Raw genomic sequence first — 288,358 nt, 5'->3', positions numbered from 1 at the left:
CTGCAGCCATGTTTTCACTAGGTGCAGAAGGCTGGCCAGGAAGGAATGAGCATGAAAGATGCTGATGCACACAGAGAAGCTGGTTGTCAGCCCATGAGGGCGAGGGCCACCACTCCTATCTACTCAGATCCTGGTAGGTGCCCAGCACATAGAAGGCACCTAGCAGGTGCTGGTTGCATTGCTGAAAGAATGGGGGACAGAGTTTGAACCCCTGGTCTCATTGTCCTGAGGCCCAGATGTATCTCCGTCCTTTTATGCACTTGACTGTCCAGCCCTTCTCGGATTCAGCCTCTCTGCGCTTCTGGTAGTTGGACTTTGGTTCCTGCCAATTGCAATCTATACAGCTCCGATATTGTAGCTAGGTGAATACCCACCCTGTTCCACGTCATGCCAGCAAATATGCACCAGGCGAGGCAGGGCTTATGAGCACCAGGTTCACCCTCTCCCTTCTCATTTTAAAGAAAAAAAAAATGATGCAAGGACTTGCCAGCTGTTGTAGACTGATGGAACACCAAGGAAAGGTAAGGCTCACATTGCACCAGCCTCCTGAGGAAAGCCCCTGTTCACATTTGACATCATTCCCTTTTCTCTGCTCACACCAAAGGCAATTTCTTTCTGAACAGTGGCATTCTCTCCCGCAAGCCAGAGAAAACTTCCTCTGGAGAAGACATGAGCTCCAGGCAGACACAGGCTCTGCATCCCATGTTCAAGTACACAACTGAGCAAAGAGGATTCACCTCTACCCTTCCCCTTCACCTGCTTCCAGCAGCAATAGAGCCTCCCTCTTCCACAGTCTACATGCTAAGAGGGACACCTTCAAATCTAAGGACATAGACCTGTATGTTTGCAGAGGTGTAGACAGAAAGGCTCAGCTGTCAGAGGCCAGGCACCAAACACATAGACAAACATTCCCTAACTTCTTGCCTCTTTTCCAGACAACTTCCAGAGTGACTCTCCCTAGCCATTCCCACCTCCTTTCCATGCAGAATCCTGTATAGATCTCACACCTGACTGCAGGCCTGAAGAACATTTATTGACACCACGACATAGATCATGGCTTGAGCTCCAAGACCAATTTTGCTGTATGAATCCGTGGCAGCGTGATTTAGAGACAGATCCAACTGCAGGTTTTGACTCTGGAATTTGGTGCCATCACCCATTGGCTGTCGAGCTGCTAGTCCTGACCTTGACCCAACTCCTGCATGCAAGGCTCTGTAAGGGAGAGGAATGGAGAGGACCCTGGCCCCAAGTGAGCCCAACCACGTGATGGGCTGTATGTGAGGCATGGACACATGAGGAGCCCCAAGAAGGCCAGCATCATCGTGACTGGAGGATCAAGGAAGGCTTCCTGGAGGAATGGTCATTTATCCAGGTAAGGAATGAGGAGAATTTGGATATTCATGGATGAGCTGGAGTTGGAAGGAAGAGACAAAAAGTGGACCCCAGGCAAAAGGAACACCATGAACAAAATGCAATAAATTATCTTCCTTAGGGAGACACACACCTAGGAACGAGAGAAAGTCTCTTGACTATGGTCTTTCTTGTTAGCAAACTGGGACCAGCTACCCAAGAGGGATAATAAATTGTCATTCTTTCATTCACTTATTCAGCTTATAGTTATTGCGCCTGGTGACTCTGAACTTGAAACAGTTGAAATAGACATTGAAAACCATATTCAGAACCATTTTGTGCTTGGTCCAGAGGATACAGAGGTAAACAAATCAGATGTGGTGGCTGCTCTTGAAGGAGGGAGATGATAGATAAGAAACAAGTGAACAAATACATAAAATCTGAATGGGAATGCATGCTGGAGTGCATTGGAAGGCAGAACCAGGTCGCCTAGGAAGGCCTCTCAAGTAGGGGTCATTTGAACCAAGATCTGAAACCCCAGAAGGAACCAGCCACCCCAGAGGGTGTGGAGGAGAGAATATTCCAGTCAGAAGAAAGAAAAAATGTAAGTCTTGGGAAGAGAAACCAAGCAGCAGAGCAAAGGGCCGGGGGCTAGAGCACCGCGGTGAGGGGCATGGCTGTGGAGGGGAAGGTGTCAATCAGGGTGGGTCACAGGTCACAGGGTCTTACAGGTCAGGTCAAGTGGCTGTAGATTTATTTTATCCTATGCCTCTGCTCCAACAATGACGCAAACTATTATGAAAGTTATGTAAGCACACGTTTCTGCCCAGCAAAGGGATCCTCAAACAAACAGGGGTCGCCCTCTATCTTGATACGGCCCATGAGCAAAGACTGGCTTCTCCATTTTTTAATGGTTCTCATGTAAGTGCCTCCATAGTACCCTTGATTTTGCCTCTTGAGCTACAAAGATGAAAATATTTACTATCTGGCTCTTTACAGAAAAAGTTTGCAGATCCCTGGCCTGGAAGGACAGCAGAGAAGAGATTCCTCTCTAGAAAAGGGCAAATATGTTTATGATCACTAGAAGGAATGAAATGTGCCTCTGTTTTAAGAGGAAATCAACAAAATAACCAAGCAATATTTGGTTTAAAATAAAGATATCCTCATCAATTTTCTGATAAGTGTTATGGGTGCAGAGAAGAACTGAGGGTCCTTCCCATTCCCTCCCATGTCTCTGCAACTTTCCCCCTCCTGTCTCCCAGCTCCTGGAAATCCAATTTCCTAGTTATGGCTGTGCTTATTAAAAGCATGACGGTGGAGGCTGTTTACCTCTGGATCTATTTTTGTCATAACTGTTTGTAATGGTTAAACCTCAACAACTTAAACACTCCATACAAAATAATGTATCTTCAATAAACTGAAATATTAACCAATCATATGTAATGGCTCATTTCTAACAAATGCAGAGCTCAGGGTCCTCAGGGCATCATAGAAATTGAAAAGCATATTGATGGACTGGCCAGCCTTCAAATTACACTGCGTGGAGATGAAAAAGCATAGGAAAAGTTCTCATTATGGCTCCCTGACATTAATTTGAGCATTTTTATATGTGTGTCCTATTAAGCACTTTAAGTGCTTTTTGATAATTGTGCTTTGTAGTTTTTACAGCACTTCAGCCTATTCCCAGTTCAATTTCCTCTTTTATCCGATGTTTGAAATATTGATTTCTGACAGATAAAAGCAAACCTTATAATCTCAGCAGCGTGCAATAAGTGAGTGGGACGAGGCTTCAGAATGCATCAGGGAATGGTCATATTTGAAACAGTCTTTGTTTTATTACATTTCGTCAACAGAATTTACTTACTGCTTGCTGATATTTATGTAAAAAGCCCAGCCACTGAGAGAGCCACGATATTGCCAATTTCAGCTCTACTTTTTGCATTTAGTAAGATAAAAGAAGCTTCTCCCTCGGAGCCCGATGATTGCAGCGGCTTAAACTGCTGTCAGCCGGCCGCAAGTAACTGTGATTTATCTTCTTCAGATTGTGCCCTGTCGTGGCTGCAAACTTTTCTTTCAGTTTTGCATTAAAAACTGACAGCCCATCAGGATGCTTAGAGCCAACCCTCTCAGGCTCGCCCTGGCCTCCATGGAGACCTTTAGTCTGGGAGAATCTCAGAGCTGTTTTTAAGTTGGATGTGATCTTAGAGGTGACACTCTGCATTTCCCCTAACACAACTTGCAGACCCTTGGGGGCATCGACATTACTTTAGGTGAAACTCGAGTTATTTCCCCCTATTTTAATGATTCTTTCACCAATTTATTCAGTTCCACTATTATTTACCATGCAGTGTCCTGGGCGTGGGGGGTGCAGAGCTCAATGAGGGAGACCATTGTCTTGGTGACACTCACATTCTACAGCAGTGATTCTTGACACCCAGGCTTTATACTGCCCACACCCCTGCAGGAGACATTTTTGATTGTCACAACTATGGAGGGGGTGCTGCTGGCTTCTGGAGGTAGAGAGAACATGTTAGAGGAAGCTGCTAAACTACTATGCACAGGACAATCCTCCATAACAAAGAATGATCTGGCCCCAAATGTCAATAGAGCTGAGGTTGAGAAATCCTGTTCTAGTGGAAAGAGACAATTAACCTATAAATGTGGAAGAAAATAGCTGGCAGTGATAAAGGCAATGAACAAATAAAATAAGGAGGTGAAATGGAGATTCTAAAGCTACTTTAGACAGCAAGATTAGGGAAGACCTCTCTGAGGAGGTGACACTTAAACCGAAACCTAAATAATGCCAAAGATCGAGACAAGAGAAGACTTGGGGAAAGGGCATTACTGGCAGAGAAAAGAGCTGTGCAAAGGGGGCACAGCAGGAAAGAGTGTGGTGAGTTTCAGGGGCATAGGGCAGGCCAGTGTGGCTGGAGTTAAGGACCTTAAGTGGGTCCAGCAGCAAGGCAAAGAATGACAGTAGCTGGAGAGCAGGGACATGTTTTTGAGGCTGTGTTGACAGAACATTGGAATCTAATGTGGTATAAGAGGCAGAAAAACGGGCCAAGCACGTTGGCTCAGGCCTGCAATCCCAACATGAGGCAGGAGGACCCCTTGAGCTCAGTAGTTCAAGACCAGCCTGAGCAACATAGCAAGACCCTGTCTCTACAAAAAATTTTAAAACTAGCTGGGCATGGTGGTGCATGCCTGTAACCCCAGCTGCTCAGGAGGCTGAGGTGGGAGGATTGCTTGGGCCTAGGAGTTCAAGACTGCAGTGAGCAGTGATCACACCACTACACTCAAGCCTGGTCAACAGAGCAAGACTCTGATCCTAAAAAAAAAAAAAAAAAAAAACGAAAAGGAGACAAATGATTCAAGAATGGTGTTAAAGTTTTGCCCAGCTATAGATTTATTTTAATGCATATTAGAAATGTTGCTTAGGATGTAAATAAAGCATAAGGAAAGAAAGAAAAAACATTAAGTCAATTGTCATTAAGGTGGCACGTAACTGTGATAGGTGCAGGTTGGGATGAGGAAGCAGAGAAGGGACAAGAGATTTGTCCTGGGCCTCATGGCATGCAAAGAACAGAGCTTGCCCTAGAATCACATGCAGGGACCTTTCCAGTCTGCCCATAGCCTAGGGATTAGGAGCATGAACCCTGAAGGCAGGGCCTGACTTCCCCAGAACTTTGGGAGATGTTTATAACCAAGGAAAGACAGTCAGAGACCCAGCCAAGTTCCACCCATACACAACAGTTGATTGCAGCCTCCCTTGGCCTTCATGGCCACCCAACCAGATGGCTAAAACCCTCCTACGTGCCAATACATTCATTCATTTAACAAATATTTATTGAGTACCTGCTATGTGCCAAGCCCTGGGTCACACACTGGAGACACAGCAGAGAACAAAACAAATCAAATCAAGGGCTGCCATTGCCATCTGCTGCTACTGTCCAGCTGTCTCTCTGGCCTCTGGAAGGCCAGCCATGAGACCAACAGCTATGGGTAAGAGGAAAATGGTAACAGGCAGGATAGGATCCATTATGCTGCAATAACAAACATACACGACCTCTCATTCACTCTATGTGTCCCCTGCAGGGCAAAATGGGCTCTGCTTTGCATTGTTGTCATCTGGGAGCCCAGTAGGTGGGGTGCCAGCACCTGGAACAATCCTAGGCCCTAAGGCAGAGGGAAATAGAGCATGAGGTTGCTTCTGCTAGCTCTCCATGCTTCTGTTTCTATGTGGCACTTGTTACATCTGTTCCCATTAATGGTCAAAGTAAGTCACATGACTGTACCTGAATTCAAGAGGATGCAAAAGTAGAAACCAAATATCTAAGACCAGCCAGGCTCAGTAGCTCACACCTGTAATTCCAGCACTTTGAGAGGCTGAGACAAGACAGGCAAATCCCTTGAGCTACAGAGTCCGAGACCAGCCTGGGCAACATGGCCAAATCTGTCTATACAAAATATACACAAAAAAAAAAAAAAATTAGCTGTACGTGGTGGCATGAGCCTATAGTCCCAGCTACTCGAGAGGCTGAGGTGGGAGAATTGCTTGAGCCCAGGAGGTGGAGGTTGCAGTGAGTGGAGAGATCATGCCACTGCACTCCAACTTGGGCAACAGAGCCAGACCCTGTCTCAAAAAAACCACCGACGAATATCTGAAACCAATCTCACAACTAGTAGAGTGCTCCAAGCAGGAGGAACAGAGTTGGGGGTACCTGGGGTTATGAGGGCAGAGTGAGGGCCTCAGCCTTAAAAATAAATCCGAAGACCTTTGATGGGCAGGGCTGTAGGGCCAGAGTCTCAAACTAGAGATCTACAGACAGTAATCAGTGTACACTCATGTTTTGTTTGACCTATGTGGTGTTTAAATGCTTAAAAATGAGTTGCCAGTATTTTTCAATGAGGAGATTTTGCATAAAAATTACAATTTCTCTTTTAAAAAATCACAAGAACTGAAATTGTTGGGTCAGCATTTTCATGTGGCAGCCATCAGCTCTCACTGAGTGGCAGTTGGCCCACACAGCCTGCTCTCATCATTCTGCATTACCTGCCCAGCTCTGAGGCTTTTAAGTTTGCAATCCTTGATCTGATTTCTTGTACAGATAAGGAAACTGAAGCTCCAGGAGAGAAAATGACCTGCCTAAGTTCACAGGCCAATTAATGACCAAAGCCAGCCCTACCTCTGGCTTCACAGGCTGATGGGAAAGAAAGGGATGACAACAAAATGGCGGGTGACATACCTGGAAAAGACTGGGGGCCTACCTATCTTTAAAGAGTCAAAAAACAACAGATGCTGGTGAAGCTGCAGCGAAAAGCGAACTCTTATACACTATTGATGGGAATGTAAATTAGTTCAGCTAAGGTGGAAAGTAGTTTGGAGATTTCTCAAAGAACTTAATACAGAACTACCATTCGGCCTAGCAATCCCATTACTGGGTATATACACAAAGGAAAATAAATCGTCCCGTCAAAAAGACACATGCACTCATATGTTCATTGCAGTGCTATTCACAACAGCAAAGATATGGAACCAACCTGGGTATCCATCAGTGATAAATCAGATAAAGAAAATGTGGTACATAGACACCATGGAATACTATGCAGCCATAATAAAGAACAATATCATATCCTTTGCAGCAACATGGATGCAGCTGGAGGCCATTATCCTAGGTGAATTAATGGGGGAACAGAAAACCAAATATTGCATGTTCTCACTCATAAGTGAAAGCTAAACACTGGGTGCTCATGGACATAAAGATGGGCAACAGTAGACACTGGGGACTAGCAGACGGGGGAGAGAATGTGAGGGGCAAAGCCTATAAAACTAACAGATGGGGACTCTACTCACTTCCTGGGTGACAGATTCAGTTATACCCCAAACCTTAGCATCACATAATATATTCATGTAACAAACCTGCACATGTACCCCTTAAACCTAAAATAAAAGCTAAAATTGTTTTTAAAAGAGTGGGGGATTAGGGAAGGCCAGGGTGGGCTGGCCACGCACACGGTCCCAGCGTCTTTGCCCACCAGCTACGGACACGCACCCCTGCAGGGCACTGAGCAGAGCTCTTCAAAGCCCTGGCCTTGTCTGGCATTGCCAGGCCCCCCTGGGCCACGCCGGCCAGAGCTCCACACACCCCTCCTAAGACAGTGACAGCATCAACCCCAAGCCTCTTCAGAGGATTGCCTGTAAACTAGAACCAGACATGCTTAGAATTTCAAAGGGGATCGTTAGCATTTTCCATACTGGCCTGGTTATTTACAATTCATTAAGAGAATTAACTTTGAGACTGGGTTCCTCTGATAATCCCCCCAAACGGAAACCGCAGGCTAGAGCAACAGAAAGTGGGGAGGGGGGGGAGGGCCAAGAGGGCCTGGCGCTTGAATAAATCCAGGTCTTCCTGCATCCTCACACTCGCCTTATGAGGGAGGCCTCCCCAGCCTCCCTGTGACAGAGAGGGAAACTGAGGCTGGGAGAGGTTCTATATACCTCTAAGCTGATGTGAGTGGGCTCACACAGAAGGCTGGGCAGCCAGTTAGTCCAGCTAGGTTAGCCTGGTGGACCGCTGTGTGTACAGAGTTGACGTCATGCTTCTCTTAAAGTTATTTAGTTCTCATACGCAGAAACTGCTGGAACTGTCAAGGCTCTAACCCACTCTATACCAAACACAGTGTAAGCTCTACTGCCAAATGGGGGATGACTGGGTGAAATAGGATGAAGAAATCAGACCCTCCACTCTATGGCAGCCCCACCTGTCACTCCTCAGAGAAAGCAAGTTCCAGTCTAACTGAAGCAGGGACCCTCCTATGCTTCTGGGGCTCTCAAATGTCTTCCAAATAGGTTTTTTGTAAGTTCACTAAACTATCACTCTAGGCTGCTGAGTTTCTGGAGATCATTGCCTGAGGGCTGCGTTCTCCTCCACCCTGCTGGCTTCCTGGTGTGAGGTATATATATATATATATGAGATAAGGTCTTGCTCTGTCACCCAGGCTGGAGTGCATGTGTGATCATGGCTCACGGCAGCCTTGACCTCCTGGGCTCAAGCAATCTTGCTGTCTCAACTTCCTGAGTAGCTGGGAGCACAGACATGCCCCACCACACCTGGCTAATTGTTTTATTTTTTGTAGAGATCATATCTCACTATCTTGCCCAGGCTGGTCTTGAACTCCTGGGCTGAAGCTATCCTCCCAGCTTAGCCTCCCAAAGTGTTGGAGTTATAGGAATGAACCACCTTGTCCAGCCCAGGGAGTGAAGCTTTAATGTGCAGATTCTCAAAAGCCTTAATGGGAACCTTGAGTTGTTTGAGAACTGGTATGTTTCATTCCTTACTATGTCCTGGCATTTAGTGCATAAACGTATGCAAAACTGCTTCATTAAAGGGATGAGTGGATGGAGAATCTAGAAATAATAGAGCAGAGAAAGGAGCAGTGACTCTGGGCAAGGAACACAGTTTAAACTATACCAAGAATACTAAGTTCTTGACATGCACACCATCACTTTAGCATCCCAAGACCATGGCAGACACTACTAGTCAATCTAATTTCCCCTGAACCAGAATGCAGCCTCAGAATCCCTCTTAACACCATGCACCTAATCAGAATTAGCACGTGAGATGACTTATCATTCCTGGATTGGTTGACCTTTTGAGGTTCATTGCAGCCATCTGCCTCTCCTAAAAAAATTGCAAGGTATTGTGAGACACTTGATCTACAAAGCTTGTAACATTATTTCTCAAATCACCAAGCTGTCAAAGTAGCTATCTCTGAGTTTAGGCTAAGTCTCCAAAGTTCCTGGTGGTGGCTCCTCATTGAGCTGAGTGTTCAGTTTTCCCAAAGAGCAAGCTCTTTCCACAGGCCTCGGAGTTTCTGTTTTGTGAAGTGATGGAGCACGAGATCTGGGAGGCCTCTCAACTGAGACGCTGTCAGCAGGTAGCAATTCCTCAAAGTGCTGCCCAGCCACTGAGCCCTGCAAGCACCTGGCCCCCTCCAGGCCTTGGAGTCAAACTCCAGGACAGGATGAGGACTGGAGCAGGGAGCTGTCCCTTTGGCCAAAGCCATTCCCCCAAGCCCTCCCTCTATGGTGACCAGAGAAAGGAAATCACAGACTTGGAGTCACATCACCAAATCCTCAGAAGGCCTGGGTTCCAGCCTCGCACCCACCCACCCAAGACGGGATTCCTCCCTCCATAGCCTCCCTGACAAGAGGCTGTGCAGACCCAGGAGTACCCCTCCAGTGCCTGAGAGGTTGCCACCTTCATTCATTAAGAATGATGGTTATTTCATTGTTTCTTCCCTAAGAAAGAGGAATATTTATTTCTCCCTAGTGATCATAAACATATTGCCCATTGCATGAAAGGAATCTCTTATCTGGTGTTTTTCCAAGCCAGGGATCTGCAAACTTTTTCTGTAAAGATCCAGATAATAAATATTTTCCAGTTTTTCAAGTCAAGAGGCAAAATCAAGGACACTATGTAGGTATTTATATGAGAACCATTCAAAAATGGAAAAGCCAGCTGGGTGTGGTGGCTCATGTCTATAATTCCAGCCCTTTTGGAGGCCAAGGTGGGAGGATCACTTGAGGCTCAGTTTGAGACCAGCCTGGGCAACATAACAAGACCCCACCTATACAAAAAAACAGAAAAATTAACTGGGCGTGGTAGCACATGCCAGTATTCCCAGGTATTTGGGAGACTGAGGCAGGAGGGTCACTTGGAATTTGAGGCTGCAGTGAGCTGTGATTGTGCCACCGCACATTAGCCTGGGTGACAGAGTAAGACCATGCCTCTATATAAATAAAGAATGATGTCAATGAGAAATCATTAGCAACCTGGGGAAAAAAAATTCGGGGTTGGAAAACAAGCAAGATAGCAAATGTGTCTTACTGTGTTTACACATAAATTTAAACTACATTAAAAGTGTAAAGGTGTTGGGGGGCAAAATTCAATTTAAAATATAGTTGAGTTCCAGTGATAAGGTTAGAGGTGAATATTTTTGTCTCTCCTCTTTCAGGGTTTCTGTAAAGTCACTTGATTTTCATGATGGGTCTAGTAGATTTTGGTGGTTTCAGCCATACTATTGGCCATGCTCTTCTTCTTCCTCTGGCAAAGGCATTCTGGTTTTCCTTTCCAAACCATCCCTCCCTATTCTCAATTCATGTAGTTTAGTGGAGCTAAGCCCACCTCCACTAGCTCCAGGGATGGGCACATGCTCTAAGTCCACCTGATTGGCACATTCCATTCCCCCTAGATCTAGGGATTGATTTATGGGTGGATTTACTTCTGAGACTTCTTGAGCCATTAGGGAAGCAAAGAAAGTTGTGATGATAAGTATCCAGAGCTACTAGCAGCTGTTTTATCACCAAAAGGGGAGAACCTGCCTGAAAATGGAGCTTGTCCAGAGGAAAATAGAGCAGAGAGATGAAAGGACCGAGGGAGAGAGAGGGAAAATGCTAATACAATTGAGCACCCGTATCCAGCCATCCCTGAAGTCCATCTTCCCCTGTAGTAACATAAACCAGTAATCTCCCTTTACTGCTTAGGTCACCCCAAGTTGCAAATCTGTCACTCTCAACTAAGCTTTTACTAGAGCAGTGGGAAAAAAAGAAAGAGGAAAAAAAAAGAAAAACAGCAAGCTTGACCTTCTCTCTTCTACTTTTAATCTTAGTTCTGAGTTGTAGGAAGAAAGGTGCCTTCTTCTCCTTTTAGACATGTGAAAATAACTCTCAGCTATCTGCCTGCTTTCCTCTGCCACTCTTCTGCCTCCACCACTACATACACAGGTACACACACACAGGCATACACACACACACATATAATGCACACACATAATGCACACACACACAGAGTCTTCTCCAAGCTAAACTCCATAGCTCCCTCAACCATGAATCCAGACCCATCTTCAGCCCCTTGTCCCTCAGCAGCATCATTTTCGGGAAGTCTCCACTCAGACCTCCTGGACAAAAACTCCCTCCATGTGCAGAGAAGTCCTGCAGTATATCTGGTTAGGAACAGATAACTGAGGAAGGCAGGTCCCAACCGGGCTTCAGCCCTTTGCATTCAGTGTGTCCACATACAAAAGTGCAAGGGATCAGAGGCAGGCAACTTAGGAGGAAGCTCGGTGATAGGAGGGCGCAGACAGAGAGGCAAGGTCAGCAACACTACCCAGTGGGGGATGCCAGTTAATGGGAGGCAATTTTGAATTCAAATCCACTCTTTAAGACAGAGGTCACCAACTGGCAGCCTGCTCAGTGGACCAGCACACACTTACATTTCATTTGGCTCACACAGTGGTTTTAAATTATTTGAAATTGAAGAATGTTACATAAGAATCCAAACTTTCTTTTCTTTTTTTTTTTTTTTTTTTGAGACGGAGTTTCGCTCTATCGCCCAGGTTGGAGTGCAGTGGCCGGATCTCAGCTCACTGCAAGCTCCGCCTCCCGGGTTTATGCCATTCTCCTGCCTCAGCCTCCCGAGTAGCTGGGACTACAGGCACCCGCCACCTCGCCCGGCTAGTTTCTGTATTTTTTAGTAGAGACGGGGTTTCACCGTGTTAGCCAGGATGGTCTCGATCTCCTGACCTCGTGATCCGCCCGTCTCGGCCTCCCAAAGTGCTGGGATTACAGGCTTGAGCCACCGCGCCCGGCCTTTCTTTTCTTAAATTACTTAATTATTTTGAGACAGAGTCTCGCTCTCTTGCCCAGGCTGGAGTGCAGTGGCATGATCTCGGCTCAGTGTGACCTCCGCCTCCCAGGTTCAAGTGATTCTCCTGCCTCAGCCTCCCGAGTAGCTGAAATTACAGGCACCCGCCACCATGCCCAGCTAATTTTTTGTATTTTCAATAGAGATGGGGTTTCACCTTGTTAGCCAGGATGATCTCAATCTCCTGACCTCGTGATCCGCCTGCCTCAGCTTCCCAAAGTGCTGGGATTACAGGCATGAGCCACCATGCCTGGCCAAGGATCCAAAATTTCTAAGTCTCTTAGAAAACTGGCACCACCAGGCCCATATCCCACAAGGTAACGACTGATTGGAGTGAGACATGGTAGCCCCTTTAAGAAAGGCCAGGACACTCCTGTCTCCACCCTGTTGTCTCCCAACACCCTACGTCAGCGAGCTTGTGCTAGCTGCTGTGTTTCTCATAGAAGAGAAAGACTCCTTTCTACCCCTGCCAATCAAATGGAAAAATAAACATCCATGTGTCCATGTGAGTGCATGATCTTTCTTTCTTTCCTTTTTTGCTTTCTTGCTTTCTTGTTTTCTTCCTCCCTCCCTCCCTTCCTCCCTCCTTTCTTCCTTTCTTTCTCTTTTCTTTCTTTTCCTTTCTTTCTTTCTTTTTCTTTCTTTCTTTTCTTTTCTTTTCTTTTTTTTTTTGACAGTCTTTCTTTGTCGTCCAGGCTGGAGTTCAGTGGAACGATCTTGGTTCACTGCAACCTCCACCTCTTGAGTTAAAGCGATTCTCCTGCCTCAGCCTCCTGAGTAGCTGGGATTACAGGTGCCCACGACCATGCCCAGTTGATTTGTGTATTTTTAGTAGAGACGGTGTTTCACCATGTTGGCTAGGCTGGTCTCGAACTCTTGACCTCAAGTGATCCACCTGCCTCGGCCTCCCAAAGTGCTGATATACAGACATAAGCCACCAAACCGGGTCAGCTGCTTGATTTTTCTTACATTTAGCCTGCTTCATTCACTTCCATTACTTCCCTGACCCCAGAAGTGATTGAAATAATTCTTACAAATTTCAAATATATTCAGAATTGATAAACAGTAATCATTGGCATAGCTCCATCAGACAAAATGTTGAAATAATTCTATGCTTATTGGTTGCCCTGAGACCCTGGGGGCCTTCCCCGGTGCCTAACCACAGTCTCTGGCACTTCCAGCCCTCTGCAGTGATGCAAGTCAGGGGATAACTTCCACACGAATCCCTACCTTCCCACGGCGATGCGGCAGGTCAGGAGGTAAGGCCTGGCACTGCAGTTGGTAGCCCTTTCTGACTGGCCAGTGCCCCAACTGAACCACTTGTCCATGGTTTGCGTCTCACCCTTGAAAACACTCCACAGTTATCTTACTTTGAGTTCCCCTAGAGGCAGACTGTGAGACACAGATCTGGGTGCAGGTCACTTATTTTGGATGTGATCTCAGGAGGCAACAGTAAGAGAGTGAGGAAGTGAGGCCAGGAAGGGAAGGCAAGACAGGGGTGTCGATGAGCAGGTTACCAGGGTTGGACAATGGGAGCTTGAGCCTGCTGGGGACTTGTGGGAGATTGCATAGAGCACATCTCAGGGCTGTTCCACCTGAGAGGGGAGGAAGCTGAGAATTTATCCACCAGCTCCATTTGTCATTGGTAGAGAGCTGCTTCCAAGGGCATTAACTCCCTGGCACTTCTGGCCTGGCCTGTGTTCAGCTGAGAAAGGCTGCCAGGCAGGTAGAGAAGTGCGAATGCTTACAGCAGGTAGCCGGTGGTATGCACTGAACAATTCACTGAAGAAGCGGGCAAGTATGACAGAGCCTGCTGCAGCAGTAAAAATCAGTGATGACATGCATGGCAGGCAGAACTGCTTTCCAGGTGGCAGGGGATCCCCAGTCATGGAGGTTTACCAAAAGGAGACTGGCTGTGTTTTTCTGGATGATTTGTTTATATGAGATCCCACAATACTCTGGCTCCTGGACTGCTTATTTACAGAGATTTCAGGATTCTCCTGGCTGGAAAAAAAAAAAAAAAAAAAAAGAACATGGAGAAACTTCAACATTCAACATTCTAGGAAAATTTGGCTCCACAAAGATACTATCGACTCATTGCCTGCTTCCTGCTAATCTAACCATTTTCAAATTCCCCTTCGCAATTACTGCAATCAAGTTATTATCAATCATACTATCAATTGCTTGCCCCGCTCTAGGATGTAGGTTAAATATTCTTGTGTCAGTGGGATGCTGCATCCTAGATTTTCATTGAAATCTAATGACTTTCATCTTCAAAGAAACTGTTTGGAGCTAGCGCTCCATCCCCACCCCTGCTGGTTTAATTACGGCACTTCATACATTTCACATTCTGAAGATAAACACCCTGTTCAGCATTTATCCCAGGGAGATGCTTTTCAAGGGGTAATGTTCCTAAAGTGCCCACTCCAGCGAAAGGATGGCTCATCACCTCAACCTTGTGAATGTGTACTGGCTTCTGGTGAAATGCAGCCAGGAGGCTTCAGCATCCTCCCAGCTGGTGCCTCCCTGTGCTGGGACCTGGGCCCATGTTCCAAACAGCCACAGAGAGAGTCTTGGTGATCGAGGCTGGAAATAGTACCAGATCATTGAGTGGGCACTTCTGGAAAGTAGAGCATTTGGGTTTTTTTCAAAGCATTGTTATATGTTTAATGTGTGCTTCCTCAATTTTCCCACCATTTACTGCACATTCATTTAACAGGTATCACACCACCAAGAAGTCATCAAGACTTGGAGAAGGTGGGAGGAATTTAGGAAAGATAGTGCAAGACGGAGAAGATGGGTACCATTGGTGGTCCTGAGATCAATGGGGCAATGGGTGTTGTAGCTCATCCTGCCACCTCCCTTCTTCTAAGTGTCCCCTCAGAAAGAGAGGCCCATGGGAACTATGAATGCCTGTCATGTGCCAGGTACCACAGGCACAGCAGTAGACAATGCAGGTATCCTTCAAAGCATCCTGTCCACACAAAAGTCACATTTCCAAGGAGCAGGACCACACACACACACGGAAATATAAAACAATCACTAATTAGAATCAGATCCATGAAAGGGAAAATAGAACCCCACATTGAAGAAATATAGAAGGGAAGGTGTTTAGGAGAGTTGAGCAGAGAAAGTGTATCAGTTTAGGTCTTCTGAGAAGCAGATGTCAAGACAGGAGTGGATGTGCATGAGATTGTTAGGTAGAATGCCAATGAAGGATAAAAGGTGAAGGAACAAGATGAGACAGGGAGAGCCTTCAGGCTGAAATGCATATCTGACACCTGGCAAAGGACAGAGAGAAGGAGGGATTGAGTAGGGAGAGTCTCAGATACAGTGGAGCTCTGAGAAAGACTCAGTCAGGTTCATGAGGAGTTCTGGGAAAGACTCGGTCAGATTCAGTGGGTAGTACCTGAGCAAAGCAGATGCACATCAGGCAGGAATGGTCCAACCCTAGAACCCAAATGTTCTCTGTCACTAACAGCAACCTGGGGGAAATGTGGGCTTAACACGAATGTCATGGTGGATCCTAAGGTGTGGCTGCTAGAGGCTGCCATTCAGCTATGCTCCCCACACCAGTTCCTCTTCAGGGGAAAGCTGCATAGGGCATCTCTATGGCCTCCACAGTCCACCCCTTGCTTTTACAGGTCCATTTCTCCACACATGTTTGGGGAGCAATTCCTCCCTAATTCCCATGGGCCTCTCTTTCTGAGGGGACACTTAGAAGACAGAAGGTGGCAGGATGAGCTACAACCCCCATCACCCCATTGATCTCAGGACCACAAATGGCACTCACCTTCTCCTTCTTCCACTGTCCTTCCTAAATTCCTCCCACCTTCTCCAGGTCTTGATGACTCATTGGTGGTGTGATGCAACCTTTATTGCTGAGGAGTTTGAGTCATTGGTAATCATACGTTTTGTTTTGTTTTGTTTTGTTGTTTTTTGTTTGTTTGCTGTTTGTTTGAGATACAGAGTCTTGCTCTCTTGTCCAGGCTGGAGTGCAATGGCGTGATCTTGGCTCACTGCAACCTCTGCCTCCCAGGTTCAAGCCATCCTCCCACCTCAGCCTCCCAAGTAACTGGGATTACAGATGCATCCAAGTAACAAATCCCAAGTAACTGGGATTACAGGTGAAACATGCCTGGCTAATTTTTGTATTTTTTTGTAGAAACAGGGTTTTGCCATGTTGCCCAGGCTGGTCTTGAATTCCTGGGCTCAAGCGATCTGCCCACCTTGGCCTCTCAAAGTGCTGGGATTATAGGTGTGAGCCGCCATAACCAGACTTATCACGCATTTCTTACATTGTGCTTTCTGCATGTGTTCCTTCACAGTTACAATGGGGAAAGGGAAAACCAAGTTCCACATATATTCCTCTTCATCCCCGTTGTGTACTAGCAGCCCTATCCCTTCCTGATGATATGATCAATTATCCCTGCCATGATAGTGACTCCTCTCTTACCTGCTAGCCCCTAAATACAAAGTATTTAAAGCACCCTGGTGGCAGTGGTAGTTTTGTAATTCAATGGTACTCTTGCTGTGTCCCTGGCAAGAGTATATCCTCTTTGGGAACCAAAGTCTTTAATCCCAGCAGAGTCCACGGTTGGGAGGATGGAAAGCATAAAGTTCCCTGCAAGGTCAGTGGGAATAATGTTAAGGGATGCTTCCATTCCTTAGTTCCTGAGTCCATGTACTTTTCCTACCTGGGACCCAGGGATCTCTGATAGAATGCATATATTGCACTCTGAAAGATGGCATCTGATGGGCTTGCCTCCAAGCTGGCACTTACTTGTGCATTTGGAAGGCCATTCTAGCATTATATGAGGCCAGCTCTTTCTGTGTGATACGGTACATGATACAACCGGTAGACCCTATGGTCACTGACTCAATTTTACACCTTCTTCACTATAAAATGGGTTCCCTAGACAGATGCTAGATTGTGTGAGATTCCATGTCTGTGAATCAGGAATTCTACAAATCCCTGAATAGTTGTGCCAGCTGAGACTCTGCAGGCAGAAAGGCAGAACTATACCTGTAACAGGTATCTATCCTATAAGGTTGAACCACTGGTCCTTCTAGACTAGAAGGGGCCCAATGCAGTCAACTTGTTACCAAGTGGCTCAGTGGTCTCCTTGAGGAATAGTGCCAGATCTAGAGGCTCAGTATTGGTCCGTGGTGCTGGCAAGTTAGGTATTCAGTGGCAGCAGTAGCTAAATTGTCTTTCCTTTCTGGAAATTCATAATTAGACCCATACTAACCTTTGTCTCTACAATCATGGCCATTCTTTCATTTGTCCATTCTGCCAGTTCTGGGGTGGCCAATGATGAAGGGTGGTTAAAGTCAACTGGCTGAGTCATTTTGTTTTCTTATTCAGTGCCTCTTCTGTGGTGGATAGTTTCTGGTCAGAGTTAATATGTGATAAAAAAATCTTCAGAATTCACACCAACGTCCATATGTCCATCCACATGTCTCAACCTCAGACCTCCTTGTCTCCAATCCTTTCATCCTTTTCCTTCCAGGACTCTGATCAGTCAGCCAGGCTATTGGCCTCTGTCCAGGAATCTTTATATATTCTCAACCCAGGCCACTTCTCCTTGCTTTGAAAGATATTTTTTCTGGGTATAGAATTCTAAGTTGACATGTTTTTTCTTTTGTTTTTTAAAAAATATTGCTCCACTGTCTTCCCACTTGCATTGTTTCCAACAAGAAATCTTCTGTCACCATTATCTTTATCTGTGTATACCATGACTCTTTTTTTCTCCCCTCTGGCTACTTTAAAGACTTTCTTTTTATAGCCAGTTTTGAGTAGTTTGATTACAATCTGCCTTGTTATGGATTTCTTCATGTTTCTTGCTCTTCAATTTTGTGGAATTTCTTGAATCTGTGAGTTTATAGTTTTTATCAAATTTGGGAAATATTTTAGCCATTACTTTTTAAAATTTTTATCCATGCTTCTCTCTTCTCTCCTTTGAGTACTCTACATATAACATGTCACATAAAGTTGTCCCGCAGTTCACTGATGCTCTGTTTTTGTTCTTGTTGTCTTTCTTCTGTGTGTTTCAGCTCAGGTAGATTCTACTGCTGTCTTCAAGTCACTAATCTTTTCTTCTGCAGTATCTAATATAGCATTTATCTCACGCAATGTATTTTTTATCTCACATATTGTACTATGAGACCTAGAAGTTCAATTTGGATCGTTTTTTCTATTGCATATCACTACTTAACTTTTAAAATATATACAATACTGACTACTAAATATTAACTAATGTCTACTAATTCTTTTATTTATTTATTTATTTATTTATTTATTTTTATTTTTTTTTTTTGAGGCGGAGTCTCGCTCTGTCGCCTGGACTGGAGTGCAGTGGCCGGATCTCAGCTCACTGCAAGCTCCGCCTCCCGGGTTTACGCCATTCTCCTGCCTCAGCCTCCCGAGTAGCTGGGACTACAGGCACCCGCCACCTCGCCCGGCTAGTTTTTGTATTTTTAGTAGAGACGGGGTTTCACCGTGTTAGCCAGGATGGTCTCGATCTCCTGACCTCGTGATCCGCCCGTCTCGGCCTCCCAAAGTGCTGGGATTACAGGCTTGAGCCACCGCGCCCGGCCACTAATTCTAACTTCTGTGTCAGTTTTGGTCAATTTTATTTGCCTGATTTTTCTCCTTATTATGGGAGATATTTTAATACTTTTTTTCATGCCCAGTATTTTTTATTGAATGTGAAGTATTGTGGGTTTTACTTTGCTGTTTGCTGGATTTTTTAATTCCTAAAAGTATTCTTGAGCTTTGTTTTGGATACAGTTCAGTTATGCAGAAACAGTTTGATCCTTCAGGGTCTTGCTTTTATGATTCATTAGGCAGAACCAGAACAATGTCCAGTCTACAGTGAATTATTCTACACTACTGAGTCAAGACCCTTCTGTGTATTCTACCCAATGCCTCATGAATTTTTAGATTCTCCCTTATGGCTAATGGAAACAAGCACTGTTTTCAGCCCTCTGTGAGTATGGACTGCTATTCCTTATAATCCTTTCGGAGGGTTCTATCCCTAGCCCTGGTCAGTTTCCTCACACATAGGTATTTATCAGTTCTTTTCTGAATACTTGAGGGAATCCTTCTGTAGACCTCTAGAGTTATCCACCTGTGCAGCATTCTCTTCTCCAGTGTACCATCCTACAAACTCTAACTGCCTTTTTCTCTCCCAACTTTCAGCTCTGCCTTCTGAACACAAGAGTCTACCTGAGTTTCCCCTTTCTGGGCCATAATCTGGAAAATCTCTCACGGTAATAACATGGGGCACTCATAGGGCTCCCTTCATTTGATTCCCATTTCTGAAAGGTTATTCCTCTTCATTGCCTAAATTTTCATGTCTTGAAAACTAATGTTTCACATATTTTATGTGTTTTTGGTTGTTTCAGGAACAAGAGCAAATCTGAAACTTGCTACTCCATCTTAGCTGAAAACAGAAGTTCTCCACCTCTGTTCCTCCATATTTGCCTTCTGTTTGTAAATGTTAGGCAGCAGTCTTATTGGCTGCCTGAATATTTTGCCTCTAAAGACACCAGGCTCGTTATCCATGCTCTCAGTTCAAGCCACCATTGGAGCCCTTCTGACCTTGCCAGTCTTTATGATAATTGCAGTCCTCTGGCTTCTGCTATATTAGGAAGTCATTATCTTCCTAATGGTCCAGTTCTGCATCTGCCTCTCCTATCAGCAGCCTTAATCTGCAGAGGAGAGCCAACAATGAGTTACTTGGGAGGCTGGTGTGCTTCTCACCAGTGCACTCCTGATGTTATTGGTGAATGGTGTGTCCTCTTGGTCCTCCAATGGAACATATCCTCTATGGGCCTTCTGGCCTCATGCATGTCCCTTTCCCTCAGGTTTTTTCCTCCTGCCAGAGAAACTCAGCTATTTCTACTTCATCTCAGTATGGGCCATTGCCTTCTCTAGGCTTCTAGAAGCTTCTTTAGCAGTGAGTTTGTCCCATTTCCTCAGGTCTTTGCAAGGCTATTAAATCTTAGTTCCAAGAAAGTGATGTCAATTCAATGAATTCTTATTTGTTCAGTTATATGTTCTGGACCTTTTCATCAAACACTCCAGAAATCCTATCCCAGAGGTACTCTCTTGCCTCCTGACAGTACATACTTGCTCATTCATGCAACTCCCTCAGAAGACCTCTTTCTCCTCTTGTCAGGCTTAGCACACTCACAGTAGGTTTATACTGGCCTGGTATTCATATATTAATATAGAAATTGAAGCATGCTATACCTAATAAAGGTGCACAAATCCTGAGTGTATTGATGGATTAATTTGCATGAAGTAAACACACCCAGACATCCATCACCCAGGTCAAGAAATGAAACATGGTGAGCTCTCCAGAAGCTCACCTTATGGTACCTTCTAGTCAATGCCTCCCTTCTAAAGATAAGCATGAGACTGACTTTTGCATCACAGGTAAATTTTGTTTGACTGTGAACTTTTTACAAGTGGAATCATGTAGTATGTATGCCTTTGTGTCTGGCTTGTTTGCCTCAACCATGTTTGTGAGTTTCATCCATGTTTTCACATGAGGTTGTAGTTCATGCATTCTCATTGCTGAGTAGTAACCCACTGTATGATTATATCACAGTATAATAATCTTTTTTACTGTTTATGAGCATTGGTTTTTTTTCCAGCTTTGTGATATCACCAATAGCACTGCTATAAGCACTCTTGTATGTGTTTGTTGGTGAACATATGAGCACATTTCCGTTGGGTGCATATGAAGGAGTAGAATTGTGAGGTCTCTGGGTAGGTATATGTGCATCAACTATATTTTGAAACAAGCTGGTGAGTGGGACTTTTCTCTCTAAGTCCCTGATCTAAGTTTGTCACAAGATAAGTGATAAGTGCCCTATATTCTATAGAGGAGCTGGAGGACACACCCCCTCAGATTTCTTAAGAGGTATCCTAACAGGTCACCCACTAAGACCAAAGAGGATCCCCATCACCCACTCCAATCTATATAAGGAGAAGAGTAAATGTTTGAGAGAAGTATGCGGAAGTAGTCAGCTTTGAGAGTTGTCATCCTGGGCAGAGAGCACTGTGACTCAGGAAGAGGGACGGAAGGGAACAAGGCATGGAAGGCACAGCAGCCATCAAGCATGGGAGGTTGCTCAAGAGACTGGCTTCAGGGACCAGCCTGACACCCATGGCTGGTGGCTTGCTGAGCTGTGGAGTCTGGGAGCCCCATTCCACCCTCAACTGGGATAGGATGAGATGAGATAAGAACCGTCCTGGGAGTGTATACTTAGGAGCTTAAGGACACATGTCTTAGGCTGGGTTCCCCCTGGAATCAGACCCCTGCTAAAGACTCAAGTACAGCAGTTTGATAAATATTCCAGGAAGTACGGAGAGGGAAGTAGGAAAATGAGAGAGGGATGGAAAAGAAGCCAGTACAGTGTGTATTAATGAGCAGGGACCGCTGTGGGCAACTGGAGCTCAAACCCATTGATGACTATCATGCACACACTGTGTTCCAAATAAAGGCAAGGAAGTTGGGGTATTTGTCCACTGACTCCTATTCCCAGGCATGTCAGCTCCCCTGGTACATTGAGCAGAGCCCACAGGAAGAAAGTCACAGGTGCTAACCATGACTTTCACCCCATGGAATATGACAGCAAGGAGAAGTGCATGCCTGCTACAGCATATATGTACAGAGATTCACACCCACTTCTTACCTGGAGAAACTCTGGAAGTGGGGGTCAGACTGCGGCAGGCCTCTGTGAAAAGATGAGGAGAGAGGCAGCAGCAGGCACCCTATACCACCTCAATTTGCTGTAGCAAGACTGCACGAGTTTCCTGTGGACCAAATATAGGCCACGGGAGGTAGCTAGGCTCAAGATGTCTTGATGGCATCTTGTCTGTTAGTTGTAGGGTTTCCTGCAAGAAAGGAGAGCAAGAGGAAGGTCCCACGAGGTCAGCTAGAGAACAGGCAACCCACACCCGGAAATAGTGTAACACAGAGATCCTTCCTGAGAAAACCATGATGCCCCATGAAAGCCAACAGAAGGTGCCACTCCCTGATAGAATTGATGCCTTGTAAAGGCCCATCCAAATGACATCTGTCCTCTCACCTCAGGGCTCACACACAGGGGATAGAACACCCACAGCAGCAGATAAGAGGGCAAGGAGGGAGGAAGATGCCAGACAGTCCCAGTTCCCCAACCTCCCCTCCTCCAGGATTCCAGCTCAGGTCAGGCTGAGGCAAGAGGTGGGAGGAAGACTGGAATAGCCTGCAAGACTGGATTTGATAGAAACTGAGCAGGACATTGTAATACCTGAAAATGAGTCAATTACAGAAGTTAACAGGAAAGCTAACCCATCCATCTGAGATATTGACAAGGGAAGGAGCAGACAAGACAGTTTGAAGGCAGGAGTGTGTGAAGACTGTTTCATAAATGGCTAACATCTCTGTCCTGCTTCTCCCTCCTATGTCTGAAATGCCCCTGCCCTCAGCCCACCACAGCAGAATCCTTTCTCTCCCCCAGACACAGGGTTTTCAGCCAAGCATCATCATCATCCCTCCAACCATTGCAGTAACGTGTTCCCGCATTCCCAATGGGGTGGGCCTGGCCTTCCCAGGGTAGGCGCATCTCTCAGGCATTACCAATCACAGGACTCCATCCCATCCAAGCTAGGAAGAAAAAGATACTCGCAGGATGTCCTGTGTTTTCTTAGAGCCTGTATTCATCTATTGGGCATCTACTCACTGGGTCAATTGTATTAACAATATTTGCTTCTTTTCTGTAGTATTGATGCTCTGACATTTGTGGTCTCTCTAACTGGGGAGAAACTGCCTCTCCCAGGACTAGCTGATTCCTAGAGAAAATAAACAACTCAACCTAACTACACACCTTTCATATGCAAACCAACCAACCCTGAGTTCATACCCCCAAACACCTCCTTTATTCAACTCTCACGCTGCAAGGCAATATTTGCCCTGTCCCACATCAACCCAAGCTCAAGTACCAGACCACTAGGCACAAGTCCCTATGCCCCAAAGCCTGCCAGAATTATTCAGAATAGCTAATTCCAAACTAACTACCCCACACACCCATAGCCAATGCCTTGCCTTGCCTGAGGAAACCCTAATAAAGGCTCAGGCAGAAGCTTTCCCCTCACTCCCTCTGCCTCCTGACCAAAGCTGGTGCTTCTCTCTGTGGCCTCGTGTGGTGTGGTATGTCCCTCCTCTCATGAGCTGTTCAGTAATAAAGGTCTTATTTCAATGTCATTGACCCCGTTGTGTCATCCCATGGCCACCTCTGTATATTAAAATCCTGCAGGTACACTTTGAGACACAGGATACAAGGACCTTGAAAACTGGAGCTGTCAGGGGCATCTTTACAGCTCCATGTAGAGAGCTGCTAAATAACCACCCCAACCCAGGGGAGGCAGAGCTGAGAAATGAACACACGGCCACAGTGTGGACCACACTTTTGTAGCACCTGGGTTCACAGGCTTCACCCTGAGCATTCTGTTTATATGAGCCACAAACAAAACAAAACAAGAGTTTTTTTGTTTTGTTTTTTTTCTTAACTTTGCTTTAATCAGGTCAAGATGCACTTTCTAATCTTTGTAGCTAAACGTTCTGGCTAATGTACTCTCTTCCCAAATCCCTGATTAAGTCTCACCTCCTCCAGGGAGCCATCCCAGGTTACCCCAACGTCCCAGTCTCTCCCTCCTCACAATGCCAACTGCTCCTAGGATCTTGTAACATCTTCTATTACTCTCTCACATGCCATCGCATACTATTCTCTAACCATCCCATGATTTCCCTGTGCTCCCAGTTTCTAGAGTGCAGGGGTGCTCTTTAGGTCTCTTCCTGGGAATGCTCTTATGCCTCTAATTAATTTGGGAGCCTCCCAGAGGTACCTATCTGTGACCAAATCATCAATGGGCTAACAGCAGGTGATCTTCCTGCCCCCCCTTATCCCTAGATGCCCACACATGGCCCCACTGGAGAGGCTATATATAAACCCAGCTGCAATTTCCCTGCATCTTGTCCTAAAATTCAAAGACATCACAATTTCCCCTTGACTTCCCCTGAAAAATCAAGAACCACATCACTTCTCAAGGCTCACCTGGCCTGGCTCACCAGCCAGTGGAAAAGCCCGAATGGGCTAACGCTAATGTAGACCCTTGTGGGTACCTAGTTCAGCTTTAGTTTATCTCACCTTCCCCAACTGGTTAATTATGGGGAGAGGAAGAGAGTAATGACACCACTTCCCAGCCTCTGTGGTCTGGTCCATTCATGGAGAGGACACAGCACTTTGGGGGTCACAGTATTCTGAGATCAAGTCCTGGCTCTACCACTGCCTGACTGTATGTTTTCAGGCAAGTCTCGTCCCTCTCTCCAATCCTTGGGAACTTTTGATCTGAAATAGGGTCATTAATAATCCAGACAGTGAACTGGGCGTGGTGGCTTACGCCTGTAATCCCAGCACTTTGGGAGGCTGAGGCGAGCGGATCACCTGAGGTCAGGAGTTCGAGACCAGCCTGTCCAACATGGTGAAACCCTGTCTCTACTAAAAATACAAAAAATTAGCCAGGCATGGTGGTGGATGCCCATAATCCCAGCTACTCAGGAGGCTGAGGCAGAAGAATCCCTTGAACCCAGGAGGCGGAGGCTGCGGTGAGCCAAGACCACACCATTGCACTCCAGCCTGAGCAACAGAGAGACTCTGTCTCAGAAAAAAGAATGAAAGAAAGAAAGAAAGAAAGAGAGAGAGAGAGAGAGAGAGAGAAAGAGGAAGGAAGGAAGGAAGGAAGGAAGGAAGGAAGGAAGGAAGGAGGAAGGAAGGAAGGAAGGAGAAAGAAGAAAGAAAGAAAGAAAGAAAGAGAGAGAGAGAGAGAGAAAGAAAGAAAGAAAAAAGAGAGAGAGAGAAGAAGCCAGTATGTTCATGTATATTTTGTCTTAACAAAGCTAGAAGGGATATTTAAGTGAAAATTGCAAAAGTAAGACAATGTTTAAAAAAGTATCAACAAAATAATTATAGAGTGGATGCATGGGCAGATATAGCAACAACAACAATAATAATAAAGGTAATTGGTGATAAGGGCAAGAGGCCAAATCTATTTGCTAAAAATGAAAAGCAATGTTCATAATAAAAGCTTGGAAAGAATAATATCAAGCAAAACCATATTTCATTTTAATGTGTAAAGTACTTTCTCGTCTATGATCTACTGGGCTAATCTCATGCGGTGAATGTTCCTGCTCTCCATTTTAACAAAATAATTAAAATTGAGGTTCAGAAAGACTAAGAGGCTTGTCCTTGATCATGTCAAGGCAAAGCCAGGGTTATATATCAGACTGGTCTGGACACTACTTAGAAAAAAGAAAAATCTCCGCACCTGATTCTGGGAGAATCATTCTAGGAAGAGTGCAGTTCAGGCCAGATTCTTGTCCCAGCACCTTCTATCCTGAAGACACACCCCAAAGGTAGTTGGGATCATCCCCTTGGGCAGCAAGGGGCACGTTCACCCAGATCCCCAACTAAAACATCTCTGCCTCATGAGTTTAAATGATTAGCTGCTTCCAACCTAGTCCCCTCTTCTCCACCCATCCCTTCCTCCGCGACTCTGGGGCACTGACACTCCACTGGAGTGGTAACTCTTTTGAGGACGCTAAAAATTGCTTTATTTTTCACCACTAATTTGCCAACAAGCTCAGTCGTCCATCCAGTTGGCCCGAAATGAAATTCTATAATTATACAAAAGCCTGGGTCAGCGACCTTCTGATTGCAATATCTTGTCTCTTTTGTCCCTTCCTTCCACCACCTCACCCATGGGACGAAATTGCTTCGGCTCCTCCGGCAGCCTCCGGAATGAGGTGGTATTGGAAACTAGTGAGGCGTGGCCCTGCGGAGGTGTTCATAGCTTTGCAATAATTTACCCATTTTCATTTGTTTGATTTCATTAACACTTGGGTCTCAGGGGAGAGCCCAGTTGGGAAGGAGGGAAAAAACAAGTGATTTCAGTTGAAATCGAGTGGTTGTCACTGCCTTGTCTTGCAATACCAAGGGAGTGTGGAATGCCAAGGGTGGAGTGGGGTCTGAGCAGGGTGATGAAGGAGGCCTCTCCATAGAGGCAGCTTCTGCTAAAAAGTCTTGCCTTTCACAATCCTCAGTCCTCAAGGGTCCCGTCTCTCAAACTCACCCCATTGACACCAAGGGTATGCCCTACACCAGTGTCCCTTTCTCAACAAGCCCGCCTTACTGACCCATTGGGCCAAGGTTACCGGGGTGGCTGCATTCAGACAGCATGGCTCAGTGTAAGGGCATGGATGTCCATAACTAGGATCCAATCTGACTCCACCTCCTGCTTGCCTGGTAGCCTTGAACATGGAGCTTCAACTCCAGGAGCCTCAGTTTCTCTCATAAATAAAGTAGAGATGACAGCACCTACCTCATAAAGGTTGCTGCAAGGATTAGCTGGGATAATGAATGGGGAAGAGCCCTGAATGCTGTGTCTGACACATTGTGAGTGCTCAGTGGAGTGAGAAAGGACAATAGTAATGGTTGTCATCTTTATGATTTTCTCTTCTTTTTCATCTTTACCATCACCATCATCATCACCATCATCAATCATCACTCCCCACCTGGCCATCTCAGCCTCCACAGGCTCTCAACAGACAGAACCCAGTCTCAGAGGGAAGGCTGAAATGCTCACTGGCAATGAGCAAAGTCCCCGGACCCAGCTTCCTCCAGAGAGAGACTTTGATCCAGTACAAGTCACACTACTGACCGGCATGGCACACCCTTTCTCAAAGGCATAAGAATTCTGGTGACTTTGTGATGTCAAAGTGATGGGGAAGGACACTCCGTTGGCTAATGGCATCTGATGGTGAGACAGTCCCTTGTGGCCAGTCTGGATCTGTTTATTCTCCCCGTTCCCTAGAACATCCCAGAGAGACTCCAGGGCTGGGAAGCAAAAAGCCATTGCCATTTTAGCCCGTGGAAATAGCATACAGTTGGAAACATCACTTTGGGGTGCAATGGTCTTCCAGAGGCCCCTTAAATCAGCAACAAGGGGCATTAGAGTCTGTTTCCATCCTCACAAGAGGTTGATCTGCCTGTAAAGGCAAGTCCTTCTATTGCCAGTAATAAGAATGTGCTGATGACAACAGCTGGCATTTATTGAGCACTTACTGTGTGCAATGTTCTAGGCACTGTCCATGTGTTAACTCACTTCACCCTTATGAGTGACTGCCGTGTTTGTCCCCATTCTATCGCTGAGAAAGCTCAGGTAACAGGAAGTTAAGGCCCTTGGTCTGACAACCAAGAGTGGTCGAGCAAAGACTCAATCTGGTCTGCCTGACCCTAAAGTCCACGTCTTCCAGCTTTTGGACAGCTCCAGCCATTACAAAATCCTTCAGTAATTGGAATTAAAATCTTCTTCCTGGAACTTGTGCCCCTTGGTCCTGGTTCTGCATTTAGGGTTCTCTCTGCAGAACTCAACCCCCTCCAGTGAGACAGCCATGTCCAGGGACACCTTCAGCTCCCAGTGCCCCCACCCAGCTCCTCAACTCCAGACTGCAAATGCCATTAACCGTAGCTCATGGGCCATGAGGTAAAGAGCTCCCTTGCCCAGCCATTCTCCTCTGGACCACCCTTTAAACAGAAGCCTCAGAACAAGCTCTGATGGCAACAAAGGGAGGGGAATATCATCTCTACCCTTCCAGATGACCAGCCTCTCATTGGGAATTCTTGACTACACAGTTCTGAAATTTCCCCACGCTCCAGAATCTTCTAGGTCACTGGGCACACGTGCAGATTTCTGGGCTCCACACGCAGACATTTAGCATTAGAAGGATTTGGTGAAGCCCATAAATCTGCATATGTTAAAAATAAAACAAACAAACAAAAAAACACCACAGGGAATTCCTAAGCGGAGAAGGTGGGAGTGGGGAATGGGGGAGGTGCACCTTAATTATGCCTTGAGAAACCCCGCCTGAGTCCTCAGCACCTCCTTGTCCAGCTGCCCGCAGAAGAGTGTCAACTCAAGTGCCTGAGTGTCCTCTCTGCACCCTGAGAGACCACTATCCCCAGCCATGCCCTGACCCCGGCCTCCTGCATGGCAGCTGAGGTCCCCCACCCAGGACCATCACAAGCCCATTAGAAAGCCCCAGGCTCTGAATGCAGTCAGATTTCTACAGCAAAACCACATTCCTTCGGCCCGAGATTCCTTCTTTCTGTTTCTCTAAAGTAATAACTGGTCTCAGCCAGCGCCAGAGAAGGGCAGTCTCCCAAAAGCTGAAAACACCTGAAACTGGTGATCAGCAGCTTCCTGGTAAGATCCAGGAGTTGGGCAAGTGGACTCAAGCATGCGCGCTAAGAGCCAAAATGGCAGCGTTTACTTGGTATATGACCTTCCAGGGATATTTGACTGGTAAGGGAAGAACGCCTCAAGTGAGCACACATACAACTTCAGTAAACACACTGCGCATGCTCCCCTCCCAAGCGCTGGTAGGCTGCTGTGCATGCAGACAGCCCACCCCAAGGGAAGACAGGGGAGAAGCGACGCCCGACCCTGGAACTATGCCCACATATAAGACCCCAAGTCAAAGGTCAAACAGGGCACTTGTCTTTCAAGTTGTCCACTTGGCCCTCTTCCAAGTGTGCTTGCCTTCATTCTGTTCCTACTCTAAAGCTTTTTAATAAACTTTCATTCCTGCTCTAAAAACTTGCCTCGGTCTCTCCTTCTGTCTTGTGCCACTCGGTGGGATTGTTTCTTCTGAGGAGGCAAGAATTGAGGTTCTGCGGACCCATAGGGATTTGCCGCGGGTAGCACTAACGTCTCTCCATAGTTGGCTCCTTCTCCCCACCACCTCCCCCAGGGAGGCCTTCCCTGACCACCCTATCTGCAGTTAGCCCCTTCCAGACCCTCTCTGTCATATAATTCTGCTGGATTTTTCTCCACTGCATGGAAATTTCTTAGGCACACATGAAGCCTGTGTCTCTTGTTCCTCTCTTTCTCTGCCTCAGTTTCCACATCTGTAAAATAGGGAAAATGCTGCCTGCTGGGCTGCTGGGATAATGAAATGAGTTAATATAGGTACAGCACTCAGAACAGTGCCTGGCACACAGTAAGCACCATGAAAGTGGTGACTTTATTCTTTATATTAATATCATTGCTCTCAGTCTCTGGAGCAGCACACAGTAGGCGCCCAATACGCATGTTTGAATAAATATACGAATGGATGACTGAGCCACCATGCAGAGAGCCTGAAAAGTCCCACCCTGCCTGCTGCTGAAGACCCAGGCCACCCCCTTCTCATGGGCTGTAATTACCCAATAACAAGAAACCCAGCCCCTGGGGCTTCATGCACAGCACATTTTCCAAAGATGAAAAGCTCATTCGTTAATAACTACATAGCAATATCTAAAATTTTGGTTGCATTGTGAGGCCGGGTGGCTTCCCCATTCACCAATAATGACAGACCACTTAAAAAATAAATAACACATATAATTTAAGCAACTAAAACAAATGGCAGTGTTGGCTTTCCCTGGGAAAATATTTTCACTATTTCCTCGAGGCGTCCCCATGGGTGCCCTTGCCTCGGCCTCCCCTGCTGAGATGCTTTCTCAGCAGGTGGCCTGAGAGTGGAGCATGCAGAGCAGTGGCAGAAAGGAGGCCTCACCCACAGCCTCTCAGAGTCCCTTTCCAGAGAAGCCTGGGCTTGTGCTCCCCAGAGGAGGGAAGGGGGGAAACTCCCTTCTCCCTCCACACCCATATTCACTACCTTTCCCCACACTCTTTCCCCTGTGGGGAGAGTTTGTAACCTCAAATCCCTATGGGGCAGACAGGCAATGTACATGAGCAAAGCAGGTGGATGTATGAGGCAATACGGATGGGTGGGACTTGTGGCAAATTGAAAAGGAGACACCCCTCCCATAAGGAACAAGCCTCACCAATGGTTGCTGTGTAGGGAATGCAGGCTCAGTTTTGCAAAATCTCCTGACATTTCAAAATAAGCCATCAATTTGAATTTAAAATGTCAGTCCCTTTAACAACCTCACATGTCCCTCATTCTGGGTCCTGCTGCCTCTAATTTCATCTCTGACTTCTCTACCTTTCACTCACCCTGCTAAGGCCACACTGGCTTCTTTACTGTTCTTGGACCAAGACAGGCACATTTCTACCCCAGGACATTTGCAATGAATATTCCCTCTGCCTAGAACATTCTTCTCCCAGATAAACTCATAGGTCAGGAGGCCAGTATGGCTGGAATGCAGTAGGTGAGGAGGAATATAGCAGGAAAGAGGTTGGGGTGGAACCCAGAACAGCCAGCTTATAGGTGAGTGGTGGGGAGGTTATAAATTTGCAGGCCTGTTTTTGGTCATCACAAAGATTGGGGGTGTTAATGGCATTTAGTGGGTGGGGGCCCACATGCTAGACCCCTTGTGATGTGTGGACAGCTCCTCACACAAAGAATTATCCACCATATATCAAGGCAGGTAAAAAACCTAGATAGAATTTGGAGCCTGGAACCTAACTTGATTTCACATTTAACCCAAAGGAATGTGGGGTTATTTTTGGTTTTGTGTTCATGTTTTGCTCAATTTCATTAAACACTGAGCTTTGTGGGGCTGCTGCTTGTGTGTGGATCAAGAGGAGGTTATGCTCTGTTTTTCTGGGGGCTTTATCAGGAGTTGATCACCTTCACGGGGACCCCATCAGTGAAAGCCATGCCCTTCATGGAGTTTGAATCATTGAGTGGGTGCCAAACTGTATTTGTCGTGCCCCATTCTTAGAAAGTCTGCTTGCAGAGGGGGCTTTGACACCTTCGTTGTGTTCTTCAGAAGGGTTGGGCTGGAATATGTACATGCTGAGATAACTATTATTTTAATATAAATTAGTTTCCTTTTAATTCTCCTCTAGAATACAATTAGGGCATTATGTGGCTTACATGGATTTATTTAAATTGTGTCTATAGGTAGGTGATATTGCCTATGAATTTCATTTCAGCATAGTATAATAAGGGGCATGTCAATGTATTTGTTATTTTAAAAGGAAGAAGGAAAGGAGACCAGGCCTGATATGCCTGAGTTCCCAGATGTGGAATTTCACAGTATACAGTCAGGGACTTGCCCTTTTCCTTGGCTAAGCCAGGACCCCTGGCAGAAGATTCATCTGACCTGCACCTTTTAGATGCCACTCCAGGGGGCAAGCGTGAAGCAGCAGAAACTCCTTAGGAAACATTCAGCCATCCAAGAGAAACAGGAACAGAGCAGAGGAGGTGGTGAGAGTGCCTCTGAGACTTGCTGAGGGGTTGGATGTGGAACTTCTGAGAAAGAGGACACAGGGATAACTCCACGGTGTGGTTCCGAGTTATCGTGGAGGTCGGAGAGGAAGTGGACAACTTATGAGATCAGGAAATCTGAGTCTTGATTTGGGTGCCTACCTGTGCCCAGCAAACAGAAAGAACCCAGTGGTAATGCCAGGGGCAAACCCCCATCCGCCCTCCCCCAGCCCATCCCACCCCACCGATTGACGTCACCAGCAGGTGGCGCTATGGAGCAAGCCTGAGTCCGGGAGTCAGAAAACCTGGATCCGAGTCCTGGCTCCCCCAGTGAGCAGAGGTGAGCAAAGTGGGTACCGCAGAGAAACAATCCCCTTGTCACCAAAAGCACCGCTGTCCATCTTCCATGCCTCCTCTTGTCCCCACAGGCTAGCCTCAAGAATGGTAGGGACTCTCAGACCAACTCTCAGCTCGATTTTCAATTGATTATCTATATCCAGCTCCTTTCCAAAGATACTTGAGGTGTCTTTTAAAAACACACACAAAGGAGTGAAAAGGGAAGGGAAGGCAATTAAGAAGAGGAAATAGGCCGGGCGCGGTGGCTCAAGCCTGTAATCCCAGCACTTTGGGAGGCCGAGACGGGCGGATCACGAGGTCAGGAGATCGAGACCATCCTGGCTAACACGGTGAAACCCCGTCTCTACTAAAAAATACAAAAATCTAGCCGGGTGAGGTGGCGGGCGCCTGTAGTCCCAGCTACTCGGGAGGCTGAGGCAGGAGAATGGCGTGAACCCGGGATGCGGAGCTTGCAGTGAGCTGATATCCGGCCACTGCACTCCAGCCCGGGCAACAGAGCGAGACTCCGTCTCAAAAAAAAAAAAAAAAAAAAGAGGAAACAGATAAATAATTCTAGAAAAAACGGAGCTGCCATGACTGGGCACCATAGCAACAAACAAGACAAAATGGGAAGGCCAGCTGTTGCTGCATAACAAATCTCCCCAACATCTAGAAGCTGAAAACATCATTTGTCACTCCTCACAAATCTCAGGCTGGGCTGCACAGTTCTGCTGGTCTGAGCCAGGGTTGGCTGATGTGTGCATCTGGAGACCAATGGCAGGCCGCTGGGTGCTAGCTGCTCTGAGATGGCCTTACTGGGGCACCTTGGCTGGGTTCTACATGGCCTCTCATCCAGCAGCAGGCCAATCCAGGCTTGTTCACATGGTGATAGCAGGGGCCCGGGAAAGCAGAAGCATCAGGCCCCTTGGTAAGCCTCTTCCTCTAGGCTTAGAACTGGCACACCAGCAGTGCTGCTATGTTCCACTGGCTGAAGCAAGCCACAAGGCCAGACCAGATTTTAGGGGCAGGCAGTGGACTTCACTTCTTATTGGGAAGAGTGAAGGTTATTGCCATTTTTGCAACTTACCACCATGATAAATTGTGGAGCTCTAATGATCAGAGAAGAATAAATATGGCAGTTTCTTGGAGCAAAATCGTTCCCCTTGACCAATTCAGAGAAACGTTCCCAAGGGCAGACACCACATTGGCCTCATTTTCTTCATAACAGTGATCATCCATTGAGTACTTACTGTGTGCCAGACCCTAGGTGTCCTCTACATTCATGTGCTTCCGAGAGCACAGGAGGCACAGCACGGCTCTTCATCATGAGTTTAGCTGGTACACAGATAAATAGTTATGATGTTGTCTTCTTTGTTTTTTCTTATTGCTTTGCATTTGTGATAAGTGATATCAATTTTCCTCTAATGCTAATAATATAAAAATTTCCTTTTGAAATAGATCAGTTCAAGTTTTTCGACATGGATTCATTTAAGGATATATTAATTAAATAAATAACGAGGGTGGGTGTAGTGGCTTATGTCTGTAATCCAAACAGTTTGGGAGGCCAAGATGGGAGGATGGCTTGAGACCAGGAGTTCCAGACCAGCCTAGGCAATACAGCAAGACCTCATCTCTACATAAATAAAGAAGTCAGCCAGGTGTGGTAGTGTGCACCTATAGTACTAGAGGCTAAGGTGAGAGGATCCCTTGAGCCCAGGAGTTTGAGGATGTAGTGAAGTATGGATAACACCACTGCACTCCAGCCTGGGAAACAGAATGAGGCCCTCCACCTCTAAAAATAAAATAAACATAAGGGTACAGGTGGCATGTGGTCATAGCAAAACTCATGAGGGCGCAGGCCACACACTGAAATCTGGAAAACACACTGAATTATCTCTGTTCATCCCTGAGAGATATGTATTGTTTTTCGTTTTGCAGATAGGGAAACTGAGGACAGACGGGGCCCCCAGAGGCACAGACTCAGGATCATGCCAGATGTGCAGCTCTGTCTGAAAAAGCCCTGAGTGAACGTTCCCAGGTGGCTTGTAATAGGAAGTTTGGCACATAGCAGAGGCCCATAGTGGCATCTGTCACCTAATGAGACCCCCGGGGCTTCCAGGGTGCCCCCACCACTGCTACTTCTGGGCTTCTGAGTATAATGAGGATGGCAGGCTGGAGCCCTCACAAGGCACACTTTCAGAATCTGCATCAAATGGAATTTGAATCGGAAAGTTCCCTGGAGACCCAAGGGAGGCATCAGGCTGAAATCTCCAGTAGAGGTAGGTGGCAGGCATGGCGCGTGTTAGCTGAAATTACTCTGCACCTGAGAGGCCACACATGCATGGCGGCACTGAATAAATTAGGAGAAAATAGACGTGCTTCTCGGAAAGGGTAGTGGGAGGCCTCCGTGCTCCCAGCACTATTGTAAGTGCATTCTTTCCTCAGGTTCCAATGAAAGCATGTCCCGTGGGGCCCATCCTGAAGCCAATGGGCTGGGTCCAGCGAGGGGCAGAGGAGGTCAGGAGGGAGGTGAGAAAGCTAGCAGAGCCCTTCCTTGCTGCACACCCCAAGCTCTGGGCCTCACGAGCATCCGACCACTTGTTCAGGGTCTCTGTGAAACAGACCAACATTCTGAACCAAATTGTACCCCCCATACTTCATATGTTGAAGTCCTAACCCCCAGGACCTCAGAAGGTGGCTGTATTTGGAGATAAGTCCTTTAAAGAAGCAATTCAGGTTAAATGAGGTCATTGGGGTGGGCCCTAATCCAATCTGACAAGCGTCCTTAGAAGAAAAGGAGATTAGGACACAGACACTCAGACAGAGGGATGACCATGTGAGGTCACAGTGAGAAGACAGCCATCTGCAAGCCTAGGAAAGAAGCCTCAGAGGAAACCACCCCTATTGGTTCCTCCGTCTCAGACTTCCAGCCTCCAGGACTCTGAGAACACGCATTTCTGTCCTAAGCCACCCAGGCTGTGGCATTTTGTTGTGGCAGCCCCTGCAGACCAACACAAGCAGTGAGCGCTCTCGGCGGCTGCTATGGTGTTTACATCACTTAGAAGTTCTTCTTGGTGTCTAGATCTTTCTCTCTTTCTCTTCTTTCTACATGCCCTAACTAGGGGATCAAAGAAAACCCGCATTTCATGGGGCACTCAGGCCAGAGCATGCTCCAAGCAGGAAGTGCCCTGTGAATATTTCCAAAGTGAAGGAGTACCCAGGGAGAGAGCCGGGGTGCTGGGTGGGGCCAAGAGTAGGGTGGGAAGGTGATTTCTGCCTGAGGAGCAGGACATACAGCAGACCAGAGCCTTCCTCTATTTGTGCATTCACTTATTCATGTGTTCATTCACTTATTCATGTGTTCATTCATTCACTTGATGGATTAGCCCTGATCCCACCTTCAGGGAATTAGGGGAAGGCTGCTGTGTTCACCCTCCCAAGCCCACCCAGTGGGGTGTGGCTCTGTGGGCAAGGAGTGAAGCCAGAGAGTCAATAGCCTGGCTTTGAAGTGTGAACCTGCCTTTAAACGTTGTGTGGCACTGGTGAACCCCGAAACATCTGGAGCCCTAGTTTCCTCACCTGCCAGATGAGAATAATCATCAAATCTACCTTGTAGAGATTATTGAGGACTAACTGAGATGACACAAGTAACCTGCTCAGAACAGAATGTGGCACATGGCCAGTACTCAAAAGTCAAGGTCACAGTTTATTGCTATTAATATTATTCCCATTTCCTGCCCTGAGAGATCCCAGCCTGTGCCCGATCTTCATATGGTCTCATGCTCACTTCATCCCCCAGGGCCCTTGCTCAAGCTGTTTCCAACACCCCACTGCACCCCACTGCACCCCCAGTCCTCCTTGCCTGAGGCCAGCCTACTTCTCACCTCCTCCAGGATCACCACCTCCCATGCAGCCATGCTCCAACCTTCTGCATCTGCAGTGCTGCCAGTTAGCACTACTTGAGGTCCTCATCTCTACCCGGCACTGGGATGCTTTCTGGTCAGAACCTAAGCCCTCTGCTTTCTCATACCCTCCTCCAGCCTTACCCAGGTGCACTTCCTGGCTGTTCCATGGGATTTGTCTCAGAAATCAGCTCCAAACTTCATTCTCCAAAGCAGCGGCTCCCAACTGGGGCTGCTTTTGCCCCCTCGTCCCTGACTGAGGAGGCATTTGGCAAAGTCTGGAGACATTTTTGGTTGTTACAGAGTGGGGGTGGCGGGGTGCTACTGTCATCTAGTGAGTAGAGGCCAAGGAGGCTGCTAAACCTCCTACCATGAATAGGGTCTCCCACAGTAAACAGTTACCCACTCAGAATGTTCATAGTGCCCCAAGGTAGAGAAGCCCTGCTCTCAGGAGGCACCTGCTCTCCTTCAGAGAGTGTGAGCTTTGGGGTTCTGGGTAATTCGATTCTCAGCACAACGCACATCCTGGCTGGGAGGGCCTCTAGGCGCGGCAGCCTCCAGCATCTGGAGCTGTCTGCCCCTGACGCGGAGCCCTCCCTTGCCCGCCCCTTGTCACAGCATCCGCGGATCCCTGCGGATTTGTATGAAGCAATTGACCTGTGACTAAGGCCAGCTGAGCTCGCCTTGTTCCCGCAGGGCGGGGACAATACCCCCATTAACTGGGAGGCAAGGTTCCGGCACAGCAGCGCAGAGCATGGATTGGGGAGGGGCGTGGATGGGGGCGGGGAGAAAAAGGGCAGCTCCAGAGCCGTCCTAGGTGGGGGGCGGGAGTCTCTAGTACTAATGGTTATAATTAGCACAACATGAATATCAGCATCTCCTCCTAGATGCCTAGTACATGAGAGCTCATGCTTATTTACATCCCTGATAATCTAGATGCCTCCACCTGCCAATCTCAGGGGTGTAGTCCTTGTTCCCACTTAATATAAGAGGAAACTGACAGAGACCCCAGGCGATTTACCCAAGGTCACCCAGCTGGTAGATGGAGAAGTAGAGGCAGGAACTCGGATTATCTGAATTATGGTTTGTATTAAGCACTCATTCTGTGCCAGGCGCAGTGAAAGTACTAGATGGGGAGTTTGTAAACTGGGCAAAGGGGGGTCCTGGAACCTCAGAACCTGATGAAACCCTGGCCCCGTCTACTCTGAGCGTCAGCCCCACCCACAGTGCAGAAGAGGCCCCTTTCTACCACCAGGCTCCACCCCCAGCGCCATTGATTGGACTGTGCAGAAGGGGTGGGGCCCTCCAAGCCGAGATAAGCCAATCAGAACCTCTCTTCAAGGAACTGGAAATTAGAACAGTGTTTGGGCCAGATAGATGGTGGTGGGCGGGGCGGGGGGCGGGGGAAGGTCTTGAGGGAGCAGCACCCTTGTCTGATGGGTGCCCAAAGCCAGGGGCAGGTGGAGGTGAGAGAAGGACAAGCTCTGCAAACGTTGCAGAAGTGTTCTGTCCGTGGAGAAGGCATGGGACTTCCACGTGAGAGCAGCTTACTCCTGCTGAGAACTTTGGGGAGACAGAGGGGAGCAGCCATCTCAGACCTGAGCGGCTAAGAAGCTGGGTCCCCCTCTGTCACACTGTGCAGATCTGCTGGACTTTGCAGTAAGCAGCCTTCAGGTCTAAAGGTGAGTGCCCAGGGGATATGGGCGGGGCACTGATGGGGTGAGCTACACCAGATTTTTAGCCAGATCATTGGGAAAATGCTCATGCCATCTTCTGAGACACAACTTCCTGTTCAATTCCCTCCTAGGGCTTCCCAACGCGTTTAGAATAAAATACCAGGAGATTATCCTGGTCTAGAAGGCCTTACAGGATCAGGCTCCAACTTTTGCACCAACCTAACACGCAGCTGTTCCTCTCACTACATTCAAGCCTCTGCTCAAATGTCGCGAGATTAGTGAGTTCTTCACTGTATATCCTCCTTACGGTAGACCCCTCCTCTCATCTCTCTTCCTGTCCACCTCATCCTGCTATCCTGCTATATATCCTGCTATAATTGATAATATATATTTACTTGCTTATCTGATTTTGTTTGGCCTGTGCCTGGCATATGCTAGTTAATAAATACAGTATTGGTTAGGGAGGGAGCGAAGGTTCAGCTGCTTGGATTTAAATCTTGGCTCTGCCACGTATCAGCTGAATGACCTTGGAAGTCTTCACTCTCCGTGTCTCAGCTTCCTCGTCTGTAGGACAAGAATAAATAAGAAAGCAATGATAATAATATCTATCTCATGGCATTGTTGTGGGAATCAGGTGAAATCATGTATGTACAGTACCTGGCACACATTCGAGTGTTTAATAAATGCTAACTGTGTTTATCCTTGGACCCCAATTACCCCATCTGTGAAATGGGGTTCTTGTAAGAATTAAATGAAATAACACATGTAAAGTGCTTTGCAGGTAGTGCACCCTCTATAAAAATTTGTGGTTATTTTTCATTAATACACACACACACACGCACTCCATCCATAAAGGCTATCCATTTGTTCCTTCCCCAAGCAGAGTTCCCGTAAGGCAGAATTAGCATGGATCTAAGTAAAACCTTGAAATCAATGGTGAAGGAGGACAGCTCCAGCTTAGCAACTTCCACACTCATTGCCTCTGAGCTGATGCCAACACAGCTTTCCTTTCCTGTGCAGTCTGGGAGCTTCCTGGGAGCTCCCTTTCTGGGAGCTTTCCCTTCCTGTGCACTCTGCAGCTCCTAGTCTCCAATAGGCAGCCTGGTGTCCCTACAAAACGGTCCCACACAAGCATCGGAACCCCGGCTGCTCCCCCTCCAGAGCCCAGACCACCAGGCTGAGCAGCAACCGCGCCTCTGTGCAATGTTGCTCCTTATTAGGCATCATTAGGTACACAGTAATTATAATAATTATGTGCACTGCTTAGGCGACCATCCTCAGTAACAACCACTGCTATTCAGAAGTCATAATTGCTGCATCGAGACTTAAAATGAAGGCTAATTAGATGTCAGTTACTACCCCCTCAACTCACAGCCTCCTACATAATCTCTATATCCAAAGTGCCCCATGACCACCAGCTATCCTTGATTAATCTGCAGACCCCAAAACAAACAATTTGGTCCACAGGAGAGCGTGGATATGCCAGCGGGATTAAGAGGGAACATGTGGATGCTTGGAGGGGACTTGCAGGGCGTTGCATCATTTCAAAAGAAAAGAATTTGGGATCAGAGGTGGCTGAAGAACTCAGGCTGAGAGTCAAGAGATGGGGTCTAAGTTCCGGTTCTGTCAGCGTCTTGATGTGGTGTTGAACAGATCACCTCTTTCTCCATCTGCAAAGTTGGAGGAATGGACCAAGGGATGTGCTGCAGGGGCCACTTTGTAAAGTATCAAGTGATACTTTATAAGGGAGCAATAAACAAAACAGATGCAAGCAGAGCCTTTGATTAAGGCAAAACAAGAAGGTCTGGAGACTCCCTGTCCTTATCCTATCTGCCAGCACCCTCTGAAATAACTGCAAACCCTTGGGTTTCCTGGGAGACAGATTGGAAACTGCTGGTGCCTGTGCTCTCTGAAGCACTGGTTCTCAAAGTTGGTGCCACATTGGAATCTGGGCAGATTTTAAAACTGCTGATGACCAGGTTTCACTCCAGAAGTTGTTTTCTTTGGTCTGGGCTGTGACCTGCACATCAGGGTTTTTTAAATTCTCCCTGATGATCCAAAAACACAGCCAAGCTTGAGAAGCCCTGCTCTACATGCCCTGACACCTGAACATTGAAAGCATTTATGATTCTGCTCGGCCTAGTACAAGGCTTCCCCTCTCTGGGCCTCAGTTTCCCCATTTTCTAAAATGAAAGCATATACACAGTGGCCTCTAAGGACCTCTGGTTTTAAGTTTCCTTCAAACTGGGATTAATCTAGAGCTTGGCACCCTGAGAGTGCTGAAGTGTGAGGGAAGCCAAGGCAGTTTGGGTCCACTTTTCTCTTCCAAATAATATTTGTGCCTACTCCTATATGTGCAGGCCTGTCCCCAATGCTGCAGAATAAAAATCGCAAGAAGTCAGCCAAATGCTCTTTGCCCTAAGGAACTAACAGGGAATTGTATGTTGGAAATGAAAGGATTAAATAGCAACACACACACGCACACGCGCGCGCACACACACACAGGCTCACCAAAGCCACCTACAGAAATGCTTTGAGGACTGGAGACAATACACAGAAGTTGTTATCAAGGTTCCTGGCCCACGAAAAATTCCCAGTAAATGACAATTTTTGTTACCGTTGTACACAAATCCAGCATTCTCTTGGGTATGCTGGGTAAAACACTGTCTTATGTATTCTGTAATAGCAGCACAAATGAACTAAGACACCTTCCTAGCCTATAAATGCCCCAGAAAGCTTCTAATGCTGCTCAGCACAAGGGTACAGAATGAACTTCTCTTACCATGAAGCCTCATCTTTCAAATGCTGCCACTACTTGCATGAGCTACAGACAAGCTCTGCAGGGCCAAGAAGAAAAATAGCAGATAATTCCTAGAAACAGCACCTACCATGTGCTAGACCCTGTTCTAAGCGTCACACATGTATTATCTCATTTAGCTTTCAGTATGACCCTATCAGTTGGGTACTACTATTGTCCTCATTTTGCAAGAGATTAAACTGAGTCATGGGGAAATTAGGCAAGTTGTCCTGTTCACATAGCTGGAAGTGGTAGGAAGCACATTGTAGAAGACTTTTCCCTTTCCCAAGTTCTCCCCTTGGGCACTTCACCAGCCTGAATGGCTTCAGGTTTTCAAGGCAGGCATTAGAGTATGGCGGGTATGTGTTAATATGGGACCCTGAAGTTTCTGTTGGGACACACTCCCTGAAGATCCTTGACCAACAGACGTGCTATGGATATACACAGTGAGCCTCTGCAAGCCTAGTTGAGAGCTGCTGCTGAAGGCTGAGAGCTGAATGATGATACCAGAGGCTACAAAGTGTAGGGGGTTCTGGCCTAGCCAGAATGAAGAAACCCTTGCTGAGCACCTTAGCCATTCAGCTGAGTAATCAGAAAGTATATGCATAAAAGGTAAGGACCACATCCTAGAGTAAGAACCATGTCCTAACGCTAAGGACAAAACCTAAATAGATGTACTCTAACAAAAAATAAAATGCAGCTCAATAAAATCAAAAGACTCCACCCATAAATTAACTGCCTTCCACAACAAAATCAACATCATTTAAAGGATAACAACAAAATTCAGAATATCCAGAACACAATAACAATTACTACACATGCAAAAAAGTAGGCAAAAGTGACCCAAAATCAACAAAAAAACAGACAACCTTGAGAGGTTCAGAAGTTGGAATTAACATCCAAGGACTTGAAAACAGCTATTATAAGTATGTTTAACAATTTAAACGAAAACATGGACATGATGAATGAAAAATAAGGACTCAAATACAAACTACAAAAGAACCAAATGAAATTCCAGAACTAAGAAACATAATATAATGAAATGAAATATTCACTAAAATTAGTGAATATTTAGAATCATATTAGATATTGTAGAAAAAGTCAATGAACTTGAGGCTTGATCAGTGAAAATATCCAATTTGAAGAACAGAAAGAAAACACTTAAAAAGTTAACAGAGCCTCATTAACTGTGGGGTAATATTAAGTAGTTTACTGAATAGTTAGACACATGGTATTGGAGTCCCAGAGTCATGAGAAAGAATAGGACAGGAAAAATGGTTGAAGGATTATTTCCCAAATTTCATGAAAAGCATCTGCTGAAAGATCCAAGAACTCAGCAGACCCCAAGAGTAAATACAATAAATACTTTTAAAGGACATATTTTAAGATGGTGAATGATATATATATATGTATGTATGTATGTAAATATATGTATATATATATTCAGAATTGTATATCTAGCAAAAATATTGCTCAAAATAAGGGTGAAATAGACATTTTCAGATAAACAAAAGCTGAGAGAATTCATTGTCAACAGACTTGCAACACACATACACACACACAAACACGCACACAAATGCTTTTAAACATAATTTATGCTTAGTTCTTGAGGAAAAAATAAAGAGCACTGGAAATAGTAAATAAGTGGCCAAGCATAAATGATTATCTTTTGCTCTCTTTAGTTTTGTAACAGACAACTGACTATTTAAAACAAAAATAATAGCATTGTTTTGTGGAATTATAATATATGTAGAAATAGTATGTATGAAAACTGCAGAAAGAACATGAAAGATAAATGAAATTGTAGTGTTATAGGGTTTCACTTAAATTTACAGTGAAGTCATAGCTAAAATTTCACTTAAATCTTAAGTGAATTTATAGAGTATTAATTCTAATAGGCTATGATGAGTAGGATAGCTAAAAATAGAAAGAGTGCTAAAAAGAGAATAAATAAAATAAAATAGAATATAAAAGTGTGCTGTATGCCCAAAATGAAGCAGAAAGGGAAGACAGAAGGAAAAAATTAGTGAAATAGAAAACAAATATAAGATAATAGGTTTAAACCCAGTCATAGCAATAATTACATTAAGTGTAAATGCTTTAAACACTGCAATTAAAAGACAGCTGTTGTCACTCTGAATCAGACAAAAAAGACCAACTCTATTCCTACAAAAGAAATATTTTAAATATTAATACAACAATTAAAAGGAAAGGGAAAAGATATATGCTATGTAAACAATAAACATAAGAAAGCTGATTTATCAGAAAAAGCTATATTTTCAGAAAAAAAGACTTTAAGACAGAGTATTTCTAAAAATAAGTGAGCCCATTTCATAATTATAAAAGGGGAATTCATTAGAAAGACATGACAATTGTAAATGCCCATAAGCCTAAAAATAAATTTTAAAATACATGAAACCAAAGCTGACATAACTAGGAAAAAACAGATAAATCCACAATCATAGTAACTTATTATAAAACCCCTATCATACTAGTTAGACAAAATATAAAAATATGTGAAAAATAATATCAACCAATTTGATTTACTAGAAACTTATGAAAGCATTACACCCAATAACTGCATAATATACATGCTTTGTGAGTGCACATGACACAGTTACCAAAATAGACTATATGTTTGACCAGAAAATAAATCCGATCAATTTCAAATGATTGAAATTTTACAGAGTATAATCTCTGACAACAATGAAATTAATCTAGCAATCAATAACAAAATTTAATAATCTCCAAATATTTGGAAATTGTACAACACACTTCTGAATAATGCATGAATCAAAGAAGAAATCACAGAAATGAAAATAAGGGCATTGTTACTGACCTTACTGGGAAATAAAGGAATTTGAAAGAGATTAAGTAAACAATTATATGCCAAACATGTAACCCAGATTAAATGAACAAATTCCTAGAAGCATACAAATTACCTAAACTGACTCAAGAAGAAATAGAAATCTCAACAGACCTATAACAAGTAAGGAGATGAAATCAGTTAATCAAAATCTCCCAAGAAAGAAAAGCCTAGAACCAGACATATGCACTTGTAAATTCTAGCAAACATTAAAGGAAGAATCAATACCAGTCCTTCTCAAATTCTTCCAGAAATTTGAAAAGGAGGAAACACTTCTTACTTATTCTATGAGGTCAGCATTTCCCTGACACCTGATCCAGATGAAAATATCACAACAAAAAGAAAGCTCCAGGTAATATACCTTACGAATGTATATGTAAATCCAACAGCATATTTGGATTTGGACCAAGTGATATTTATTCCTGGAATGAAAGAGTGGCTCAATATATGAAAATCAATGTAATATATCACATTAACAGAATGCAGGAGGAAAAAAACCCCACACAGTCATCTCAACTTATGCAGAAAAAGTATTTGACATAATCCAACATCCTTTCATAATACAACTAGGAAAAGAAGAGAAGTTTTTCCACCTGTTAAGGGGCATCTATGAAAAACCCACAGCTTATATCATAGTCAAAGGTGAAAAATTAATAGCTGTCCCCCTAAGATCAAGAACAAGAAAAAGTTTCTTGCTTTCATCACTTATATTCAAAATTGAAATAGTTTTAGCCAGAGCAATTAGGCAAGAAAAAGAAATGAAGTCACCAAAATTGGAAAGGAGTAAAACTAACTCTATTCACAAATGGCACGATCTTATGTATAGAAAACTCAAAAGAATCTACAAAAATAATCAAGTGAAGCTAATAAATTCAGCAAAGTTGTAGTATACGAGATCAACACACAAAAATACGTGGTATTTCTATACACTAGCAATGAATAATCTGTAAAGTTAAGAAACAATTCCGGCAGGGCACGGTGGCTCAGGCCTGTAATCCCAGCACTTTGGGAGGCCAAGGTGGGTGGATCACAAGGTCAGGAGATGGAGGACATCCTGGCTAATACAGTGAAATCTGTCTCTACTAAAAATACAAAAAAATTAGTCAGGCGTGGTGGCACACACCTGTAGTCCCAGCTACTCGTGAGACGGAGGCAGAAGAATCGCTTGAACCCAGGAGGCAGAGATTGAAGTGAGCTGAGAATGCACCACTGCACCCCAGCCTGGGCAACAGAGTGAGACTCTGTCTCAAAAAAAGAAAGAAAAAAGAAAAAGAAACAATTCCATTTTTAATAGTATGAAAAAGAATACCTAGTAATAAATTTAACCAAGGAGATGCAAGACTTAGACACTTAAAAACTGTAAAACATTGCTGAAAAATAAAATAAGCCCTAAATAAATGAAAAAACACATTGTGATTATAGATCAGAAGAGTTAAAATTGTTAAAATGTCAATAGTACCCAAAGTAATCTACAGATTCAATGCAATCCCTATCAAAACCCCAAAAGCTGCCTGTAATCCCAGCACTTTGGGAGGCCGAGACGGGCGGATCACGAGGTCAGGAGATCGAGACCGTCCTGGCTAACCCGGTGAAACCCGGTCTCTACTAAAAAATACAAAAAAATTGGCCGGGCGAGGTGGCGGGCGCCTGTAGTCCCAGCCACTTGGGAGGCTGAGGCAGGAGAATGGCATAAACCCGGGAAGCCAAGCTTGCAGTGAGCTGAGATCCAGCCACTGCACTCCAGTCTGGGCGACAGAGCAAAACTCCATCTCAAAAAAAAAAAACAAAAAAAAAAAACAAAAAAAAAACCCAATAGCCTTTTATGCAAAAAATGAAAAAGCTGACTTAAAATTCATGTGGAATCGCAAGGAACCCCGAATAACCAGAAAATCTTGAAAAAGAGTAATACATCTGGAATACTCATGTTTCCTGTTTTCAAAACTCACCACAAAGCCATAGATCAAAATAGAGGGGTACTGCCATAGGATACATGTATAGATCAATAAAATAGAATTGAGAATGGTCTATAATCAAAACATGAAAATAAAACCACTACATCTATGGTAAATTGTTTTGACAAGGGTGCCAACCAAGATCATTCGATGGGAAAAAGTATTATAGAGTTTTCAACAAGTATGCTGAATGACTGTATATCTGCATGCAAAGGAATTCAATTGGACCCTTGCTTCACACGTTATACAAAAATTACCTCAAAATAGACCAAAGACCTAAATGTAAAGGCTAAAACAAGAATACTCTTAGAAGAAAACGTAAGGCTAAGTCTTCATGACTCTGAATTTGGCAATGGCTTTTCAAATATAATACCAAAAACACAAGTAACAAAAGAAAAAAATGGATAAATTGGAATTAATCAAAATGAGAAAATTTCTGCATCAAATAACACTATCAAGACAGCAATAAAAATCTAAAAAATGAAAGATAATATTTGCAAATACTATACCTGCTAAATCTGGTATCCAATATGTATTATCTTATAACTCAGCAAGCAAAAGACAATTCAATCAAAATGTGGGAAAAGGACTTGAATAGTCATTTTCTTAGGAGGATATGGAAAATCCCAAGAAGCATATGAAATAGCGTTCAATGGCATTAATCATAAACAAAATGCAAATCAAAACTACAATGAGTTAACACTAGGTTGGCTATAATAAAACAAATGGAAAATAACAAGTTTTGGTGACAATGTGGAGAATGTGAAGCCCTCATGCACTGCTGGTGGAAATTTAAAATGGTGCAGCCACTTTGGAAAGCAGTTTGGCAGTTCCTCAATAAGTTAAACACAGAATTAACATCTGACCCAGCAATTCCACTCCTAGGTATATACCCAAGAGAACTGGAAATAGGTGTTCAAACAAAAGCTTGTGCATAAATGTTCATAGTAACAATATTCACAATAGATAAAAGGTAAAAATATCCAAATGTTCATCAGTTGATGAATAAATAAGCAAAAGATGGGATATGCATATAATGGGATATTATTCAGCCATAAAAGGTAATATAGTTCTGATACAAGCTACAACATTGATGCACGTTTTAAACATTATGACGCTAAGTGAGAGAGCCAGGCACAAAAGCAATATACTGTATAATTCATTTATATGAAATATCCGGGATAGAAAGACAGATCCATAGGTTCAGAAAACACATTGCTGGTTGCTATGGGACAAAAGGCAGAAGAGGATGAGAAGTTGTTACACAGGATTTTCTTTGGGGTTGGTGAAAATGTTCTGGAACTAGATCATGGTGATGGTTGCAAAACATTATGCAAATTGTAAGTGCCACTGAATTTTACACTTTAAGATAGTTAAAATGGTGAATTTTATGTTACATTTATTTTACCACAATAAAAAGATAAGATACCACAAAAAATCTAGATGTTGATATTATAATAAAAGAAAATTGCCCAATATGTACTATCTCCCTCATATCTGTAAGTTCAAATAATTAACAAAATATTAACAAATAGAATACAGCAGTGTATAAAAAGGATAATACATTATGTCAACAAAATGAAATGTATCTCTGCATGGAAGATTGATTTAATATTTGAAAGGCAAGCAATGTAATTTACCACATTAACAAAATAGAGGAAAAACTGTATGATCATCTTAATAGATTCATAAAAATCATTTGACAAATTTAACACCCACTCAAAAGCTAGCAGGAAACTAGAAATAGAAGAAAACTTTCCTCTACATAATAAAAGGAAACTAAAAACATACAAACAAACAAACCTACTGTAAGCATCATACTTATGACAAAATGTTTAATACTTCCTCCCAGAGATCAAGAACAAGGCAAGTGTGTCTCTTCTCAGTATTTCTATTCCATATGTATTGGAGATTTTTCTCAGTGCAATGGAGGTAAGAAAAAGAATTTATTTAGCAATATCTTTCATCTTAAAAGATCTTGTGTGTGTGTGTGTGTGTGTGTGTCTATTAGTCATATCACCATGAATGTGCCCTATCTCATCTGATCTTATGAACTTAAGCAGGGTCAGGCCTGATTAGTGCTTGGAAGGGTGACTTCCAAGCACTAATCAGGAATTCCTCGGAAGGGAATACCGGATGCTGTAGGCTTTAAAAAAAATTTTTTTTAAAGAAGAGGAAAACTAATTGAAAGTCATAAATATCAAAAATAGTTACATTTATTTCTAGATTACATTATTATTGTGGACTAAATGTTTGCGTCTCCTCCTCAGGAGGAGGAGGCTATGTTGAAGTTTTAACCCCCAATGTGATAGTATTAGGAGGTGGGACTTTTGTGAGGTAATTAGATTTATATGAGGTCAGGACGGTGAAGCCCTCATGATGGGATTAGTGCCCTGATAAGTAGTGCCACGACTTCTTAGAGGAAGAAACATCAGCGTGTCCTCTCTCTGCCATATGAAGATACTAAGAGAAGGTAGCCATTTGCAAGCCAGAAAGAGAGCCCTCACCAAGAACCAAATCTGGTGATGCAGTTACCAGCCTCCAGAACTGAGAAATAAATGTCTAGTGGTTTTGTTTTTTGTTTGTTTTGTTTTGTTTGTTTTGTTTTTTGTTTTGAGATGGGGTTTTGCTCTGTTGTCCAGGCTGGAGTGCAGTGGTACAATCTTGGCTCACTGCAACTTCTGCCTGCCAGATTCAAGCAGTCTCCCACTCAGCTTCCCAAGTAGCTGGAATTACAGGGGTGCACTACCACACCAGGCTAATTTTTGCATTTTTAGTAGAGACAGGGTTTCAACATGTTGACCAGGCTGGTCTTGAACTCCTGACCTCAGGTGACCCATCCACCTTGGCCTCCCAAAGTGCTGGCATTACAGGCATGAGTCATGGTGCCCAGCCAGTGTCTGTTATTTGAGCCACCCAGTTCATGGTATTTTGTTTTAACAGCCTGGGCTGCCTTAGACAATGATTGTTTACATAGAAAAATCCTAAGCAATCTACCAAAAATACTATTCAAACTAAGAGGTGGATTGAGTAAGGTTACAGGAAACAAGGTTAATCTATAAAAAACAATTATATTTGTATATAATAGTAAATAAAATACTACAATTGTAAAATAAATTTAAAAATTATACCATTGCCATAATATATAAAACATAATATAATTAGGAATAAATGTAATAACATATGAACAAAACTCCACACCAAAAACTAAAAACCTTTGCTGTGGGGAATGAAATCAGGCCTAAATAAACAGATATACCATGTTCATAGATTGAAAGTTCAATGTTGTTAAGATGTCCATTGTCCCAAAATTAATATAAATATTCAAGACAATCTCAATCAAAATCCCAGAAAGTTTATTTTTGTATAAATGTACAAGTTGATTCCTAAATTTACATCAATATTCAAAGGAGCTTGAGTAGCCAAAACAATTTTGAGAGAGAAAAAAGGACAAAATTGAAGCATTCATATGATTTGATTTCAAGATTTCCTATAAAACCATAGCAACCAAAATAGTATAGTAATGAAAACTATAGACAAATCAACCAATAGAATAGAATAGAGAGCCCAGAAGAAGATTCAAACATATGCAACCATTTGATTCTCAAGGCAGTCATCAAGGCAACTTAAAGAAAGAAGTTTTCTCCACAAATAGTGCTGAAACAACGGTATAAATAGATGGTAGAAAAGGAACTTTAACCCCTATCTCACACCATACACAAATTGAGATAGATCATAGACTTAAATGTAAAAACTAAGACTATTAAAATGTAGGAAAAAAAGTATAGAAGACTATCTTCACTACCTGGAGGGTAGGCAAAAATTCATTAGACAAGGTATAAACAACAATAACAATAGAGAAAAAATAATAACTTAGACTCCATCAACTTTTTAAAATGGTCATCAAAAGGCTTTGTTAATAATATTAATAGGCAAGCCATGGTCTGGGAGAAAATATTTGCAAAACAAATCCTTGATGAAGGGCTAAAAATCATGATATATAAGGAATTTCTACAACTCAATAATAACAGATATAAATAATTCAATAAATAACAAGCACAAATTTGAATAGGCACTTAATGAAGAAACATATGTAAATGGCATAGAATACACATATAAAAAATTGTTCAATGTTATTGATCTTCAAGGAAATACAAATTATAACCACATGAGATACGTCTACACACTCACCGTAATAACTAAAATTAAAAACACTGACAACACTAAATGTTGGCAGAAATCTGGAGAAGCCAGAAGTCTCACACATTGATAGCGGGGGTATAAATTAGTACAAACACTCTAGGTAGGTGTCTGAAGTAAATATATACCTTACCAATGACCAAGCAATTCTACTCCAAGGTAGTATTTACCCAAGGGAGATGAAAAGATACATGCCCCCAAAATACATGTGCAAGAATGCTCATAGAAGTTTTAGTTATAATAGCCCCAAACTGGAAACCACCCCAATGTCCATTAATAAGTGAATTACAAACGGGATTCTCAGCAAGCAAAACTAATGAACTACTGATACATGCTAAATATGGATGGATTCAATAACATAATGTTGGGCCAGTCATAAAAGATTACACATTTACAGTCATGCACTATATAATGATGTCTCGGTCAATGATAATGGTTTCATAAGATTATTTCACATTTTCACTGTACCTTTCCTGTATTTATCTATGTTTGGATGCACAAATATCACTGTGTTACAATTGCCTATGGTATTCAGTACAGTAACATGCACTACATGTTTGTAACCTAGAAACAATAGGCTATACCAGATAGCCTAGGTGTGTATGTAGTAGGGTATACCATCCAGGTTTGTGTAAGTACACTTTGTGATGTTCACACAATAACAAAATCACCTACCAATGTATTGCCAAGAGCAATTCTCCATTGTTAAATGATGGATGATTGTACATGAAGTTCAAAAACAGGCAAAATGGATCTATGTTGACAAAAATGAGAACATTTATAGCCTATGGTGAGAGTGGAAGTCCTGAACTGGAAAAAGGCATTAGGGAACCCCCCACAGTGATGGAAATGTTATCAGTCACACACTTGTCAAAGCCCAAATTGTAGACTTCAGACATGTGCACTCCAGTGTTTGACATTTTATCTCAGTATCTTAAAAGTATTTGTACACACACACACACACACACACACATCACAAGTATAAGCTGCCTATACTTGCTGCTCTCTCTGTGGCTCTATCTGGCCCTACCCAGTTTCCAGACACATAGCATTTCCAAAGCGTTTCCATACATTTCACTGGGACTTCTAGGAAATAGGGAAAGGATTGTGAACTCCATTTCACAAGTGAAGAAGATCAGTCACAAATTGTGACTAAATCAACATGTTACAGGGCAGATAGCTCTTAGTTGATAAGAAGTAGTGTTACTTCCTGTAAAATACTACTTATGTAGTATCACTATTACTACTACTACTACTAATAGCTAAATTATTTTGAGTAACTAAAATGTATTAGGTCTTGCATTATTTTATTCCATTCAGTGTCTATGCTAGAGCTTGTTCATACCAGCTTGCAAGGGTCAATAGTTCAACTTTCCAAAAAAAAAAAAAAGTCAGTGAGTTGTTAAGTACATCCACCATTAAAAATTAAATCATATAAATTTACAATCAAATAAACTGTATTAAAAACAAAAGTTAGTAATTCTTAAAACTCATCACTTTCTAATTATTATCCTATGATGCACGCTCTTGGAGTTATTTATATCTATTGTATCTTTATAGTGAAAATAGTATGTGCTTGTGTGCTCCTGTGCATCTCTTCCCCACTTCAGGGTTAGTGACATTGTGTTGTTTTAAACTGGCCATAGTAAAGTCTTTACACCGTGGAAATCAGCAAACACCACAAAGCAGGGCTTGATTTATTTATTGATGATATGGACTTTAAGAAACTGATGAGAGCTGGGAGCAGTGGTCCACAACTATAATCCCAGCACTTTAGGAGACTGAAGCAGGAGACCAGCCTGGGCAACATAACAAGACTCCAGCTCTTAAAAAAAATTTTAAAATTAGCCATATGGGGTGACACGTGTGTAGTTCTAGCTACTTGGAAGCCGAGGCAGGAGGATCGCTTGATCTCAGGAGTTCAAGGTGGCATTGAGCTATGATCACACCACTGCACCCCAGCTTGGAGAACAGAGTAAGGCTGTGCCTCTGGGAAGAAAAAGAAAATGATGTTAATCATCAATTCAACAAGAAGTCTCTTATGCCGATGACAAAAAATGAAATTTTTAATAGATATTTTAGTTGTTTCACTTATATCTTCCTCATTTAAAAAAAAACAAAATTACCAACAAATATTTATGTCAGAACTATCCTCATTTGTCAATTGCAACTGTAGGTTGTCTATGCATAGGAGAGTTTGACAAAAACCAACAAAAGCATTTTTGGAGAATCAATTGGCCACGTGGAATTTATCATAAAAAGAACTGTATACTTTATTATTTGTAAATTCGGTATTACATTCCTTTATATCAGTAAGTTTTATAATTAACTTACATATATACATGCAACTTTTTTATCAAGCTGGTTGTTATACATTTACCAGCACATTATTGATTTAGCCACAACACAAACATATAATAACATATATTATTACAAATGTTTTGTGGAAAGGAAATGAAGAATCAGAACAATTAATTAACTTGCTCAAGCTCAGAGCTGACTGTCTCCAAAGTCCAGACTTTTATTCACCACACAGTAAAAGCAGCTCCCCCAATACAACAACTCTCAGAGCCATGGCATTCCGTTGCTAGAAGGGATCTTAGAATTCATCTTAGCCAATGTCTCTCCCACTCCTATTTTATAGCCAGGAAAACTGAGTCTCTGAGAAGGGAGAGAGTCTCGCCCAAAGTCAATACCTGGTTGCTGGCAGAGCCAGGACGTGTTCTTATCAAGAGCTTCGCCTCTGCCCTAATAGACATCCAGAGAGGATTTCAGTGGCCTCTTTCCCTCCCAGTCCATTAGCCCCAAGCACCCAGCAGGTCTGGCACAGAGGGGCACCCAAGAAATGTTTACCCAACGAAGCCACAGTGAATCTTACTGCACATACTCAGGTTAGGAAGGAATATCAAAATATTTTGTCTGAATCAAATAAAATTTCTCTTCCAAGCCTCCATCCAGCAGGCCTGCCAGAAAATCAGTCTGAACTATTCTTGATTCACCTGAGAGACCAGGAGGATTCCTTGGGGCGCAGCAAATGGGAAGGAGGGCACTGTATTTGCCCCCTTGTCATGGTGGCCCGGTCCCTTCACCAAGATCCATTCTGGGTGTAGCAGTTTCAGTGAGCCACCATTCCCAGGCCACCGGGTTTCCCAGTCACCCTTCCCAGGCCAGGTAAGTGGATGTTCCCGAAAGCAAGGCCAGATGTTCACACACATGTTCACACACATCTGAACACTGACGTAGGCACATAGAGACACACACTGAGAACCTACTCACACCAACACAGACACCACACCAGTCATCCCAAAACACACACCTTATAAGACACACTGATGTGCCAGGCCCCATGCACAAATGTACTAACATCTACACCGCACACTCACACACAAAGACACTAGCACAGGTATTTGCTGAGATTCCCACTGAAACAGATATGCACACTAGCAAAAACATACAAACACACGCACTCAGGCCCTCATCAGAGACACACACTGTGACCCCCAGCCAGGAGAGTGACACACACACCGCATTCACAAGGACACACACACACACTCTCACACAAGCAGACAGACCTGCCCAGACAGAAAGAAGCATGCTTGCATCGCGACAGCACAGACACACATCCAAGGTTAGGCTCACACTCTGACATACCCAGCCTCACGAACAAATGCAGATAGTTTGCACACCCGGACACCAGCACACGCTGCACACAGGCTGAGAAACAGCATGGGTTCTCGCACACACGTGCACACATGCCCCACGCCTGCACCCACGGAGCCCGCAGGCGACCCCGGGCCTGTGCTGTTCCCTGGTCCATGCTGCCACACAGTGGAGAGGCGGCATCCTCCCCGGCACCCTCTCCCACCCTCTTCCACCCCTGCTCGGGCAGTCATGTGAATGAAAAGACAAAAATATAGATGGAGTGGGGGAGGTGGGTAGTGAGGAAGGGAAGGGGCAGAAGATGAAATAATAATACTGCTGGGTTTGTTCATTTCGGTGATAATTAGCGGCGCATTCACGCCGCCTCACCGGCCGCTCCCGGCTGGTCCCGCGTGATGGATGCCTCGTGGTGCTGAATGCAAATTAGCATAATTTCATTACCGAGGGACCCGTGAAAAGGTTCAATTATAGAGCAATCTCATTAATACCAGGGCTTGTTAAACTAATAGAAAGAGACAGGCCCCGCAGCTCTGAGAGGTAGACATGTGCTCAGAATGCAATTAATGCTGAAACCCCAATACCTGAGCCACACCTCACTCCCTAGGACCTGCCCCAGTGCCCTGCACACTTGGGCTCCCGGAGGAACAAGGGTTCTGGTCTCGGCAGCCTAGATCATGTCGGAAAAGCAGAGCATCCAGCTGGGTCAGCCTTGTCAATAATCTAGTTCACTGTTACGGATGGGGAAACTGAGGCCCACAGTGGCGAAGTGGCTTGTCCAAGATGTGTGGTGTAATAGAGGGAGCAGAGCAGTAAGGAGGACATTCTGGTGGGGGGAAAGTGATATTTATCCCTGCTTTAGTGCCTGGTTCCATGACACATCACCTGTCAGGAGCTGCTCAACTGTGACTCAGTTTCTCCGTTATGACGGAATCCTCTTGGGGACACTCAGCATTCCTTCATCTCCCCCTAAAGTTTCTCAAGGCAAATGCACCCGCCTCAGCCCTTTCAGACCAGCCTGACTCAGTCACTGTCACCCCCAGCTTCTTTTTTTTTTTTTTTTGAGACGGAGTCTCGCTCTGTCACCCAGGCTGGAGTGCTGTGGCTGGATCTCAGCTCACTGCAAGCTCCGCCTCCCGGGTTCACGCCATTCTCCTGCCTCAGCCTCCCGGGTAGCTGGGACTACAGGAGCCGCCATCTCGCCCGGCTAGTTTTTTTTTTTTTTTTTTTGGTAGTTTTTAGTAGAGACGGGGTTTCACTGTGTTAGCCAGGATGGTCTCGATCTCCTGACCTCGTGATCTGCCCGTCTCGGCCTCCCAAAGTGCTGGGATTACAGGCTTGAGCCACCGCGCCCGGCCTGCCCCCAGCTTCTTGAGATAGGGGCTCTGTCAGAGCCGGGTGAGCTGAAGCCATGGCTCATTCAGGCAAACAGCTTCAGCACCATCCTCTCCAACCCTGCTTCCATCCCACCCGCTTCCCACAGCCAACACCCCAGTCTAGAAACTAGAAAATCTGGAAGAAACAGCTCTCATTGAGGGAGGAACTTCCTTTCCTCTCTGGACTCTTGCGAATGGGAGGAAGACTGGCGCCTTCCACCTTTGGCCTAAGAAGATTTCTTAGGGATGTTTAAATCACCCCCTTATTTGACTTCAGCAAAAAATGGGTTGTACCTTAACCACACACCCCAAAGAACCCTTGACAATGACCTCATGCCCCAGATCTCTTTCCTGTCCTGGAATTGTACACACACTGAGCTGGGTCATATGAATTTGCTATATTTTTTATCACCTCTGTAATATTTGATTTTTTCTGCAATTGTAAGTAAAACACCACAAGTCCCAAAATACCCCCAAGCTGGAGAATGACTCACACTGTATATTACTGAACACATAAAAATATGCAGTGACTCAGAAGGGCCCAGCAGAAGCAACAAACCCCACAAAAGACCTCATTGTTCATATTTTAAAGGTAAAGGGGAGGGAGCTAAGTGATTGCAAACTCAGAGGACGGATTCAGACTTTGACTGCTGACACTTGTCAAACTGCCTGTCAGTCTTTGAGGTGTTTTGGTTCTCTCTTTTTCCAACGACATAATGAAGCCAGATAATTTCATAAGAAGAGCAAGCCCACTGGAGACCTTCATTTCTATTTCAAAGTGATGATGTGGAAGGAGTGGGAGGGTAACATTAGAAACCCTTGGGCCATAAGACCCTAAGAAGCAGAATGTCCCCAGGAAAGCCACAGGATTTCTGACCAGGCTGATACTCCCTCTCCTTGCAGGGGGCTGTGGCAGAGCCCGGGATGGGGGACAGAACACGAGAGGAAAGACTCAGTGGAGTGATGGAACGTGAGCTCAGAGACCCAAGGCCCAGGGTCCTACGACACTAGTGACTGGTTGGTCCCTGCAGGCATGTGATTGGCCACCAGGAGAGAGGGCTTGCAGAGCTGCAGGGAGGGCAAGGGCCTGGAGAGCCTCATCTTACCAAGAAAAGCTTTGAAAGCTTCACGAGATGCTGCTAGCATTGCATGACCCAGAAACCAAGGGGCAGGTCTAGTCCTCCAAGTTAGAAAAGTAACCACTAGAAGCACTGAAAATTAATAATGGGATAATGTGGCGGAGTGGAGGAGGTATGAATGGGAGCGAAATTCTCATCCATCATCTTGGAAAATCAATAGATAATGTCCAAAACTGATGAATCAGGAAATAGTGGCAGACGTGCATTATTTAGAGATATGGGGCACTGCTGTGGACACGAGGCTGGAAGTTAATGTAGAGGCCTCTGGGGAGCAGGCATGGGTGGGGATGGGTGAGGAAGGGGTCTGGCCTTTGTTTAATATTTTATTAAAGAGCTTTTGTTTATGCTCCTGACTGTGCCTCCAAATCACCCATTCCCATCACCCTGAATGGTTTTACTGACTCCCTGAGAACTCAGATAGGAGGGCGTGCCTGTGTGTGTGCCTATGTGTGGATGTGTACACATCTGCACCTCTGCCATGCATCCCAAAAATCACCACTGGGGGACAGTGACCCAGCCTCTATTCCATCTGGGCTTCAGATTTTCTAATCTGCCTAATGAGAAGTTTGAGTGAGGGCCCTTTCCCTCTGACAGCCTGAGGTTCTCTGTTAACAGAGTTTAAAGTCAAAAGCCCAGATTCTAATCCCACTTCTGCCACTTCCTAGCTGTGTGTCCTTTAACAAGTCACTCGACCTCTCTGTGTCTATTTTCTTCTCTCTAAAATGAGCAGGCTGATGGGAGCTGGGCACATCTGTGAGGTTGCTGCAGCCACATCCTTGGTTTTCAGCCTCCCTGGACTCACATGACACACCTCTGCCTCCCCATTCCATCACCTCCGTCCTTCCACTCTGTCTTCCTTTCCCTCATCCCCTGTCCTACTCTTGGTGACCATTGGCAAGAAGTAGTCTAAAAGCTCAAACCACAGTGAAGGATCAAGAGATGAAAGAGAACAAGATTAGGAAGGGACATGGGCAGATGGATGGTAGAAGAAGGGGCACCAAATGTGGCTCTGGGTTAGTCAGAACTCTTTGGGCTGAGAGTAACAAAACCCAATTCAAACTGGCTCCAGCAAAAAAAAAAGAGAGAGAGAGAGATCAAGCGAGAGAGAATTAATTGATTGGCTTATGTAACTGGGAGCCAAACACCACCTTCAGGTATGGCTGGATTCAGAGGTTCAAGCAGTGTCCTCAACAACCCACCTCTCTCTCCACGTCTCAGCTCTCCTCTGCATCAGCTCTCACACCAGCAGGCTGGTTCCTAATCACAGGAAGGATGGTTCTTCAGCTGCTGATTTCAGAAGACCCTCTCTCTCGCCGCATTCCTAGCAATCTCCCCAGAAGGAACTCAAATTGGCCCTCCTCGAATCACATGTTCAGTTCCGGACCAATCCCTGTTTCCAGGCAGGAGAGGTCTCCTGATTGGCCCACAAAAGTCACATGATCTGCCCTGGGGAAGGGAGGCAGGACCCTTGGTTGGCAGCCCCCATGGAGGTGGGAAGGAGATTCCCCAAAAGAGGCGAAGGGAATAAGGGACAAATGCCTGAAAGTCACGTCCAATGCCAAGATTTTCAATTTGGAAATGAGGTCTGGAGAAGGAGGGCAAAGCCTGCATAGGCTGAACCGACAGTGGGATAAGCAGCAGAGACCTTTAGCAGCCCCTGGGGATGTGGGTTGGAGTTTGAGGATGAGGCAGAGCCAGTCTGGAGGCCATGCAGGAAGAAAACACAGTGCAAAAGGAGCAGAGACCCCAAGTGCACCTTATAGTTCAGAGGTCAGAGTCATGCCCCAGCCAGCTCCCGGGTTCCGGCTCCTGGCTCAGATGTCCCAGAGGAAGGCCAGTGGAGTTCTGTTGACCAGGTCAGCATGGAAGGCCCTGGTTCTCAGGTCCCCAGCACCTGTCGCCCATCTTGATGAGGTAGATGAGGAAAGGTCAGGCTCCCACCAGGCCTGCCCCGATGCTCCAATTAGATACCACCCACCTCCACCCATCCTCTACTGGCCAAAGCGGCAGCTCTTCCTGCCCTTGGCCTGGTGTGGGAGGAGGACCTGATGAACCTGTTCACTGAGCGCTCATTGTCTGCTAGGCACTTCAGTTGCATGATCTCATTCGATCCTTATTCCAATTGTTTAATTCCCATTTTGCAGATAAGGAAATTGAGGCTCAGAGATGTTAAGAGAGGCTAAATAACCTGCCTGGAATCTCACAGGAAGTGCTGAATGCATCAAACTGAAGCACCTATGCTCTAAACTACTAGGCTTTATAGTATATTTTTAAAAATATGTTTACATTTACCTGCCTAGAAATATTTCTGTAGTTCTTACCAGGGGCCAGGAACTCCCCAAAGCACTTTATATGCATCAAGTCTTTTCATCCTCACATAATTCCATGAGGTCGATACTATTGTAACCCCCATTTTACAGATAAGGAAACTGAGGCACAGAGAAATCAAGTGACTTGCACAAGGTCATACAGCTAGTGAGTGGCAGAGCTCTGGCGCCTAGGCATGTGGATGCAGAGCCTGAACCTTTACCAGTGCCCAACCATGCTCCTCGCGGGTGGGGTGCCTCTGATGCCGCTCTGAGTTCAGAGCTATCCTGGCAAGTGCTATCAGCTGTGCTGAATGGTTTTTGGTCTAGCACAGAAGGTTCTACAGGGAATTTGGCACATTGACTGCCCCAAAGCCCTGAAGTCAGCTTTCCTGAAGAGGCCTAGGACCAAGATTCTCTGGGCCTCCATCTTTTCATCTTTAAAGGGGGCTCAGACTTGGGACAGAGACACATTGCTGCATGTGGGAGGAGGGGATGAGAACTGCAGAGGAAAACAGAGACATAGCGGCAAAGAGAGGCATGCAAAGAGGAGAGACAGCCCTGCAGAACCTGGGGGACGCAGGCAGCCCTGCCACCGCCGCCAGAGAACGATGAGGCGAGTCTGCCAGCTGGGCAGGAGAGGGAGGCAGCTCGAGGCTTCGGCAGCCCAGCTCACTGTGCATTCCCCCTGACCCCCTGCCCAGCTGGCCTTCAGCACATTATGTGGAGACTTTAGGGGATGCACGAAACTTTCTTCCCTCCAGGACAGAAGAGAATGGGGAGCGGGCATTGCTTAGAGATAAAGAAATGGCCTCATACCAAACATGACCCCAACTTCAGTTGCTGTCCCTGACCCCAAGATTGCCCTTCCAGAACAGAAAAGCCCTTCTTGTCATCAGCGCTGCTCTGACACCTGCTGTGGCTCCCAGGCCCCCAGCAGAACATCTTTACATCCCAGCTGACATTCCCAGCCTCCACTGCTTCTCCTTAATACCCCACGACTTCCTCTATACTCAGCCAATGTGCCCACACCCCCGATGCATACTTTGATTCAGTCCATGCCCTACACACAGAACACCCTTCCCACCACCACTGCCCCAAGTCTGATCTGTCCTTCAAAGCCTGGCTCCAGTGTGGAGCTGTCTAGGCTTGCCCACCACTCTTACCCCAGACTCCTCCCTGCATGCTTCCTCTCCCTCACGTTCCCCAGCCTCGCTTCCCCAGCTCTACTTCTTCAGAAGTCTGTTCCCCTACACCCAGCCATCAACCAAGCCTGCTAGGGCTCCCCTTTTGTGCTTCAGTTCCCACATCTGCATATGTGAACAAGGCGAGTATTTACATTGCAAGGTGGCAGTGAGGGTTACAATTAGAGAACACAGGTAAAATGTTTAGAAGAGAGCCTGGGACTTGGTAAGAACTCAGTGAAAATTGTGTTGTTGTCATTAGTGCTATCTAGGAGGATATGGCAAGCTATATTTTCCAAAATATTTTCAGTCCCATGTGCTCTTGAAGAGAACATCATCACATCCCATCAAGGATTGGAAAGGTCCTGTGTGTGGCTTATGCCTGTAATCCCAGCACTTTGAGAGGCTGAGGCGAGAGAATTGCTTGAGCCCAGGAGTTCGAGACCAGCCTGAGCAACATGGGAAGAGCCCATCTCTACAAAAATATAAAAAAGGAAAAAGAATTGAAGGAGTTACAGTCTATTTCTATTTCCTTAAAACTCACTAAGAAAGAAGTCATGCTATGTGACTTCTAAGGCTAGGACATAGAGCTTCTCTTTCTCTCTCTCTCTCTCTCTCTTCCTCTCTCTCTGTTTCTCTTTCCCTCACTTTTTCTCCCCTTCTTCTTACCCTTGGAACCCAGGCTCCACATTGTAAGAAAGCCCAGTCACATGGACAGACCATATGGGGAGTTTCAGCTGGCTGCCCCAGCCAAGGTTTCAGCCAACAGCCAAGATTAACCACAGCCACGTGTATGAATGAGCCTTCAAATGAGTCCAGCACCCAGCAGAATAATGCCCCCGCCCATTTCACAAAGATCACCATGCCCTAATTCCTGGAACCTGTGAATCTGCTGCATCACATGGCAAGCAGAGCTGGCAGATGGAATTTAGGGTGTGGACCTTGAGGTGGGGAGGGCAGCCTGGATTACACAGGTGGGCCCGATCTAAGCACATGAGCCATTATAAAAGTGAAGAACCTTTCCTCAGCTGCCAGACAGCTGGCAAACAGAATTGGAGTGGCAGAGAGATGTAATCAGGAAGGGCAGAAGAGACTTAAAAGGAAGAGAGGCTCAACCTGCTGTGGCTACCTTTGAAAACAGAGGAATGGGGCTCCAAGCCAAGGGATGCAGGCTGCCTCTTCATTGGAGTACTGCCAGCAAGGAAACAGCCCAGCAATTGCAAGGAAATTAAGTTTCCCAACAGCCTGAATGAACAAGAAAATGCACTCTCCCCTGCCATGCTCTGAGTTTAGCCTTGTGAGACTCTAAGCAGATACCCACGCAAGCCCACAGGACATAAGTCTCCACGTTTGTGGTAATTTGTCACAGCAGCAGTCAAAAATACAGCAGCCATCAAGGTTTCCTTCTGAGGCCCTCGACATCCCACTCCTGAGGCTCTCTTCCCACTCCTGACCTGCAGAGGGGGTGAACAAATGGCTGTTTTCTGCCGCCAATTCAGGTATTACGCAGCTCTAGTAGCTGAATCGGGGGGCTTCCAACCCCTTTCCCAGAAGGAACTGCTATGTCTTCTGAAATCACCAAGCCACAGTTTCTTCATCTGTAAAATAAGAATATGGACCATAAAAGAGGCAACTTGTATGTGTGCTATAAAAAGGCACCAGGCGGCCGGGCGCAGTGGTTCAAGCCTATAATCCCAGCACTTTGGGAGGCCAAGACGGGCGGACCACGAGGTCAGGAGATTGAGACCATCCTGGCTAACACGGTGAAACCCCGTCTCTACTAAAAAAAAAAATACAAAAAAACTAGCAGGGCGAAGTGGCAGGTGCCTGTAGTCCCAGCTACTTGGGAGGCTGAGGCAGGAGAATGGCATAAACCCAGGAGGCGGAACTTCCAGTGAGTCGAGATCCGGCCACTGCACTCCAGCCTGGGCAACAGAGCGAGACTCTGTCTCAAAAAAAAAAGGGGGGCGGGGGGCACCAGGCTGGACTTTTTAAGTGAAGGGTTGATGACCAACGTACATCATACGATTCCATTTTGTGAAATGAAAAGCCTTCATTGCCACAATGAGAAACCACTTCACACCCATTAGGATAGCTATTATCAAAAAAGTAGAAAATAACAAGCATTGGAGAAATTAGAACCTTTGCACCTTGCTAGTGACAATGAGAAATGGTTTGACTACTGTGGAATATGGTACACAGGTTCCAAAGATAGAAAACATAGAATTATGTGGATTTATTCATTCCACTTCTGGGCATATACCCAAAAGAATTGAAAGCAGGAACTCAGACAGATATCTAATACCCCCATGTTCACAGCAGCATTGTTACAGTAGCCAAAAGGTGGAAACAACTCAAATGTCCATTGATGAATGAATGGGTTTTTTAAAATGTGGTATATCCAGACAATCGAATATTACTCAGCCCTATAAAGGAATAAAATTCTGATACATGCAATAACATGGATGAATCTCGAAAACATTATGCCAAGTTAATAAGCCAGACACAAAAGGACAAATATTATATGATTCCACTTACAGAGGTACTGAGAGTAATCAAATGTATAGATATAGAAAGTAGACAGTTGTTGCCAGGGGCTGGGAGAGAGGAGAATGGGGAGTTATTATTTAATGGAAATAGAGTTTCAGTTGGGAAAGATGAAAAAGTTCTGGAGAAGGATGGCAGTAATGGTAAAAATAGTAAATTGTATGTTATGCCTATTCTCCCACACTATTTTTTAAAACCCTTATGTGCACATATTGTTTGTATCTATATTGTAGAAAGTTGAAAAGGATGCCTTCAACATTATTCAAGATAGTCACTATAAGGGTAGAGGCATGGAACAGAAGGCAGGAATTCCACTTTTTACTTTATATACCTAGGTGCTCTCTAACCATCTTACAAGAAACAAGCATTCAATTTGCAATAATCATATAAACCAATGTGTATTTTTCAATGGTGACAGCAACACCCACCTCAAAGAGATAATATGAGAATTAACATTCTCACTGTAGGCCAGACACAGTGGCTCACTCCTGTAATCCCAGCACTTTGGGAGGTCAAGGCAGGTGGATCACGAGGTCAGGAGTTCAAGACCAGCCTGGCCAACATAGCAAAACCCCATCTCTACTAAAAATACAAAAATTAGCCGGGTGTGGTGGCACGGGCTTGTAGTCCCAGCTACTCGGGAGGCTGAGGCAGGAGAATCACTTGAACCCAGGAGGTGGAGGTTGCAGTGAGCTGAGACCATGCCATTGCACTCCAGCCTGGCAACAGAGCAAGACTCCATCTCAAAAATAAATTAATTAATTAAATTAAAATAAAAAAAATTCTCACTGTAAGAAAAGCACCTACCCAGGCCTGGAGTGGAGTTCTCACATGAGTAATATAAAAATCCCTTCCCTTCCTTTTTTTCTGACCTGAGAATGTGCATGCTGTACAGAAGAGCCCACCAGAGGGTTGAGGCTGGAGCTGTCCATCTCACTGTCCACATCCAGGAGACCCAGCCCAAGCCTGCTAATCCCATCTGATCATGACCCTGGGAACCTCTCAGCATCTCTCCAATTTAGCAGGAGTGTTCATTCTTAAGTATGGGGAATGAAAACATGACCCCTTCTAGGTGGTCACATTATTAGGGGCAACAATTGCTGCCTTCTGGATCATTCCCGAAAACCCAGAAAAGCTCTAAAAAGATCATTTCACTCATCCCTCTGTCCTCTTGCCCTGATGCCCTCAACCACAAACAAACAGAATTCCTTTTACTCTTCCCTTTGAATGTGCCATAGTACTTTTTACTTCCTGGAAGTTCTTCACAGTGTCTAGTCCAAATCTCTCATGCTGCTGCCCAAAGAAAGTCTTTGCCTTTGTACACTAGTGGCCCCTACCTAGCAGAAAAGAAACTTTACAGATGTTCTTCCCATTAGAACTAGAGCCTGTTCCATGCACACCACCTGAGGAGCATAGCAAATATCTTCAGTTCAGCAGTGTATTAGGGCTCTCCTGAGAAAGAAGCAATTGTGTGTGTGTGTGTGTGTGTGTGTGTGTGTGTGTGTAGATAGATAAAGTAATTTATTATAAGAAATTGTCTCATACAATTATGGAAGTGGGCAACTCCAAATCTGCAGTGTGGGCAAGCAGGTGCAGCCAATGGTGCAGATGAAGTCCTTAGGTAGTCTGCTGGACAATTCTTTCTTACATGGCAGAGGATCAGCCTTTATTTCCATTCCAGTCTTCAACTGACTGGATGAGGCCCATCTACATTTATAGAGGCCAGTTGACTGTACTCAGTCTACCAACTTAAATGTTAATCTCATCAAGAAACACCCTCACAGAAGTATCCAGAATAACGTTTGACTGAATATCTAGGCACCCCATAGCCCAGTCAAGTTGACACATAAAGTTAACCACGACAAGTAGGTAGAGTGTGGGTTGCCAGCCATCCAAGACACTGACATTGATCAAGCTGACAATATGGCACATGGAGCGCTCCAATCACCAGCCCTGCCTCTGGGCCCATAAAACCAGGAGCTGTACATAACATGGGGTAGATGTCAATCTGGGGTTAGCAGGATCCCCATCCTGGTAGAGCGTCCATCCCTTGGAAGGGCAGCCCTTTCTAATGAGCCCATACCGACCACCCTTTGAGTTTCTGTTTCCATCAACAGCCTGTTTTTTTTTCTGTCAAAGCCTGTTTCTGAGGCTGTGCAGACCCCCACCCTCCTCTTTAACTAAACACCCAGTGGTTATGAGTATGGGTTCTAGAGAGAGGGAATGAGGATTCAAAAGGCCTCAGTTTTCCTACTTATAAATTGGAAATAAGTAATAATGGCATCCACCTCACAGAATGTTATGAGAAATCAATGAAATAACACATATATTGTGCTTATATAAGGAACCTCATTAATAGTAAAGCATGAATAAATATTTATTGAGTGAATCACCATCATCATCCTCATTGAATTGGCCCTTACACACCAAAATGAATCACTACAGTTTTACATAACAAAGCCAGCAGTATACTACGTCATTGGTCTTTCAACAATTCCGAGAATAAATATAGGTGATTTTCTTAGAAAAACCCCAAAGCTCAGAAGAAAAATAATTTTTCTATGATCAAAAAATTTTATAATATAAAAATTAAAACTTTTATACAGCATCCAGATCACACAGTCAATTTAGACCATAAAAGAGCCAAGAAAATGTGTGCAATACAAAGAAAAAAGGTTAATATTTATAATGTATTAATGAACTGTTACAAATAGAGGAATTATTTTTTAATTTTAAATTGAGATAAGGTCATGAATTAGCAAATCACAGAAAACCAAATTCAAAAGGTCAAAAAGCACGTGAAAAGATGTTCAAATACAGGGCTTACAAATTGAAATAACAGTGAGAGATCATTTTTCATCTGCCAGACTGGCAAAAATATTAAGTAACATCTACTGCCAAGGAGATGTGGGAAAATGAGTACCCTTGTTCAAAACCAGGGTAAATTGGAAGTATTTTAGGCTTTTTGGAATGCATTCCAGCAACAGCCGTTAGAATGTAAAAATACATATATCCTTTGACTTGAAACTCTCTCTCCTGGAAATGTATCTTATAAAAACTAAAACCCTGGTACCTGGGAATAGACATGTGCTTGTCATACAGTTGTTCACCAGGCTAGGAGATGCCTATCAAAAGGCAAATGGATGCATAATATTGATGTTATACAGACACTAAACATAGCATTAGAGCTATGCCAAACAGAAGGGAATTTCCTCAAGATACTGATGAGTAAGAAAAGCAAAAAGCAGAAAAGTATGTACAAAATGATCCATTTTTGTAAAAGAAACAACAACTTAAAAACTCCAAATTCATAAAGATATGTAAATATTTGTGTGCATGAAACAAAAATTATGAACAACATAAATGCAAAAAACAGTGTCTGCTGTTTTAAATACATATTTACATATATAAAACTATAAAAATGGTCTATCTAGAAGGATAACCACCAAAATGGAAGAATCATGGTCTGTAGAGAATTGGAGCGGGTGAGTAGTTAAATGACCCTTTAGCTTTATTCATAATACTTTATATCATTGAAGGAAAAAATACTGCAAGCAAATATGAGAAATGTTAGTGGCTGAATGGGGCAAGTAGGGATGTTTGTTACGTTATTCTCTGTAATAACAATGAACTGAAATAAAACTGACTAGAGATTTGTTGTATAGTGAGATATCATCAAAAGCACTTGTTCTCGGGGCAGTCCATGGATCTTCGATATACAGCTTCCCCACCTGTACCATGAGCATACATGACTGCATTCACAAGTTGCTGAGAGGGTCAAATGAGATAATATATGTAAAAACACCCAACAGTCAGCCAGTGTCAGTCAGTCCTGCCTCCCCAGACACTTGGGTAGATGTTTGCAAAGATGCTTTGGTTCTCTTCCCAGTGGGGGCAGCTGGTAATTTGGCCTAGGCTATTGTAGTACATGGGAGCCTAGACGGCTCATCTGAACTCTTGGCGGGAATTCTAGGAAGATTATAGGCAGAGGGAACATCACAAGAAAAAAAAAAAAAACTACAGATCAGTGTCTCTTACAAATATGCATGTAAAAATCTTCAACAAAAATGTTAGCAAACCAAATACACAACATATAAGAAAAATTATATACCATGATCAAGTGGGATTTATTCAGGAATGCTAAGTTGATTTTCAGCATCTGAAAATCAGTTAACATAATACATCATATAATAGAAAAACAAAAATCACAAGATCCTCTCAAACAACACAGTAAAGCCTTTTAACAAAATCTAACACTCTTTCATTATTAAAAAACACTCAAGAGACTAGGAATGGAAGGAAACTCCCTCAACCTGTTACAGGGTATCTACCCAAAAATCCACAGTTAATGTCATACTTAATGGTGAAAGACAGTATGCTTTCCCCTAAGATCAAGAACCAGACAAGGATTTCTGCTTTCAATACTTCTATTCAACATTGTACTGGAGTTTTCAGCCAGGGCATTAGACGTAAAAGAAATAGAAAACATTCACAATGGAAGTGAAAAAGTAAGGCTATCTCTGTGCACAGATGACATGATCTTGTATACAGAAAATCCTAAGGAATTCACTAAAAAGCTATTAAAATGAATAAATGAATTCAGCAAGTTTCAGGACATAAGATCAATACATAAAAATCAATTTGTATTGCACTTGTAAAGAACAAGTTAATAAATGACATTTTTAAAACAATTGTATTAACAACAGCACCAAAAAGAATAAAATGCTTAGGAATGAATGTAATAAAAGAAGTACAAGATTTGTACCTGAAAACTACAAAACATTGTTGAAAGAAATTAAAGAAGATCTAAATAATTGGGAAAACATCCCATGGTCATGATCAGAAGACTTAACATTACTTAGAGGATGATACTCCCCAAACTGATCTACAGATTCAACACAGTCCCCTTCAGAATCCCGGATAACTTCTTTACAGAAATTGACAAGGAGATTCTAAACTTCACATAGAATTTCAAAGGACCACAGACAGCTGAAACAATCTTGAAAAAGAAGAAAGAAGGTAGACTCATGCTTCCTGACTTCAAAACTTATTACAAGCAACAGTAATCGAGACAGTGTACTCCTGGTATAAGGACAGACATACAGACCAACGGAAGAGAATTGAGAATCTATAAGTAAACTTACACATCTATGGTCAATTGATTTTTAATGAGGGTGCCAATACCATCCAATGGGGAAAGAATAGTCTTTTCAACAAATGGTACTGGGACAACTGGATATCCACATAAAAAAGAGGGAAGTTGGACACTTACCTCACACTTTATATAAAAGTTTAGGCCTGGTGCAGTGGCTCACACCTGTAACCCCAGCACTTTGGGAGGCCGAGGCAGGCAGATCACCTCCCGAGGTCAGGAGTTTGAGATCAGCCTGGCTGACATAGTTAAACCCCGTCTCTACTAAAAATACAAAAAATTAGCTGGGCATGGTGGTGGGCACCTGTAATTCCAGCTACTAGGGAGGCTGAAGCAGGAGAATCACTGGAACCCAGGAGGTGGAGGTTGCAGTGAGCTGAGATAGTGCCACTTCATTCCAGCCTGGGCGACAGAGCAAGACTCCATCTCCAAAAAAAAAAAATTAAGATGGATCAAAGACCTCAATGTAAGAGCTAAAACCATAAAACTCTAAGAAGAAAACATAGGAGTAAATATTCATGACTTTGGATTTGGCAATACCTGACCCTTCTCAGTGTCAAGGAAAGCCCTGTGATAACTGTGCCCTGGCACAGTACATGGCACATGGTGAGAACTGAGAGGAGACAATGTTGGCTTTTCCCAACATTTGTTGGGTTAAATACATTTGTTGAATTAATTAATGAATGGCTTCTGTACCCAACCCCAAGTGGAACTGAAGCCAAGCCATACACATGCGTGCGCATGTGTGCGCGCGCGCGCGCACACACACACACACACACACACACACAATCTGTGCTATGGGCTGAACAAGGCCCTGCTGAAATCCCTTTCTCTCTTCATCCTCCCTCCCCACTCCCTTCCACAGACTCTGCCTGACAAGACTCACTGCAGATGCCCACTCTTTCTGGAAGCCTTCTCCTATCCATCAGTGATTCACTCAGCAATCAATCACTGGGCATCTGCTCTAAGCCAGGCCCTGAGCTGGGTCCTGGCAACAAACAGCAGTACAGACGTGGGCCCTAAGCTTACAGCACTCACAGTTGCACAGGGGCTATGGACCAGAGCCTTGACCTTTCCTCCCACATGCATGCTCCGCTCTGAACTTTCAGGGAGGCACCGCACACCACCTCCTACTGGAGCAATCAATGAAGTGGCTGATTTGCCATTTGAGTGAGGTACAAAGAGGCTTCCTGTGCCACCCAGTTAGGAGGGAGCAGAGTGGACTTCCCACCAATCCCAGGACCACACCTGTCTTAGTTGTTCAATACTCATTTATCCATACAGGACCATTCTCGTGAAAAGTTGAAGGCTTGTTTCTCCATGACAAAAAGTCCCAAGAAAAAATGCCAACTGCTAATGCTGATGGTAGGAACAAAGAGAATACAAGAAGGAATACAAAGAGAAGCAGTTTAAGAAAGTAAACAATGGGATAAATTAAAAGCTACAACCTATGTTAACCTGGGCTTGAGCAATGTTAGGTCCACGTCGCTTGAAATGGAAACCAGGAAAAGCAAATCATGAGACTGTTTCAGAAAGGGCTCCAAAGATGAGCAGATGACTCATCAAATAAGAAGGAAAACTTTAGGCAAAGTTTAAAAGTGACAGAACTTATTTTAATAACACGATTAAATCTTTTAGTGATGGGAGCAGGCACTTAGACGACCCCCTAATATTTTTCTCCTTGTGCATGGGAGATGGGGGAAGGAGACATGATACACTAGAACATTGTATTCAGAGTGGGGGGGTCTGAGGGTGTCTTCAGGTCCATCCTTCCTGAAGAGGTATGGGGTCAGTGAAAACACCGAATGAACAGATATTCACAGCAGTGTTGGCTGAAGCAGCAAAGAATTGGAAAACATTCAAATGTTCAAAAACTCAGAGCCCCTCTAAGCCATGAGGGTTGCATCTACCCCACAGAATATATGCGGCCTCTAAAATAAAGGTCTATGTATTAGATAGAAATGTGTCCTCTTGAAAGTATTATTTTTAGAGACGGGGTTTTATTATGTTGCCCAGACTGGTCTCAAACTCCTAGACTCGAGTGATCCCCCCAACTCAGCCTCCCAAAGTGCTGAGATTATAGGCATGAGCCAGCATGCCTGGCCCTGGCAGTATTTGAAGCGGAGAAAAAAACAGGATACAAAGTGCTGTCTGGCTGAAAACGCAACTGCAAAACCATACATTCGGGAAGACAGATACAAAAGCATGGGACAAGGCCTTAATTTTAGAGAAATTGCAAACGACTTTTTTTTTTGCCTTTTATTTTTATGGCTGTTGCTACAATATTGTTTGCACAATTAAAAATGCTGAAATCAAAGCCAAGCCATTTAAGAGTAGTTATAACTCAGATTTCTCCAGTGACATTTAAACAATCGCTTACTGAGCACAGACCATCAAGTCTGTGACTGGCCCTATTCTAGGGTTTTAGGATTCCAGAGACAAAAAGAGGCTGAGCACAGTGGCTCACGCCTATATCCCAACACTATGGAAGGCCAAGGCAGAAGGATTGCTTGAGCCCAGGAGTTCAAGACCAGCCTGGGAAGCAGAGTGAGATCCTGTCTCTGAAAAAAAAAAAAAGAAAGAAAAAAAAAACAGCCAGGCATGGTGGTGCACACCTACAATAGACCCAGCTACTCAGAAGGCTGAGGTGAAAGGATCACTTAAGCCCAGGAGTTCAAAGTTTCAATGAGCAATCATACCATTGCACTCCAGCCTGGGTGACAGAGAAATACCCTGTCTCTAATTTGAAAGCAGAGAGAGAGAGAAAAGGACATGGATCCTGTGCTTAAGGAACTCACAGTAAGGGATGGGAAGAGGAGGTAGAACCTGAATAGATCATCACAACGTGGTAGAAAGGCTTTGAGCAAGATGGTCACAGAAAACAGGAAGGATAATGTTAAGAATGACAGTGATGGTAACAACGTTCAACACTCTTGCAGTGCTGTATGAGGCGGGATAAACCAGGTTATGATACAGTAACAAGCCCACAATTTTCGGGGCTTAAAACAGCCAAGTTTTATTTCTTGCTCATGCTACTTGTTCATTGCAGGTTGGCATTGGAGAAGGGAGGGAGGAAACGCTGCCTGTTATAGTTACTCAAAGACCGGGGCAAGTGAGGCAGCCACCATCTCAAAAGCTGATGGTCACTGTGCCACAAAGAAAGAGAACTCAGAGGGTATCTTATAACTGCATTTAAATAATCTGGTCTAGGAAGTGACATCCATAATTTCTGCAAATAATTCATTGGCCAGGGCTAGTACCATTCCCCTAGCTTCAAGGGGAGTAGAAAATGCAATTCTACCACATTTGTGCAAGTCAGGGAACAAGAAATATTTAGTAAATTGCATTAATAACTATCATCTTCATTTGCTACTTCAGGTACCACCCAAATATGTTACATAAATTAGTTGATTTCATTCAGATAACAATCATAGGAGGCAGGGACTATATCCCCATCACACAGTTAAGCAAAGGGAGGTCCAATGTACTCAACATTATGTAATGTACCCAAGGTCACAGAGAAGTGTCACAGCTGGAATTTGAGCCCGGGACTCAAGCTCCAGACCCATGTCACTCTATCAGATGGACTCAGGAGAAGAAGACCTCTTGGCCTCAGGGCAGGAAGGTGATCTGGAGAGGTATATTGGAGCCAGAGGTCACAAAGCCTCACCACGGCCAGGACACACACTCAGCCATCTTGAAGGATGCTGTCAACCAAGATGCGTCCAGCATTCTGCCAAAAGTGCATTCCCTGAATATAATCACAAGGAAACTATCAGACAGATCCAGGCAGAGGAACATCCTACAAAGCCACTGCCCTGAACCACTACCAATTCCAACGTTATGAATGACAATGGGGAGAGCAGGACCTGGGGGCTCAGGCACTGTTCCAGGTGAAAGGAGTGTGAATGCCACTCTTGGTTCTCAGCTGCATTTTATATCTGGGGTGGGGGTGGATCCAGCCTGGGCAAGATAGCAAGACCCTGTCTCTACAAAAAAAAAAAAAAACAGTTATTTAGTGGGGTGTGGTGGCACTTGCCAACTACTCAGGAACCTAAGGCAGGAGGATCACTTGAGCCCAAAAGTTAAAGGCTGCAGTGAGCGATAATGACACCACTGCACTCCAGCCTGGGCAAGAGAGCGAGACCCTGTCTCAAATATATATCTATATTTGGGAGGAAAATGCCTTAGAGGTCTTTACTGAAATAATTGGCAAAATTTGAATATGAACACCACATTAGATAACAATAAAGTCAGCATTAACTTTCCTAAATGTAATCATTATACTGTGATACCTAAGAGAAAGTGCTGTTCTCAGATATCCTCTGAAGTGTGTAGGTGTGAAGGGTCATGATATGTGCACTTTCTCTCAAAGGCATCAGCAATCATAACAATAACATACACATACAGGAGACAGAAAGAAACGTGACCCAATGCTAACAATTGTTGAATCTAGGTGACTGTAGCTGGGCATTCATTGTACCATCCTCACAACTTCAGATACACTTGAAATTTTTCCCAAAAGAAAGGTATTTTTAAACTAAAAGTGCCATCTGCCTTCTGTCCTGTTTATGCTGTGTGTGTATGTGTGTGTGTTTGTGAGTGTGTGTATATGAGTGTGTGTGAGTGCTGTGCCCACCACCCAGTTGGTGACATGGCTGGGCAGTCCTCATCTTCCGGCCTCTCCTTTGATAACTGGCTCATCCTGTACAGGTTGGCCCTAGAGAGTTCTCAGTGATGTGACCACCAGCTCAGACCTTGTCACTTGTCACAGACTCCTGCTCCCATGAAACTGCTCGTGAAACTGCTCTGGGTACAGGGCCATGTCTTTTCCTCCCCACTTCCCACCAGTTTTTTCAAACCTGGGGCTCTCTTTCCCCTCCTTGAATCTTAAAGGGAGAGATTGGAGTCCCTACCTCAACAATGCATAGCCCCCTGTGCCCAGTGACACCACACCCTTCTCAAGGTAAACTAATTCCCAGCCCCTCAGGCAGGAAGCAACTTCTCCTTCTCCCTACATCCAGAGGATCCCAAGGCAAGCAAGGCAGAGGCCAACAGCACACAGTCCCACATGTATTCCATGTTTCTTCCCCTTAGACTTGATTTCTTCTACCACCAAGCATGAGGGGGAGACCCAGTCTCCCTCCACTCCTCTGGCCCGCTTCTCCATCCACACAATCCACTGGGGGTCTGAGCTGGTTCAGTATAGATGTGCAAATATGTGGCCATGTGCTCATGTGCAAACAATTGTCTAGCCAAGTAGGAGCTGTGCATCAATGATCTATTGCCACAATAATGATTTATAGCAAACTGGCCCCAATTCGGTGGTTTATCTAACAACTATTTATTATTGTACACAAGACTACAGGTCAAACGGGCAGTTCTTTAATCTAAGCCAGGCACAATAGGACTCCAGGAGGCATCTGTGGTCAGCTGCAGTAATGTTGATGACTTTACTGATCTCACTCTGGCTAGGACACCTTTGCTGACTCTTCTCCGCTCCACAGGGTCTCTCATCCTCTAGCAAGCTAGCGCAGGCTTGTTCTCAAGATGAAGACAAAGTTCACAAAGGAGAGAGCTGGGAACGGACACATATCACTTCTAATGTATTCTGTTGGCCAAAACAACTCAGTTCAAGTGGTGGAAAAATTAACAGATTCCATTTCTTGATGGGAAAAATTATAGTCACATTGCCCTGGAGGGAGAGCAGGGTAGAAAACTGGAGCCAATTTTGCAATTAAATTTTGCAAAATCTAAAAAAAAACAAAAAAAAAATGTGTGTGCCCATGAGTCTGCCCACCTAGGCTTTTGGGAGGTGCATGCATGTGAGAAATAAAGCAACTTCACTTTTACCACATGGCTGGTAGCAGACTGCTCACATTCAGATACTGTTGGCAATGGGCTCTTCTGTCCCCACAAATACCTCTAAGAGGGAAACTGCTATCATTAATGTCATCACTAGCTAGAAACTCCTTGCAAAGTTTCCTCCCAGACCCAGTGCTTAGCACAGTTGTAGAATGAATTAACCTCTAGTAACCCTGCATACCAGACTGGCTAATAATTTGTGAGGCCCAGTGCAAAATGAAAATGCAAAGTCCTTTATTCTAAAATTGTTAAAAATTTCAAGACAACCGTCAAGAATATAAGAAGGCAAGCCACTGACTGGGAGAAAATGAAAAAGACATGACTAATAAAAGACTAGTATCCAAAATATGCAAAGGACTCTCAAAACCCAAAAATAAGAAATGAACAATTCAATTAAAAAATTAGCCAAAGACTCTAACAGACACCTCGTCAAAGAAGATACACAGATGGCAACTAGCGTATGAAAAGATGTTCCGCATTATATGTCATCAGGGAAATGCAAATAAAAACTACGAGATACCACTATGTGCCTGTTAGAATGGCCAAAATCCAGAACAGTGATAGCTTCAAATACTGGCGAGGATGGAGTCAATAGGGACTCTCCTTCATTGCTTTTGGGAATGCAAAATGTCCAGACACTGTGGGAGACAATCTGGCAGTTTCTTAGAAAACTAAGCATACCATTACCATACAGCAATCAACAGTACTACTTGGTATTTACCAAAAAAAGTTGAAAAACTATGTCTGTCCCAAAACCTGCACACAGATGTTTATACCAGCTTTATTCATAATTGCCAAAATTTGGAAGCAATCCAGGTGTCCGTCAGTAGCGAATGGATAAATAAACCATGGTACATCCAGACAACAGAATATTACTCAGTACTGAAAAGAAATGACTTCCCAAGCCATGAAACAACATGGAAAAACCGTAAATGCATGTGACTAACTGAAAGAAGCCAATCTGAACAGGCTCCATATGGTATGATTTCAACTCTAACACACTGGAAAAGGCAAAACTGTGGAGACAGTAAAGAGGTCAGTGATTGTCAGGAGTTGGGGTAAGGATGGATAAATACTCAGAGCACGGAGAATTTTTAGGGCAGTGAAACTCTTCTGTATGTTATAATGATGAATGCTTGTCATTATATATTTGTCCAAACTCATAGAATGTATAACACCCAAAGTGAACCTCATGTAAACTACAGAGTCCGGTGATAATGGTGCATCAATGTAGGTTCACTGACACAAATGGACCCCTCTGATGGGGATGCTAATGGGAGAGGCAGTGCATGTCTATGGTGGTGTAGGGTGGGCTGTATACGGGAAATCTCTGTACCTGTTGCTCTGTTTTGTTGAGACCTAAAACTGCTCTAAAAATACAGTCTCTAAAAACTTTCTAGACAGTTACATTAAACTAAGGGCATTAAACTAAGCATGGTGCCTACATGGGTCACACTCACGTGAAGCCAGTCCTGTCTGCTGGGTCTCCTCACCTGGCCTGACCCTGGCCATCACACCCAGGCAGTGGGAGCCACCACACAGTCACTACTGGGCCCACTTTCATTCATTCGTTTATTCATTCAACACAGATTTCCTGCGTGTCTATGACACTCCAGGGACTGTGCTCAGTGCTGGGGACATGGCAGTGAAAATACAAGTCCCTGCCCTCACAGAGCTCAAATTCCAGAGGGAGAGACAAACAATAAACAAGATAAATCAATATATCATCAGTTCGACAGTGAGCAGGGCAGAGGAGATGTATGCAGTGTGGGGCAGGGGTCCGGGGGTAAGGGGTGAAATCATAACTGCAGAGGTTAGAGGAAGTATCACTGAGAAGGTGACCGTTGAGTAGAAGTGGGGGACTGAGTCATGCCCAGTGACTGGGAGGCAGAGGCAGCTTCCCGAGAAAGAGAAGAGTGGAAGCAAAGGCCCTGAGGCAGCAGCATGGCTGGAGTGTTCAGGGAACTGCAAGGAGGCTGCTGTGGACCCAGGGGAGGGAGAGAGAGGGATGGAGGGGGAGACGAGGTCGGTGAGGAAGGCGGGGCCAGACCACATGGCGCCTTGCCGGCCAGGGCAAGGAATCTGGTTTTTACTCCAAAGAGAAAGAGGAGGCCAGGGAAGAGTTGTGAGCAGAAGAGTGACCTGGCCTGACTCCTGTTTCTAAAGGATCAGCCTGGCTATTGAGTGGAGGACAAGTGGGGATGGGGGACACGGAGAGGCCCTCTAGGAGATGCTGGCCTTCCCCACCACCCGCCATCCGGCCCAGGCCATCTGCCCGGTGGCAGCACCCGGGACTCTCCACCCCTGGGCTTTTGCAGCAGGTTCTCAGGCAGGAGGAGGTGCTGGGAATTAACACCCCCAGGGAACAGCCCTCAGCCAGCGACAAATGAAGTTGAAGAGAAGACCGCAGCTTTCCCACCTCCAGGCGGGACAATCCCGAAGTGTGCCCCACAGTGCCGCCCCAGGCTCCCTAGCAGGACTGCACCCCAGTTGCCCATAGCTGTCACCTGCTTGATGACGTACCCTGCGTGCGCTCCTCCTCTCCTCTAGCACTGCTTCCTGGGACCGCCTCCAGGAGGAAGCACTTGGGGGGAACTTTTGTCTGAAGATGTGCTTCTGGGAGAACCTTTGCTAAGAGGGAAGTATGACCATAACTTAAGTGACTCGAGGGTGGCTCAGAGGGTGGTTGGCATCTCACATAGTAAGAAGGGATTCTGGCTGCATTAGGAAGGGATTTACCGACAAGCAGGAGGTGGGGTCGGCAGGCTCAAGGCACCTGTCTTCACCTCCCAAGCCAGGTGCCCAGGCCTGAAGGCACTCAGCCTCTGGGAGCCCACGAGGCAGGACTGTGCCCTGACCACAGGCCCTGGGCGCCAGGCCGCCAGCCCGTGTCCTGCAGGGCGGAGGGGCTGAGGCCTCCTGAGTTAATGAGGTCCCCGGCAGACGCACACCCCGCTGAAAATGACAAACGAACAGCATTACAGGCCGTTCCCACAATTACTATCAGTTGGCTGTAATATAAATATGCAAATTCCCTGGGCTTGAACTTTAACACCCTTGGTAGAGACCATTCATCTCTTTAAAGTATTAATTTAAGTTGTAAAAGGGCCCATACATCACCGCGTGTCATTTTGAAAACAAATATTAATCAATTTTACCCTCGGAATTGCTACAGCGGAGGCGGCCCCCACGGCTGCGGCTGCGGCACCAGGAGGCGGCGGCGGGAAATTTACATATTCATCCGAGCTTAAGGAAGCCGCGATAATACAGGTACAGCCGAAACCCGCGCCCCCAGACCTTATCTGCGCGCCCCGGCGGCCCGCTGCTGCTTCTGCATGCGCCGCGCAGCGCCTTGCAAATGAGGCCCGCGGACCGCTGTCTGGATAACCTTGAACGCCACCGGGATAGGAGGCGAGGCTGCCTTCCCAACTTCTTTCCCAGAAATCAAAAAAGATTGAGAAAGGCTAGGCTCTCCCTCTCCAAACGGAGGAAACAGCTCCGGCCTCCTTGGAGGTCCTGAGCACGACAGGCTGGTCCCTGAACCCAGCTTACTTTTCCACCAGCCTTAAGAACCAGGACACCAGAGTGGCAGGTCCTGGAAGAACGGGGAGGACTGGACGTGGTGATCTTCTGGGGACAGAAAAAGGCTTTGGAGTCATATAGCCCTGGCTTCCAAAACAGAGTCTGCATATACATGCCATGGACCTTCGCATGGATTTATTTAACTTCTTGGTTACATTAATGGAGAAATGTACCCAGATATTAAAGATATCAACTCAAAGAGTTGTTGGCAGGTTTAGAAATTATCTATGAAAAGCACCTAGGACAGAAATGGGTATATAGTGAGGGCTGGGGTGACATCAACAATTATTATTATACTCAGTTATCTTCTAGGGTGACCATTCCCCACTCCTCAACTGCACATGCTTTGATCTTTCTACCTTTGCATCTGTAGTGGGTTTGAGGGACAGGACCTCCCGCTCCGACCCTGCCTACTGCCACTGTCTACCCCCTGCCTGAAGATCTGCCAGTTCCTTTACAAAAGGACAGGGCATCCTGGAAAGAAATGCAAGCCAGGTTGAAAGGTTAATAGCTCCCACTCCCCAAGGTACTGACCACTCCCTGCTTCCCCTAGGGAGATACCTCCATCCTCAGCCAGAGAGAGCACACTTCCAGCCTCCTCCTGAACCAGGGCTTGCAGGGCTACAAGGCTGCTGCCTTTCTCTGGTACTGGGAAGTGCCCACGTCAAGCCAGCAGAGGACACGTTGCATCTGCACAGATGCATGAGAGATGCTCCTTTCTTCCCAGAGCCATCCTATAGTGGCCTGCACACCCTCGTCAGCATCCACTGCATTGTATGCATGTACACATGCTGTATGTACACACGGGACACTGGCTCACTGTGTGGCTGACCTCCACATTCCAGCCCAGAAAACCCCGCCTCCCTTCACTGGCCCATCAGCAACGTTGGAACTGGACTTCCCTGATGAACTCTATGCATAGAACAGTGCACAGTCAAAGGGTTCTTCCCGGAATGGTGATGCTGACCAGTGAACATCGTCCACCACGTCCTGGTAATGCTGAGTGTCAGCCAATATCAAACATTCACTAGGACAGCCGCAGATCCTGGCTCAAGTGAGGAAAAGAAATAGCTCCCAATCCTTCTCCCTGGTGCTAGGGTGAGAGGAACTCATTTCATCACTGCTAAGCCTGGGACAGGAATCACTCAGGGATGCAATAAAATCCCCACCCTGCGGGTATATCTGAACCAAATGAAGTACCCCATATATGTAAAATCACATGTAAGCGTGTGCACATGTCTACACTGTACTATGTGTAAATGTGCACATTGCCCATGTGTGTTAAGCCATATGCAAGGATTTACATGTGTGTATGTTCTACCACATGTAAGTGTGCATGTGTGTGCACATGTGTGTTGATCCACGTGAGTGTATGCACATGTGTACATTAAACCACATGTAGATGTGTGCATTGCACATGCACATGTGTATTGAACTACATGTAAGTGTGTGCATACATGTATGTTGACTCACACAGAAGCATTGCAGGTGCATATGTGTGTATCGAACCACATGTAAATGTATGCACACATTATGTTGGTCTATGACAGTCTGTGCAAAAAAAGACATCCAGAGATAATGACAGGAAATAAACACAGTGGCCATTTAACAAAGAAGAAAAGAAAGAAAGAAATCCTGTTTAAAACACCCTATATTCAAATTTTTAATTAAAACATTCATCCCACAAATGATTATGAAGGACCTAATTTTTTTGGGGGGGGAAAGGGTCTCACTATGTTGCACAGGCTGTTCTCAGACTCCTGGACTCAGGTGATCCTCTGGCCTTCCAAAGTGCTAGGATTACAGGTGTCAGCCACCATGCCCAGCCAGACCTAATATATTTCAGGGAAATGTCCAGTCAGGAGGTCAAAGGGCTGAGTTATGGGGAATGGACCAGCCAGAGTTTTCACATAGTTCATTAAACCTAAGACACAGTTTTAGCCTATGAAAGAAGGTACGCTGTGATAAATTCAGGAAATCCCAAGTCAAGTTCTTTCCTTCTGGCCTACGACTTAGTAATCAACATGGTTATTCCCTGCTACTTAAGGAAAACCCATGGTTCTGAAGGACTGTGGTAGTATAGAGGTAAAACCTTCCAGAAAACAAGTGTGTTGGTTTTTTTTTTTTTTTTTTGTATTTTGATACAGGGTCTCACTCTGTCACCCAGGCTGGAGTGCAATGGTGCAGTCATAGCTCACTGAAGCCTCGAACTCCCGGGCTCAAACTATCCTCCCACCTCAGCTTCCCAAGTAGCTAGAACTACAGGTGTGCACCGCCGTGCATGGCTGTTTTTTTAAATATTTTTTGTAGAGACAGTCTTGCTGTGTTACCAAGGCTGGTCTCAAACTCCTGGTTTAATGCAATCCTCCTGCCTGAGCCTCCCAAAATGCTAGTATTATAGGTATGAGTCACTGTGCCTGGCAGTGGTTTTTTTTAAGTGCATAGATTTTTTTTTTCTAAGTGGAATGTTGTAATAAGTTGGCCTTTGCCAGGAAATCTATCTTGACGTCATATTTTCCATGCAGGCCCAGGGTACCTTGTTAGTAGATCTCTAATTTCCTGGAAGTCAATTACCTGATCAACTGAGCAGCAAAGACAGTGACCTTGGGCAAGTTACTCACTGTGCTTCCATTTCCTCACCTGTGAAACAGGGACAGCACCAGGACATGTCTTTCAGCATTGTTGTAAGGATGAAACCAGTCCAAAACTGACTTTGATACATGATGAGCACTCACGAATGTTAGCTATCATTAATCACCATTGTCATCATCATAACTCATCATTGCCAGCAGACATTTTATTTTATTAAGAATGCTTTTTTAAATTCAGTGCCAGTACTAAAACACTAGACATAAAAATTTAGAATCCTAGTTTTTGTTTAAAAATCCAAACCTCAGTGGGGCACAGTGGCTCATGCCTATAATCCCAGCACTTTGGGAGGCCAAGGAGGGAGGATTAGTTGTGTCCAGGAGTTCAAGGCCAGCCTGAGCAACATAGTGAGACTCCATCTCTACAAAAAAAAAAAAAAAAAAAAAAGCTGGGAATGGTGGCACGCACCTGTAGTCCCAGCTACTGAGAGGCTAAGGTCATGAAATTGCTTAAGCCTAGGAGGATTACAATTGCTGCAGTGAGCTGTGATCAAACCACTGCACTCCAGCCTAAACAACAGAGTGAGATCATGTCTCAAAAAAAAAAAAAAAAGAAAAAAGAAAAAAATAGTAAAATAAAATAAAAACTCAAGCCTCTGGGTCCACCAGGCCTGCATTGGCCCAAGACAACTTGTAGTGGCTGCTGCTCCAGGCAGAGAGGCATGTGCCCTCCAGCTTGCCACCATCCCCATCCAGCTCACTCGCCCATCTCTATTGCCGCCTGGCCGCCACGTGATCCTGAGGGTGAGAACCTTGGTGTCCTGCTGGTAAACAGATGGGAAGACTGAGGCCCAAAAAGGAAGAAGGTGTTGCCAGCTCTGGGCCCCAGGAGCCACATGCCCCCAAGCCCTGGCCCGGAGCCCTTTCCATGCTCCCATGCTAAATTCCTTTGGCCTATAAGACCAGAGGGAGGCTGAAGTCTCAGCTCCGATTTTTCAAAACTGAAAAAGACCAATCCCCTCCTACTCAATATAATGGGATTTTCAAAGATGGATGGAGACAGTAGTTTAGGGTGGGGCTGGGGTTGTTGCAGGAGTGTGTGGCATGTCTGGTGTTTAATGTTTCAGCCTCTCTTCTGCGTTCTTTTACATTTAGTGAATTACTAATATTAAGGCAAAATAGATCTATTAGACAATTACCTAAGGGAACTCAGCTGCTACCATAAAGCCAATGAAGTTATGACAGCAGGGCCCGGGAGGAATCAGAGCTGAGTAAAACCTGTCGAGGCTGCTGACAAATGATGATAAAGTGATCGCTTGTGCCAGCGCTCAATGGAAATTGACAAGGTGAGCCTCCCCACCTAATGAACAGATCCAACCCCTGCTCCCGATGAAATGCACAGCAAGTTTAATCTCAATAAGCATCAAAATAAATTTGTTCCCACATTTAGAGAGTGCGCAGACACGTGGGCAGGAGCCATGGCCTTCATGGACAGGACCCAGTGTGTGGTAGGGGGGTGGTAGTGAAGGTGCTGGGGGCTTTCCCATACACAGTATCCCAGGTGCATCTGCCTAAAAATACCTCCGTTGCCCATCCCTTCACTCCCAGAACAGAAACTGAGGCTCAGATGGCACCTACGTCACAGAGACCCCAACCGCTCAGAGAGCAATTGTCTCCGTAACTCCTATTAAATGTGCGCAGCTCTGATTCTTATAAAGTAATGTCAGTTATAGAACAATACCAGCCTGCCAGGCAAGACACATTAGAGGAACAAGGCGGGTGGCGTGGGGGTGGGGGGAGAGACACCCCCACCACCAACCCTCGGAATACAATGCACCAGCTGCACATTAATAAATATGTAATGTTTGATTAGAAATATGTATAGTATTTTTTCCCTCCCCAAATGCCGGCTCGCCCTCAGGCGGAAGACGGGATCTGGCCCACACTGACGGGTTTCTTTCTTGCTTGCTTTGAAAATACAAACTCAAATGTTTTCCTGTCCCAGCTGTTTCCCATTGTTGCTGTTTATCAGCTTGAAGGATGAACAGTGGAATAAAAAAACACGCTTGCATTTCAAATGTGCCAGTCAGTCACTCCATTGTTCAAAGAAGAAAGCTTAATTGTCTGTGCTGGCAAACTTCTTTTTGGTGAATGTCCAGGTTTTAAGAAAAGCTATTCAGCTGTGCAATTTGTTTAATACATGCAGAGAAAAGCATATAAAATCACACGTTTTTCTGAAAAAAAAATTAAATAAGGGGAAAAGAGGAATTTTGGAAAAGAACGAGTCACACATTGAAGTTTCCCGATTGCCCCCACTGGGCACAGGTTTCTGTGTCCTCTACTGAAGTCTCGGTTTTTTCTTGGGACGCTCCAGAAAGTCCCACTCAGTGGTTGAGCTTGGTGCTGACAAACAGCGCCGTCTCTGAGCTGACAGCCCAGGCAGCAGAAACTTCAGATTGTGCCGACCAAAACTCGGCTTTCCCTGTGATTACACCAACTTGTATTTGAGCAGCTCCTGCTTTCTAGGAGTGAGGTACAGACATAGCCAGCAATGCTTGGGAACTTCTGTGGATAAGGTTAGTTATGCCCAAACAGAGAGGCCCTGTCACAGCTCACCTGTCAAGGAGGGCACACAGGGATAAGCCTGGGCACCCCCCAGCAACCCATCTAATACAGGGGCAAGTGGAATCTGTGGTTGCCTGGTGAGCCTGCAGGGAGAAGGCACCCAATCTCAAATACCACCTCTGCCCAATCCCCAACCAAATGGCTGAAATGCAGTTTCAAAGGAGCATGGTCTTCTGCTCAGACTTGAATGTTCTGGGCTTACCTTGCAAAGCAACCTGGCCTCAAGAGGTTTCCATGTCAAAACTGGATGCTTGGGGATGGGAGAGTAGTTTGCAATATCAGTAGGAAGAGCTTCTGTGTCCCCTCCAGACCCCCAAGTGTTTAAGAAATGGCCCCTAAGATGTAGATGACTGATACCAGATCCGTATCTGTGAGCAGAGGATGGAAGAGAAATTGGACATGCTGGCATTGAGGGTACACCAAGGCACTGGGGGAAAGGGCCCCCATAGTGTGGTGGAAAAAAGAGGCAGCTTCATAGCTTACCCGGAGGGTGATGGTATTACCCATCTCAATCACTCTCTTTCCAGATTTTACCAGTAGTGTTTTTTGATAAGTAGAAAGAAATGATAAGGACATAAGTATCCCCACCCAGTTCATAACAATGCCCCCCACCAAATTTTTCAACATTCTCCCCCTGCCATGTCCCAGTGTCGTTCACAGTGAATTATTCACAGCTGCCCCATGAGGTCAATGCCCCCACTGTCTCAATAAAGGAGAGAACAAGAGGCTTAGAGAGGGCCATGGTGTTCCAGCATCCCACAGCTGCTAAGCGGCAGCATGAGGACTTGAACCCAGTCTGCTGAGTTCTGGTCCACTTGGGCTTTGTGAAGAGAATTCCCGGTAGAAAAGGTTAAGCAGAACCTTGTCAAGTTTCTCAACATCCCAACCAGCACTCTCCTAAGGGCAGCCTCTCTGGGCTGGGCACCTGATCCTAGGGGAGGCCTCAGGGTGACCCAGGAAGCCTCTGTGTCCCTAAGCGGCTCTCTGTCACACTCTCCAAGGGGTGATTTCAAACATCCTCCCTTGTCTAGAGCTCCTTGGCTCTACTCTTCAACTCTCTCCCTCTGCTTATGACAACTTCGAGTTCTAACTCACAGGGAACACAGAAGGAACAAACGGAAGCACAGTTCATTTCCTGCCACCACACCTGGGAACACACCTACAGCTATGCCTGCTCTTGACCTGTCCTGCCTGTCCAAAGCTAGCCCAGCACCCGACCTTCAAGCCCGGCTCCTCATGTTCTCCCAGGGACTTCGCTGCAGCCATTGTCACCTCTTCTCTGCAGCTTCTCCCCTACTGGCCACCACATCACCATGGAAACATGGCTAAGACTCTCCTGACTTAAGAAAAATGAATACACAAGATAGACTCAGGAGGACAACCCAGGCCTAGCCAGCTACCTGTCCTCTCACCCCAATTCCTCAAAAGAAAAGCCATGTTTAAAAGACAAAATGAATCTATAACCACATGTGGAAAAACAAGAACTTGTCTGCAATTCCTGGAAGATGGAAAGCAGATGGAACTGGGTTGGCAGGATTGGAGGAAACCACAGCCAACCACCACGGCCAGAGCTGCTGAGAAAGTAAGAGAAGATCCAGGGTACTTGGGTTCAGAGTAAACAAATACAAAGAAAAGGGGGTGGAGTGATCAGCAGAGAAATTAGCAAAATAACTGTGTTCAGAATTAGTTTTCATTGGAACCAATGGAGCCGACACCCACCCCCATACCCAAACAGGAGATTGCAGCAGCATTTAGCTGTAGGTCAAAACTGAAGGATTGCACAGTAAAAAAAAAAGGGGAACCCACGTCTGCAATCAGTTTTATCCACTGATTTGCCACAGTGAAGTACAGGCACCTTCATTCAGCATCAAGAAACATTTCTTTATCTACAAGCCTAAACAATCCTGTTATGGTGTAAGTACGATGCCAGAAACCCTCTAGTCTCATTCACAATGAAAACAAAAAATATGTATAAAATACCTAGAGATAAACCTACCAAGAAACGTTCAGGACCTATGTTAAGAAAACTATAAAAATTTACTGTGGTACATAAAAGAAGACCTGAATAAATGGAAAGGCATAACCATAGACCTGGATGGAAACACTCAATATTGTAAAAATGTCAAATCCCCTGAAATTAAACTATAAATTCAATACCATCCCAACCACTATCCCTACAGAATTGTTTATGAAACTGGGCAAGCCAAAATTCATTTGAAAAAGAAAATGCAAGAGAATAGACAAGAAAAATTTGAAAAAGAAAAACAAGTGTTTGCATATTCTACCAAATATTAAAACAGACCATTAAGTGGGTACAAGAACATAAAGCTGATAAGACCAGGCAAAGAAATCAAAGAAGCAGAATATAAAGTCTAGAATGGAAGCCTATTTATAGGAAAAATCGAGAAAATGATGGTTTTTCAGATACATGAAATTGTGACATCTAGAGTCCCATTGGAAAACAGAAAGAAAACATCAGATCCCTACCTCACATCATATATAAAAGTAAGTTCCTACTGGATTAAGAAGCTAAATATAAAAGACAAATCCAGAAAAGTATTAGAACACAACACCACATGTGCATTTGAATGATGTAATTTTGAAACTATGTAATATAAAAATAATAATGTCTCCATGTTACATACAAAATGTGAAATCCTCCCAAATGGGGGAATTGACAACTCATCAAGAATTCCATAATTTTCAAACTGGTAGGCTGGTAAGTTGAAAGTGCATTTCCATTAGTGCAACATGGCAGTGCCTCTAGCTGGTGAAAAGAAGGACGTGCTGTCCTTTGTCATTATTGTGTGACCCTTGCTATTGTTCCCCTATAACAACTTCCAACAGTACCTGTAGTAACTAGTGCATATTATCTTTAACATTAACTGATCTTGTGATTCAAAATATTTTGTAATCTTGTAGGAACATTATCCAAGCATTGATTAAAGGGTGGTGGTTGTGCTAGAGTTTGTGCTAAAAAAAAAAAAAAAAAAAAAAAAAGAATAAAATAGCCCAGGCACAGTGGCTCACACCTGTAATCCCAGGACTTTGGAATGCTGAGGTGGGTGGATCATGAGATCAGGAGATGGAGACCATCCTGGCTAACACAGTGAAACCCTGTCTCTACTAAAAGTACAAAAAATTAGCTGGGTGTGGTGGCACATGCCTGTAATCCCAGCTATTTGGGAGGCTGAGGCAGGAGAATTGCTTGAACCCAGGAGGTGGAGGTTGCAGTGAGCCGAGATTGCACCACTGCACTCTAGCCTGGGTAACAGAGAGAGACTCCGTCTCAAAAAAAAAAAAAAAAGAATAAAAGAATAAAATAAAATAACCACCTAAAAATCAGTAACTCTGGGCCAGAGAAGGGAAAGGATAAAGTTATTTTGAAGAAGGCCAAAGATCACCATGGTGTGTCACTAATTTAGGAGTGCATGCTCTGTAAAAATGTCAGGAACATTGCTGAAAAAAATTACTATCATTATAGGTATGTGGCATTCCAAGAATACAAAATTGCCACTTACCACCTTATGGAGAAAGAACTTGTGAATTATGGAGGCTATGAATTACATGGGGTCTGTAGGATGCTGTTTTTCCGCTCCCAGATTGCCTTTCTGGACTCCAGTGAGTTTGCACCAGCTGCACCCTTCCCTGGAGAATTGCCTTCAGCTCATGAGAGGGACCATGACCTGGAAATTGGACCCCAACACACAGCAAGGGCAGCCCACAGCTAATGACTGGCTGATCAGTGTGATTTAGAGCTCAGGGCTCTTATCACCATGGCTCAGACCAAGACTGGGCTTTGCTTGAGGTTTGCTTCCTTGCTCTGCTCTCTCCCTTGTCTTATTGTGCCCAATTCCCTCCCTTACAGGATTTTCCTGAAAAGAACTCCCCTGATTGATCATGTGCTCCTTGAATCCTTTTCTCAAGCTCTGCTTCTAGGAATCCAAGCTAACATATTTGGTACCAGGAGTGATCCTAGGAAATAGATGAGAAGGGTAGGATTCTGAAGTCCCTAGATGGCTAGAAATCACAGCCCCATCACCGGTGCTTAATGTACAGTGGTAAATGGCAGGCAGTGATTGTTGCTAAGATTCTACCATACCCAGGGCATGGGACACAGGTGGAAGAGGTTCACTGCCCTGTGCAAGAGCTTTGATGTTTGAGAGGTGTGGAAAAAAAGAGTTCTTATAAAGACTGTAGAATTGGGTGCCCACCAGTGAATGCCAATCTTGCCTTAAGAAGAGGAAAAGACAGACTCAGGGCCATCAATCACAATGTGAAGCAAAACATGAGGGTCTGAGAGTCCCTTGGCAGCATTATAGAAACTCTCATCTCCCACAGCTGGAGGCAGTCAGCTGACTCCCAGGCCCTGGCCTTAGGGATATGAGGAAAGGACTTAAGGATAAGAGTGGCAACTTTTGGGAAATTTAAATTCTGATTCTCAGCCTAGGCAAGTTTTCTACACCAAAGTCAGGCCTCTGACGGAGAAGGTGCTGGAATCTGGAACTTGGAGTAAGAACATTTGAATACATGCACTTGAGAACTTTGGGTCTTCTGGGTCTGCAGAAGTGGCCCATCCCCCCTGTTAGGAGACTATCCAAGAAGCCTCAAATGAGGATTATTATAAAGCAGCACTGAGCCTCCTCAGTATCTGCTGTCACCTCCTCTCCCAGCCACCAGGCTAATTTGTAGGGCCAAGTCTCAGCATGAGTCAACTGTGTGAGGCCTGCCTAGGAATGGGAAAGTTTCTAAGTAAAAGATTCTGCAGGTACTAGTGGACATGCCCTGGCAAGACTGGGAGGGCATGCCCAGGAGTGGATCCTGGGGATGCTGGGTCAAGGTGGACAGAATTTATCACTGAATAAAGGAACATTTGTTGACAAGGGAGTGCTCTCCTTTGACATGGAATTTAACACCCTGGCGAGGCTTCCAAGGGTGGGTCTAATACATAGCTGGGATGGCTCTTAAAATCTTGGAAAAAGCTCACATTGGCCCTCATTAAATGAAGCTGAGATGCCAGAGCTCTCACTGCAGATGATGGACGAAAGGATCAACCAAGTGGTAGCTGAATCATAGTTCCTATGCCAAAGGAGATCTGTTTACTACAGCAGAGTAACATAACCTTGGCTATGTGGTTTGCTATTTATTTCTGATCTGCCAAACGTGTTCTTTCCAATACTATGTTTGTTTCCTGGGGCTGCCATAATGAATTACCACAAACTTAATGACTTAAAACAACAGAAATTTATTCTCTTACAGTTCTAGAGGCCAGCAGTCTGAAGTCAAGGAGTCAGCAGGCTGCCTCTGGAGGCTCTAGGGAAGAGTCCTTCCTCTCCTGGTGGCTGCCAACTGCCCTTGGCATTTCTTGGCTTGTAGACACATCACTCCAATCTCTGTCCTCTCCTGTATGTATTCCTCTCTCTTCTCTTATAAGGAAATTTATCATTGGATTTAGGGCCTACCCTAATCCAAGATGATCTTATCTTGAGATCCTTTATTTAATTATATCTGCCAAGACCTTCATTCCAAATAAGTCCACAGTTCTAGGTTCCAGGTAGGCATATCTTTTCTTTGGTGGGGTGGGGGGAGGTGCATCATTTAACCCCCTATACGTGCCCATCACAAATGAGGATCAGAAACTGTTTGCATCTACATCCAATGGATAATAGCATACATTGATAATCCTGCCGTGGACTATGGTAGTTCTGATTTCTGCCATAATGTAGTCCATAATGTGACCTAGGCCATCTGGACACTTCACAAAGAACCTGAAATTACTTCTCTGTATCAGTGATATGTTAATTGGATCAGATGAGCAAGAAGAGACAAGTCATCAGGATGCCTGGGTAAGATACATGCTGTCCAAAGGATGGGAAGTAAGAAATCCCAGGTATATATCAGCAAAGTTTCTAGGGTCCAGTGGTCTGCAGCAGTGGAGCATCTCTGTATCATGTGATTCTTGTATTCTTGCTGCAAAGAAATAGCTAAGCCTAGGTAATTTACAAAGAAAAGAGGTATAATTGGCTCATGGTTCTGCAGGCTTTACAGGAAGCATGGTGCTAGCATCTGCTCTGCTTCTGGGGAGGCCTCAGGAAGCTTACAATCATGGCAGGAGAAGGGGGAGCAGGCATATCACATGGCCAGAGCAGGGAGGAAGAGAGAGAGAGAGAAGGTGCCACAGACTTTTAAACAATCATATCTCAAGAGAATTCACTCACTGTCACCAGGACAGCACCAAGGGGATGGTGCTAAACCATCATGAGAAATATGCTCCCACGATCCAGTCACTTCCCACCAGGCTCCACCTCCGACATTAGAAATCTCTAATTTCTAATTTGACGTGAGATTTGGGTGGGTACATGCATCCAAACAATATCAATCCCCTCCAAAATAAAGTAAAGTTATTGTTCTGTGCAACTCTTACCACTAAGGAAAAAACCCCGGTGCGTGGTAGACCAGTCTGAATTGAAGGATGCATACTCCCACACTTGGGAATACTGCTCTTGCCCATTCAATGACTTGTGAGGAAAGATGCTAGTCTTAAGTGAGGCTCAAAGCAAGAGAGGGCTCTGCAGCAGGTCCAGGCTGTGCTACAAGTCCTGTAGCTTGGACCATGTGACTCCATAGACCCCCTGGTACTGGCATTAGAAAAGAAGTAAGATCTCGAATTAATAACTTCAGTCTCCACCTTAGGAAACTAGAAAAATGTGGTTCACGCCTGTAGTCTCAACATTTTGGGAGGTTGAGGCAGGTGGATCACGAGGTCAGGAGTCTGAGACCAGCCTGGCCAATATGGTGAAACCCGTCTCTACTAAAACTACAAAAATTAGCCAGGTATGGTGACATGCACTTGTAATCCCAGCTATTGGGAGGCTGAGGCAGGAAAATCACTTGAACACAGGAAGTGGAGGTTGCAGTGAGCTGATATCGCACCACTGTGCTCCAGTCTGGGTGACAGAGCAAAACTCTGTCAAAAAATAAAAGAAGAAGAAGAAGAAAAGAAAGAGAAGAGAAAGAAGAAGGAAAGAAAGAAACAAGGAAAGAAAGAAAGAAGAAGGAAAGAAAGAAAGAAAGAGAAAGAAGAAGAAAGAAAGAGAGAGAGAAAGAAAGAAGAAAGAAAGAAAGAAAGAAAGAAAGAAAGAAAGAAAGAAAGAAGAAAGAAAGAAAGAAAGAAAGAAAGAAAGAAAGAAAGAAAGAAAGAAAGAAAGGAAGGAAGAAAGAAAGAGAGAGCAAATTAAATGAAAATGGAAGAAAGCAAATAAAAATTAGGACAGAAATCAATAAGATAAAACAGAGGAAAATAGGAAAAATCAATAAAGCAAAAACCTGGTTCTTTGAAAAGATCAATAAAATCAACAAACCTTTAGACAGAGTGATCAAGAAAGAAGAGAGAAAACACAAATTGGCAATATTAGGAAAGAAAGCGGGTACACAATGATAGACCCTATGGAAATTAAAATGTTAAAGAGGTAATACTAAGAGTGACTTTGCCAACAAATTTGACAATTTAGATGAAATGGAAAAAAGCCTTAAAAGAGACAAACTACCAGTGTTTATCTGACAAGAAATAGCTTTTCATATAACTTTTAAAGAAATTTGATTCATTGTTTAAAACCTTCTCACAAACAAAACTTCAAGCTCATATAGTCTCACTGGTGAAATCTACCAAACTTTCAATGAAGAAACACTACTTTTCTATAAAGTAGAAGAGAAGGTAATACTTTTCAACTCATTTTGAGGCCAATATTGCCCTGATATCAAAACCAAAGATACCACAAGAAAACTACAGACAACGTCACGCATGAACATAGACTCAAAAATGTTTATTAAAACATGAGCAAATAAAACTCAGCAATATATAGAAAGGATACTACATCATGACTAAGTGGGGTTTATCCCAGAAATACAAGGTTGGATTAACATCCAAAAATGTGTAAATTCACCACATCAATAGGCTAGGAAGAAAATGAAATGATCATCTCAAAAGATCTAATAATAGAGATTCAAAAAATTCTCATTGTCTGGTGAGGACCTGGTTAATATTAAAAAAAGACAAAAACTAAAGAAAAAAATTCCCATTTTCACCACTTCTGTTCAACATCGTACTAAAGGTTCTAGTCAGTGCAATAAGGAAAGCAAAAGAAATAAAAAATATACGTGTATTCAAAAAGAAGAAATAAAACTGTCTTTATTTATAATCAATATGATCATATATATTTAAAGAAATCTATGTGAGTTTAGCATGGTCACAAGTTGCAAGATCACTATACAAAAATCAATGACATTTCTGTATACTAGAAATGAACAATCGAATATTTAAATTTTAAAAAATTACAGTTGCTTCAAAAAGCATGACATAATTATGGATAAACCTAATGATATGTATGTGGGATTTATATGCTGAAAACTATAAAACATTGCTGAAAAAAATTTTTATAAAAGACGAAAATAAATGCAGATAAACCAGGTTCATGGATAAAAAAACTCAGTATTGTTAAAATGTCAATCCTCCCTGTAATAATTAATTCTAGGTGTCAACTTGGAGGATGTTTTTGGATGAGATTAACATTTAAATGGGTAGAGTTTGATAAGTGGATTGCATTTCTTCATGGGGGTGGATCTCATTCAATCAGTTGGAGCCCTAATAGAACAAAAAGTTTGACCTACCCTAGCAAGAAGGAATTCTGCAGCAGACTGCCTCCAGACCTCATCTGCACCAACAGCTCTCTTGGGTCTCAGCCTGCCAGACCACACTTCAAATTTGCAATTTCCAGCCTCCGTAATCATGTGAGCCAATTCCTTATAATAAATATAAAGATATATGTTATACACACACACACACACACACATCCTATTGGTTCTGTTGCCCTGGAAAACCTTGACTAATACACTCCCCAAATATTTCTGTACATCCAATGTAATCCCAGTCCAAATTCTAGCTAGCTTTTTGTGGACATTGTCAAGCTGATTCTAAATTTACATAAAACAATGAATGACCTAGAATAGCCAAAACAATTTCAAAAAAGAACAGCAAAGCTAGAGGATTCATGCTATCTAATTGCAGATGAGATGGTGTAGTGTTTGCATAATGAAAGTCATATAGATCAATGGAATGGAATGAAGAGTCCAGAAATAGAACCACACCTCCATGATCAATTTCTTTTGACAAAGTACCAAGGCAACTGAATGGGGAAATATTGTATTTTCAATAATAGTGCTAGAAAATGGGGCATCCATTTCAAAAGAAATGGAACCTTAACCCTTTTGTTGCACCATATACAGAAAGTAACTTGAAATGGTTACTTAAATGTAAGTAACTAAATGTAAGAACTAAAGATTTAAAACTTCTAGGAGAAAATATACGTGACCTGGGTTTTGACCAATAATTCCTGGATAGAAAACAACAAGTGTAAGTCATAAAAAAAATTGATAAATTAGACTTCATAAAAATGTAAAACTGTGCTCTCCAAAAGATATTAAGAAAAATGAAAAAACAAGTCACAAATTGAGAGCAAATGTTTGCAAAACACATACCTGATAATTGTATGCATTCTCAATGGAGGCGATACCATTGAGGGGGCAAAAATTTGTTCTTAGGGGCTAAAAATTTTAGATATCATAATGATATGTGTGCCTGCAAAGGATCATGGTATATAAATAGATATGTGGTATGTCTGTTATATTAAATTTCATAGTGGATGGAGGGAGACATTAGGAAAAAATGTCTAAAAAGGCTCTTGAGGGGCAATATTTTAAAATATAATGAGAAACACTGGATAAGGAAAGGGCTTGTATCTAGAATAATATATAGAACTCTTTGCCATGCAAAAAGACAAAGAATTTGATTTAAAAATTAGGCAAAAATATGAACAGATACTACACCAAGAAAGATGTAGGAATGGCAAATAAACCCATGAAAAGATGCTCAACACTGTTAGTCATTAAAGAAATGTAAATGGAAACCACAGTGAGATATTATAACACACATACTAAAATAGCTAAAATTAAAAAGGCTGGCAATATTAGCCGTGGTAAGAATGTGAAGCAACTGGAACTCTCTTGGAAACCATTTTGCCAGTCTTTGGTAAAGTGATGCATACCCTGACCTCATGGCCCCGTGGTTCCACTTCCAGGCTTTTACCAGGAGAAATGAAAACCTGTGTCCACACAAAGTTCTGTGGTCAAATGTTCATGACAGCATTATTTATATTAGTTTACAGTAGAAATAACCCCGAAACCCATTAATAAATGGATATGATGAAATACTGCTTAGCAATAAAAAGAACGAACTACAGATCTATACAACAATATGAATAAATCTCAAAAACATTATGGTAAGTAAAAGAAGCCAGACCCAATTTGTATGATTTCATGAATATGATGTTCAGGAAAAGGCAAGACTGTAAGAACAGAAATTGAATCAGTTGTTGCCAAGGACTGTGGGTGAAGAAAGGGGACTGAACAAAAAAGGGACAAGAGGAAATTTTCTTGCTTGCAGATGTTTTATCTCTCAATTGTGGCTGTTACATGGCTATATATTATTGTTAAAACTCATTGAACTGGACACATTTAAAAAGTGATTTTTACTGAATGTGAATTACACCTTAATAAACCTGAAAAAAATAAAACTTTTAAGGCATTCTAGCTACCTGCAAGGCTCTAAGCTGACCCTATTCTCATGAAGCTTATGTGATTTAGTGATTTATCCTGCATATGGTTCCAAGACCAGGACTGAAAGCAATGAATGGGGAATGGATGAGAAAGCAGAAGTGGGCTCAGCGCAGGAGTCCTCCTAACGGCCACTGTGAACCAACTCGTTCTCCCTCCCCATCCGGAGTGTACTGACCACTAAGGCTGAGAAGTTGCTCTTCCCCCTGTTTCCTCAAAGTGTGGTCTCCACACCAGCAGGAACAGCACAGCCTGGGGGGCTTCATCAATGCAGCCCCGCACACCCCACCTCAGGCCAGATGACTCCGAATCTGCATTTTCAATCAGACCCCCCAATTGTTCCCATGATATTTTCCCCAGATGTGTTCCTATATATATAAAACCCCCTCCCCAACTCCCCAGATACACTCTCATCATTCAAATCAAAGGTTGCGAAGCTCTGGTCTAGTCACAAACTCACTTCTGTCCCCACCCGCCATTTGAGTTGGAAGTTGACCAATATCAATTGTGTATGTTCCCAGACCCATGTAATGCCAGCATTTCTTACTGAGTTTCTGTGACTTTTTAAAAAAATTTTATATTCAGGGGTACATGTGCAGGTTTGTTACAGGGCATATTGCATAATTCTGGGGTTCAGGCTTCTATTGAACCCATCACTGAAACAGTGAACATAGTATCCAATAGGCAGTTTTTCAACCCTTGCCCTCTTCCCTCGCTCTCCACTTTTGGAGACCCCAGTATCTATTGTTCCCTACTTTATGTCCATGTATACCCATTTTTGAGCTCCCACTTATAAGTGAGAACATGCAGTATTTGATTTTTTGTTTCTTCATTAATTCACTTAGGACAATAACCTCCAGCTGCATCCATGTTGCTGCAAGGGACATGAATTCATTTTCAATGGCTGTAAAGTATTCGAAGGTGTATATGTACCACATTTTTAAAATCCAATCCACCGTTAATGGGTGCCTAGGTTTACTCTATAACTATGCTATTGTGAATAGTGCTACAATAAACATGCAAGTGCAGATATCATTTTGATAAAATGATTTCTTTTCCGTTGGGTAGATATCCACGGGTAGTATTTGCTGGGTCAAATGCTAGTTCTATTTTTAGTTCTTTGGAGTTTCTATAGCATTGATTAAATAATATTCAACCAATGAAATGTGAACATTTTTAAAACTAATTTGAATGTTTGTAAAAGATTCCATAATGGTAATTTGCTTTTAAAATGTTGTGTTCCCTAATGAAAGCAGTAGACAAAAAAATATTGTCATGGAAATAGAGACGAACAAGACAAGTATAAACGTTAGAAGAAAATGTCATAGAAATCCAGGCTTATGTATTCACATTGCTTCACATGTGTCTTTGTCACTCAGGCTTTAAAATGCCGGAATTGGATGTAGCCAACCTGCATTGCAGATGTGATTTAAAAAGGAAGACAACACTGAGTTGTAATTGCTATAGAACTCACCTCCACCCCAGGTCTTCCAAGGGGATTTAATAGTGGAATTTCAGGGTCTGCAATGGGCACAAAGGAGCTATTTGGAATCAGGTGGGCAAGGACTCAGACCCAACCAGTCTTGAGGCACCCTGCAGTACCCCTCACAACCACCAACCCTGACCTGAACAACAGCCTCATTTTGGGGGGTCTCAGACTTTAGAGCTCCTGTCACCCTTTTCTTTTTCCTTTCTTTTTATTTTTAGAGACAGCATCTCACTCTGTTGTCCAGGCTGGGGTGTAGTAAAACAGTCACAGCTCACTGCCTCTCTGGACCCAAGCCATCCTGCTGCCTCAGCCTCCCAAGTAGCTGGGACTACAAGTGTGCACCACCATGTGCAGCTAATTTTTTATTTTATTTTATTTTATTTTATTTTATTTTATTTAGAGATGGAGGTCTCACTATGTTGCGCAGGCTTCAGAACTCCTGGCCTCAAATGATCCTCCTGCCTCGGCCTCCCAAAGTGCTGGTATTACAGGCATGAGCTTCTGCACACAGCCCACTTTCTCCCTTTTTCCCCAAACTCCCATTCTTCTCCTTCCCGCCAGTGCCCACTCTGCCCCACTCCCTCTCCCTCCTCCAAAAGCTATCTTCCTTTGCCCTCTCAGGATCCGACAGGGCAGACAGCAAACCTGGAGGATACCTGGGGAAGACAGCACATGGGGCTTGAGAAGCTGTGAAGGGCACAAAAACACACCATCGTTTTTGAACCCCTGCTGTGGACCTCACAGTTCTGTCTCACCCTGAGTCTTTTAATCAGTGTGTTCACTACTGTGAGGTCAATAAAAATGGTGACCCAGTGTGTTAGTTTCCTTGGGTTGCTGTAACAAATGACCACAAACTTAGTGGCTTAAAACAACAGAAATGTATTCTCTTACATTTCTGGAGGCCAGAAACCTGAAATCAAGGCATTGGCAAGACCACACTCCTTCTGAGGCTTGGCGGGAAAATTTGTTGTCACAATGGGTAGTTAGTCAGATACGAGCAGAACAGGAGAGGGTCACCCCCACCAGAAGTGTCAGGCGACCATCAGGCGATGGTCAGATGGTTATTAAACTGTCTCTCTAAAATAATAATTGGTGACAGCCGGCGCCAGGGAAAGGCTGTCTCCCAACAGACAGAAACACCTGAAACTGGTGATCAGCAGCTTCCCAATAAGATCTCAGGAGTGGGCAAGTTGGCTCAAGCATGAGCACTCAGATGCAAAATGGCAGAGTTTACCTAGTATATGACCTTCTAGGAACACGCCTCAACTGAGCATGCACACAACTTCAGTAAACACACACACACGCGGCCCCTCCCAAGTGCTGTCAGGCCACTGCACGCATGGACAGCCCACCCCAGTGGAAGAATCAGGGGAGAAGGGATGCAAGACCCCGAAAGTATGAAACCCTAAGTCAAAGGTCAAATCACACACTTGACTCTCTACTCGCCCGCTTGACCCTCTTCCAAGTGTACTTTACTTCCTTTCATTCCTGCCCTAAAACTTTTTAATAAACTTTCACTCCTGCTCTAAAATTTGCCTTGGTCTCTCACTCTGCCTTATGCCCCTCAGTTGAATTCTTTCTTTGGAGGAGGCAAGAAATGAGGCTGCTACAGATCCATATGGATTTGCTGCCAGTAGCACACTTTGATGCTACGTGACTCGGACAGGTTCCCTAAGTGCTAACAGTTCCTGTTTCTCTGGCTCCTGATGCCTGCTGGCAGCCCTGGGCATCCCTTGGCTGGCGGACTCAGCATGCCCATCTTTGTCTCCATTTCACATCAGTTTCTCTCCTGTGTGTCTCCTTTTCTTTTCTTTAATTTTTATTTATTTATTTACTTTGAGATGGAGTTTTGTTCTTGTCGCCCAGGCTGGAGTGCAATGGCGCGATCTCAGCTCACTGCAACCTTCACCTCCTGGGTTCAAGTGATTCTCCTGCCTCCCCCTCCCAAGTAGCTAGGATTACAGGCACCCACCACCATGCCCAGCTAATTTTTGTAATTTTAGTAGAGATGGGGTTTCACCATGTTGGCCAGGCAAGTCTTGAACTCCTGACCTCAGGTGATCCACCTGCCTCATCCACCAAAATGCTGGGATTACAGGTGTGAGCCATCGCACCTGGCCTGTGTGCCTCCTTTTCTGTCTTATCAGGATACTCGTCATTGGCTTTAGGGCCCTAATCCAGGTGTAACATCACCTTGAGGCCCTAGTCTTAATCACATCTGCAAAAGTCCTTATTCCAGATAAGACCACTTCTTAGGTTCAGAATATCTTTGGGGAGGCTACTGTTGAACCTCATCCAGGCTCTACTTTTGGAGAATGGCTTGGAGGGATCAGCTCCTCCCTCCTGGTTTACCTCCTCTCCCTCCCCTAAGTAAGCAATCAGAAAAAAATCTCCATATGATAGTAGAACCCAGAGCTCAAATTATTAGAAAGTCAAAAACTGAATTTCCCATTTCTTTTTTTTTTTTTTTTTTTTTTTTTTTTTTTTTTTTTTTGAGACGGAGTCTCGCTCTGCCACCCAGGCTGGAGTGCAGTGGCCGGATCTCAGCTCACTGCAAGCTCCGCCTCCCGGGTTTACGCCATTCTCCTGCCTCAGCCTCCCAAGTAGCTGGGACTACAGGCGCCCGCCTCGTCGCCCGGCTAGTTTTTTTTTTTTTTTTGTATTTTTAAGTAGAGACGGGGTTTCACCGTATTAGCCAGGATGGTCTCGATCTCCTGACCTCGTGATCCGCCCGTCTCGGCCTCCCAAAGTGCTGGGATTACAGGCTTGAGCCACCGCGCCCGGCCTCCCATTTCTTAAGAGCAGGGAAGGCCTTGTCTTAGGAAAACACAACTGCTAGGTCTCCACTCTCTGAAGGAGAGGGTAATTTATATGTATCTGGGGAAGGTCCACCCTCCCCTCATACCACTCCAGGAATAGGTGGAAACCCTCCTTCAAAGGGAAAGCAGGCTGATTTGTCATTTTCAGGATGACATAAATTCTCATTCACTGCACAGGTAATTTGCAGGATACAATGAATGAGACAAGTGGGGTGAGTACTAAGTACTGAGCATAAGAGGCTGGGGGCGGGGGGTTGGTCCTCCTTCCCATTTCCACCAGCCCATCCCCCTTACTTTGATGTAAATAATTGGGCTTTTCTGACTCCTGGGCAAAGTTATGCAAACCCATCTCCAAGTCTCTTTCTTCTAGTGATGACCCTTCCTACAGGGAAAATTTCAGAACCAGTGCATTGGTGCACGTGGAAGGAGAGAGATTCTTTGCTTGGATAATCAGGGAAGGCTATACAGAGGGAGAAAGTAGACACCTTAAGAGCATTCCTAAGCAGAGGAAACAGAATTGAACCAAGCAAGACAGAAGCAATACATGACACAATAAACAGATTTGTAGTAGGTACCAGGAGAGCTGTGTTTAGAAGGATTCTGAGGTCACAGCCAGGCTCCATGCAAAAGTTTGATGGTCAGTTAATGATGTCTGCTGTGAGAGTGGTGATATACAAGTCATCCCTGACCTAGGGTGTCAGCAGAGTTCGATGTCACGGAGGAGAAAGCAAGATAACTATAACTCATTTGGACAAAGGAAGTTGATTCCTAAAGCCACCTCTTATAGGTTAACTTGTTTCCCCTCCAAAAAAAATATGTTAGAGTCCTATTCCCCAGTCCCCTAGGTGTGACCTTGTTTGGACGTATGGTCTTTACAGAAGTACTCAAGTTAGAATGAGCATATTAGGATGGGCCCTAATCCAACATGACTGATGTCCTTATAAAAAGGGAACATTTGGACAGAGAGACAGAAGCATTGACAGAAAGTCTTGTAAAGAGACGCAGGGAGAAGACAGCCATCTGCAGACCCAGGAGAGAGGCCTGGACCAGTTCCTTTCCTGATAGCCCTCAGAAGGAACCAGCCTGGGAGGCAGCATACGTGGACCCCAATGGCCTTCCCTTTATGCTAAGGGTTGCAAACTTAATTATCTCTGGTGTCCAGGCCCTAGGAGGCAGCCAGGCGGGGACTGTGGAGAATGGCAGAGCTCAGGACTGATTGTGGGGGTCCTCTCTTGCCCCTGGATGCCCTTGTAGATAATAGCACCTGATGTGCCAACTCCTCCAGTTTTTCAGGAAAAGCTGGAGATTCAGATTTTATGTGAAATCTTCCATTTTTCTAAACACTGGTTTAATTAGAGTTCTCCAGAGAAACAGAACCAATAGAAAATACATGTGTGTGCTTCCGTATACAGAGAGAGAGTGGGAGAGACAGACAGACAGACAGGGAGAGAGGGGTTTATTATGAACAACTGGCTCCTTCTAGTAGGGAGCCTGAGGAGCCCCTCGATCTGCCATCTGCAAGCCCTTTGGGCTTGGACTTGAACTACACCAGTGGCTGTCCTGGGAGAGCAGGTGGAGTCAGTCCCAGTCTGAGGGCAGGAGAAGATGAGAACGAGATGTCCCAGCTCAAGCTGTGAGGCCAGAAAAAAGTGGAGGTGGATTTCTTCTCTTTTTAAAATTCTATTCAGGCCCTCAAAGGATCGGATGCCCCTCACCCACAACTGCTTAAGTGAGTTCACAGATTCAAACGCTAATCTTGCCCAGAACACCCTCACAGACACACCCAGAAGCAGTGTTTAATCTGGGGACCCACTCAAGTTGATACATGAAATTAACCACCATGGCTGGCAACTTTTCACAAGTTTTTGCAAACATCATGTAGGTAGGCCTTGAGTTTGCAGCCTCCACTCTATGACGCACAAAGCAGGGAAAAGGCTATGGTTCGCAATCTCTATTGCTTCTCCTAGAAGGGGTAGAACTTCCTTGGAAACACAGACCAACCCATTCTAGCCCTTGAGGGAATGGTGTACCCTCAGGGGCAGGAATGCAGCCGCTGAGGGTACACCCTGAGCCACTGGTCTAGTTCAAGCCCAAGCCCAAAGGGCTTGCAGATGGCAGATTGTGTGACTTCTCAGGCAGCCTGAACTTGCAGCCCGCACCCACCACAGTCTTCTCAACTCTCTGATGCACTCCCTATTATATCCTCCATGGCTCTTGTTCCCTCCCTCCCAGGTAATCACATGTCAGAACTCAGCCCTTGCTGTATCTGGAATAAGCTGATCAAAGTGCCCTTTCTTTGCCAGAGACACTGATCAATACAGGGTTGTGAAGTGCCTGGCACACTCAGGGGCCACTTATAACAGATAGGACTCCTCTCCCTGAGGCCCCTACTATCCTTCAGCTGTCCACCTGCCCACCAAGATCCCTCCCACACACCCCAGCAACCTCTGCAAAGCAACATCGTGTTTCCTCCAACGGCAGGTGTGGGGTGTAGAAGGATGGGGTTTCATAAAGAAATGCTGGCCAGGCACTGTGGCTCACGCCTATAATCCCAGCGGGTACCTATAATCCCAGCCTCTGGGAGGCTGAGGCATGAGAATTGCTTGAACAAGGGAGGTGGAGGTTGCAGTGAGCCAAGATCACGCCCTGCGCACTCCAGCCTGGGCGACAAAGGGAGACTCTGCCTAAAAAGAAATGCTCTTTCCCCCAATGACCACTTGGCATGTGGGCAGATTTTCAGGACAGCCCAGAGTGAGTTTACTACAAAAAACACCTGGAAAAGCCATTTCAGAGGAGGAGGGGGAGGAAGAGGAAGCAGCAGCTACAGCCTGGAAACAGTCTAAATGGATAAATAAATGACAGCACAACCAAGCAATAAAACACAAAGCAACTACTTACAAAAGTGAAGACACCCTTATGATATGCTAGTATTGATCGGCAGTCTCTGAATTGTGTGATTCAATGCATAAAGCCAATCATGGAACCAACTGTAGAGACTGCACATGCAAGGCCAGGCGCAGTGGCTCATGCCTATAATCCCAGCACTTTGGGAGGCCGAGGTAGGTGGATCGCCTGAAGTCAGGAGTTTGAGATCAGCCTGGCCAACATGGAGAAACCTTGGCTCTACTAAAAATACAAAAATTAGCTGGGTGTGGTGGCGCGTGCCTGTAATCCCAGCTACTCGGGAGGCTGAGGCAAAAGAATTGCTTCAGTGGGGGAGGTGGAGGTTGCAGTGAGCCGAGATTGCACCACTGCACTCCAGCCTGGGCGACAGAGCAAGACTCTGTCTCAAAAACAAAAAACGAAAAAATGAGAGTGCAGGTGCATCCCCAAAACAGGGGTGGGGTGTGCATCTGTTTGCCTATGTCTATACATGGAAAAATTATTTCTGGAAGGAAATAAGAAACTCGAAAAAAAGGTTCAACTCTAGGGACAGGAATTAGGAATTGGAGGGCACAGGGAGGAAGGAGATTGGCTTTTCACCTCTACACTGCTTGACAGTTTTTTTAACTATATGGTTATATTAGGGTTTTTTAATAAACATTTTTGTTTATTAAACAAGCGATGCTTGGAATAATTTTAGGTTTGCCCCAGAGTTGCATAGATGATAGAGTGTTCCTATATACCTTCATCCAGTTTCCCCTAATGCTAACATCTGACAACACTGTGGAACATGGGTCTAACCTAGAAAATTAGCATTGGCACAATCCAGCAGGGCGCAGTGGCTCACACCTGTAATCCCAGCACTTTGGGAGGCCAAGGCACGTGATCACCTGAGGTCAGGAGTTCGAGACCAGCCTGGTCAACATGGGGAAACCCCATCTCTACTAAAAATACAAATATTAGCCAGGCAAGGTGGCATGTGCCTGTAATCCCAGCTACTGGGGAGGCTGAGGCAGGAGAATTGCTTGAACCCAGGAGGCGGAGGTTGCAGTGAGCCACTGCACTCCAGCCTGGGTGACAGAGGGAGACTCAAAGAAAGAAAGAAAGAAAGAAGAGAGAGAAAGAAAGAAAGAGAAGAAAGAAAAAGAAAGAAAGAGAGAAAGAAGAAAGAAGAGAGAGAAAGAAAGAAAGAAAGAGAGAAAGAAAGAAAGAAAGAAAAAAGAAGAAAGAAAGAAGAAAGAGAAAGAAAGAAAGAAAGAAAGAAAAAAGAAGAGGCACAATCCTATTAACTAAGCTATTGCCGAGACCAGCTCAATCAAGAAAGAAAGAAAGAAGAAGAAAGAAGAGAGAGAAAGAAAGAAAGAAAGAAAGAAAGAAAGAAAGAAAGAAAGAAAGAAAGAAAGAGAAAGAAAGAAAGAAAGAAAGAAAAGAAAGAGGCACAATCCTATTAACTAAGCTATTGCCGAGACCAGCTCAATCAAGAAAGAAAGAAAGAAAGAAAGAAAGAAAGAGAAAGAAAGGAAGAAAGGAAGAAAGAAAAAGAAAGAGGCACAATCCTATTAACTAAGCTATTGCCGAGACCAGCTCAGTCAGGGAGACCCTAACCCAGCAGGGCTAGAGGAATTAAAGACACACAGATATATAGAGGTGTGAAGTGGGAAATCAGGGGTCTCACAGCCTTCAGAGCTGAGAGCCCCAAACAGAGATTTACCCACGTATTTATTAACAGCGAACCAGTCATTAACATTGTTTCTATAGATATTAAATTAACTAAAAGTATCCCATATTATGGGAAACAAAGGGATGGGACGAATTAAATGAATAGGTTGGGCTTATTATTATAATTAACTGCAGCAGGAACACGCCCTGAAGACACAGATAGCTCATGCTAATTGTTTGTGACTTAAGAATGCCTTTAAGTGGTTTTCCGCCCTGGGCAGGCCAGGTGTTCCCTGCCCTCATTCCCGTAAACCCACAATCTTCCAGCTTGTGCGTTAGGGCCATTATGGACATGTTACAGTGCTGCGGAGATTTTTTTTATGGCCAGTCTTGGGGCCAGTTTATGGCCAGACTTTGGGGGCTTGCTCCCAACAGCTATAGACTTTATTGAGATTTCACCCGTTTTTATGCAAAGGCCCTTTTTCTGCTCCAGGATCTCACAAGGCATTTAGTCATCATGGCTTCAGTCTGTGAGTTTCTGAATCTTTCCTTGTTTTTCGTGTCCTTGACACTTGGGAAGGAAAATCAGAAGAAAGGAGCCTGTCCTCCAGTTGCACCCCAGCTCTGGCTGTGCTACCTTGGGCAAGCTGGGTCCCACTCTGGGCCTGCGTTTTGTCATCGTTGAGGAAGGGCTCCAGAAGCCGCCGCCCTATCTTCCTCGGGGATGGATATCTAAGAGCTTTGAAAACTGCTGAGCTCAGGGAACATGAGGTTGCATCCCACGGATCCTCAACCCTGTGCAGGGAGTCTGAGTGCCTTTCCCAGCCTGGGCACCTCGGTCTGTTTAAGGACCCCTCTTACAGGCTTTAGCAGGCTTGAAAGATCCCAGCCCGCTGACCACCTCCATTCCAAGGTGCCAAGCAGAAGCTAGGTAAAGGGAGAGATCTCCACCTCCTGCTGCTAATCCAGGGTGACAGAAGCAAGGGGAACAGAGGAGAGGAGGGGCTTCCCCAGTGCACTTCATGAGCCTGCTCCCACCATGTCTTTCGTCTGAGCAGTGCTGTGACTGGGAACTCATTTCACAGCCCTGGAAACCGAGGCCACAGTGATGCTCCCAGGGTAACACGGTGAACACATTTCCCATTGAGGACTTACCACAGGTCCGGATGTCGGGCGGGAATTCCACCCTATGCACCACTCCATCCAGGGACCACCCCTCTGGGCTGGGGAAGAAGCAGGGGCCACTAGAATGAACCAGCTCTTTCCTCTCCCCGACATCTGCTCCTCCTGCCCAGATTTGGTTCTCTAGGGAGTTAGCCCAGAGGATCTATTCGGCCTCCCTCTGGAAATCCAAACCTTTCCTTGAGGCCCCCATGCTGTTTCCTGCAGGGATCTCGGCTGACCAGGCAAAGGCTTCAGAAAGGGCTTTGGATTCTCTTGGACCTGAGTTTTTTTGTTTGTTTATTGATTGACTGAGTTTTAGAGACAGGGTCTTGCTCTGTCACCCAGGCTGGGGTGCAGTGGCAAAATCACAGCTCGCTGCAGCCTCCAACTCCCAGGCTCAGGCAATCCTCCTGCCTCAGCCTTCCCAGTAGCTAAGGCCACAGTTAATTTGTTGTTTTGGTTTTTTGTCTTTTGTTGTGTAGAGACAGGGTCTCACTCAGTATGTTACCCAGGCTGGTCTCGAACTCCTGGACTCAAGTAACACTCCCACCTCAGCCTCCCGAAGTGCTGGGATTGCAGGCGTGAGCCATTGCACCCAGCTTGGACCTGAGTTTGAATCCTATCTCCTTCACTGCTTAGCCAAGACATCTTGGATGAGCTATTTCCTTTATAAAATGGAAGTACCAAGCCCCATCTCTCAGGAATGTCTCAAAAATTGGCTGAATGTGTGTAAAACACTTGGTGTTTGGTAAATGTTCTGTAAGCAGTAGCTGACATTTCCCAAGTAGCTCAATATCAGTCCTGCATCCTTCATGCCTTCATTCATTCAGCAGGTCTTCATGGCACTCCATCAGGGCTCAGAATCCGAGACCCAGGGCTAAGAAAGTGATACAGGGTTGCTCTCATGGGACTTGAAGCCTGGTGTTGGAATCACGCGGATGGAAAACGACAGCTGGGAAGGGTACCCATGTTGCCCTGGCAGCTCATCCTTGGGAGGTTGATGGAGAATGAAGGTCAGGGAAGGCTTCCCAGAGGCAGTGATGCCTGAGCAAAACCCAGGGGATGGTGAGGGATTGTCAGAGATGTGTGAACCAGAGCAACTCCATCTTGAATAGGGGCTAGGTAAAATAGGGCTGAAACCTACTAGGCTGCATTCCCAGATGGTAAGGCATTCTAAGCCACAGGATGAGGCAGGAGGTCAGCACAAGATACAGGTCATAAAGATCTTGCTGATAAAACAGTTTGCAGTAAAGAAGTCAGCTAAAACCCACCAAATCCAAGATGGCACCGAGAGTAACCTCTGATCGTCCTCATTGCTACACTCCCACCAGGGCCAAGACAGTTTACAAACGCCATGGCAACCTCAGCAAGTCACCCTATATGGTCTAGAAAGAGGAGGCATGAATAATCCACCCCTTGTTTAGCATATCATCAAGAAATAACTATAAAAATGGGCAGCTTGCAGCCCTTGGAGCTACTCTGTCTATGGAGTAGCCATTGTTTTATTCCTTTACTTTCTGAATAATCTTGCTTCCACTTTACTCTGTGGACTTGCCCCAAATTCTTTCTTGTGTGAGATCCAAGAACACTCCCTTGGGTCTGGATCGGGACCCCCTTCTTGTAACAGGATGAGGAGGGGTGGACGGGGCACACGGGCGGCTTCCTAGCTCCGAGAGGAAGGCTGGAGCACTAGAGCCTGTGAGAGTGGGAACAGGGCAAGCAGGGAATGTGGACTAGGTGAGCATCCAGAGAGGTGAATGAGGAAGCTGAGAGGCATTGGGTTTAGGTTGGGGAAACAAAGACCATCCAGAGGGGAGCAGCCAGGGACTCAGGTCTGGAACATTCTACCCCATTCACACCAGCTGCCAGAGGGGAGTCCTCGTGCTCCCTATTCATTACCTGACATAACTAATTGCCTGGTGACATTTCCCATATTATAGACAAATGTGACTTATGGGCCCAGCTGTTCCCCTTCTCGTCACCAGGAATCGGTTGATAAATATGTTTATTCGAGGTCAGCCTGGCCTCATCCATTAGAAATATTGTTTTTCTAAACATTACATTGATTTAATTTAACTCTAATCAATTTAAAATGGTTCTGACAATTAACAAAAGCTTCAAATATGACCTTAAAGTAATAGGATTCATTAGCTATGTTTAGGATTAAACTTACCCTAATAGGGCAATTTTTCTTCCGAGGGTATTTGGTAAGCGACTGGTGGTCAGTCAAAATGAAATCAATTATTATAAATTATACAGTTAAAGTTGATTATGTATCCCCTGCTAATTTGTATAAATAAGGGTCTCTGACAATGGGAGTAATTTATTAATAACTATCTCTACCCCAGCCCGGTATCACACTTCATGTTACAGCTGCCAGGGCATCTATAACCCATGAAGTATTATTTTCCAGGGCTGCTCACGATGTATGCTAATTACACCCGTAATTAATTGGAACAGTTATAGTTAAAGACAAAATGCTGACGCCCTTTGCCCTATTATTCATGATAGTCAACTCATTCAAAAGGCAAGCTAATCAAAAATTCATATGCTAGCTCGGGCGCCCCGAAAGGAAGGTGATCGCACTGCAGAGGGTGCCTGCCACATGACAGCTGGCGTGTGGGGAGGGGCGGGTGTAGTCAGAATTCAAGCCCTGCACCTTTCTGGGGTTCCTGCTCTGCCACCACCCACCAATCCCCCAGGTGGAAGGTACATAGAGCAGGATGTCTAGGCCAGAGCTCAAATAGCTAGTCCATATGTTACAGGACAGGGGCCCCAATCCAGACCCCAAGAAAGGGTTCTTGGATCTAGCACAAGAAGGAATTTGAGGTGAATCCATAGAATAAAGTGAAAGCAAGTTTATTAGGAAAGTAAAGGTATAAAAGAATGGCTACTTCAAAGGCAGAGCAGTGTCATGGGCTGCTTGACTGAGTATACTTATAGTTATTTCTTGATCATATGCTAAACAAGGGGTAGATTATTCATGAGTTTTCCAGGAAAGGGGCAGAGATTTCCCTGAACCAAGGGTACCTCCCCTTTTTAGACCATATGGGTAGCTTCTAGATGTTGCCATGGCATCTGTAAACTGTCATGGTGCTGGTGGGAGTGTCTTTAACATGCTAATACATTATAATTAGTGCATAATGAGCAATGAGGACAACCGGAGGTCACTTTTGTTGCCATCTTGGTTTAGGTGGGTTTTGGCCAGCTCCTTTGCCACAAACTGTTTTATCTGCAGGGTCTTTGTGACCTGTATTTTGTTTATCTCATCCTGTGACTTAGAGTGCCTTAACTTCCTGGGAATGCAGCCCAGTAGATCTCAGCCTCATTTTACCCAGCTCCTACTCAAGATGGAGCTTCTCTGGCTTAAACGCGTCTGGCACATACAGAGTTTAAAAAAAAAAAAAAAGTTGCCAGATTTTTACAGATTGGGAACTTTCACTTCTCTTAGAAATTTCTGACTTGGTCTGAAAAATCAGACTATACTGACCTGCTTCTTCCTTTCCTTTACCACATCAGCTCTCTGCCGACACTCCAACCCTCTCCCTTCCCTAAGGTACCTGCCTGGCCCCTTGTCTCAAGACAAGTGGGCTTGAGAATCCCAGTCTAGGACACCTCATTTTACAGACAGAAGGACTGAGGATCACAGACAGACAGTCTTGCCAAGGAGCACAGAGTGACCAGAGTCCGGTAGCTTGGGCGTGGCTAGTTTCACAGAGCACCCAGCTCGAACTGGTGGCCCCCGGGGAGGTGGATCAGCTCCTAAGTGGGCACTTTCCCTGCCTGGCTCTGGCCAAGGCCTGGAGGGAATAGACTGCCCATAGTGAACCAAAGCTCAAGGCTCAAGGGCTCCCAGACAGTGGGGATGAAAATGAGCCAACACCATGCATTGGACATTTGCCATTGAAAGCAGCAGGCTGACCTGGGTAACTCCAGATGCTCCAGATGTGGGTGAAGGAAAGTCTTCTGTGGCATGCCAAGGAAAAAGAGGACTGGAAAAGCCTTCCCTCCCAAAATAGCATGGTGCAAAAAGCACCCAACTTGGAAATGCCCATGTAAAATGACCGGTGGCTGCGTAGCTTCCTGAGAATCATTCAGTCTCCCGACAAACATGGAGGGGGGCCTCAGTTGGGGCCCCTGTGCTGGTTGCTGATGAGACAGGGACCATGTGGCTTTCACCCTCTGGGGGCCCCACTGCTGAGCCAACAGATGAGTCTGAAGCACTGCACAAATGCAAGGACTCCTGGAGGGGTGTGGGGACCGTGGGCACCTCGGGCTCACTGAGACGTCGTCTCTACCCAGGCAAGTGCCTGGGAATATGGCGTTTGTATAGGGACAGGCTTGAATTCTTCCTGAGTGTGTCAACCTGAGGCAGGAGGTGGTAGGTTGGTGAGGAGGGAGAGATGGGGATGGTCAGGCCTAAGGCCTGGAAGAGCACTGGGGAGCTGCTGAGGGACAGGGTAGAATCAGGAACTAGAGCCCTCTTGGCTGCAGAGTGTGCGGCTGAGGCCACTAGCCCTGCCAGACTGTGGAATCCTCACAGCCCAGGAAGCCCAAGGAAGATTGGTGTTTGAGTCACTTAGGGAAGGCCTGGTGTGTATGGCAGGAAGAGACTCCTCTCCACCCAGGAAAGCCTGCAGAGCTCAGACCAAGCGCCAGCCCCAGGTGCTGGGCCTCCCTAGTCAGAGCCTCGGGCTGCTCTACAATGTCGCAGGGTGAAATGGCCCCTGTGAACACGGACTCCCCATGCTGGGGTTCTATTCCAGCTCTGCCTCTAACTCTGCCCCTGGGTGCAGCCCTGCCTCCCTAGGCAGCAGCCTTTAAAGTTGGAGAACTTTAGAAAATTCTCCAACTTTAAAAAGAAAGGTTGAACTGGGCCTGGGAGTCTGAGATGGGAGGGTTGCTTGAGCCCAGGTGTTCTAGCCTGGGCAACATAGTGAGACAGACCCTGTCGCTAATGAACGAAACAAAGAAAGAAGAAGAGAAAGAGAGAAAAGGGGTGGACCCATCTCAATAGCTCCAGTGACTGAGGTCCTTGATGCTAATGGTAGTCCAGAGTAGCTTTCTACACTGCTTTCTGGGCCGACTTTCAGTCTCTTTCTCCACCCTGTGCTGAGCCTGGGTTTTTTTTTTTTTTTTTTTTGAGACGGAGTCTTGCTCTGTCGCCCAGGCTGGAGTGCAGTGGCCGGATCTCAGCTCACTGCAAGCTCCGCCTCCCGGGTTTACGCCATTCTCCTGCCTCAGCCTCCTGAGTAGCTGGGACTACAGGCACCCGCCACCCCGCCTGGCTAGTTTTTTTTTTTTTTTTGTATTTTTTAGTAGAGACGGGGTTTCACCATGTTAGCCAGTATGGTCTCGATCTCCTGACCTCGTGATCCGCCCGTCTCGGCCTCCCAAAGTGCTGGGATTACAGGCTTGAGCCATGGCACCCGGCCTTTTTTTTTTTTTTTTTTTTTGAGACTGAGTCTTGCTCTGTCACCAGGCTGGAGTGCAGTGGCGCGATCTCGGCTCACTGGAAGCTCTGCCTCCCGGGTTCACGCCATTCTCCTGCCTCAGCCTCCCGAGTAACTGGAACTGCAGGTGCCCAACACTACGCCTGGCTAATTTTTTGTATTTTCAGTACAGACCAGGTTTCACCGTGTTAGCCAGGATGGTCTCGATCTCCTGACCTCATGATCCACCCGCCTCAGCCTCCCAAAGTGCTGGGATTACAGGCATGAGCCACCATGCCCGACTGAACCTGGGTTTTATCAAAAAAAAGGAGGGAACATGCAGGCACATGCACCTTGAGCTGGAAGTGACTACTCCAAGTCACCGAACTTCAACACTAAAAGAAAGTTTGTCAGGTCCTGGTGTGGTTGCTTATGCCTGTAATAGAGCTTCGGGACACCCAGGCAGGAGGATCACTTGAGGTCAGGAATTCAGCACCAGGCTAGGCAACATAACAAGATCCCCAACTCTACAAAAAATTTCTAAAATTGGCTGGGCATGGTGGTGCATGCCTGTAGTCCCAGATACTTGGGAGGGTGAAGCAGGAAGATCGCTTGAGTCCAGGAGTTTGAGACTAGCCTGGGCAACATAGTAAGACCTTGATCTCATAAAAAATAAATTCATGAATGTGTCAAAACTCATCTAACTGTTTACTTAAAAAATGTGTATGTTACCATATGTAAATTACACCTCAGTGGAGTTGGTTAAAAAATAATAATAAAAAAGGAAGGAGTGTAAACTTTGGAAAAGGCTGTAGCTGTCTCTCCTAAAGCTAAAATCCACCAACTCAAGAAGGATCACAGTGGTGTCATGTGTAGTAGCCCCGAACTGTCAGCAATGCCCCTTTCCATCAGCAGGAGAACCATAAATAAACGGTGGTGTATTTACATAAGAGAGCACACAGCTATGAAGCAGAACCACGGACATACACAACAGACGCAGCCCGAAGGATGCACACAGCATGACGTCAGACACTACCTGAAGTGTGCACGATCTATGACTCTCTTTAGATAAATTCAAAACCTGGTAACAGGGATCTACCGTGACGGAAATCAAAATAGTGGTGATCACTGGTGCAGGGAGGTAACTTGACTTGCGGGAGCAGGAGGAGCGTTGGAGGTGCTGGGAAAGGTCCCCAGGCTGACCTGATGTATGGCTGCAAAGGTGTGTGGAAATGTAAATTTCCATGAGCCCTATACAGGGGCCCAGTGCCCTTTAGGATAACAAGATGCATCTCAATAACAAAGAAAGAAAGGAAAAGGGAGCAGCCCATGCTTCCCCAGGGCCATCCAGGGTCTAGATTCTGGGCCTCCCCTGGCAGCGCCCCTCCCCACCGGCACTGCGGCTCTGTGCATAGCCCTGGACACCGGCAGAATGTGACAGAACTGGAGCTGCACCCACAGCAGATAGGCTGGCAGGGGTGAAGGGGCTACCAGGGGCTGGAGGAAATAAAATTTAAGCTGAGCACAAGGCCGCCCTCCCTGGCAGGGCAGATGGCATGCTGTCTTGGCACTCTGGGCTAAAGAATGGGTACCAAACACAGGCCACATCAAAGAGCAGCAGGCCCTTACCTGACTGAACAGTGGGAACCCTGCCAACTGCTCCCTAGCTGAGGGGACAGTGCCGGGGCCCAGCAGAGCCCCGCAGCCATCTCCAGAGAGACCGCAGAAGCAGGCAGGAGCTGAGGGAATCATCTTGGACCAACCTGCCCTCCTCCCACTCCTCATTTTTAGAGTCAATGCGAGGACAGTAGAGGCATGTGGCCTTGACTTCAAGTCCCACTGGCTCTGCCTGAGCCTCAGCTTTCTCATCAGATAATTGGGAATGAGGTGCTCACAAGAATAAGAGAGCATACATAGGACGTACCTAATACAGGGCCCAATGTTCACCCAGTGGGGAAACTGAGGCCCAGAGAGCAGACACACCACACTCCAGGTAGGCCAGGCACAGTGGCTCGTGCCTGTAATCCCAAGACTTTGGGAGGTGGAGCTGGGAGGATTGCTTGATCAATTTCTTCCTCGTCCCCTGCTCTGGGGTCTCCAGAATGCAGTCCCTCCCACAGATGCTCTTCATCTTAGCCCAAACCACCTCATCTCTCCCACCTCCTCTGTCCACACAGCATGTTCCAGGCATGCGCCACTCTCCACAGCACCCTATGTTCAAGGTGTCCCTCTGCCCCGGAACCCCTATCATCTGAGGCTGGGAAAGGGTGATGGCATTTACCTATAGGGCAAGGGGCTCCCCATGGTCCCTCCTAGCTGCTGCTCTCATCCTGCGGGACAGTCCCACAGCACAGGTCTGGTTCGCAAGTAACCCCAGTGAGATCATCGAGTTCCTTTAGCCCTAGTTTCTCCAGCTGTGAAATAAAACTCTCCATTCTGTCTACTCAGAGGGTGGGACAATGGGTGTGAAAAGATTTTCTAGGTGGCTACCTGGAGGACTGAACATAGAGCAGAGGGCGATGCTGGCTGAGTCTGATTTTTATACCAACTGGATAGAATATAGTTTTCCTCTTTCTTCCTCGCCTCCTGGCTCAGCTGCCTCAGTCTCCCGAGTGTGATCCTGACGTTTATGCCGTATGCTGTCCTCTACAGGACCCCCACCACACAGAAGGCTCCTCCTGATCTGGGGGTGGCTTCTGTTTTGATCGAAGCCGTTGGTGCACCCCAGAGCCCCCCACTGCCACGCCCACCCCTTTGATGCGGTGAGCTCTTGGCAGCCTCACCCTCCATGCCAGCTGCAATGCACTCCCTCCAGGGAGTCTTAAAAGTCTCTGATCTCCAGGGGCCCAGCACAGCCCTTCCAGACAGTCTTTTTCTTCCCAGGATGGCCAGGTCTCTTTTCAAAACTGGTGGAAGTCCACGTGGGTCTTTATCATGCAGATGACCTCGGAGGTGACCATTCCACACTCCCAAACACCTCAACGGTATTTGATTGACAGCCCACACTCTTTCTGGTGTCCGTTCTCTCCTACTGATTAATGGCCCCTTCCTGACCATCCTCCCTGCACATACTGCCATTCAGCCAACCACGGGTTTTAATTTAGATAATATTGACAAGAAAAAAACACAAACATGAAAGTTATCTGCACTCACTGTCACCTCAGGAATCAGCGTATTCCCTGAAGACAAACTTTTCAGTACATGCACAATTATTTATGTATTTATTTATTTACTGAGACAGGGTCTCCCTCTGTCACCCAGGCTGGAGTCCAGTGGCGCAACCTCAGCTCATTGCAACATCTGCCTTCTGGGTTTAAGCAATTCTCCTGCCTCAGCCTCCTGAGTAGCTGGGATTACAGGCATGGCACCACAGTCCGGCTAATTTTTTTATTTTTAGTAGAGACGGGGTTTCACCACATTGGTCCAGCTGGTCTCAAACTCTTGACCCCAGGTAATCCTCCCACCTCAGCCTCCCAAGGTGCTGGGATTACAGGCATGAACCACTATGCCCAGCCACAAATTTTTGTATACACGAAATTAGATCTGTTATGATACATAAGTTTTTAATAATCCACATTTTTCCACCTAATCTATTGTGAATTTTTGCTCATGTCCTTAAAAAAGTTACATTCCAGAAGAATCATTAATGATTAATGACTGCACATGGTTAATGGTTACGGTACAGTCTAGCTGTACCATCATTTATACGGTCCTGCACATTTAACTTTTTCAAGTGTGGCCCCCCTTATAAGTAGTGCTGCTTGGAGTCTGATGGCTAATCTTGGGCACATCTGTGATCATGATTGCCTTAGAAAAATTTCCTAGCAACAGAATTGTTGGGGATGAGGTATGCAAAACATGAAGGCTTTTGAAAAACAAGCAGCTACATGACTCACGATTTGTGCAAAATTGGTTAGGGGTAGCAGGCAGAGAAAGAACCAAAGCAAGAGAAATCGGCATTCTGAGGAGGGGTCTCTGCATACACCAGACCCAGACACCACGAAAGTGCCACATGGGGAAGGGGGTTCCAAAGCACTGATCCACCCTGAATGTCAGAGCTGGAAGGGACAACACAGACTCTAATACAATTCTCTGTATTAGGAATGGGGAAACTGAGGCTCAGAGAGGCACCACCCAGGAAGGGGGTGACCTCAGTACTGGAATCTTTCCAACACAGCTGTGTGCTTTGTTTGAAGTGAGCCCTGCTCCCGGAGAAGGGCCCGAGGTGGCAGGTCGAGCGTGGGTATGAAAGTGTAAACCATTTTCCCTCACCTCCCAAGTAGAGGTGGATGGGAGGGGGTGAGGAACGTTGAGGAGGCCTCCAGCCGGCCTCACACAGGTAACAGCAGCAGTAGTGACCCATTTGAGCCCCCATGGTGTGCCAGGTGCTGGTCCCAGGACTTTGGGTCTGTTATCACTGAATCCACACATAAAATGAGCGACAGGGGCGCTGTGGCTTTGTGAGAGATGTTCGCTCTCATTTGCACAGAAAGGAGTTCATGCAAGTCTTTTTATTATTATTGCATGTCACTGCAACGGGGTCTTGCAGTGGGGGAGACAGACTGGACTCAACTCCCCACTTACGCAAGTCTTAATCCAAGTGGAATCTCTTCTCTGGATTTCTAGAGTGGCGGGTGAGCGGGGCGGGAAGCCTCTTCTCCATAATGGCAGTGGTTCTCACACTTCAGCGTGTGCCCGATTCTCTTGATGGGAAAAGGAGGAAGTGTTCAAAATGCACATTCCAAGGCCCTCCCTGAGATCTTGATGCTGTAGGTTTTGCACAGGGCCTCCAAGACCAAATTCTCTTTTTTAGAGACCGAGTCTTGCTCTGTCGCCCAGGCTGAAGTGCAGCAGTGTGATGATAGCTCACTACAGTCTCCAATTCCTGGGCTCAAGTGATGCTCATGCCTCAGCCTCCCAAGTAGCTAGGACTACAGGAGTGCATCATTACACCTGTCTAATTTTTATTGTTATGATTATTTTTTGTAGAGACAAGTTCTTGCTGTGTTGCCCAGGCTGGTCTTAAACTCCTGGCCTCAAGCCCTGCCCGCCTCAGCCTCTCAAAGTGCTGGAATTACAGGTGAGCGCCACCACGCCCAGCCAGAGCCTGCATTCTTAAAGGCCCCTGGGTGACTACGACGCAGGCTGGTCCAAAGACCCCTCCCTCTCTGGGAAGCACTGAAGACAGTGTGGTTGATTTTCATACTGGGATCCTGACAAAGTAACCTGTACTAAAGTTAGCACAGTAGATATGAGGCTTACATCGAGAAAGGGTCGCTAAAAAAGGGAGGGGACATCAGACCGACATTCCCCCAATAAAGCCACAGATTTGTAATTCATTCATTCCTTTGCAGATTTCAGGACCTCACAACCGACCTTACGACATTCGCCCAGTAGATGGCGCTAGCTCATTTTAAACCCCATTTGCAGCAGATGCCTGAAAGCTCAAGACAGAGGGAGCGGCAGATACAGAGAAAGGGCAAGACAGAGCCCATTATGAGAGGACAGCCCCAAACAGAAATGGCCAACTTAACTAAGCAGCTGTCCCGAAATGACTCAGAGGAAACTTAATCCTCCTTGGATGTAGTGTGTAATCTGGTGTGTTACCCCGACTGCCACACTGGCTTTCAAAAATCCCTGCTGCCTTCCAAGCCTGGGTTCTGGTTGCCGCTCGGAGTTCGGGAGCTGAGATCTGGGACATCGCCATAACCAGTAATGACCACAAGATGGTGCTGCTGCACTCAGGAGGACAAGATGCCTGAGAAAATCTCAATCTCATAAAACCATCTAAATACTCAAGAGTGTGCCTTAAAATAGGATCGTGGAGGGAGATGAGAGGCAGAAAGAGACCTGCTGATTAGACTTGCACCCTGTCTCTCAAGTTCATGTTTACGATGTTAGTATTAATGCTGCTGCTGCTGCCACTGGTGGCTGCTGTTTACTGAGGGGCTACGGAGTGCCAGGCACTGTGATAAGCGCTTTCCGTGCATGGTTCCATTCAAAGTTCATCAAAGCCCGAGGAGGGGAGTTCTATGATGTCTCCACTTCTGAGAGGAAGCATTATGTGGGGAACTAGAGACCGAGACGTCTTGTGCTTTCTCGAAAGAAATGGGGACAGTGATCTAATTCTGAGCACATGGACAATAGTGAGTGGGACTTCTACGAATAAAAGGCTGAAACAGCCTAGACAACATAGTGAAAGCCCCTCCCTACAAAAATGTAAAAAGTCAGCTCGCGTGGTGGTGTGTACCTGCAGTCCCAACTACTCAGGAGGCTGAGGCGGGAGGTTTGTGCCAGGCACTCATTAAGGTGGAAGGAAAACAGTTGAAGGGAGGAAGTCCTGAGGAGCCCACGATGAGCCATGCGGCCAGGGGATCAGTGCTGTCGAGAAAATGAAGCGCGCAGGAGTCTATAAGTGCCTGTAGGTGTGTTTGAGATGATGGCAGAAGTAAACTGGAGCTGGCATCCATGGCTCACAAGAGCCCATTATAAAATTTTCAGGAATTTTGCGAGTCAGTTCTTGGATGGATATATTATCGAATTATTAAACTACCAAATTATATAAACTTAAAATGAAATTATATTTAAAACAAAGGTAACAAATATTCGCAACTCATTACTTCCTAATTATTTTACATTTTACCATTTTCTATGCCAAAGGTAAGCAAACTGTTTCTGGGAAGGGCCATTTAATAACTGTGTGAGCCATGAGGGTTCAGTCAAAACTATTTGACTCAGCCATTGTAGCACAAAAGCATTGATAATATAGACTGAACATCTCTAATCTGAAAATCTTAAATGCTCCCTAATCCAAATATCTGAAATGCTCCAAAATCCAAAACTTCTTGAGCACCAACACGACACTCAAAGAAAACGCTCGTTGGAGCATTTTGGATTTTGGATTTCTGGATTAGGGATGCTCATCCGGTACTGCAAATATTCCCAAATCCAAAAATATCTGAAACCTGAAACACTTCTGGTCTCAAACATTTCAGATAAGGGATATTCAGCCTGTACTTAGATAAATGATCATGACTGTGTTCCAATCAAATGTGGTTCATAAAATCAGGTGCTGAGCTGGTTTGGTTCATAGGCTGCCGTCTGACACCGTGGTTCGTGCGCAGGTATTTATTGTATCTGTATGGTGGAAACGCTATGTACTTGTGTTAATCCCACTATAGAAGTCTTCCCTAGTTCCTTCAAAGGTGTCATTTTGGTAGCTTGCAATTGGCCGTGGTGGGGGTATTTATACCACCAAATCAGCAGAGGCTACAAACAGGGTTGCCTCTCAGCCCCCAAGAGTTGGTTGTTAAACATTCGCCAGCACGCCCCGGCTAATGTGGTCTGTGAAGGCCTCTTTAGGGAGGTGACCTCTGAACAGAAACCTGAAACTGCACTTAGTCCTTCCAACCTGCAGCGGCCCATCCCACCCCCAGTGGCGACCTACAGGGCACAGTTCAGAAATACATCGGAACAAAACAGTCTGAAGTTTGCAGAGATGGCCAGACCCAACAAAACACACATTTGTTTAAAACACAATATATTCCAATGTCATCGCCCCGCCACGCACTAACCCAGGAGCAGCCTCGCCTCTCTGGAGCCAATAAGAAGGCATGGCTAAGAAGTCACTTTTCATGGCCTGAGGCCTGACTGCATTTACTGCAGGCTGCTGAGTCCTGCCTGCCACCAAATAGAACCTGCAAGGCAAGGCCTGAGGGGTCGCTTCCAAAGTCTGCTAAAGTTGGGGAGGGCTGGAGGAGAGGGACTCAGGAAGGCATCTCTGGTACAGTCAACTTCCTCGCCAACTCTTCAAACCCCAGTGTAACTTCAAACTACTTACTTTGGAAAAGGCCATATTGGGTGTTAAAACAGGTTTGTGTGTTATTTGTAAGGTGACTTCATACACAGAATTTAAAGGTTTTCACTAACTTCTAGTAAAGTGGTACAGTCAAAAGAGTGGACGCAACTTGCAAATTTCAGTCACACTTTTGTAATAAGGGTCAGCCTGCTGGGTGAATTACACTATACTTACAATATCCCTTTCAGTCTCCACTCATCCAATTACTCTAATTAGACCTCAGAATCTACCTCCTCTCCAGTAAAATCCACACTCCAAGGGATCTACCAAAGCTGGCAGCCCACAGAGACCTGACTGCCCACAGTTCAGTGCGAAGACAGGCTCGAAAGCTTGCCCCAAAACAGTCCCTCCCCAGGAATTCTCCTACCTTCTTTCTTCCCTCATCAACTTGGTGAGCTCTCTCTTTTCTTTTTATACATTTGAGGCTTATCTCTGAAATATTTCCTAAACAAAGACAATAGCATCGTCATCGTGCCCCTTTAAGGATATCTTTATGTCCTCTTCACAAATAGTGAAATTTTCATCCTACTTCTAAATTATCTGTCCCGCCTCTGGAACACATTCCTCATATATTCCTTGGGCTCTTCCTTAAGGGGCTGGGCTGGTAGCTTTACAATAAACTTTCTTTCCCCCGAGGAGCTTGTTCGTATCCGCATTCTCTTTCTCTAGGGCAGAATGTTCCACCAGGGAATGCCAAGTTGATTCTGTGTCCCTCAGAAAACTCCAATCCTCCTGACAATGTGTTCCCAATCCTGGCTGCGCAGAGTCACAAGGAGTGGGGACTACGAGAAAGTGTGCCAACCCTTGAATCTGACAAGGAAGAGCAGTGCTGTCAGAACAGCACTGTTTGGCCATCAGCATGTATATCCACCCATGGGGTTCTGAAACAGAAATGCATAAGGAGCTTTGACAAGGACCCACTCCTGGCCCCATCTTCAGATTCCAATAGGTCCGGAGTGCGCACAGGCACTGGCGTCTTTAAAATCTCCCTATGCAAATTCAACATGCAACCAGGATTGAATGGAGAACTGTTGCTCGAAGGCAGTGCACACACGTTCTTCAGGTGATAATGAGGGAGAACATGCCTCAGCAAGTCAGGAAAAGGGGCTTAGGGGAGGGCCAGTGGCTCCTCCTTTTCAGCCAGGCCAGCTTTCTTCTGACAAGGACTTGTTTTCACTTAACTGTCCAGATTCACAGAAGGGCACAAGGAATGTGCTGTCACCGTCACATGAACAGACCCAGAGTCACAAGGAGTGGGGACAATGAGAAAGTGTGCCAACCCTTGAATCTGACAAGGAAGAGCAGTGCTGTCAGAACAGCATTGTTTGGATATCAGCATGTATATCCACCCATGGGGTTCTGAAACAGAAATGTTCTTCAATGTACTGTTAATACCAGTATTACAAACTCAGACCATTCTAGCTTTCCTATCATGGCACATTAAGTGACTTAAACTCCAAATAATTTCCAAGGAGGGTTGATCTGTTACCTAAAAGAAGACCAAAGTAGGAATTTCAGTCCACAGTACACCATGTGACCATTCCTCTGGTCATCACAAAAAAGTAAAATATTTAACTGCCTCTGTGGCAGCTGTGGTAGGATGGGACACGCTACTGGCCAGGCGTGATGGCTCACACCTATAATCCCAGCACTTTGGGAGGCCCAGGCAGGCAGATCACTCGAAGTCAGGAGTTCGAGACCAACCTGGTCAACATGTGAAACCCTGTCTCTACTAGAAACACAAAAAATTAGCCGGGCATGGTGGCGCATGCCTGTAATTCCAGCTACTCGGGAGGCTGAGGCAGGAGAATCGCTGGAACCTAAAAGACAAGAGATTGCAGTGAGCCAATATCGCACCACTGCACTCCAACTGGGGCGACAGAGCGAGACTCCATCTCAAAAAAAAGAGAAAAAAGAATGAGACACACTGCTCCTTAGTCAACGGTGTTGGGTTCATGTTTATAGATGATGGAATGAAGCAGCGGGGGACAGCTTCTGGTTGGAGGGGCTTGGAGGCTGGAGCAGCTGAGTTTTAACAAGCATCAGAGGTCGGAAATACTTGGCTAGATCAAGAAGCCACATACATCATAATGCCACTGGCACATCTCCCAGAACAGGGTAAGTGTGTGAGGTTTTCTAAAGCAATTGTAATGGTGGTAGAGGCCTGATCAAGAAACAGAGATACAGCCGAGTATAGCATTTCCTCAAAGAAATCTTACCACAGCAAAAACTTAAAGTGTTGCAGAAACCCAATTCCAGCTTTCCCATAACCCAAAACCCTTCCCCCAAAGAAATCCAGGAAAAGGAACCATAAAAATGTAATTTTAATGATACAGAAATAGTATATGTACATTTCTTTCCACAGCAGCACTTCATTCATCTCTAAAAAATTTAACAAAATTAAGGCTAAATCAGAGTGAGCTGATAGGAAGGGGTATTCTATGTGGTGGTCTTCTTAAAGAATGTTCTCATAAATATAGGATGTTCTGCAGACAAAAAGTAAAAATAAAACATGCTGAGCAAGATACTAGAAATGGGAAATGCTGTAGAAAATGAGCCCCTTTCTACCTATCTACTAAGAATCGCAACTCCCCTGGGAAGTTTCAAATGGGATGTGAGTTCTTTTAATGAATGTTTACGATCTGATGCTAAGACTTTCTAAAATTAAAATTCCACAGTACCAGGCCATTTTATAAACTAAAACCAAGGGCAGTTGAGTCTCCAATATACTCCCTCTAGAAATGTTTAAGTTAAAGTGGACAGTATTTAAAAGTGCTAATTATATCTGAAGCTGTGGTGTTTGAAAGGACAATCCCTCCATTAGTGGCCCTTCTCCCTAACCCATGTTATAAAAATAAATGAAGACTTTAAAACACAGTGAAATAAAAATGCCATCACTGCCAAGGCAAAGGGCCAGGAAATTAAATGGGGTTCTTGAGTAACCTGGCTACAGAGACTGATGGATGCTACGATCAGGGAGGAGGAAGACCTTCCTTTCCCACTTTTCCACTATCCTTGGCCACACTGGCTGGTTAATGTGCTGCCACTGCATGCTGACTCAAGAGAAAACCTTCAGCTGCTCCAGCATTTAGTCTTTCTCCCCTCCTCCCATCTCTTCTCCCCAAAAAGAGGTCTGAAAGGGGAAGGGAGAAGTGCAATGCGAACTCCCTGTAGGAAGCCTCAGTCTAAAACCCCAGTCTCTGTCAAGAGGGGAAATCCCCTGACACCCACAGAATCCTGGCCTTCATATGGCCCCACACACATCTGCTTTAAGGGCTTTACATTCCTTCTTCCTCCACCTCCTCTTTTGCACGTGAGTTTTCATTTTAACATCCCTTTCTCCTCCCCGACTCCTCCCCCGCTTTGAGGAATTCAAATATTATCTTCATTAATGGAGAACTGCACCAACCCCTAGACAAAGGGGTATTATTTTAAATTACAGGCCTTATAGCCTACCTACTTTAAAAAGACCTCTTACTTTATGACAAGGATTTGTTATCCCAGAGAAAAATCTTCCCATATAATTTTAAAATTTTCATTATAAAGTAGCAAATAGTAAGAAATAATGTAATTTTTTTCTTTAACTTTGCCTAAGGATTTTGTTTTCATTTTTTTGACTCCTAGAATCTCAATTTCTTCTAAATAAATAAAAGGGAAAGAAAATACCCAGGTAAATAACATCAAATATCCTCTTAAGTCTTATTTGTATTCAAAGACTACTAACACCTCTAGGAAACAGCAGGTTGAGGTACATAGACTAAAATGCATTTCTTACATAAATTAGTATGTAAACACAGAGAAACAGTATGATAAACATCCAAGTACCCACGTTTATGTAGAATAATACAGTAACGTTACATGATCACAAAATCACAAAAAGTGAAGGAACCTTTGAGATCTTCCAGTTAGCAGATTTCACACCTGGCTGGTCACGAGATTCCCCTGGGGAGCCTTCCCTCACAGATTTCCTAGGCCTCTTCCTGAACAGTCGGATTCAGCAGGCATGGCCTGGGACCCAGGAATTTGTATTTCTTTCCTATAAAATTCAGTAGTCTAACCCTCTCATTATGCAGAGGAGGAAACTAAAGCTCAAGAGGGCAAGCTGTTGTCTAAGTGTACAGAACAAGTGACAGAAACAGGGCTAGAATGCAGGTCTCTCGTCCCTACTCTGCCACTTTTTCCATCACACCACCCCACCTCCCAAAGCTTCCCCCACACCTGTCACCCTTACCCTTCAGCTAAGTAGCCTTTAATAGATATTCTGTCGTTAAAACTAGGTAGGGCAGGGACACATCTCATATTCCCTCTGATACAATCCTAGGTACCTAGTAAGTGTCCGATAAATACTTCTTGGTTGGCAGTCACTCAGCGAAGGCCTAATACTTTATCCTCCATTCACATCTCAGTCTACAATCATCCAAGCAGATGCAAAACTATCTGGCCAGATAATTTTCAAGATCCAGCTATAGAGGTTAGTGAATCCTGAATCTATGAAGATGTCATGTTCAAACAAGCAGGAATTTGGGTGACAACACAGTTCTGTAAGATTAATGGAATCTTAATCTTCCGTACTATGTCTCCCCCTTGTTCTCAAAATCTGTGAAGAAAAAAAAAAAAAAAAAAAAGAATCCTAGGGATAGGAAGAACCTGGCCAAATCTACAGTATTTGGCAAACAGAAATTTTTGAAAAACAGTAACAACATATTTAGTTGATTTTTGTTGCTGTTTTTCCTAGTTTTCAACATGTTTTCCTAGTCTTATAAAACATTCTTCTGTGGATGGAGTCAAACTCCTTTATAAAGCTGACAGTGAGAGATGGGGCACATTTAGCCTCTATATATGATAACATTACTCTCCTTCCCCACTCTCTCCCTCTCCACTGCGCGCACACACACACACACACACACACACACACACTTATTTGGAGGTGAGGAACATGACATATTTTCTACTTGTAATCATGAATCATGAACCATGTTATAAATGAGATAATTCAATTATATTGTCATCTTGATTGTAGATAAGGAATAAAAGATAACCAAAACCTTTAAAAAGTCAACAGGAAAATACTGAAGAAAACTTAAGGCTAAAAATTAAATAACCAGCAGGCACATCAGCCCCCACGCCATGCAGCCCGGCCCCAACTATGTCCCTCCTGACAATCCAGGCTGTGCTGAAGTGTGGAACAGGAGGGGCTACCCAGAGGGAGCCAGGACAGACAGGTGCGGGGGGAACCTTCCTGCTGCCTCATGATACTCAGAAGCAGGGAAGGACGCAGCCTCCCCAGGAACCACCAGAGCTGGCCCTGGCATCCCTTGATGAGCACTCCCTCCCCAAGTAATGTTAAAAAGACGGCAAGCTCCACCTGAAGAAGACATCGCCAGAAATCACTTATGGATGAGGCCCTCCCAATTAAGATAGTCTCCACACCTGAGTTTTGACACCAGGTGTCCATCCAAACAGGTCTTCTTCAAGTCCTCTACCATGACAGCCTGGGTAGCAGAGCTTCCTCAACTTGTATTTTGTTTTAATTTCTACAGGAAAAGAACTGTCTTCTCTCTCCTTTATTTATTTATTTTTTCAACTGTTAAATCCAGTCTTACCTAGATCGTCAGCCCTCAGTATCTGCAGGGGTTTGGTTCCAGGATCCCTGCAGATACCAACATCTGAAGATGCTCAATTCCCTGATATAAAATGGTACAGAATTTGCATATAACTGACACACATCCTCCTATATATTTTAATTAAATCATCTCTAAATTACTTATAATACCTACTAAATGTAAATGGTACATAAAGAGTTCTTGTATTGTTCAGAAAATAATGACAAGAAAAAAGTCTGTACATGTTCAATACAGATACGAATTTTTAAAACCCGTATTTTATTTACGGATTTTTAAAAATACGGATTTTTTTAAAACTCATATTTTCCATTTGCAGTTGGTTGAATCCATGGATGAGAAACCTGCAGATACCGAGGGCTGGCTCCATTTAGATTCCTAATCATTCCTCCAGGTAGTCAATTTTTTAAAATCACATTGACAAGCTCATTCATCCATTTCTGCATTGAACACATATTTATTACAGGGTGACTGGACTTCTAGGCGGTCAGAGCTAGAAAAGGCCTTACAAGTCTTGTATCCCACACCCTTCATTTTACCTAAGGGGGATAGGGGCAGGGCTAGCCCTAAACCCAGAGTCCCTCAGCCCCACCCTGATCTAGTAATCACCTCACCACCGCAACCAAGCACTTAGCAGTATAAAACCTTGTGCAAAATATATGTACTTTTTCATTTCAAAAATGAAAAAATTACAAGATGAGTTTTTGTACCTTACTGTAATTTATAAAGCTAGTAAATATTAGCAAAATGGAATGATAAAACCAAAGAACAAAAGTGCCTTTAAAAAAGTAATCACAGGGTTTGTAAAGATTCTTTCCACCTTTTTCACATTAAATATTTTATAAAGTCATATGCCATATACTTATGATGACTTTTCTGCCTTTCTGCACAGTTAGAAAGTCATTCAGGAAAGACAATGATACCACAAAACAACACTCAGAGAATGCACATTCCACTGCACTGACATGTATAATCTATGGTCCTAGTCTACAACATCCACTGTGGTCTAAACACACACTATGGCTATTATTAAACAAAACATCCCATTTCTACTTACTTTAGACAGAAGGAGGATGAAGCTGCTGCTAACATTTCGATGACATATCTGATTATCTCAAGTGAAACCACACTGAATTTAATGGGAGCACTGGCTGACAGATCACACTTAAGTTCTGGACAATCTTGTCTAAAATAATAGAGGTTTAAATATCCATCTCTTCCAGGAAATTGTAATAATTCTATATGCCAAATTCATCTTTTTATGGACTGTATGTTTGTATAGGACTATTTACTTATCACTCCAATTCTTTCATCAATTTACTTTGCCCCATTCCATAAAATATTAATAGTTAAAAGCCTTAAAAAAACCTGTTAGCTGACAGTAACTACTATGAATGAAGAGCTTCCACTGCTAAATACCCTAATCCTCCAGGAAAATCACTTCAAAAATGGACATTTTGGGACAGAATCACTCATTTATCTCAAAACCAGAACAAATAGAAAACAACACCATTAAGGGAATTTAAGTATTTTTCTGACCACTATTGCAGAAACACAGAAAAACTGAGCAGATTGTAGACATGCAAGGATCAGCAGTATATAGAAAGGATTAACAAATCAAACTCAGTACATCTTTAATAACTGGATTGAGAGTAGACTCTTAATAAAACCAAATTATTTCTTCCTCAAGGCAACCGTTAGCTACAAAGGAAAAATGATTTCATATCCTTGGTCCATAAAGAAGACACATTTATTTACATTCTCAATGGACTAAAAGAGGCTTTAAACTTTCACAATTAAAATTGTATGCTTCCAAAAATATCATATGATCAATGCACTTAACTTAAAGCTTCAGGTATTAATAACTTCATTTAGACTTCTTAAAAAACCAACACAAACATACTTTCTAGAGTGCAAAATGCTTCTTATTAAATACTTCGGGGACACAAAAGCAATTTGTTTTTAAACACAGGCATCCTTTTCTGAAGGATCATCACCACAAAGACATCCATTGCCGGCAATGGACGTGGAACAGAACTGCCAGCTTGCACAAGATGCAGCGTCAGGACTCTGCCTTCAGTTTCTTCACCTCTCCCGATGACCCCAGTTATTTGTACAAACTCATTGTTGGACTCTGGTACATGCACATATACGCATCACAAAGCAGTCTTCGTGCACAGCCTTGGATTCTTCTGGAGTCCAAGGAATGCAGGTCTTCCAGAGACATCTTCAAGTACTCTCCTACTTCTGGGCATGGGGTGACTTGAGGAATGTTGAAGCCGTTCTGACCACCTATGGCACAGAGGAAGAACTCTTTATAGGGCAATCAAGTTCTAAACCCTTTTGCCAGTGATTTTACAATCCTATCATTTCCAAAAAGCTAATTTCAGGCTCTAAAAGCCTTTATTTTTCTTCTGATTTCTGGAAGTGAAAGCCTTCTTTAATTCTTGACATATTCTCATTTCTTGGTTTCTGAAAGGATTCTGGGTTCAACAGTGAATAAACCTGGTAAAATAAACCTGGTTCACATGAATTCTGAGGTAAGCCCCAAACCTACTTGCCAGACTTCTCTCTGTAGCCACTCAGGGAATCATGTTATCAATACATATGCAGACAACACTCCGTTCTTCACATTTCATTTCCTCCCAGGCACAAGTCACCCAGCAAACTTCACCAGGAGACTGTCCGATTAGGAACAGATCTAGTCAAATGAACACTATTATAGCTCCCTACCCTTGAAACACATCCTTACCCAACTCTAAGAGTTTGTCTGACACATGACCAGGCCCGATAAAGGTGCTCCGGGGTGTGACTTCAGAGATTCCAGGAAAGGCTCCTCTGGGTTAGCTCAGTGGCTTTTCCAAACCTATGCTGTTGCGCTACGCTGTTCAGTGCAAACGTTAACTGGGTTGGGGGCACATCTACAGATGGGGCTGGGATCCTTCAAGCATCAGAGAACTGAGAAAAGGTGGAGAACTCTTGGTCTAGGCCCTGGGCCTCTGTTCAAGAGGCTGCCACAGGGAATGTCTTAGACTCCTGGAGGGCCACACCAGAAGATCGTGGGGGCTGGACCTGAGAGAGCAGCTGAAGGAAAAATAGGGTGTAAGAATGGAGGAACATGAGAGTCACACCTCACAACCTTGCCCAGGCCTGGTCTTAACCTGCAAACTCCTTATAGGGAGAGGCAGGGCTGCTTTAACAAACATTTCTTACCTGAAACCCACTATCCCCCCCTGGCATTCATTAAGCATTAGTTAAATAATGATTAAGCATCCTAGAAAGTGGCCTGGCAAGTGCAGCCTATTCCCCACCTCATGGAGAAACATACTACATGCAAAAGAGGCTTTACTTTTCTAAAGAGGATGTTTGTTTACTTCTGCTGTCAGCTTTTGGCAATTGGAAGATAACATGGTTTAGTACAAAAAACATAAGCACTGAGATCAGAAAGACTGAGTTAAACAAACTACATGATCTCAAGCACCTTAAACCTCAGCTTTAATAACAGAAAAATAGGAATAATCCCCATCTTGCCAGGATTTAGGCAGAATGACTTAATGGTGCTCAACAAACAGCTACCGTGGCTCCTACAAAAATGAGAGGGGCCTGAAGGAAGACAACAAAGCTGGAAATAAGATCCCTCAGGGCTGAAATAAGACTTTCAGGATTCTTTCTTTAAAAAAGAGCATAAGCATGTCAAAATATCACAACAATATGAGGTTGGGCGCACCAGCTCCTCTTGTAAGCCCAGCACTTCGGGAGGAAAAGGAGGGTGAATCACTTGAGGCCAGGAATTTGAGACCAGCCTGGGCAAAATGGCAAAAGCCCATCTCTACTAAAAATACAAAAATTAGCCAGGCATAGTAGCATATGCCTGTAGTCCCAACTACTCGGGAGGCTGAGGTGGGAGGATTGCTTGAACCTGAGAGGTGGAGGCTGCAGTTAGCTAAGATCATGCCACTGCACTCCAGCCTGGGCAACAGAGCAAGACTGCATCTCAAAAAAGAAAACAAAACACAATAATATTATTCCTTAGTTCAGCTAGCAAGGTTGTTAATGCAATCCAAGACATAAGACTGTTGTCACCAGAATAATCCTGAAAGGATTTTCTTGGAAAATATCATGTCACTCAGAACAGGTGATCCCACTATGAACTGTCCCCACTACAAACCAGAACCCTGTGCCACATGCAGAAGAAAGGCATTTTCAGTACCATCCCGATCGGCCATGCTGTCAAAGAAGAGCCAGGCGGAGTCGTCCTTCCCATACTTCACAAAAGCAACATAGTGACTTGTTTCTATGCAGAGAACAGCAAATAACTCCATCTTCTGGCAAGGGATGCAGCCGTGTCTCCAGTCCCAGTCAGGTAAGTCTTTGGGAAGTGACACTGGGTTATATTTATGATTCAGCCTCTTGGGATGAAGGTGGACCTAAAATGGACCATGAAAAGAATGTCATTAGGTCGAGGCGGATGGATCACAAGGTCAGGAGTTCAAGACCAGCCTGGCCAAGATGGTGAAACCCTGCCTCTCTTAAAAATACAAAAATTAGCTGGGTGTGGTGGCGGGCACCTGTAATCCCAGCTACTCGGGAGGCTGAGGCAGGATAATCGCTTGAACCCGGGAGGCAGAGGTTGCAGTGAGCCAAATTGTGCCACTGCACTCCAGTCTGGGCATTAGAGCAAGACTCAGTCTTGAAAAAACAAAAACAAAAAAAAACCCAAAAACATGTCATTGATGAGCGAAACTCAACGTGTCAAGTGAATGGGCTTCCTTACTCTTGTTAAATGCATCCCTTATTCATAGCAATCAAGTACTTCACCAACAGCTCTCAAGTAAACAGAAAAGGCAAAAGCAATACCATTTTATTGTGAATTTTTAACTGTTAATTATGATTTTAAAAACTTTCCAAAAGCAGCATTCTGTTTTCAACTATAAATAAGTTACTGTTCAACAAAAGTTCATCCATTAAGTGAAGGGAAACTCACTTGAGTGTTACAGGTTTTACAAAACTGCTTGATTTTTCCAGCTGAGATGTCTGGATCGTCATAGCATTCTCTACACTCATACATTGCAAGCCCTCCACATATCCGGCACTGTCTGGGAGCTGAAATGTGGGGGAGGGGGAGGGAAGTTAAAAGGGCTTTAAAAAAATGTTTTCTTTCATTAAGAAGATGTAAAGAAAAGTTAGGCTTTAAAAAGAATAATGTTCATGGCTTCAGAAAAGTCTCTTTCTCTTCCATCCACTTAAGCTCTCAGTTAGTATCTGAAATATCTTTAAAAACATTTTATCAGACCAAATAATTTTTCTAAATAGTGTCTCCTAGAGTGTTTTCCCCTTCATTATAAAATGCCCATTGATGAAAATTCAAAGATACAAGAAAGTATAAAGGAGAAAACTAAAAGCATCTACAATTTCAGTTGGCAGGAGATAACCACTGTCAATATGATTATGAATTCTCTCTAATAATTTCGTATCTGAACATTTACATAAGTATATATGTGTGTGTGTATATATATGGCCCCTTTTGTAGAACATATCAATGTACTTACCTTTCCACTTAATATTACACCATGACCATTTTCATACACACTGGTCTTCAAAACCATTAATTTTAATGGCAGTAGTGTTAATTGTTAGATACACACTCATTTATTCTCCTCTGGTTAATATTCAAGTTGTTTCTAATTTCTTAATCATATGATAATAAGTATGTTTGTGTATCAAATTATTTTCATTTCTATTTTCTCAGAATAAATTCCTAGAAATAAAATGACTGGTTTCATATTTTCCAGGCTCTTCAGATATTCAATTGCCTTGGGAAATACTGTGTCCAGTTAGAGTCTAATCCACAACTGATGGGAATTATCTGACAATTTCCACAAAACCAACGAAACAAACTAAAAAAACCTCATACTTACTGTCTTCAAGTAAATCGGTTATATTTAATTCCAGAGAAGGAAAAATTTTTTTAAATAGTTTAAAGTCTTTTCCAAATCGAGGCATCTGAATAATCAGACATGATGGTGCCTATAAAAAAGATGGATATTTTTAGAATCAAAGTGTTAAAAAAACTTTTCCCTATGAAACCAAAATAGTCATGGCTGTCAAACAAAACAGTGAGTTCTGCCTTAATATTGGTGTCCTATGAAACAGGATCCATATGTGACTATGGGCTGTAGACTAACAGGACACCAACAAGCCACAGGTCTTCAAGTGGCTCATGATCGCAGGGACACACCAGCATCTAGAGGTTACGAAGTTCAATAATCTCGGGTCTCAGATAAAATCATGGCATTTCATTTGGGTTTATATTTATTAAAGGTTTTGCAAAGACTGTTTTTGCAAATAAGATACAGAAAATATCATCACAGAAGGAGACTGCTCATTATATTGCAACAAATAAATAACTGTGGCTTTTAAGGTTTTATCAAAAATGATTTCAGAAATGAATACAATCAAAATAAACCACAAGCATATACCATTAAAATTACGGAAATTCTTAGACAATAAAAGAAAAATAATTTCTATCACTCATTCTTTGGCAAATATAAATGAATTTATAGACATTTTGTCTCTTAATGAAGGGGAAAAATACACACTACATTTTGATATATTTGGATAATATGCTTGGGTAAAATGGCATTTTAAAAAACATGTCTCCTTTTGCTTTAAACTACCTAAAAGTTTTCAAGTTACGCAAATTAGCTTGGTGTTTTCTTTGACAGCAGAAATCCAAAAAATTCAATCTTAATTCTAAGACATTTTCCATAAAGGCAAAGTTGAAACACTGCGTACTTTTTAAAATTTGTGTTTCTTAACAGTTTGTGTTTCAAACTGTTCTCAGCTAGTTAAAATCAATAGGTATTGAATCTACCAAAAGTCTTAAGACTCCCACAGACTTTCATATAAAATGCCACAGACAAGTAGCACTAACCTCTGCAAATTTCAGGTTACTGTTGATAAAAGACCATTCTAACAACTGCTGAATTGTGGGAACTCCAACTTTCTCATTTTTTTCCATAAAAATTTGATAGAAGTAACAATCTTGTACCTTTTGACCTGCTGATCTAAAAACATGCAGAGAAAAAAATACATACAACCTATTTATTAAATGCTTAAATCAAAATGTGAAGTTGTCCCAGCAGTATTTGAGAACAGAAAAACCATAAAATTGATGCTGTAGCTTTGGATAGTCAGAACAACAGAGGGAAATAAATGATTTGAATAAAATAATTAAATGTGCTTAGGCACAAGACCTTATATATGATTTGTTTAGTTTTTAGATTGGAAAGTTCTCTTAGTGATTAGGAAAATAATAATGGAATAATAATCCCAATCAAGAACCACTGTGTGAACAGAACTAACCAAAAGGTAAATCACTTAGTGCAACTTCACTGCCCAAATCTAGAAAGCAGCAAACTGTATTTAATGCCTGAAAATAAATTATTATACGCCTGGATGTGACACATTCTTAGCAGACCTTCTAGACCAAACTTTTCATTTCTAAAATGAAGACGCTGAGATCTAGGGAAGGAGAATGACTTCTCAGCAAGTCAAAAGCAGAGCTGAGTACAGAACCCAGAGGCCCTAACCGCTGCTTACCATTCTTTCCGCTAAAGCATGGTGTCTGATAGTCACTCGTTTATTCAACAAATACCAAGTAAACACCTACTATATGCCAATCATAGTGTTACTCTTATATTTTCAGCATCTTTCCTCCTAAATATTTTACTATAGCATGCCATTAGTCTTTAAGACTAACTCTACTAGAAGGACTAATAATCCTTAAGTTTACTATTTACCTTTTCAGCAGAATTTCTGGATATAAAGTTAGACTGTTTACATCTAAACTTTTATCTAGATTTCAAGATTTTTAGCGGGAAATATTAACATAGTTTTCACTTAAAAAAAAAAAAAAAACTCAGCTATTCAGCAATCAGCCTGCAGAAATCCTCAGCTTCCCAAAGCAACTTATATCCCCAAATAAACAAAACTTAATTGATAACAAAACAGGAGATTCTGGAGACCCACAGCAAATACAAACAGATGATAATCAAAAAACCTGAAGGCTACGCTATACCAATGTTTTAATCAGTTGTTGATGACTATGACAAAAGACCAGAATTTTTCTGTGAAAGTCAACAAGTATAGAAAATTAACAGTTTACAGGAAAAAAAAAAAAATGAGAGGAAAATAAGAAACCAGGAAGTAGTAGAGGTTAAGTAGTTGTAATCATAATAATGGCAGCAGGGGAGAAGGGCTGGTCGTTGAACGGAGCAGTGCATTGCAAACACTAAGAGAAAGGAGGCAGAAATGAGGATGGAGAAGACAATTTACTAATTTCTTGACTTTCCCTTGTTTCTTGAATCCCACTCCTTTATTCTAAACTCAGTTTTGTTTTACTGAAGTACATCCTATAGTAATTTAGTACTGGTTCTTCCTGCTCTGAAATTCTGAATATTTTTATTCTTAGAATTTCAGTCTATCAAAAATTCTAAAAATTTTCAGTCTATCAAAAATTCTGTTGAAACATTGCCTTTTCCCTATTCTCTCTAGTATCTCCTTCTGGAACTCCAGTTAGAATCCATCTTCCATGTGTATTATCTTCACTCTCTTGTTTTCTAACTCTTTATCCCTTTGTGCAACATTCTGGGTACTTTCTTCAGCTCTGTCTTCCCAATGAGCAATTCTCTCTTTAGCTGTGCACACTGCATCAGTGAGGTAACGCCATGATATAGTTTCTATTTCTGGAGATTCTGTCTTTGGTTATTTGATTCTGTATATCAAATCTGTTTTACATTTCATTGGCATCTAGTTCTTTTGTCTCTTCAATCATTTAAGAACATCTTATAGTCTCTTTTAGACTATCTAATTATTTCAGATTTTTTAAGGTACTCATCCTATTTGTTGCATCTGCTGACTCTGTCTGTCAAAATGAAACGCTAGTGGAGGGGAAGAATTACTCTCGAAAAAGAGCCAACTTAGAATATTTATAATCTTTAAAAAGTGATTCTCAATATGAAGAGGTTGTTTGCAGGGGTAAAGGGGACAGTGTACCCTTCAGGGGGTGTAAGAACTTCCCAGGGCCCTTTCAAGTCCCACAAGGCATTTAGATTCTGAGATATATTCAGAGATGCCCTGATCCCTCCCTACCCACTCTGAGGATCACTGCAGTATTCAATCTATGTTATTACTGGGTGTGTATTACATTCCATAAGTGTGTAGGCTAGAAAAGGGGGTAAAGAGGATGAAAACAACTGTTTGAAGCATCTGAAATTTATCCCTTTAAAATGAAAAACCAAATTGACTTTTTTCTCCCAAAGTGCCTTCTAGGTTTCCTACATCATGTACCAAACATATCTTTCCTTTCCCATTTCTGTTTGAAAGTTGACTTATAAGACACTGAAATTCCACATGCAGTTAATTCTATTTCTGAGCTTTCTATTTGGCCCCATTGATCCATATTTCTAATCTTATGCTAGTATCACACACTATTTTAAAGTCTATTGCTTTGCCTTCGTAGCTTATAATAGAAATCTATTTTAAAAGCATTCTTCAAGATTTTTGCCCACTTCATTTTGTACAGAACTCTAAATCCACTTTCCTGAAGTATGTTAAGATCTTGCTTGTGTGCAAATTATTATGTAATCATCTTTAAATTATTTAATTGTCCTACCCAGAATGCAATCTTTCTCACTAATTAATCAAATCCCTTTTAGCTCTGTATAAGTGTTTAAAAAATCTATCTCAATAAAATTGATTTCTTGGTATTTTATACTTTCATGAAGTATGAAATTACTTTTTCTTTTTTCTTTTTTTTTTTTGAGACGGAGTCTCGCTCTGTCGCCCGGGCTGGAGTGCAGTGGCCAGATCTCAGCTCACTGCAAGCTCCTCCTCCCGGGTTTACGCCATTCTCCTGCCTCAGCCTCCCGAGTAGCTGGGACTACAGGCGCCTGCCACCTCGCCCGGCTAGTTTTTTTTTTTTGGTATTTTTTAGTAGAGACGGGGTTTCACCGTGTTAGCCAGGATGGTCTCGATCTCCTGACCTCGTGATCCGCCCGTCTCGGCCTCCCAAAGTGCTGGGATTACAGACTTGAGCCACCGCGCCCGGCCGAAATTACTTTTTCATATCTGCTTGAAGGTACACAGAAATGCTATTGATTTTTCTATGGATATTTTACATAGACAAATTATGAATTCTTTTGCTAACTGTAGTAATTTTCAGGTCATTTTCTAGGATTTTTTAGGTGTACATATGGCTATTATCATCTTTGAAGAGATAATATGAGCTCTTGATGGTTATATATCATGTCTCATTTCATTAATTAGAACTTCCCAAACAATATCAAACCACAGCCATGGCACTGTCCACCCTTCCTCTCTTCTCCTCACCCATCAATTCAAAAGTGGCATCAAACAATATCACTTTAAGACATAGAGATGAGGAAGAGTACTTGTCTATGGTTAGCTTTTAGGGAAGTCTATAGGATATCACTAAGATTCTCAACAGAGAAACCCAAGCTAAAACGTAAAAAAGGTTCATTGTTTAGACTGAGAACATTCAAACTACCTGGAAAGTTCAGTCATTTAGAACATTTCATTAAGAGCTTTACTACATTAAACAAGGCGTTCATTCAACATGGTGGGTGGGTAGGGGAGACAAAGTTACACAACTAAGAACAGAAAAGCTAATTTAAGACTAAATGTTTTGAGTGATGAGTAGACAGAAAACAGTGTTCTTGAAGTGTCTTATTAAGTTAGAATACGATTTTTTTTCTTAAAAGGTTCAATTGAAATTACGAAAATATATATACAGTTTCAAAAGAAAATGATATGCAATAATACTTATCGCTAAGGTTAAAAATTATAGTACAAATTTACATTGGATTTGATCTTCAAGTAAACTATGGTACTGTGGCAAGGACAACAAATAAAATTAACTTGCATGATTTTCCCCTAGCCTATTAAAAGCCCTAAACAAATACAATATTAAGAAATCATTCTGGAAATCATGTCTGTTGAACAATGGCAGTAGAAATGAGAATTGTCTATTTTTCCAATGCTTCTAGAACAATTTAAAAGTTACCTTATTTTTAGCAAAGGTTCTACCCTTAAAATATGATGAAACAGGATATTCAAGAATTCCTCAGGATCTAGGAGAAAATTTAAAAATCAAATAAGTCACAGGCAAAATTTTTAAATCATTTTATTTTTTATTTCTAACAGTCATATTTTAAAACTGAACTCCGTTTCATTCACCCAATATTATTTTAATTAAAAGCACAGTTTTCAAGTTTTCCTGAAAAAGGAAAAACATAAAAGACATTTGAAAGTTGCAAGTATTATATTTCAATTTTGTTGTAAGTTTATTACATTTGAAAGGGTGCAACAGATTGCACATAATGAAATAGCTGTTATTTCTTTTGGGGGTTTAAGGTAAGTGGAGCACAATCTGAAGTATACTCTGTTTTTTCCTGCAAGCCTCTAAACATTACAGCTGGTTACAGTATGCTGCTGACAAGTTCAAAGTCAGGTGGTGAATCTTTGAGTAAGCCCATTAGCTAGGAAGAGATTGAAACACTGTTCCCTGACTATAAACTTAATCCTACTCAGCAGCTTTCTAACTCCCTTTTATAACAAGGAAAACTCAGTGGGAAAATGTAGAAAACCCAATGCAACTCTGCACCACAAGAGAGAAACAACTGAGAATATCATTGCTAGGTGGAAAGGAAAGGACTTTTTATTTAAGCATTTAGTATACTAGAACCAGCCAGCTTCTTAAAGGAGTTCATTATTCCACATCATCAATCACTTTTAGAAGAGAGGAAGAATTTACAAAAAGGGAAGATAACCATATATCACATAGAAAGAAATTTCTAATTTAAAATAAAACCCCCCAACTACACAGACACACATTTCAGTTAATACTTTGACATGTGAATATGCTCTTCAGTTATGTTTAATGCATGTAAGTTAAGATGGTCACCTTTTTCTTCAGAGGTAAATCCTGATGCAGCCTCCACCTTTTCAAGTATTTTCCTCAGTTTCATAATTTTTGTGGCACACACATATCCATATCTATGTTAGTAAAAAAACTATTAATTGATATTGGCATGTATTAAATTATATAACACATCTTAATCACACAGTTCTTTTTTTTTTTTTTTTTTTTTTTGAGACAGAGTCTCACTCTGTCACTCAGGCTGGAGTGGTGCAACGGCCCGATCTTGGCTCACTGTAACCTCCGCTTCCCAGGCTCAAGAGATTCTCAAGCCTCAGCCACCAAAGTAGCTGGGATTACAGGCGTGCACTACCATGTCCAGTTAATTTTTGTATTTTTAGTAGAGACAGCATTTCACCATGTTGGCCAGACTGCTCTTGAACTCCTAGCCTCAAGTGATCCATCTGCCTCGGCCTCCCAAAGTGCTGGGATTATAGGTGTGAGCCACCGTGCCCAGCCAACACATTTCTTACACAACTCCAGTATGTCATAAATCAATAGGTTAGACAATTAGTTTGAAGAAAACGATTACAGACTTCTTCTTGAAGCTTGCAAAATTGAAGATCTAGAACCAGAATTATTCTAGACACTATTATATGTTCTACAAGTAACTGTCTTACACTAATACAATACAAAAAATATTTTAAGTTTGTGGTGACTAATTTTCTAAATAATATTTGCTTGGGAAATTAAAGCATTTACTTTATAAAGCAGAATATACAATTTTGAGAGAGAATATCCTTTTAATAGTAAAGTGTGAAACAGCCACCAAGGGAAATGGGAAAAGAACTTATAAGAAACTGAAAATCTAAAATCTGCAATCAAACCAATTGGCATAATGATGACATTTTCTCTCTTCTTTGTCTCAATGCAAGAGACATTCAATAAGTTTAATATCACTTTAAATTTGTAATTCTAAAAATGGCTTCAGAGGACAACTTAGTGGCTACCATAAGTTTAGTAAGGACAAGTCAGAACTAGCTAATTTTATATCCACTTTTTATACTATTCATTCACTCGTTCATTTCCTGCAACCAGTGCAGACTGAGAATCTACCACTTACATAGTAATGTAACCTGGCAGCCACTGGGAATACAAAACGAGTATAAAAAGACAGAGTCTCTGAAGAAAAGCAGAGATTTCAGCACCAAATAAAACCAGTCAGCTATATACAGATATGAATGCTACAGACATAGGGAATCCTGATCACAACAGGGCATCTGACCAGTTTCTTACTGTATACAGGGTAAGAAAGTGTGATTAACTATGATTCTTAACCGGTTGAACAATAGAATCCAAAGAATGTTTATTAATGAACTTATGGTGCTTTGGAAGGGAGGAAGGAGGTGGTAACAAGCCTTAGAGTTTCGGGTTTGACCTGTCTTGTTCCAGTATCAATTACTTGGGGAAAAAAACAGTATGTTTAAAAATTTGCATAAGATAAAATAATTGATGTGAAAATCAAGATTCACAATTATCTTAAAAGGTAAGATCAATAGAGAATTCATTACAGAATTTAAGGAAAGCAAAAGATTCAAGTGAGGAAATTTATTCTCTTATAATTTACTTTCCTAGTCATGCGATATAGCAGATAATTTGGGATGCTCATTGTATTTCAGTATTCTGCTTTTTTGGTTCAAATTTGATATAAAACTATTTTTTACTTTAATTGATAAATAAGAACAGTATATAAAAGGATTCAAATTTATCTTAATATGGACATTAAATTATATCACTTTCTCTCTATACTCCTGAATGAACAAATTTGTTTTATCATCTATCGCCCTAATTCTTCATAGTTTAAATTTCATAATGTGACATTATCACATATCACTACTACCACTTATTCAAAGTCTTTACTAGATATCTCCTGTCACTTGTGCTTGTACCATTACAAATTGCTTCCTGTGGCCATAAAAAGACATATTTATAATTCCTATTATAGGAAGTAGGAAATGGAAAAATAATCACCTTTTTAAGGCAGGTGGAAAAAGGCCAAATATATTCCTTTAACCAAAAAATATGGCACTAAAATACATCTCATCTGTTGCTAGTCCAAAGTATTAAACATTAGCTATTCTATAAAGAATTTCCCTTGTTCCTTTTCTTTCAGATTTAAGAAGCTAGACTATATCAATTTAACTAATAAGCATGATTACTTGTAGCAGAGGTGTTAGAATAAACTATTTCAAAAGATAAGAATTCTAAGTATTATGTATTAGCTTTCCTAAATGTACTGCAATTGCTAAATTATAGTTTACTCTAGCAAAATGGGTTACATCATTTCATGGAATATGCTATCAGATTTACGAAATTAAATAAACAAAAAAGTACAAGGACCAAAGGTTTAAAAATGTAATATTTTACAATGAGAACTAATTTTCACCCATCCCTTATTATATGAAGACAAGGTATAAATTAATTACTATACCAGAAAACAGCAAATAGAACACCATGTAAAGGCAAAATAGCAATATGTCTTCTACTTACATTCTCAGAGGATTAACAATTTCTGTCCTCAGTAACTCTTGGGTTTCACTATAATATTCTACATCATTCTTTTCTTTGGGTCTAAGTAACACAGTGTCCAGAACAGAACTAAAAGCAAATAAGCTGCAAAAGATAAAGGATATTTTTCTTCATGCTGTAAACATATTTTTCAAGAAGCAGATTTTTTAAAGAATTAGAAGAGGAAAAGAAGTAAAGTCTAGAGAAGAAATAACATAACCATTTGCGTTTTTCGTTAACACAGGTACCAGGACCCCTGTGAAGATGCCCATGGTTCAATCATCAGGACCTAGAGATCCTTCCATGTTAAGGACAATACCAATAATACTGAAAAAGCAAACTGCAGATCAACGGTGTTAAAGGATAACAATGTGCCCATAGAATATTAAGAAAGAAAACTTCTTTACAAAAGTTGAAAGAGGGACTACAAATCTGTCAAATTACAAACAGACAACAGAGGACAGCAATTGGAAACAACTTCCCGAAGCAAGCATTACTCAGTGCCTCACTTCCCTCTCCCCATGTCCCTTTGCAAAGATCTATTACATTAATAGATTTCTTTAAATGCTAATATCACTTATGAGTGACTAACAGGCCAGGAGCGGTGGCTCATGCCTGTAATCCCAGCACTTTGGGAGGCCGAGACGGGTGAATCACCTGAGGTCAGGAGTTTGAGACCAGCCCGACCAATATGGTGAAACCCCATCTCTACTAAAAATACAAAAATTAGCTGGGCATGATGGAGTACACCTGAAGTCCCAGCTACTTGGGAGGCTGAGACAGGAGAATCACTCGAATCCAGGAGGCGGAGGTTCCAGTGAGCCAAGATCACGCCACTGCATTCCAGCCTGGGTGACAGAGTGAGACTCCATCTCAAAAAAATAAATAAATAAAATGAGTGACAGCAGTAACTTGCTGATATCAAAGAAAAAGAAAATTTAGCTAATACAGATTTTTATCAGGAAATCTAAAGAATATATCAATGCTGTAAGGCTTGTTTTTGTCAAAGTATTCTGCAAATAAATGACCACCACTTTATTCTCCCTACTTTAAAAATGTTAACATCCCATATTAACTTCCTAATTCTTATCATATGGCTACAGAACTGGCAGGCTACTCTCAATTTAGCTCAGTCTACAATCCTCAGAACCTAAAGATTCTTGGTTCAATCTCCAGAGCTTAAAGATCCTTGCAATGTTAAGGCCGGGCATGGTGGCTCATGCCTGTAATCCCAAGCACTTTGGGAGGCCAAGGCAGGTAGATCATTTGAGGTCAGAAGTTCGAGACCAGCCTGCCCAACATGGTGAAACCCCGTCTCTATTGAAAATACAAAAAAAAAAAGTTAGCTGGAAGTGGTGGTGCAGCCTGTAGTCCCAGCTACTCAGGAGGCTGAGTCAAGAGAACCGCTTGAACCTGGGAGGCAAAGGTTGCAGTGAGCCCAGATTGTGCCACTGCACTCCAGCCTGGGGGACAGAGTTAGACTCTGTCTCAAAAAAAAAAAAAAATCTTGCAATGTTAAGTTGTCCCACTTTGGAAAAAGCTGCATATATGAGGGCAGCAGTGCTGCTACTGAAAATCGTTTTTTAAAAGAAAGTAGTTTTATGACTGCCTTTACCTACTAAAAGAAATACAGCACACAACAGCCAATGGCTTTACTGCAAGTTATGTTGTTTGACACTTGCACAACTATTTCCCAGATACCTTCTGTATATCTATTCCATTTGTAACAATATCGTTCACCTTTCTGGATACAGAAACATGAGAGGACATTCAAAAGCTTCCAAGGAGTATGTCATGAAAAGCAAATTTGCCTTTCGATCCTGACACATGGTCATCAAGTTTCTCTGCTCAGAGGCAGGCGGCAGTTTCTTGCACACACACTCACACACGCACACACACACACCCCCATACGCGTCCCTGCCCTCATGACACTATCTATACCTATTGTAATTATTTTACACTTACCAGAATAAGGTTGAGTCTAAGTAACAAGAATTGTAATGACCCTGGATGCCTTTCTTCTTCCCAATCATTATCTCCAAGCCTTCTTTTTCCATTTTTGGTGGAGTATTTTCTTCTACTACTTCACTTAAGTAGCCTCCAAATGCTGAAAAGATTTTTTTTTTAAAAAGTAAATGAAAAGAATTCTTTTAAACTATTACAATATGTATTCCCATAAATGTTTTTTCATTTTAAAATGTTTTTGTATTTTGATGCAAAATTTGTTTTTAACTTTGAGTGGAAAGTAGGCTTTGGTTAACTGCTATTCGACTTGGCTTATAAACACTGCTATTGTTCATTTTCAACTTCATTTCCTCCAAGATTTAAAAACACACTTTAGGGTATTATGTGTAAAAAGCATCTGTCAAGTAAAATATGTTTCCCAAATATTTTACTATTTATCTGAAGATGCTTCATTTTCAAGTTTGAAAAGAAAATGAAAATTCCAAAGTACTATTTCAACATAATAAGAAGTGTTTTTCATAAAGATGGCTTTCCTGTTTGCACCTGCTGAAGCCCCAAGATGTTTTTCCACTATTATGTAAAAGTGGAAAGGAACAGCACCAGGAAACTGCCACCAATTACACGTGATGAGGCGAGCTGTCCTCCAGCAATCAGTTGAAATCTACTTCCTTCACTAAAATGCTGATTTCTTTGTAAGATACACTCACTGCTGTATTTAAACAAGACACTGTGAGGGAAGTCAGTTAAAAAAAAAACAGGTCACATTTCAATTTCTACCACTAGCATTGCTGAAAACTAAATGTCTGTCATCAACAGGAAGAGAAAAACAAATCACACTATGATTCACTTTATAAGTCCCAAACACGCACCCTAATACTCTTTAAAGAAGTCCCCTCTTAAAACAACTTTCTTATACACCACGCAACATTTGATTTAAAGCTTAATGAGAGTTGGCAAGAAATATATTAAAACACTGTCACCATCACCTAATATAACATGATATGAGATTAGAATTAGAGTCATTCCAGGTTGTTAAGTAAACGAAAAGCATCCAAATACCTAAAGAGTTACAGCGCTCGATCTGATTGGAAACCGGCTGCAATGATGCAAACCTAGAGTCAGGCCTGCAGCTCTTCAGTTTCACAAACAGCGCCTTCTTCAGGGCACAGGTGAAATACCGAGTGCCTCTGAAGGTTCCATCCGTACAGCCTGCACACTCATCTTCCTGAAAAAGAAATGCTTCAATATGCATTATACCGTGCCTTACAGAGACAGTATACAAAGAACTAAGGTTTCTAAGACCTGTTTCTAGTATACTCTTTCCCACTTCTCCCTCTTCGCACCTGTACTGAGAACCTCGTCAAGAAAAAGGAGTTGAGTAATCAGTGCTTTAGCACACAGCTACTGATTTAAGAAGTGAATTCCTTAATCCAGCATGAAGCCCTTCTTGTATTTCCTTTCAGAATACATGCTTCAACCTCCCCTGGTTAAACAGGCTTTCCCGCACCATTTCTACAAGCACTAAAACAGGCAGGGAAGGAAAGGCTATTTATTTTAATCCTCACTCTTGCCTTCCCGCCATGCTCCACAAGATAGTACTCACTAGCATGGAAACAAACAAGAAAAAAAAAAAAGAAAGAAAGAAAGAAAGAAATACATTTAAATTGGCCAGGTGTGGTGGCTCATGCCCATAATCCTAGCACTTTAGGAGGCCGAGGCGGGCGGATCACTTGAGTCCAGGAGTTTGAGACCAGCCTGGGCAACGTGGCGAAACCCTGTCTCTACTAAAAATACAAAAAACTAGCCAAGCATGGTGGTGCATGTCTGTAATTCCAGCTACTCAGGTGACTGAGGCAGGAGAACAGCTTAAGCCCAGGAGGTCAAGGCTGCAGTGAGCCCTGACCGTGCTACTGCACTCCAGTCTGGGTGATAGAGTGAGACCCCATCTCTAAATAAATGCTAAACATACTCAACTTCTCCTTTCCTGATTACAAAATATCAAACGATATGTTCTCCTGATCTCTAACGGGAAAACCTTTCCCTCTAGCAAAGGTCTCAAAAGATCTCTAAAAATGGTGATTAATTTTAAAGCCAGTGATATAATTCTTAGAACTGACCAGGGGAAGCGGCTGAAGAAGACAGACAAAAGATGATGGCAAATTTGTTTGATTTACTAAATTTTGTTTAATATAAGGAGCCTAAATCGATTGGCCTAAAAATCAACTTTCATTCCTTGAACGTAAATCAACTAACATTAGGACAAGTGGGTCGCAAGCCTCAGGGGTGGCAAAGGGAAGTCAGGCAACATGGTGAGAAAATTCTTCTACAGTGATAGCTTTTCTGACAAATATAACAGTTTGTCAAAAGCATATAATGGGGTGAAATCTGCATAAAATCTCATAGAGAAAAAAACTGAAATTTTGGGGTCAAGTTAAATTACCAGTTCCAGTCCAGCAAGTACTTCATTCAGTCCTGGGGGCTGACCGATCCAACGGATTACCCCGTAGAAAGGAGGGTTCTCCTTAACTTCAGCCAATGAGCCCACTTCTAGACCATGTGAGTTCCCAGGAGGCATAGCCAAGGGTGGACTCTCCTGGACGGGTGCAGTGTTTAGCTCTTCCATCACAGACTGGGCTGACAGAGAAAGTGGACTGTGGCCAATACTTCCATTGGTATTGGGCATCTTTGTGAGACTGAACGGTAAAGAGTGGAATCTGTTCTCGGTGGACAGTGAGTTCACAGGAGGAGGCTGGAGTGGTGGTGAAGAACGGTCAAAGTCTGTAGATATCTCTGTAAGAGATTTTGCAGGGTCTTCTGCAACTAAAAAATTATTCCTAATTAGAGAAATGTATTCAAGGATATTGACTCTGTCTTACATTTCTAAAACTTAATATACAGATATAGTCCAACTGATAGTACTCTCATAGGCACAAAGTTATTATCTCCAACAGTGTTCTCGCTTCTCCCTCCATCTCCATATTTATGCACCTCAGTCAATGGCACCCAATTGTTCAACCAAAAAATCTTCATCAGTGGGTATCGTATAGGTGATAGTCTTTGTCCAAAATACAACTAACTGAGAAAGCAGTACAAAAACATACCAAAAACCTTAAGAAACGCTTCTAAATAACTAATGAATCAAAAAAGAAATAATAAGTTTTAACAATAAAGAAAAAAGAGAAAAAGAAAGAAAGAAAGAATCCTTGTGGAACATGGCTAAATTAATACTTATAAGGGAATTTTATAGACTGAATTGCTTATTTCAGAAAAAAACAAAAGCTAAATATGAACTCAGCATACAACTTGGGAAGTTAAAAGAACAGAATAACCCCCAAAAAGGTAGAGAAGAATAAACTAAAGAACAGAAACAATAGGAGAGAGAAAACAAACATACAATAAGAAGTTCAAAGCCAAAACAAACACAAACACACAATGTAATTTAAGAGAAACCAAACACATGATAAAGAGAGCCACGGCCAAAAGCTATTTCCTTAAAATGACTAATACAGTTGACAGGCAGGTACTGCAGATCATTGAGGAAAGAATGAACTTCTTACTAAACGCTGTTGAGATAATTGGTTATCCATATGTTTAAAAAAAATTAAACTGGAATCCTACTCATACTCTACACGAAAATCAGCTCCAGGTGGCTTAAAGACAAATGTGGCAGGCAAAACTCTAAAGGCTGGGAGACCACAGAGTAAGGCCTGTTTGCCTTTCCATTCTCATCTCATGAGTGTCATGCCTCTTTCTCTGTTCCAGTGCCTGGCAAACACTAGCTTCCATTCTTCCACGAGGACTTTCCATATGCTATTTCTTCTCCCGAGGAGGTTCTGGCCCCTTTCACTTTGTCATCTGTCACTCCTCTGGTAAACCTAAGCATGTGTCACTGCCCCAAAGAAACATCTCCAAGACGCTGAGAAAAATCATCTTTGGTGTATTCTCACAGCATCACGCACCTTCACTGCACACAGCACCAAGGCAACTCTACTTCTGTGTCTGTGGTTGTTTGATTAATTTCTGTCTCAACAACTTAACTGCAGACTCACAAAGGACACGAACCATGTCTACTTTTTCTCACCATTTTCATCTTGATGCCTAAAAGAATGCCTGGCAATCATAAGCACTCAATAAATATTTGTTGAACAAATGAACAAAGAAGAGAATAGATGAAAATGATGTCCCAGGACCAAGGGAAGATAAACTTTTTTAAAAGGGAGTCCTTTAAAGAGGTCAGGAAGGAACCAGACAGAAATCTTCCACCCTAAATAGATCGGTTAAAGGAAAAGAACAAATTACTAATCCATTTCTTAAACATTTTAATAATCTTAACAGCAGTACAGTTCAAACTGTGTACAATATTTTAGTTCAGCAATATTACAAAGAGTGGTCTACTTATTCTGTTTCCAAAAACTACAAATATTGCTATAAAAAGCCATTTTTCTTTGATGAGTTAAAAAGAAAGGATCACTATAAAGAGCACTAAAATTACAGATTACCTTCATCAATGTACCATGTATTTTTTGATTTGGATTGTGGTTGTGAGTCAACAGAAGACCCATTTAAGGTATAAAATAATTCAGATCTGTTTCTATTTCCAGGGTCTGAGGTAGATCCTATAGAACAAGAAAAGTTTCATTTAAAAATAAAGTCATTATAGCATCAAAGGTTTTTTTAGTAAGAGAAATTAATATGCATATGATGTTAATAACTGTTTACATAACCAATAAATGTATATAAACACAATACGTTTTTTAACTGTCTTCAGCTTTTAAAAATTTGGTAACCATTTTGGCAATATTAAAAATATTCTTCAGCCCAAAAGTCAATACAGGAGGGAAACAGGAGTAAATGAAAAGGAAGGTCCACTCATTTTTAAAAAATGAACTGCTTTAAGAAATTGATCCATGTACCACAGCTTATTTTTAAATATCAAAATCACCATTCCTCAGCTTCATTTGATAGACCCACTGGTTCACAAATTTAACCTATTATTTTAAAAAAAGGTAATCCTCAAATGCTATATATAAATCGATACACAAATTACATTTAAAAATAGTTACGTTTTAAACATTTTGGAATTTTTGGTCATCAAATTCCTTGTATCTTTGAAAAAATCAAGCACTATTATTTCTTACAGATTGGATTTATGGTATGTGAGAGGGCAAGTGTAGCTGTGCCACGGCCATTTCAAGACATTACCTTGCCTCAGTATTAATTCAAGGACATGCCACACACAGTGGGGGCAGTGGGCTCTCCAGAACCCACAAAAAAACTGATTTTCCTTTTCAAATTAAAGTAGGTAGCTGTATATTTTATAACTTTAAGATCTACCACAATACAATTAACATGACATACCTTAAGAAAATCTTTAGTCTGTTTCTATTTAAATGAGAGTAGCAAGTTTGAGCTATCCTGTATAGATCTATAGGTTAACATAAAAAAGACTGTTACCTATATATCCTGTAATTAATCCTAAGTCTCCCAGGCCCCAATGTCACACAAAATAATTCTTAAAGTACAATTTCCTTTAAATGAGCCAAAATTGTAATAATTGAGGAAAAAATATTCTTCTTCTAACCCGTATCTGAGTTAACAAAAATTCTTAGAGCCTTTTTAATGAGCTGTTTGGCTTGTATAACTACCATTCTATAAATCTATGAGTATGTGAAAGCTAACAAAAAAAGAGCTGTAAGCTCCACACATATTGTAAGGAAGCTTCTGGGAAAGAGAATAAATTTTTGCTTAGCAGTTTGAGATTTAATTTGTGCCACATCTAGTTAGTAAAATCCATTTAATTAATCTCTAGTATACTTTATCCTATATAACATTATCTATCCATAAAGGATTATTGTACACAGTTGCAATCCTAAACTATACATACAAATATTCCAAGTAAGGAGTTCCAAAAACCAGTTGATTATAGACCAGCAAAACACACAAGTCCTTATAGGGCACTCTTCCTGAGGTAAAAAAGGCTGGGAACAGTTGGCTTAAACAATATTTATATACAAGCTTTAGTTTCACCACTAAAAATGTTTGAAAGAAAAAAAGTCTACATACATGTTCAGAAGTAATAGCTTATAACCTTTTTTAATGCTATAGCAAATTAGGCATTATATAAATTACTAAAGGTTACATGCTATTGATCCATACCTGTAGCCTTTGGTTTATTATGACTGGATGAACCTTTGTCCCCAACACCTCTTGACATAAAGGCAAGTTTGGGAGGCCTCCTTTCCTGTGTCACGCTCTCTGAAACAGTGAACATGCTTTTTAAAGATAAAGGCAAATTCTTACAGAAAAGAAACAATCAAGAAAGCAATGACAGTAACAAAATTAAAAAAAAAAAAACCCTCTTTCCACAAAAAGGCAGAATTTTTACTTTTACAAATTATTTTTAAAGGCCATCAAAAGTATTGAAAAAGATAATACCATGGGGGAAAAAATCAATGCTGTATTTCAAAATGTAATTTCTATAAGAAAATACCCTCTCAAATACAATTCAGCTAAATGCTTTAAGCTCTTGAAAATTTAATTGCTTGTAGTCAATTTTATTTGATCTCTTAAAACACAACAAAGAAAATCTTACTCAGTTTTTTTACAGCATTTCCCAAATCAGCAGGACTAGAACACCCCTGTGTATTATAAAGTGTTTCGAACTCAAATATTTCTTGAAGATGCTGAGATAAACAAAGATAAATAATTTCTTTACTGCATGGAACCAGAACCTTTAATATGCTAATGCGCATTGTGAATTGCTCAGGGAGAAACAAAATAAACTTACTGATAAAAATTTTTATGCCACTTTGCTTAGCATCTTAGATTAATATATTTCATGAACACAGTTTGAAAAAAGCCTGGTTAGGAATATGTGTCATCGTTAGGAAAGTTCTGGTTAAGAACATATATCTGCTTTTAAAAACATTTATGTTAAGAATAACACAGATGTGTATACAAACACTTATACATATACAAGAGGAAAACATAGAGAATTACACACAGATTAAAAATACAGAAAGCCAGAGACATAGCAATAATATATGTGAAAAAACACTCACAATTATTTCTGAAACATAGGTGTAATAAGTGTGGTAAACTTGTTTTGAATACAAAGACCACTCTAGACCTTAAAGACCAGCAATGATCATAAAATACACCTAAATACTGATCAAGACAATGTAGAAGAGGCAGTGTGGAAAGTTCTTCCTTTGAAAAATTCAACAACACATCCGTGGAGTCCAACACGACACTTAGGAGTCATACCTGATAAAGCTGTGTGTCAGCAAAAACAGTATCACCCACAGTGGATTTGAGGACAGAAAGAAAGAAATAGGAAAATTTTTACATTTTAAACACAAGGAAAAGACTTTTCTTAAAAAAAAGAGGAAATCATACTAAATGAATTATATGTAAATACTTGGTAACTTTTTACATGGTTGAAGGAGAAGGGGGATGTATTACTAAACTATATCTTAAACATCTCATAATACGATCCAATAGAATATGAAAATATTTTAATTCAAAAATTATACCAGTTAACCATGATTTCCATCAAATGATGTAAGAAGAGAAAAGCTACGTACTAATACCGTGGTCCCCACTTATCCACACTTTTACCTTCGATGGTATCAGTTACCCACAGTCAACCACTGTCCAAAAATATTAAACGAAAAATTGCAGAAACAGACAATTCGTAAGTTTTAAGTTGCATACCGTTCTGAGTATTATAACAAAATCTTGCACCATCCTAATCTATAACCCCTGGACACGACCCATCCCCCTGTCCAGCATCTCCACGCTGTGTCTACTCCCTGCCTTCGTAGTCACTTGGTAGCCACCTCAGTCATCAGATCAACTACTGCAGTATCACAGTGCTTACATTCAAGTCACCCTTATTTTACTTAATAATAGTTCTGAAGTATAAGAGTAATGATATTGCCATATTATTATTATTGTCTCTTTTCCGATTAATTACTGTTTTTAATATCTTATTGTGCCTACTATACAAATTAAACTTTATCAGAGGCATGAATGTAGAGGAAAAACACAGTATATGTAGGGTTCAGTACTATCCATAGTCTCAGGTATCCACTGGGGGTCTTGGAAGTATCCCTTGATGAAAGAGGAGACTACTGTTCTTTTATGATGCTGTCATTCAGATATCTTTAAATAGTACCCATGACAGCTACTTCAGAAGGAAAATCTTAGTCACTGAGAAGAGTTCCCAAATTATAGCATGTAAAATTACTAAAGAAAAACAACTCCCACTATTAACTGTAATTAACTGCATATAACATTTTTTAAGTATGTTCACATGTATACCACGATATAGATCCATTATGTAGTTAGTAACCATTATAACAAATGCAACAAGTGCTCTTCCCTTTGTTAGGCTTTGAAGGCAGCCTGGCAGGACCGGAGGGCCAACTGGATGGCCAGTGGTGACAGTTCTGCAGGTGACACTAGGGAGGAGCTCCAAAGATTAGGAATGTGAGCAGGAGGGCACTGGAGTTGGAAACTGTGGCTACCTTCTGCCAAAGGCTGTCTGAGAGTGGTCAAATATCAGCTCTGAAGAAGTGGACATTCCATCAGAATTCTATACAGACAAAGGGGCACAAACCACCTCTAATTGCCCTCCAGCAATTACACACCAAATATTTCTTGTTCCTTTGTCACAACTGTGTTCATGGCCCAAAACTACTTGGGTCAAAGCAAAGCTTTCAAACTTAAATGAATTATAAGTGATTACCAACTCAGGAAAAGATAAATATGGGATGAAAAACAAGGTAAGAAATAAATTCAGCTGGCAATTTTGTGTGATTAAAACAATCCTGATTAAAGATATTAAAACATATAGAAGATAAGTCCACCAAACGGCATGTGTAAAAATGTACAGAGCAGCCCTATTCATTATAATCAAAAACTGGAAACAAACTATTCCGCAGAAGAATAGAGAAACAAATTATGGTCTATTCATACAATGGAATACTACACAGCAATAAAAAAGGAATAAACGACAGATAAACAGGGCAACATGGACATTGTGCTCAGCAAAAGAAACCAAACCTAAAGTATCCATTATATATACACAGCAAGACTGCATTTAAATGATAAAATTCACAGCTTATCCATCACTTGTTGAGTTAACCAGAAAAAGAAAAATCCTTTGGAGAATCTTGAGCTGGAAATCATAACAATAAACTAGTGAACAAGTTACTGTTCAAATCAAATGAAATGTCTATGAATTTGAATGACCCAGTAAATTAAGAGAAATTGTTTAATTAACATGCTGCTTAACATCAGCAGCCACAAGAGCATAATTCAGACTCAAATGAGAATTTAATATCCACAGAAATCTTGTGAAGAAAACATAGTTTACTTGAGTAGAATGAGGTATTATTAAACCCGACATTACAAATATCCTAAAGGCAACTATTCAGAAATCTCTAAAAGGTTGGGTTCCTGATCAGAATAAATATTTTCCATAATAGTATATGAAAAATTGTTCAAGAAATGCTGGAAGGTGCCATACAGATAACACCAAAAGTTGCATGCTATAGATCTGGTGCTTCAAATTATCCTTCTTCAGGGCTCCAGCTCTAACTGTCTCATAGGACCAGGAGTTCTCCCTATACAGGCAATATTCATGGTGACTCTGATTGACAAGCCATCTCTACAAAAGCCACGTATTACTGTCTATCAAAATGTAAAATGCACATAGCCTTTGACCTAGCAATTCTACTCCTAGGAAGTTATCATTTTACACTGGCACACATGCTAACTGATACATAGATACGAAGTTATTCACTGAAGCACTGCTTATAACAGCAAAAGATTGAAAACAACCTAAATGCTCATCAGTAGGAGACTGGTTCAAAAACTATGATATGTGCATAAAATGAAATATAATGCAATGATTCAAACAAAAGACTAAGTATACAATTTATATACTAATATTAAATAATCTCTAATATCTATTGTTAAGTTAAAAAGGAAGGTGCAACTTCCACTTCTGGAAAGATAAAGTAGATGTACATCCTATTTCTCTTGCTAAGTACAACTAAAATCTCTAAACATAATACATAAAACAAATATAAGAAGACTTTGAAAGGTAGAGATGGGAAGGCAGACCAGCTAGGAACCTCAAGACTTAAGAAATAACATCATGGAGATTTCCCTCTGGGTTTTCTTCTTGACTACATTCTTATCTCATACTTAGAGCTAAACCTCAGCACCGTGGAAACATCAACAGGCACAGACTAAAGAAGGCCCCAACAAAAGTTCTGCTCTCTCTAGTCAAAGGATATCAATTCTCCCCAAAGTTATATACAGGTTTAATGCAATTCCTATCAAAATCTCAAGAAGATTTTGTATAGATGTACACAAGATTACTCTAAAATGCATATGGAAAGGCAAAAGATCTAGAATAACTAAAATAATTTTGGAAAAGAATAAAATAGGAGGAATTAGTTTAATAGATTGCAAGACTTACTAGTTAGCCACAGTGATCGAGACTGTGGTATGGGCAGTAGGACAGACACACAGATCAATGGAACAGAATGGAGAACCATGAAATAGACCCACATAAATATACCCAACTGAATTTTGACAAAAGCAGATAAATAATTCAATGGAAGAAAGAATCTTTTCAACAAATAGTGACGGAGCAATTAGATATCCACAGATTTTTTAAAAAATGAAATTCTACTTACATCTCACACCTTATACAAAACTAACTCAAAATAGATTATAGACTTAAATGTAAAAAGTAAATCTATGAAATTTTTTGGAAAACAGAGAACAAGGATGCAAAGAAATTAGAACCCTCATACATTGTGGCTGGAAAAGTAAATGGTGCAGCTCCTTCGGAAAATCATCTGGCAGTTCCACAAATGACTAAACACAAGGTCACCATATGACCCAGCAATTCCACTCCTAGGCAGTACCCAATAGAACTGAAAACAGGTGTCCACAGAATAACTTGTATATGAATGTTCACACAGCATTTTTAATATAGTCAAAAACTAGAAACTGATGTCCATTGACTGAAAAATGGATAAACAAAATATGGCAGATCCATTTATTGGAATATTATTCAACCATAAAGAAGGTTGGAGTACTGATTTTGCTATCACATGGATGAACCCTGAAAAGATTATGCTTAATTGAAGAAGCCAGACACAAAAGCCACACATTTTTTATTCTATTTATGTGAAATGTCCAGAATAGGCAAGTCTGTAGAAACAGAAAGCAGATCAGTGGTTGTCAGGGTCTCAGGGTAAGAGACAATGGGAAGTAACTGCTTAATGGGTACTGGGTTCCCATGAAAATGTTCTAGAACTGGATAGTGCACGGTAAGGGTTGCACAACATACTACATTTCAATTTTCAAAAGCTTAGGAGAAAATCTTCCATATGTAGAGCTAAACAAAAGTTGTTGAACTTGACACAAAAGCTTGATCCATACAAGGAAAACTTTATAAACTTGACTTCATAAAAATAAAAATCTTGTACTCTGTGAAAGACCCTATTAAGAGGATGAAAAGACAACTACACATTGGGAGATAAAATGTATCAAACAAAGAATTCGTATCAAGGATACATAAAGACTTCTCAAAACTCAACCGTAAAAAAGCACAGGATCCAATGAAAACCTGGGCAAAAGAGATGAGGACACCTTTCACTCAAGAATATATATGAAGGCTGCGCATGGTGGCTCATGCCTGTAATCCCAGCACTTTGGGAAGCCGAGGCGGGTGGATCACTTGAGGTCAGGAGTTTGAGACCAGCCTGGCCAACATGGTGAAACCCTCTCTCTATTAAAAACACAAAAATTAGCTGGGTATGATGGTGCACACCTGTAATTCCAGTTACTTGGGAGGCTGAGGCAGAAGAATCACTTGAACCCAGGAAGCAGAGGTTACAGTGAGCCGAGATCGCACCACTGCACTCCAGCCTGGGTGACAGAGCAAGACTCCATCCCCCCAAAAAAAGAAAAAGAATATATACAGATGACAGTGAGCACACGGAACGATGTTCAACATCAGCAGCCATCAGGTAAACTCAAATCAAAATCACGATGAGATACAACTACAAATCTCTCTGAATGGATGAAATTAAAATAGTGACAACACCAAATGCTGGAAAGGATACAGAGAAACCTGATTACCCATATACTGCCAGTGGTAATGTAAAAGAGTACAGTCACTCTGGAAAACAGTTTAGCGGTTTCTTACGAAACTAAATTTGCAAATATCAGCGAGTATGCACTTGGACAATTATGTCCAAGAAATGAAGATTTATGTGCACTCAAGAAATTGCATACAAATATTCATAAAAGCATTATTCATAATAGCCAAAAACTGGAAACAAACCAGACGTCCTTCAATGGGTAAACAGTTAAACAAACTGATACATCCATAATATGGAATATTACTCAGGAATAAACAGGAACAATCCATGGATATATAAAATAACATAGATAAATCTCCAGAGAATTATGCTCAGTGAAAAAAGAGCCAGTCTCAAAAAGTTACATACTGTACAACTCCATTTATATAACATTCTTGAAATGACTGAATTATAGAAATGGAGAGCAGATGAGTGGTTGTCAGAGGTTAAAGATGGGGCAGGAGTAAGAGGGAATTCATGCGGCAATAAAAGGGCAACATAAGAGATCTTTGTGGGATGGGAATGTTCTGTCTTTTGATCGTATCAGGGTCAACATTCTGGCTGCACACGTCTTAGTTTACAAGATGTTACCACTGGGGAAAATGGGCTAAAGGGCATACAGGATCTCTCTCTCTCTGCATGTGAATCTATAATAATCTGAAATGCTGTAAATCATATAGCTGAAAAAGGGCTTGTATTCAGAATGTATAAATAACTCTCAAAATCTAATCATAAAGAAATAATTAAAAATTGGCCAAAGACTTTCACAGACACTAAACCAAAGAAGATACATAGATGACAAATACGCACATGGAAAGCTGTTTGATATCACTGGCCACCAATGAAGCGCACAGTAAAACCACAATTAGATGTTAATAAAATTTTAAAAACTGATCACACCAGGTGTTGGCAAAGATGTGGAAGAATCATATCTCTCATATACTGCGTCCGGGAATGTAAAATAATGCAACCACTTTGGAAACACAGCTTGGAAGGATTGGAGGTTTTATTTAAGTTAACAATCACCTATGATATTACCGGCCATTCCACATCTAGGTAGGTACCCAAGTGAAATGAAGGCATACACGTCCATATGAAGATTTGTACACAAATTTTCATAGCAGCATTATTCATAATAGCCAAAAACTGAAAACAACTCAAGTGTCCATCAACAAGTGAATGGATATAGAAACTAGTATAACCATATCAGCAATAAAAAGGACAACATGGATGGATAAAAAATAATTATGTCAAGTGAAACTAAGCCAGACAAAAAAGAATGCATCCTGATTTATTCCATTTCTGTAAAATCCTTTATAATGTGAACAAGTGTATACTGATGTAAAGAAGACCAGTGGTTGTCTGAATGTAGGGGGTGGGAGGACAGGAAGAGGCAGAGGGAGGGATCCCAAGGGACATACTTTGGGGTGATGGATATGTTTACTATCTTGATTGTAGAGATCATCAAAAAAAATAGCATTATACTCCCAATCCCCACAACTAGAACAAAAGACACAGGTTGAACTAGAAAAGCAGAAATGTATAATTTTGGGGTGGTGCTAATTGATATGCTTCATCATAACAACTTCAAGAACCTGAACATAATGTCAAATTAGATATGTTAGCAGTGTTTTTAACCATTTAGAACAGAAATATAAGAGAGAAACAGTTTTATAACAGGTTTAAGATTCCTGCATCTTTTAATCAAAGGTATCCTTCAGAAGCCAACTATTACAAGCAATTGACTACAAAGAATTCTTTCCCAAGCTTCCCAGCTGTTCAACTGCTCCAAAAAGAATCTTTTTTCTTTTTTAAAGGCTGGAAATATTAATTTTGTCTTACAAATGAAGGCAATTGGGCAAGAAAAAGAAACTAAGGAACTAAAGGAGACACTTTCACTGTTTTTTTCCCCTCAAGAAAAGAGTCCTAATGATGACATGAAAGGCAGACAAAGACTCATTTAAATAAACTAAATTAATTTTCATTTAAACAACTTTAGTTTTTAAAGTCTATTTGCAAGCTTTATTTTGTTGACAAATAAGTGTAATTTATGTATTATGTTATAAAAGCTGGTATCATTCTTAATTATCTCCTATTGAGGGTTTATGAAAATCAAGCTTTAAAAGAAAAAAAAAAATACCATTCTTTTCCTTTCTCTTCACTGCTCTGAGCCAGAAATAATGACAATGATGACTACTGATTTAGAAGATCAAAGTGCGCCTGACAAGTGACGCCCAAGATATTCATGTAAGTAATTTTTATTATTTTAATCCTCCACCAATATTTTAATAAAACAAAACTGTAAATGTTTTTAAGATAAATACTAGTAATGAAGAATTCTTTGTCAGGTTATATTCCAGGAAAAACAGAAAGGGTGGTTTTTTTCTTTGCTTTTCTTTTTTAGTGCCACTGTAGAACCCAAGATAATTTACATTTCAAACCAAATTGAGATGTGGAAAAAATATACAGAAGGAAATACAGCTCTAGAGTGTGTGTGTGGGAGAAAGCACTTCAAGTATTTATTTTACAGCCAAGTGAGAAAAACAATCAATTATACATAAGTCAACTTCATAGTTCAGGTATCTCAATCTTAAATTATAATACTAAACTAATGATTTCCCTAGTCTCCTAACTCATTCAATATAATGAATTACATTCAGTTGTAAAAGGTAAAATTCAAAGAAATGCAATTAAGGTAAGTAAAGAGAACGGTTACTGTCAATCGAAAATCCTTTTTTTTTTTTTTTTTTTTGAGCTTTCAAAAGTACCCTTTGGAATTTAAAAAAAGAAAAATTGAAACCCACAAACCCACACAGGCATATCGCGGAGATATTGCAGGTTCTGTTCCAGACCACCACAATAAAGCAAATATTACAATAAAGCAAGTCACACAAATGTTTTGGTTTCCCAGTGCATATGAAAGTTATGTTTACACTATACTGTAGTCCATTACATGTGCAATACCATCATGTTATTAAAAATAATGTATATACCTTAATTTTTAAAATATTTCATTGCTAAAAAATGTTAATGATTATCTGAGCCTTCAAGGAGTCATAGTCTTTTTGCTGGTAGAGGCTCTTGCCTCAGTGTGGATGGCTGCTGACTGATCACAGTGACGGTTGCTGAAGGTTGGAGTGACTATGGCAATTTCCTAAAACAAGACAACAATGAAGTTGGCTCTTTCTTTCATAAAAGATTTCTCTGTAGCATGTGATACTGTTTGATAGCATTTTACTCACAATAGAAGTTCTTTCAAAACTGGAGTCAATCCTCTCCCAAGTCCTGCTGCTTCTTTACTAAGTTTATGGAATATTCTAAATCCTTTGTTGTCATCTCAACAACGCTCACAGTATCCTCACCAGGAGTTGATGTCATCTCAATGAATCACTTTTCCTTTCCTCATCCGCTCAAGTTTTATCATGAGACTGCAGCAATTCAGTCAAGTACATTTTCAGGCTCCACCTCTAGTTCTAGTTCTTTTGCTATTTCCACCACATCTACAGTTACTTTTTCCAGTGAAGTCTTCAACCCCTCAAAGTCATCCATGAGGGTTAGAATCAACTTCTCCCAAACTCCTGTTAATGTTGATATTTTGACCTCCTCCCATGAATCATGGATGTTCCTAATGGCATCTAGAATGGTGAATCCTTTTCAGATAGTTTTCAATTGACTTTGCCCAGTCTATCAGAGGAATTATAATCTATGGCAGCCTTACAAAATGTATTTCTTAAATAAAACTTGCAAATAGAAATTACTGCTTGGTCCATATGCTGCAGAACGGATATTGTGCTAGCAGGCCTGAAAATAACATTAATCTCCTTGTGCATCTCCATCAAAGCTCTTGAGTGCCCAGGTGCACCATCAATGAACAGTAATATTTTGAAAGGAATCCTTCTTCTGAGCAGTAGATCTCAACAGTAGACTTAAAATATTCGTTAAGCATGCTGTAAACAGACGTGTTGTCATCCAGGCTTCGTTGTTCCATTTATAGAGCACAGGCAGAGTACATTTAGCATAATTCTTAAGGGCTTTGGGATTTTCAGAATCCTGGCTTCAACTTAAAGTCACCAACTACATTAACCCCTAACAAAAGAGTCAGCCTATCCTTTGAAGCTTCGAAGCCAGGCATTGACTACTCCTCTCAGCTATGAAAGTCTTAGATGGTGTCTTCTTCCAACAGAAGGCTGTTTTGCCTACACTGAAAATCTTTTGTTTAATGTAGCCACTTTCATCAATTAACTTAGCTAGATCTTCTGATAACTTGCAGCAGTTTCTATATCAGCACTTGCTGCTTCACCTTGCACTTTTATGTTATGGTGATGACATCTTTCCTTAAAGTTTATGAACCAACCTGTGCAAGCTTCCAACTTTTCTTCTACAGCTTTCTTACCTCTCTCAGCCTTTACAGAATTGAAGAGAGTCAGGGCCTTGCTCTGGATTAGGCTTTGGCTTTGGCTTAAGGGAATGTGCTGGTTTGATCTTCTATCCAGATAACTAAACCTTTCTCCATATCAGCAATAAGGCTGTTTTGCTTTTTTATCATTCATGTGTTCACTAAAGCAGCACTTTTAATTTCCTTCAGGAAATTTTCCTTTGCATTCACAACTTAGCTAACTTTGGCACAAGAGGCCTAGTTTTCAGTCTCTCTCAGCTTTCAACACACCTTCCTCACTAAGCTTAATCATTTCTAGCTTTTGATTTAAAGTGAGAGATACGCAACTCTCTCTTTCACTGAAATACTTAGAGGCCATCATAGGATTATGACTTGGCCTAATTTTAATATTTTTGTGTATCAGGAAATAGGGAGGCCCAGGAGTGAGAGAGACAGAGGCCCTACTGGTCGTCAGTGGAGCAGTCAGAACATACACAACATTTATCAGTGGAGTTTGCCATCTTATATGGGTGTGGTTTGTGGTGCCCTAAAACAATTTCAATTATCACATCGAAGATCATTGATTACAGATCACCGTAACAGATATAATAATAATGAAAAAGTTTGAAATATTGCAGGAATTACCAAAATGTGACACAGAGACACAAAGTGTGCACATGCTATTGGAAAAATGGCACTGACAGACTTGCCCAAAGCAGGATTGCCACAAACCTTCAATTAATAAAAAACACGTATCTGTGAAGCACAATAAAAGCACTATAAAATTAGGTATGCCTGTATTTGATTTCATAAGACAAGTGAAATTACATTTAGCCATGTTACTTTGGGAAAAACAATATTGGTACAGAATTGGTTATCCCTGCAAGAATACAAAAATAATCACAGAAAATTTATTTCACAAGTGATTCCCCCATAGCTATCCAGCAAGTTAACATTATAAAAAAAGCATAACTCCTAGAATTTGCTTAGGACAGAGTGTCTCAAGCTCAGTTCTACTGAGGTTCTGAACCAGATAATTCTGTGTTGTGCAGGGCTGCCCTGTGCACTGTAGGAAGTTTAGCAGCATCTCTGGCCTCCACCCATTAGAGGCCAGTAGTACTCTCACCTCAGATGTGGCAATCAAAGATCTCCAGACACTGCCAAATGTCCCCAGGAGACAAAAGCATCCCAGGCGGAGAACTACAGGCTTAGACCTAAAAAATGCACTAGTTACACAGTAAAAAATAATAGCATATTTTAAACAATAACAAGTATATCTAGAAAGAATTAAAAAAGCCAAAAGTTGGTCCTTTGGAAAAATGAAAGTCAGAAACCACGGTAAGATTGGTGAAGAATGTGAGAAAGCACAAATGATTAACATTTTGGATGAAAATAGGAACACAAGTGCAGGTGCTGCTGAGGCTGAACAGAAAATTAGAGGCTTTTATAAAGAACATGATGCCCAAAGCTTTGAAAACAAATTAAATGGATACATTCATAAAAAACAAAACTTACAAAGGACAATCAAAAACAAATAGAAATGTTAAAGGATATTTCATCAGGAGCTAAACATTGCCACAAAACGAAGCTTGCCAAATAGTCAAGGAATAGGTAATTCTAATTTTACACAAACTCTTTCAAAGAACAAAATAAAAGAAACCTTTCCCAGGTACTTTATGAGACAAGCATGACTTTGATTCCAAAACCAGACAAGGACAGCTAAGAGGGAAAAAGTAAAGGCGAATATCTCTTATAAACAGAGATTTTAAAAACAGCATGCAAATACTAGCAAACTGGACCAAGCAAAGTATGAATCATGAGGAGGTTGGGTTTACATCAGGATGTAAGTTTGATTCAATATAAGAAAATTAGCAGATTAAAAGAATACAGGATTATCTCAATAGAGAAAAAGGGTTTGATAATATTCAACATCAATTCATGATAAAACTGTTAGAAAACTAGGAACTGTAGGTAACTTCCCTAACCTGATAAATGACAGATACAACAATAAAACTCTATAGCAAACATCACATTTAATAATGAAACGTTGCAAGCATTTTCTTTGAGATCAGAAAAAAAGGCCAAGATGCCTTCCATCACTACTTCTATTCAATATTGTATTTAGAGATCCTAGCTAGGACAGTAAGAAACCATCTTTAAAAATAAAAGATAAGAACTCAGAAGAAGAGGCAAAACTGTTATTATGTGCAAACTATAATGACTGAGTATTTTACAAGTACTCCACAGATTGTGAATAAGATATTTTAGTAAGACTGTTTGTAAGAAAAATCAGTACACGAAAGTCAATTGAAATTGACTTCATTCCCATTAGGATGGGAATCAAAAAATCAGATAATAACAGGTATTGACAAGGACATGAAGAAATCAAACCCCTTATACACTGCTAGTAGGAATGTAAAATGGTGTGGCTGCTTTGGGAAATAGTCTGGCAGTTCCACAAATGATTAAACATAAGAGTTATCATATGACCCAGCAATTCCACTCCTAGATATAAACCCAAGAGAAACAAAAGCATATGTCCACACAACAACTTGTACATGCATGTTTGTAGCAGCATTATTCATTTTAGCCAAAAGGTGAAAAAAAAAACTAAATATCTATCTACTGGTGAAAAAACAACTTGTGAGGTATCCATACAATGGATTATCATTGTGCCTTAAGAAGGAAGGAAATTCTGACATAAGCTACAACATGGAGGAACCTTGAAAACATTATGCTAAGTGAAAAAAGTCAGTCACAAAAGACCACATATAATGTGATTCCATTTAAATGAAGTGTCCAGAAAAGGCAAACATACAGAGACAGAAGCAGACTGGTAGTTGCTTAGGACTAACAAGGATGAAGGGTTTTCGGGGGTGATCACTAAGGGGTACAGCATTTCTTTTTGAGGTGATGAAAATGTTCTAAAATTATCTTGACAATTGCACATGTCTGTAAATGCACTAAAATGCAGATTTGAACACTGAGTGAATTATAAACTAGATCTCAGTAAAGCTGTTTTCTTTTTTTTTTTTTTTTTTTTTTTGTTGAGGCGGAGTCTTGCTCTGTCGCCCAGACTGGAGTGCAGTGGCCGGATCTCAGCTCACTGCAAGCTCCGCCTCCCGGGTTCATGCCATTCTCCTGCCTCAGCCTCCTGAATAGCTGGGACTACAGGCGCCCGCCACCGCGCCCAGCTAGTTTTTTGTATTTTTTAGTAGAGACGGGGTTTCACCGTGTTAGCCAGGATGGTCTCAATCTCCTGACCTCATGATCCGCCCGTCTCGGCCTCCCCAAGTGCTGGGATTACAGGCTTGAGCCACCGCGCCCGGCCTAAGCTGTTTTCTAAAGAAAAGAATCAATTGTATTTCTACATCAGCATGACACTATTAGAAAATATGCTTTATAATGCATCAAAATGCATTTAAGCTCTCCATGGAGAAAATTATAAAATTTTACTAAAAGGAAATTAAATAAATGAAAGAATATACAATGTTCATGTATTAGAAGTTTTAATATCATAGAAATGTCAATTCTCCTCCAATTGTTCTACAGATTAATTTCAATTCCAAAATCCTAATAGAACTCTCTTATAGTATTTGAGAAGCTGATAGTTAAACTTACAATGAAGCCCAAAGGCTAACAATAGCCAAGACACTCATTAAGAAAACAAACAATGGAAATGTACTCTCACAGCTACCAAGACTTCTAAAGCTATGGATAGACTTTAGTGTAGGGAAATAACAGGGCTCAGAATGATCCACACGTATACATCTGGAAATTTGACTTATACGCAGCAAGCATGGAAGGTCAAACTGGGTATCTGTACCCATATTTCATATTCTGTATAAAACCAAATCCAAGTGAATAACACACTTAAATGTGAAAATGTAAAACTATCAAGAAGACAACTATTTTGAAAACAGTATAGAACAGGAAGATTCAAAAGAATAGTGAGAGGAGCCTAGTGTTAATAATATTAAAACACATTACAAAGAATCACACGTGGAAGCAGAGTGTGGGAAGATGAACAAAGGGGACTTGGCAAGTGGCGGGGTGTGGATGATGGGAAGTTGCTTGGCGGGTACAACGTGCATTGCTCCAGTGATGGATGTGCTGAAGGCCCTGACCTCACCACAGCGCAATACAGCAGTGTAGCACAATTACACCTGTACCCCACGAATATATACAATTTTTAAAATATCATTAAGAACAATGTGGTATTGAAACGTGGGGAGATACAACAGAAAGTCCAGAAATATACCAAACTACACACAGAAATTTAGTATGATGAAAATGGCCTCTCAAACCAGTAAAGATGGACTTTTTAATAAATGATACTAAGACAACAGAGTATCTTCTACCTGTGGGCAAGCATAAAAACTAAATTGGATTTGTATTTCACATCATATACCACATAAAACAGAAATGGGTCAAAAATATAGATAGATAGACATACAGACAGACAGACATACAGACAGACAGACAGACAGATAGATAGATAGATAGATAGATAGATAGATGTAGAGCTAGAGATATGTACTAAAACCACAGAGTATTAGAAGAAAACACAGGGAAATTCCTTTATAACCTTAGAGTAACTCAAAATCTAGAATCTATTAAAACAAAAAGAATACAACAGCATAAAAATTTTATAAATCCTACATGGCAAAAAGCACCAAAGTCAAGACGAAATGCACCACATACAAAGGACAAATATATGATACCACTAATACGAGATACCCAGAGTAGGCAAAGTCATAAGGACAGAGAGCAGAGAACAGAGATGACCAGAGGCTGGAGGGAGAGAGGAACCAGCAGGTATCTCTTGATCAGTATAGAGTTTCTATTTGGGATAGTGAAAAAGTGGGATAGTGGAAATAGTGGTGATGGTTGCACAATTGTAAACATACGTAATGCCACTGAACTATACACTTAAAAATTGTTAAAATGGTACATCTTGTTATGTATATTTTACCACAATAAAAGCGAATGAGGGTGACCAGATAAATAAGCAATTTTAAAAAAAGACAAATGAGGGTGGAGGAGTGGGCAACATTTGCACCTTGCATCACAAAAGAGTTTGCCACCCTAACACATGAAGAAATCAGTGAGAAAAAAGACCAATAACCTAACCCAATTTAAAAATAGGCAACAGATGCAAACAGTTCACAGAAAGAAAAATTGCCCTTAATCATATGCAAAAATGTTCAACATCACTCATCAGAGAAATGCAAATTTCTATTTGCAAATGTATTATATACACTGAAATATATTTTTTATCTATCAGATTGGAAAAAAAGTTAATAACACACTCTCATGGGAAAGCTATAAGTTACCCTTGTATGCTACTGGCAGGAACATAAATTGTTATATCCACTACTGAAGGCAATTAACAATATCTAGAAAAATACCAATGCATACACCCTTTCATCAAACAACTCCACTTCTGGGAATATATCCTCCAGATATGCTAGCACATGTGGGAAACAGATACGAACAGGTTACAGTAACATTGTGTGGGACATCAAAAAATCAGAAACAACCCAAATATCCATTGATAGGAAACTGGTTAAATACATTATGGAATTTTTTTTCCATACAATGGAAAATTATACACTATAAAAAACAAGAACCTCTGTTTGCATGTATACAAAGAGTTCTAACACATAAAATTAAGAGAATAAAGCAAACGGCAGAAGAGCGCATCTAGTACACTCCTTGAATTAAAAGGGAATGGGAAATAAGAATATTTATATTGTATAAAGAAACACGAAAGATATATAAGAAATTCATAAAAACTGTGACTAGTGAGAAACAAAGGATGGAGTAAGCAGGCAACTGAGGCAGAGGGGATAAAAATGGAAATGAGATATTTTACTGTACTTTTAAATTTTGATTTGAGATATATGAATGATTTCTTATTTAAATTGTTTTAATAATTTGATAGAGGTTTCTAATTCAAGGGTATATATGTATTAGTTAAAACCCAAATAAATCCATATGGTCATTATATGTGTGACTTCTATCTGAAATGAAAAAGAAAACCCTAAATACTTATCTCTAGTTAATTAGACGCACGCTGAAGTATTTAGGAGGAAGTGAACTGGTGTCTGCAACTTAATGGGAAATGCACAAGAAAACATGATGGATTAGTATGTGAATAGAGAGGTGGACAGATACATATAAAGCAAGTAAGGTGTTGATTGTAGGATCTAGATGATATGCATAAGGATGCTTATACAATATACAATTTTCAGTTTTTCTGTTTAAAATGTCATAACAAAATGTTAAAAGATGTTTTATTAAAATTCTCAAAACAGAGAACTCAATAATCAATAAATGAGCACCTCAACAGAAAAACAGGCAAAAAATACATGTTTAATAGAAGACACAAATGTTGTATAAACATATAAAAGGCTGTTCGATCCTACTTGTAATCTGGGAACTACAAACTTTTAAACCACCATTTCTCAGCTGTCAGACTGACAAAAATGTTAATCAGTACCAAGTGTTGAAAAGGAGGAGGAAACAACCTAAAACCCAAGCGTCCATGAATATTACAATGGGCACCAAACTGGGATAGCCACATCTAACGAAATATACTATGAAGCAGTGAGAGTGAACAAACTACTAATACCCAAAAGAATCTCAAAATACATTTTAAGTAAATGATGCAAGTAATTTAAAAATCAGTAAGATTTTAACTACATTAAGTTCAAAAGCAGGCTAAACTAAACAGTAGATTGGTTATACAGATAAAATTAAGTTATTAAAAGCAAGGAAAAAATTAATGAGCAAAAATCAGAATAGTGGTCACCCTAGGGAGAGATTGCAATTATAATGAAGACAATGTATTGCAGGTGGTTTTTAAGGTATTTCTAATGTCCTGTTTCTTAACCTAGATGGTCAGTTTCATGAGTGTTCATTATTATTCTTAATATATGTTGTTATATACACTTTTGCAAACACATTCCACAATAAAAAGTTTCTTTTTTGAGATGGAGTCTCGCTCTGTCACCCAGGCTGGAGTGCAATGGCACGATCTCAGCACACTGCGACTTCCACCTCCCAGGTTCAAGCGATTCTCCTGCATCAGCCTCCTGAGTAGCTGGCACTACAGGTGCACGCCACCACGCCTGGCTAATTTTTGTATTTTGAGTAGAGACGGGGGTTTCGCCATGTTGGCCAAACTGGTCTCTTTACATTATATCCAAAATCCTTCACTTCTCACCATCCTCTTACCACCCCAATCCCAGCCACCACCGTCTCTCATATGGATAACTACAACAGTCTCCTTCCTGGTCTCCCTGTTTCTGTCCTCTGTCTAGTTTACTCTCAACAGGCAGCCGGAGAGATCATTTTTAAATGCAAATTAGGGTGAGTTGTCCTTTGTTCAAAACCCACCTATAGCTCCCCACCTCTGTCACTGTGAAAGCCAAGAATCCACACAACAGCCCACTTAGCACTACCTATTCCAGCTCCCACTGCGGCTCCTACCACTTTCTCCCTCACTCCATCTGCTGCTACCACAGTCAACTCTTCATGTTGCTCAAACTGGCCATGCTGGCTGTGGCCTTGGGCTCTCCCTTGGAATCCACATGGTCACTCCCAAACTTCCTTCATGTCAAGAGCTCATATGTCACCTTATTAGAAGGTTCATCAGAACTACCTTATATAAAATTGAAAAATCAGGGCAGAGCAAGATGGCCAAATAGGAACAGCTCCAGTCTCCAACTCCCAGCGCGAGCGACACAGAAGACCGGTGATTTCTGCATTTTCAACTGAGGTACTGGGGTCATCTCACTGGGGAGTGCCGGACAATTGGTGCTGGTCAGCTGCTGCAGCCAGACCAGCGAGAGCTGAAGCAGGGCGAGGCATTGCCTCACCTGGGAAGCGCAAGGGGGAAGGGAATCCCTTTTCCTAGCCAGGGGAACTGAGACACACAACACCTGGAAAATCGGGTAATTCCCACCCCAATACTGCGCTTTAAGCAAACGGGCACACCAGGAGATTATACCCACACCTGGCCGGGAGGTTCCCACAGCCACGGAGCCTCCCTCATTGCTAGCACAGCAGTCTGCGATCTAACCTAAACGGCAGCAGCGAGGCTGGGGGAGGGGCGCCCGCCATTGCTGAGGCTTAAGTAGGTAAACAAAGCCGCTGGGAAGCTCGAACTGGGTGGAGCTCAAGGAAACCTGCCTGTCTCTGTAGACTCCACCTCTGGGGACAGGGCACAGCTAAACAACAAAAGGGGAAGCAGCAGAGGCCTGTGCAGACGTGAACGACTCTGTCTGACAGCTCTGAAGAGAGCAGTGGATCTCCCAACACGGAGGTTGAGATCTGAGAACGGACAGACTGCCTGCTCAAGTGGGTCCCTGACCCCTGAGTAGCCTAACTGGGAGACATCCCCCATTAGGGGCAGTCTGACACCCCACACCTCACAGGGTGGAGTACACCCCTGAGAGGAAGCTTCCAAAGTAAGAATCAGACAGGTACACTCGCTGTTCAGCAATATTCTATCGTCTGCAACCTCTGCTGCTGATACCCAGGCAAACAGGGTCTGGAGTGGACCTCAAGCAATCTCCAACAGACCTACAGCTGAGGGTCCTGACTATTAGAAGGAAAACTATCAAACAGGAAGAACACCTATACCAAAACCCCATCAGTACGTCACCATCATCAAAGACCAGAGGCAGATAAAACCACAAAGATGGGGAAGAAGCAGGGCAGAAAAGCTGGAAATTCAAGAAATAAGAGCGCATCTCCCCCTGCAAAGGAGCGCAGCCCATCACCAGCAACGGATCAAAGCTGGTCAGAGAATGACTTTGACGAGATGAGAGAAGAAGGCTTCAGTCCATCAAACTTCTCAGAGCTAAAGGAGGAATTATGTACCCAGCGCAAAGAAACTAAAAATCTTGAAAAAAGAGTGGAAGAATTGATAGCTAGAATAATTAACACAGAGAAGGTCATAAATGAAATGACAGAGATGAAAACCATGACACGAGAAATACGTGACAAATCCACAAGCTTCAGTAACCGACTTGATCAACTGGAAGAAAGAGTATCAGCGATTGAGGACCAAATGAATGAAATGAAGCGAGAAGAGAAACCAAAAGAAAAAAGAAGAAAAAGAAATGAACAAAGCCTGCAAGAAGTATGGGATTATGTAAAAAGGCCAAATCTACGTCTGATTGGGGTGCCTGAAAGTGAGGGGGAAAATGGAGCCAAGTTGGAAAACACTCTTCAGGATATCACCCAGGAGAACTTCCCCAACCTAGTAGGGCAGGCCAACATTCAAATTCAGGAAATACAGAGAACGCCACAAAGATACTCCTCGAGAAGGGCAACTCCAAGACACACAATTGCCAGATTCACCAAAGTTGAAATGAAGGAAAAAATCTTAAGGGCAGCCAGAGAGAAAGGTCGGGTTACCCACAAAGGGAAGCCCATCAGACTAACAGCAGACCTCTCGGCAGAAACTCTACAAGCCAGAAGAGAGTGGGGGCCAATATTCAACGTTCTTAAAGAAAAGAATTTTCAACCCAGAATTTCATATCCAGCCAAACTAAGTTTCATCAGTGAAGGAGAAATAAAATCCTTTACAGATAAGCAAATGCTTAGAGATTTTGTCACCACCAGGCCTGCCTTACAAGAGACCCTGAAGGAAGCCCTAAACATGGAAAGGAACAACCAGTACCAGCCATTGCAAAAACATGCCAAAATGTAAAGACCATCGAGGCTAGGAAGAAACTGCATCAACTAACGAGCAAAATAACCAGTTAATATCATAATGGCAGGATCAAGTTCACACATAACAATATTAACCTTAAATGTTAATGGAGTAAATGCTCCAATTAAAAGACACAGACTGGCAAACTGGATAAAAAGTCAAGACCCATCAGTCTGCTGTATTCAAGAGACCCATCTCACATGCAGAGACATACATAGGCTCAAAATAAAGGGATGGAGGAAGATCTACCAAGCAAATGGAGAACAAAAAAAGCAGGGGTTGCAATCCTAGTCTGATAAATAGACTTTAAACCATCAAAGATCAAAAGAGACAAAGAAGGCCATTACATAACGGTAAAGGGATCAATTCAACAGGAGGAGCTAACTCTCCTAAATATATATGCACCCAATACAGGAGCACCGAAATTCATAAAGCAAGTCCTTAGAGACTTACAAAGAGACTTAGACTCCCATACAATAATAATGGGAGACTTCAACACTCCACTGTCAACATTAGACAGATCAACGAGACAGAAAGTTAACAAGGATATCCAGGAATTGAACTCATCTCTGCACCAAGTGGACCTAATAGACATCTATAGAACTCTCCACCCCAAATCAACAGAATATACATTCTTCTCAGCACCACATCGCACTTATTCCAAAATTGACCACATAATTGGAAGTAAAGCATTCCTCAGCAAATGTACAAGAACAGAAATTATAACAAACTGTCTCTCAGACCACAGTGCAATCAAACTAGAACTCAGGACTAAGAAACTCAATCAAAACCGCTCAACTACATGGAAACTGAACAACTTGCTCCTGAATGACTACTGGGTACATAACGAAATGAAGGCAGAAATAAAGATGTTCTTTGAAACCAATGAGAACAAAGATACAACATACCAGAATCTCTAGGACACATTTAAAGCAGTGTGTAGAGGGAAATTTATAGCACTAAATGCCCACAAGAGAAAGCTGGAAAGATCTAAAATTGACACTCTAACATCACAATTAAAAGAACTGGAGAAGCAAGAGCAAACACATTCAAAAGCTAGCAGAAGGCAAGAAATAACTAAGATCAGAGCAGAACTGAAGGAGATAGAGACACAAAAAACCCTCCAAAAAATCAATGAATCCAGGAGTTGGTTTTTGAAAAAATCAACAAAATTGACAGACCGCTAGCAAGACTAATAAAGAAGAAAAGAGAGAAGAATCAAATACACGCAAAAAAAAATGATAAAGGGGATATCACCACGGACCCCACAGAAATACAAACTACCATCAGAGAATACTATAAACACCTCTATGCAAATCAACTAGAAAATCTAGAAGAAATGGATAATTTCCTGGACACTTACACTCTTCCAAAACTAAACCAGGAAGAAGTTGAAGCCCTGAATAGACCAATAGCAGGCTCTGAAATTGAGGCAATAATTAATAGCCTACCAACCAAAAAAAGTCCAGGACCAGACGGATTCACAGCTGAATTCTACCAGAGGTACAAGGAGGAGCTGGTACCATTCCTTCTGAAACTATTCCAATCAATTGAAAAAGAGGGAATCCTCCCTAACTAATTTTATGAGGCCAACATCATCCTGATACCAAAGCCTGGCAGAGACACAACAAAAAAAGAAAATTTTAGACCAATATCCCTGATGGACATCGATGCAAAAATCCTCAATAAAATACTGCAAACCGGATTCAGCAGCACATCAAAAAGCTTATCCACCATGATCAAGTGGGCTTCATCCCTGGGATGCAAGGCTGGTTCAACATTCGCAAATCAATAAATGTAATCCAGCATATAAACAGAACCAAAGACAAGAACCACATGATTATCTCAATAGATGCAGAAAAGGCTTTTGTCAAAATTCAACAGCCCTTCATGCTAAAAACGCTCAATAAATTCGGTATTGATGGAACGTACCTCAAAATAATAAGAGCTATTTATGACAAACCCACAGCCAATATCATACTGAACGGGCAAAAACTGGAAAAATTCCCTTTGAAAACTGGCACAAGACAGGGATGCCCTCTCTCACCACTCCTATTCAACATAGTGTTGGAAGTTCTGGCTAGGGCAATCAGGCAAGAGAAAGAAATCAAGGGTATCCAGTTAGGAAAAGAAGAAGTCAAACTGTCCCTGTCTGCAGATGACATGACTGTATATTTAGAAAACCCCATTGTCTCAGCCCAAAATCTCCTTAAGCTGATAAGCAACTTCAGCAAAGTCTCAGGATACAAAATTAATGTGCAAAAATCACAAGCATTCTTATACACCAGTAACAGACAAGCAGAGAGCCACATCAGGAATGAACTTCCATTCACAATTGCTTCAAAGAGAATAAAATACCTAGGAATCCAACTTACAAGGGATGTAAAGGACCTCTTCAAGGAGAACTACAAACCACTCTTCAGTGAAATAAAAGAGGACACTAACAAATGGAAGAACATACCATGCTCATGGATAGGAAGAATCAATATCGTGAAAATGGCCATACTGCCCAAGGTTATTTATAGATTCAATGCCATCCCCATCAAGCTACCAATGAGTTTCTTCACAGAATTGGAAAAAACGGCTTTAAAGTTCACATGGAACCAAAAAAGAGCCCGCATTGCCAAGACAATCCTAAGTCATAAGAACAACGCTGGAGGCATCATGCTACCTGACTTCAAACTATACTACAAGGCTACAGTAACCAAAACAGCATGGTACTGGTACCAAAACTGAGATATAGACCAATGGAACAGAACAGAGTCCTCAGAAATAATACCACACATCTACAGCCATCTGATCTTTGACAAACCTGAGAGAAACAAGAAATGGGGAAAGGATTCCCTATTTAATAAATGGTGCTGGGAAAATTGGCTAGCCATAAGTAGAAAGCTGAAACTGGATCCTTTCCTTACTCCTTATATGAAAATTAATTCAAGATGGATTAGAGACTTAAATGTTAGACCTAATACCATAAAAACCCTAGAAGAAAACCTAGGTAGTACCATTCAGGACATAGGCATGGGCAAGGACTTCATGTCTAAAACACCAAAAGCAACGGCAGCAAAAGCCAAAATTGACAAATGGGATCTAATTAAACTAAAGAGCTTCTGCACAGCAAAAGAAACTACCATCAGAGTGAACAGGCAACCTACAGAATGGGAGAAAATTTTTGCAATCTACTCATCTGACAAAGGGCTAATATCCAGAATCTACAAAGAACTCAAACAAATACACAAGAAAAAAACAAACAACCCCATCAAAAAGTGGGCAAAGAATATGAACAGACATTTCTCAAAAGAAGACATTCATACAGCCAACAGACACATGAAAAAATGCTCATCATCACTCGCCATCAGAGAAATGCAAATCAAAACCACAATGAGATACCATCTCACACCAGTTAGAATGGCAATCATTTAAAAGTCAGGAAACAACAGGTGCTGGAGAGGATGTGGAGAAATAGGAACACTTTTACACTGTTGGTGGGATTGTAAACTAGTTCAACCATTATGGAAAACAGTATGGCGATTCCTCAAGGATCTAGAACTAGATGTACCATATGACCCAGCCATCCCACTACTGGCTATATACCCAAAGGATTATAAATCATGCTGCTATAAAGACACATGCACACGTATGTTTATTGCGGCACTATTCACAATAGCAAAGTCTTGGAATCAACCCAAATGCCCATCTGTGACAGACTGGATTAGTGGCACATATACACCATGGAATATTATGCAGCCATAAAAAAGGATGAGTTTGCGTCCTTTGTAGGGACATGGATGCAGCTGGAAACCATCATTCTTAGCAAACTATCACAAGAACAGAAAACCAAACACCGCATGTTCTCACTCATAGGTGGGAACTGAACAATGAGATCACTTGGACTCGGGAAGGGGAACATCACACATCGGGGCCTATCATGGGGAAGGGGGAGGGGGGAGGGATTGCATGGGGAGTTATACCTGATATAAATGACGAATTGATGGGTGCTGACGAGTTGATGGGTGCAGCACACCAACATGGCACAAGTATACATATGTAACAAACCTGCACATTATGCACATGTACCCTAGAACTTAAAGTATAAAAAAAAAAAAAAAAAAAAAATTGAAAAATCCTGCCTTACAACCCAGTGCTCCCTTCCCCCTCACCTTCTTATCATTCTCCATCTTATTATCATGTAATTAATCATACACATTATATATTTACTGTCTCTACTCACTAAAATGAAAACTCCACACAAGAAGATTTTTACCAGTTTTTCTTCCTACTATATCCCCAACATCTAGGTAAGCACTTAATAATATCTGAATGAAGGAAAGGCCTTTTATTAAACACTTTTTTAAACAATAAGCACTTATTATAATATTTAAAAGTATTTTAATTCATAAAATAATAAATTGTATTATCTCCATTAACAATCATGAAAATGTAAATTAAATTTTGCCAAATAAAATATCAAGCACATAGATGCTTTTTCCTGAATATAAACCATTTGTTTCCGGAACCAAAAAATAAAAATAGCTAGGAATTACATTTGCAATAAATTAAAAATTGATTTTTAAAAAATCAAGTAAAGTATGTCACAATTTGATGAAGTAAAATTGAAATAAAGCTATAGTTTGAATCCTATACCTCCAACTAAATTAATGTGCTCTTGCTGTAAAGCTAAAAACTAAAGCAGAAACCATGCCCTAACGTGAAAAACAAGCATTGATTACTTGCCCCAGCAACAGGAAAACAGGAAGGGCAAACAGTGCAGGCTAAAAGGAACCTTAAGAATCATCTAGTATTAGCCCCTTCATTTTTACAACAAAAGAAACTAAGGACTTGAAATGACCTGAAAAAAAAAAAATTTAGTTTGCTTATTCAATTGTGATCCTTGCTATAGCAAAATTCAGCTTTTACACAATTAGAGACAAAATATATCTCCATGGAAACAATATTCCCGAGTACACATGTGAGAAGTATGGTTTTCTATGCAGGTCTTCACATCCCAAATATACAAATAGGATTTGGGGTGGGGAGGTACTGAAAAGAGCACAGCTTTCTAATCAGACAGATCTGGATTTAAATTCTAGCTCTACCATTTACTTTGATTTTGGTAATTTTTGTCCATCGGAGCCCCAGCTTTTCATCAGCAAAATGGGGATCATTAAGACCTACATTATAAATTTGTTAGGAATGTAAAAAAGTATTAAGTCATCTAACTCAGGGCCTGATACATTCCTGGCTACAGTCTGCCTGCAGGCCTTCTGACATTTTAATCAGAGTTGCATAATGCTCAATGAGAATCACCATCTCTGACTGCCACTGTTGACTTTATTGCACTAGCCTATATCACAGAGAGCTCCACTAACAGCAAGGCGATGAAACTGTTGATGCTGTTATTAACAGAAATTGTCAATTACCTGACAACAGACGCTAGGTGGTACTTGTTTGAGGCAAAATAAAAGACTGCTTGATTTTTCTTCTAAATGTAAAGTTGAGCAATCTATTTCTTACTAGAGTCCTGATCCCTGATCAATCATGCCTTCTCAAAACCAAAAGGGATCTCACAGGTCATCTAGCAAGAATCTTCTCCACAGTACATTAGGTTAGATTAGATGACCAATTTCTGCGTAAAGCCTTCTAGTTTAAACCAAGCTCTCACTCAGGTAGCAGTTTATTACATTTTCTGATCCTTTTAATTATCAGGAAGTGTTTTTTTCCCCCACTAAGAATGGACAGGTGATGAAAAAGTGAATGAAAACATATTAATGCCACCCTTATACTCACATACTTCTGGAAACAAAAATCTTAATTATTTTCATTTGAGGGTAACAAAGGATATCCTATTTAATAACAATTCCATAATATAAAAGTCAAGTTCTAAAAATACATCTTGAAGCTTACATTTACATTCTCAACATACATGTTAGAAAGTTTGTCTTATACATGGATCAAAGACTTAACTCTAAGACCTGAAACCATAAAGATTCTAGAGGATAACTGGAAAACTCCTTCTAGACACTGGCTTAGGCAAAGACTTCATGACCAAGAACCCGAAAGCAAATGCAACAAAAATGATAAATAGATGAGACTTAATTAAACTAAAAGGCTTCTGTATAGCAAAAGAAATAATCAGTAGAGTGGGAGAAAATCTTCACAATCTATACATCCTACAAAGAACTAATATACAGAATCTACAAAGAACTCAAACAAATCAGCAAGAAAAAAACAAACAATCCCATCAAAAAATGGGCTAAGGACATTAGCCCACCTTTAGACAATTATCAAAAGAAGATATACAAATAGCCAACAAGCATATGGGAAAATGCTCAGCATCACCAATTATCAGGGAAATGCAAATCAAAACCACAATGACACCACCTCACTCCTGCGGGAATGGCCATAATCAAAAAATCAAAAAATAATAGATGTTGGCATGGATGTGGTGAAAAGGGAACATTTTTATACTGTTGGTGGGAATATAAACTAGTACAACCACTATGGAAAACAGTGTGGAGATTCCTTAAAGATAAAAGTGGCTCTACCGTTTGATCCAGCAATCCCACTACTAGGAATCTACCCAGAGGAAAAAGTCATTATAAGAAAAAGATACTCGCACATGCCTGTTTACAGCAGCACAGTTCGCAATTGCAAAAATATGGAACCAGCCCAAATGCCCATCAATCAACGAGTCGTTAAAGAAAATGTTGTACATATATATATACACATATATATAGTACATACACACACACACACACACCATGGAATACTACTCAGCCATAAAAAGGAATGAAATAATAGCATTCGCATCGACCTGGATGGAATTGGAGGCTATTATTCTAAGTGAAGTATAATAACTCAGGAATGGAAAACCAGATACTGTATGTTCTCACTTACATGTAGGAGCTAAGCTATGAGGATGCAAAGGTGTAAGAATCATACATTGGACTTTGGGGACTCAGGGGGAAAGAATGGGGGTGGCAAGGGGTAAAAGACTACACATTGGGTACCATGTACACTTCTCGGGTGATGGGTGCACCAAAAGCTCAGAAATCACCACTAAAGAACTTATTCATGTAACCAAATACCAACCTGTTCCCCAAAACTTAATGAAATTAAAAAAAAATTTTAATGTTTAAAAAATTGAAAAAAAAGAAAGTTTGCCTTATAAATGTATAAAACAAAGAAAACATACCTGGGATGATATCATTGATGTGCAACAGAATTGTACTTTCAACACACGCAAAACTACAAAGCTGCACTCCATCGAATCTTCCATCCCAGTTGCCAATAGGGTTATCCTAGAAATTAAATAATAAACACTAAAATCCTCCTGAATGAAATGTAAATGTGAAAGTCTGTATTTTCCAAAAGAATCCTCCAAAATATTTTACATTGGTAAATGTTAACAATTTTACCTAAAAGAAAGAAAGAATACATTAGGAATAGTTGCCATAGTAATAAGGCTTTGCTTTTTTCGTTTGTTTGTTCATTTTTTTCCTTAGGGAAATGAGATCCAAGAATAACCAAGTTATATAGTAAACCCCTAGATAAACAAAGAATCAAAAGTGTTTTTTGTACTTTACTGAACAATACATACTAGTCTATGGAATAATACCCATTTGAGGTTTTAAAAGACAATGTTTTGCATAGAAAGATTCATTAATAATATATTATTTCACCCAGAAACATGCCTCTAATTAGCCCTAGGCTCTTCATATTCCCTGAATACTTAAATATTGTCGATCTGAACTTCTGTATGCCTTTCTGTACATAAAAAGTCTATTTTCTAATTGTTCTTTTGTCATTTTATGCGCATATAGGAATCTTCTCCAAGATGGAGATGTTTATATTTAATTATTTGATATTCTAATGCAGTGCCAACTAGCACTGTGCTGTTCAGAGAACTACATCAGTAGATGGGCCAGTCAGACAACTGCCCTGGGCACGAATGTGCATGGCATGCTAAAATGCCCCTGGCAATAGAAGATGAATAGAAGGAAAAGGAGATAAAGAAAGAAGTTCTGGCATTTGCTCTCAAGGACTATAATAGAAGTGTTTGGAATAAATGTCTACACAAGTCAACTATGGGACAGACAGAGGCAGGAAGAGAAGCTGGCAGGGCAAACCTCTAGGCAGCTTGCCCCAGGTAAACAAGCTGACCCCAGACTGCCATCTGAAAAAGGCAAGGCCTAAACCCTAAACAGCTTCTGCCAAGTTTGAGGCCCAAGGTAAAGAACCTGACGCAAGGGGAGACCAACCCTGATGACTAGTGGCCCTGTTTCTCCAATCTTCCCTCCATGCAGGCCACAATTCTTGAAATAAAGACTGAATTACTATTTAAAGAATATTGGTTAAAAGGAGTGCTTTATTGTCAGCTATCCTGAGAGGCATACATGTTTTACTCTGGTTCTAACTTTTCACATATTAAGGGTAAATGTTTAGTAACTAACCAATGAGTATCAAATAGAATTTCTTAGAATTTTCAAGCACAGGAAACACCACACTAAAACAAACATTACCTTACTAACCAAAAGGTGTACCTGAATAGATAAAAATGACTAAAAGCATCCCCATGGTGAGTATAAGAGACTACTACTCACGTCCCCTCCTAACTCATTCTAGTGTTCAATAATTCCATATGAATTTCTTTCTTTATACATAACAAGGTCTCGCCAATATGTTCAATATATGATAAAAATGGTCTCAGCCTTTCTCTTCCTATTCTCTCAATGCCACAGGTATAATTCAACCTGCCACACTGGAATGGATCCACTATTAACAAGTATGATTGTAAGGAAACATTAAAAATAAGTGACAGAAACAAAAGGTCAAAAGTTGTATGATTCCACTCTTCTGAGGAGCCTAGAACAGGCAAATTCAGAGATACAGAAAGCAGAAGAAACTGTGGTTAGCAGAGGTTGGGGAAAGTGGGCAGTTACTGTTGAACAGGCACAGACTTTCAGTTTAGGGATGATGACAAAGTTCTGGAGATGAGTAGAAGTGACAGTACAACAATGTGAATACACTTAATGCCACTGTATGCACACTTAAAAATGCTTAAAAGGTAAAGTCTGTTACGTATATTTTACCACAATTACAAAAGGTTTTTAAAATGAATGAAATCCTATGAGCTATTCTAATTGTCTATTCCTCAAAATCAATGTGGTTTTCCTCTGCTCAGATATTTTCTATAAATGATTTTTATACTAATTATTAAAATATACTAATTATTAAAATGGTAATATAATAGTAATAATACACTATATTAGTATAATAGTAATAATGTACTAATTATTAAGATAGTAAATATACTAATTATTAAAACCAGATCAGCCATTAAATTGTGTGGAATATCATAAAAAAACATAGATTACCCCAAAAAACTTTTTCAAAATAAAGAAAAATAGGATATCATGTAATATATATGCATTTTGTTTTGTTTTGTTTTGTTTTGTCTACTGGTCAGCTACAATAAGGCAAATTTAAAGATTGAGAACATTATTCCAGTTTATTCAAATGGGAAAAAAAAAAACTAAATGTAATTCTACATCTAGACCCCTGTTCTATTTCAATGCTCCTTTACCAAAGATAAATTAGGACATGTTCTTTAAAGTATTCCAAATTAGATCATGTTAAATATTCAAAGTGTTCAATTTGCAAGTAAATTGGTCCTAAAACTAATACATATATAAACTATATATATATAATATATATGTATATTATTTATGTATACATACATATATAAACTAATACATACATCACAAAGATATTTAATCCAAAATTTTCTTACCATGTCCACACCAACAAAATATCCTAAGCTTTCTTTTCCTGGCAAAACATCACAGAATATAACTGTTCCAGATTCTATTGTTTCTCCAACCTTCAAAGAAACTCTGGAGTTTATTTCCAAAGGAGGAAGTTCGACCTGCATTGTGTCCACAGGACCTGCATAATCACTTTCCAACGCAGTGTCATCATCTTCTATGAGTTCTAGCTTGTCCAATGCAACAAACACGCCACAGTCTTCATCACACTGAAAAAGCTGTTTCCCTTGGTACACCCCGTCAGTGAAACCTTGGCCACGACCTTCTTCCTAGTTTTTAAGAGAGAGGGGAAAGAAATAGATATAGAAAGACTACCCATAGGGAAAGGGGTTCACTCTAGGGATTTCAGGAAAATCACTCTGGAAAAATTCTAAATGACACATATAATAAATAATATAATTCTTAGCAGTTGCTGTTGGATTTAAGGTGTTTAAAAAAATAAGAAAGAAGTTGTATCTGATGCTGAAATATTATCTGATAATTTCAATTCATAACTCTATTATGAAAAAGCTAGGCTGAATTCCACGTTGTGATTCTAACATTAATTTGGTTATGAAAAGAAAATGTTACCTTAAAACAGCAGTAATGTTAGCTCCAGTCATTAAGCACTTACTGCCAGCCACTGTGCTAAATCTTGTATCAATGTACCACAAAAATACTACAAGTCATGTACTATTAACACCACTGTACTGGTAAGCATGCAGAATGAGAGAAGTTAAGTAGCTTTGTTAAGTAACCTGGCAACCCAGCTAGTACATGGCTTAACTGGGATTCAAATTCCTAATTGTTTACAATCACTGCTTTAAAAAAAAATTAAATCAAGAAGCAAAGAAGACATGCAATTCTACTGGCAATGTCAAAATGTAACTGGCATTTCAGTTACTGTGAATGAATATTAAGTTTGGAAACATATCACAGCATTCTTGGGTCTCCTTCCAGTAGAAATAAATTCCAAGGATTTTCACATATATTATCAGTGACAATTATAAGCAAGTTTAAATTTCTGCAACTTTTTTTCAAAAATTTTATATCTAAATTGTTATTACTTAATAACATACGTTAAGAAGAACTAAGAAACCTATAGATGATAATGCAAGGTAATTAACAACTTTTGATGTAACTATTTACAACTGGTAGCGTTAATGCTTAATATAGGCAATGTTAAAATTTCTAAAATATAAATGCCTGCAATAACCAGGTGAACCTCTTTGCATGTTCCTATCATAGCACATAGCTTTTTAAAACTTTCAACATCATCTTTACAGCATCGCAATTCATCATTAAAAAGTAAACAAAAAAATTAAATCAAGAAGCAAAGAAGGCATGCAATTCTATTTGCCAAGAATGTCAAAATATAATTGACATTTAAGTTCTTGAGAATGAATATTAAGCTTAGAAACATATCACAGAGTTCTTGGGTCTCTTTCCAACAGAAATAAACTCCAAGGTGATTTTCACACATATTATCAGTGACAACTATAAGCAAGTTTTGGATTATGGACTTATCTATAACATGGATTCATCAGCAAGGATGATGAATATTAAAAATTACAGAAGACTCTTGGGAAAATTGTTTTGTATTTAAAGGAGAAAAATACATATGTGCATACAAATACACATAGACACACAAACACAAACACACTATTAAAACGGTTTATCAAACTTACCAGCAATTCGACTCCAAAGAATATTCCAGAGACTGTCCTCTCTGCTAACAGAGGTCCTCTGAAGCGCACAACTCCAGGAAATTTTTCTTCCCCAGATCTCAACTGTACTTTCACAGGGCAGCCCACGTCTATTTGGAGGCCTTTACTTAGTCTGTTCCTGTTTTTAAACAGGCTGAACCTCTCCTCACAATTGGTAATTGCCAAAAGTAACTCCGTGAACTTTTCATTTATCTCTACAACATCCTTTTCATCAACAAAGAGAACTGCATGAGGTTGCTCTAGAATTTTTAATCCAATCTGATTTTTCTTGCCTTTTGCAGAAGGAATCCTTGAATGCCCCACAGAACGATCTTGAATATACTGTCCTATACTTCCCTTCGGTACTTTAAGGAGCTTTTGTGTTTGTTTGTCTGTAACGCTGCATTCTTGAAGAAGCAAATAAAAAATCCGCTCTTCCCAGTAGGGCGAAGTAACTTTTTCTTGGCTCCATAAGCCTGAACTCATTGTGATATTAACTTCAAAATACTAATTCAAAAAAAGGAAACTACTAATAACTTTGTCATAAAACCGCAAAAGATAAATTCAGTGGCAGTCCCAAAGCATGTTTTCAGCAACGTGGTGTCCATGCTGTAAAAAGAAAGGAAATCTAAATGCCTGCTGAAGAAGCAAAAATAAACTTTAGACTTCATTCTACATGACTGAAAATTAAGACTGAAGACTCTTAAAATTTTCATTTGACTGGTAAACACATACACATAAATGAAATATTTTCAAAACAAATCTAAAAGAGTTAAAGACATACAGTATATTACTTCTATCTACTGCAACTGTGCATATTTAATTAATGAAATCCAATTGTAAAGTACTTTCAAAGACAACACAATAATGTTTGCTTCCAAGACAATGAAATTTATAAAATCAGATTCTAGTAAAAACTTTTAAAGGTTACCCTTATATACATATTCTAATTTTTAAAAATTTTATTTTTATTTATTTATTTTGAGACAGGATCTCACTTTTGTTGCCCATGCTGGACTGCAGTGGCACAATCATGGTTCACTGCGGCCTCGACCTCCCAGGTTCAAGTGATCCTCCTACCTCAGCCTCCCCAGTAGCTGGTAGTATAGGCGCATATCACCACACCCAGCTAAGTTTTCTATTTTTTGTAGAGACAGGGTCTCACTATGTTGCCTAAGCTGGTCTTGAACTCCTGGGCTCAAGTAATCCTCCTGTCTTGGCCTCCCACTGCGCTGGGATTACAGTCGTAAGCCACCAGGCCTGGCCCATGTTCTGACACTAATAAACTTTTAAAAGTAGCATTTGGGGCTGGGCTCTGTGGCTCATGCCTATAAACAAATGATAGCTATGATATGGCCATATTTTGATAATGGAACATTTTACCTCTGACTAAACTTCATTTCATATATTTTGTCTGAAGATGGGCAATGCTCATCACATTAATCATAATTATCATCTAATTTCTCAAATCGCAAATATCAGATATTATAATGTGACTATATTAAAAATATTTTAAAAATCAATTTTGTAGCATCAAAACTTGTACCACAGAGCAAGAGAATATCATGATATAATTGCATTCTAATTTATTTCTATGATTTCTTTTTCAAATTTTCATTTATTTTATTTATGTATTTATTGAGACAGCATCTTGCTCTGTTACCCAAGCTTGAGTACAGTGGTGTGATGATAGCTCACTGCAGCTTCAAACTCCTCGGCTCAAGTGATCCTCCCACCCTGGCCTTCCAAGGTTCTAGGATTACAGGCATGAGCAACTGCACCTGGTCCTCATTTTAAATTTTTACAAGAATAATAATCTTTCCAATGAAGTAGCCTTATTCTCAAACCTATTTTAACTGATGGTTAAAAAACTACACTATTTCATTAATTCAAACTGAGACTTTACTTCATTATTTTAATTAATTTTCTGCTGAAAACAATAGTCCCTAGGTATCCCTGTCATAAGAATGTGGCTATCTGGTTTCCAAACACAGTACTTATTTCATCCTTCCTTGAGATAGAGGTATCCATTTCCATTATTCTGGATAACGGCTGCAATTGATAGCACTATCATATTTATTTTATTCTAGCAATTAAGAAATAAATACTCCTAAAACTAAAGAACCAAATTTTAGATTTAATCACTTAATGATCAAACAACCTGGCAAATCTATACACAGAGGAACGCTTCTTTTAGAAAGCACTGCTAGATAATGAAGTATTCCATAATGGTAACGTTTTTAAAAGTCTCTCCCTCTACAAGATAGCATGAGACATGTGGTTTAGCCAAGACAGGATACAAGTTAGGCACCCCCTTCAAACCAACCTGACTGAACTATCTGTGTAACACTCAGTGAGGGTAAAGGCAGAGGTAGCATGAAGTGGTTCTTTTTTTTCTTCTTCTTTGTGGTGTGTTTGTTTTCATTCCACTTGAGGGCACTGTCTACTTCAGCAAGAATGGTATCAATTCATATCTGCCACTTACATAAGACACCTGTGGAAACCTCTATCTTGACACCATATAAACAAAACTCCTTACAAGGGCTGCCCAAACAGCTACCCAACCCCTCAATTTGGTTCTATTCCTTTAAAGGACCAAACTGAAGTGTTGGTTCTTTTTGACCAAAATGCTTTTAACACGTCAACACTTTCCACAAGAAAATGTCCTTATTTTTTCTTGATCATTGATGTATCATTATGACTGTAAATTATTTTGCATAACTCTTGATCTGCAAGGCTGTTATTTTGTTAAAAGGCTGTACCTTATGCTTCCTGAGGTCACGAACGCTTTCTACAGATCTACTGTCTAGAGTTTTCCCTTGCAATCAGCCATTCTCTGTGGTTTCCTGCTGTATGCATTTGACTCCTTTTACGGCCTTGTTGCTTTCCAACTTACTGCTTCAAATCAGTTCTGAGAAGCCAGGTGGTGAAACATGTTTGTGTGTTTGAAAAACAAAGCAACAGTCGTGAAAAAAGGTACGCATACATTCTGAAAGGGTCTTTTGGAGCAAAGCGCACATAAGCTTTACTGAATAGAGATTTTGGTCACTTCCAGAAGGTTAAGATAGTCAAAAAGCAACATCCAAAACACTGAGCTGTGGTTTTGGTTCTCTTTAAAATGTATTCAGATTTTTTGGGCCAAAAGTTTTTTGAAAAGGGTAAAGCAATTCTATTTTGAAAAGAAATTCTTTAAAATTCCTAAGATTAATGTCTTCAAATATTACAATCAGAAACTTCCTTGAATCTTAATTATTGCTTTATACCAACAGCTTCTACTCTATTGGTCCTCTAGCTTAACTATTCATGTCACAATTTGAAATAAAAATCATTAGTGCTAATAATCTATGATTAAGACAAAACTAAATTACTATATGTGCATTAGGACACTATGTTAAATAAATTTGATTATAAGCTTGCTTTCTGAAATAATTTAAGAGAGGGAATCCACAGTAAAAATTGATGTAACTGCTAGGTTTATGAAAATGTTTTGGGTAATAAACAATAGCTTTCAAGTACCATATTTTAAAGTGAACTCTACAAGGAGCAGTAACTTTTTCCCTAACTTTCATGAGCACAAGTGGAAATGAGCTTAGACTTAGTAACACAATGGGACATGTTAGACAACTAGAACAGTCAAGCGCAAGTTATCAAATATTTCAAAAGCATTATCCAAAAATAAAGGATACAGCCTTTCCTCTTTCAGAAAGAATACATTAAGAACAGGTTTGAAACTATCTGATTAAAAATTGATTCTCTTCATTGCAACTGATAGAGAAAGTTGAATGGGAAACTTCACAGCTCGAGCCTAGAGATATACAAGGCAACAAACTGAATAATCATTAATATTCTCGGCCAGGCGCCGTGACTCACGCCTGTAATCCCAACACTTTGGGAAGCCAAGGTGGGGGAACAGCTTAAGCCCAGGAGTTCGAGACCAACCTGTGCAACATAGTGAAACTTCATCTCTACAAAAAGTACAAAAGTTAGCCAGGTGTGCCTGTAGTCCCTGATACTTGTGAGGCTGAGGTGGGAGGATGGCTTGAGCCCTGGAGGGAGGGGCTGCAGTGAGCCATGATCGCACCACTGCACTTCAGCCAGGGTGAAAAAGCAAGACCCTGTCACGTACTCTCTCACATATACACACACACTCATATATATGTGTGTGTGTGTGTGTGTGTGTATATATAGTACTCAAAATACCAGTATTACAATAAAAATATGCTAACATACATTTCTCCCCACTATAGAGGTGAATATAACGCCAACAATCTACTTTCACTGGGATGTGCACAGTAGTTAAATAGTTAAAGTCTTAGGTACCCCAAGCAGTAAACACTGACTCAACACACTATGAAGGGAAAGATCTAAATCACATTATAAATGAGTTATTTATCACCAAGAAGGTTGGTTTGTTAGTTTGGTATTTTTTATGCTTTCAGTACAAAGTTAGATAGTGAAAACTACATCATCTAGGCTAGGCACAGTGGCTCACTCCTGTAATCCCAGCACTTTGGAGGCTGAGGTGGGAGGATCCCTTAAGCCCTGGAGTTCAAGGCTTTAGTGAGCTGTGATAGCGCTACTCCAACCTGGGCGACAGAATGAGAGCCTGTCCCAAAAGGAAGAAAAAAAAAAAAGAAGATAAAATTAGCAGGGTGTGGTGGCGTGTGCCTGTGGGCCCAGCTACTTGGGAGGATGGGAGGATTGCTGGAGCCCAAGAGGTCCAGGCTGAAGTGAGCTATGATCACGTCACTGCACTCCAGCCTGGGTGACAGAGCAAGACCTTGTCTCAAAAAAAAAAAAAAAAAGGAAAGAAAGAACAACAACAACAAAAAAAAAAAAAAAAAACCATCAATCGACATTCACTCAGCTTCTGCCTTTAAGTAAAGGCCTAGGGAACAGTAAGACAACTGAAAGAAAAAGAAGCACAGCTAAATTCAAAGTCACTGTAGGGCAGGTGGGGATGAGGGGTCAGTGTGAAGGGAGAAATTTTCATTTGTATTCTGTTATTACTTTGCAGGTTGAATCACTTTGAGTGAGTATATCACAAATGACTCATCTAAATACTATCTTACTTCAGGCTGGATAACTGTGTGATTATGAATATCCTGGTAATAAATACTGAATGAAAATTACCAACGAGTTGAAACACAGTTAATATGTTTAACCCTAAAGCCATGTTGAACAGAAGGTCTTTCCTTTGAGGACACTGAAGAAGGAGAACAGTTCAGGTTCACATAGATTTGAAAACATTTCTGGTTATCTGAGCTTGTTGATGGTCTGGATTCTACGTAAAGGGGAACTTACTTGTATTAAGATAAAGTCATTAAACCAAGATGAGGGTTGGAAGGCACAAATATTTATCAATTTTCCATGAAGGCAATGGAAAGATGATCAGGAAATAAGTTTTACATGAAAATGTTAAAGATTACAATTACCACATTCCGAAAGGCAACATATACTACAAAGGAACATCAGTAGTTACAGAAAACTAACAATGGTTAACTTATCCAGAAGATAACAGTGTCTTTCTGATTCTCAAGTTATCAGGTTATATTGTTCATAAGGATCTCATAAAGACAGATCCAATTCAAGAGCTTTTTGCATCTCTTGAGATATCCTGCTTGTTCTAAAAAGGAAGCTACCGAAATTAGAATAAAAATTACAATACTTAATTCTGCCCCTAATTACAAATGGCAAAGAGGTAGGAAGGTCAGCGTGAACACCAAAGAAAGAAGACACGTGGGCCTTTTCCCAAAAGCTTCTGGATAGCTAGAATGATTACCCTTTTAAAAAAGAACACCTCTCACTAAAAGACAAAGTTGTTATATTTCTAAACAGCTAAAGAATAGGGATACAGAAATTCCGTGGCCAGAAAAAAGACTGAGTCCGTTTTAATTTTCCTCAATGACTCATTTGTGTCACAAGTACACAGTCCCTAATATAAGTGGGACTTATAAGGTCAAAAGAAAAGAAAAGCCTCTCACATCTGCATATTCCCACCGGAACAAGGAATACTGCTGCCTCTCTAGTGTTAAACCTAGCCACTCCACTGCCAAACTGTGAATTCCCCAAGTCCTTCATTTTTATATTATCCAGTGCCCACACGAGAGCCTGGCATATGCTAGGCACTGAATACGGAGAAATGAATGAAAGACTCAAGTGCTAACAGTGAAAACAAAATTGCATTTCCTCCTCCTGTTTAAGGGATTAAAACAAGAGAAAGAGAAGAGAAAAAGACTAAGGAATTGGGAGCATTTAATGAATTTTGCCTAAAACTTCACTAATTCTCTGGATAAAATGAAATCATGCTAAACCACTTCATTGTTACACATATAAGAAACAAATACAGAAAATTTCACAATTACGAAACCAAGTTGTTTTGAGGTTTATTTGAAACTAGCTTCCTAGAGCCTCACTAGCATGTAGGTACTTATAAATTCTGTTCAACCAATGGGAAAAAAAAAAAAAAACTAATTTAAGATCATAGTGTGAAAATCAGGAACAAAATACTAATAGTTCGATAAACAACGTAAGTATTCCTTTCTCTCTCCTTGTGCTGGAGACTTCCTTAAATCAAACAAACCACAGTTTAGGTATGACAGACTACAAAAATTATTGCTGCTTAATGTTAGTTGTTGCTTTATACAACAAGCCTTATCTGCTTCTCACAAAAGTTACCACCCAAAGGAAGGTTTATTTGCAAGAATACTATACAGTTTTGTAGCAGAATATTAGAGAATGTTCTGGGTGTTATCGACATTCAGAGTACATGAACTTCAATAAGAATTTCCAGCAAATCATTTTCTCCTAATACTGTTCTAGTTCAAATCCACCCACTACTCAGCGGGGAATGGCAGGCTAAATTCTTAAGGCCATTCAATCTACTTGGGGCATGAGGGGGTATGTAGAAAGCCAACAATCAAATGAACACCCTCTCAAGGCCTGGGTGCTTCTCTGAGAGCCAATGATTACAAAATGAACAATCTTATTAAGATCTCTAGTTAGCCCCAATTCAAAAGCAAGGTAGGCATGCTCCTTAGCTGAGCTAAGGATATAACTTTCCAGGAAAAACTGGGGAAAAGAAAGTGGCAGGGATGATGGGGGCTGGGAGATTGCAAGGCCACAGGCTTGGTAGCTGGAAGATGACAACTATCCTAAAACATTCAAATGCCAAGGGGTGGAAGAGAAACGAAGCCAAGTGCATGAATAACCGGCAGCTGACCCAGCTGAGTACCAAACTCAACACCATCTTCCTCAAGATTTCATGACTTCCCCCCCGCTCCCCTGCCGCTCCCCGCCCCCCCGCCCCCACCATTGTTAACATAAAAGAAAAACATAAAGAAAGAATACCTGTCACAACAGGGCGCACCTTTCAACTAAGGAACTCCAGGTGGCTGTGTAGAACCATCCTCACCCTGGAAAGGGGGAAACTGAAAGAAAAAGCAGAACACGCCATTATCGAGGCCAGAACCCCGACTGCGATTCCTGGACGGGAGCCACCAACACCCGCAAAATCGATCGCTGCATACGCCCCGCGGCGCGGACCGTAGGAATCACAGCCCCGGGCTCCGGAGGCCAACCGTGGCCGTCGGGGCCAGCCAGCGGCCTGTGCCTCAGTCTCCCCATCTGTAAACGGGGTGGGAGGCGAGGAGGGGAACAGGGTCCCGCGCGACTCCCGCCCCAAGTCCTCTCTCCTCCGAGGGTCCCGACGGTGGCGACCCCGCACGCTCCCCGGACTCGGAGCCCTCCCGGGAAGCCTCGGGGGATGGGGAAGCCCCGGGGGTGGGGAAGCCCGGGCTGACGTCAGCGTGCTCCGCACCCCACTGGCCCGGCCGGCTCAGGCCCGGGCAACTAACGGGCCGGCGCCGAGGGCCCGACGGTCGCCGCAGTGGCTCCGGACGCCCTGAGGCCGGGCGGCTGCGCCGAGGGGATCCGGCCGCCCGCCGCCCGCTCACTCACTAACCTCGGGCGGCGGGGCGTCGCCCCTCGCCCCGGCTCCCCAGCCTGCGTCCCGGGCCGGCCCCGGCGCCCCACACCCACCGCCCTAGTATTTACCTCCGACGCGCGGCCCCCGCGCAGCCGAACCTGCTACCTGGGCCCGCCCCCACCTGCCCCGCCTCCGAACCGCCCAGAGGAGAGGGAGGGAGCGGGGGCGGAGGGGGCAGACGCCGCGCTGGCCAATCGCAGGCCGAGCTTCCCTCTTGAGCGGGCCCTGATTGGGCCTCCCTGTGACAGACCTTCCTCCAATGGCTGCCGGCCCGGCGCCGGCCGAAGGGACTTTCCGCTCTGTCAAGCTCGGTGGAACCAAAGGGAAAGCGGAGGGGCGGGGCGGAGAAGCGCGGGGATGGAGGCGGGAAGCTCAAGCTGATTGGGCGAAAGGGTGTGGATGTCGCGTCACCATTGGCTGATGCCGGAGCCGGGGCGGGGCGGGGCCCTGCGCTGTCACCAGCTCCACCTCCCGTGCTCCTGCCTCAGCTGTCAAAACTGTAGACGCTTAGGTTTGGGCTGGGTTGAGAGTCCAGATGAAGGTTAGGAATAGGATTCCGGGATGCCGTGAGAGAGCAAAGCTTTAGAATCAGAACTCAGTTTGAATCTTTGGCGCTTTCATTCAGTGGCTGCGTGACCTGGGGAAGTCACAACCACGCTGTGCCTCAATGTCCTCATCTGTAAAATGGAGATCATAGTATCGGTTGTCTTACAGGATTGTGGCAAAATACTGAGTTAAAGTTTCTGGCACGCAGTACTAACTCAGGAAAGGTTCATCTCTTCCTCCCTGGCAGATTCAGCCTGGGACGCTTGCTGTTTCCGAACCTCTGTTGCCACCTATCCCAGTTAGGAGGGAATTTTCCCAAGGATGGTGAAGAAGGGATTTCCACACGCCGCCTCACTCAGCCCTGCACCCCTGGCCACCAGCCAGGACTTAGGGTGTAGTTAAGGATCTTTCAATTAGAAGGGAGGCTTCTGATTCCCAAAAGTACTCAAAATATTTAAGGAAGTGCTTTTTATAATCAGTCCCAGAGCCTTGCTGCACTGGATACTCCTGTTAATTAATTTCTTCTCCTTTGACATTTTAAGTGCTAATTATAGGAGAAGGTGATTAACACTGAGAAAGGAGGAGGGGTGTGTGTGTGTGCGCGTGTATGTGTGTGTGTTTAACCATGACACAAATTTCCCCCAGTGGAAAGTAACATGTTTCTGGAGATCCAGGGAATTTAAACCAATGAATACATAAAAGTAGTCACATGAGTGATGAGTAACAGTAGCAGTAGACAGGCCACCACTCTTCCCTGCCATAGTCATCCAAAATGAAATGAGCATCTTTTGAAAACCTAAGCCTCTTTCTACTCCTGTCCCTCTTTTGTCACCTCTGTCTTCCTGTTTTCCAAGCTTCATGACCACACTGCCGAAGGAAGCCATAAGTTGTAAATCAACAGGCCTGGCTTGTGTGGCCTTAGGCAACACCGTTCTCCTCTACATCTTTTTTCTCCAATAAAGCTGGAAGGACTCAGAGGTCACAGTCTAACTGTCTGGAAGAAAATTTCAGCTGAAATTTGGTTTTGCCTAACCCATACAATAAGAAGGAGGAAAGAGAAAAGAATGTAAAGGAGAGAGATTTGCAGTCCTTTTAGGCAAGGCAAACATTCTCATGTTACCACTGGGACCACTTCTCTTATCTGCATGATCTACATCCACTGGTCCCTTAAGGCGTTCAAGTTTGCCACTCTGGACTGGAATATTTTCATGTCCCTTCTTTTTGTTTTTGTTGTTGTTGCTGCTAGGGTTTTTTGTTTGTTTGTTTGTTTGTTTTGAAACAGAGTCTTGCTCTGTTGCCTAGGCTGGAGGGCAGTGGCGGGATCTCAGCTCACTGCAACCTCCGCCTCCCAGGTTCAAGAGATTCTCCTGCCTCAGCTTCCCAAGTAGCTGGGATTACAGGCGCCTGCCACCATGCCCAGCTAATTTTTGTATTTTTAGTAGAGACGGGGTTTCACCATATTGGCCAGGCTGGCCTCAAACTCCTGACCTCAAGTGATCTGCCTGCCTCAGCCTCCCAAAGTGCTGGGATTACAGGCATGAGCCAACGTGCCCGGCCCATTTTTGTGTCCTTTCTGTTGATGGCATTTGGTGCTGCTGAGGTCTCTACTTCCACAGGGCTTTCTTCCCGAGGGTCTGTCCTGTCATATGTTCACTGACTCAGTGCCAGGGCCTGACAACATCTAAGGGATCTTCATCCAAGTCAAGCCCGACAAATAGGGCTTATCTCAATTATCGTTTCCTATCAATTGGGAATGGCTGCCTAGAACATTGCGTTAAAGCTAATTCTGAACTTGTATTCAGGCTCACAGGGAAGAGAGATGTCTGCCAGGGGATGAGATGGGGAGATAGTGTCATGGTGCTATTATTTGCAGTCTTTGGTAAACCAGCCTCTCACTTTACAGATGGGAGATGAAGGCCCGAAGACGGTAAATTACTAGCCCCCTGTCACTCAGGAGATGGGCCGAGACCCTGATTCCAAGCCAAGGCTCTTTCCACCTCTGTTAAAAATGGATTCCCCAACTGAAATGCTCATCCTCTCTGCCTTCCAAATCCTCCCTTCATGGAGGACCTAGTCAAAATCCTTTACAGACATGTCTTCGCAGAGGCTCCAGCCCTCACTAATGACCTCTCTCAATCCACCACCCCACAGCCTCTTCCATCCAACCTGGTCCTGGGTTCATGGAACTAGCAGTTGAGTTATTGAGCAGGTACCAGGAAACAGCAGTGTACAAGAGAGATACCACCCTCCCTCTGGCAAAAAAAAAGGCAAACTAAAATACTCATTAGATGATCACTTACTTAACTAAAGCTGTGGTAAGCCTCAGAAGAAGAATCTCTCTGAGCATGCCTAAAGGGAGGTTGGCCACTCAGGGAAGCCCTGTTTGAGGAAGTCACCTTTGAGATGAGATGGGAAAGATAACTGGCAGGCAGGAGTGAGGGGGAACACTCCAGAAAGAGGGAATAGGAAAGTGCATGACCTGTTGAAGAAACTGGAAGAGGCAGAGCACAGACAATGAGGGCACAAAAGGGCCTTGGGAGCCAAGGATAGGGGTTGTTCTCCATCCCAAGAGTAATGGGAAGCTTTTGAAGGGTTTTGCAGGGAACATAACGCTGATTTTTTGGTTTTTGTTTGAGATGGGGTCTCACTCTGTTGCCCAGGCTAGAGTACAGTGGCACAATCATAGCTCACTGCAGCCCCGTCTCTTGGGCTCAAGTGATCCTCCCACCTCAGTCTCCCAAGTAGCTGAGACTACAGGTACACACCACCATGCCCAGCTAACTTTTCTCTTTTGAGTAGAGATGAGGGTCTGACCATGTTGCCCAGGCTGGTCTTGAACTCCTGGCTTCAAGAGATCCTGCTGCCTTGGCCTCCCAAAGTGCTGGGATTACAGGCATGAGCCACTGTGCCTGACCTAACACTGATACTAAGCTGTCTCATGTCGTTCTGTCATTGCACACAGCAGGAACCTAACATAAAACTATTGAATTGAATGGAGCTTTCCCCACGGAGGATGGTAAGCTCCAGGTAGCCTGGTAGGGGCATGGGACATAGGGTAACATATGGTCAGGACTCAAGGGAACCTGCTCAGTGGCACCAGTCATGGTTATTGACTAGACTCTGCTCCATGCTTCCCAGTGCCTACCACAGGGTACCTCCTACTTGCATTCTCTCCAAATTTGATGTCTCTTTTATATCCTACCACCTTCTCAGCATCTCCACTCAACACAGCCAGAAGCGAACTCCTGATATTCCCCACCAGCACCCCCTGCAATCCCTCTGCACTCCCCATCTTAGTAAATGGCAACTCCCAGATGTCCATCCAACCTCCCGTGGTTCTAGCCATTTCCCACCAATCCTGTGAATATGGGCATTCAGAATGAACACTGGGCCAAGGGGCTAACTGGACCAGGTATCCACACAAGCAAGGATACGTCACAGGCGCTTTCTCCATGGTAGCCCAGCACAGTGTTTTGATCCATGGATGATGGGTTGAGGTCTTCCATCTCTGAGATGTGCTTATCTCTCAGGCAAGGGAAATTCCAAGTGCGACTGAACATTCTGTCTGAGGACTTTTACTCTGACCACCTAAAAGCTCTTTTTGATAAGATAAAGGGGATTACTTTAATCATCTTTAAACTAATCCAGCTGAACTATAAATCCATGCTGTCCCATTTGAGCTATTTGCTGGTATCAATGACAAATAATTTCTATGTTTGATTTTTAAAACACACACACAAAGCTCTTTATTAAAGGGAACTCTCTGCTACATCTGGATCCCATTTTGGGCAGTTGATGCATTAGGGATTGTTCCATGTCCCAGGGAATCTTCCTCCTTTAGGAAGGAGACACAAACGATGTCAGAAAAAGGGTGACTCTTTTTTTTTTTTTTTTTTCTTTTGAGACAGAGTCTTGCTCTGTCGCCCAGGCTGGAGTGCAGTGGTGCAATCTCGGCTCACTGCAAGCTCTGCCTCCCAGGTTCACGCCATTCTCCTGCCTCAGCCTCTTGAGTAGCTGGGACTACAGGCACCCGCCACCATACTCGGCTAATTTTTTGTATTTTTTAGTAGAGACGAGGTTTCACCGTGTTAGCCAGGATGGTCTCGATCTCCTGACATCAGCCTCCCAAAGTGCTAGGATTACAGGTGTGAGCCACCGTGCCCGGCCAGGGTGACTCATTCTTATAAGCTGCCCCAACTTCTATTTTCTGCCCCCTTTAATAAAGAAAGTGGATCCTTCCTTCATTCAACAAATACGTATTGAGCACCTACTATGTGCTAGGCACCTTTGTAGACTCTGAGGACACTGCAGTGAGCCTGGTTCCTGTTCTCCAGAAGCTGACATTCTAGGGGAAGGGAAAACTGACCACGTGTCAGGTAGTTCATGCACAGAAGACAATACAAAGGAGGGTAGGCAGTGATTGGAAACTGCTATTTAAGTAGATTGTTCAGGGAAGGACTACCTCATGTCGGTGGCATTTGAACTAAGACCCGAAGGCAATGAAGAAGCCAACCACACTACCGTCTCAGGGAACAGTGTTCTCATAGGAGGGGACAGACGAGTGCAAACGTCTGGAAGCAGCAATGTGCCTGGTGTCCTCAGCAATGTGCCTGGTATGCTCAGGGAACAGCAAAGAAGCCAGTGAGGTTGGAGCCCAGAGAAGAGGTGTGAGTGGCAAACGGGAGGCCAGAGAGGACACAGGCGGTCCAAGTCAGATGAGACCTTGACTTTTACCCTGCACCAGACAAGAAGTCCGGGAGGGTTTACATCAGAGCAGTGGCTGATCTGACTTATGTTTTAATAGGTTCACGCCTCAGGTCAAAGGCAGTAACAGGGAGACTGATGGAGTAACCCAGGCAAGGATGGATCCCAAAGGGAACCCCTTGTTTCCTGGGGGTGGAGGCAGAGGAGGAGAGAGGGAGGGATGCAAGGGGGTGTGGAACTGAAGATATCAAGAGATAAGTTGTTATAAAGCAGAAAGAGATGTAGCACTCCTGAAAAGAAGCATTTTCAGGGTGAGTGATCAGGGGAGTGGTGATGCTTAGGGGACTGGATCTGTGGATTGTTCAGGAAATAATAATAGGTTGTGATTAAATTTAGAGGGAAAAAAAACTGTCCAAGGGAAGCCAATCAAAGAGCCTGGATTGCCAGTCTTCCCTGCTGTGATCTCCACCTGTGATTCTCCAGGGCAAATGTCCTTTATGACCTTACAGTTCACCTGGAACCCTCCACCCAGGGCCTGAGGCAGCTCATTCTCTTGTGCCCAGGCACTGCCAGGCATTGCCCTGAGTACTGGGCGCCTCACACACTGGGCTGGACCACTCACCCGAGTGAAGAAGGAGGCTTGAAGCTGTCCTGGTACAATAATGGAATGAAGGGTTAGTCTCAGCTCAGCCGCTTGGAATATGACTCTACCTCTCACCTTTCTGTGGGATGTATTCATTTCAGCTTTTTGTTTGGTGCTATGGGGAGGGAAGGGCCCTCAGATTGGCATCCTTTTTCTTCCAGGATGGTGGTGAATATGATGAAAGTCTGAGGCTGTTTTTAAAATTCTGCTCTAATACCTTGTTTTTCTGTGCATGAGAATTATGTATTCTTGGCTGCAAAACTGGAATCTGTCTGCTCGTGGATAAACTTCTGGCCATGAGCATGTACCTTTCAGGTAACTTTCCTATCAGAGAAGCTTACAATCAAGAATCCTACTTCCCTAGTTCCCTACACTGGCCCAGGAGGCTTTTGGTGGAATCCGCTGGATTTCTGAAAATTAGGGAATTTCTCCTACTCTGAACTCTACCAGGAATCACATACCATCTCAGTACCATCTTACCTAGGCCCTCTTGACCTCTTCTTTATCCATAATCTCTTTCTAGCTCATGTCATCCAGACTCAAGGGCCCCATTCTCAGTTTGACACTAAGGACGCCCACGCTGTTACCTCTGGCTGTGACCTTTCCCATGAGCTCCAAATTCACACCATCTTTTGACGTCTCCACTTAACTTCTCCATTTCAGTGTCTCAAACTTGACAATTCAAAACAGAACTCCCTCCCACTTCCAAACTGGTTTCCTACCCAACTTTCCCAGGCCCCCAGTTTCTCAAGTCAGAATTCTATGAGTCATCCTTGATGTCTGCCATTCCCTCATCCCTCCCATCCAACCCATTCGTAGGCTCTTGGGAATCTACCTCCAGAATGTCTCTGGAATCCATCCGCTTCTCTCCACCTCCACTGCCAACCGCCTCTCACCTGCAATAGCTCTGAGGCAGCCTCCCCACTTCTTCTGCCTCCCATGCCCACCCCTACATATTCCTGTCCCATCTCCACCCAGGAGCAAAGAAGGTCTTCCTTAACTGTAAATTGGTTCACATCTCCCCTGCTTAGAACTTTCCAAGGCCTTGATGTTATTCCAAGATCAAGACCAAATTCTTGACTGTGGCCAGTGACACCTTTCCTGAACTGGACCTACCTACCTCTGCAAACCCATCTAGTGACACCTTTCCCTTAGCTTGCCTCCAACATAGTGTATTAGTTTCCTATGGCTGCTGCAGGAAATGACACAAATTATTTCCTTATAGTCCTGGAGCCCAGAAGTCCAAAATGGGCTGGAGCCAAGGCAGGCAGGGCTATGCTCCTTGCAGAGGTTCTAGGGGATAATCTATTTCCTGGTCTTCTTCAGCTTCTAGAGTTGCAATCCTTGGCTCATGGCACCTTCCTCCACCTTCAAAGCCAGGAGTGTAGCATCTTACTTGGTGATCACATTGCTTTCTTCTCTGGTGTCATATTTCCCTTTGCTTTACATTGTCCTTTAAATTTCTCTTATAAGGAAACTGCGATTGCATTTAAGGCCCATCCAGGTAACCCAGGATAATCTTCCCATCTCAAGACCCTTAACTGAATCCCACCTCCAAAGTCCCTTTTGCCATGTAAGGCAACATTCCCAGGGTCCCGGGAATTAGAATCTACGTATCTTTGGGAGTGACTATTGAGCCTACCATGCATACCAGGCTCCTTCACCCACCAGGGTCTTTGTACTGCTTGTCCCCCCATGACTAGAATGCTCCCTTCTTCCCTCTCACTCTTTGCTTGGCCATATCTTTCTCATTCTTGGGGACACAGCTTACCTGGCACCTCCTCAGACAACCTGTCTCGGACCAGCCCCTCAACAGCCTGAAGACTTTTTTTTTTTTTTTGATACAGAGTCTTGCTCTGTTGCCCAGGCTAGAGTGCAGTAGTGTGATCTCAGCTCACTGCAACCTCTGCCTCCCGGGGTCAAGCAGTTATCCTACTTCAGCCTCCCAAGTACCTGGACTATAGGCACCTGCTACCATGTCCGGCTAATTTTTGTATTTTTAGTAGAGATGGGTTTTCACCATGTTGGCCAGGCTGGTCTCAAACTTCCAACTTCAAGTGATCTGCCCGCCTCGGCTTCCCAAAGTGCTGAGATTACAGGCATGAGCCACAGTGCCTGGCTGAAGACTTTTTCATGTCTTTTTCAACTGACTTGTTTTCTGCCTGCCTCTCCCTCTACCCTCACCTAAGCACCTTGAGGACCATGTCTGTTTTGTCCATCCACTGGTCGTCCTTATATAACTGGTTAATAAATCATTGCTGAATTAATGAATTAATTAATTTATGACAGTCTCGCTCTGTCGCCCAGGCTGGAGTGCAGTGGCATGATCTCAGCTCACTGCAACCTTCTCCTCCAAGATTCAAGCGATTCTCCTGCCTCAGATTCCCAAGTAGCTGGGATTACAGGCATGCGCTGCCACACCCAGCTAACTTATTTTTTTCTTCTTCTATTTTTAGTAGAGACAGGGTTTCGCCATGTTGGCCAGGCTGGTCTTGAACTCCTGACCTCAAGTGATCCACTTGCCTCAGCCTCCCAAAGTGCTGAGATTACAGGGTTGAGCCACCATGCCTGGCCTCATTGCTGAATGAATTTAAAGATGACAAATTGACAACCCAATATAGTGCTATGCAAATGGACTGCTGTGGGTTCATCTCAGTGAAAGGAGACTCATCACTACCTTCCTCCTGATCTGCTATATTAGAAACAATGGTCTGGGCAGAACACGGCACCAATCACAAAGAAAACCCACCGACACATTCCCACGCAGGGTCCAGGGAGATGCCGCAACACCGAGCGAGCCAGACACGCACAAATGCAATCGCAGTTTCCTTATAAGAGAAATTTAAAGAGAAATTTCAAGGAAGTAGCATTTCACCTTGCTGGGCGACCACCTGATCCCTTGCCCATTAAACGTAGCTAAGCATTATTTTAACACAAGGCCTGCTTGAGAGGCTGCTCACTGTGGAGAGCCAGCCGTAGGTAAACCTTCTCCATCTTTCTCCTGTTAAAGACTCCTGGTGCCACTTTGAGGGAATGCAGGGCAGCCAAGGGGCCTTTTCACATGTGTTGCAGCGTTTTAGGCTGGGTACGGGGAGGCTCGTGCACAGCTGAAAACTCCACGGGGTTAAATTTTTCTAAACTGAAGCCAAAAGTGTTTTGATTGCCTGGCTATTTTCTAAGAATTGCTTTTGCCTTAAGCTATACAAGATTGGGTTGAAAATATCATTTCCACCCCCTTCAAGTAGAAAATTGTGCTTGAAAATTTGATAAGCTTTAGGAATATTTTTATTTTGTATTTTATTTATTTATTCGAGACGGAGTTCCACTCTTGTTGCCCAGGCTGGAGGGCAGTGGTGTGATCTCGGCTCACTGCAACCTCTGCTATTTTTAGTAGAGACGGGGTTTCTCCATGTTGGTCAGGCTGGTCTCAAACCCCCGACCTCAGGTGATCCGCCCACCTCCGCCTCCCAAAGTGATAGGATTACAGTAGTGAGACACTGTGCCTGGCCAGAATATTTTTAAATGTTTGGTCACAAGGAAGATGGCTGTTTTGACTCAATACTTTATTCCCCTCTGATTATTTACAGCATAAAGTTCACGGCCATGTTGTCTATAAAAGTATAAACTTAAGACAATAAAACAAAGTGATTTATAAATATTAACCAGTTTTCACACATCTTAATGTTTAAAATAATAACATTTGCACAGCATCTGACAATTTACAAAGGCTTCAACATGTATCATTTTGAATAATCCAGGAAGACCTTTGCTTAGAAGGAAGGGCCTAATTTTTTTCCTGTAAGCTTTCAATCCATAACTGTACATCCTAAGGCATTCTAGCACAAATGAAATGGAACTGCCTCTTGTGAGTCTATTTCAGAAGTCTGTCGTCAGAGTTCAGTTCACAGGCATCAACCAGAAACCTAGTGAGGCCGTTTGAAATTCTGGCCCAGATTAATTTTTTAAAGCTGCATTTGGAGCTTTTTAAAGTGGAGCTGTTTCCAAAGGCTTAACTGAAGAGTAATTGATTTCACTGGAAATAAAAGTCCACGTGTGATCCCAGCTGGAGTGTGGTCATATTTTTCTTGCAAACCTAGAATGTCTTGGGGGAACAAACGGCTGTCATGTGTCCCCTTCCAAAAATGTCTTAAACACCGGAAAGGAGGGCAGGCTAAGGTGTAGCCCTTCCCACCCTGGGTGCCAGGGTTGGGGGTGCTGTAAGTGAAATGTCAACGCTGAGGTCACTAATATTCTGAATCTCAGCCTCAGAGGAAGAAATGTGTGCAGGAGTCCAGGAGGAGGGAAGGAACCAGAGATGGGGAATGGCCTGGATGGATGAGTTGAGACATGGAGAAAGTTGCTTCCTGAATTGTGTTCTGTGTACTCCTCTTCATCAGAGCAGTGGGAAGGGGTCTTTTGTGATAGTCCAGGCCTCTCCACCAACAGGCACTCAGTTCACAAGCACATCCATGGGCCCCACTGACCCACGTGGAAGCCTGGGAGGATCAGTAGAGGCCAGCCCCATACCATGGAGGAGGGGCTGGCCCTCTTGTACATCCTGGGATTGAATCTTGGGAAGAAGTCGATGGCAAAAGTAGCCTTGGGAAAAGTCTATCCTGGGAGGCATTGATGCTCCCTCCTCTGCCAGAATAAAGGTGACCTATGGTGTTCCCAGAAAACAAGCTCAGCCTTAGGCAGGACAGGGCTCATTTTGAAGAGGCTGCCAACAGATGTCACCCAGCCTCTGGGGCCCAAACTCACAGCTTGCTCACAAACAAACTGAGATGAACATCCTCCCAGAGACTTCAAAGCAAGAGTCTGGTGTCCCTGCAGCCAAGCTTGTCAGCCTCCTCCAGAGAGAAAGTGTTCCCTCGGAGCCTAAAGGAGATCAAGTGAACAGAGGTTTGAGTGAGGACAAAATTAGAGCAGGGCTTTCAAACAAAAGCCTCCACTTTTTAAACCCATGCCTGGGATGGGCTGACCCTCTGGCCCAGCTGCAGTGCTTCTTGCAGGGAAGTCAGGGCCGTTTTTACCCTCGGTCAACCAGGGCAGCTCATGAAGCATTCTGAACAAGGCTCCATGACTCTGCAGAGAGAGAGAGAGAGAGTCCACAACACTGCACCCAGCCAGCCACAGACTCCCCAAGGCCAGTGATTCTTTTTAAGGCAACAAGGGAATCTGTCAAGAATGCAATGAGCAAACCCTGGTGCCCTCCCAAGTTCCATCAACAGGCAGCAAATAGCATCAGATCCCTTAAAATATCAACCTGATGTTGGCTGGTGCCCAGGACACAGAATGTAATGTTTCTTAGGACTGTGCAATGGTTTCAAAAACAAAGAAACAGAAAACCTACACTCTGCCCAGAACCTGATGATGTCATAGGCCACAGAAATGTCACAATCCTACAGAAGGAAAAATCTCTCCATCACAGCATAGATTTTTGAAGTCACTTTTAAATTTTTTATTATCTTAAGAGACGGGATCTAATTCTGTCGCCTGTGCGGTGACGCAATCATGGCCCACTGCAGCTTTGAACTCCTGGGTTCAAGGGATCCATCCATCCCAACCTCCCGAGTAGCTACGAACTACACCGCACCCAGCTGAATTTTTTATTTTTTAAGAGAAGAGGTCTGATGTCGAACTTCTGGCCTCAAGTGATCCTCCTGCCTCAGCCACCCAAAGGGCTGGGATTACAGGTGTGAGCTGCCACGCCCAGCAAAGCTTTTGTTTTTAACTTCATCATTTGATATCTGCATTTGCTGCAGCCTTGTATGCTTTTTGAAAGAAGACAAGGCCTGCCTATTTAAAGCAGGGGTGACCACACGCTTACGGGCATGAGTTGCCAAAGGGTCCTGGTCTAAGGCAATAGGCTTGGTGGATCTGTAGTCAGCCAGAGTAGGTTTGCCCATCTGAGAAGACTTAGCCCTTCTTGTACTCTGGTTAACTACTGGAATCATGAATGGGCATCCAGAGTTCCCAGCTCTTTTGAGAAAACCCTGAGATACAGATTTTTTTATAGGAAATGTCCTGGCTTTTAAATATTAGTCTCTAGCCCAGTGCCTGGAACATACATAGTAACATTCACTGATAGCACATTAGGCCAGGAAAAACCTTTACTTACTGTCTGAGAAATAGATCCCTGGAAATAAGAACAAATCTTTGAAGCTGTGGCTCAGCAGAGAGAAAGTCCACAACACTGGACCCAGCTGCCCAGACTCCCAGGGCCATTCTTTTTAAGGCAACGAAAGAATCTGTCAAGAATGCAATTCTTGCTTTTTTCAAATACATGAAGGACTATGGCTTTCTTATAGAGAATTGGATACACTGTGCAACCTGCTCCTAACCTGTGTAACCTCCATTCAGAACCGCAGAAGGTCTGATCCAATATCTTTGACCTGTGAAGGCAGATGCAGTTCCCAGCAGGACAGGAGCTGACTTTTCTTTTCATTCTTCAACCACATCCCCATTCCTACACTATCTCATAGAACAAACAAGTTGCTGAATAAATAGTCAAGGTTTAAAAATGAAATCATTGCTTCCTACTTAAAGATGTAAAGACTTCTTAGACAGAGAACCAGATCCCTCACATGCAGAATCATTCTCCCTGAATGTGAGAATCAGAAGGATTCTCGAAATTTTCCTCTCTCCCACCACCCCATTTTACAGACAGAAAAACTGAGGCTTGGAGAGCTAAAGCAGGCCTGCCCAGGGGCCTTACCAGACTTCCAGGATGGTGTCATTCCTTTCGAGGGCCTGCAGGAGGGCTTCTGCCCCTAGGTAGGTGATGCAGTTATTGGACAACCTGGAGAAGAAAATAGAATGGTGAGCTTCAAAGATTCTTGGTTTTCCTCTTGAAACTGTCCAGTTAAAGAGACTTCAGGAGTTAGCCAGCCCACTGAAGCCCACCTGTCCCCTAGACACCTCCCACTCATGTCTGAGATTCCCAATGAGCTCATCAGCGAAGGCTCAGTACCGTCAGTGAAATGTACCCATCTCTCTTCCATTCTCTAGATGAGTTTATCAAATTAAGTAGCCACTCCCTTAGTATAGTAGTTAAGTACCTGAATTTTAGTGCTAGATGTCCTGGGTTTAAATCCCACCTATACCACTTCTTTTTTGATCTCGAGCAAATTAGTTCTAATTTCCTCATTGGCAAAATGGGCCTAAAAGAGTGCCTGTGTCATCAAGCATAAGAATCTAATGATGGGTGTAAGCAGGCTCCTGTTCACATCCACCATCCATCTCCTTGTGGCATGGGTCCCGGGCCATTAAGTCAGCCACCAGTCCCTGCATTACCTCCCCACACTCTGCTTGCTGGGAAGACCCACCACTCTCTGCAAACCTAAAACACTTGCACAGTACTCGATATGGTTTTGCTGTGTCCCCACCCAAATCTCATCTTGAATTCCCACATGTTGTGGGAGGGAGCCAGTGGAAGGTAATTGAATTCCATCCTGTTCTCATTATAGTAAATAAGTCTCATGAGATCTGATGGTTTTAAAAAGGGGAGTTTCCCTGAACAAGTCCTCTTCTCCTGTCTGCCGCCATGTAAGACGTGCCTTTCACCTTCTGCCATGATTGTGAGACCTCCCCAGCCACATGGAACTGTGAGTCCAATAAAACTCTTTCTTTCAAAAAGTGCCCAGTCTTGGGTATATCTTTATCATCAGCATGAAAATGGACTAATACAGTACTTAATTGATAGAAAATAACCAATGAGCAGTAATATTTCCATTTTTAGGGGGGTCTTTGAGGGCACAGATGCAGAGATTAGAGAACATATGCGGTAGCTGACAACAGGGAGGGGAGACAGGATAGGGCCAGGGACAGTAACAGAGGAGTCATGTGTCTCCCATGTTGCTCTTTTGCGTATAGCTTTGCCTTCCGATAATGTCCACTCCAGGTCTTCCCCCTTTCCCACAATTTTAGGAACGTCTTACAAGTTGACCCTAAGGCAGTGCTAATCATAATTGCCAGTATTTGTTGAGCTTCTATTAGGCTAGTATAAACATAATTGCAGTTTTTGCACTGTTGAAATTTGCCATTTGATATTGGCATACATTCTTAAATAAATGTGGTTATGTTATACATCATTTTAATGCACAATTCTCACTTTAAGATTTTTTGCTAATGACTTAATACTTTCTGTTTATTTTATATTTATTTTAGACTATGAAAATGATGTTAGACAAAAAGTAAATTCAAGCAATTTTCTTATTCCAATTCAAAATGAGTTGTAAAGCAGCAGAGACAACTCACAACATCAACAACGCATTTGGCCTAGGAACTGCTAGCGAACGTACAGTGCAGTGGTGGTTCAAGAAGTTTTGCAAAGGAGACGAGAGCCTGGAAGATAAGGAGTGTGCTGGCAGGCCATCGGAAGTTGACAATAACCAATTGAGAGCAATCATCAAAGCTGATCTTCTTACAACCACTTGAGAACTCAACATCGACCATTCCATGGTCGTTCAGCATTTGAAGCAAATTGGAAACGTGAAAAAGCTCGATAAGTGGGTGCCTCATGAGCTGAGTGAAAACCAAGAAAATCATCATTTTGAAGTGTCATCTTCTCTTTTTCTACACAACAACAGTGAACCATTTCTTGATCCGATTGTGACATGCAATGAAAAGTGGATTTTATACAACTGGCAAGGACTAGCTCAGTGGTTGGACCAAGAAGACCCTCCAAAGCACTTCCCAAAGCCAAACTTGTGCCAAAAAAAAAAAAGGTCATGGTCACCGGTGGTCTGCTGCTGGTCTGATCCCCTACAGCTTTCTGAATCCTGGCGAAACCATTACATCTGAGAAGTATGCTCGTCAAGTCAATGAGATGCACTGAAAACTGCAACGCCTGCAGCAGGCATTGGTCAACAGAAAGGGTCCAATTCTCCACAATACCCGACTGCACATCGCACAACCAAAGCTTCAAAAGTTGGCTGAACTGGACTATGAAGTTTTGCCTCATCCGCCATATTTACCTGACCTCTAGCCAACTGACTACCATTTCTTCAAGAATCTCGACTTTTTGCAGGGAAAATGCTTCTACAACCAGCAGGATGCAGAAAATGCTTTCCAAGAGTTTGTCAAATCCCAAAGCATGAATTTTTATGCTACAGGAATAAACAAACTTATTTCTTATTGGCAAAAATGTGTTTATTGTAATGGTACCTATTTTGATTAATAAAGATGTATTTTAGCCTAGTTACAATAATTTAAAAATCATAGTCCGAAACCACAATTACTTTTGCTCCAATCTACAACTTACTTTTATTACCTACATTCTCTCAGTGAATGCTCATGGCCTGTAATGAAGGCCCAGCCATTATCTCCATTTACACTTGAGGCAACTGAGGCACTCATCCAAGAAGAACTGGCTGGTAATGGTGGAGCAGGGGTAAGACCCAGGCTGTCTGGTTCTAGAACCTGGACTCTTTTTTATTATTTTTTTTTTCTCTTTTCTCTTTTTTTTTTTTTTTTGGTGGAGTTTCTCTCTTGTCCAGGCTGGGGTGCAATGGTGTGATCTCGGCTCATGGCAACCTCCACCTCCTGGGTTCAAGTGATTCTCCTGCCTCAGCTTCCCGAGTAGATGGGATTACAGATGTGTGCCACCACGCCCGACTAATTTTGTATTTTTAGTAGAGATGGGGCTTCTCCATGTTGATCAGGCTGGTCTCAAACTCCCCAACTCAGGTGATCCACCTGCCTCAGCCTCCCAAAGTGCTATGATTACAGGTGTGAGCCACTGCACCCGGCAAGCCTGGACTCTTATCCAACTCTTGGCAGAAACTGAGCCTGGAAAAGAAAGATGCAGGCATTTCTCTTTTTTAAAAAAGATATATCAGAAGTTCAATTTTTGTGGGGGATGATATAGTTTAGGATGCTGAATAAAAAGGCTGATGACAGGGTGGCATGGGACAAACCCCAGCCTCATTGCCCGGCATCCACTTGAGTCAAGTGGAGTAAGGCTGTGACAAGGAGGGAAGACAAAACTGCCATATCCACACCTGGTCAATAATCGGCCTGGTATTCCCAAAGGCCCACCCTCAGTGCAAAGCTGGCATCTGGCTCAACAACTGGGCTTCACCCCAACTTCCCAGCCCACTTCCACCCAAATGATTAGTGGAAGTGTTTTCACCAAATATTTGGAAATTTCCTAGCTTGTGAAAGCAACACAAACAAGTGTTGCCAGAGTGGATAGCAGCCTGGCAGCAAAGCTGGCACTCACAGAGGCAGCTGTCTGTCTGTCTGTTTCTAAAAGGCAAGCGTTTTCCTAGGACCACATTTGCCTAGGCAGATGCCACTTTCCTCCAGCCAAAGGAGCCATCTGATGGGGTTCCTGAGGTCTCCTTGAAATAGGAATTTCGGCATCAGCCTCAGAGAGCACCCTGACAAGCCCGTGATGGTCACTAGGTGGGTTCATGTTCACCTCAGTTGTCCATCTCTTTGTGGCACAAGTCCCAAGCCACTGAGTCAGCCACTGGAGGAGGCCACAGTGCTCCCCATCACATCACCTCCCCAGCCACTGCTTGCAGAAAAGACCTGCCACTCTCTGCCTGAGGCCATTCTTCTGACCCCAGAAGCATGTTTAGCTGGGTGAGGGTGAGCTGGAAGTGCTAGAGAATCAGTGCCCCATGAGCGCACGTCAACACAGGAAGGACAGACAGTTGGTGGATAAATGCCATGGCTTTCTTGCCCATTGGTTGGGTAGGTGACCAGGTGTTTTCTGCACTGGCTCCAGGAGTGCCCCAGAGTACTGAGCTCCAATTTCCCTCATTGATAACTCTCTTGATAACTCTCATTTATTGGTTACCTTCGCTTTCCCATCTCACTTCACCGCTCTCCTATCAGCATTTACTGGGACCACCTCCCAGATAAACAACTTGCGCTGGAATCCTTGTCCACCTAGACCAGGGCAAGCTGTTCTACCAGGCCACCACATGTGAGTTACCCCAGCGGGGAGCTGCCCAGATCTTATTCAGAAATGCCCCTTCCAAAGATCAGCAATTATTGTCCTGTTTCCTGCTTATGGGTTCCTTACTTCAGGATTTTCAAACTTGAATTTCTCTTCAGTCCTTCTGCGAGACAACATACACCTTCATCCTGGAGATGGTTCTCCTCCAGGCTGGTGAGAACAAGAGAGAAAATCCAGTTGATATAACATTGATTATGGAAGATGATGTCAATAAAGATGAACTCACATGCCCCCCATATAGGAAATCCAACATCTGAAAACCCAAACTCATGGATAAAGAAAGAACAGATAAAGTACATTGTGGAGATTCTCAATTCTGGGGACATATTTGCAAGAGAATTCACTCCAAGGGCTCTCTATGTAATAAGTTCCCTCATCCTCCAGCTTCCCAATATCCATCTTTCCTTTCTTCCTTATTAATGGAAATCTCATTTCATTTGGACAGCCATGCACTTGGTGAAAAAACTGTATTTCCTACTCTCCATTGCAGCCAGGGCTGATCAAACAACATACACGTGGGTTGGTCAAGTAACATACACATGGTTGATACATAAGGGGAAGTTGACAGGTGGGACTCCCAGGAATGCTTTTTAAAGGAGAGAAATGCAGATGGCTTTCCCTGGTATATAGACTGAATCCTGGAATACAGAAGTAGTGCTGTAAATGGAGCAGCCATCCTGTGATCATGAGGCAACCAACCATGTGAATGAAGTCACAGGCTAAGGATGATGGAACAGAAAGATAATGAGACAGAGCTGAGACCCCTCCTGGCCTCTTGTAGCCACTGTACAAACCCTACACTGCCTACTTCCAGCTGCCTATACAGGAAAAAATAAACCCTTTCTTTGTTTAAACCTCTGTAGATGAAGGTATTCTGTCACCTGCAGCTTAACATGTAGTTAAACTAAATTTGGCCTGAGACTGCCTCCGTACTTTGAGTTCCTATGTGGCAAACTGCAACCTAACAATATATCCTTTTAACAAACAGCTAAGTCTCAGTCAATCACAGCAGCCAGGCTTCAATCACAGCCTACCAGCTGATCAGACTATGTCCATATAAGGAAAATGCCTCATCACACCATGCCCAAATAAGGCAAGTGCCCAGCTGCAACCAATCAAGTTGTTTTGTACATCACTTCCTTTTCCTGTCTATAGATACTGCTTGCCCACCTTGCTAGGTGGAGCGCTCCCAGTTCTGAATGCTGCCCAATTCATAAATTGCTGTATGCTCAAATCAGCTCTGCTAAATTTAATTTGCCTGAAGTTTTTCTTTTAACAGTAATCATAACTGATGCTCTCACAATAAGGTTCTCCTCTACTAAGAAATTCCAAGTGGCAAAATCCAGTCAGGATAGAATCAATCATACTTTAGTAGAGCTAGTAAGCCCTGCAACAGCCAAGGTCCATCCACAAAATCTGTTTATGTCAATGCCCATATGTTGCAGTACCTTTCTGCTTCCTGGGAAAATCAAACATTCAGCATTTTATCCCCCTGACATAATCTGAAACTGCCCAGAACATGTCAGAAAACTATACTAGTGGCATCTAAAGGATGAGAAACTTAGAATCTGCTTCAGGTCAACAGTATAAGCATGACTCATGGTTCCTCTTTCAACTATCAAAACTCCATTACACCTTCCAAAGTGACCTATGACTTGAATACCCAGTACTCCTAGGAACTCAAATTCACTTGAAAATAACAAAACTTTATTATTAGTAGTAGTCACAGTACTAATAGTAGTTGCAGCAGCAGCAGCAATAGTAGTAGCAACCCTGCCACTATTCTAATTTAACATTTATGGAGCACTTACAAATATGCCAGGCACTATATTAAGGTCTTCACAGGCACTACCTTATCTAATTCTTACAAAAATCCTCTATGGTTGGAAGTATTCTTACCCTCATTTTACAGACATGAAACTTGAGATTCTGAAATTGTTTTTTAACTTGCCTAAGATCATGGCCTGCTTGATTCCAGAGTTTGTGCTCTTAACACTTATGCCATGTGGAGGCAGTCATCAAACCAGCAAACCAATATATTTTATTAAATTAACAAATTAGCATGTACATACCAGGCTCTATAAGCTTCATACCACTCAGTACATATTAAGACAAACACAACCAATCAATCAGTCAATCACTCAATCATTGACCTTTGTCTGTCCACACAACTGCTCCTATGGATGAGGCCAGAGGATCAACAGAGATTGTGATCCACCTCCCCAGAGCAGCAAATCTCCCAAACTCACCAGAGTTCTTCTAGCATGACGTTCTTTGCCAGCATCAGTGCTAAGGCTTGGGCACCCACACTGCCAATGTTGTTCCCCACCAGGCTGGAGGTAACCATGGAACAAAAGCATGTCAGAGCAGGGAAGGATCTCAGAGATGAACTAACCTATGGAGGACAATATTCATGGTGCTCTCCTGGTCTGCTCCATTTCAGGCATCACTAATAGATTGTGGTGCTCTCTTTCTCTCTTTTTTTTTTTTTTTTTTACCCTTTTTAGACATCACTAATGGATTGCAGTGCTCTTTCTTTAAGCCTTTTTTAGATATTACTAATTGATTGCAGTGCTCTTTTTGTTTTGTTTTTTGCCTTTTTTAGACATCACTAATTGATTACAGTGCTCTTTAAGCCCAGGTGAAGCCTTAGAATTCTTCTTAATGTGGTGCACTGGGCAGCCACTACCAATGGATTGGAATTGGTCCTTAAGATAAAATGTACCTGATCCAGCCCAATATCTTCAATTTACAGATACTGTATCAAAACCCTGAGAGGACAAGGGACATTTCCAAAGTCACCCAGAAAGACTCAAGTGTCCTGTCTTGAAATCCAATGGTGTTTTTTCCTTACTCCATTGCCTAACATTGTGGGGTAGAAATAAAGTTCAAAGACCTTCAAAATTGGCCCAATTTCCTCCCTCTTTACCTGATCTCTCCAAGAAAACTGCAGGATAGACTCTGAAGCTTACCTGAGCCACCTCAAGCTCTGGTGATCACCCAAGGCTTCAGCCAGGGCCTGGGCCCCCTCGTCACCCACTCTGTTGCCCCAGAATCTGAAAAGGCCAAAAGAGTCAACAGACAGTGTCAGTGAGTACCTGATATGTGTTCTAGACATGAACTAACAGTCCTCCTTCCTCTGCAGTCCCAGCCCCAGGGGCAGGACCACTCAATCCCAGAGTGGCCTCCCTGGGGCTCCTGGTTCCAGCAAAGTAGACCTGTCTCTATCCTTTGGGTGGGATGGCCAAACTTAACCCAAGAGTTTTCAGTGGTTTTACATTGCAGACTTAGAGAATAGTAGAGGCCTACCCAGCCCCAAACCCTTAAGGACAGGAACTCACTGACAAGAGTAATTTACAGTTGTGACATTTTTTCTGACACTTAGTTCAGCTTCCTGGTAACTGCCACCCACAAATCCTTAGCTACCCTCCAGTACCTGCCCATAACAAAGTCTAACGCTTCTTCCGCAAAGCTCTTTATCTCTTGCTTCTTCCTAACACCCCGCCACACCATCAGCTTCAACACCCTCAGCTTCTGGGCCATCCTCCTCTGACTCATTGTAGTTTGAAAACATCCCTTTCCAGGTGTAGAAGGCCCAACTCACACCTTCTGACTTATCAACTGTATTCTAGGGACCTACCCTGGACAGGTATGTGCACAAGTTAGCAAAGGATGACTGAATTAGGATGTCCACTGCACTTTCATTCATTAGGTACATATTTATTGAGCTCTGGCTATGTGCCAGCACTGCTCTGTGCCCCAGGGATATGACACTGGAATAACAAAAAACCTGAAAACAACTTAATAGTCATCAAAAGTGACCAGTTAAATAGATTATGTAACACTCTGGGGCTCTTTGAAAAATGAAGTCAGGCTGAGCAAGGCAGCTCACATGTGCAATTCCAACACTTTGGGAGGCAAGGAAGGAGGATCACTTGAGCCCAGGAGTTTGAGACCAGCCTGGGTAACCTAGTGAGACCCCGCCTCTACAAAATATGAAAATATTGGCCAGGCATGGTGGCGTGTGCCTATAGTCCCAGCTATTCAGGAGACTGAGGTAGGAAGATCGCTTGAGCTCAGGAGTTCAAGGCTACGATGAGCTATGATTGCAACCACAGCACTCCAGCCTGGGTGACAGAGCGAGACCCTGTCTGTAAATATTAATAAAATAAATAAATAGGTAATTAAGTAAAGAGGTCATAATGACCTAAAAAAATTCCCATAATATATTGTGAAGAAAAAAAAAAAGCAAGTTACAGAACACTTTGTATCATATGACAGCGTTTGGGGGTTTTAGCACAATGCCTGGCCCAGACAGGTACCCTAATAAATACGTGTGGAAAGAGGTAAATACCCCCGATGTGGCAGATGTGACCTCAAGCAGAGGAGAGTTCAGTGGGGCTGTGGCCTCCTTTGTTCTAGACTCTGTTGCTACTAAAGCAGTGTGGAAAAGATGTTGATTTCTAGAGCAACATAGTCCCATTTGTGGCTCAAACTGAGCTTGAGGGCTGGGCGCGGTGGCTCACACCTGTAATCCCAGCACTTTGGGAGGCCAAGGTGTGTGGATCACCTGAGGTCAGGAGTTCAGGACCAGCCCGGCCAACATGGCGAAACCCTGTCTGTACTAAAAATACAAAAATTAGCCGGGCGTGGTGGTGGGCGCCTGTAATCCCAGCTACTTGAGAAGTTGAGGCATGTGAATCGCTTGAATCAGGGAGGTGGAGGTTGCAGTGAGCCGAGATCGCACCACTGCACTCCAGCCTGGGCGACAAAGGGAGACTACGTCTCAAAAAACAAAACAAAACAAAACAAAAAACTGAGCTTGGGAGTAACTTGCCTCCCTGTGAAACGGGCTGGAACACTTAGGCCCCAAGGTTATTTTCTCTTCCTACAGTCCCAGGTTCTAAAACTCCCAGTTCTTGTCAAATGGACCCCACTTTACACTAGGGCATGACAGGATAGGAGAGCGGCTGCTGGGAACAGCACAGGTGCAAGCCTGGGTGCCTAGCAAACAGAGGAAGCCTACCCTGGGGCTGCAGTTTGGGGCACACCCCTCCCTGGCAGGCCCTAGCATGGTCCTACAGGGAGCAAGAGCTCCGAAGGACCTTGCACAGCCCCCTCTTATCCTGGGTGCCTTCCTGTCCTTCCCCATTTCCTTCTCTTTCTTAGGTCAGGGATCCTCACCCCTGGATGTCCATCCCCTGGGAAGCTTTTTAAAACTCCTAATACCTAAGCCCTGCACCTAGATATTTGCATTTCATCAGGCTGGGGTGGGGGGCCTGGCAATAGTGTTTAGAAGCTCCCAAGTGGTTTTAATATGCAGCCAAAATACAGCCCTAGCGCCCCTAGAGGCCCAGAGGGCTTCCTGCCACCAGCTCATGGGCACTGCCCTCCCCTAGCCCCAACATCCCAAACTTCCTGTTTGTCAGGCCTAGACCAAGTGTGAAGGTAGCAGTCAAGGGCCGCCCACTCTTTCCCTGGCTTGCCCCGCCCCCCTCGCCACACTGGAGCTGGGCTGCCTCTGGGGCCTCCTGGCTGAAGAGTTTCATCTACCCCTAAATCCTCAAAAGTCCCAAGCCCCTCCATGCAGGTCTCTCTTTCTGGAATCCAACCTACCCCAGGAACTGCAAGGAGGCATTGCCTCGGAGGCCCTCGGCCAGCACTCGGGCTCCTGCAGCGGTGATGTGGTTATTCCCCAGCCTGGAAGGGAAGATAGAGGAGGCTGAGAGAACACAGCAGCAGCCAGAAGAGGCAGGCCATCTGTGCCCTGGCCAGGGAAACACAGGAAGAAAGCATTGAGGACCTGCCCAGGAGGCAGCAGCCACAGCAGGTGCCCTTGCTGCTAGGTCCAGTTTACTCAATGGCTCCCACAACTTGGTTTTCCCCCAGCAAAGGGAAAGAGGCAGTGGGATGCTGTTTTGCACAGCAGTGTGACAAGTCCTGGCAGGAGCCACAGTAGGCAGCTGTCCTGGGAGGTGGTTTCCCTGGGACAGCAAGGATGACTCAGGTTCACACCTTTCCCTCCGGCCTCAGCCACCATCGATACAGATTCCATCGTGCCCTCTGCAGCCTTCCCAGATCTGCTGTTGCTACAGGTAGGCTTTACCTGTTGCACAAGAGCCCTGGGCAGGTCCAGGTGGGTGGGAGAGAGGGGTGGGGCCTGCTGAGCCTTCCAGGAAGGAAGGAGAGAGGAAGGGCCAAGGCTAGGGATGGGGGAAGATCCCAGCAAGAATCCTGCTACAACCAAATCCAGACACCTCGGAGAGCTTCGGAGAAGCCCCAGAGCTCTCACCTGCAACTCCAGGCTTCCTGGGATAACTATACGTCTTCATTCTTTTAAGGAACTTCAAGCCACTCAGCTTACAGCAATCCTATAAGGCAGATATTACTGTAGCCTTGGAGAAGGGGTGTGGCAGCTAGGAGAACTCGCCTTTCAGGTCTCCAGCCTCAGCTCCCTGGAGGTAGCCAAGGGCCCCAGCTACTGTGCTCCAAAATCTAACATCCAGGTGTCTGCACTTGCCAGCCCCTGCCTGAGACATCAGGCTCCCCTGCCGGGTGAATTTGGTTCAAGAACTCCTCATCAGCCTTGCCAAGATGTCTTAGGACTGCACTGAAGTCCGAGGTGCCCCGTCTCAACCTTCCTTCCTTCCCTCTCTCCTTCACTCAGGGACACATCCCCCAGCCTCCCCCAGCTCCCTTCCCCACTTCCCCTCTTAGGACTTTTCCCCAATAAATGTGTGGCACATCGAATCCCTGCTTGGAGGACCGGACTCATATAAGGAGAAGCAAGCTGAGTTCTTGTGTAATTTAGCCATCATCTTTCAGCCACTCGCTTACTATATAAAGCCCCTGCCAGACGGTGTAGCCCTTCATGTGGATTAACTGGCTTGCTCATCACTACAACCTGTGAGGTAGCCATGGTTATTACCCCCATTCTACAGAAGGGGAAATGGAGGCACACAGACATTGGGCTGACCTGAGGTCATGCAGCTAATGAGGTTCAAACCTCGGGCAGTCTGGCTCCAGAGCCTGTGCTCTCAATTACAATGATATACGGTAGTCCCCGCCCCCTGCTTATCCGCAGCTTCGCCTTCTATGGTTTCAGTTATCTGAATTCAACTGCAGTCCAAAAATATTAAATGGAAAATTCTGGAGAAAAACAATTCATACATTTTAAATTGCATGCTATTCTGATCACACGCCATCCGGCTCCATCCCACCCAGGACGTGAATCAGTCCCCCGTCCGGGTCATCCACGCTCTATATGCTCCCATTTGGTAGTCATCAAGATCATCTGCTCCTGACATCCAGCCGCCGACCTCATCATTGCTCAAAGATTCAGGATCTCTGGGAGCAGATGATTCTCCTCCTGACATGTGGTCAGGTCAACAGCAGCCCAGCGCTACAGCACAGTGCTGCGTGCGTCATCCACCTCACTTCCTCCCATCACAGAGGCATTTTACCACCACACATCTTCCCAAGAAGAAGGGTGAGTACAGTACAAGAAGATATTTTGAGGGAGATGGAGAAAGTCCATATTCATATAGTTTTTATTATAGTATATTGTTATAATTGTTCCATTTTATTATAAGTTGCTATTACTCTCTTACTGTGTCTAATTTATAAAATACACTTTATCTCAGGTGTGTAGGTACAGGAAAAAGCATGGTATGTGTAGGGCTTGGTATTCTCCATGGTTTCAGGCATCCACTGGGGTCTTAGAATGTCTCTCCTGCACATAACAGAGGACTATTGTGTTGGCCACAAACTCAGCCTCCATTTCTGAAACTAGCACCCTTCTCAGGGATGGGCCAGCCAGATCTGGCCACAGCCTATTCCAGGCTTGTGAGTCTGAGGGAGCAGGCAGTGGTAGCAGGACTGAGTCCTTTGTACAAATTGGCACCTATGGTTCTGATCTCAGCAGCCCTCGCCGAGGCTGAGCTATGTGGCCAGCCATTTTAAGATGGCAGCTCCCATCCACAAACCCAGCCCAAGAGGTAAAAGAATAGATGGAGGCAATTCTTTACTTTGTCTTCTTTTACTGCCTCACAAATCACAGGAGGCAAGAATATCTGAGAGAGGGAAAGAGAGAGAAGCCAGGCCAACCCAGCGGCCAGCTAAAGGGGCGATTTAATGGCATCAGGCAGGAGAGAGAGACTCCAGTTGAAACTGGGAAACACTGGAGCAGCAGAAATGCAGACCCAGATGGACTGCAAACCTTGCACGCTCTGAGTGGTGAAAGGACCTCCTGGGAGTGTTGCAGCAACTGGCTGCCACAGCTGGGGTGGCAACTAACTGTGTATGCCTCCTCCACCGGGACAAGCTCAACATGCATCGTGGAACTCAGTAACCCCAGAAAACTGTGACACTCTTAGACACAGAAAAAGAAAGGGGCCTAGAAAAGCTTTTTTGCCCTAAGGGCCAAAGCTCAAAAGACAGGAAGTCCTCAGCAGGGCTAGTCCAGAGTTTACTGGGGAGATCACAGCATTAGATAACCCCTGCTTAAAATGAGACACTGTCCCTGCATTCAATCAGGAGGTCAGGAGCCAGCGTGGGCAGCGCCAGGCCAAGACCAGATCAGACTGACTCAGGTATGGGGCAAAAAATAGTTTCCAGGGAATAAGGAAAACCTGGGCTCACCTCAATGCCAAGAAGTTCTGCCTGCATGCAAGGAGCTTAGCCATGGAGTGTGCACAGCCGTCAGTCAATTTGTTGTTGAATAGACTGTTCAGTTCCAGAAGAGAGGAGACACAGAAGCAAAGCACAATGGACAGTGAGCACCAAATCCCAGGGTTGCCCTTCCCCTCTGGGCAGGAATCACCGGCACCCCTCCGCGTCATGCAAACAGCCCCTGCCCCAGCCCATCACTCACAGCTTCCCAGGCTGCACGACCTGGGGTGAGACTAGGGGACTTGGGGCCCATTGTCTACAGCCCAGGTTGACTTACGCTAACTTCTGCAATTGCTCGCAGTGAAGAGCACATTCAATGAGCTTGCAGATGCCTCGGTCTGAGATATTGTTATCGCGCAAACTAAAGAGACAAAATAAATACATTTGAAAATGGAGCCAGTAAGACAAGAAAAGAATCTACAAACCCCCCAAAGACTTTCATTCATCCCTGATGACATCCCCAGTGACACCACTCCAACAGGCTAGTCCCTGCTGAGCAAGCCCTATCTGCCACTTCTCTTGGGACACCACTCCCAAAACTCACCTGATCACAACATCATCTGAAAGCTTCCCTAAAATACAGATTCTCAGGCCCGTACCCTGGAGCTGGCAATCAACTATCTGCGGGATGGGGCCCAGGAATCTGTATATTTTAACAACTGTGCACATGATTCTTTATCTTCAGGCAAACCTGTGGGGCCTTGACTGAATGGTTAACAGCTCAGGCTCTGGAGTGCCTCAGCTGGATATTGGGATCGTGATCAGCCACTTATTAGTTATTTGCTGGTCTCTTCATCTATAAAAGAGGGAACAATAGTATTATCAGTCTCACCAGGCTGTGCACATAAAGCCTTGTGAGCACCTAGCACACGGTAAAAGTCACCTAGAACCATGATCGCTAGCACTGGTCACTATCCTTAGCACTTTCCAGTAATAACATTATTTCCTCCTCACAACAAGCCAGTGAAGTGGGTACCATTATTATGTGCATTTGTGAGAAAGAAACTGAGGCACAGACAAGCGAAGTGACTTTGCCAAGGTTGTACGGCACATAAAGGCTTTGAGCCTAGGCAGCTTGGCTCCAAACCCCACTCTTAACCATGACATTGTGCAGCTTCTCCCTTAGGGCCTCTTATGGCCACTTCTCTAGTGCAGGGATTTTTCAGACTGCAGGGTGCAGGTCATGCAAACCATTTTGAAGGTCCTGAGCAGCATTTCTAAAATGGAAATAGAACAGAACAGAAGAGAGCAGAGTTCATAAAGCAAAGTCATTTCGTAAAGCGTTGGTTCCATGTTTACACGGTGGTGCTCTCTCTCTCTCTCTCTTTCTCTCTCAATCACTGTGGGTCACATTCAAAAAACTTTTAAAGTCATCACTCTAGAGTCTGAGAGAGCCAGAGTCTAAAGAAACCTATATAGGGGCACTGTGTCTATAGGGTTTCCTAGAGGCTGAGGATTTCAGTTGGCATGGAAACACTTCAAGTGGGAGAGAGGCAGGTTGGCACTGTGGGAGAGGAGCCTGTGCCCTCCCCCTTCCTCCCTTCCTCTCTCTCTCTTTCTCTCTCAATCTCTCTGTCTTTCTCTCTTTCTCCCTCTCTCTCTATCTCTCTCTCTCTCACACACACACACACACACACACACACACACACACAATGCACTCACAGCACTCCCTCCCTCTCTCTATCTCTCTGTCTCTCACACACACACACACACACACACACACAATGCACTCACAGCAACCTCATGGTTGCTTCCCCTCCCCTACGGCCTTGGCAATTTTAGTGTGTGTAAGGTGAAGAGCAGTAAAACTCGCTCAAGGACAGTAATTGCTAATGGAAAACCAAGCTGGTTGCTGCAGACCGGTAGTTCTCTGAGTGAGACCACTTGTATCAGAATCCTCAGGGGTGTTTGCGAAAAATATAGATGCCCTGGGCCCCACCGCAAACCTACTGAATGGGAATCACTAGAGGCAGGCCCAGGAATCTGCATTTCAACAAACGCCTTTACACACCACAGTCTGAGCACCAGGAGCTAGAACCAGGCCACGCTCACCTTTCTCTGAACATACAGACAGACCTACAGGTTTCCCAGAGCCCTTCTGCACACCCTGGGAATCATGGGGACATCCTTCATCAAGGATGGAAGATCCATTCAAGAATTCCAGAGATGGACTGGCCTATGAGGATCATACAGGCCAGTGATGCCTGGCCTCTTAGGGTAAAAACTATGAGTCTACCACCCAGGAAAATGCACATTCTTATTTCTATCAGGGAAATTGCTCCAACAGACAGGTTTCCAAATTCCCACTCAAAGTATCAGGATCCTCCCTCCTAGGGAAATACAGTTTGGTGCTGGCTGTCTTCCACTTGCCTGGCCAGATCCACTCTCCCCCTTCTCTACCCATCTCTGGCTCCTGGGAGGCTGATGCCTGGGGATGACTCCAGCAGGCAGCCCACTCGGTCTCCCTGATGGGTCCAGTCAGTGGAAGGCGCTGGCCAGGGGCAAGAGTCGGGGTGGGGAGTTAGGGCCAAGCGGTATTCTTCCAGGTTGCAGAAGCTCAGGCAGCCCTCTCCATACCTTCCCCCCAGCTAATTAGTCTCCCTCCCCTTCCCCCTTCAAGTCTACCCTCCCCCAGCTGTTACTAACCCCAGGCCCCTGCACCAACCCTCTCGCTCTTCCTAACTCCTGCCCATGGCTTGTAAACAATCTCTTTATTAAACTCTCCTCAGATCACCCATTTTAAGTGTATCATCTGTTTCCTCCAAGACCATGATGGGTATAATCATATTTATATTCATTGCATATAATACATAGATATATTCGCTATATATGTTATGTATTATGTTGTTATTATGCTTTAAGCTTATGACCATGGTCCTTATGTCAGGGTTAACAAAAGTCACTGCACAGTTTCTAGTGAATATCCATGTGTTCGGCCCATAGTGAAAAATAAATCTTGTTGCTTTGCCCCAGAGAAGATGTATACTATCCTAATACTCTCAAGAAGGGGTTTGTCCCATGCTTAGGGTCAATTAAGGTCATCCAGGTGTAGCCTAAAGCCCCTGGAGGCTGGGAATCGATTTTAACTTTAATCTAGAACTTCTGCTTTCCCATAGGTTCTAAATAGAAGCAGGGCGTCCCCTTTCAAGCTGGAAGGATGTTGGGGAATCTGTGGCATGCTGATCCCCAGGCCTAGGCACACCCTCTGCCCTTACCTGCCCTCAAGATGTGGAAAGAGGCCACTGAGTTCAGAGGCACCGATTCTCCAAAGGGCAAAACCTCATATCTTTGGCTGGGGCTCTAAGCAATGCGGGTAGTGCTGAAATCCTGTTTGGACACTGTGCTACCTCAGGAATCCAAGAGTGGCTCCTCTTCCATTGTTGAAAGTGGCCAGGCAAATGGAAGACAGCCACTGTTGAAATCCTGCAGCCACCTTCTATTTCTTGGGCCCTGAAATTCCCATCTGATTGGGATGTTAAAGTCTCTGATGGGGCACTAGTCACCTCTGATTTGGTGACACATGGTACACAAAACTTTCTGCATGTGACCTCAAGGTTTTCAGGGAGCCTCTGAAGTGTATCCAGAGACTGGTGGGGGGCAGGAAACCTGCAATCAGAAATATGTGATTTGTGAACCTCAGCTCTGCCATTTCCTGTGTGACCCTGGACAAGTCACTTCACTTCTCTGAGCCTCAAGTCAAGGATATTGGAGATAATAACATTCCTGCCTACAGCCCAGGGTAGTTGTAGAGATTAGATGAGGTCATTCCAGAAAGTGTAGCACCAGACCCAGCACATGGGCCAGTCAATAAAGTATGGTTGTCATCACCACATACTGAAACTAAGACCCAGAAGGGAAGGGATCTGGACAGGGTTGCAAAGAAGGGTGGCAAAGGTGAAGCTGGGCCCAGATTTCTAGATCCCAGCTCGGTCCTCCCACACTTAGCCTTGATGGTGCTTCCCCATGCCTGAATAGCAATGCCCAGTAACACTCACTACAGAGCCTTGCAGACACCAAGGCAAGGCAGCAGCTGCTCCACGCCAATGTCACCCACAGAGTTGTAGTCCAGCTGCAGGGCCACAGGCTGCCGGAGGTGCCGCAGCACAAAGGCCAGGGCAGCACACTCGGCGGGGCCCACACTGCAAAATGTCAACTTGAGGTGCCCGACGTTCAGGCCACGTGCAGCCTTCCGTGCCAGCCTCTCCTCCTGCATCTCGTACAGGCTCCGGATAAGCCAGATGAACCCGGGCATGGCGTGCATGCTCTTGGCCTCACCCGGCGCAGCTGGCGGGATGGAGTGGAAGTGCTTGCGGAGGCTGCGGGCCAGACACCAGCGGGCACAGGCCTGGCGCCGGAGCAGCGCCTTCTCGGATGCCTGGCACTCGGCCAGCAGGTCCCAGTGCTCCCGGGACAACAGCCCCGCCAGGAAGGCTGCCGTGATCTGAAGGTTGTGTGGCTCGGTCTTCTGCAGCAAAGCTGCCACGCTGCCGTCCTTTCCCTCTGCGCCCTGGATGCACAGCGTGGGCAGGAGCCTGGCCATCGGTGAGTTGCCTGGCCTGCCACAATTGAAGAGGTGTCTGAGCAAAGCTGGTGACACATCAGCACTGAATGCCAGGTAGAATGCAGCAAAGAAGCACTGGAAAGTGATGTGCAGGAATTCCAGGGGCGCCATACTCCCTGGCACGATCCCTTTGGCACGTACCAGGAAGCCAAGAGAAATGTCATCAGGGCTGACCTGTGCCGCCTGGAGCTGCTGGGCTGAGAACACGTAGCAGCACATGCCCAGGCCCCACAGAGCTAGTCTGCCCAGGTGCAGAAGGGTAGGGAGACGGCCCCGAAGAAGACTGGGTCCCAGACCCTGGGAGGCTGAGTCTGGGGAGGTGGCATGCAGCAGAAAATGCTGCAGGATCAGCAGGTACATATCTGTAGTGGTCTTTGGGGACACCCCCTCCTGCAGCAACAGTTCCTGGTGGCATTTGGACACCATCCACGAGAAGACGGGAAGGTGGCACAAACCGTGCAGGGCTGAGGTCGCTTGGAGCAGGCGGATGAGGCGGTCCGCCACCCCTGGCTCACGATGGCGCTTCCTCAAGTACAGCTCGATGCCCTGTTCAGAGAAGCCCTTGAGGTTGAACTCGGTGCGGATGTACTTCCTGAGGAATGCCGACACAGCGGCCGGACGGCTGGTCACCACCTTGCGGGCATTCTTCAGCAGGTTGCCCTGCAGAAGGTTGAAGAGCAGGGTCTGGACAGAGGTGGGGTCGGTCGGGGAGCAGTGACGTTCACGATCCGTGAACCTGAACTTGAACTCGTCAAAGCCATCAAAGGTTAACAGGACACGGTCAGGGTGGTCAAGGAGGAACTGGAAGATGTCCTCTTGATCGACATCAGGCCAACAGCAGTGCTCAAAGAGTAGCGTCCGCACGGAGAGTGGTTTTGCCACGCACTGCAGCTGCCGGCAGCTGAATGGGAAGACAAAGAGAAATTCCTGGAAGTCTCGCCCTGCAGCCCACAGCAAGTGGAGCCGCTGCAGGAGCGTGCTCTTGCCGCTGCCTGCCTCACCCACCACCAGCACAGTGTCTGCATCATCGTTGAGGTGGCTGGGGGTGCTGAAGAGCTCCTCCAGGCCCAGGGTGGCCGGGCTCTTCTGCGGGGGTCCAGCCATGCCCACGTCTGCCCAGACCTCCAGGCCATTCTCTGTGTATATGTCCTCCAGGCAGAGCGTCTCTGCCCCATCATAGGTACTGAGGAAGCGAGCCTGAGCAGACACCGTGGTCCTCAGCTTGGCCATGTACTTCCTGCATGTGGCAGCTGGAAGGCAGAAGAAGAGGCAGATTAAGGTGGCACCATGGTGAAGAGGGGACCTAACCAGACAGTGGGCTGCTGTGGGGGAAGCTGACATAACTGAAGGGATAGGACAGCCAGCAAGCGCCTATCCTGGCTCCTCCATTCACAAGCTGTGGACTTTGAGGACAATCAAGGAAACTTCCTAACTGTCAGTTTCCACCTCTGTAAGGTGGGAGAAATGTTGATCTCTACCTTACAGACTTTTTACACGGATCAACTAAGATGACCTAAGTCAAGTGCTCAGCACAGTGCTCAACACAAAGTAAGTCCAAAGACATCAGTGACTGCCATTATCATTACTCACCAGGAGGAGTTGTAGATGATGGGAAGGGGCTCTAGGCTGGGATCAGAAGACCTGTATTCTGATATCTGTCCTGCCATAATAGCCGGGTGGCTTTGGATAAATCCCTTCACCATTCACTCTCAGTTAACTTGTTCTAAGGGGAGCAAAGGGCTTAAGGGCTCAGGAGCCCAATCTCTGAAGTCAGACACACCTGAGTTTGAAAACCTGCGTCCACCACACCCTTGGGCAAGCCATTTAGCCTTTCTGGGCCTCAGGTCTCTCATCTGTAAAAATGGGGACAATATACACCTGGAAGGATTGTTTCAGGAGGCAGTGAGATAAAATAGAGTTTAAAAGAATATCTGACATGGCAAACTCTCAAAAAATGGTGCTTATTATCATTATTATTCATGGTTATAGTAGGCACAACAATAGACCCTCGAAGATGTCCATGTCCCGATCCTCAGAACCTGTGAATATGTTACCTTATGTGGCAAAAGGAACTCTGCAGATGTGATAAAGTTAAACTTCGAGATGGGGAGATAATCCTGATTGATCTGGGTGGGCCTAGCAATAGAAGGCCTCGGGGTCACCAGGGTGCCCCAGCTGAGCACTAGAATGAGAGTCTGTGATCCCGCCTCCACTTCCTCATCCTCCCCATGCACCCCATGCACGGAGAGTTTTCATGCACAGGGTGTGTTTGGAAGGCTACTGGTCTTCCTTTCTCATCCTGAAAGCAATGCGAGGGAGCCATTTCCTGTGTCAGGGTTTAGTTCCCCTTTCAGGAAACGGGGAAGTGCTGGTTTAGAGTCCCCAGCTGGTAGGAACTCAGCACGGTCCCCCGCCATCACAGCCTCACTGCCTCCAACCAAACACTGGCCCACTTATTTGCAACCCAAAAACTAACAAGTAATTTTCAGAGAGCTCTGAGCTCACTGATGACTATCTGCAGTCACACAAAGGGGACGCCCTGTGTTTATGTCACCTTTGTTGTTCCCAGAGTTGATGATTATTGCTGAGCTTTCTGCCCTCTGAATATGCCAGGATCCCTGAACTTAGACCATAAGATAAATATCTTCCTCTCCAATACATATCAGATATATATCTTCCTCTTCCGACCTGATTTCCAATGCAGGCTTTCCAGCCATCACCAATGATACTAAAATTCTCCAGAAAAAAAGAAAATGTCATTTTATAGAGAAATAAACACACCTTTAGAAGTGTGGGGAATCCTGCACCCTGGCCTGGTCTTACAGTGACCAGCTGTGCTTGATGATATCAACAGCAAACCTTAACCAAGGGCCAAACCAGGCCCCGCGCTCCATGCTGCTCACCCCGCTGTGATGCACTGATGTTTAGATCCCATTCTTTGATGAGACGGTGCACTCGCGGGTGCCAGGCACAGACTTACAGCCACCCCTCCCACAGGTTTGCTTGCTGCCCAGAGGGCAGGGCCCAGAGTGATAGACCCATCTGCTAGCACCACGCACAGCTCAGGGAGCTTCAGTGCCAATGAGCTTTGCCTACAGTGGTATAGGAACAAGCCCTAAAGAGTGCCAGACTTTTGCACCCTCTCTTTACAACTGACATTTCTTCTCCCAAGAAAAGAGAAAGTGTAGGTGGGGACAATTTACAATCAGACCCATCTCCCCCTCCCTTGTCACTTAACCTCCCTGCCCAGTTTCCACATCTATAAGGTGAAAAAACCACCACCTACTTCTCAGGGTTGTTGCAAAGGGTAGACATTGTCCATAAAGCACCTGGCAGGATGCCTGGCATGTTCAAGAGGTGCTGTCCAAGCCCCTCCTGGTCCTGAGTTTAGGTGGTGACCCTGGGCACTGAGGGATACCAGAGTCTCTAGATCCACTTGGTTCTTGAGTTTCCAATTGTGAGCTGCTAAATTTCAGAGATCAAGAGGTACAGGCCCTAACTCAAAACATGTGTCCATATCTTTTTGGTACAGATAATGAGAGTTTGGATGGTAAGTAACACCTTTAGTTAGCCTTCAGCCTATGGTAGCTCCAATTGTCAGTATATTGTGTGGGAGATAATGAAAGCTAATAGCTAACATCACACACTTTTGTCCTTTTAATCCTCCTAAAATCGCAATGAGATAGGGGGTGGTGGTAGCCTTAAAACAAGGAAACTGAGTCACGTGGAGGCTACACTGCCAGCATATGGGATGCTAACCGAGGTGTGGTCTACTCTTAACCCCGGATCTGCACTGACTGCCCTTCCCTTTCTGATTAACTGAGAACATATACCTACCTTCCAAAGGCAGGGCCAACGGGACTGGCAATTCCTGAACATGGTGTAGAAGGAAGGCAGCCAATCCATTCGCTTTCACTGTGGCAAGATCGAGCAGCCTTCTTGCCTACAAGAAAGACAGAAGACATTGTTCTTCCAGGAAGGCTGATGGAGCAATGTGGGAAGGCTTACTGATTACTACAACTTCATAAGCATCTCTCTTCTGTCCAGAATAAAAGGTCAGAAAAACAACCAAACAACCACATAAGTTTCAAGCAGTTAATAGTGTTGGATGGTGAACTGAACACATGCATCCAATCTGGCTCCTACCCAAAACTCACTAAAACAGTGAATAACTGAATAATAAATGAAACAAAATGAAGACAAAAACCTACAAAGATAGGGAAAATGATTCTGTAGGCTGTAAATCATTTGGAAGAGAAGTGATATCATCAAGTCTTATGGATTGAATATTTGAATACAATCTCTGCTCAAACTCCCACATCTTCATCTCCAGCCTGAACTGTCCCCCTGAACCCTGGACTTACACATCCAACTGCCTGTTTTCCATTTCCACTTAAAAGTTTCATAAACACCTCCAACGTATTCAAAACCAAACTCCTAACCTGCCCACGCACCTGCCAAATCAACAGCCTTCCTCATCTTGGCTAATATTAACCCCATTCTTCCAGGTGCTCAGCCCCAAAGTCGTGGAATCACCCTCGAAGTCTCTCCTCTGTAATCTGTCAAATCCTGTTGACTCCACCTTCAAAGCATGTCCCAAAGAGCACTGTCCAACAGAAATAAAATGCAGGGCACAAATACAAGCCGCATGTGGAATTTCAAATCCTCTAACATACATATTTTTTAAAGTTAAAAGAAATAGATGAATTAACTTTAATCATATATTCTATTTAACCCACAGTAGTCCAAACATTACCATTTCAACATGTAATCCATGTAGAAAATAGCAAAATATGGCCGAGCATGGTGGCTCACGCCTGTAACTCCAGCACTTTGGGAGGCCAAGGCAGGCGGATCCCCTGAGGTCAGGAATTCCAGAGTAGCCTGGACAACGTGGTGAAACTCCATCACCACTAAAAATACAAAAAATTAGCCAAGCGTGGTGGCATGTGCCTGTAGTCCCAGGTACTCAGGAGACTGAGGCAGGAGAATCACTTGAACCTGGGAGGCGGAGACTGCAGTGAGCCCAGATCACACCACTGCACTCCAGCCTGGGTGACAGTGAGCCTGGTGACGGCGAGCCTGGGTCTCAAAAAAAAAAAAAAAAAAGAAAGAAAAGAAAGAAAAGAAATAGTAAGATATTTTTCATTCTTTCTTTCATATTAAGTCTTTGAAATCTGGTGTGTATTATGTGCTTATGGAAATTCCATGTGGACCAGCCAGGTCTCTAGTGCTCAAATGCCATCTGTGGCCAGTGTCTACATACCAGACACACAGCTAGAGAGCCCTGCCACTTCCCGTCACCTCCTCTATACCATCCTCCTCTGACCCACAATCCCTGCTCACCTGGAAAGCTGCACAGGCCGCAAAATTGGTCCCCCTGCTTCTGTTCCTGCCCCCACAGCCTAGCCTTAATGCCACAGCCAGAGTCTAATCCTTTACAAACAAAACTCAGGTCACATCGCTCCTGTACGAACATCCCAATAACATCCCTATTTCCTCAGAATAACAGTCCAAGTCCAACAGTAAACTTCAGGGCCCAAAACAGACAAAAATACCTGTCTAGAACCACGTGGAACCAAGTTTCTCCTTTCATGCCCCCTATTACTCCACTCAGCATCCTGGCCTCCTGTTTCCTGTGAAACTACCAGGCATGCTCCTGCCTCTGGGCCTTGGCTCTGGCTGTCCCCTCAGCTTGGAAGCCTTCCTCCAGCCATCCATGTGGCTAATCCACTGTCCTCCTTCAAGTCTTTACTCGAATTTCACCTTCTAAGTGAGAACTCTGACTACTCTATTTAAAATTGCCATCATTTATCCCCTTCCCAAACTCTCAACTCCCAAACCCATTTTACTTACTTTCTACAGCACTTATCACCTTCTAGCATGCTCTGTAATTTCCTTCCTTTGGCTTATTGTCCCTCTCCCCTTACTGGAGTGTGCGTATTTCCAGGACAAAGATATTTGTCTATTTTGTTCACTGAGGTATCCCCAACACCTAGAAGAGTGTCTGGCACAAATCGGGTGCTCAAGGACTTGCTGAATGAATAAATGGTAATGGACTGAGGAGACTCCTGAAAGTCAAATCTTAATGTCAAAATGAGAAAGTTGAAAACCATGCAGTGTGTATCCTAGACTTTGTAAAGGGCTCTGGAATGATCAGCATGAGGGACCTCCGGAACCGAAGGAAATGACTAAAACAAGGGGGACTGAATCAAAGTGGTTTCTGAAACACATTTCTGGTTTATCAGGCAAAAGTCTGTGGTCTACTCAGACAACTTGATTAACCCAGGAGGCAAGATCTAAAGATATAAACACTGTCATTTCCCAAAATGTCTACAGTGAAATTCATTGTAGACAAGTTTCACCCACGTGCTCAACAAGTTTTAAAGTCCTACCTGTCAGTCTTGAGAAAGAAACCAAGGAGTATCATGAGCTCAGAGAAAGCATCTAATGTGGGAGATAGAAGCCAAACAAGGGAGGAAGGGGAAAGCTACTTGTAGAAAAAGTTTACATAGGGTGAAAAATAGTCAAACAAACAAACAAAGAACCCACCTATCTTATGATCCTTAAGTCAAAGAAGATGTTGCATCCATAAAACAAGAGTAATATACTACAAAAAAGAAACAGTCAAATCTACCTCTTGCAAACTAAAATCATGACATCAAAAATGAAAAATTCAAGAGTTTAAAGATAGAGTTGTGACTATCATAGAAAAGTAGAGCAAAAAGACACAGAGATGGAAAACAGAAGAAAATTAAATGATCAGTCAAGGAGTTCTAACATTGAAGTAATAGTAGTTTCATAAAAAGAGAAGAGATAAAACGGAGAGGAAGAAATCACCTATAAACTAATCAAGAACATTTCCCAAAACATAAAGACAGAAGTTTCCAGATTCAAAGTGCCTCTTGGGTGACCAACACAACGGAAGAACACATCACTGAAATTTTAAAATGCTGGGGACTAAAAGAAAATTTTACAAGCTTCCAGAAAGAGTTTTAAAATGGTTTTGGAGACTGGGTGTGGTGGCTCACGCCTTTAATCCCAGCACTTTGGGAGGCTGAAATGGGCAGATCACCTGAGGTTAGGAGTTCAAGACCAGTCTGGTCAATATAGCTACTCAGGAGGCTGAGGAAGAAGAATCACTTAACCCCAGGAGGTGCAGATTGCAATGAGCCAAGATCACACTACTGCACTGCAGCCTACATGACAGAGTGAGACCCTGTCTCCAAAAGAAAAAAAAATGGTTTTGGAATTCTTAGAAGCAATATTGAAAAGAGATGATAATGGAATAATGCAATCAAAATTCTGAAGGAAAATGATGGCCAGCCCAGAATTTTATACCCAGCTAAACTATCAATCCAGTATGAGGGAACTTTTAGACATGTAAGAGCTCAGAAATTTTAACTTTCATACTTTCATTATAAGGAATTGACTGGAGGATATGGTCTAGAAAAATGGAGTAAACCAGGAAAGAAGAGGCCACAGGATTCAGGATACAGGAGACCAACTCAGGAAGACCATGTAGGGAAATCTCAGGTTGACGGCTGTATACTATAAGTAGATGGCCACCAGTTCAGACAGAATGGAGTAGTGACTCAAGACTCAGACTTGTTGAGGGCAATTATCTCCTAGATGTCCAGGCAAGGCTGACCCTAACCTTTATCTATGTTTGACTTTTCTTCACCATGAACTAATATCATTTCTTTTCAACTCCTGCTGCCTCAGTCAACTGAGGACATTCATTTCACTCCACAGAAGTGTTTAGCCTTGGCCTATTCCCAGACTAGAATAGCCTTTGGCAAGTTTAGCACTGACTATACAAAGTAGCCTGCTTCCTCTGGACATTTTCCTCTGGACAGCACCTAATTCACATCAGCCGTACCAGACCCTCCAGTTGCAATGAGCCCAATATTTCCCCAGACTCATTCATGACATTGCCTACTGACTTCCCAGAAGAGATCCTTATAAATTGCCAGGGAAGGCAAAGCCAGACCAAGCCCCTGGGACTCCACTTAGCTTTCCCTGCCTTGGGAACCTTCATCTAAGAAAAGGTAATAGTGACCTTTCTTTTTTTGAGACAGAGTCTTGCTCTGTCGCCCAGGCTAGAGTGCAGTGGTGTGATCTCGGTTCACTGCAACCTCTGCCTCCCAGGTTCAAGTGATTCTCCTGCCTCAGCCTCCTGAGTATCTGGGACTTCAGGTACATGCCACATGCCTGGCTAATTTTTTGTATTTTTAGTAGATGTGGGGTTTCTCCATGTTGGTCAGGATGGTCTTGATCTCCTGACCTCGTGATCTGCCTCCCTCGACCTCCCAAAGTACTGGGATTAAAGGCATGAGCCACCACACCCAGCCTAACTTAAGTGACCTTTCTTTCCACAGTTATTTTTGGCTTGCTACTCAGTTTTTCAAAATAGAACAATACATTGTTTGGGGATTTATTTTAAAAGATGCTAAAACATGAAAGAAAGCAAAGAAATGATTTACACAAAATATTTTTTTACCAGTGTTTACCTCTAGTAGCTGCATTTTTACCACTGTTTACCTCTAGTAGTTGCAATTAAAGAAGGCCCCAGGTACTGACAACGTCCTGTTTTTTAACCTGGGTGATGGGAGCAGTTTACACCATACGTATGAAATATACACACTTTTCTGTATGCATGGTGCATTTTCCAATTTAAAAATGTTTAAGTTAATATTGTTATAAGAATCAGGCAATTCAGAGCTCAGTCTGACACCTCAGCCCTATCAACTTTAACAGTTGCATGAGTCAGACGGACAGCTGGTATTACAGCTGGTGTTACCAGCCTCAGGTTTCCTAACAACTGCTATGCCCAACTGAGCAAGTTTACCACACAAAGCCCCCACATTTTATGACAGACAGAGAATAGCACACGCTCTGGAGGAAAACAGGCCTGGATTCAAATTCTAGCTGGGCCACTTCCCAGATGGGTGATTTGGGCAGTTTCTTCATTGTTAAAAAACAGTGTAGTCACACTACACCCTTGTGGGGCTTAAATAAAACAATACAGGGAATGGACTGGGTACAGTGCCTGGCACACAGTAGCCATTCACTCAGTCAGTAGTAGCAATGGGTATTTTTGGAATTTAGTTCTTTAACTTGCATTTTGTTTCATTCCACAGCATTTTCTGTCCCTAACCTGCAATCAATGACAGCTACTTCTTCATAGGAAATTAAAAGGCCATTTGGGAAGACATGTTGGTTGGATATACCACAAGCACCATCCAGATAAAATCAGAAAGGCCACTAAGGGAAGGCTACCAAATCAGAGTCACAGAATGTCAGAGCTCAAAGGGGGCTCAGAGAGAGCTGGATTCTAAAGGCTGAAACCACAGACAATGCAATCCCTTCAAAATCTCCTAGTATCCTCAGATCTGTTGCCCCCATCCCCGCTACCCACTCAGCTCAGTCCCAACCTTCAATGTTTGCTTTTGCTGTCTATTTAGCCCTTTCTTAAGATGAATTCTTAGCTTATTAAAATCCAGCCTTAGATGGGCGCAGTGGCTCATGCCTGTAATCCCAGCACTTTGAGAAGCCGAGGGAGGAGGATTACTTGAGCCCAGGAGTTTGAGACCAGTCTGGGCAACATAGCAAGACCCCGTATCTAAAAAAAAAAAAAAAAAAAAATTAGCCTGGTATGGTGGTGCCAGCCTGTGTCCCACCTGCTTGGAAGGCTGCGGCAGGAGGATCACTTCAGCCCAGAAGTTCGAGACTTCAGTGATTTACGATCATGCCACTGCACTCCAGCAGCCTGGATGACACGGTGAGATCCCCATCTCAAATAAATAAATAAATGCCTTTCTTCTTTCCTAATCTAGGCATCTAAGGTTGTAAATTTCCCCCTATGTTCTGCTTTAGTTGTATCTGATAGATTTTGATAAATAATATTCTCATTATTATTTGGTTCTGAATATTTTCTGATTTCCATCATGAGTTCTTCTTTGACCCATGAGTTATCCCATTTCTTTTCTTCACCAATCCAGAGGTACTTTCTCTGTTCATGTCCTGTCTTCTCTGGGCCCTAGGGATCTAGGCTACCTTCTCCAAGCCCCTCAGACCATCTGTACCAGATCACATTGCTGAACTTTCAAAGATGACAAGACACAATCTTGTAACTTCTCAGATGGGCTGATTCAATTTCCCTAATAAATTATAAGAGAAACTAAGGTCAGTCCAATAATGAATATATCTTCTGTACCTGCAACTAATCAGAGAGGACTGCACCACGTCTGCTCTGTAAATACCTAGCCATGTGAGCCAGCTTTAGTGCAGCCTTGAAGACAAATTCTTTTATTTCATCAGTCTCAACCTAGGGTTACCCAGACTCACATGAACACCACATACATTTTTGGAAAACAGACAAAAATAACAACTAACATTGTCCTCAACCCAGCCCATTTTAACACTCCAGTGTCATTCTAATTCAATCATTCATTCAATAACTCATTTATTTCATCCACAAATATTTATGGAGTACCTACTATGTGCAAAGCTCTGTGAAGACAACAAACTTTAAGCAAATATGTATGAAGCACCTAGTAGATTCTGGCTAAATAAATGAATGACGGATGAATAAGCCAATGACCATTGTTGGCCAGCTGGTCCAGCATTGGCCCGCTCATTAACTACTGTGAGCTTATTCAAACTACTTTACTTGGTCTCAGTTCCCTGATTTATAAAGTGGAATATTAGTGAGTGTTCCGTCTGCCTCTCAGGAGCCCTAAGAATCACTGTTTGGAAGAAAACAAAAGAGTTTCAAAAATATTCAGTGGTCACTTCTCTGACCTTCTAGTCTCTGTTGAGTCATTATCTTCTCAGGGGCAGTTATATCCCAACTCTGAACATCTATGATCTAATGCAATTTCATATCAGAAATCCTACATAAACATTTAGGCTATATTAGTATATAATATGCCATGTTAATTATAAAATACAAATTCAATATACTGCAGTGTTATGATCTGTTGTGCTGTTAATTTAAAACAGACAGAAATAAAAGTGTACAAGTACAGAGTATCACTCATAACAGAAATAATCAATAGCAGGCAGTGGTAATAGACACTATCCTAAGCATTACTCAATTTAACTCACTGAATCCTCCCAAGAGCCTTATAGGATAGGCACCATTTGACTATTACCATTGTTTTATAGATGAGGAAACTGAAACAAGAGAGACTGAGGCTGGAGAAGCTCCACATAGGGAAGCCTGAGATCACACAGGGTTGACCTTGAGCCTGCACCATTCTGGCTTCAGATGCTGAGCCCCTGGCCACTACACACTTCCTCTCGGCAGAAGTGGTTTGTTGGCCAGGCAAAGTGGCTCATGCCTGCAATCCCAACAGTTTGGGAGGCGAAGGCGGGAGGATTGCTTAAAACCAGGAGCTGGAGACCAGCCTGGGCAACATAGCAACACCCTATCTCTAAAAGAAAAAAAAAAAAGCTGTGCATGGTGGTACAGCATCCATAGTCCCAGCTACTCAGAGGCCAGAAGATCATGAGTGCAGGAATTCAAGGCTACAGTGAGCTATGATTGTGCCACTGCATTCTAGCCTGGGTAACAGAGTGAAACTTCAAAAAGGAAAAGAAGGGAAGGGAAGGGAAGAGGAGGGGAGGGGAGGGGAGGGGAGGGAAGGGAAAAAGAAAGAAGGAAAGAAAGTTGTATGTTGCCTGCCAAGAGTCAAGGGCAAATTTTACCTGCCTGGCTACCTTTTTAGGGGAAATCCCACAGACCAAGTTACCCCACAGGCTGACTTCATGAGGACAAATCAGTCTTGGTAACTAAACACCCCTTTCCCGGGAACTCTGTGATGCATGCAGGAGTGCCTCACCCTCTGGGACGGTGTGAAGATTGGCAACCTGATTTCGTCACATTCGTACTGGCTGACGAAACCCCGCTCCCATGCCAGGTCCAGCATGCCCTCCACATGGCTGTGGAGCCTCCTGACAATGGCTGGCCGGTGACTCTGCAGGTCTCGGGCTGGGTGGAGCGAGTGGGGGTCCCAGCAGCCATGCAGCTTGGGGGATTGGCTGTCGGCCTGGGCTTCCTGGGCAGCAGCGACGAGTTTCTGACAGGCCCAAGTACCCTTATTCCAGACGGTGTCCAGGAGGCGCCTGGCCAAGTGGGAGAGAGGCTGGCCCAGGAGGTGTATGCCCTCGTAGTCCTCCCAGGAGAGGACCTCCCAGGACAGCAGCCAGTCCAGGACACTCTCGAAGCCCTCCAGGGACCCTGAGACCAGCAGCTCCACCAGCTGACTCCTCTGTGCCTGAAAAGCCTCCTGCGAGCACATTTCACAACCTGGGGAGGAGAACAAGGTCAGTGCAGGACTTCTCCAGAATCCAGATGCGGGGTGGCTGGGGAAGGCCCGGCAAGTCAGCCCCAGCAGAACCCGAGTTGGCCATGGTTCTAGCCTCAGACATTACCCAATCCAAGCTCCCCACCATACAGATGTGAAAATTGAGACCCAGAGAAGGCAAGAAACACCTCAAGGTCCCACAGAGAGTTTGAAGCAACCAAGAATTAAATCAAGACCCCTAACTCCCACATCCATACTTGGTCTCCGGCTTAAAACGTTTAAAAAGGCTTGAGGTAATATGAGGAGCAAGAGATCTCCCAAGGTCACTTGAGATCAGGAGTTCTAGACCAGCCTGGCCAACACGGTGAAACCCTTTCTCTACTAAAAATACAAAAATTAGCCAGGCGTGGTGTGGGCACCTGTAATCCCAGCTACTCAGGAGGCTGAGGTAGGAGAATCACTTGAATCCGGGAGGCAGAGGTTGCAGGCTGCATTCCAGCCTGGGCAACAGAGCAAGACCCCGTCTCAAAAAAATAATAATAAAAATTTAAAAAGTAGAGAGAGAGAAAGAGAGATCTTCCAAGCAGTCAGGGAATTCATTCTCTTCAAAGCAGGGTGAGAGGGCCTCTTTCACACTGGCCGGATTCACACTACAGCAGTTTCAGTAATGGCTAATATTAATTAAGCATAAACGACACACCAGGCGCCATTCTAAGTGCTCTCCTGCGTGAATTCACTGAACCCTCCCAGCCACTCTGAAGCAGTGCTTATGATCTGCCCATTCTACAGAGGAAGACACTGAGGCACCAAGAGGCTCAGTGATTTGTATGACATGTCACAGCTAGACAGGCAGAGTCAGGATTTCAACACAAGCTGTGTGCAACTCCAGAATGCATGTCTCTAACTCTTATATTTGGGTTCCCCACGGGGGCCCCAAGCCCGTGCTGTGTGTTTTGCACACTGCTACTCCAAGGGGTACACTCAGTATTGTTCTAAAGGTCCTATCCTAGGCTAAGTGAAAAATGACGGTGCAAACTAAGTTGTTTCCAAGCATTCTAGTGCCTTGTCCCCCATCAACACTTCCCCCACACACTTGCCCTAGGGCCCTCACCTCCCTCCCACGCCCTCAAAACCACCGTGCACAGACTGCTGCTGCTGCTATCGTTAGCTACCTGTTGTGGGTTCTGGGAATTTGAGGGCAAGTGACCCTCCAGGAGCTTCAAGCCCTGGGAGGATCTCTGAGCAGCTGAGAAAATCTCTCAGCAGGGTCAGTTCTGCGATTGTCGTGGGGTCCGTGGACAAGGGCTGGTGCAGTGCCTCAAAGAAACGAAAGTGAAAGGGTGTAGGCATGGACAACAAAAAGAGCCGTCGGCTTCTTTTTATAAATCAGGGCCATTCCCAGCCACTCGAGGGAGCAGATGCCAAGCGGCCTGGGGATTTTGCCTCTTTGCTGATGGTTGTTTATGTGTCTCTCTCCCTGCCTGGGTCACGTGGAAGCCTGGGTCTTACTCGTCCTAGCATCCCTGAGCCCGGCACGGCACTGTCCCCCACAGAGACACTGTGGAAATGATCATGAATCAAATATCCCCGGGCTGGGGGTGGGAGGAACACTGTAACCATCCTCATACGGCAGCCAAGGTAAGCAAAAGGAAAAACCTCCAATCTCTCAGAATGCTGCTGGGGCACAGGAGGCCCTGTGCTGGTCAGATGGGGAAACTGAGGCAATGAGGTTATTTGTGTGTCTGGCTGCTTGGGAGAGAGGATGTCCCCCCCTGCACAGGCCACTGGAATCCAGGAACTAAGGTAGTTCTCTCAGGCCAAGGAGGTCTCCTCCCTGTGCTCACCTCTAAGCAGAGGAGCCAAGAGGGTGGGGTGGCGGGGGATGGGGGAAGAGAGGACCAAAAGAGGGTAGAATAAGCTCTGGGCTTGGCCCTGGAGTGGTTCTCAGCTGTGGAAACATCAGCCAAGGACGTGACAGCAGCCCCCACCATCACCCCTGCCAGGGTCCTGCAGAAAGTAACCACCCACCCACTCTCCCCAGAAAACAGCCCAGAGACAGAGTCAGCACTCCCCATCTGACCCCAGGCCTGGGAGCATGTGCACAGCCAGGGATGAAAAAAGGCTGAGAGTCAAGCTGAGACAGGACAATGCCTGCTCCTCTTACCCAGAAAATGTCCGAGGAGGACACTTGCTTTTTCCTCCTCATCGGGAGAGACTGGACCACCCTCTTCCCCCATCAAAACCCATTAGGCTGGGGGAGCAGGCATGGCATCTGTGGGTGGGCCTTGTGCAGAACACCAAAAGCCCAGTGACACAGGACTGGTGAGCCTGGATCTGTCTACCAACCCCACCTTCAAGGGAAATTCCCAAAGGAAAAGCCAGAGGCCAAAGTTGGCCAACCAGCCTTCCAGAACTAGGTAATTCCAGGCAATTCTGGCACAAAGCCTTGTGCATCCTGGAGACCATGACCCTCCCTGAAAAACCCCACTGGGGACATGAGACACATTCATGAGGGTACAGGCCACAAGTAAGTAGGGGCCCCTCCCTAGCACACCAAGCCTAGGGCAGCCTGGCCTACGTGTGAGCCATACACACCCCGGCTAGTGACGTCGGGCTTCTGTGGGCACCAGGAAGGGGAGGGCCGCCCAAGTCACGTGACTCGGAGCTCTGTCCTCCCAGCAGCTGCAGCACCGCACCTCTGCCCTGGCCTTCTTCCAGAAACCTCAGAGCAAAGAGAATCCTGAGGGCCAATTCAGCCAGCCCCCTGTCTCTGAGCAGGCATTGTCCTGTCTCATCTTAAACATCCGGAGAGGAGGGCCTGCCCTTAGTGCTGTCCTCACTAACCAGCTCAGGAAGCTCACTAGCTTGGGAATTTCTTCATTATGTCTAGCTTCAGTTTCTCCTGCTTCAGTTTAAATTGGGAAAGAGAGGCCGGGCGCAGTGGCTCACGCTTGTAATCCCAGTACTTTGGGAGGCCAAGGTGGGTGGATCACCTGAGGTCGGGAGTTCGAGACCAGCCTGACCAACATGGATAAACCCCATCTCTACTAAAAATACAAAATTAGCTGGGCCTGGTGGCACATGCCTATAATCCCAGCTACTAGGGAGGCTGAGGCAGAAGAATTGCTTGAACCTGGGAGGCGGAGGTTGCAGTGAGCCGAGATCATGCCATTGCACTCCAGCCTGGGCAACAAGAGTGAAACTCTGCCTCAAAAATAAAATAAATTGGGAAAGAGACAGAAAAAATATTCACTCATTATCTGTTTCCTAAAAATTGTCCTTAACATCCTTCCTCTTACGCCTTTATTACCTGATCGGGCTTCCCCTCTTCAGGCAAAATCTATTAGTCTATCTGCATTGCCTTTTGATCTCTACTTCAGTTACTACAACTTCAAAGACACCATTGTCCTCCCCAAGGTGAGGCCCATGTAGAGAAAGGAGCACTTCCTTGCTGAAAGAGAGGGTCAAGGAGTGACCCACATGGGCCCTCCCTGAAACCCAGGCCCAGGCCTGAGCCTGGACAACTCCTGAGACCACAGCCTGCCTGGTTTCTCTGGGGCCAAGAGCAAATGCTTTGCTTAAGTGCTGAAATCTCAGCCCATTGACCCCTTGCAGACAGGAGAGGAAGGGAAGCCCAGGGAAGCTCAACTTCCCAAGTATCCTGGGTCTCTGCTGTGGCCAAGCGCCCCCACCCTCCCCAAGCCATCCTGCATTCTCCCTCCCCGGCACTGAACTTCTCTTCCTAAGAGACCAATTCCCCCCACCAGTGCACAATGCACTATAATTCTCCATTGTGAAAGTAAAGCCCTCTCTTGACACCCACCTTCTTCATTTGGCTCCAATCCCATTTATCTGCCCCCCTTTATAGCAGACCCCCTTGTCTGTTGCCTGTACTGGTCCCCAAGTCCTCCCATCCCCTCCCTTACCCTCAAGTTCCCCATCCAGCTCCAGTGAAACTGTCACCAGTGACCTCCCGTTGCTCAATCCTCAGCTCTCAGCCTGCTTGCTCTGCCAGGGGCATTGGTCATATTTGTTCCCTCCTTCCTCTTTGGGGCATTTTCCTCATTTCCTCCAGGACACCCCAACTCTCTGATTTTCACTCTTTCTGTCTTCTTGTCTGGTTCCTAACACTGGGGGCCTCAGCATTCAATGGTTGGACCCCTTCTCTTCTCCATATCACTCCTCCCTAGATGAGCCCACCTGCTCTTGTGGCTTTAAATACCAGCTATATGGTGATAATGCCCAAAGTTTTATTTCCAACTCCAACCTCCGCCCTTAATTTTTCCCAGCTGCTTACTCATCACTGATGCCTAATGGACAGCTCAAACTCCACAAGCACAAAACCAAACTCTTAATCTCCCCTCTAAGCAACTCCCATTTCAGTTCATGGCAGCTTCAAACCTCCAGAAGCTCGAGCCAAAACCTCAGAATCATATTTGACTCGACCTTTCTCTTACACCCCAAATCCTATAGACATAGCCTTTGAAATATATCCCAAATCTGAATGTCTGGGTTTTTTTTTTTTTTTTTTGAGGCGGAGTCTCGCTCTGTCGCCCGGACTGGAGTGCAGTGGCCAGATCTCAGCTCACTGCAAGCTCCGCCTCCCGGGTTTCCACCATTCTCCTGCCTCAGCCTCCCGAGTAGCTGGGACTACAGGCGCCCGCCACCTCGCCCGGCTAGTTTTTGTATTTTTAGTAGAGACGGGGTTTCACCGTATTAGCCAGGATGGTCTCGATCTCCTGACCTCGTGATCCGCCCGTCTCGGCCTCCCAAAGTGCTGGGATTACAGGCTTGAGCCACCGCGCCCGGCCGGTTTTTTTTTTTTTAATTATTACTTTAACCACCGCTGCGCCATGGTGCAAGCCACCATGGTCTCTCCCCAGAATGACAGCAATGATCCTCTCACCAGGCTCTCCTTCTGCCCTTACCTCACTCCCCACGATCCATTCTCCACCCCACAGCTAGGTGGGCCTGCCAGAACCCAAGTCAGAGCAGGTGACTCCTCTGTTCCAAACCAGTGCTCCCATCATGCTCAGAGTGAAAACCAAAGCCTCCCAGCCCCCCAGATATTCATGTGGCTCACCCTCAACTCCTTATGACTTTGCCCAGCTCTCCTGGTCTTAGGGAAGCCTTCTCTGTTTTGTTTCCCAGTTTTGTTTTACTCATAGCACTTCCCACCACCTGCCATGCCATATATTTACTTATTTCATTGCTGTCCATTCCTTTCTAGAATGTGCACTCCATGAGGGCAGGGAGTTTTGTCTGATTTTCCTATTGCTCTGTCTTGTGTCTCATCCAGTGCATGAATGATGATCGCTGGAATGAATGAAAGAATGGACGTGCTCTGCATGGCTCCGGGAGACAGAGGTGGAACCAAGGTGTAGAATCTGTAAGCCATAGATTTTAGCTAAAGAAAACAAGAGCTGCAAGGCACTGAAAAGCCACCTCATCAGTAACAAGCTCCCCACCACTGGGCATGTGTCACAGAGGGGTTCTGCGATGGGTAGGAAGGAGGTGGGCTGGATGAGGATGCTTCCAGCCTCAGATCCCAGGGTGCAGGGAGGTAAAGGAGCCTTGAGTGGCCAACAAACTCAGGGGCCCCAGCAGCCCCATGGCTGAGTGATCAGGACAGGCAAGTACAAGTGGTGGGGATGTCACCCTGGTCTTCTTCTCTAAAGGGTTAGAGGAGGGTGACAGGGCAGATGTTTCCCCACTGTAGAACAAGGACCCTGGAGGAGGCCAGGTCACAGCCCATGGGGAAAGCAAGGCCATGGCAGGAAGGGCTCAGAAAGAGCGAACTCAGAAGCAGGGGTCCAGCCCCCCGCCCTCATGCAGCTTCAGGAGGCCCTCCCCAGGGGGATTGAGGTGGAGGGCTTTTCAGTTTGTTGGAATGAAAGCAGGACCAGAGGGCTGCTCCATCAACTTGAGAAGCAGAGGAGAGCAAACAGATAGGAGATGTGGCCTCACAGGTCCTGTTGTGGGCTGTCTGGGAAGGGATGGATTTGAACTTAGATCTCACACCCAAGAAGGGAGAAGCAGGAGGCAGGAGATTCCCCTAAGAGGTGCAGAGAGCAGCAGTAGGATCCTCCAGGCAGACTCGCTCATTTACACCCACCCACTCACTGGCATGGTGAAGATGGGAAACTGAGTCCCACAGAGAGGAAGGAAACCAAAAGAGTTGCCCCCTCCGAGACCTGAAGCCCAGGCTCCTCAGCACTTCTCACTCCTGCCGGGGACCTCCCCTACCTGGAGATGCCCGCTTTCCGTCTCACTTCCCATCTACACCCCGGGACTCCCCCAGGAGAAACCGAGGCAACCCTTGCCCAAGCCCTGCGGCCAGGACGGCTGGGAAGCCAAGTGTTCAAGTCACGGGGGCGGGACCCTCGGCGCCCACAGTCTCCCCTTAGTCCACCCCCAGGCGCTGGGCACATCACTCACCGCGAGCCACCTGGGCGCCGACTCCAAGGCCCGCTCAGGGCCACAACTCCCGGCCCCTGCTCCAGCTCCGGCTCCGGCTCCGGCTTGGGCTGCGGCTCCGGTTGCTCTGGCTCTCGGCTCCGCCCCCGCCCGGACCCCGCCCCTGCTCTGCCCGGACCGCAGCACCGGCTCCTGTCCCATGGCCCCGCAGCCCCGCAGCCCCGCAGCGCCGGCTCCAGGACTGGCCACGCTCACCTGGGACAGGGCAGGACCAGGGCTGCCTGCGGGGCTGGACGGCCCTGGCTGTGTGCCCTGGCCAGTGTGCCTCTCTTTCTGGGCCACGTTTCAACCAGGAGGGAACCGAGGAGTCCTCGGAACAACCCGCTTCCCAACACATACACACACACACACCCCACACCGCTTCCCAACACACACGCACGCACACACACCACACACACACCGCTTCCCAACACACACACACGCCCTGCTTCCCCCAACACACACACCCTGCTTCCCAACACTCACATACACACACACACACACACACAAGCCCTGCTTCCCCCCCCACAAACGTGCTTCCCAATACACACACACCCCTCGCTTCCCCCAACACACACACCCTGTTTCCCAGCACTCGCGTACACACACACACACACTTCCCAACACATGCACCCTGCTTTCCCAACACACACACCCCACACACACCGCTTCTCAACACACATGTGCACACACACACACACCCCACTTCCCAACACACACACACCACACACCCTGCTTTCCCAACACACACACACCCCACACACACCACTTCCCAACAGACACACACCACACACCCCCCACACACCACTTCCCAACACACACACCGCTTCCCAACACACAAACATGCTCCCCAATATACACACACCCCACTTCCCAACACACACACACACACACCACACACCCCCACACACCACTTCCCAACACACACACCGCTTCCCAACACACAAACATGCTCCCCAATATACACACACCCCACTTCCCAACACACGCACACCTCATTTCCCAACACACACACACACATCACTTACCTACACACACACCTCGTTTCCCAACACACACACACAGCCAAAACTAGGAAAGCTTTTCCAGAGTGTTACACGTTAGGTAAGAGTGGACTGGTCATTTAAGGTTCTTTTTTTCATTTTCCTTTTAACTTTTCCGTTTTTGTTGAAAGGAGTTTATTTCTCAGTTTCGTACTAATAGGGCTTGAGTACCTCTCTAGCACTGCCTAGGCTACTTGGCTCTGAAACTATCTAACTTTAATGGCATTGTTTTTGTTTCCATTAAACAATTTTATTTTACATTCTTCTGTTCTCCGGAGCCAATGACACCGGTTTTCCATTTAACGTGTTAATATAAATGCCCCTTTTAAAACTCTTATATTTGTTTTTTCAAAAAATGTGAAGTCAATTTTTTAAAATAATGAAAATAACTGGCATCTAGAAAGTGCTTACCAGGTGCTAGTCTTTCCATACAGTAACTCAAGTTACTTCCACCTCTAGGGTATTGACTTTTATTGCCTCTAACTTATAGATGCAGAAACTGAGGTGCAAATTTGAACTTGGATCTGACACCCACCAAGGGAGAAGGAGGAGGCAGGAGATACCCCTAAGAGGTGCAGAGAGCAGCAGTAGGATCCTCCAGGCAGACTTGCTCACTTACACCCACCCACTCACTGGCACAGTGAAGATGGGGAAACTGAGTCCCACAGAGAGGAAGGAACTTAAAAAAGAGTGACCCCTCTGAGACCTGAAGCCCGGGCTCCTCAGGACTTCTCACTCCTGCGAGGGGCCTCCCCAGACTCAAGATGCCCCCTTTCCTCTGGCACCAGATATGGGGATTTGCCCCAAAGATGGGATTTGCCCCAGGCCTCTGACACAAATTAATGCTGTAACCACTACCCCCCACCGCTTTCAGGTAAATACCTCTACAGGTGGTGCACAGTCAGCCGGCATTGGAAAATGCTGCATTAGGACTGAATCTACCCTAGAAAACTCATTCTGGGCAGTGCACAGATCCATCTACGAGGATATTCACCACCATTTCGCCTATAGCCGTGAGAAGCTGGAAATCTCCCTAATGCCCAGTAACAGAAAAGTAATTAAGAAAACTGACGGAACATCTGAACCTAGAACACTCAACCTGACCCATCTTCTCTCAACCCCACTATCCAATTTGGGAGCAAATTTTTCAACGTGGCCTTCAAATATTTCCAAGATGCAGCCCATCTTTTCCATATGCACCATTACCACCTGGGTCCACATCTCCATCATCTCTCACCTGGGTGATAGCAGGAGGTCCTGGCCACTCTCCGTGCCTCCAACTATAGCCCTTCTTCAGTCCAGCAGCCAGAGTGAGTTTTTGTTTGTTTTTTGTTTTAAGTCAAATTATATCACTCCTCTGCTGAAACTCCTGTTGATGACTCCCATCCCAAAGTAAAAGCCAAAGTCCTTACAACTGCTGTTTGGCGCCTGGCACCCTCTCTGCCCCACTCCTTACACTCTCCTCTTACTCTGCTCCAGCCACACTGATTTCCTGGCTGTTCCTCAAATATGCCAAGCCTGCAGTTACACTCAGGCCTTTGCCTTTGCTGTGCCTGGAATGCTCTTTCTTTAGAAATTTACATGACTCCCTCCTTCCTCTCCTTTGGGTCTTTGCTTCCATATGACTTTCTTAGCAAGGCCTTCCCTAACTATTCTGTGTACAGCTGCAACACCCCCCAGTACCTTCTCCTGCTTTACTTTGTATTTTTCTCCATAGTACTTATCTGCACACAACACATTATATATTCCACGTATTTATTGCCTTTGTTGTCAGTCTCTCACCCAAGAGAGCATGAGCTCCAAGGGAACAGGGACTTTTTGCCTTGTTCCTTGCCTTCTCCCAAGGCCTAGAACAGGATCTGGCATGCAATAAAATCTTTGTTAAGTGAATATACTAAAAATAATGCTGTGATTCTAATAACCAATGAAAATAAATGAACCACTGTACCCCCACGAGAACTGCAGCCTTACAGACATAATGTTGGGTGAAAGAGGCTGAGTGCAAAAACATATATACAGAATAGTATCGTTTCTATAAAGTTCAAAAGCAGGCAAAACTGTGTTACAGTGGTAGGAGCCAAGATAGAGGCTATCACTGGGGAGAAAGTTGGAGGTAGTGACTAGGGGAGGGGTGAAGGGGACTTCTAGATGCCAGTAATCTCCTATTTTTACTCTGAATAGTGGTTGCATTGATGCAAATACATTGTGAAACTGACCAAGTTAAACACATGATATTTACATTTCCCTTTATGCTTGTCGTATTTCTACAGATATTTATTTTTTAAAGATGCTATAAGTATGTTTATCAGATAGAAAAATGCCTAGAATATATAAGGCTAAATTTAAAAAGCAGACTTTCTTTTTAACAAGGATGCCAAGATAATTCAAGGGGAAAAAATGGTCTTTTTAACAAATAGTGCTGGGAAAACTAGATAGCCACATGCAAAAGAACTGAATTTGGACTCCTCCCTCAGGCCTTATACAAAAATTAACCCAAAATGGATCAAAGTCCCAAATGCAAGACTTAAAATATAAAAATCTTAGAAGGAAACAAAGGTGAAAATCTTTGTGACCTTGGATGAAGCAATGATTTCTCAGATTTGACATCTAAAGCACAAACGACCAAATAAAAAAGTAGATAAATTAGACTTTATCAAAATTCCAAGCTTTTGTGCTTTGAAAGGCACAATCAAGAAAGTAAAAACACAACTAATGGAATGGGAGAAAATAGTAGCAACTCATATCCTGAATATATAAAGGACTTCTGAAACTCAGTAATAAAAAGACTGACACAACTTTTTAAATGAGCAAAGCATTTGAAAATGTTCACAGAACATATGTAAGTAGCCAACAAGCACAAGAAAAGATGCTCAACATCATTAATTGTTAGGGAAATGTGAATCAAAGCCACCATGAGATACCACTTTACACTCACAAAGGTGCCCTTAGTCCAAAGGACAGAAAACAAGTGCTGGAAAGAATGTGAAGAAATTGGAAGCCTCATACATTGGTGGTCAGAGTGTAAAATGGCGAAGCCACTGTGGAAAATAATTTGCTGATTCTTCATAAAGTTAAACATGGAGTTACCATACGATCCAGCAATTCTACTCCTAGGTATACTCAACAGAATTGAAGCATATATATGCTGTACACAAATGTTCATAGCAGCATTATTCATAAGAGGAAAAAGTGGAAGCAACCTAAATGTCCCTTGGCTGATGAATGGATAAAGAAAATGTGATCTATCTGTGCAATGGAATATTATTCAGTTGTGGAAAAAAAAACAAAGCACTGATAAATGCTACAACATAAATGAACCCTGAAAACATGCTAAGTGAAAGAAGCAAGTTACAAAATGACATATATTGTATAAGTCCATTTACATGCAATGTCCAGAATAGGCAAACCCGTGAAGACAGAAAGTAGATTTGTGGTTGGAACTAGTAGGAGGAACTAGTAGGAGGGAGGAATGAGGAGTGACTGCTAGTGGGTGTGAGGTTTGCTTTTTGTTTGGTTTGGTTTCGGTTTTTTGGCATGATGAAAATATTCCAGAATTAGATCATGGTGATGGTTATACAACCCTGTGAATGGACTAAAAACCAGTGAATTACACACCTTAAAAGGGTGCGTTTTATGGTATGTGAATTACATCTCAATGAAAAACAGTTGGGCTGCCAAATGCTTTGTGTAGAAAGAATACAAGGCTAAATTTAAAAAGTAGGTTGTTTTTTAACAAGGATGCCAAGATAGTCAAAGGGGAAAAATGATCTCTTTAACAAATGGTGCTGGAAAAACTAGATATCCATGTGCAAAAGAAATGAATTTGGACTACTACCTCACACTTTATACAAAAATTCTGTAAAAGATATGTGTGAATATATGCATTGAAACATCTAAAAGACAAGTTAGGATCAGATTGTAAATGGACTTTTAAAACTCTTCTGTGCTAACCTGTATTTCCTAATAAGCATGATTGACTTGTTTAATAATAATTTTTTAAAACTTTCCAATGAGTTAAGGGACATTGATTAAAAACTCCCTGTGTGCAGGACCCTCTGCCAAGACAGGCAATTGGGATGCCCTGGGAACATTTTGGTCCTTGAGTGCTCTGACCTGGGGACCAGCCAAGAAGTACTCAGAAGGGGTGGAGGGAAAATGCCTCCAGGATACCCTGGGCCTCGGAGGAGAGATATCCTTGGGTTGTGTTATTTAAAATTCTCCGAGGCGGGGAAGCTGCCTGTGCCTGAGCACTTCCCCCAGGAGTGAGGACTGCCCCCATCAGCAGACCTGGATGGTAGGAGCTGAGCCCAGGACCGGCGGCTGCTGCTGCTGCTGGCAGTGGTGGTTACCCAGCCTCACACAGGGCTGCAGTCTCTATGCTGGTGGTCCTCTGCTCCAAGCAGCCTGCCCACTCACCGAAGTCCAAACCCTTCCACAAGCTGGCCCAAATGGATGAAGACAGGAATGGCTTTCCCTCCCCCGTCTCTGCACCCACAGCTCCACCAACTTCCCACAGCTCTTAGTACTCCCACTTCTGAGCTTCTGCTCACCCTGTGCCCCAGGCAGAGGCAACAGGTGGCAACTGCAAGGACTCTGGCCCCAGTGAACCTGGATTTGAATCCCAGCCCTGCCCCTTAGCAGCTGTATGCTCTTGGCCAGTCATTTCACTTCTCTTGACCTCAGTCTCCCTCACAGTTAAGTGGGGATGACAGTCCACTTAGATCTTGTCATGAGGGATGCATACACTAGGACTTGATGCCTGGTAAACAGTGAGTACTCCACAGTGTAAATATGTTATTGAACACTTGCCATATGCCACGCCCTATACCCTCACAACACCTCTATGGAATAGGTTCCATTCCTCATCCCCATCTTTGAGATGAAGAAACAGAGGTTTCAAGAGGTTCATGAATTTCCTAAGATGACCCAGATATGGAATGGTGGGACTGTGAGTCAAGTCCACGTTCTTCTCTACCCACTTTTATTTGGACCTTCCATGCCCACCTCCTGCAAGGAAGCTCTCCAGACCCCACAGTCCCTATGGGCTCTCCCAGTCCTCTCAGTTGCAAAGATCAGCCTGCCTGTCCTCCTGCTGGCTATCAGCCAAGACGGTCCTCCACTGTTGGCCCAAGTTCCATGTGTCCGTCCTGTGTTTCACCAGACCACGAGTCTCTGAGGGTTCAGGGTATCCCTTCCTTGCCACTTCCTTGTTGCTGGACCTCAGCCTCTGGCCCAGTGCTCGGCCCAAGTCTGTTTGCAGATTGACTTTTTTCTTTTTTTTTGAGGCGGAGTCTCATTCTGTCCCCCAGGCTGAAGTACAGTGGCGCCATCTCAGCTCACTGCAACCTCCGCCCCCTGGGCTCAAACGATTCCTATCTCAGCTTCCCAAGTAGCTGGGACTACAGGCATGTGCCACCACGCCCGGCTAATTTTTGTATTTTTAGTAGAGACAAGGTTTCAGCATGTTGGCCGGACTGGTCTCAAACCTTTGACCTCAGGTGATCTGCCTGCCTTAGCCTCCCAAAGTGCTAGGATTACAGGCATGAGCCACTGCGCCCTATCCATGGGTGACTTATTGACAGAGGGACAATGCTTGAGAGAAGGACACATTGGAGCAGGCAGCTCTCCACAGAGCAGCCTCCAGCCTGGGAACCCGACGTGCCTGCATCTCTTGGGCAGCCTCTGAGGTTGCCCCATTCCCACCTCAAGAACAGAGCCAGCATTTTGTCACTTCCCCACCTCAGGTCCTAACCCAATTCCAGGCTCATCAGTACATGGGGCAGGAAGGTCAGACACCCACAAAACACAATCCAGCTACCCTACCTGAGCCTCCTCCTGAGACCCCTTGCTGTGCTTCCTCTCTCTCCTTCCCTTCCGCCATATTGCTTCTAGAATCACCCCTCTGTTCTCAAGCCCTGCCATTCTAGCCCCAAGCTTACAAACCCCACTTCAGCAACATAAAATGTTCCGTTGGCCGAGGGTGTTGTCTTTGAAAATCAGTTTCTCACTCCTTCATTAATTAACTCACAGAAGACCATATCATTCTTCTTTTCCAATGTGTGGACACAAGTGCCAGCTTCATCTGCGTGGTCACAAGTGCTGTCTTGGAACAGAAGAGACAGGGCTGGATTTTAGCATCTCTGCTGCCTTTTTTTTTTTTTTTTTTTTTTTTGAGGTGGAATCTGGCTCTGCTGCCCAGACTGGAGTGCAGTGGTGTGATCTTGGCTCACTGCAACCTCTACCTCCTGGATTCGAGCGATTCTCCTGTCTCAGCCTCCTGAGCAGCTGGGTCTACAGGCGTGCACCACCATACCCAGCTAATTTTTGCATTTTTAGTAGAGACAGGGTTTCACTATGTTGGCCAGGATGGTCTCGATCACCTGACCTGGTGATCTGCCACCGTGCCTGGCCCACTGCTGCCCTTTTTAGGTCCTCTGTGCAAGGCACATACCTTAAAATGATTTACAATGGCCCTGACGGCCCTTAACCCCACCCAAACTGCTCATCAGCACCTTTGCCCAAACAGATGTCCCAAGAATGGGAGGTGTATGTTCTCCTGATCAGAAAAGTTGGACTTTCTCCTAATCTTACCCATGAATCTTTACACAATCAGCAGTTCTGACAGTCCTGAGGTTGACAAAGACCAGGAAGTTAAGTAATGGTGACTGAAGCTCCCGCAGCCTGCAGTGTAGAAATAAATGCGCCTGTACCCAGCCCCACCCTGCCATGTCTCAATACAACCAGAGTGGTGCCCTGCGTGCATTCTGTCTGCAGCCCCAGTGTTTAAATCCTGCAATATTGAGAACCTTTCAAATTTAATAAAAGGCTAAACGGGCACATCCAGCTGCAAAAAACAAGATTGACAAGATCAAATTTTGTGTCTGTGAAACACACCTGGCCAGTTGTGGTTTGCTGTACCAGCGCTGGGAGGCACACTTGGTACTAATACACTCTTGCTGAATTTCTCGAAGAAGGCGTATCAGGGTTGCAGTTCCAAGCATGTCAGGCATCCAGAGCGGTAGTGAGGGGTAGCTTCTAGCACTCAATTGTTCGCTCAATGTAGAATGCTTTGGTGGTAAAAGGACGTCATTTAATTTCATGTTGTAGTTAGGAAAGCCAAAAATCAGGGTGGTGGCCTGCCCAGAATCACACAATGAGTCAGGGCTGAGCTGAAGCCACAGCCTGGGTGACCACTTCTCTGCATTCACCCCGTCATTCATGCATGCACACAATGGCTTACTGAGCACCCACTATGCCGCAGGCACTGTGCTAGGTGCTGGGGACACAGATGATGATACAGACAAAGTCCCTGCCATCGTGGCATTTGAGACAGGAAATGCACAAGTATACAAATAAGCAAAACAAGGACAGATCCCGACAGAGGGGTCAGGTGAAGGCCGCAGGGAGGAGCGACAATGAAGCTGCCGCTTCATGAGATGAGATGAAATGAGATGAGATGAGATGAGAAGAGAAAGCCAGAGATGGAAAAACCAAGCGGAGGGTATTTCCAGCTGAAGGAACTGTGAAAACAAAGGCACGTCTGAGCAGCAGTGAGCAGTCTGGGTCGGCTGGTGTGTGGTAAGTGACACTAGGAGTGGACTGAAAGACAAGCAGGAAGGGCAGACAAAAGGGAGATCGTGGAAGCCTCAGCAGAGAGTTCGAATTTACTCTGAATGCGGTGGGAGGCCACTGAAGGGTCCAAGTGAGATGGAGAGGTGCTCTGATTTTGAGTTCTAGGAGAGGCATCAGGTTCTAAGACACTACTAGCATTTCCCCTTTCTCACTGCTGGTGTCTCGTGGTGACCCTCCTTGCCATCTGGCTTCAGCATTGCAACAGAGGATGCCCACTCCTGTGTCCCCCGCATGACGATGGGACCTTGCCTGCCTGTTATGAACTGAATATGTGCCCTCCAAGTTCATATAGTTCATATATTGAAATCCTAATGAAAAAAGTGAGGCCTTTAAGAGATAATTAGGCCATGAGGGTAGAGATCCCTGAGCACTCTCTAGCCCTCGTTCTGCCATGTGAGAACAGAACAAGAAGGCAGCCATCTGCAAACCAGGAATCAAGCCCTCCCCAGACACTGAATCTGTTAACATGTTGATCTTGGCCTTCCTAGCCTCCAAAACTGTGAGAAAGAGATGTCTGTTGTTTAGGTCACCCAGTCTGCAGTGTGTTGCTACAGCAGCCCAAGCTAAGACACTACCCATGTCTTCTGCCTCCACCACAGAGAACTCTGGCTGCAGAGAAAAAGCAACATCCAACAGGTGGCCATGCGTGGCATCTTCCAGTCACTCTGGTTCAGCTGGGTCCTACCTATGTGGGCCAGGCCCCTCTCCATCAGGGGCTTTCCAAGAAACGTCTCCTTTCCCCATAAGAGGAAGCAGCGGCAACCACACATTTTCCCCCTGTGGTTGCCTTTTGCAGCGTGAGAGGCTCACAGGGCTGCAGAGAAGGACTTAGATTCCACCCTGTTGTCTCGCAGATTCCAGGCCTGGGCAGCGAGTAGGCAAGAAAATTGGAAAGTTACGGGGCACAACCCAGGGAGGAGAGGGTGCAGGGCATTCCAGCCTCACTGTACACAGGGAGCCACACCACCAGGCCCTCTGCTGGGCAGGGGGAGGCGGAGATGACTGAGGTACGGCCCCTGCACTTACGGGGTGTCCCAGCTAGCAGGCCAGAGGCACACCATTCATGGCGCTCCTCATGAGCTCTGCCCAGAGACAGACTTTTGCAGACGTGGAGGTTCTTAATGACAGTGATGGCACTGCAGAGAGGTGGGATTGCAGAGCATGTCAACAAGCAAAGTCAATAGGTAAACAGGGACATTATAAATCCTCCAATGCAAAAGACAAGTGATAACGGTTTTAGAATAATAAGAACTGCCAGCACTTGTACAGCACAGAACAGTGTTGTTCTAAGTGTCTGGCTCATCTGAACTCCTCTTGAGGTTCACAAGCCTATGAAGTTGTTGCAGAAGCAAATCCAGGAGAAATCTCCATGCCCTCCAAGGATGACACTGGCTCAACGCAGAATGCTTTGGTACTAGGAGGGCTTCATTAAATTTCATGTTGCCAATAGGAAAGTCGAAATTCAACCATATCAAAGGACTAATATGGTTCTTTAAAGTTGGCGACTTCTATTCATCACAAAACTCCATTAAGAGAGTACAAAATACAAACTGCAGGATGGAAAAAGATATTGAGAAGCACATAAACCCAAATGAATACATAAAGAACACCTAACAAACCATTAAAAATAATCCAGTCAATAATGAGCAATGACCTTGAATAGATACTTCACTGGAGAAGGTATAAGGATGGCAAATAAGCCCGTGAAAAGATGCTCAACATCATTAGTCCTTAGGGAAATGCAACTTAAAACCATGATGAGAGACCACTGCACATTAATGCGGTGGTACACTAAAAAACACTGACCAGGCCAGGCACAGTGGCTCACATTGGTAATCTCAGTACTTTGGGAGCCCAAGGCAGAAGGATCGCTTGAGGTCAGGAGTTCAAGACCAGCCTGGGCAACATAGTGGCCATCACGGTCTATCTCTACAAAAAAAAAAAAAAAATTTATTAGCCAAGCATGGTGACATACCTGTAGTCTTAGCTACTCAGGAGGCTGAGGTGGGAGGATCATTTGAGCCCAGGAGTTCTAGGTTGCAGTCAGCTATGATGGTACCACTGCACTCCAGCCTGGGTGATAGAGTAAGACCCCGTCTCTAAGATAATAAGAATAATGACCATATCAAGTGTAGGTGAGAAGGTGGAGCACCCGGAACTCTCATACACTGTTGGGGGGAATACAAAATGGCACAGTCACTCTGGAAAATACTTGGCGTAATCTAGCACAGTTGAAGCTATCCATACTCCAAGACCCAGCAATTTCACCTCAGATAAGTACATGGACTTGGAGAAATGTGTAAGAATATCATCAGGGGCATTGATCATGATGGCCATCCTAGGAACACCCCAGGTGTGCATCAAAAGACAACAACAACAAAAAAAGATGAATGGCAATATATTTAAATAATGTAGCAACAGAAAACCAAACACCGCATGTTCTCACTCAGAAGTGGGAGTTGAACAATGAGAACACATGGACACAGGGAGGGGAACATCACACACTGGGGCCTGTCGGGGGATGGGGACCAAGGGGAAGGAGAGCATTAGGACAAATACCTAATGCATGCAGGGCTTAAAACCTAGATGACGGGTTGATGGGTGCAGCAAACCACCATGGCACATATATACCTATGTAACAAACCTGCACGTTCTACACTCATATCCCAGAACTTAAACTAAAATAAATAATAATAATAATGTAGCAACACAACAATGGAAATGAAAAAACTAACTACCCAGAAATACATCAGTGAATCTTAAACACATAAATGTTGCATGAAAGAAGCAAGGCACTGGAGAACACACACAGTATGCTTGGCTCAATTTATATAAGATTCACAAATGAGTAAAATGAAACTGAATTGTTTGAGGATCTCATAGGTGGTAAGTTTCTAAGGAAGAGCAAAGTAGTAACCCCCATCTGAATCAGGACTGTGACTACCTCTCATGGAGGGGAAGGGAATCGTGGCTCAGAAAAAAACACGTGGTAAACTTCTGGGACAGCCAGCAAAGTTCTTTTTTTTTTTTTTTTTTTTTTTTTTGTCTGATTTCCTCTCTTGCCCTTAAGGCCACAAAGATGGGTGGCCATGAATCACACCACTGCCCTGGGGTTTCGCTTCCCTGGTACTTTCTGTTGGTGGTGATGGATACAGATTTGCTCAGAGAAAAGGCGCCAGATGGAACTGTAATTCCAACCCACTGCTCTACTATGTCAGTCACTGGCTCTGTGTCCCACTAGCTCTGTGACCCAAGCCTCAGTTTTCCCATCTGTTCAAGGGGCATGACGGTCCCCATCATGCTGAGCTCATAGAGTAGAATAATGAACGTTAAAGGGCTCTAAGAGCTAATGCCTGAGTGCCAGAGATCAACAGGGATTTGAAGGACAGCCAGACCACTGCAAGGCTGCAGGGAGAGTGAGGCTGAGTTAGATCCCACAGGGCTGGCCCTGCACTGCCTTGCCGTTCCCTGCGCTACCCGGAAGAAGAGGTGGCAGACTGTCAGTTGAGTTCTATATACCATGTTTCACCAGCCAATGGGCTGGGGCGATCAGGAGCAGGTCACATAGCCTATTTCCTGTTTTCAAACGGGGAACTTAGAAAGTGTCAGTCCCTCGGCTGGTCGCTGGAGCTGAGAACCAAGAACTCGAAGGGGCCATGTGACACTCCTCCCGGACCCCTGGACACGCACAGCCCCAGAGACTGGAGGTCAGTATTTGATCCCAAACTCAGCTGTCCTCTGCCTGCTGTGGCCTGAGTCCCCTCCTCCTGGGACCCTGCCTGGCACCTGTTGGGGGCAGGGTGGGAGGGGGAAGGGTTAGTGACAGCCACTGTGTCTGGAGCTCTCCTTAGCGCACTGAGGCAGAGGAAGGGACAGCTCCTGGACCCTCCATCACCTTCATTCCTTTTGAAATGCTAGGCGCTTGTACAACCCATCTTGGGCCTGGAGAATAAGTCATCACACCTGTGTTTCTCAAAAAAAAAACGGTGTCAGGGAATCCCTGTGTCAGCATAGCTTCAGGGGACTCGTGGAAAATGCAGAATCTAGGTCTGTTCAATGACACTTTCCTATGTTAGGAGCCAGGAAACCTGCTTTTGAACAAGCCCCTGGGATCCCACCCCCACCCCACCAGGCTATTCTTACGCACACTGGGTTGGGAGCCCCAGGCTTTGGCAAGGCTTCTCAGGTGAGCGTCCAGTTGTTGGAGGGTACCCACCCTTTCCCCAACAGAGGCAGCCACACATCCAACGTCCGGGGATCTCCTGTCTCCCAGAGTGGGCCAGGAGCTTTATTTCACCCCCTAGAGGCTCATCCCCCATGAAAAGTCCTCAGCAGGCCTTCAGAAAAATGGTGTGGCCTCTGTGTGCCCAGCAGAAGAAGGACTAGACTTGGCAGTCAGCTTTTGGAGAGGGGGGTGGTCAGGACACCTGGGGACAGGAGGAGGAGAATGACTGTCTATGCACACAGGGTGGGAAGGTAGAGGGGACTGGGAAGCTGCTGTGTTCCCTGGGCCAACTACAGGCCTCCAGACCAACAGCACCAACATTTATAGTATTTTGTTATAAAGTCAAGAAATCTTTGCTACAGAGAGTGAGGAGAGGGGAGGAAAGGGCCATGGAACCATCTATGTGGCTGTCCCCAGAGAGCTTTTAGAGTGATAGGATTCTTTCCCATTTCACAGATGAGGACACTGAGACCTGAAGAGGGATAGGAAGCTACCCAAGACCCCATGGATACACCAGTGCACAACTCTTTCCTTCCCCTTCCTCTTTAAATGGGTGACTCCCTATGAAACCTGTAAGAGACAACTATAAGGGAGCTGACTGTGGCTGCTGAATTTGATTTTTATTCTAAGGACTGGTTTCATAATCAGCTTTCTCAGTCTTTACTGGAGTGCCAAGCTGAGGCATCATTTCTAGGGTCTTACAGGGTCTCTGGGCCAATAGTGTCCTGCTTCTGATCTGGAGCCAGCTGCCTGGTCATGCAAGCAGGTCTGCAAAGGCTGGGGCCCCTGAGGCCAAGGTCACTCACCATCACCCACTTTACAGAAGTGCTGAGCACAGGAGTGCCCTGGGCCCCCAAGAATCCCAGCCACCAAGAATCACATAGACCACCTGCTGTCTCACTTAGGCACCTACCAGAATGTAGGAAACCCATCCCTAGTCATCCATCATCTTATCAACACGATGGGGCTTGTAGCCACACTTTTCAGGTGGGGAAACAGAAGCCTAGAGATATTAAAGCACTTGCTTAAGGACACAGAGTTGGTCAGGATGGAAGGCAATGTCTCCTGACTCCCTGACAGGGACAAGAGACAAGCAAGAGGTGCCCGTGACGGCATGCTCAAGAACGTGCAGCCCTGGGCCAGCCAGGCCCCTGTTCCGTGTCTCTGTTTGCCCATCTGTAAAAGGTGAGGTTGGATCAAGGGTCCCTAAGGGCTTCCCACTGGACGGCTATGCAGAGCCACATGGAGAAGGCCCCAGGGTTCCTTTCACCCGACACAGCAAGCACTTCCCCATGAAGTGCAGACTCTGGGCCCCAGCTGACCTCCCCTCCCCCAGGCCAGGAGCTCTCACCCCTGGAGCAAGGGACAGGCGCTGGCTGTGCTCAGGGACATGCATGACCTCCGCCCCCGTCTGTGCTCAGGGGGTGCCAGGGAGGCATTGGCTCTATCTTTCTCTAGGCTGTAGTCAGCCCAGGGATTCAGACCAAGGGCCCAGAATCCAACAGACCAGTGTTCAAGTCCCAGCTCTACCTCTATGTTCCACTGGCAGCTTCCTCAGGTCCTAGTAGAAAAAAGTGAGGTCACTTGCACCTTCCTTGTCTTGAATTTCCATGCCTAACCGGTATACCAGCTCCTCGCTCCAGCCGAGCTAATGTTTTAATTGTCCCTTTTTCTAAGTTGTCTCAAACATTTGTAATTCTATTCCAATCCACCTTAATTTCGTCATTTAATTCGCAAATATTTCTGGAAACATCTAGCACTTACCAGACACTAAGAGCGGGGGTACTACACAGTCTGCGGAATGGACAGGGCCCTGAGCTGAGGCTTCAGAGTCTGCCTGACTGAATCCTCACCCCAGCCTTGTGAACGTGGGTTCTGTTATTATCCCCAATTTATAGGAAACAGAAGCACAGAGAAGTTGAGTCACTTGCCAGCTACCAGGTCATCCCATGCACTTATCCAGGTCACAGAGTTATTATGTAAACCAGATCCCAGCTGCCTGTTCTCCCTCCCTGAGTAACGTGGAGAGAATTCTGAAGTCAGCCCAGCCTGGGTCTGTATCCTGCCCACCACTCACCAGCTCTTTATCTTCGGCAACTCTAAGTCTCAGTTCCCTTATCATAAAAGGGAGCTGCAAACAGTCCTGAGTGCAGACAGTGGTCAGGCTAGTGTGAGAGTGTGTGTTGGGTGTCAAGTGCACAGCCAGCACATCACAAGCACTGGAGACAAACTCAGCTTTGCTTGTTGTGCACACTCACCAGCTGCATGACTTTGGGCTAGACCTCAGTTTTCTCATCTGTTATGTGGTGGTAATGATAGACTTTTGTGAGCATTAAACTAGATTAGGGGCTGTGAAGAACCTAGGTGGGTATGAAGTGGGTATAATAAGCTATCAGTTAATTTTGCTGATAGATAGATAATTGATTGATTGATTGATAGAAGATTCATACCAGTATCTACCTGCTCTGAACACTGAGCTTTCTTTTTTCTTTTTGAGATGGTCTTGTTCTGTCATCCAGACTGGAGTGCAGTGGCATCATCATAGCTCACTGCAGCCTCAGTCTCTTGAGTTTAAGGGATCCTCCTGTCTCAGCCTCCCAAGTAGCTAAGGCCACAGGCGTGCATCCTGGATAATTTTCTTTTAATTTTTTCTAGAGACTGGGTCTCACTACATTGCCCAGGCTGGTCTCAAATTCCTAGGCTCAAGTGATCCTCCTAACTCAGCCTCCCAAAGTGCTGGGATTACAGGAACGAGCCACCGTGTTCAGCTTGAACACTGAGACTTCATTCACATGTGTAACATAAAAGTGAGTGTCTGCACAAGCCAGCATCTTTTGCTCAAGTAATCACTAAAGCCAATACTTTTGCTTGAAATCATCTCATTTAAAACTCTGAGCATACGTAAGGATCACCTCAATAACACATGGATCATCGCAATAGGTGAAGGGTCTTCTCTGCCTTGGAGTAACCTGCCCAGCAAAGGGGCAGACCCAGGTCTGGGATCTGGCAGCTGGGAGAGTGGAGAAGGTTGAGCCGTGGGGCCATTGTCATTCCCTCTGCCTGCCAGGAGGGGGCATGACACAGCTCCTAGGCACCCCAGGAGCCACCGGGGACCCCAACTGGAGTGGGTACTCACTGTTCTCTTATTCCTCTGGCAGGCTTGGAGCATGGCAAGTCCAGAGCACCCTGGGAGCCCTGGCTGGAAGGGACCCGTAACACAGTGCACAGCAAGGACCCAGCAGGAAGCACCAGCCACTGGCCCTGACCTCCTGCGCCCAGGACCTGAGAGGCATTTAGGTGGGCTTGAGGCTTGAGACTCGGTCTGGGGGAGAGGTCTGAAGACATTCAAAGTACAAATGTGGGTCATGTGGGCAGATGCAACAAGAGGCCTGGGCAGCTCTTATAACTTGGGTTATCCCAAAGCAGACACTGAGACACAGATTTGGTGCAAGCTGTTTATCCAGGAGACGGTCCTAGGAGTCACAGCAGGGGAGTGGGAATGGAAGGAAAGGGCAAGAGGCCAGGGCAGGACATCAGTGAACAGATAGGCACAGTAGGTGGCTGAGGCTCAACCCTAGCGGGGGTCTTCTGGGAGACCTTGGAACATATCTCTGGGTTGTGCTATCCTGGGGTGAGGAAGCCGGGCTGTTATCTACCAGTCCTGCCCTGCAGAGGAGAAGGGATGCTCCTGGGCCTGTTGCTATGGCCCTAGAAAGCCCTCAGGGAAGCCAGTGGCATGTTCTGGAAAAGTGGGTGCCAAGAGGGCATGGTCCAGCCTGGGGCATGGACAGCATCTGCTGTAGTGCCATCTCCTGGAACAAATCTTTTCTTACAATCCTTCAAGATGCCCCTACTCAATACCTGCTCTGTTCCCGGCCCTATGCAGGGCACTGGGGAAACAGAAACAGGAACAAATCAAACACTGCACTAGTCCTGAGGTTTGGTAGAGAAACAGATCAATAAAAAATAGATGTGCCATGAAAAATAAATAAATAAAATAAAAAACTATAGGAACAAGGTGGGAGGCTCTTACTCTAATGCCAAGGGGCATGTGCAGTGATGTGGGGGCTTGGTCTTGAAGGGTAGACTGGAAAATAGCTGGGAACCATGCCCTTTGCAATAAAATGCACAATTATTTGCGCTTCTCAAGAAGCTCAGAGGGGCACAGGGCTCAAGTGGGGTTTAAGAAACACTGTGTTCGTTTTCCAGGCATGGAAATAGAGGGTTGGATGCCAGGCAGAGGAGTGCACGTCCGAGAAGAGCCTAGTACGTAAGCAGTTAGATGAGAAGGTTAGGAAGGGCCAGCCCGCTGACGCTGGAACATAACATCCTCATCGCTGCCTCCCCTGCCCACTGATGTGTGTTCAAGGAGTCCTGGCGACAGTCACAAAGTCAGGGCTGCAGGGAGCACAGAAACACACAAGTCACAGTCTCTGCTTGTCCAGAGCGGGGATTTCACCATGGCCAATCTGCAGACCAGAAGTGGATGATGCAAAATGCTCACACCACATTCCACAGCTAAGAAACCATTTGGGGGTGATGGGCTATTTGAGATTGTCAGTGGTAGGGTGGATTCTGCCAGGCTGGGCACAGAGGTCTGTCTGATACCCCAATTGGGCCTATAAATGGCGGGGTGGGAGAGAGGGATATTCAGTACTCTTTAGGAGTTCTGATATCCCATCTCAGATAGACCCAGCCATCTCCCCAAGCCATGCCTCGAAAGTACACTGAGAGGGTGCAGATCCTTAAGGGTGTTGTCCTTCCAGACATGCATAGTGGCCTGAGCTCCAACTCCAGCATGACCACGCGGGAGCTTCAGCAGTACTGGCAGAACGAGAAATGCCGCTGGAAGCACGTCAAACTGCTCTTTGAGATCGCTTCAGCTCGCATCGAGGAGAGAAAAGTCTCTAAGTTTGTGGTAAGCAGAGATCGGGAAATGGTGGAGCCTCTTTCACTCTGCTTCCTTCCTGGCCCTGAATAAGTCTTGTGGGGCCTCAGGTTTCCCAACTATGAAATGGGTCAGCACACTTCAGGCTCAGCACCTGCGACAGTCTGTGAGGATTCGAACCATGGAAGTCATGCTTCTTGGTCCCAAGAAGGAAATAGCCCAGTTTAATCCCATCTTATTGGGTGTCGGTCACCTCTGTCCTTTCTTCACCAATTTTGCCTTATCCCTGTATCCATTATAATTATTACCACTTATTTTTTCTTTAAATTGGATCACTTTTTAAAAACACAAAGTACATTTATTTCAAAGAGAAATGCCTTAAATGGAAAACCAATATCACATGGCACAAAGAAAAAGTAACATACTAGAAAAGTCGAAACAAGGAAAGTCAATACAAGGAAAGCTATGCACTATTATTAAATTCTAGCTGAGTACTGTGGCTTCAGGAAAGCCCTGCACCTGGGGGCTGCTCTCCCTGTTAGACTAGAATTTTAGCTTGTGTTAGGGAGATGTTAAAGACTGCCTAAGAGCCACACTTCATCCTTCTCCTTCACCTACCTGGGACCAGGATAAATAACAAAGCTGCCACTGAATGCCAATGGCATGCTGGGCACAGCTCCATGTGGTTTCAGTGCATTAACTCATTTAATCCTCACCAGGTGAGGTAGGCACTATGCCTATCCTTGTTTTATGAATGAGAAAAGTGAGACTCGGAGAGGTTAAATTACTCATCTAAAACAACACAGCTAGACCATGGTGGCACTGTAATTATAACCCATGCAATCTGGCTCTGGAGTCAGATGCATGGGTTATAATTGCCCTTAATATATAATTGCCTGTAATCAGGATTCTCTTGAAAGATAATTGAAAAGGGATGATTTTCTTACCATATAACGGCATCACCAGTGTACCTAAATGATGTTATATTGTAGCTAAAACTAACTCCCAAATGTGAAACATTTGGAAAACACAGCAACTCAGTTCAGAAAAAGGAGGCCCAGTTTTAGCAAGTAAAGCCAAGAGGGACCCCAGCAGCCTGCAGGGCAGGACCCTCTGCCCTTTTTCCTCCCAGATGTCCCCACCTTGCTGTGTTGTTGTTCCAGGGTTGACTCAGCTGATGTCAATAGTAATTTAAAACACAGTGGCTCAGGCTTGTAATCCCCGCACTTTGGGAAGCCCAGGTAGGAGGATCGCTTGAGCCCAGGAGTTCAAGACCAGCCTGGGCAACACAGCCAGACCCCATCTCTAAAAAATAAAAATAAAAAAATCAGCTGAGTAGTGGGTGTGCCTGTAGTCCCAGCTACTCGGGAGGCTGAGGTGGGCGGGTCACTTGAGCCCAGAAGCTCAAGGTTGCAGTGAGGTATGATCGCATCACTGTACTCCAGCCTGGGTAACAGTGCGAGACCCTGTCTCTAAAATTTAATTAATTAGTTAATTAATAAACAGAATTGCATATAAGGATCGCCCGTTTTCAGGGCATACTTTACACTGGCCTGGTTAACTTTACTCTCGGGGTGCTGCGTCCACCGCAGCCCCCGCCAGGAGGTGGCCATGGCTCTCTCTGGTTGCACCCTAGGTGTACCAAATCATCGTCATCCAGACTGGGAGCTTTGACAACAACAAGGCCGTCCTGGAACGGCGCTATTCCGACTTCGCAAAGCTCCAGAAAGCGCTGCTAAAGACGTTCAGGGAGGAGATCGAAGACGTGGAATTCCCCAGGAAGCACCTGACGGGGAACTTCGCGGAGGAGATGATCTGCGAGCGTCGGCGCGCCCTGCAGGAGTACCTGGGCCTGCTCTACGCCATCCGCTGCGTGCGCCGCTCCCGGGAATTCCTGGACTTCCTCACGCGGCCGGAGCTGCGCGAGGCGTTCGGCTGCCTGCGGGCCGGCCAGTACCCGCGCGCCCTGGAGCTGCTGCTGCGCGTGCTGCCGCTGCAGGAGAAGCTCACCGCCCACTACCCCGCGGCCGCCGTCCCGGCCCTATGCGCTGTGCTGCTGTGCCACCGCGACCTCGACCGCCCGGCCGAGGCCTTCGCGGCAGGAGAGAGGGCCCTGCAGCGCCTGCAGGCCAGGGAGGGCCATCGCTACTACGCGCCTCTGCTGGACGCCATGGTCCGCCTGGCCTACACGCTGGGCAAGGACTTCGTGTCTCTGCAGGAAAGGCTGGAGGAGAGCCAGCTCCGGAGGCCCACGCCCCGCGGCATCACCCTGAAGGAGCTCACCGTGCGAGAATACCTGCACTGAGCCGGCCTAAGACCCCGCAGGGATGCTGGAGATTTGAGGTCACCATGGCTCATGGTGGGCTGTTTGGGGTTCTTCTTCTTTTTTCCTTTTTCCTTTTCTTTTTTGTTATTTGAGACAGTCTTGTTCTGTCACCCAGGCTGAAGTACAGTGGCTCAATTATGTCTAACTGCAGCCTCAAACTCCTGGGCACAAGCAATCCTCCCACCTCAGCCTCCCAAGTAGCTGGGAAACAGGTGCACGCCACCACACCAGGCTAATTTTTATTTTTATTTTTTTTGTAGAGACAGGGTCTCTCTGTTGCCCAGGCTGCTCTCAAACTTCTGACCTTAAATGATCTTCCTGCCTCAGCTTCCCAAAACACTGGGGTTACAAGTGTGAGCCACCACCCCTGGCCTGGAGTTCATTGTTAATGGGAAAAGCCATTGGGGGCTCTAACTCGCTGGGTGACTTTGAACAAGCCCCTCCTCTGGTCCTCAATTTCCCCATCTGTATCAGACAGAGGTGCTCCTGGGACCCCTTGGACACCTCTGCTTGTGTGCCACGTCCCTTTGATGCCAGGGCCACTTCATCTCCAAAACACAAACCCAACTGCCAAAAACATCCAGACCAGTGTCCACCCCACCAGTGTCCACCCCACCAGTGTCTTCGTGGGAAGCTGGAGAAGAAGTTTACCTTGCACATTCTAGACAAAGCTTAGTCCATTTCCTTGAAGACAGTTCTCTCCAGCTGCTCCAAGGCTTTTCTCTCTGTTCCTTCCACCTCAGAATTGCTTTAAAATATTCCCATCCATTATCCTAATACTATCCTAGTATTCTAGCCCTTCCCCCTTACCATGTAGACCTGATGAAGCAAAACAAATCTCACCTACTGCCCTCAAGAACAGCCTCTACACACACACACACACACACACACACACACACACACACACACGGTGGGAGTTGTATGCCATCCTTTTGAAGGGTGGGAGGACCCTGGGCCAGAAAGCAATAATGGCATAAGATTCTGTGATACAAGGCATTTTTGGCAAGGGAAGTTGCCAACAATTTTTCTGGCTGGGATGGCATAGCACATTGTCTAGGGGTGGATCTTCATACATAAGGCAGCTGTTCCCTGAATGGCTTCCCTGGGTTATGTAGAAACAGCCCTGGGAGGAGTTGATACAACATACTTAATGGGGCTTCTGTGTAGAAGAGACTGAATCCTCAACACTGCCCCTTTTGAGGGTCTGTGATCCTGGAACCTCTCTGATGAACTGGGATGCCCTTGACTGAGATCTGCTGTCTGGAAAGGACACCACAGGTCCAGAATGAAGGGGCATCTGGACCAATGACCTAGATTCAACACAGGGCTTGGAGCTGGTGGTACAGGCTGGTTTTGGCCCAATGTGTGTTGGAGGCTGGAAGCCCCTGAAGACCTAAACTGCCTGGATGAGCTCATTTGGGTGCATTAAAGAGTCTGTAATTTGGGAACCTTAATGTGAGGCACCACTTAAGGGGAGGGACTTGGCCCAGCAAGTGATCACTCTAGAGTTGGACAAGTATACACTAGACTGCACCAGAATCTGTTCAACAGCGACACCTTGTGGTAACAACTGTAGACGCCCCATCAGGCTTGATGGGAGACTAGAAACAGACTTTCTCGTGTTTGGACAGATATCCCTCAAATCTCCCAATCTACTCCAGGGAAAAGACACTTCAAGTGAGAGATATTGGACTTCTTGAAAAATCTAGGCCTATGGAAAATTAAAGTGTTAAATGGAAAAATTAAAGAGCTATGAGTCTATTTGTAATGACAGAACAGATTATATTGATTTTGTCAGTTATTTCTTCAAATCTAAAATGCTGTCAACTCTAAGATGCACCAAATGCTTACTAAGAGAGAAAAAATACCCAACATGGACAGTTTAATGGGGTATTCCAGCAAAAAAAAAAAAAAAAAAAAAAAAAAAAAAAAAACCTGGAAAACCAAAGAGTTAGACCCCTGATATAAGGATTAATACCAAATAAACCTGTTGTACAGGAGGGGACATTAAGAAAATTCGCACAAATCAAACTTGGCACTGGGTGGAGTACAGGGAACTTCCTCTAAGAATTTGAACTGCAAGCTGGCACTCACCCACGTTTTAGGGTTGAATACACACAGCGTGGTCCAAAATCCCTCAAGCACAGAAATCATGTTAAAGTGGTCTCAGATGGAGGTGTTCCAGGTGCCTCAAGACCTGGAGATCTTCAGGTCTTCCCTTGGACTGAAGGATGTCAGCATCAAGCCAGGCCTATAAGGAGTGTAGGATCCCATTGAGTTCAGAGGTGCTGAAACGTGGGGAAAAAAAGTGCATCTCAAAATCACAGATAGATGATATGTGTGTGGGGGGTGTGTGTGTGTGGTGTGCACAGAAAAAGAAAATACTTATATGGGAGTAAAGGAGCCTATAGAATCACATGGGGGGCTCCCCATCAGTACCTCTGAAAAGGGGTTGGCTTCCCACACAGTGCACAGGAAATGGATTTATTCAGGCTTCCCAAAAAGGGACTGGCCACATGGGGCAGCTTCAGGACCATCACCTTGCCTCTTCCTGATGACACTCAATGCTGCCCCCTTCCTCATGCTTCTGGCAGCCTTGGCCTGAGGGTCCATGGGAGTTTCTTCTGGCCATGGACATTGCATCTTCATCCACTACAAGTTGTCTGATGGCCTGGGATGGCCTGCCACAGTCAGCTCCTCCTGGCATCTCCCATATGCTGCAGCAATTAGAGCCCACTCATTCCTTGGGTTCCTGGAACAAGTCCTTGAATTCCTCAGGCCCCCTCCTCCAGCAAGATTTCCACAGGGCCCACTGCCGCCCCACCAGGGTACCCCACCTCCCCTGTTTGCCTGGGCCCTCTCCCACGCCACCTGTATTAGTCCTTGTTTCTAGGAGACTTTAGAGTGGTGGCAGCTGGGACTGGACCTTCTTCTCCTGACCCCCCAAAAGCTGGGTCCACAGGAGAGGTGAGGAGTACCTGACCTCCATACCCAGGAGGGAACCTTGTTAGGAACACAGAATTTCAGGCCCAACCCTAGTCTGAAATCTGAGTCTGCACTTTAACAAGAGCTGAATCTGAGTCTGCACTTTAACAAGAGCATCCCCTACTGCCACAGGTGACTCTTACCTGCATACCTCAAAGGTTGAGAAGCCCAGTGTTGAACTGACTTGAAGACACCTCGATGAAAATCATCCACGGAACTGGGCCATCCGTGGTCCTGGATTCATCCCCATCCTTGTCTTCTCTCCACCCGGGCCCTCTACCGTACAGGTGTCCCATCCCAGGGGACTGCAGATGGGCCCACCATCCCAGCCTCACAACCATACCTGCAAACCCACTCTGGGCATTTGGCCTGGAGCTTAAAGGTGTTCATTCCAATGAAGCCCTGCTCCAGCAGCCACTCCCTGCCACTGGCTGTGACGGAGTCCTGGGGTCTCCTCTTTGAGCTGGGATTAGGCATCCTCGTGAGACCCTGTCCCCTGGGATGCCAACAGGTCCATGCCAAGCCCACAATTGAAAACAAGCTCTGCACACAGCTCCCTGTATGGTAAAAGTCAGGGCTCCCCAGGCCTACTGTGTGACCAGGCACTGTTGGGCCATTGATAGCACCGTCAGTCCAGCTCTGCTCGGGACATGTTCCTATCCCATGTCTCAGTTGAGGAAAATGGGATCATTTGTAACATTGTAATCTGGGGGTGTTAAATGACTTGCCCAGGATTACACAGCTAATAGCTGGAGCATGAAATTAAGCTCAGGCTTTAATTTGACCCAAGCCCTATTTTCCTTGCTGAGCCCCACATTAAAGGATGTGGAGGAGAAGGGAAGGGATATATCCCTGGTCCCCTCACTGAAATGGGTCCTTGATGTGGTTTGGATGTATGGTTGTCACCTCCAAATCTCATGCTGAATGTGACTCCCAGTGTTGAAGGTGTGACCTGGTGGGAGATGTTTGGGTCATGGCGGCAGGTCCCTCATGGATGGCTTGGTGCCCTCCCCGTGGTAATGAGTGAATTCTTGCTCTGTTAGTTTATGTGAGAGCTGGTTGTTTAGAAGAGCCTGACATTGCTCTTGCTCCCTTTCTTGCCATGTAAGTCATGAGCTCCCCCTTCCCCTTCCACCATAAGTGGAAGCTTCCTGAAGCTTCACCAGAAGCAATGTCGGTGCCATGCTTCTTGTACAACCTGCACAATCGTGAGCCAAATAACCCTCTTTTCTTTATAAGCTACTCAGCCTCAGGTATTCCTTTATAGCAATGCAAAATGGACTGACAAGCCCTTAAAGGTCATTTTACTCATCTCTGTTTACAGATGGGAAAATCAAGGGCTGGAGAGGTGACTCACCCAGGGTCACATGGCGAGACAGGGACAGCACTAGGACCAGACCCGAGATATCCACGTCAAAGTGACATGCTCTGAGAGGCAGCACACACAAAATAACCCTGCATTCAAATTCCAGGAAGCCTTTAGGGGTCACCCAGCTGCGCCTGGGGGTGCAGGGTCAGTGCTGAGTCCCGGGCAGGGCCACTAGCCTCTCTGAGCTTCCTGGCTGCAGGCTGGGAGGCACAGTTCAGGGTGGACTGTGACCCCTCGGCCTAGCATGCCCTTAGCTGTGCTCTCTAGTGGCTGTCCCCATAGCTGGAACTCTGTTTTGGAGCAGCAAAACCAGTTCCACCTGCTGGTAGGGGTAGGTTGGCTCCCAGCATGTCCCCAGCGGGCCTCTCTTGGGCTCAAAAGCCAAGCTGTGCCCAGTCACGCCTCCAAATGCTTCCTGGCCCCCATGCAGAAACTGCATTTAGCTGCCTTCCCAGAAATTCCTGCATGCTTGTACAGCCCTTCGCTCTGGGGCCCAACAATGCCACAGCCTGTTCTATCAACCACCAGCCGTTTTCCTTTGAGCAGTCTCTTTTTACTTATGCACATTTACTTGAAAAAGAAACTTCCTATTACTATCCTAAATGGAAACTCAGAATCACTTGCTATAATTAGAAAGTAGCTACAAAAATAAACACAATGAAACTGATCACTGTTATTATACCCTAACCGGCTTTTACCTGAGACAGGCCCTAAGCCTGAGGCTGCTGGTAGACTTTTGTTAAGAGAGACAGACAGAGACAGAGAAATAAGCATTAAAGACCTGCAGTCACCAAGCTGAGATTTCTCTTTGATTTACTCAGAAGGACTGGAAAATGTTGTCCCACAAAAGGAGGTACATTTCTCACCACTCAGCGCTGATCCTCCCGTGTTGCCTGTGCGTTGCTGCAGACCATCTGGGGTCTTGCCCAAGTGCCCTGAAGACTTTGCTCCCTGGCTTCCTGGTCCCCAAGTCGTGTGTTCAGCCCTGTGTGCTCTCCAGCTCCTAAGTCGTGGGCCTGGTTTCAGCTTTGATTGCCCACTCTTGGCTTTCAACCCATAGGCTCCGGCTCCTGATGCCACACCCTGATATCAAAACCCTCAGATGGAGTAAGTGTTCTGGGCTGGTTGAAGTCTGAAGCCGCAGTATGTCCTTGATGGGTTCCCCTGTCCTGCCAGCCATCTAGCTGTTGCCCCCATGGTAAGAGCAAGAAAATGCCCTCCTCTCCAAAAGTCCCTGCACCAAGCGCCCATCCCAGTCAGCTCCCAGGTTCGGCCCCCTCACTAGCTCCAGGCTGGGAGGGACAGTTCAGGGTGGACTGTGGCCCCTCAGCCTAGCATGGCCTTAGCTCTGCTCTGTAGTGGCTGTCCCCATAGCTGGAACTGTTTTGGAGCAGTAAAACCAGTTCCACCTGCTGGGAGGGCTAAGTTGACTCCCAACACATCCCCATTGTGTTGGTGTTGGGAGCCGTGATCTAACTGCTCGTTTTCTCAATAACCAACCATCTGTGGCATTCCTGTGTCCCAGGCCTTATCTAGAGCTGGGGATACAGCAGTGACCAGGACAGAACTGGTCCCTGCCTCATGGAAGTGAAGTGTCAGGAGGCCTCTCCCAGAGCAAATGGAAGCTAACACAGAATGGTGTCCTCAGCCAGGTGGTCAGGGAAGGCTTCTCAGAGGAGGCGCTGTTCAAAGAATTACAGAGCATACGAAGGAGCTGGTCCTGGGAGCACAGAGAGGGGAGAATTTTAGGCAGAGGGATAGCAGGAGCACAGCCCTGAGGCAGGAAACCACCCCCCACCACTACCCTTGGGATCCTCAGTTCTAGTTTGCACCTAGAAACAGCACAAGTCCAGGACACACCCGGCCTGATGTGTCACCCTGGCGGTGCCAGCTGAGAGAGTGGGCTCCAGGCACTAACAGAGAAGCCTTGCAAGGCAGATCCATGCACCGCCCGCCTCCAGTTACTGCTAATTACAAAGGAAATGAGCTGGGAGCTTGTGTGTGGGCCGTGCAGACCCTTTTGGTTACAAGCCACAAAAACCCAGGTTAACCTGATGAGGAAGGAATTTATTATCTGTAAAGTCCAGGAGCAGGCTAACTTTACACCAAGCAGGATCCAAGGACCCACACTTTGTCATCTCATGTCTCTCTCCGTTTCCCACTTTCGCTTTCTCTGTCTCTTCTTAGTTCTGCTTTCCTCTGCTGTGCCTTTGCTCTCCAGAGCTCTCTCCTGGCAGTGACAAGATGGCTGCAGCAGCTCCAGCAACCTCAGAGGACTCCCCCATCCAGGGTCCTTGTGAGCTCCTCATCTGTAGGATGTGCAGTAAACACTCACATGTCCTTTCCTGAGGAAAGGGGTGGGGGCCGAGGGGCAGCCTCTACACCCTCACAGTGCAGCAACCTTAGTTAGCTCACCCATCAGGGCAGACTGGTGCAGAAATCATGTCTTGGCATATTGTTTTATAATCTGCTTTTTAAATTGTCACTATATATTATGAGCATTTCCCTATAATACATAATATTCTTCCACATTATGTTTAATGGTTTCATTGTATTCTAATGCATATTCTATAGTTATTTTAAACACCCCCCCACAATGTTGCAAGATTTCCTTATTTGGGGCAACACTGCTGCAAACACTTAGACCCACATGTCCTTTTTGTGTGCACTCTTATGGCAACTTCTAACGGTGGCATTTCTGAATCATAGACACTTTTTTGACTTTTACATATTTTATTTTTTTAGTTGACAAAAATTGTATGTATTTATGAATCATAAACACTTAATGATTTTGCTGTTACTTAATTTTTCTCTCTTCCGAAAGGCTGTATTCATTCACTCCTCCACCAGCTAAGTGTGAGAGAGGCCCTTGAACTTTGCATAACAGTGGCTGTCAACATTTTAAACCTTTTTTTTTTTTTTTTTTTTTTGAGATGGAGTCTTGTGCTGTGGCCAGGCTGGAGTGCAGTGACACGATCGGCTCACTGCAACTTCTGCCCCATCGTTCAAGTGATTCTCCTGCCTCAGCTTCCCAAGTAGCTGGGATTACAGGCGCCCGCCACCACGCCCGGCTAATTTTTGTATTTGTAGTAGAGACCGGGGTTTCACCATGTTGGACAGGCTGGTCTCGCACTGCTGACCTCAGGTGATCTAAACTATTTTTAATGGTTTAATCTTGTTCGCTTTCCACAGGGCACCTCTGGAGAGACCGAGAGGATCTGATCCTGCAATTTAAAAAGTAGCCAGCAGATGGCGCTGTCGCCTCGGCGGCTCCGAACACATCACCGCGGTGCAGGCGGAAAGAGCTGAAACAGCTGGGCAACCGAACCTTTCTCTAGGCTTCTGAAAGCCCTTAGACGGGATTTGAAATCATGCTGCAAAGAAAGAGCTTTGCTGCCTCTATAACCTCTCCCCAGCAAGTGTTGGTGGGGGGTCCCCGGACGACCTCCAGTTGGGGTTCGGGACCTCAATCCTTTTCTGCCCCTCCATCTTCTTCCCTCAGCCCAGAGGCCCCAAAAGGCGGAGGCCGCCGCCCTCCACCTCCCACAAGCGGAATCCGCAGGGTTTCACAAGAGAGGGCGCTGCAAATAACCAGTATCGGCGCCCGCAGCAGCAGGGTCGGCCACCGCTCCTGGGAAAGGGCTTAACTGCGCTTCTCAATCTGGGGGAAGAGGCCCTTCCCCAGTAAGACCCTCGCCATGTCGCTTTCCAGGGGTAGAGATTGAATGCCCTGCTCCTCCCAGATCCCATCTCCCACGTTTTCAGGACCCAGATGGCGTGGGGGGCTCCCCATCCATCTGCCTACTGAACTGAGGGAGTGAAGAGGACTCCCAGGGGACGCCACTAGTGACCTTTTAATTCACCAGTAGATACATAAAGCTCAGTATAGAGACTGTGGGTAATGTGGGTTGGATAAATAAGTAAAAGAAAGGAAAATGGAAGGAGGCTGGGAGGAAAAGAAAAGAGAAATGACGTTCCCTGCTTGTTAGAGTATAAATGGTACAACCACTTAAGAAAACCATTTGGCACCATCCCTCAAAGCTGACCATAAACTGCCCTATAAGTACCCAGCAATGCTGCCCTTAAGAATATACCCTATAGACAGGTAAGTATGCTCAACAAAAGACATGTACCAGAATTGCACAGCGGGAACCATTCCTGATACTGTCCCCTAGCTGGAAACAACCCAAATGTCTGCAAACCATAAAACAGAGAAGGGAATTGTGGTATTCTTATGTGGAACATGAGGCAGTTACGAAACAAGCTATGCTTGGACACAAGGAAGTGGATGAACCTCACAAGAGACTGCGTGAAACAAGCCAGACACAGACTGATGCAGCCTGTGTGGTTCCATTTCCTGAAGGTCAAGAAGGTCAAGGACAGGTCAGACTCAACCAGAGGGCTGAAGGATGATTGCTTAGATGGCAAAACTCCTGTACTAGGTTCTCCAGAGAAAAAGAGCCAAGAGCAGAGCTAGATATGGATATGGACATATAGTATATGTCTATACATTTGCATATAAAGAGATTTAGTGTAAGTGATGAGCTCTGAGCTCCTACAATTATGGAGGCTGAGAAGTCCCAGCCTCTGCCATCTGCAAGCTGGAGACCCAGGAAGGCCGGTGGTGCAATTTGAAGGCCTGAGAGCCAGCAAGCTGACGGTGTAGATTCCAGTCCGGGTCTGCAGACCTGGGAACCAAGAATGCTGAGAGCAGGAGATCCAGGCTCCAGCTCAGTGGTCAGAGAGGAGGCAAATCCAACCGTCCTCTGCCTTTTTTGTTCTGTACGGGCCTTCAGTGAATTGGAAGATGCCCACTCACATGGGCCTCACTCAGGCCATCAACTCCGTTGCTAATCTCTCCTAGCAGACATACCCAGAAATAATGTTTAATCAGACATCCGGGCATCCTGTGGCCCAGTTAAGCTAACATTAAATTAACCATCACAACTCTTGAAAGAAAAAAAAGCAGAAAGGGTTGCTATAAAAGTTATGATGGTGGTTATCACTTCCAGGGGGTGAGGTTTTGATTGGGATGGGGACAGTGGGGAGTCTCAGTTCTTACTCTCAGGTGATAGTTATGAGTATTTGCTTAATAATAATTTGCTAAGCTGTATACTTTTATGCACTTTTCCCTGTGTGTTATATTTCACAATAAAAATATCTTAATAGGTGGAGTGCGGCAACTCACACCTGTAATCCCAGCACTTCGGGCGGCTGAGTTGGGAGGCTCACTTGAGGTCAGGAGTTTGAGACCAGCCTGGCCAACATAGTGAGATCCTATCTCTACAAAAATAAATTAAAATTTAAAAATGTTAAAATTGGTTGGGTGTGGTGGCTCATGCCTGTAATCCCAGCACTTTGGGAGACTGAGGCAGATGGATAACCTAAAGTCAGGAGTTCGAGACCAGCCAGGCCAATGTGGTGAAACCCTCTCCCTACTAAAAATACAAAAATTAATTGGGTGTGGTGGTGGGAGCCCGTAATCCCAGCTACTTGAGAGGCTGAGGCAGGAGAATTGCTTGAACCCAGGAGGCAGAGGTTGTGGTGAGCAGAGATCGCACCACTGCATTCCGCTGGGCGACAGAGTGGGACTCCATCTCGAAAAAGAAAAAAGTTAAAATTTAAAAATGTAAATATTTTAATAAAAGAATAAATGGGTGCATCAAATATACATTCAATATTTATTAGGTACCAAGTACAATGGCAGACAGAGCTGGTATTTGAGCCTGAGACTAGCACGGTGTTCTGACTCCAAAGCCCCAGATTCCCTAATCTACAGGAAAGAATTAGGAATAGCAACCAGCTATCGGGGCCACGAGATCCTCACGGGCACCTCCTTAACATACTAGTATGTGGTGCATTGCAGAGATGGTCTGGATCTTCATCCCTCCTTGTCTTCATGTGGTGTGCCACACACCTTTATAGTTCTTCTTACTAAATAGGTAGGGTTCATTTCCCTACCCCTTGAGTCCAGGCTGCCCTGGACACTGGCTTTGCCCCATGTCATGTGGCAGAAGGGACAGTGGCCTTGGCCTCAAGAGACCTCACGCATTTCACTTGCCCCCTCGAGCTTCTGCTGTCATTGTGAGAAGAACATGTCCTGTCCAGGGTATCCAGCTGGAGACAGGATGAAGTGACACATGGATGTGAGCCAAGGGCAGCTGAGACCCACTGATAGCCAGCCCACTCCAGCATATGGGCAAACTCAGGCAAGATCAGCCAATTCTCATCCATGTGTTTTGTGAACTCAAATCAGATGTTATTGTTGTTTCCAGCTACTGAATTTGGGGGCTGTTTGTTATGTAGGAATAGCTAGCTGATACATTGTCTGTAAACAGTAGTGAGGTCTGGGGATGTGTTGGCATAGGGTTCCTGAAAGGACCTGTCTGGGATAGGAAGTGATCAGCACCAGCCTACCCAATGCTCCTGCCTTCCCTGGATTCGCTTTGAGGCTCCAAGCAGCTTCCATGTAAACATAACCACCAATTACTCATGCCTTGTATGTAGAGAGCGCTCATACCAGGCCCTGGCTCAGCACCTTATAGACCTGGCCCACTTAACCCTTACAGTGGCACTATGAGGTAGGCCCTATTACTGCCCCCATTTTACAGGTGGAAAGACTGAAAACAAGAGTTTAGCCCACGCTCACATGGCTTGTAAGAGGCAGGGCTGGGATGTGACTTCAGAACCTGTGCTTTACCCACTGTGCCACCCTGCCCGCCCATCCCAGCCTGCTCTCCTTGAAGCCTCTTCCCCAGCCTTGGGATGCCAAGCCTCTGGGCTCTCAAAAGAGGGCCACCTCGTGCCCCTGCTTGCTTTCTCCTCTCTCCCAGGGTCCCCCAGGTCCCCAGCATGAAGATCGCACTCAGCAGCATTATGCCCCAGAAGATGAAGGCTCCTGTGGATAAACTTGAGGCCACTCTCCAGGAAGCAGTCAGCAGAAAGAATGCTTAGTGACAACCTCTAAACAGGACGAAGGCTGTTGGAAGAGCATTTGTCATTTTGGTGGAGAATCTTGGAATATTTGCATTGGAAGGGATTACAGAGCTGCTCCAGTGCAAGGTACAGACTTTTTTTTTTAAGCCACAGAGTCTTTTCTTCAAATGGAATTTGATACAGAAGCTCAATATGTAAAAGAGGCCAAAGCCAAGTTTTTCTAGCTGGGAAGCAAAGGAGCTCTGCCTTAGGCCTACCGAGGGCACCCCTAGGCTTTGATGGAGCACCATCAAAGCCTAGGGGTGCCCTCGGTAGGCCTAAGGCAGAGCTCCCTTTGGGAGCCACTGGGGTGGTTTTGCTGATGGAAAAAGAGCCTCAGGGCCACAGAAGGAATGAGTAGAAGAGCCAAGACTTGAACTCAGATCTCCTGCCTCCCGCCTCTAGGCTTGTTTTCCTATTCCAAGTGTTTAAAAACGAAAGCATGCGCCCCAAAAGAAAGGTGTAAACCTAATTTCTTGTTTAAACATGAATTTTTCAAAATAACACATGTGGAGGCCAGGTACCATGGCTCATGTCTGTAATTTCCAGCACTTTGGAGAGCTGAGGTGGGAGGATCCCTGGAGGTCAGGAATTCAAGACCAGCCTGGGCAACATAGTGAGACGCCATCTCTACAAAAAATTAAAAAATTAGCTGGGCATCGTGATGTGTGCCTGTAGTCCCAGCTATTTGGGACGCTGAGGTGGGAGGATCACTTGAGCCCAGGAGTTTGAGGCTGCAGTGAGCTATGACTGTGCCACTGCACTCCAGCCTGGGTGACAAAGCAAGACCCTGTCTCAAAAAAAAAAATTCCAGTCATGAGATTTCAGGATCCCACTTCTATAGAGCATCCCTGTGTTTAGCAGGAGGTCCACTGGGACCCTTGACTCTTTTCCTTGGGGGTTATCTCTGGTGACTCCTCTCCCTGCACCTCACTGCACAGCCCTTGTGGAGCAGGCTTTCCACAGAGCAGCTGCCGCCAAGACAGCTTTTCCCCAGTGTCTTTGCAGCCTCTTTACTCCAGGGCTATGGTCTGGCTGCAGGGGTCGGTCTGCAGGTGTGGTAAGATGCTCCAGAGCATTCCCCAGCTGGGGAGGAGCCAGAGGCGCCTGGGAGGGAGCACCGCACTGCGAGTCATGCGTTAGATGTCTCTGGGTTTTTCCTGCCTAGCTCTTTCTGGAAATAGTAGCTGGTTATTCTTCTTCAGGAAGACACCCCTCCCTGATTTCATTCCATGGAGTTTGGGTGGACTGGAGCACCAGCTACCCTCGGGCCAGTCCCTCCGCTTATTGGGCCTCCATTTCTCTACTTGTAGATTGTATGTTTCCTGGGGCTGCAGTAACAGACACCAACTGAGAGCTATAAGCAAGTTCTGGAGACTAGGAGTCTGAAATCTACGTGTTGGTGGGGCCATGCTCCCTCTGATGTTTTAGGGAAGCATCTGTTCCACGCTTCTCACCTGGCCTCTGGCAGCTTCCAGCAAACCTTGGGGTTCGTTGCTGTGTAGCTGCTTCACTCCCGTCTCTGCCTCTGTCTTCACATGGCCTTCTCTCTTCTGTGTGCTTCTGTGCCCGAATCTCCCTCTGATTTTAATTTTTTAGAGACAAGGGTCTGGCTATGTTGCCAAGGATAGTCTTGAACTCCTGGCTCAAGCGATCCCCTCAAGTAGCTGGGATTACAGGCATGAGCTACCACGCCCAGCAAATTCCACGCCCAGCAAATTCCTCCCTTCTTATAAAAACACCAGTCACTGGATTAGGACCCACTCCAAGCCAGTATGACCTCATTTGAACTTGGTTACATCTCCAAAGACCCTATTTCCAAATAAGGTCACATTACATATACTAAGGGTTAGGGCTTGAACATATATTTACAGGGAACACAATTCAACCCACAACAGAAGTGAAAGGTTGTCCTAGGCACATGCCCACCTGACGTCCCCGGATTTTGTGAAATAAGTGATGTTTCAGGGACTGAACCAAATGGTAGTTGATCCAGCCTTATCTGCAGTGTCCAAGCTCTCACCCTTTCCCAGAGGCCCCACAGCACCCTGTCTGGGCCACTCTTAAAGCACAGATCCCTTTCTACTTCCTTTCCCCTATTAGAGGGTGGGATGGGTCTGTTTCACTCCTTATCCATTGGCCCCTGGACCCACATCCGGGGGTGGCGGAGCAAACACCAGGCCTTGAATCCACCTCCCAGTCTTTTCAGTCCTACCTTCCAATACGGCCCGACTCACCCCGTTCCCTCCTCCCCAGTTCCACCCCGCCCAGGCGCCACTGCCCCTCAACTCTAATATCGCCCTCACCATTTCCTTCCTGCCCTGCCTCCTCCAATCCACTCTCCACACAGCTGTCAGAGAGCCCTTTCAAAACGGTAAATGGATCATCTCACTCCCTGGCTCAAAGCTTTCGGGGGATTCCCCTCATTCTTAGCATAAAGTCCAAGCTTCCCTGCTCAACCTCCACACCTGCCCTCATCTGGCCCAGACGACCTCTCCCACCTGTGTCTGCCCTTTTTTTTGTTGTTGTTTTTTGTTTGTTTGTTTGTTTGTTTTGAGACAGAGTCCTGTTCTGTCACCCAGGCTGGAGTGTAGTGGTGCAATCACAGCTCACTGCAGCCTTAACCTTCCTGGCTCAAGTGTTCCTCCCACCTCAGCCTCCCAAGGAGCTAGGACCACAGATGTGCACCACCATGCTTGGCTAATTTGTTAATTAAAAATTTGTGTGTGTACGGAGATAAGGTCTCGCCATGTGGCCCAGGTTGGTCTTGAACTCCTGGCCTCAAGCGATCCTCTGGCCTCCACCCCCCAAAGTGCTGGGATTACAGGTGTGAGCCACCACACCCAGCCTGCGTTTGCCCTCCTGATCCTCAGAAACACGGACCACTTCTGTGAGGTGGCTTGCTCCTGTTGCTCCACATGCTGGCTGCACTGAGAAGGCTTTCCCTGACACTTCACAATCTTTTTTTTTTTTTTTTTTGAGACAGGGTCTCACTCTGTTGCCCAGGCTGGGGTGCAGTGGCATGATCTCAGCTCGCTGCAACCCCCACCTCCCAGGTTCAAGTGATTCTCCTGCCTCAGCCTCCCGAGTAGCTGGGATTACAGGTGTGCACCACCACACCTGGCTAATTTTTGTAATTTTAGTAGAGATGGGGTTTCACCATGTTGACCAGGCTGGTCTCGAACTCCTGACCTCAAGTGATCCACCTGCCTCGGCCTCCCAAGGTGCTGGGATGACAGGCGTGAGCCACTGCGCCTGGCCATATCTCCATTTTTTTTTTTTTTTTTGAGATGGAGTCTCACTCTGTTGCCCAGGCTGGAGTGCAGTGGCACAATCTCAGCTCATGGCAAGCTCCACCTCCTGGGTTCATGCCATTCTCCTGCCTCATCCTCCCGAGTAGCTGGGACTACAGGCACCCGCCACTTTACACCCAGCTAATTTTTTGTATTTTTAGTAGAGACAGGGTTTCATCCTGTTAGCCAGGATGGTCTCGATCTTCTGACCTCGTGATCCACCCATCTCGGCCTCCCAAGGTGCTGGGATGACAGGTGTGAGCCACCATGCCTGGCCCGTATCTCCATTTTTAACAAGAGGGAGTCCCCCTCCTGCTGCTTAGGGCAGGCCACAGTGTCCAGCTAGAATTGATGGCCACGTTGTTTTTCACTGTATGTATTTTTGTGGTGGTTTTTCTTATTGTGGGCTGATACCATTTCTTTCATTGATGGTGGTGACAGAAATGTTCCATATTAAATGGAAAGCAGGGCCAGGTGATGATGGATATGGCAGAAAATGTGAAGGAGGCCTGAGGGAAAGAAGGTAGATTCTGAATTCTGATCCGGCCCCTGATCCGGAATGGATGCTGAGGCTCAGAGAGGGAAGGGATGGGTCTGGAGTCACACACAGTGCCAGGGGTGACGCCAGTTTTCAAGCTCGCAGCCCAGTGCTCCTTCCTCTGACCTTTCAGCTGTACTGGGCTTTGATGCATAATGAATAGAATTCTGAGCTGCCGCTTTACTCCCAGAAACCCCTGCCATCAAGTCCCTCTCCCCAACTCGGGGTCTCTTGGCCCATTTAAAAACCCAGGCTGCTGGTGAGTGTGTAGAGTACATCCTTTTTAACGATACTCAGACAAGCAAGTCTGGTGCCTAGAAATCATGTTTCTGCTTTGCAAACTGCCACCGACTGCCTTTCCCACCTTCTGCTTAGCAAATCTTCACAGGCTGTGTTTTAAATACTCTTCCTCCTTTTGCTATGATCAAAGGAATTGCTTGTTCCCCTGATAGGTGACAAAAGATGTCAGGGAAACAAATGAGAGAATGTGATTGCAGCCCCTTTCTTTCCCCTGGAGGAAGGAGAATCGCAAGGCATCTTGGGCTGGGTGGCTTTAGCACTGAGTAGGGTGGGGGTGCAGAGATAAGGGAGGAGGCTGCAGGCAAGGGCAGAGGAGGGGATCCCAGGCAGGCTGATAATTTGGCACCAGTAGTTGACATCAGTTGGGTGGGCCACTCAGCCTGTATTTCCCCTTCTCCTGGGCAGAGCTTCCTAATTTTGCTTTAGGGTACCCACCCTTCAGGAGGCATTGACTCCATCCCCAGCGCTGGGGCTGTGTGTGTGACTCAGACCTGGCCATGTGATGGACTTCAAGCTGGGCATGTGACCTAATCAGAACCAAACAGGAGCAATCTTGGGCTTTCTGAGATTGACTGCTCAGAGACAGAGAAGACACCCCTTCCTGCTGTGCTTGGGGTAGGGCTGTGAGCCTGGAGCTGCAGGAAGCTTGGCCAAGTGGAACTTCGGAAATGGAGCCAAAAGACGGGGTGGGAAATGGACAGATGCTGAGTCCTGTCCTGATGATCTCAAACTCCTAGATCAAGCCGCATCTGACTATGTGAACTGTCTTTTTTTTTTTTTTTTTCGTAGACAGGGTCTCTATCTGCCACCCAGGCTGGAGTGCAGTGGCACCATCTCAGCTCACTGCTACCTCTGCCTCCTGGGCTCAAATGATCCTCCTACTTCAGCCCCAAGTAGCTGGTAGCTGGGAGCATAGGCGTGTGCCACCACACCTGGTTTTGTGTTTTTTTTTTTTTTTGAGACGGAGTCTCACTGTTGTTACCCGGGCTGGAGTGCAATGGCGCGATCTCAGCTCACTGTAACCTCTCCCTCCCGGGTTCCAGCAATTCTCCTGCCTCAGCCTCCTGAGTAGCCACCACGCCTGGATAATTTTTGTATTTTTTGTAGAGACAGCATTTCACCATGTTGTCCAGGCTGGTCTCAAACTCCTGAGTTCAGGCAATCTGTTTGTCTCGGTATCCCAAAGTGCTGGGATTACAGATATGAGCCACCGTCCCAGGCCTGAACTGCCTTTTTTGCTGAATCTGTTATTTCTTTTCATTTGTGACAAAAGACAGTCATTTCTGATGATCTCTTATCACTTGAAAATGTATCTTCAGGCACCTTGCCCCCTGCAACAACCCCTAAGGACTTGGAAAATAGTTTTTTTCTACTTCTAGCCACATTTCTAGGCACAATTTCAGCCCCTTCCAGGCTCATCACAGGCCAACACTGGAAAAGTCTCTATTAGAGGCCACAAGTCCAGACTGGGAAACCGAGGCCCTGTGATGGTCCATTTTGTGTCACTATAAAGGAATACCTGAGGCTGGGTAATTCATAAAGAAAAAGGATTTATTTGGCTCAGGGTTCTGCAGGCTGTTCAGGAAGCATAGTCCTGGCCTCTGCTTCTAGTGAGGGCCTTAGGAAGCTTTCACTTGTGGCAGAAGGTGAACAGGCATCCCATGGTGAGAGAGAGGGCAAGATAGAGACAGTGAGAGACACGCCAGGCTCTTCTAAACAACCAGCTCTCCTGTGAACCTACAGAAAACCCATTCATTACCACGGGAAGGCACCAAGCCATTCATCAGGGATCTGCCTCCAGGACTCAAACGCCTCCCACCAGGTCCCACCGCCAACACTGGGGATCACATTTCAACACGAGATTTGGACAGGACACACATCCAAACCTTATCAGGCCCATTCAGATGGGATACTACAGAAAGAATTCCTGTCGTGGGCCACGCCTTTGCAGTGATCTCAGCCTGGGTGTCTTCCTACCCAGTAGACAGCCTGAAAAATAAAACGATCAAAAGCCCTTGTAACCCTGTGAATCCTGCAACCAATGTCCTTCTCCTTGAACCTGACAGTCCCACTCTACAGGTTTGGGAACTGAGCCAGCAGGGACAAGGAACTTCTGGCATGCCTACTCTCACCTCCTTATCCTGACACACACTCAGTGCTTCCTCCTTCACTTTTCAGCCAGGAGAGAGGGAGACTGACAACATTGATTATGCTTTCGGATCCAGCTATGCTTGAAGGCCCTAGAGCTAGCTCTTGGATCTTTCCAGAGCCAGTCAATCCTCTTTTAGTCATAAACCACATTGAATTTGGATTCCATTACTTGCAACCAAAAGAGTACTGATTGTGTAGCTGACTTCAAGTCTCCGTGACGCTGTGTGTCTGGGACAAAGACAGCAGTCCTGGAAGTCAGGAAGGCCTGACACAGGGAGATCGGGCATGCCCTGGACCCCCTAGTTATCCCAGTGGGTTACAGGGCCTCGGAGCAGTTGGGGGTGGGGGAAGGCTGGTAGCATGGGGATGCAGTGAGGACCAGAATGATCAGGGTAGGGCACCAATGTCAGGGCAAGATGCCTCTGGGAGAGGGGCTGGTTTTCCAAGAACTGGAGACAAAGAAGCCTCAGACCAATGATTCTCCAAGTATGGTCCTCAGAGCAGCAGCAGCAGCAGCATCTGGGAATTTGTTGGAGATGCACATTCTCAGGCCCTGCCTCAGACCCACTGAATTAGCAGCTCTGGGTGTGGGGCCAGCAAGGTGGGTTTTAACAAGGCCTCTGGTTGCCTCCAATATTGACTGTTGCTTGAGCGCCACTGCCTCAGACATTACATGAATTACATATGCTCAGAGAAGAAAGCAAATTATTTAGTATTGAGAACAGATGTGAGGGGCCCAGAGTATACTGTTCACAAGTGTCTAGGGGGCCCTTCACAGCTACAGAGGCTGGGACAAGGACCCCTGCACTTCTCCCCACAGGCCTGTATCAAGCAAGGTGGCAAAGCAAGGAAGGGCCACCACCTCCAAGTCCCTCCAGGCCCATTCTCCTGGGCCTCCTCCTGAGGACTGTCCTCCACCAAGGAGACCCTGTACAATAGCCTGCCTTGCCCGGCACACAGAGAGGAGGGGATGGCCCAGGGGGTGTGAGTGCCAGGCAGGGGTTGACCAGATGACCCTGAGCCTGTCAAACTAGGATCACACCAGCCAGATCCCTGAATCCAGCCCTCCCTCCCTCTCTAACTCCAGTTCAGAAACTCTGCCTTGTAGTCAGAATGGGCTGGGATCTGTGGCAGGAACGTAAGTCTGCATATAGACAATAACTTTAACTCTCCATGGCTTCACCCATCACAGGGTACTTCTCATGCTCACAAAGTCCAGAGCAATGCAGGCGGCCCTCCAGGATAATTTCTTTTCTTTTCTTTTCTTTTTGAGACAGGATGTCACTCTGTTGCTAGCCTGAGTGCAGTGGTGCAATCACGGCTCACTGAAGCCTCGACCTCCTGGACTCAAGTGATCCTCCCGCCTCAGCCTCCCAAATAGTTGGGACTGATGCCTAGCTGATTTCTGTACCAAGACCCTTTTCTTCCATGCAACAACTCAGCAAAACAGGTTGCTCCTATCTTGCAGCTGTGCCATGTCAACACGAGGCTTTAGGGGCAGAGAGAACTAAAGAGACACAAACTGGTTCTTAAATACTTTCACCCAGGCACTTCCACTCCCAGCCATAGGCCAGAATGAGCCTCATGATCCCGTGCAGGCAGGAGGGAGCTGGAGCACATGGGGAGTGTGTGGAGAGCCAGTGATCAATAGAAATCTCGGTCACCTGCCTGCTGGACGCCACCAGCTGCAGTCCACTCTGCCACCTCCCACGGGATCACTACCTCCCAGAACACCTGCTGAGGACTGACTTGACGTAGACCTGGCACTGTGCTCAGCACCAGCTCTCCCATAATGACCAGGACAGACATGGTCCCATCCCATTCCTTAAGGGGCTCATATCAGAGAAGGGAGGGGATTGAACAGACCCTCCTCAAAGTTTCCTGGCCCCCATTTCTGTGTCCCTTTTTTGTGAGCATCACCATCCTTCCTGACTCACAGACTAAGCTTAATCAGCTCTCAACCCTGGAATGAGCCTCAGTTTTCTCATCTGTACAACGGGGATAATAAGAGACTTAACAGAGGTCATCTGATGATCATAAAAAAACGAGTCTCCAATTGGTACAGCCTAAGTAGCCACCAGGCAGTGGGACCAGGATTCAAACTCCATCATCTGATTCCATTGCTCCATTCTCTGCTGCGGCCCTTCCTCGTCCTCCTTAGCTGGGTGGGCCCTGCAGAGTTTGCCTCAAACATTGAAGCTTTTGCTAAGAAGGAGGGGATCTGAGAGTCCAACTTCCTGGCCACAGCCAAGGTGAGCCGGGCCTGGCCTTGAGCCAGCTTGGTTCCCTGAAGACTGCCTGAACTAGCCCAGCCTGATCCCCAAGCCGTCCCTGGAACTGGCCCTGGCTCAGGTCATTCCAGGAGGGCCACAGCAGCTGTCCTGCAACCCAGGGCCCAGACAGGGCCAGCTCCAAGCCCCTCACTCCCACCACACTTTCTCCACATGTACATGCAGTCAAAAACCTTACCATGGGACTGGAGAAGGCCACCACGGCCACCATTAGAAACCTGATCCCGAGCTGCTGATTAAAACCAGGAGGGGGTTTTAATCAGCTGAGGCCATATGCTATTTAACGGAAGATGAAAGCACGAGTGATAAGCATCATCTCAGAAAGGCTGTCATTAAAGGAAGAGCAAAACAGCAAGAGGCAGCTTTTATCATTATAGCAGCCCCTCACAAAGCTCTCGTGAGGCGCTTTGGGGAACATCTGGGCTCGGTCTATTATGCAGTACTTAACAATGTCATTGTGTTTGACAACGGCTCCTGAGCTCACGCCATGCTAAACTTCTAAATATACAATTAATGTCTATTAATTATAGTTTTCAAATCAGCAAAATGAGCCTTCATTAACTTAATCGCCTCTTCTATTTGATCAGGAAATTGTACTCTCGGTGTTCATAATCCCCGCATCTGAAACCCCCCTTTGACAGGCGGCATGTGATGCTTGGCTGACTGTTTAAGGGAAGGCCTGCCTGTCCTCCCCGCATCTAGGCACCCCCCTACTCCACCCTGGGCCATGAGATGGGAAGCCACCGTGGGCCTCCGAAGTATTCCAAAGGGTTTGTGAGCAGGCATGAGGTTCGGGAGAGAGCGATGGAAGTGTAGCGGCAGCTGCCATCATGCTACCTGGTCAAGCTGGAGCCCAGCTCAGATGAAACTGGATCTGAACCAGTATGTGTTGGGGGGATGATGTGGAGAGGAAACTGGCCACTGCCTCCTGCATCTCTAGGCAGCCCTCCTTCTCACTGTCAGCAACCTTGGAGATCACCTCACTGCTCACAACAGCCGGAGGCTTACGGTGTAATTAACCCCACTGCAGTCATGGGCAAACTGAGACTCACAGAGGGAAACGGTTTCCTCGGGACTGCAGAGCTCATTGTCAGTCAAGCTGAGCCTTCAACTCAGCTCATCTAATGCCCAAGATAGGGCCTCACCCTGAGTTTGCATATATAATGGAGGTCACTGTTGTTCAATGGACTTTCATCCTTTTCTCTTCCCTTAGCATGAAGAGGGCTCCCCTACCCCATGGCTTTTGGGCTTGGTCATGTGACTTGCTTTGGCCAATGGGATGGGAGTGAATGCCATGAGTTCAACCACGTAACTTACTTTAACCAGTGGGAGAGGAATGAACGCCATGAGCTGGGCGGTGTAGCTTGCTTTGGCCAGTGGGATGGAAGTGGATGCCATAAACTTGGCCATGTAACTTAGTTTGGCCAATAGGATGGGAGTAGATAGGATGAGCTTGGCCATGTGACTTGCTTTGGCCAATGGGATGGGAGTTAATATGATGCGCCTGGGCCATGTGACTTGCTTTGACCAATGGGATGGGAGCAGATGTAATGGGCTTGATGAGGTGACTTCCTTTGGCCAATGGAACAGGAGTGGGTATGATGTCCACCATGGCCCCTTCTTCTTGAGTGATCAGGAGATATGCAGAGAAGAGGGGTGAGGAGGGGGAGAGAGAGAGAGAGAGCGAGCAAGCGAGAGAGTCTTTGGACCTAATTGGGTCAAATGCCTTAGACAACTTACACAACTTCCCAGCTTTACCGTCCTCCGCAATAAAATGGACGTGATAGAAAGTCTGCTTCCTAAGGTTGCTGTGAGGATGAAATGGGCAGTGCTTTGCCTGGAAGGCTGGAAAGTGGCTTTGCCTGGTGGGATTCTGGCACCATGGCATCTCAGAGGGCCCAGAGCAAGGAAGTGGCTGTACCCCAACCCCAGCTCCATGGGTCGGCAAGCCCTGGACTGTTCAAACCCTATAGAGCCTTCCATAAATGCAGATCGTCTTTACAGTTTTCTCCCCTTGGCTCCAACTTTGTTTCCACTGCCTTATTTTTTTATTTTTTTTATTTTTTGAGACAGAGTCTCGCTCTGTCGCCCAGGCTGGAGTGCAGTGGCCGGATCTCAGCTCACTGCAAGCTCCGCCTCCCGGGTTTACGCCAGTCTCCTGCCTCAGCCTCCCGAGTAGCTGGGACTATAGGCGCCCGCCACCTCGCCCGGCTAGTTTTCTGTATTTTTTAGTAGAGACGGGGTTTCACCATGTTAGCCAGGATGGTCTCGATCTCCTGATCTTGTGATCCGCCCGTCTCGGCCTCCCAAAGTGCTGGGATTACAGGCTTGAGCCCGCCCGGCCTCCATTGCCTTATTTTAAGCCCACCACCTCATCTCATTTATGCCTTAAAGAAGTTTATGGCTAAGTGGGGACAGCAGACAGGCAGCTGTGATATGAGGCCTATGCAGGAGGCCCAGGAGGGGCATCTACCCAAGGCTTGGGGGTCAGGGAGGGCTTCCTGGAGGAGCGGGGTCTTGAAGAAGGAAGGGGGCAGATGTACTAGAGACCCACGGCCACCTGTCATTTCAGCTGCAGCTACTGAGGACAGTCTCGCAAGCACAGACTCACCTCATCCCAGCAGAACTGTACCTGGCCTTCCTGCCCATTCCCTGGGCCTTCTGCAGTCCTGCAGGAAGTGAAGGGGCATCAACACCCCCAGAGACACCCCCAATACACAGGCTGGGGCCAGTGGACACATGCTCCAGCCTTTCACCCTGCAGCCAGACACCCCAGGGTCACTCTGTCCTCACCCTAGAGGGCCGCTGTCTCTAATGGTGACCTCAGCAAGGCACCTTCATGTCACTTTGTCACCTGCCATCTTGCCCTCCTGCCCCATCACTACCCTCCTGAGCATCGCCCTACCAAAAACCCACCCCCAAGTCTCTTAGGCCAGGCCTTGGGGAACCCAGACTTGGACGAGGAGCAGCTAGGTGAGAGGTGAGGACAAGCACTGCAGGGAGAAGGAGCAGCATATTCTGGGCTGGAAGGGAAAGGAAAATCCTCCATTGTTTAAGGGTTGTCAGGTAGCACAGGGCAGTGGGGCAGAGGGGAAAGGCAGGAAGTCATGGAGGAGACAGGAGACAGGGAGCTAGTGGCTCCTGAGGGCCGGGTCTGCTGGGCTGGGAGCTGAACCCTTGTCCTGAGGGCAATGAGATGGGTTTGCAGTAGAAAGTGGCATGGTCAGATTGGCGTTTCTGGTTTTGTTTTTTATTTTGTTTTGAGACGGAGTTTTGCTCTTGTTGCCCAGGCCAGAGTGCAACGGCATGATCTCGGCTCACTGCAACCTCCGCCTCCCAGGTTCAAGCGACTCTCCTGCCTCAGCCTCCTGAGTAGCTAGGATTACAGGCACTCGCCACCATGCCCGGCTAATTTTTTGTATTTTTGGTAGAGTCGGGGTTTCACCACGTTGGCCAAGCTTGTTTCAAACTCCTGACCTCAGGTGATCCACCTGCCTTGGCCTTTCAAAGTGCTGGGATTATAGGCGTGAGCCACCGCACCAGGTTGTTTTTGTTTCTTTTTAAACAGAATCTTTCCCTGTCTCCCAGGCTGGAGTGCAGTGGTGTGATCTCTGCTCACTGCAACCTCCACCTCCTGATTCAAGAGATTCTCCTGCCTCAGACTCCTGAGTAGCTGGCATTACAGGGATGCACAACCACGCCTGGTGACTTTTTGTATTTCAGTAGAGACAGGATTTTGCCATGTTGCCCAGGCTGGTCTTGAACTCCTGACTCTAGTGATCCGCCCACCTCGGCCTCCCAAAGTGCTGGGATTACAGGCATAAGCCACTGCACCTGGCCCAGATTGGCATTTTTAAAAGTGCTTTTTGTCTGCAGTGTGGGGACTGATGGGAGACAGCATGGCCAGTGGAGGAACTGTCCCCAGGCTGGGGAGAGACAACAGGAGTCTCTGCTAGGGTATGGAGGGGATGGGTAGACTGGAAAAGGCCTCAGTAACTGGAGTGATGACGGAAAGAGGAGTCAAGGATGACACCCAAGCTTCTGGTCTGGGTTACCTGGATTGTCCTGCCATCTGCTGAGCTAGGAGCAGGTTTTGGGGTAAGATGATGAGTTTCTTTTGAGGCATGTAGTTGGGACTCATTGACAGCAAACTAGAGACAGTCATGGCAGTGGACGAGATCCCAAGAAGTGAGTCCATAGAGAAGGCCAGGCAGCCAGCACTGAGATCTGAGCAATGCCACTACTTTTAAAACTTTTTATTTTGAAATAATTATAGACTCTCAGAAAGTTGCAGACAAAGCCCAGTCAGGTCCCATGTACCAATTTCATTGCCACCATCTCGAAAGGAGGATTAGACAAATCTGACTGCTAAAAGTGGCCCAGGGATTCTGGAGAAAACCCAACAGGTTTGATATCAGGAAAGCAATTTCACTTACAATTCAGGTTTGACTGCAAGTGAGAGTGGTTGAAACAAGTGAGAAGTTGATTGCTTCCTCATATAATAGTCTAAATATAGGTGTCCAAGCCTGGAATAGAGGTCCTGGTCCTCTAAGTTCTCAGGAACACAGGCTTCTGTCAGCCACTCCACATCTCTAGGGTGTTGTCCTCATGGTCCAAAATGGTGGCTGGAATTCCAGCCATCACATCTGCTTTCCAGGCAGCAAAATGGAAGAAGGGACATAGAAGAACAGAGATGACAATAGGTATAAACAACCTCTCTTTTTAAAGGAGATTCCCAGGAGCTGCTACATGACACTTACTGTTGACTAGAGTTTAGTAGCAAAATTTATTTGCGAAGGAGTCTGAGAACTGTAGTCTTTATTCTTGGACTCAAAATCAGAGGCTCTATTACAAGGAAGAAATAGTGTATCCAGGGGAACAACTAGCTTCCTGTGCACAGAATCCAAGGGCAGAGGGTGTTCTGAAAGGGAAGGTGTGTCAGTGTCACAAAAACAATAAAGAATTCAAGAAAGGTAGCAATGAAATGCCCAGTGGATTTAGGGACAAGAAAGTCCAGTGGCAACTTGGTGAGGATAATGGCAATTATCCATCTGACAGAACCCTTGATTCTGAATGCCTAATGTTTTCCAGAGTCAGCTTTTGTCCAGTGGATAGGGCAGAAAGATAGAGGTGTTGGAGTTGAGGGTATTGGAGTGCAAATCCAGGCCACAGGTGACAGTACAGCAGCAGGAAGTGGCAATGAAGGAATGAAAGGGACTCCAGGAAGAACCAAGAGGGACTGACTGTGAGAAGGACAGGAATGAGGACAGAAGGAGACGGCAGAGTGTGTGGCTTCCATGGTGTGGCATTTCTGGGTTCACAGTGGGGTCCAGGAGTGAGTGGCTACAGAAGAGAGAAAAAGGAGGCCACCACCATTTCTGGTGGTGGGGGCCATAACGTTGAGAGATTGGGGTTCAGACACCTGCAGAAATCACCCAGGATGCTGGCAGGGTGTCACGTAGAGGTGAATGCTAAGCCTCTGTGGAGTTTTCCCAGTTACCTCAACACTACTCCCAACTCTGCTGCCAAAGGAGCCTGTTTAATGTTCTTGTGGTTGACACCTGCCCCAAACCCTCAATGGTTCCCCCACGGATTCTCAGGAAATGTCCAAACCCCTCACCTTTTCCTTTGCAGTCCTTCTATGATCACCTGGGATGGGTTAGGATGCTTTCAACTCTAAGCAACAGAAACCCCAAGTAACAGACACTGCCTGTGCCTGGCCTGGCTTGTATCCCCTGCAGGAATCATTTGTGTTTGCTGGTCCAATTTCCAGCTGCCAGTACCTGCGATTCCACTGAAGCCTATGCCTGTGCACGGAAATAACCCTTGACCAATGACTGACAAGGATGGGTGGATAAATACCTCAGCTCCCTCCCTGTGCTGGTGGGATAACTCTGAGGTATGTTCCACGTGGGCTCCTGGAGTGGAACTTCCCTTCCTTTCCTGCCTCACTTTCCCACTCTCCTCCCTGTCTTTCCCAGGACCACCTCAAAATCAACAACTTGCTCCTGAGTCTTCATCTGAGGACCCCCTCCTGAGAAAAACCAAACAACTAAAGTGCAGATGCTGGATGGCTGCCAGGTTGTGTATAAGTGCTTGCTCAACATCATTCCCGAGGACCCAGGACTCTCTGTCTGTGCTCTGTGATCCTCAGGCTGTAGCAAGATGACCACCACCATGACATCTTACAAGTTCCTCAACAAACTTCCCTTCAGATCTCATTGGCCAGAATAAGGTCACACATGATCTTTCCTGAATTAATCACTGGCAAAGGTGAGGACTTTGCCATGTCTGGCTTAGACGAATCACCTATGGGCAGAAAGGATGATGGGGTCAACTACAGGGACCACACCACCATCCCATCACCTCTTCTAGTATGACTCTACCACTGTAGGTATATAATATAGTGAAAAGAAAGAGCTCTGTGTTCTCACTATTTCACATTCATTCATTCATTCAACAAGCACATATTGAATGTTGACTGTGTCCCTGCTAGTTCCTGGGGCTGGGGATGTGGGAGACAAGTAAAGCACAGAGGGCTGAATGTGGTGGGGTCTGGGTGGCAGAGGCATGACCCTGGGGATATCGTGACCCAGCTGTTTTGCCATCTGAAATGTCCCACCCCACTGTCTTCCCCTCAGGATTATACCTGCACCCTAGAGCTCCTCTCCTCCAGGAGGCCTTTTCTGATTTCCCCAAATCAGGGGGTTCCATCCTGCCTCGGAGCCCCCTTGGGTGTTCCAGGGTGTTCTTCTGGGCTGGCACTGTCTTGGCTGGCTCTGAAGTATCCTTGCTTGCCCATTACGAGTGACAGTGTTCTTCTTGTTTTCCCCACTGTGGCTCCTAGAGGGAGGGCACTGTGTCCCCAGGGCCTGAGCCACAGCCAGGCAGCTCAACCCTGCAGGGCTGACCCACAGCCTGGGTGGACCCACCCGGCCCCAGTCCCTGCCTCCCAGCACCTGCTACAAGGCCGCCTCCTCCCCTCCCCATGTCTCTCCCATCAATTTCTTATTTCATAAAAATCAATTTCTGTCGCGTTTTTGCCATGTACATAAAAGACTGTGGCATCAATTAGCCTTCGTTCTCTCTCTCCCCCTCTCTTTTTCTTCCTCATCTTTTTTGGAAACCTCTTTGTAGGGAAAATCTCATATTTCAGCAATTTGCATTATCCACACACTCAGCTTTGAAGTTCTAAGTTATGGTAAGAAAAGGACCCACTTATCTGCCCATAAAAAATGTTCAAAGCTTATAAATTCCCTGAAACAGATGTACATTATCATTGGATTTGCCTTTCTTTTTGCTAGAGCATGCCTAATAGAGTTTCGGCCGCCCCCTGGCCCCCTTCCCCCGCCCCCGTTAGCATCTTGTCTCCACAGAAGCCCGCTCCCCACTGGGCCAGACCGACTTCAAAGGTCCCAGGCTGTCTGTTAGAAGCAAAGCACAAAGTGGGAACATAGGGGCCTTTTAAATCCCCCACGTTTAAGTCAATATCATGCCTCCCTCCTTTCCCCTCTCCTGGCAGAGGGACATAAGTCAGCCCTTCCCTTTCTGCCTTCACGAGAGCCAGTTCAGCAACTACCAGAGAGAGGAAATCGGGGCTTCTTTCTCTCCCAGTCTCTCTGTCTTTGCCCTTTCTTTCTTGCCAACTTTTCTTTTTGTTCTTTCCCTCGGTTAAGATGCTCGGCAGCACGGAAGGTAGTGCTGATCCCACGTGTAAGCAAGCAAGCGGATCCTTAAGTGCTTTCATGGGTAAGAATGTCGTAAACAACGTGCATCCATTCGGTCACCGTGGGATCCTACCATGAAAGCCCCCTCTCCAGGCTACTGTTTCCAATCCCTTCTCCACGTACTGGTGGCTAAAGTGTCACATCCTCTCTGCCCCAACTGACCTTCTAGCTTCCTGATGTGTCTCTTGGGGTGACGAGCAGACTCTCTACCATTCGGGCCCCCAGGTCCTGCCCATTCTGGGCCTCCCCGTTGCCAGCTGCACCCAGCCATACAGGCCTGCACCAACTCATCAAGCGTTCACCCTCTGTCCACCCTTGAGGCCCTTGCACCAGCTGCTCCCTCTAACGTTCCACCTGGCTAATTCTTCCTCACCCTTGAAGTCACCCCCTAAATGTGGCTTCCTGGAGAGTCCCTCTGCAGCCCCCCATCTCCATCATGTCCCCTCTGTTATTTCCTCCCATGTCTCTCCAGAAGTTATCGCAGTGGATAAAAATGTCGTTTCTGGGTGGAAGCAGTCCTCCCTCCCCCACACTAGACTAAAGCTCTGCAAAGGTAGGTAGAGATGACGTCTGTTTTATCAAGTGCTGAGCATGATTCCTGACACATAGTACTTGATCTCTAAATCTTCGAAAGTACAGATGAACAGAAAGCCTGGAGATGAACTTGGCAAAGGCCAGCCAGGCCTGAGCAGGTTCTTTCTGGGCAGGAAGTACCAAGTGTGGGTCTCTCTTTGCTCTGCCCACGTCTTGCCCAGAAGCTCAGTTTTGGCAGCTCCTTGCCACTGGAGGGTGGTCACACCACAGAGACTGACCTGCAGTCTAACTAAACTGCTTAGCAAGAGAGAGTGAGATACTCGAATGTCAAATTCTTTCTCCCCAATGAAGAAAGGAGGGAGGAGAGAAGGAAGGGAAGGTGGAAAGTTTACATGCACCACACTGGAAATATTCTGGCCAGGAATTTCTGGGTCAGATCACAATCAGATGCTGCCTTTTGAGGACAGAGTCGGAGGAAATGGAATCAGGTGATGTTGGCTAAGATGGCCAGGGGCCCATCTGGAGGGGATCTTGAGCCACTCAGAGTCACCTTGGGCCCCTGTACCTAGGTGTGCTGAGAGCCCACAGGCCGAGCCCAGGGACACTATCTGAATATCCCCAGGAGGTTCCAGGTTTTCAGTCTGTCTGCATGCTGCCGCCCTTCTCTGGTGGCAGTATCAACATTCCAACAAGTCTCAGCACCGGGAACCCACAAGAGAGGTGCCCCTTTTCCCATCGATCTTTATGAATTCGATCAACAAAGACCTGTCAACAGCAGGCCATGTGCTAGGTCCAGCTGGGGGCGGGTGGGGAGGCCAAGAATGTGTTGTCCTTCAGTCACTCAACAGACGTTGAACTAGCACCTGTCTTTGCTGGGCCTTTGGGATTACAAGATAATTTGGTGAACAAGTGCTTTGGTGGAAATCAAAGAATCAGAGGTATAGATAAGTACCTACAGTGGATCCTCACCCTCCGTGGATTCTGTATTGGAGAAGTCGCCTATTCACTAAAATTTATCTGTCACGCAATACTTGTGGTGCACTCACTTCATTCGTGACATGCGCAGAGCAGCAAAAAGTTTGAGTGGCCCAGCCACATGTTCTCAACTGAGGTTGAATAAAATGATGTTCTGCTTTCGTGGTTCAGTTCTCATCCTATACGCAAACATCCTTCTCACAGTCTGTGTAGCATCCTGCTTTGTGCATGTTTGTGCTTTTTTTGGCTGCCTAAAATGCTCCCCAGGGATGGTGCTGAAGTGCTGTCTTGAGCTCTTAAGCACAGAAGGCTCTGATACACCTTACAGAGAAAATACGTGTGCTAGATAAGCTTCGTTCAGTCATGAGTTATAGAGCTGTTGGCTGAGTTCAATGTTAACGAATCAAGAATATATAGTAAATTAGGCATATTTAAACAGAAACACACATAAAACAAGGTTATGCACTGATTGGTAATGAAAATGTTGTGACCAGAAGAATGCAGGAACCTAACTAACCCTGTATTTCCCCTAGGAACAACAGTTCTGTATGCGCTAACTCACTGTCAGAGGCAACTTTATAAGACGTAATGACTGCAGTGAGCCGAGATCGCGCCACTGCACTCCAGCCTGGGAGACAGAGTGAGACTCTGTCTCCAAAAAAAAAAAAAAAAAAAAAAAAGATGTAACTACTGCGATGAGTGAGGATCAACTACAGTTACAAACATGATCAGTACTATGAATGAAGGGGACCACAGGGTACCCTGAGAGCTTGGAGCACCATCTTGCTGAAGCTGAGGTCTCGGCCACACCAGCAGCCCCAGCTTCCAAAGCTCCCCTTGCCTCATGTGTCCCTGGACTTGGCTGGAGTAATGACAGACAAGGGAGTAGGACTGGTCTTTGTCAATCTGTATCAATGCCAGCAGGCTCCTGGAAAGGGAGGGTCACATGTCTAGCAGCTTCTCCCCAGGGACAGGTGTCAGGCTTGTGTTTAACCCTACCAAGCATTAGCCATGAGTTAGGTAAGTTGCTTAACTGAACTGTTTCTCTGTTTCCTCATTGGTTTCCTCTCAAGGCTGTTTCGAGGACATTAGTGAATGTGGGCTGGGTGCACAGTAGGCACTCTGTAAGTGGCAGGTATGGCAATGTGGACTCCTCAGCGATCCTGCAGCTTAGGAGTAGGGCAAGGACAGTCCCAGATGCAGGGTAGCCAAGTACCGCTCCAGAGGCCACCTCTTTCCCCAAGGAAGGCACTGCTGGGCATGGCTTTCAGGCTGCCCATCCCCACCACTGCCCCTACTGTTTGTAGGACTCAGAGCTGCCACCCCCATGGTCTAGCTTCAAGCTGAGGGCAGTTTCATAATACAAATATGGTACTGAAGGCCAGAGACAGCAGGGGCTTGTCCAAGTTCACACCACAGGTCGGGTCTGGAAGGAATAGAGTAATTCTATCAAACTTGAGAGGGAAAAGTCATGTCCTCAAGTGTTTTTTGAGTGCATAGCAGAGGCGACATGCCACAGTAGCTGTCTCACAGGGGGCTCTGCAGCCAGGGTGGGGGACAGGTACCTTTCATCCATCAGGACTGCACCTCCTTTCCCATGAGCCTTCTGGGGTCACCTTCTCCGAACTGCAGCTACTGTTGGTGTTTTAATATCAAGGGCCTATGACGTACCAGGCTTTGTGCTGAATGCTTCATGCCCACTGGATCATTTACTCATAACAGCTCAGTGAGGTAGTTACCCCAATTAGCCCCATGTTAGAGAGAAACACCAAGGCACAGAGAGGGTGAGTCTCTTGTCCCAGGTCACACATCGAGGAAGCAGTAGAATCAGGACTTAGCTCAGGTCCAAAGTCTCACCCATGGGCTGGTCTGCCCATCTTAGCCGAGCCCCCAAGCTGCATTCTCTGGTCCAGCTACTGGATCCTGCAACCTTCTCAAACTCTTTCCATGAAGCCAAGTGCACAGGATCTAGGACATCAGGTCCAGAGAATTTGGGGCCACATCTTCCTGGACCTGCAGTTGGACAAGGACCAGACTCTAGCCTGAACAGTGAGATGCAGCCCAGAGAAGTGGGAGTCACAGACAGAGCCTGGCCTGAGACTCCTACTGAGACTGTCCACTTGGCCACCCAGGGAGTCCCCATCCCCTGCCCGATCAGCAGTCTTTCTGCTTCCCCTCCAAGAGATCTGGGGGCATTCATCCAGGAAGCCTGATATGTAACAAACTCCTTTCCCATTTCTTGCTTTGCTTAAATCTCCAAAGTCCCTGGAGCTGAAGTCAAGTGGGCCTCATTGGGTCTACTTTACAGAAAAGCAAACTGTGTCTCAAAGAGGGGAAGTCACTGAGCCAGGTACAATCCAGCCAGTCTTTTGAGTTGGGGCTTTCCACCTGTCTTGGCTGTTTAAGGAGTGCTGGGCGGGGTCTCACACAGCCTGGGACCCTCTGCCAGGGGTTCCAGCCCACTCTGCCCCACCTAAAGGAGGAGTGGGGCCACGCTCTGAGGGTCTCCAGAACTGCCCCAAAGACTTCCCCATGAATGTCCTACCATGCCTGAAGCTGCTCCGTTAGCCATCCTCCTGTCTAACGCTCTGCCCTGAACAGGTTTTTAAGCGGCATCACTGACCTCCAAAAATTAGGTGCTTGAGGCTGCGCAGGGGTCATAAGCTGAATCACATCAAAGCCAGGCCTCAACATCAGGCTGAGAGGGGCTCCGGGCACGGGAAGAAAGGCATGTGCATCAGTGGAAGGGGTGAGCGGATTGCAGCTATGTGGGAACAGAAGCCTAGGGTAAACACACTTCCTGATTGTTATGAGAAAAGCCAAACATCCAGGTTTTTAGGTGAAATCCTCAGATTTTGGAAATTCAAACATTTTGAAACCCTGGACGGGTCACACATGACACATCAATGGGCCATGCTAGGTATGGTCCCGGTGAGCAGAGGATTGACTTCTGGAGGCTTAGAGTGGGCAGGGGACAGGAAGGCAGGGCAAAGTTCCAGAACCCACAGCTTCTTGGGGAGTGTGGCTCTGGGCAAGTTGGCCTCAGGCCCACTCCAACCCCTCTACCTGGCACCAAGAGACATAGCTCAGCGCCGACCATTGAACTGGCCATGACAGGCCTGCTCGCACAAGCAGACCACTCCCACCAATGGCCTCTGTGGAGTACTGACCAGTGTTGGAGGTTGCAGAAACCCCCTCTCCGGACATCACAGATGTCAGCCTCCCCCAAGTGCTTTGCAGACAGCTAAGGCCATGACTGGAAAAAGGGCCTGCAAGCTGGTCTGTGCTCAGGTTTGGGAAGAACTGTCCATTTGGACTCCACACCCCCACCTGGAGGCTCAGGTCTTCCGTCTCTAAAATGGGAAGGGAATTCTAGCCCTACTGCGATGTGTGGTTGGCCAAACTTTCACTGGTTTCCAAGGAAAGAAAACAAAACAAAAACAAAAAGACAACACATTGAGGTTTTTTTTTTTTTTCTTTTTAACTTCTTTTGGTTTTTCTTTAAACAGTAAGGGACTGCAGTTCTTACTGTTTAAAGAAAGGATATTCTTTTTCTAATATCCTTATTTAGCAAAATTAAAAGTTGGCGATGCTGTGTTGCTTTCCCAGACTTTTATTTGAAATGTGACTGCTTTGTAAAACTCCAGAGTCAAGGACTCATAGGCAGGAGGATGTCATACATTAACAGGAAAGGATGAGAAATCTCCACTCCCTCCCTTCTCCCTCCCTTGATCGCTCATTCCCTCTCTTCCATTCATTAACCACCCACTATGTGCCACGCCCCAAGGAAGCCCCACTACGTGCCATGCCCTAAGGAAGCAGCTATCTAAGAAGCCCCGCCCGCAGGGGCTTTACAGACCAGGAGGAAGGCAACCCACAGAGCCAGTATCCTGATACCCACTGCTGACTGACCCTCTGCCTAGGCACCAGCTAAGATGGCTCCAAAAAGTGAGGCCTTATTGGGAAAGAAAAAAATAGCAAAGGTCAGCTTGGATGAACCCACCCAGAATTTTGCAATCAGAAATATCTGGAAAAGAGTTATTCTAGAAGAGCAGGGGGATGCCAGGGCTTGGGGATGAGGAGTGATGTTTTCGGTGCTTAGGGTCCCTGAAGGTCTTGGTCCTCCTGCTCAGAAGCCCAGGGGGTCTTGGGTTGCCTCCTCCAGAGATCGCCCTCGGTCCCTGGCAGTTCCTCCAAGGCTGTTGTACTTTAGTCCTTCTTCTAAGCCTCGAATGCTCCTCACTACCTACCTCTCTCCCTGATGTGGAGGCTGGGGAAAGGCTCTCTGAGGGATCTGACCAGATGTGACCCCAAAACAAACCCTACTGGGGCAGGGCAGGGCCCCCATAATCTTGGAACCAAGCCTGAGTTTGTAGTACGGCAAAATGAGACAGCTGGTAGTCGCAACAAGCTCTAGTCCCCAAAGCTGGCCTTGACCAAGGGCCCCTAAGCAAAGTGGGAAGATTGGGAAGAGAAGTTTTCATGAAAGCCACTCTTATCTCCCTAATTTCAGACCTTAGTCCTGAGCCAGGGGAGGGAAGAGAGTGTGTGGTCCATGCACCAGGGGCCACTGTGGACCCACCCTAGTTGGAGGACCTTGGGGGTCTCACTAAATGTGGCTGTCTTTCGCAACCTGTAATCTTATGATAAGGGAGGAGAGCTGGGTTTTCCAGAGGCCAGATGACAAGGCAACTAGAGAAAGAACTCAGCCCAAACACAGAGGGCTCTTACTAAATCCGCCAGCCTCATCCTCTGCTGCAGCATGGCTGCTTGCTCTAACATCCAGGAAGTTTTTGGAGGTCCCTGGTGGGGCAGGGGGCAGGTGGAGCTGTCTCTGCCTCCCCTACCACGTTAATGCACATCCTCCTCAAGGCAGGGCCACTGGGATTCCACCCTGCATGTGCCAAGGCACAGGCAACGGGACTCTCAGACTGTGGTCTGTGGGTCCAACCACACCACCATTTCCTGGAGGTGCGGAGCTTGTGAAAAAAACTGATCCCTGCGCCTCACCTCTGACCCACCTCAGCTCATCTCTGCGGGTGGGCCTGGTATCTGCACTTAACACGCTCCCTGGGGGATTCTTACGACCCCTGAAGTATTTCCCTCAAATCGGGCCCTCTGAGGTCATTTCGGGGAAAAAGCAAACATCTTGATGCCTGGGCCACATCCCAGACCCACCACTCAGCATCATCAGAGGTGGGACCCCTGCACCAGTATTCTGTGAAATCTCCCCAGGTGATCCGAAGCATTCAGGGGATGAGAATTGCTGGTGTGAGCATCCCCTCTGCCTCCCTGAGCCACCACCAACAGGCTGGTCAATGCCAAAGTCATGTCTAAAGGGCCTCATGTCTAGATAGGGATCTGTGCCAGGCTCATGGGCTAAATGTACCAGGATTCTTCTACTTTGTGGGAGACAGTGGAGGGAAGAGGAATCCCATTGGCTGGTCAGCCGGAGACAGGGAGTCTCCGCCAGGCTCTGCCATTTCCTCCCGAGAGTCGTCGTCTGCTACCGGCAAATGGGTCTCACCTATTCCCCCTTCTCATGCTGGAGGCAGATGCTAGGTATAGAAAGCCCTTTGTAGGGAAATACATAAATTAGGAAAATCATTTGGGGTGTGAGCCCAAGGACTGCTGGTTTGGGAGATGATGAGACCGAACACCAGATCAGAGCGCCACACAAAGGTCCTGACTGTGGCAATTGATCAAACTTTTCATGACTGCGGAAGGGTGTCCCGAGCACAGGTTTTAGAAATTAATAAAGCGTGTGGCTGAAACATCTGTCTTCGCTCTGCAAAACGAGGCCTGCACACATCTGGAGAAGGGGTGGGTGTTGGGGGCTGGGTGCAGCTGGTCTGGGGAGGCCGAGGCAGGGGCCAGGAGGGTGGGTGCTGGGGCGTGGCTGGACGAGGGGCAAGGCTGCCTTGGAGTCTTTCAGGTGTGCAGTGACCAGGTGTCTGCTGTGTGGTAGGTAGCATCATCTTTAAGGAGGAGGGGAGGGTGGTGGGTGGAGGGCGTTCACAGTCTGCTGGCACCGAGCACCTCTCAGGGGTCCCCTTTCATTCCTGAGAACACTGACAGGCCTCAAAGAAGCCAGGTTATTAGTGCTGGCATCTGACAGACACACCAAGGTGCAGGCAGCCTTCCCTTCCTCCTGCCACACTTTGGAGGCTCCCTTCCCTCTAGCCCAGTAATGATCTGATGTCTAAACACAGAAAACAGGGCTGGAGGAGTGAAAGAAATTGCTCCTCGCTGTTTCCTTTGCCAAAAAGTGTAATTAGCACGGCTGGATGTGAAGTGCAAGAGTCCCCTAGGCTCCTGACCCCCGGGCACTCCCAGGAGATGACAGCAGGCCCCAGTGGCTGGGATCCTCACCTGGCTGTCTGCCTTAAACACATCCAGTCCTCGGTACCCAGTGACAGATCAGCAGAAATTGGCATCCCCTCGACAGGAGTCTCCCCAGGAGAACCCCCATGCTCAGAGCTCAGGGGATGGGGTAGTGGCAACTGCTCCTCTGGAATGGCCTTCAGAAGATTTGCAAACAATACCAAACCTCTCACCCATACCAGCCTGCAGGAAAATGTGCTTAAAACCTCACCAGCAACCATGGTTTCCCCTTCTAGTTTTCCCTCCTTCCTTCCTTCCAACCTTCCTCCCTCTCTCTTTCTTCTTCCTCTGATTCCTCATTATTCAGTATAACCTCTTTATTTATTTATTTGAGACGGAGTCTCACTCTGTCACCCAGGCTGGAGTGCAGTGGTACAATCTTAGCTCACTGCAATCTTCGCCTCCCAGGTTCAAGCAATTCTCGTGCCTCGGCCTCCCGAGTAGCTGAGATTACAGGCATGCACCACCAAGCCCGGCTCATTTTTTGTATTTTTAGTAGAGATGGGGTTTTACCATGTTACCCAGGCTGGCCTTGAACTTCTGACCTCAGGTGATCCACCCAGTTCGGCCTCCCAAAGTGTTGGGATTACAGGCGTGAGTCACTGCGCCTGGCCAGTATCACCTCTTTTAGAGGTCATGTACAATCACATCAAAATTGAAATCACACTTGCTCTTGAACTCTGCAGTTCCATGTGGACACTTTCTGTCGCCTGTGCTGCTGCCCGTGGGCACTGGGAGAGCTGTGTGCAAGGACTCTCAGCACAGTGTTCACCAGAGCCTGGGATGAGAGATGACCCTTATGACCACCAGGAGGGGATGGGGCAAGCTGATGACAGCACCTCTAGCACAGAAGGCTGAGCAGCTGTTAGAGAGAAGGGGGCAGAGCTCTATGACCTAGGGAGGGAGATCTCCAAATATATTCAGTTACTGAA

General features: G+C 44.7%; 3 protein-coding genes and 2 long non-coding RNA genes across 17 annotated transcripts; 2 read left to right on the top strand and 3 right to left on the bottom strand.

Annotated features, from left to right (window-relative positions):
- Nucleotides 1-117,358: 117,358 nt before the first annotated feature.
- Nucleotides 117,359-183,075, bottom strand: CYLD (CYLD lysine 63 deubiquitinase). Of its 7 annotated transcripts, none has more exons than XM_033218375.1 (19): nt 182,993-183,062; nt 182,307-182,367; nt 174,920-175,546; nt 173,219-173,521; nt 170,621-170,726; nt 144,414-144,422; nt 143,304-143,402; nt 141,647-141,763; nt 139,588-139,967; nt 138,207-138,372; nt 137,148-137,289; nt 135,165-135,287; nt 132,660-132,751; nt 131,760-131,826; nt 127,608-127,740; nt 126,592-126,700; nt 125,658-125,776; nt 124,884-125,100; nt 117,359-122,965 (listed from the first exon to the last, which is right to left on the bottom strand). In XM_033218375.1, exons 3-19 carry the CDS (start codon nt 175,421-175,423, stop codon nt 122,781-122,783), a joined length of 2,871 nt encoding a protein of 956 aa, XP_033074266.1. In that variant the 5' UTR covers nt 175,424-175,546; nt 182,307-182,367; nt 182,993-183,062; the 3' UTR covers nt 117,359-122,780. The 7 variants fall into 7 exon arrangements, with proteins under 7 accessions (XP_033074266.1, XP_033074263.1, XP_033074265.1 ...); XM_033218372.1 differs by having other exon boundaries at nt 182,288-182,367; nt 182,993-183,047; XM_033218374.1 differs by having other exon boundaries at nt 182,901-183,019.
- On the top strand, nt 182,350-197,545 carry LOC117087776. Its single transcript, XR_004438910.1, has 2 exons — nt 182,350-182,483; nt 196,987-197,545. It is a non-coding gene; the product is annotated as an uncharacterized LOC117087776 (long non-coding RNA).
- On the bottom strand, nt 192,361-231,894 carry NOD2 (nucleotide binding oligomerization domain containing 2). 7 transcript variants are annotated; one of them, XM_033218368.1, is made up of 12 exons: nt 231,773-231,894; nt 224,870-225,336; nt 216,858-216,963; nt 212,455-214,270; nt 208,737-208,820; nt 208,430-208,513; nt 205,406-205,489; nt 202,762-202,845; nt 202,039-202,122; nt 199,856-199,939; nt 195,536-195,619; nt 192,361-193,695 (listed from the first exon to the last, which is right to left on the bottom strand). In XM_033218368.1, exons 2-12 carry the CDS (start codon nt 225,326-225,328, stop codon nt 193,623-193,625), a joined length of 3,042 nt encoding a protein of 1,013 aa, XP_033074259.1. In that variant the 5' UTR covers nt 225,329-225,336; nt 231,773-231,894; the 3' UTR covers nt 192,361-193,622. The 7 variants fall into 7 exon arrangements, 4 of the variants coding, with proteins under 4 accessions (XP_033074259.1, XP_033074261.1, XP_033074258.1 ...); XM_033218370.1 differs by lacking the exon at nt 231,773-231,894 and adding an exon at nt 227,499-227,586; XM_033218367.1 differs by lacking the exons at nt 208,430-208,513; nt 231,773-231,894.
- A 12,119-nt stretch (nt 231,895-244,013) lies between these two features.
- On the top strand, nt 244,014-253,879 carry SNX20 (sorting nexin 20). Its single transcript, XM_033218366.1, has 4 exons — nt 244,014-244,172; nt 247,849-247,987; nt 249,457-249,608; nt 251,215-253,879. Exons 2-4 carry the CDS (start codon nt 247,858-247,860, stop codon nt 251,881-251,883), a joined length of 951 nt encoding a protein of 316 aa, XP_033074257.1. The 5' UTR covers nt 244,014-244,172; nt 247,849-247,857; the 3' UTR covers nt 251,884-253,879.
- On the bottom strand, nt 248,877-257,452 carry LOC117087772. The gene is made up of 4 exons (XR_004438906.1): nt 257,125-257,452; nt 254,445-254,621; nt 253,999-254,192; nt 248,877-249,088 (listed from the first exon to the last, which is right to left on the bottom strand). It is a non-coding gene; the product is annotated as an uncharacterized LOC117087772 (long non-coding RNA).
- Between the last annotated feature and the right edge of the window lie 30,906 nt (nt 257,453-288,358).

The sequence above is a fragment of the Trachypithecus francoisi genome, unplaced genomic scaffold (genome assembly GCF_009764315.1).
Source record: "Trachypithecus francoisi isolate TF-2019V2 unplaced genomic scaffold, Tfra_2.0 Lachesis_group10, whole genome shotgun sequence".
In the NCBI taxonomy this organism is placed as follows: domain Eukaryota; kingdom Metazoa; phylum Chordata; class Mammalia; order Primates; family Cercopithecidae; genus Trachypithecus; species Trachypithecus francoisi.
This window is presented reverse-complemented; position numbering and strand designations above follow the sequence as displayed.

Excerpts from the sequence above, each read along its gene's own strand:
- CYLD (XM_033218375.1), bottom strand. The coding sequence starts at position 175,423 with ATGAGTTCAGGCTTATGGAGCCAAGAAAAAGTTACTTCGCCCTACTGG. Across the intron at positions 173,522-174,919 it reads TCTTTGGAGTCGAATTGCTG|GAAGAAGGTCGTGGCCAAGG; the intron begins GTAAGTTTGATA and ends CTTAAAAACTAG. Across the intron at positions 126,701-127,607 it reads GTAACCTGAAATTTGCAGAG|GCACCATCATGTCTGATTAT; the intron begins GTTAGTGCTACT and ends TCTTTTTTATAG.
- NOD2 (XM_033218370.1), bottom strand. The coding sequence starts at position 227,571 with ATGGGGGAAGAGGGTGGTCCAGTCTCTCCCGATGAGGAGGAAAAAGCA. Across the intron at positions 216,964-224,869 it reads TCTTCACACCGTCCCAGAGG|GCAAGAAGGCTGCTCGATCT; the intron begins GTGAGGCACTCC and ends TCTTTCTTGTAG. Across the intron at positions 202,123-202,761 it reads CAGAGCTTGAGGTGGCTCAG|CCTGGTGGGGAACAACATTG; the intron begins GTAAGCTTCAGA and ends GGTTACCTCCAG.
- SNX20 (XM_033218366.1), top strand. The coding sequence starts at position 247,858 with ATGGCAAGTCCAGAGCACCCTGGGAGCCCTGGCTGGAAGGGACCCGTA. Across the intron at positions 247,988-249,456 it reads AGGACCTGAGAGGCATTTAG|ACATGCATAGTGGCCTGAGC; the intron begins GTGGGCTTGAGG and ends TTGTCCTTCCAG. Across the intron at positions 249,609-251,214 it reads GAAAAGTCTCTAAGTTTGTG|GTGTACCAAATCATCGTCAT; the intron begins GTAAGCAGAGAT and ends GTTGCACCCTAG.